This window comes from Psittacula echo (genome assembly GCF_963264785.1).
Source record: "Psittacula echo genome assembly, chromosome: 15".
Classification (NCBI taxonomy): domain Eukaryota; kingdom Metazoa; phylum Chordata; class Aves; order Psittaciformes; family Psittacidae; genus Psittacula; species Psittacula echo.
Genome location: NC_137751.1, coordinates 4,024,481 through 4,274,572, shown reverse-complemented (window position 1 = coordinate 4,274,572; position 250,092 = coordinate 4,024,481). Strand labels below are relative to the sequence as shown.

Sequence of the window (250,092 nt, the reverse complement as noted above, 5' to 3'; positions counted from 1 at the left end):
TTCCCAGCGCCCTCTTTCTGCCCTCACACCTCCATGGTGGGAGCAGTGGTTGGAGCTGTCAGCTGAATTCCCAAAGCAGCTTTCTGCTCTGGCTCGTGCTCTGGAGAAGCAGAAGCTGTGTGTTCGCACTTTCAGATCCTTGCTTCTACTGTTTGAGGCAGGAAAGCTGGGGTGCACTGACATGCTGAAGACACTGCGGCAGAGCTCCCTGGTGGCTGTTTAGGCAGAGCGGAAGGCTTCTGTTCTGGATTCTGTGCTTTATACGCTTTAGCTGGACGTTTGCAGCCTCTCAGCACTGCTTCCAGATCTGGCGTGGGAACGTAAATAGACAGTTTAGGAAGAAGGAATTAAGTTTAAAAGGTAGTGCTCATTGCCATGCTGATGACACTGGAGCACTGCTCACTCTGTGCAGGTCATTCCCAGCATCAGCTTTCTGCCCTCCCACCTCCACGGTGGGAGCAGTGGTTGGAGCTGTCAGCTGAATTCCCAAAGCAGCTTTCTGCTCTGCCTCCTGCTCTGGAGAATCAAAATGTGTGTGTTTCCACTTTAACATATGTGCTTCTACCATTTTAGGCAGGAAAACTGGGGTGCCCTGACATGCTGAAGACACTGCGACTGATCTCCCTGGTGGCTGTTTAAACCGATCAGAAGGCTTCTGATGTGGAAACTGGGCTCTACACGCTTTAACTGCACTTTGGCAGTCTCTGCGACCTGCGCCTGGATCTACCGAATGAACCAAAATAGGCAGTGTAGAAAGATGGACTTAACTTTAAAAGGTAGTGCACATTGCCATGCTGATGACACTGAAGCACTGCTCACTCTGTGCAGGTCATTCCCAGCATCAGCTTTCTGCCCTCGCACCTTTCAGAGGGAGCAGTGGTTGGAGCATTCAGCTGAACACCCAAAGCAGCTTTCTGCTCTGGCTCCTGCTCTGGAGAAGCAGAAGCTGTGTGTTCGCACTTTGAGATACTTGCTTCTACCGTTTGAGGCAGGAGAGCTGGGATGCGCTGACATGCTGAAGACACTGCGGCAGTGCTCCCTGGTGACTGTTTCAGCAGGGCAGAAGGCTTCTGTTCTGGATTCGGTGCTCTACACGCTTTAGCTGCACTTTTGCAGTCTCTGCGCCGTGCGCCTGGATGTGGCATTTGAACAGAAATAGGCAGTGTAGGAAGATGGACTTAACTTTAAAAGGTAGTGCACATTGCCATGCTGATGACACTGAAGCACTGCTCACTCTGTGCAGCTGATTCCCAGCATCAGCTTTCTGCTCTCGCAAGTCCACGGTGGGAGCAGCGGCTGGAGCAGTCAGCTGAACACCCAAAGCAGCTTTCTGCTCTGGCTCCTGCCCTGGAGAAGCAGAAAGTGTGTGTTCCTTCTTTCAGATATGTACTTCTACCCTTTAAGGCATTAAAGCTGGGATTCACTGACATGCTGAAAACACTGCTGCAGATCTTCCTGGTTACTGTTTAGGCAGTGTAGAAGGTTTCTGCTGTTGGTTTTCTGCTCTATTCTCCTCAGCTAGACGTTTGCGGTCTGTAAGCACTGCCTCTGTATCTGTCGAGGGAACCTACAAGAGGCACTGTAGGAAGATGGACTTAACATTACAAAGTAGAGAACATTGCCATGTTGCTGTCAGTGGAGCACTGCTCAGTCTGTGCAGGTGATTCCCATCGCCCTCTTTCTGCCCTCACACTTCCACTGTGGGAGCAGTGGTTGGAGCTGTCAGCTGAATACCCAAAGCAGCTTTCTGCTCTGGCTCCTGCCCTGGAGAAGCAGAACCTGTGTGTTCCTTCTTTCAGATATGTACTTCTACCCTTTAAGGCATTAAAGCTGGGATACACAGACATGCTCCAGACACTGCTGCGGATCTCCCTGGTTACTCTTTAGGCAGTGTAGAAGGTTTCTGCTGTTGGTTTTCTGCTCTATTCTCCTCAGCTAGACGTTTGTGGTCTGTAAGCACTGCCTCTGTATCTGTCGAGGGAACCTACAAGAGGCACTGTAGGAAGATGGACTTAACATTACGAAGTAGAGAACATTGCCATGTTGCTGTCAGTGGAGCACTGCTCACTCTGTGCAGTTGAATCCCTGCATCAGCTTTCTGCCCTCGCACCTCCACGGTGGGAGCAGTGGTTGGAGCTGTCAGCTGAATTCCCAAAGCAGCTTTCTGCTCTGGCTCCTGCACTGGAGAAGCAGAAGCTGTGTGTTCGCACTTTCAGATCCTTGCTTCTACCGTTTGAGGCAGGAAAGCTGGGGTGCACTTGTTAGCGTCAGAACAAACACATAACCACCGGAATGGTTATATGAGGCGCTTTATTAAGGTGCCGAGAACCAGGGGTACTCACCCAAATCTGGTTCTAACCCCGTCACGTGCGTTCGCAATTTATACACTACAAATCGGCTGATGCAATACGCCTATACAGATTTATGATCTATTCCCGCTTTGTATTATAATGATCTTCACACTTGCACCTGCACTCTGATGACTTAATCTTGGTCCAAACTGTGGAACTATTGTTAACTAGTTTCTTAAGTGCAGCTGGTCAGAACGATAGTTCCAGCCAGGTTTCGAGCAAAGTTTTCTGTTCTAACTTTATTCTTGGATATTTTCAGTCATCGTACAAATCGTTCCTTGATTAGGTTTCTAACATAATGCTTAGTTATAAAATAACTAAAGATAAATGTACAATTGTTTTCCTAATGATTTACGATTCCTAAACACAATAGCCTATTGAAACAGCTATAGAGTAACTGAAATACAAAACTACAAAGTTAGTTATAAAATGACTAAAACACAAAGTAGCAAAATTACACATTTTGATATAAGTAGGAAGGTATAAGGCTTTCTTTGCAAACTGCAAACTTTTCAAATATAATCACTTCTATCACTCTTATATGATTATGACAAACATAAAATTTCACCCTTCTCTAACATTTCCCCCCTTTGAAAATACTTCATTCTAGCAAGTATTTTCACCTTTTTAAGTTTAAGCAGTTGTTTCCTGATGGGTAGGTGGGGTTTTTTGAGTATTTTGGATACCCTCTTGTTACTGCTCCTATGATTCGATGAGTCCATGCACTGTTGCGGGTTATTTCCTTTCGGATACAGAGATACATCAGATATATTATCAAAAACACAATTAATATCATGATTACAGTTTGTATAAAAGAATGAACCCATCCAGTAAGATGAAAGCCCAAGCTGTTAAATAATGCTCCAATCCAATTTTGATCAATTTCTTTCCTTTCTTTTTCTGCTTCTTGCTCAATTTTGGTCAACTGGGAAATATCATGTTCTATGTCTGCAGTCACATTGGGAATGTGAACGCAACAATGGTCCACTCTGTCTTTCAAATATCCACAAACACCATGTTCTTTTAGTAACAACATGTCTAATGCCATTCTATTCTGCAAAGTCATTTTATTTTGGCCTCCTGACATATTTTACTGATTTGTCTTTTTATTGTTTGATTCATTTTCTCCACCTGTCCACTGGATTGGGGTCTCCAGGGAGTATGTAAGTTCCATGATATTCCTAACAGTTTACTAACTTCCTGTACTATAGCTGCAACAAAGTGTGGGCCCCTATCTGTCGATATCCCTAAAGGGACTCCAAATCGTGGAATGATTTCTCTAAGCAACCACTTTACTGTCTCCTTTGCCCGATTGGTGCGACAGGGAAGGGCCTCCGGCCATCCAGAAAAGGTGTCAACCCCTACCAATAGATACTTGTACCCTTGTACCTTTGGTAGTTCCACAAAATCAACCTGCCAATAGTCTCCTGGCTCTACCCCTATCCTGATTCTTCCTATTTCAACTTGTCTCCTTACTACTGGGTTGTTTTTCAAACAAATTTCACATTTTGATCCCACCGCTTTTGCCATGGTTAACATCTGTGTGGAAACTATTCCTCGTTTTAAATAGGTTACTAATGCTTCTGCACCCCAATGACACTTCTGATGTTCAGTCTGTAGAATTTTCCGCATTATTGCTGGCGGCACTATTACTTGTCCAGTCGTTGTTATGTACCACCCTTCAGAATTCTTTTGAGCTTTTAAGAGTCCTGCCAATGTATTTCCTTCAGATATCTTCGAAGTTCTTCCTTGGTGTGCTTTGCAATGCATAATGGCCACCTGTTTAGGCTTTTGCACAGCAATTATTAATTCCAAGATCTCTTTTTGATACTTTATATTAGTCTCTTGTGAGGATAACAGTCCTCGTTCCTTCCATAATGCTCCGTGTATATGTACTACACCAAACGCATACTTTGAATCTGTCCACACATTTACCTTTTTGTCGTCACTCAGTTCCAGCGCTCTTGTAAGAGCTATCAGTTCTGGCCGTTGAGCCAATGTCCCAGGAGATAACACTTTTGCTTCAATTACCTCTTGCTGTGTTGTTACAGCATATCCTGCATACCGTGTCCCATTTTCCACAAAGCTGCTTCCATCTGTGAAAAGTTCCCAATCAGGTTGTTCAAGAGGTACATCTTTCAAATCTGTTCTGGTTGCATATGTATGCTCGATGACCTCTACGCAGTTATGTTCTAGAGTTCCTTCCTCTGGGTTCGTTCCTAGAAAAGCTGCTGGATTCAACAGGTTAGTAGTTTTTAAACTCACATCATCTTGTTCTGTCAAAATTGCTTGATATTTCATCATTCTGCTAGGGGATAACCAATACCCCCCTTTCTGCTCCAAAACAGTTGTTACCATATGTGGCACAAAAACTTCAATGTGTTTTTCCAGAGTCAGTTTTCTGGCCTCCTGTATCAGAACAATAGTTGCTGCTACTGCTCTTAAACACGAAGGCCATCCCGCACTTACTGGATCCAGTTGTTTTGAAAAATATCCCACTGGTCTTTTCCAGCTTCCAAGCTTCTGAGTTAACACTCCCAGCGCTAATCTCTGTCTCTCATGGACAAATAACTTAAAGTCTTTTGTTAGATCTGGGAGTCCCAATGCTGGGGAGTTCATTAACGCCTCCTTCAGTTTCCTAAAGGCCTCTTTCTGTGGTTTATCCCAAATAAAAGCAGGTGATTTTTGGGCTTCATACAGGGGCTTAGCAATAAGTCCATAGTCCATTATCCACAGTCTGCACCACCCTGCCATACCCAAAAATGTTCTTAGCTCATGTAGGTTCCGCGGTTCTGAAATGGCACAAATTGCCTCTATGCGATTTATCCCCAGCTTCCGCTGCCCTTGCGAAATCTCACATCCTAAATACAACACAGTTGTGCATGCAATTTGTGCCTTTTCCTTCGAGACCTTGTAGCCATTCAGGCCTAGCTGGTTCAAGATTTCAATAGTTACTTTTATACACAATGACTCTTGTTCTGTTGCAATAAAGATGTCATCTACATATTGCAATAAGAGGTATTGTGATCTCGGTACCTGTACCTTTCCTTGGGTAGTCCATATTTCCAGTTCCTTCGCTATCTGGTTCCCAAAGAGAGTTGGGTTCTTCTTAAATCCTTGTGGAAGTCTGGTCCATCTTAGCTATGTCTTTCGTCCATTCTGTGGGTTTTCTCATTCAAATGCAAACAGTTTCCTGCTACTTTTGTCAAGAGGAATGCAGAAGAAGGCATCTTTTAAATCAATCACTGTAAACCATTTATACTTTTCCTTCACAGATGTTAACAATGTATAGGGGTTTGCTACCACCGGGTGGATATCTTTTGTTATTTCATTTATGGCCCTCAAATCCTGTACTAACCTATACTCACCATTTGGTTTCTTCACAGGGAAAATTGGTGTGTAATATTCTGATTCACATTCTTCCAAGATCTGATATTTTAAAAACTTCTCAATTGTTTTTATAATCCCATATCTCGCTTCTAATTTCAGGGGATATTGTTTAACTCTTACTGGCCTAGATCCATCTTTTAGTTCCACTATCACTGGCTGAGCCGTTTTTGATTTTCCCGGAATTTCTGTTTCCCAAACTGTCGGTATCACAGCCTGCTCTACCTCCACTGGGATCCGAGCAATGGGCTTATCTTTGAGGACCAAAACCTGTCCGGTTTTGGTTCAGGAATTTGCATTGTTGATTCACCATTTTCAAAGATAATCACTGCATCCAATTTAGTTAATAAATCTCGTCCTAAAAGGGGAATAGGGCATTCAGGTACATACAGAAATTCGTGTATCAATTCTTTCCCTCTAAATCGCACGTCTAGGGGCTGCAGGAACGGCCGTGTCTCCTCTTTCGCTGTGGCTCCTACAACTGTCGTAGTTTTCTTTCCTAGCCTCCCGTGTAAGTCATTTAAAACTGAATAGGTAGTCCCTGTATCTACCAGAAATTTCACTTCTTTTCCTCCCAGTTGTATTTTCACAAGGGGTTCCTCATTTTCATTACACCAGCTACTTTATCAGGGTTTTCTCTATACGTTCCTGCTGATTGTTTCCAGATAACTAAATCCCCAGGCGAGAAGGGTACTTTAACGTTTACCGGTCCTTCTGTTCCGACTCCCTGTCTTAAAGGCGCAAGCACTGCACCAGGCATCTGAGCCTGCACTTTTCTCCCTTGTCCTTCCCTTTGACGAGTTCGATGTGAGACCGGAGTAACGGGGAGATCTACCTTCTGATCTCCCTTGCATTCATTGTCACTCTCACTCTCAAGATCACTTTCACTATCACCCTCCTCCCCCCTTTCCTCTATTACCAGCGGGGCTGATGGGGCTACAGCCAAATCAAGATTTTCATCATCCTTCTGGTGCTGCAAACTGTTTTCTAAAGCAAGACACCCAATACACTTTTTCTCAGCAACACATCCTTTACATTATTCATTTGCATTTGTTTTAACAGCCATAATTCCACAGGATTTTTGCCATTCCTTCTTATCTCTTAAAGTAAAGAAAAGATCTACATACGGCACTTCATCCCATTTTCCTTCCCTTTTACAAAACAACATTAATTGCAATATAGTATTATACTGTAAAGTTACATTTTCAGGCCATTTTTCCTGACCTTCCAATTCATATTGTGTCCACCAAACGTTACAATAGCTTATTTTTCCGCATATTTTTCTTTTTTTTTTTTTTTTTTTTTTGGCCAAAACCCCTCTGCCCAAACCCCCCTTCCTTCCAATGGCTTAAAAGACAGCCCAGCGGGGATGATTTGGGAATCGACAGCATTTTGTGAGTACAAAGAAAGTCCTAAGGAAAACAAGTTTCCTTTACACCACTAAATTACGCCACTTATTCAAATTCAAACCCCTGCGGCGTAAACCATTACCACACCAAATTTGCTGAACCTACAGGGCTTTCGCCACTGTCTGACGGACGGCGCCTAGGCTTTTACCCCCTGGAGCTCCCTAGCCCAACCAAGCGCAGCTTTCGCCGCGTCTAACAGGCAGGCTTTACCATACCATACCACAATCGGTACCGTAATCAAATTAGAAAAGCACCTTTCTTACCGTATCAGAGGTCCGACGTGAGCAGCGGAGGTCGGTCGCGGTCGATGGCTCCCCGAGAATCTCTCGGTGCCGGCTGGAGCAGGATCGAGACGCGATCCGTCTCAGCAATGCCCGCGAGGTCCCACCTGGGTCGCCAAAATGTTAGCGTCAGGACAAACACATAACCATCGGAATGGTTATATGAGGTGCTTTATTAAGGCGCCGAGAACCAGGGGTACGCACCCAAATCTGATTCTAACCCTGTCACATTGCGTTCGCAATTTATACGTTAGAAGTTTCGCAATAGGTATCAGGGATTGCTTCATCAGTCCTTTACGACATCAGCCTCTTCAGCACTTGCGTAGCCCCCTCTGGTGGTCGTCTGGTGGTCGTCCTGATGAAGTAAGGAGTCTTCCTCACTCTGTCCTCTTTTTACCTTTCTGTTCTTTGGACAAATCCCAACCATTATGTGGATACAGCATTCTTTTATCTTCCCTTGGTATGTGGTTCAGGCTTACTTAATCTTTGGTTCTGCTAAGTCGGAGTTTCACAGTATATTCTTTTCTACATTCCCTTTACTTTACAAGGTTATTTTTGTTTCTATTCCTAAAGTCAACACTGTAGTGTTTAGTTATAAAGTAGCTAGGATACAAACCAGCACAGTTGCAGTATTCAGTGTATGAAGCTTCTCTATTGATTCATGATTTCTAAGGACAATCGTCTACTGGAATAGTGTCTAAAATACAGAGCAGCAAAGTTACAAAATTTTAACATATGTACAAAGGCTTTCTTTGCAAACTGCAAACTTTTCAAATATAATCACTGCTAGAATGGTTTCAGAAATTTTCACCCTCCTGTAACAGAGGCACATGTCAAGTTTTTTGTCCTGGCTCTTCGGCTGTGGGAGCAGAGGCCAAACATTCGTGCTCTACTCACTCAGATGCTGGACAGCCTAGAGCTGGTGTCACAGAGGTTCAACTCTAACAGATTTTTAGCTGGGAAATGGAGGAGCGACAGCAACGCAAATGGCACCGTTGCAAAGCTGACTTTCTGCAGAAGCGGCACAGCTCAAGTTTTTTGTCCTGGCTCTTCGGCTGTGGGAGCAGAGGCCAAACATTCGTTCGCTACTCACTCGGATGCTGGACAGCCAAGAGCGGAATCCACAGGGGTTCAACTCAAATGAACTTTTAGGAGGATAAGCGAGGCGCGACAGCCAGGCGGATGGCACCGTTGCAAAGCTGACTTTCTGCAGAAGAGGCACAGCTCAAGTTTTTTGTCCTGGCTCTTCGGCTGTGGGAGCAGAGGCCAAGCGTTCGTGCTCTACTCACTCGTTTGCTGCTCTGCCGAGAGCGGGCACGACAAAGGTTCAACTCTAATGGACTTTTAGTTGGGAAAGCATGGAGTGACAGCAAGGCGGATGGCACCGTAGCAAAGTTGACTGTCTGCAGAAGAGGCACAGCTCAAGTTTTTTCTCCTGGCTCTTCGGCTGTGGGAGCAGAGCCCAGACATTTGTACTCCAATCACTCGGATGCTGGTCAACCGCGAGTGGGAGTTGCAGATGTTTGGATTCAAATGGACTTTTAGTTGGGAAATCGAGGAGCAACAGCAATGCGGATGGCACCGTTGCAAAGCTGACTTTCTGCAGAAGAGGCATATCTCAAGTTTTTTGTCCTGGCTCTTTGACTGTGAGAGCAGAGGCCAAACATTTGTACTCTACTCACTCGGATGCTGGACGTCCTCATAACTAAACTGAGGAAGTGTGGTCAGGATGATCAGGTAGTGAGGTGGACTGCGAACTGGCTGAAGGTGAGAAGGCAGAGAGTTGTAGTCTATGGGTCAGAATATAGTTGGAGGCCTGTATCTAGTGGAGTGCCTCAAGGGTCAGTACTGGGACCAGTGCTGTTTAATATTTTCATCAACGACCTGGATGAGGGAACTGAATGTACCCTCAGCAAGTTCGCTGATGACACTAAGCTGGGAGGAGTGGCTGACACACCAGAAGGCTGTGCTGCCATCCAGCGAGACCTGGACACAGCGAGAACTGGAGAGTTGGGCAGGGAATAACTTGATGAAATACAACAAGGGGAATTGTAGAGTCCTGCATTTGGGCAGGAACAACCCCAGATTCCAGTATAGGTTGGGGAACGACCTGTTAGAGAGTAGTGTAGGGGAGAGGGACCTGGGGGTCCTAGTGGACGGCAGGATGACCATGAGCCAACACTGTGCCCTTGTGGCCAAGAAGGCCAATGGCATCCTGGGGTGTATTAGAAGGGAGGTGGTCAGTAGGTCCAGAGAGGTTCTCCTTCCCCTCTACTCTGCCCTGGTGAGACCACATCTGGAATATTGTGTCCAGTTCTGGGCCCCTCAGTTCAAGAAGGACAGGGACCTGCTGGAGAGAGTCCAGTGCAGGGCAACGAAGATGATTAAGGGAGTGGAGCATCTCCCTTATGAGGAAAGGCTGAGGGAGCTGGGTCTCTATAGTTTGGAGAAGAGGAGACTGAGGGGTGACTTTATTAGTGTATATAAATATATAAAGGGGGAGTGTCACGAGGATGGAGCCAGGCTCTTCTCAGTGGCAAACAATGATAGGACAAGGGGTAATGGGTATAAACTGGAACACAAGAGGTTCCACTTAAACTTGAGAAGAAACTTCTTCTCAGTGAGGGTGACAGAACACTGGAACAGGCTGCCCAGGGGGGTTGTGGAGTCTCCTTCTCTGGAGACATTCAAAACTCGCCTGGATGCCTTCCTGTGTAACCTCATCCAAGTGTTCCTGCTCCGGCGGGGGGATTGGACTAGATGATCTTTCATACCTAGTTTAAAGCCCTGTCAATGAGCCCTCCTAACTCCTGCCCCAAAAACCTTTTCCCCCTCTGGGAGTGGTGTATCCCAGCTGCCACCAGCAAACCAGGTGTCTCATATAGCAGCCCATGATTGAAAAACCCAAACCCCTGCCTTTGGCACCAGTCACGTAGCCATACATTAATCTGCAGACTCTTCCTATTTATCTCTTCACCCTTGCTTGTAACAGGTATGGAGGCTAACACCACTTGCGCTCCAGACCCTCTAACCAGCCATCCCAGGGCCCTCAAGTCTCTCTTCATTGACCTTGCCCTCCTTGTAATAATTTCATCACTGCCAACCTGAAAAACCAGCAGCAGATAGTAGTCAGAGGGCTGCACCAGATCAGAGAGTTTCCTTTCAACATCTCTAATCCGAGCCCCAGGTAGGCAGCAGACTTCCCTGTGAGATGGATCTGGTAGACAAATAGGCCCTTCTGTTCCCCTCAGAAGGGAGTCACCCACCACAATTACTCTTCTTTTCTTCTTAGTTGAGGAAGTTCTAAGGCATGGGGGTGAGTGACAAGCCCTAGGTGACTCACTAGATAGATCTACCCCTTCATCTCCATTTACCTGGCCCTGTAGTTCCAAGACCTCATACCTGTTATTCAAGGGCAACTGGGAGGGAGGAAGGGATTGCGATGGTTTTCGCTTACCTCTCCAAGGAGAGACCTCCCTCCATACCTCCTTGTCCCTTAAGTTCACTCCTTCTATCTGATGGTTGGAGAGAAGGGGCTCCATCACTTGTTCAACCACTTCCCTCTGCCCTTGCCTTAGGGTGTGGCTCCACCAATCTATTTCACTTTCGCATTCTCTGAGGGCTCTCAACCTTTCTATCTCCTCCCTCAGTTCAACCACCTGCCTGAGCAGATCATTTATTCGCTCACACCGCACACAAGCGGTGTCACTGGCTCCCTCCAATACAAGTGCCAGGCTCAGGCATTCGCTGCAGCCAGAGACCTGCACGGCCGCATGTCTGCAGGAAGGCTAAGTCTGGGTACCCACATTATTCCTCACTACAGCTTTTGATAGTGTTGTGACCATGATCTATCTATCTGGTCGATCGGTCCGTCTACGTCTCTCCGCACAAGCAAGCAGTCCTTCCTCCTCCTGCGCTCCAGGCGAGTCCTCTTGATCAGGCGGTCATCCCGCTCGCCTGCCCGCACAAAGTGCTGCGCAAACTGCCTCGACCCGCTCTGTTCGCCGCACTCCTGGTCACTCGCGCTCCCTGGGCAGGTTTTTAACCACTCACAGCTGGTGCCGTTCCTCCTCAGTCTGGCTCTTGTCGCTCTGAGGTGAGGCTCCTGGACGCTGATCTCCCCCAGCTCCGCTCCGGTGTTGCAGGCATCCTCTCTCAAGCTACTCACCCCAGCAATTCACTATTTCCTAACTATTTTGCCTATTTCTAACTCAGTTTGCCCATTTCTAATACGCTTAAAGCCATTTTTTCCATTTCTAACCCAATTTTGCCCACTTCTAGTCCATTTTAAGCCATTTTTGCCCATTTCTAGCCCAATTTAATCCATTTTTGCTCCATTTCTAACATGTTTTTCCCAATTATAACACATTTTAAGCCATCTTAGGACATTTCTAATCCAATTTTGCCTACTTCTAGCCCATTTTAACTCAATTTTGCCAACTTCTAACCCATTTTAACCCAATTTTGCCCATTTCTAACCCATTTTAAGCCATTTTGGCCCATTTCTAACCAATTTTTCCCAATTCTAACACATTTTCAGCCATCTTAGGACATTTCTAACCCAATTTTACACACTTCTGGCCCATGTTAAGCCATTTTGGCCTATTTCTAACACATTTTAAGCCATTTTTGCCCATTCCTAACCATTTTTGCCCATTTCTAACCCATTTTCCCATTTCTAATGCATTTTAAGCCATCTTAGGACATTTCCAGCCCAATTTTGCCTACTTCTAGCCCATTTTAACCCAATTTTGCCCACTTCTAATGCATTTTAAACCATTTTGGCCATTTCTAACCCATTGTTTACTATTTCTAACACATTTTAAGCCATCTTAGAACATTTCTAACCCAATTTTACACACTTCTAACCCATGTTAAGCATTTTTGGCCTATTTCTAACACATTTTAAGCCATTTTTGCCCATTGCTATCCATTTTTGCCCATTTCTAAACCATTTTTCCCATTTTTAATGCATTTTAAGCCATCTTAGGACATTTCCAACCCAATTTTGCCCACTTCCAACCCATTTTAAGCCATTTTGGATGTTTCTAACCCGTTTTTCACATTTCTAACACATTTTAAGCCATCTTAGGACATTTCTAACAATTTTGCGCACATCTAACCCATTTTAAGCCTTTTCTTGCTTATTTCTAACACATTTTATGCCTTCCTTTCCCATTTCTAACCCATCTTAAGCCATTTTTGTCCATTTCTAACCCTGTTTTGGCCATTTCTAACGTGCTTTAAGCTATTTTGGCCTTTCTAACCCCTTTTGTCCATTTCTAACAAGTTTTAAGCCACTTTTGTCCATTTCTAGCTTTGTTTTGGCCATTTCTAACTCACTTCTCCCATTTCTAACACATTTTAAGCCATCTTAGGACATTTCTAAACCTATTTTGCACTCTTCTAACCCATTTTAAGCCAATTTTGCCCATTTCTAAACTATTTTTGGCCATTTCTAACCCATTTTTCCCATTTCTATCACATTTTAAGCCATCTTAGGACATTTCTAACCCAATTTTGCCCACTTCTAACCCATTTTATGCCATTGTTCCCATTTCTAACACATTTTATGCCTTCCTTTCCCATTTCTAACACATTTTAAACCATTTTTGTCCATTTCTAACCCTGTGTTTGCCATTTCTAACCTGCTTTATGCCATTTTGGCCATTTCTAAACCCATTTTTCCCCATTTCTAACCCAGTTTCCCCATTTCTAACACATTTTAACCATCTTAGGCAATTTCTAAACCGATTTTGACTGCTTCTAACCCATTTTAAGCTATTTTGGCCCATTCTAACACGGTTCAAACCATTTTGGCCTATTCCTAACCATTTTTACTATTTCTAACCCATTTCTCCCATTTCTAACATGTTATAAGCCATCTTTGCCCATTTCTAACCATGTTTTGGCCATTTCTAACCTGTTTTAAGCCTTTTTTACTTATTTCTAATACTAATATTTCTAATAAAAAATTTTTATGCCTTCTTTTCCCATTTCTATCAGGTTTTAAGCCATTTTTGTTCATTTCTAACGCCATTTTGGCCATTTCTAACCCATTTTGGCCCATTCCTAACCATTTTTGCCCATTTCTAACCCGTTTTTCATATTTATAACATGTTTAAAGCCATTTTTGTCCATTTCTAACCCTGTTTTGGCCATTTCTAACCTGTTTCAAGCAATTTTTCCTTATTTCTAACACATTTTACGCTTCTTTTCCCATTTCTAACCCAGTTTAAGCCATTTTTGTCCATTTCTAACCCTGTTTTTGCCATTACTAACCTGGTTTAAGCCATTTTGGCCATTTCTAACCCATTTTTTCCCATTTCCAACACATTTTAATCCGTCTTAGGACATTTCTGACCCAGTTTTGCCCACTTCTGTCCCATTTTAAGCCATTTTTGCTTATTTCTAATGCATTTTGTGCCTTCTTTTCCCATTTCTAACTCATTTTAAGCCATTTTTGGCCATTCCTAACCCATTTTTTCCATTTCTAAATCATTTTTGCCAATTTCTAACCTTTCTAATCCATTTTTTTGCTGTTTCTAACCCTTTGTTACCCATTTCTAACCTGTTTTAAGGCATTTATGGCCATTTCTGTCGGATTTGAAGCTATTTTGTACTATCAGGCAAGATTCATCATTAGTCAGTAGTAAAGTCACTTCTGAGTGATTTACACAAAACTGCACAGCTGTATTTGACTGCAGAGACTGCCTAGAAGGGTTGAACGATTTTAACTGCATAAGACCTTTTCTAAATAAAGTTTTCTTGACAGATGTGCTAGAAGGACATGAGGTGTGAACTGTGACAGCAGCGACTGCACCGCCTCGCTCACCACACGGCTGCTGACTGGAGCAGAGGAGGACCTGGCCGATGGGTTTTTTCCTGCTGTTAAATAAAAAGTGTTGGTGTTTTTTTCCCCAGCAGACTGGAAGCTCTGCAGATTCACCGAGCAATACTGAAGGCAATTCCATACCATTTCTAACACACATCTTAGCAGATTTAAAGCCTTAGCAGATTGGCAGAATAGGGCTATCAGGTCTACCCTGGCTAGGCTTATCAGGTCTGTCTAGGTTACCCCCCCCATTGCCCACCGTTACTGCCTATTAACCCCCATTCCCCCACCATTGCTCCCCATTACCCTCTATTAACTCCCTATTAACCCCCCCATTGCCTGCCATTACCCCCCAGTCCCCCCAAGGCCACCCCATTGCCCTCAGTGCCCTCCCAGGGCAGAAGCCGCTGTGGGGCAGTGGCTCCGAGCCCTCCAAATGGAGCTAGCAGGGAAAGTAGTGGCAGTGACAGCAGCCACCGATGTGTGAGTGTCCCATAGAGCCCCATAGGGACTCATGGATACTCCATAGCGACCCATAGACACCCCATAGATGCCTCAGAAGGACCCATAGAGACCCATACGGACCCACAGGGACCCACACAGCCCCATAGGGACCCACAGAGCACCATGCGGAACCCATAAGGAACCATATAGAATCATAGAATCATAGAATCATAGAATAGTTAGGGTTGGGAAGGACCTTGAGATCCTCAAGTTCCAACCTCCCTGCCATGGGCAGGGACACCCCACACTAAACCATGTCACCCAAGGCCTTATCCAACCTGGCCTTGAACACCGCCAAGGATGGAGCATTCACAACCTCTCTGGGCAACCCATTCCAGTGCCTCACCACCCTAACAGTAAAGAATTTCTTCCTTATATCCAACCTAAACTTCCCGTGTTTAAGTTTTAACCTGTTACCCCTTGTCCTGTCACTACAGTCCCTGATGAAGAGTCCCTCCCCAGCATCCTTGTAGGCCCCCTTCAGATACTGGAAGGCTGCTATGAGGTCTCCACACAGCCTTCTCTTCTCCAGGCTGAACAGCCCCAACTTTCTCAGCCTACCTTCATAAGGGAGGTGCTCCACTCCCCCGATCATCCTCGTGGCCCTGCTCTGGACTTGTTCCAACAGTTCCATGTCCTTTTTATGTTGAGGAGACCAGAACTGCACACAATGCTCCAAGTGAGGTCTCACGAGAGCAGAGTAGAGGGGCAGGATCACCTCCTTTGACCTGCTGGTCACGCTCCTCTTGATGCAGCCCAGGATACGGTTGGTTTTGTGGGCTGTGAGCGCACACTGCAGCCGGCTCATGTTCATTTTCTCATCAACCAACACCCCCAAGTCCTTCTCTGCAGGGCTGCTCTGAATCTCTTCTCTTCCCAACGTGTAGCTGTGCCTGGGATTGCTCCGACCCAGATGTAGGACCTTGCGCTTGGCAGCATGGTTAAACTTCATCAGGTTGGCATCAGCCCACCTCACAAGTGTGTCGATGTCCCTCTGGATGGCATCCCTTCCCTCCAGCGTATCAACCGAACCACACAGCTTGGTGTCATCTGCAAACTTGCTGAGGGCGCACTCAATCCCACTGTCCATGTCACTGACAAAGATGTTGAACAAGACCGGTTCCAACACCGATCCCTGAGGGACACCACTCGTTACTGGTTTTGAGCTGGACATTGAGCCATTGACCACAACTCTTTGCGTGTGGCCATCCAGCCAGTTCTTTATCCACCGAGTGGTCCACCCATCAAATTAATGTCTATAAACCCATAGAGACCTATAGACACTTGTAGCGCCCCATAGGCCCACCACCGAGACACACAGAGCCCCCATTTCCAACCCTATAATACTCCTATCACCCCATATCCTCCATAGATGCCACATAGCCACCCATAACTTTCCCATTGACACCCCATATACCCCCATGACACTCCATAGCCTCCAATAGCCCCCCATAGAGCCCCATATCTTCCATTGACACCCCATAGACACACCAATTCCATGCCTATAACCCCATAGCCCACCCTAGATACCTCATAGAGCCCCCCATAGACCAGAGGGGAGGTGCAGTTGGCTGACCCTGTGGCACTATAGTGCCCCCTGCTGGACACACAGCAACCAGCTGCCTCTACCCCCAAGGGGTATGGCACATAAAGGCACATAGGGACCCACAGAGAGACGCTGGGGGTGCTTGGACCCATAGAGACCCCATAGAAAATCCATAGGGACGCACTGGGGTTGGAGTTATGCACATAAAGGCACATAGGGGTCCATAGAGAGATGCTGGGGGTGCCGGGGGTGCTAGGGGTGCTGGGGCCCATAGAGACCCCATAGAAACTCCATAGTGTGCAAGGGGGCACAAAATGAAATAAATAAACTTCTCGAATCAGTTTTAAATAATGTTAAGTTTGAAGCCTTTGTAAGAGTAGCAACGAGGTGCTACTCTTCTGAGTAGCAGAGGTTACACTGAGAGTTACACTGAGGTGCACGATTCACAGAGAAAAAGAATAGAGTACAGCTGGAGAACATCCTGAGAGTCCTTGTATAAGATAAACCGTTGTAACTGATGTAGTTTTGGGCCCTTATGACCTTAGTACAAACTGAGTGTAAGAAAAAGAGGCTAGAAAAACAGGACGTAAGGATAAGGAGTATCTGGGAATAGCAGGTGTCCAGGATGGGCTGCAGTTAAACTGACAGACAAGTAGAAGGACAGGATGATTGCTGTGTCTGTGGTGTTAACAAACCAATGAAGCTGGTATGAACATCTACTGCGCGTGCTTCAAAGGCTGCCAGAAGTGCTGAGATGGTTGGAAGAAGTAAAGGACCCTCGGAGAGCAGCACCACGTTTTTGTAGGCCTGTGGGGAAACTTCCTAGAAGAATGATGTAAGTAGCCTCCTGAATGTCCAGGAGCTGCTGGGGGAAGGTTTGTTCTGGCTTTGGTGGGCGGGAAGATGGCCGTGATGAGGGAGGAAAGTGGTTTAAATGAGAGAGATGATGGGGAAGGGGGGGAAATGGCTGCTGGGGGGAGAGATGGTGGGGGTGATGGGGGATAATGGAGGTTAAATGGGATAGATGATGAGAAAGGGGACAATAGTGGGATAGGGGATAGAAGAAGGGGTGGGGGGGAATGGTGGGGGGGGTAAGATAAAATGGCGGTGGTGGGGAAAAGCAGATGGCAGATGGGGGGGACAAGATGGCGGATGGGGTTTGCCAGCACATGGTGGGTGAGGACATGTTCTCCATTCCCACATTCAAAACTCCAGCCCTCTAATACGGAATGTCAGGTGGTGGACACCAGATGGTGATGTTGGACACTCTCTGTACCTGCAGGACCAAGCTGCTGTTGTGGGCTCCATCATGTGGCCTCAGCTCCTGCCTCAGCACCAGCGTCACTCAGTGCTGCTGCACCTCTGTGGGGATGGAGATGATGAGGAGGATGATGAGGAAGAGCCCATGGATCAGGGTGAGGATAGATTAACTCTCACCCTGCCGAAACCTCTGTGCATCGAGGGGGTGCACCAGCTCCCCATGCCACAGTGGCAGCCTCATGGTATGTGGTGCTCAGCACTGAGCCTCCAGCGTTCCTGTCGTCATTGCCATCATCCCGGATCCATCCTGGAGACGCAGGAAAATCTCTCATTGGGTGATGGGCAGTAGCACCCTGGGGTGCAGCCCAGCAGCAGCCACCCCACAGTGCCAGTGAGGTCCAGGGGCTGCAGCAGCACCTGGTTCTGATCCTAGCGGCATTCCTGGTGTTCCTGGCCCTCGATGCCCAGCAGCAGGTACTCCGTGGGGGACAGGCAGCCCACCCAACACAGCGAGCCTCATAGATATCCTGAAGTACCCCATGGGGCCCCCACACCCCATAAGTACCCCAACACCAGTTGACTCTTTGATGTGCTTTCATTTTTATTTACTTTAATTTGCATTTCATTAAGGTTTCTTCACTTTTATTCATTTTTTTGAATATTTTAATCACTTTATTGATATTTTATTGACTTTTTTCTTCAGTTTTCTTTCAGTTTTCATTCATTTTTTTTTTCCGATTTGGTTTAACCACTTTCAGTAACTTTTTTTCTTTTTTTTTTTTTTTTCCCCCGAGGTACCCCATAGCGACCCAGAGCAACCCCTGGACATCCCATAGACCCAGTAGATCCCCTATAGGGACCCCCAAGCCTCATAGACTCCATATAGACATCCCATAGGGTCCCAGAGCGACCCATAGACACCCCACAGCAACTTTCAGCGAACCGTGGACATGCCACAGTGACCTACAGAGACCCACAGACACCACATAGTGACCTATAGACACCCAGAGCAAAGCGTAGACAGCCCTTAGCCACCCGCACATGGCCCCATGACAACCCTTATGACTTATGGCGTCATGATGTCACCAGGACTGAGATGACATCATTGCCAACCCCCATGGTGCCCCACAGGGCCCCCACTACCCACTTGCCCCCCATATGTACCCCAGGTTTTTAATTTGCTTTCATTCATTTTTATGAAATTTCATTCACTTTTATTTGAGATTCATTCAGGCTTATTAATAGAATCATACAATAGTTAGAGTTGGAAAGTACCTTAAGATCATCTAGTTCCAACCCCCCTGCCATGGGCAGGGACATTTTTTATTCCTTTTTATTTTACTTTCATTTACTTTTTATAATCACTTTGTTCACTTTGCTTTGCTTTTTACTGACTTTGCGCAGTTTTAGTCAGCTTTATTTGCTTTGCATTCATTTTTGTTCTTCGGATTTATTTGCTTTGTCGTCCTTTTTGGTAACTTTTTTTGTTGTTGGTTTTGGTTTTTTTTTTTTTGGGTGCCCCATAGCGACCCAGAGAAACTCATTGACATTCCATAGAGCCCCATATACCGTATAGACATCCTATGGGGATGTACGGCAACCGATAGATACCCAACAGCAACCCATGGACCCTCCACAGAGACCCATGTAGAACTCGTAGTGACCCATAGATGACCGTAAGAACCCCCAGAGACACATAGAGACCCCAGAGTGACCCCCCCACACTGCCCCATGGTGACCCGTAGCACCCCATGGACATCCTCCACTGCCCCGTAATGTCCTGTAGACCCACAACTCACACCCCATGAATTTTTTTATTCTCTTTCATTCATTTTTATTCACTTTTTCATAATGTATAATCACTTATATTCACTTTTCATTGAATTTCTTCAGTTTAATTCACTTTTTAATTGGTTTTTAGTCACGTTTAGTCACTTAGTGTTCACTTTTATTCAAGTTGTATTCAGGTTGATTACCTTTTTGTTCTCTTTTTAATGACATTATGATTGGGCTGGGCTGGGTATGGGGCCAAGGCGAGGAGAATGATGTCCTGAGGGTGTTGTCTGTGCTGTGGAAGGGGCTGTGGGAGGTGCAGGGTTAATAAAATCCTGGGGGTGTTGTCTGTGCTGTGCTGGGGGCCATGGGAGGTACGGGGTTAATAAAGGCCTCCCCCAGAAAAAAACTAATTAAATTAAACAAATATTTAAAATAATCAAATAAGTAAACAAAATAATAAATTAAGTGGTCATGAACCTAAATAATTAATTAAGTGAAATAATTATGCTAATTATCTAAAAATTTTTTTACAACTTTTTAGATTTTTTATTTTTTAGGTTTTTGCCAGCCTACATGTAGGACAAGGAAAAAAAATTTTTTCCTGAAAAAACTAATTAGCTCAAAAAATTATGTTGTTTAATCAGTTAAGTAAACAAATTAAACTAATAAATCAATTAAGCTCATTAAGTCACCTAATTAAACCATTAAATAAGCTATGCATTATGCTAATTAGCTAAAACAATTGTTTTAGGCTTTTTAAATTTTTTGGGTTTTTTTCCTCACACACACACACCCCATCTCCCCCCCCAGCCCAAACCCCTCCCCCAAACACCTCTATCCTGCCCCGCCCACCCAGCCCACACCTCCCCCCAAAAAAACTAATTAGATTAAAAGAATATTTAAAGTAATCAACTAAGTAAAAAAAAAAAAATTAATTAGTGAATGAGCCTAATTAATCAATTAAGCAAAATAATTATGCTAATTATCTAAACCAATTTTTTTTACTTTTTTATATTTTTTTATTTTTTAGGTTTTTGCTGGCATACAGACAGGACCAGGAAACAAAATTTTTTTCCCTGAAAAAACTAATTAGCTAAAAAAATATGTTATTTAATCAGTTAAGTAACCAAATTAGTTTAATAAATTGATTACGCTCACTTTTCTTTTTTTTTAAATAAAAAAAATTGAAGCCACCATCAAAGTCAGGGTCAAAGGTCATAGCTCATGGCCCAGGTCAGGGTCATGATCAGCATGACATGATCTGGGGGAGCGGTTTGGGGTGGGCAGGGACGGTGTTGATGGCATATCCAGGGGTGTGGGTGGGGCTAGGGTAGGGTTAACTAAAGTGTGCAGGGAGGGGTGTGGTCTCAGCTAGGGGCAGGTTGGCCTGGGGTGGGGGGTGTGATGGGGAGGTGTGGCTTGGTTAGGGGCGTGGCCAGGGCTTTGGGCAGGGTTTGTGAAGGGCTGTGGGTGTGTCCAGGCTGAGGGCGGGGCCATGCGCAATTGCATCTCCTTTGCAATGAATGTAGGTGTGGCTAGTGTGGGGCTGGGGGCGTGGCCAGGGCGGGGTCACCCCCTGAGTGGGGCGTGGTCTGCGTTGGGCTCGGGGCTAATGGAGATTGTGGCCACAAGAGGGGGCGCGGGTCCAGGCGAGGTGTGGGTGGAGCGTCGCTGGAGCTGAGGCAGGCGTCACTACAGGGGGCATGGTCTCAGCTACTGGGGGATCTGAAACAGATTTGAGGTGGGACCATGGGGGGGGGCGGAGGCAGATGAGGCCTGAGTGGGTAATAAACGCTTTGGATGGAGGTGAGGTTACATACAGGGTGCAGCCATGCCACGGGTCAGTGGAGCTATGCGAGGTGCAGGTTAAGTAAGAGCCTGAAGGGGTGTGCACTGTGTTGTGGGTTGGGCTCCCTCCCAACACCGCCCCTTTTATATCCTCGCCCTCTCCCACCTCCCAGCCAATCACCGCGCCGCTCGCCTCACAGCAAGGGTGGGACATGGATATGGTGGGTTAACGTCGTCCAATCCCTGGCCTGGCCGCCTCTCCCTTGTACAGCGAGCAACTGACGGGACGCTTTCCCGCCTAGCGACCGGAGCCAATCAGCGGTGTCCCTCAGTGTGAGAGAGCGATGGCGGCAGCCGGGGAGGAAGGAGGAGAAGGTGGTGGTGGGGCGGGGATTCTGGAGGGGTGGGTCCTGTTCTGGGGTGAGGCCAATGAAGGATGGGGGCATGGTCTAGGCTGCAGCCGGGTGCTGGGGTGGTGGCAGAATTGGGGTGGGACCAGTGTGCAGGTGGGGCTGGGTGCTGGTAGGGGACTGAGGCTAGTGGGGGGGTGGGCGGGCACTGTGCTGGGGGCATGGTGTAGGCTGTGGACAGGGTTAGGGATGGATGCAGAGCCAAGTGGCTCTGCAGGTGGTGTGGCCAAAGGTTACTGAGCAGGTGTATTCCAGTCATACCAATCCACAAGACACATCCCTGAAGGATGTGAACTGTTTGTGGATGAGTGCTGACACCTTCCCATAGTTTTGGGTGACCCTTCTCCTTTCAAATGCAAAATTCAGAGGTCAGTTACTACAGTTGCAAGTTTTCATCCTCCCTCCCAGGGATTTGCTTTTGAGACACCTTATCAGGGTCACTCTCACAGCACAACAGAACCCCTTAAGGCTCACGGTTACTTCTTCATTTTGCTCACCCCTGCCTCAGTCTCAGAATTCCCAGCAGTGTTCCCCCTGGTCCTCCAGACTGGGTAAGCTGAGTGCTGTGGAAAATAATGACTAGTAGTAAGCCACGTTGTAAGATGCTGTGCATGATGAAGCAGATGCTAAGGAGATTAGATTAGGGGACTGGTTTTGGTGAAGGGACTATAGATTTTTTCCACTCCTTCTGTAATGGAGCGCCTTGAGACAGGTGCTGACAAAAAATGTCCCATTGCCGATGCTTCCCCTCGGTTGATAGTCCTATGCGATCTGGAGCTAGGCCATAGTATCAGGTTGCACTCCAACACGAAAAGCTAGAAGTCTGATCTGGAAAGAATTGGAACTGCCCATGGAATGCTGTTAGACACACGATCAAATAGTGGTTTGCTGAGGAGAGGATGACCAGGCCTCAGTGTTATCCGAGATCAGTATAGAGAAAACAAAATTTGCAGCCATGGCAGCGACTGCTGTCTCTTAAATGTTGCCCTTTACAGGGCTTGGCACCCTGAACTGTAATAGAGACTGTTAGTCTTTCTTGTGGCCAGTGAACAGGTATGAAGGAACTGAAAGACCGTGCAGAAACTGGGGAGCGGCTGCTTGTTTTGCTGCATGTGGATATATGTGATTGCACATACATCTGCACACATGTGCCTTGTGCATGTGCTCTGTTACTTTCTGACACAGTCATTTCAGTGTTGTGATAATTCCAGGTGCCAAGCAAGAGGGACACAAAAAAGTTGCCTAGCAGTTATGTTAAACAACTCAGGGCTCTTGGCTATTAGCCCACACAAAGTCATTATCTTCAGCTGTTTTCAAATAAGCTTTGCAGATTAGAACTAATGTCCAAGATAAGTCACTAAGAACATAACTAGATTTTAATATTTAGAATTTTTATGCTCCTTTAGTGGCTAAATTACTGTAATTTCATATGCCATTAGGCTATGAAACTTCATCTGAGCAGAGATTATTCACGTTCACTCATCCCATTTTAGAATTTGCATCTGTTGTTTTAACTATATAAAATCTTTCTGCACCTAAGGCACTTTTTAAAATCCTTGTTTCATAAGTTCTGGTGGCTTACTTTGCTTTCAGATTAGTCCCTTTATTAGATTGTGTTTTCTCAAGGTCTGAAATGAGTATGAGTTGAGATGAATCTAGAAAAATCTTATTTTCAGATGAGGATTTCTCAGCTCATGCTTCAGCTCACAAATGCGCATGGACACACGTATGCATGTTATATGGGCAGGCAGTACTGGTCACACAAAGACGCGTGCACCCTCCTGTCAGTCTGTAAGATCTAGCGAATGTTGACCAAATTTGCCATATCATTCTGTTTATTCCGTCACACTCATGTGATGTAATTTAGCTTTCTTTTCCTACCTGTCAAGCTCTCACACCTCCTCACTCCCCCAGATCCTCTAACTTGATGTTAAGACACTTTTGGAAGTAGTTGCATTGTTTTCTGCAATGCTTGTTATTTCAGATGCAAAACAGTGCTATCCAGGAAGACCAGTTCACAGAACCCAGTAACATATCCCAGCTACTGTGGAGTAGGAACCTACTTCTTTATATGATCCTGGCTTTTTAAAGAAACCTTACAGCAAACTAAAGCCACATCCACTTCCTGTCACCCCAGTTTTGACAGAAGAGTGTTAAGGGCCTTTAAGCCTCAGTAGTCCCAGAGATTCAATAGCTTGCCCAATGACTGCTGGAAAGCCTGTGGCAGAGGAAAGACTGGAGTCCAGTTGCTAGTCCCTGCTCTGACTGGTCTGCTAATGTGAATGAAAAGACACTTGAGGAACTACAATAGTTCATAAAATAAAGCAAACTTTACAATTATGTGTGAATGGGAACAAATATGAAGTAGGAAAATCTGACAGCGAAGCACCATCTGCAGCTGTAGTGCACAATTGATTTTAAGGGCTGTGGATTGCAGTGTGCTGTGTTGCTTGGCATGTGACACACTGGCACATCACATCGAGTGCACTATCAGTCTTTTTTGCACGTGTACTTGCCTTCTGGTAGTAATCATGTTTCACACAGTAAGTGAAAAAGACCAATAAATGGCTCTGGTCTTTTGCAAGTCTGTTGATATGGTTTGCTCTTGCTTTGGCACTTCACATCCACGTTTCTTGTGTCATGTTGAAGTACAGCAGAACACTCAGGAGTATATGTCTTTAAGAGAACAGAGCCTATCAGATGCAAATTTGGACGCAGGCATACGCATCTTTGAATCAGATTTCAAGTGAACTCACATGTATTTCAGTGATGTGGTCATTCCCACTCCTTTGACTTAATCCAGTGCTTTCACAAACAGTATTTGCGAGCTCTGCTTTGAGACTGCCACTCATTATAGTAAGTTTTAAACATGCATGCTGATTGATCCAAGTTGTCTTGTTGGCAGCAACCTAGAACCTTGAATCTTGTTCTCTAAGTTCATCTCTTCATTCATTAGAGGATTAATTCTGGACTGCAAATGACAGCAAGCAGGGGTGAGCTACAGAAGATGCCAGACACCACTTGCTGGCACAGGGAACTTACAGTGCACAGCATTGCCCTATCCCTGCTTGTTATGTGGCCCATACGCCGAATGTTTGTCTGATACAAATCTGCATAATTCCAAAACACTGTGTTAATTTATGTACTTCATTACAAGCATATTTATCCTTATGTTATTTTTACTTCAGCTTACCCATCCATCTGCAGCAAAGGTGCAGATGAAAGAAAGCTTCAGTCACCAAGGCAGCGGTAGCTACCCCTCTGTCTAGGACACAGTGAACAGCATGCTGATGTCAGGCAGAGTCATGGCTTGCTAGTGAGGAGTGAATAATGCTGTTATTTCCTGGGGAATGACAATACTACAGGGATGTGATGCAATACAGCCAACAACATTGGCAGTCTGGCTTCTGTCTCTTCTGGAAAACTTTACTGTCCTTAAGGTGCTGATGTATATAATAATGAAGAGGGCAGTTCTGCCCATGGTTCAACTGATTTATTTTATGTTTACAGGGTTTTCAATTCTGACAAAGCTAATAACCTCACTGTTTTAATAAGTAATCTCTCCTATACTGTAAAATAAGTTGTAAAATGCAGAGTGTCCCAGTACTGTAAGTACTTAGTTGTCTTGTCTGCAGTGATTTGACCCTTATCAATAAAATCAAAGGGCTAACTATAAAACCCTGGAAACTGGAATATCTGACTGTAACTGTATGCCTTGATAAAGCCCTAGCAATTGCTTGCTGTACTAATACCTGATTGAAGCCAGTTCTGTAATGGTAGCTTATGCTTTTGCTTACAAGGTCTTTCTAAGGCTACTTGAGGAAGGAAACTGAAGCTTAGAAATACTCTTTTTGGGCCCAGTAGTCTAGTTGCAAGTCTAGATTTGGAAAGATTTGCTTTGTCTTGACAGGGTTTTTTAAAGCTTTGTTGTGTATTTGAGGTTGGGGAAGGGTGTCTAGTTACCAATTTCAGACACATGGGTCTTCTATCCACATACCAGCTACAGAATGAAGAGCGTAGCCTTGAAATTGGCAGGCTTTGGCTTTCCTACCTTAAAAAGTTACACCACTTTTTGTGTAGTGGCATACGGCATGCTCTGAGGCTGCCATTTGAACTAAGAAAAAGGCAGCAGAAATATTGCTATACTTCAAAGCATAAAGCAGTTCTGAGAGGAGGAGCATACTGCAGGAGTGAAAAAATATAAAGACAGAAAAGTCTTATATAACACAGTGAGGGCATTCTTCCATTTCAAACTTTTTCTGATTAAGGAGCATTCAAGATGTAGCATTTTCATTCCATGCTTCACTGAAAATGCAAGGAATAAATTCTGTCCTGTGAGTAACAGACTGGCTGATTGTTTAGAGCATTGTTTTCCAAAAATAAAGATCTAATATGGAAAAGCAGTAGCATGTGCTCTTGTCCTTTTGGGTCTCACTGCAGGATCCAGTTGACACAGACTGGTAAAATGACTTTGGGGACTGTTCTTTCTAAGACAGCATTGGTACCTTGTGTGCCAGTGGGACTTTTGAAACATGCTGTGCCATTTGCAAACTAGACACTTTTCAGAAATCCAGGAAGTGCCATACAAGCAGATATTTATGTGCTCAGTGTGCAGGAATGCAGAGCTTTCTATCATTTGGTCAAGGAGGAAGTGGCTTTTTCAGTACTGGAAATAAGTTCTGAGCATGAGGATACTGTGACAGTTAGGATGCTATCTCCCATGAACTGAGCTGGCCTGGAAAGAATGTTTAATGTGCCTGACAAGAAGCTCTGCTCAGTTATCCTGAACTTCAGGGTGAGCTGAGCCTCCTAGCAACTGCTACTGTCATTTACTGGTAGGCCTTACCAAAGCCAGTGGAAAACAAAGCCACCCTGCCAAGTTGCTTGGAGGAGTGAAAGGCAGAGAAACATCTCCAGTGCAGGGGAGGTGCCTGGAGTACAATTCACATGACATATCTGTGACAGCAGTGGACACTTTTTACTGCCTCTATGCAGACCATGTGCATCTGGGTGAATGACTCTGCTCTTCATACTGTATACAATAGTGGTTTTGTGATAAAATTTGGCAGTGTTGAGGTCACAGGGCACTCCGTTTGTCTGTTGTCATATCATATAGAAAATAACCTATTGCTGACTGTTTGTTTAGCTAACACAATGGAGTTCTGGTCTGTGATAGAGTTTCTCTTGTGCTCTCATCATACAAATAAGTAAACAGTAATATTAAAAGAGGGGGGACAAATGTGTTGTATTGAGTAGAGAAGGTCGGATATTCCAGCATGTTTCAAGCTGCCTCAAGCACCTTGTGGGATCTGGCCTTGCATGTTTCGGTGTTAATTTTTTTTTACCTTGGGAGAGAAGATAAGAAGCTTTCACTGCTACACCAAAGCATCTATATCATGTATTTATATATTCTACAGGACTACAGATTTCAGGTGGCTGCCAAGCATTTTCTGATTCAGGGAAGTATAGCAGGGATTTCTGTAAATATTCCATTAAGAGATAAGTTTGCTGTAGGAACCTTGTAGAATTCTGCCTGCAGGACGCACTAACTTTAAGCATTCTGTGTATGTGGCAACCTACTCTAATTAAGGTATCACCTGTTCATGGCAACAGTGTTAGCAAAGGTAAATCCAGGCATGGCTTCTGTTGGGGTTCTGAGAGGAGTGAATTGACTGTCTTGGGTTTTAATGGAAAATGGAAGGGCCCCTAAATGGTGCTTCTGTCTTAGGAATTAAACCCTGTTTGGTAAAAGGAGTAAGCTTGACCCTTATGAGTAACATGAGTGGTGATATAACTACATTAATGCTAGCTGTTGTGTAAATATTTCAATTTAGGCAAATGATACTGCTAATTTAGCAAAATTCAGGGGTTTCTAAGAACTGAGAGATGGAATCCAGGTCACACTGTCCCTGGGTATCTTCCTGCTTTGCCACTAGTAATACATTTAATCTCTCAAGCATTACAGACCTTAAGATGAAGCTGTCCAGGTTAGAAGTAATTGCAATGACCCACAGGTTTTACAAAAACATGGAAGATAGTATGACAGCCCTCCACTTCTTTCTTTCCACTCAAAATATTTCAGAAAGGTAGAAGCTATATTTGGCTTGAATTTTACTGAGTAGCTTCCTTGTGTTACAGTTTATCGCATCTGAGTTTTTCTAAGACACTGACCGCTATCAGAAGTGTCTCTGTGTAAACCAATTGCAGAATAAGCCGTTATCTTTACTGTGCTACAGAATTAAGTTATGGAGCCCATGTCAAAGAGAATGAGAGACCTACAGAGTGGAGTAAATCATCACTCTGATATAATTCACAGCAAAATACACTCCAAAAAAATTAACTATTTGTATGCCACTGGTTAGAACGCTGGTGTAAATAGGTGTTTCCTGAAATGAGGTTGTAGTAAGGTGTCAGTCTCTTTTACCAAGTAATAAGCAATAGGGCAACAGGAAATGGCCTCAAGTTGTGCCACATAAAATTTAGATTGGATATCAGGAAATATTTCATCACTGAAGCATCACTCAAGCACTGGAACGGGCTGCCCAGGGAAGTGGTGGAGTCACCATCCCTGAAGTTATTTAAAAGACATGTAGTTGCGATGCTTAGAGACATGGTTTATGGTTCCCTTGGCAGTGCAAGGTTAATGGTTGGACTTGATGATCTTAGAGGTTCTTTCCAACCTACATGATTCTATGATTCCTCTTTTGTACCGTTAATTAAGGAATACTCACAAGTATTGGTAAATGCCAAAATGGTGTAAATAATCTAAGTTAACAGGAGAGGGAGATTAAACCTCAGGTAAAATTACTTCCTCAAAGCCATGCAAAGAACATGTGCCAGAGAGGACTAGTCCTGACTCCAAGTCATATTTTCAAGCCATAAACAGACCTCCTTTCTTCACATAGAATTGAAGTATAATGGTGGAATATCTCTTTTAGGTAGCAGAAATACTTCTTTCATGCTTGAGTTTGCCAGATTGTTGCATGTGATTGATGAAAAGCTAGAGGTGATATTCCCAACCACTGAAATAGCAGAATCCTTAAGGGGACATCTGGCCATCATCTTTTGATACCTACATGCTGATTTTCTTCTCATTCAGTTTATACAACCTTAATTCCTCTGAACACATAGAATTAGTCTAGATTTACACCAGAGATACACAGAATCTGGATCAGACCTTTAGAACTAGTCAAACTTCTCAGGGGGAGCTCCATGGAGGTTTGGCAGCATCTGTATGCATAGAGCCCTTTGAAGAAAGGGCAGACAGCTCAAGCATTTTTGGGTCCTACCTTACGAGAAGCCATGCATCAGGTTGTATAACAGGGGGCCACATATGTGTATACCATTGTCCTGCAGCAGGGAACAGGCAATAGCTGCATCCAGACACAGGATGCCTTTTAGTTGAGTTGTACTCCTTTGATTTAAAGACCTGCTTAAAATGCTTGCTCTCTCAATACTGGAAGGATGTCAGATTTTAAGAGCCTTAAAACTTTCAAAAACCTTGAAAGAGATAGCTGCACAGTCCTCTCACACCAACAGAAAACCCAAGTATGTTCCAGATGTTTACACCAAGTGAATGTCTAGATCAGATCCAAAGTGTTAAAAAATTCCCTCAGTGATTTATAGAGGTGCAGTGAGGCCCTCATCCAATGTAGCTCACCCTCCTTCCACTGAATTCAGTGGAATTTTACCACTTCCTGCATATTTAAGAAGTGACCCATTAAAACTCCAAGGAAAGTACCCCCAGTGTGTGTGGGCATTACATTCTTGTCACTATTTGCCACTGAATACGTATTTGAGCATGCTCCTTAAATGGATTCTGGCAAAATAATACTATAGCTATGCATGTATTTGTAAACCCACAGTGCTATTAAAATATCATTAAATGAGTTTACTATGCAGTGGAAGTAGTCTGTGAACACTCAAGACTAAAGAAATCTTTTTCTTTCGCAAATCTGAAGGTCAAATGTACATGTTAAAAGGAACCTTCGGATCATGCAGAACTAGCCAACCAATATGGATTTATATTTATTTTAGGTTCCTTTTATGGAAGTGATTAAGCACCTGTTTCATCATGTTCTATATATGCTAGCAGATAATCAACAATGATGTAAATCCAAATGCTTGGATATAAATTTGCTTATTTTGTTTAGAGGAGTAGGTTCAATTTGTTTGGATGAAGTTTAATTTGGAAGATATTGTGGCTTGCTTGATATGCCAAATTTTCACTCTCAAACCACAGGGAAAACAGTTTAGAGCTTAGCACTGCAAATGAAGCTATTTTAGTCTAGTATCGTTGTACTAGAGCACTGTGTTGGTCAGATTTGAGCCACTAGGGAAAAAAATCATGGCAATGAATCAGTGCAGATCTGCCAGAACAGCTATACAGGTTTTCATAAACACACAGTCATCTAAAACCATTGATTTATAGTGAAATAAAGCTTTAATGTGAAATAAAGCTTGGAACATTTAACAGATTATGCTGGAGAGGGACTCTTCGTCAGTGACTGTATTGATAGGACAGGAGGTGATGGGTTCAAACTTAAACAGTGGAAATTCAGCTTAGATATAAGGAAGTTCTTCCCCGTGAGGGTGGTGAGGCACTGGCACAGGGTGCCCAAAGAAGCTGTGGCTGCCCCATCCCTGGCAGTGTTCAAGGCCAGGTTGGATGGGGCTTGGAGCAAGCTGCTCTAGTGGAAGGTGTCCCTACCCGTGGCAGGGGTAGGAACTGGATGAGCTTTAAGGTCCCTCCCAACCCAAACCATTCCATGATTCTATGATTGTGTAACACAGGGTTATTTCCTGTCCCACACCCAAATTAAACTGACTCATTTTTTCCTTTTCCCTTCTCTCTTCTCATTTTTTCCTTTTCCTCTTTGCAGGAATCTTAATAGATTTGTAGAAGTGTTTCTGTTCTCTTCTTAGAAATGCAAAATTATTAACTTCCCTGGGCAACGCTGGGAAAATGATCATGCAACTATTGCATACCCTAGCTGTTCTACTAGGCACAGATCAGTTTTCAAGAGGATTATTCATACTTGCACAAGAGTCAGACACTCATATTGCTGTAGTCCATAGTTCCTGACCAGGACCACTGAAGGCAGTGGATTTACACACAAGACAAAATGAGCATCCTGTAGCCTCTTGTACGTTTTCACTCCAGGTGGGGCATCAGATGGAAGGAACTCAAACTTGTTTATCAAAGCCTGTGGTGAGCATGTTGGATTGGCATTTATTTAAAGACAAATACAAAGCTCCTCTTTATGTAAATTGAACATATTTGGTTCTGAACTTAAAACATGTTTGTTTTATCCTTAGTTTGGTGCGTAACCATACCACTTTTCAGTGACAGCTTTCCAAACAGAACCTTGCCTTAAGACAGCTAAACTGGCTATTTGAGATAGGCTGTGGAATGTAATATGTTCCATGGATGCTGGTTTGCTTACAGGGTAAGTTAGATACTCTAGAAATGCCATAAGGCCCATACAAAAAACATGACACTGCTACAAAAATTGTTCAAATTTTGTATTACTTTAAGGCATAGTATTTGGACCATTGCTTACAGAGTATTGACAGGGTTATCATAAGGCAAGTTTTCCTGGATGTTTCCTCTTCTTCTGCTGGGAGATTTTGCCAAATGAGTTTTTAAGGACTTTATAGTCCTTGCCAAATATCTTCAGTCAGGCTATCCTTCCTCTAGAAATCCTGGATGTAACTACAGCACTTAATACTACTTGTTCATCTTCCCCTTCATGTCTAGCCAAGCTGTGTTACCAGCTAATTTAACTGGAACTGTTATGTTCTTCAAGGTTCTAAGTTGTGCTGGAAAACATGATAACTGGGACCTTTTTCTTGCTGGCAGAAGAGAGTTTATTTCATCATAGTAGACAAATGTCAAGAAACCTCATAAAGGAAAACAAATAACAGTGTGCTTTAATAAAATGGCATGATGCTGCTGTTCTAGGGCAGTTTTTCTTTCTAGTACTCCAGATTGATTCTAAAAAGTGGTAAACAGAAGTGCTTAAGGAACTATTGAGACCTCATGAGCAGAAAAATACTCATTGATCTTGGTCTTTTGGCTGTTGTTCAGACCTGAAAAGGGGTCCATAATTAGAATCATAGAATCATAGAATAGTTAGGGTTGGGAAGGACCTTAAGATCATCAAGTTCCAACTCCCCTGCCATGGGCGCGAACACTTCACACTAAACCGTGTCATCCAAGGCTCTGTCCAACCTGGCCTTGAACACTGCCAGGGATGGAGCATTCACAATTTCCTTGCGCAACCCATCCCAGTGCCTCACCACCCTAACAGTAAAGAATTTCTTCCTTATATCCAACCTAAACTTCCCGTGTTTAAGTTTTAACCTGTTACCCCTTGTCCTGTCACTACAGTCCCTGATGAAGAGTCCATCCCCAGCATCCTTGTAGGCCCCCTTCAGATACTGGAAGGCTGCTCTGAGGTCTCCACGCAGCCTTCTCTTCTCCAGGCTGAACAGCCCCAACTTTCTCAGCCTGTCTTCATATGGAAGGTGCTCCACTCCCCTGATCATCCTCGTGGCCCTGCTCTGGACTTGTTCCAACAGTTCCATGTCCTTTTTATGTTGAGGAGACCAGAACTGCACACAATACTCCAAGTGAGGTCTCACGAGAGCAGAGTAGAGGGGCAGGATCACCTCCTTTGACCTGCTGGTCATGCTCCTTTTGATGCAGCCCAGGATACGGTTGGTTTTGTGGGCTGTGAGCGCACACTGGCAGCTCATGTTCCTTTTTTAATCGACCAACACCCCCAAGTCCTTCTCTGCAGGGCTGCTCTGAATCTCTTCTCTGCCCAACCTGTAGCTGTGCCTGGGATTGCTCCGACCCAGGTGTAGGACCTTGCTCTTGTCATGGTTAAACTTCATAAGGTTGGCATCAGCCCACCTCACAAGCATGTCAAGGTCCCTCTGGATGGCATCCCTTCCCTCCGGCGTATCAACCGAACCACACAGCTTGGTGTCATCTGCAAACTTGCTGAGGGCGCACTCAATCCCACTGTCCATGTCACTGACAAAGATGTTGAACAAGACCGGTCCCAACACCGATCCCTGAGGGACACCACTTGTTACTGGTCTCCAGCCGGACATCGAGCCATTGACCACAACTCTTTGCGTGTGGCCATCCAGCCAGTTCTTTATTCACCAAGTGGTCCATCTATCAAATTGATGTCTCTCTAATTTAGAGACAAGGATGTCGTGTGGGACAGTGTCGAATGCTTTGCACAAGTCTAGGTAGATGATATCAACTGCTTTACTAGACCCTGTTCATCAGTTCTGTAGCCCCATCATAGAAGGCATGCCTTCCAGGAGAATCTGCTCCAAGATTTTGCCAGGCACAGAGGTGAGACTGACTGGTCTGTAATTCCACAGGTCATTTTTGTACTTCAAGACAAAGGTTATTTCCTGATAAGATTTGATTGGAGAAAAAGAGCATGAGATACTGAGTCAGTTAAGGAGAGCTGAGCATCAAATTCCTATTGTGATCAGGGCATCAAAATCTCTTAGATAAATTTAAGGTCTGAGGATCTAAGTGTTTTGTTTCCATCTTTGAATCATATTATTTGGTTTGGGCTTCACTTACGGTGTTTACTTACAATACTATCTGGTTTGAGAAACTTTGAGACTAACATATTCCCATGCTGTGTCCAGCTTCAAGAGCTCAAAAGCAGGAGACTCCGAACAGGAACAGAAAGGTGAGTGTGGTTTTAGACTATTGAAGTATGAAGCCAATTCCTCATTTGTGGTATGGCAGAGACAGAGAATTAAAGTTGTAACTTGAATTTGCTGTGAATTGTTGGTATCCTGACCTGTACTGCAAATTCTTCTAAATGTGTGAATGAGAGGCACTTTTAAAATACTGGGGGTTTATGATTATTCTATGGTTGCTGAGTTTGGAAACAAAAGACCCCCAAAAAACCCAAACCAAACAAAAAAAAATTTTCTTGCCTCTTCTAGACCCTGCTGAGAATGGGTTGAAAATTTTCTTTCAAAACACCTTTTGTCAGAAAACTGAACTTTCAAATAGATTAATATTCTGTGGAAAAGTATAAACATCCTTTAGTAATTTTAAAAATATTGTTAAAATGGAAAGTTTTACCATGAAGGGAGGAATATTTTCCAAAGAATTACAGTATTAGTACCATTAGATAACAGTTGATAGGTGTGAGCTATTCACACACAGATGTATGTTAGATAAGGTTGTGTATGTTAAGAAATGATCTGTGAGCAAGTGGTAATTGACTCCTGTTATTATTACTCCAGGGTTTTACACATACTGACTTAAACCCTTCGAAGGCTGGAGGTGGGGTTAAAAGTTGATAAAGAATTTCTCCAGCTTTCACGGCACATTCTAGGTTTACAGGCTGAGCTATTTGCTACTGGCTGTTCAGAGAACAACTGTTGACAACTGTTAAATGAGTCCTTTCTGTAAGAAAGCAAACATGATCTTTTAAGACATTGTAATTTTTCTACAGCTGTGTTTCAATGCTGTAAAATAGGTCCCACAAAAGAGCTTGGGGTAAGAGAAGGAGAGGACAAGAAAAAGGAATGTATTCAGTGGTACTGGAAAAATGGAAGAGCTAAGTTGGTATTTAAAGTTAGCAGTAGCTTAGACAAATGGGTAAATATTACATACAGAAAGAGTCAATGATTCCATCATATGGTAAATCTTGCATGTTACCAAAAATGTTGGAGCTGAACGTGTACAGGCTAACTCTGATGGTGTAAATTTGCTTAAAGTGTCTTCCAGATTACCTTTTCCCGAGAGGCTTTCAGCATGAGGTACTGTCTTGTGCTGCAGTAGGCAATAACGAGTAAACCCCACTGTGGCTTGGGCTGGTTTGGCCAAAACATGTTACATGCACAAATCCTGGATCTGCAGGATGATTTAGCAGCTTAATATTAACACCCATCAAATCGCAGCCCATAGAGTGTGAGAGTGAGCGGGGGAGGGAGGGAGGTGTAAAGTTTGTGTGCGTGACAGGACATTTGAGCCTTCAGCATGTGTGTCTAAAGGTGCATTCCTCTCTGTGTTCCACCAGAGACAGCTCTCCTCTCCCTTTACCTCGCTGCTCCCCCCTCCCGGAAGAGATAAAATGTGTGTACTTGGTATCATCATCCAAACAACCTGGGAAAAAACAAGTAGTCACCCTTCCTCTCCTCGCTCTGTCTCTTAACTATTCCTCACCGAACCCCATCCTTCCTTCCCCACGGCGCCGGCGCCCCGCCCGCAGCCCACCTCGCTCGGCCCTCTCAGGCCTTCACAGCCCTGGGCAGCTGCGTACCAGCCAGTGCCCCCGCCCCTTCTCCCTCCCCCTTCCACCGTGCGGCCTGAAATTGCACCTCCCCGGCTGAACGAGCACACGCAGGGCAGCGCGGGCCGGCGGAGCTGGGCGGCAGCGGGGACCGGGCTTAGGGCAGCCCGCGCCCTCAGAAGGGAGGGGAAGAAAAGCGGGAAGGGAGGTGGCCGGGCGGCTGCGGCCAGCGGCCCCCGACCTCCCACGCGTCACTGGCGGCGCAGCCTGCGGTCAACAGACACCATGGCCGGCGAGCCGGAGGATCTGAGCAGCCGAGAAGCGCAGAACGTCTGCGAGGCCCTGGGGCGCTACGAGGACACCCTGCGGGGCGCCGTGCGCGAGATCCACGTGGACATCCAGGTGTTCAAGCAGGGCGTGGGGCGGCAGGTGGAGGAGGTGCTGCGCCTCGCCAGCCCCCTGGCGCACACCGTGTCCGAGCTGCAGCAGGAGAACCGGCGCCTGCGGGCGCAGCTGGAGCGCCTGTCCCGGCAGGTGGAGGCCCTTGGCCGGTCGGCGGGGCTGCCGCAGGAGTGGGCGGACGAGGCGGTGCGGAGGCCCCAGGCCGCGGGACCCGCCTTTCCGGGAGACGGTTCGGCCGGCGGCAGGTTTTCCAGCCGTGCCAAGTTGGCTGTTACCGGCCGGAGCCAAGTAAGTGCTGGCTGCGGCCGGGGACGGCGAGGACGAGAGGCTGCATGAGCAGATGCCTCGCGGGTGTTGCCGGGCTTTGCGCTGGTGCAAGGGAGCGTCAGGGGCATGGGGCTCTTTTGCAGTGCAGGGTCAAGGGGCTTTTGGGAGGTGCTCTGAGAAATGGTCTTGGCCTGGATACCACCTGGAGATGTTCTTGATTACAGCACTGCTTGGTCACGCTGGGATCCTGGTTAGAGTGGGAGCAACCTGTCAGCGTGGTTAGAAGTAAGAAGAAAAGCTGGGTCCGTCTCAGCTATCAATATGCATACGGACAGGGACATCTGTGCATCTTTCTGGACTTGATTAAGGGGGGGTCTGTGTGCCAGTAGTGCTGTTTGCCAGTTGGCAAGCTCACAAAGGAGAACAGCTTAGCATAGAGCAGGCAGTAACATGTTTTCCTAAGATACTGACATAGCATCCTGCAGTGAGGCAGTTTTGCTGGATGACCACTGTCCTACACTGCCGCAGATGGTCCATGAGAAGAGGCGTCAAGCAAGCTGTTATGGTCTCCACGACCTAAACTAGTACAGACACATTCCTCGCAGTGGTATAACTCTCTTTGCAGTGTAGTGGAGCCTTGTAACTTGGTACATGGAAGTCCTAGTTAGTGGGAAACTCATCTGGTGCTGAGATGTTTCGTGTAATACTTTTTCTATGTGTCAGGCTTTATGGAAAGAATTGAGAGCTCCTGTGCAGCCTTTGACACCAGGAGGTGGCAGCCAGACAGTATGTCAGGATTCAGTCACACAAAATGGTCAGATAATAGAGACCTGGCTTTCACAGATGACAGCCTATTTTGTGTAATCTTGACTAAGCCATGTCTTGAGGGGTCTTCAAGACTGTGAAAAGCAGGTCTATGGTCTCTCCAGGCTTTGGGAATGGAAAATAAAAGCTTGGAAATTAAATGAACTCAAATTGGTGGGAATGAGCAGGGAGTCTATTGTGTTCTAGCCTTTTTTGTGCCTACTGACTCAAGAAAGGGCACACAGGGCTTCCCGCAGCTGACGAAGTAGAAGGGTAAAGCTGTTGCTTGATGTGTTGTTTCAACATTGTTGTGGCAACTGCTGCCTTTTCCCCCGCGTGACAGAGGTAAATAGCTTACACACAACTTGTAGATCTGTTCCCTTTTGTTCCATGAAACCATCCACACTTGTTTGTATTGCAAGGAACAGAAGTAAGCTGAGTGACAGGGAAGGCACAAAGGGATGTGGTTCCTCACGCCATCTCACCAGCCTCATCACCTCTGCACGCATTGTAGTGTGTACTTCACACTGTGAGAAGTCTTGCATCAAGGTTATGGCAATATTCGGCTTTGGGTATTGGTCTGCATTAAAGCACAGAATGAGCTTTTGGAATTGAAACCTCCTCACTTTGCTTTGAGGGTTCAGGGAAGATCACTTAGGTACTGATAGTAATTCAGTGCCCTCACAGCAATTTTCCCTGGAAGTCTGGACAAGTTCCCAGGTTAGCATAGCTGACCGAGAAGGAATTTCAGTACTGAGAACCATGGGAGGTGTGGCTAGGGCTACACACACCAAACACATGCAGTGAAAACATGATTTTGTGGGTAAGGCTCTGATGTGGCTGTGCCCACATGCTTAAAGAGCAAGCCTTGGTTGCTGTGCTGGTCACCCAGATTCTCTGTAATGAAGAAAGTGTTTCCTCAGGTGCTTGCAATTTGTGGTTTATGTGGCCACATCACTTGAAGCAGAGTACCATAAATGACACTGTGTATGTTTTCAGATAAATGAGTACTCATGATAAAAACTGGTGATGATTCTAGCCTTAGTAAATACTTCTATGAGATACCAGGAACAAATAATGCTGACATGGACATAGTAGCAAATAAAGATGCTCCCTTCTGTTCCTGAAGAGATTTATTGGCCGAGTTCCTTTTTACTGTATGGTTGATGTCAGTGTTTATCCCAACATAAGGCTGTGTTCTGTTGCCCTCAACATTTCTAGCAAAATACTGGAATTGTATTGAATACTTGTAAATTCAGTTACTGAATTTTCTCATGCATAGTACCTTCTGACAAATATAAAAGTTTAAAAATAATTTTATTTTCACAGATTAAAAGATCTGAATACAGTAACAGATCCAGTCTAGCAGCAGCAAGTTAGACTGTGCATATGGAAGCATTCTCTGTGAGAATAGCAGATGATATAAAAATGGGAAGTATTTTTTATTATTAGAAGAGACAAATGTTATTTTAAAGAAGCTGTTCGTATGGTGATGTGTTGTGAAAAAGTTTGCAGACTGGCTTTGCAAAAGAACTTATCATTCCTTTTGGGACTATGCTGAGTAACTAAAGAATGAGCTTTGTTGGATGTGAGCTCTTCTCAAAACCTGACTGTAATGAAGCCTCAAAATGGAAGAGATGCTACAAAAAATCAGTGGAGCTTAGATAGCAGAATTGTGCTTTTGCTTGTGAGAAAGTTCTAGATGCTTTGAACATTTCAACTTCCCAGTCTAGTTTATTTTCCTTTCTTTTTAAATAAGAAAGAGGAAAATTAAAAGGAAGCAGAAGTTCTAGTATGAGTTGATATACTGAACTTCATTATAGATTTGATTGTAGAACTTGTAGTGTATCTTAAGGGAAGCTAACTTGGTTGTGAAATGGACATTCTAACTTCCAGCTATCTTAGGTGCATCTGAAGCCTTCTTTGGATGTCGGTGGAAATCTGTCAGTCTTGTTACTGGGGCTATAAGTACATTGTGTTAAACCATGGTGTTGTGTTATTGAGTATCTGAGTGGTGATGGTGGTTGTTTAAAAAAGGAAAAAAAAGAAGTCTTATGTTTGAGTGGTTTAGACTCAGGAATGTTTTGGCTCATCATTCAACCTCCACGCTTTATCTAGTGGAGCACGTAAGTGCATCTGGGAACATAGGGCCCAGCCTTTAAGTCAAGAGAAGGATTTTCCTTGACTTGTGTAAGCATTTAGCTCAAATCCTGCTATGTGCACCTGTGTTCCAGTGAAACCAGTTGGAGACTGACACTTGAATATCTAGGAGGATCAGAATCTAAGCCCACAACTGTATACTCTGACAAAAACTCTGTTTAGGCTGCCTTACTGTAATCTACTGCTAGTAAACAAATTCTTAGCAAGATCTCAGACCATAGTTACCAGGATTTGTCTGGGATTTGTACTTGAGGTAATGAAAGTTCTAGTATCTCAAGTAATGGATGTTAACAGTCTGTGCACTCTGCAGCATCTGACACAAATAAGTACTTTTAAATAATCACGAAGTTGTGTTAGCCTTGTGTGGTGTCCTTAGCTAGTTTTGAATAAGTGTAAACAGCAGACAAGGTCCATGAAACTTACTTTTCTTGATTTATATTGGAGTGATCATGATGGTGTCTGTATTTTACATGTGATATAGTTTTCCAGCCTATGAATAAATTAATATTTTGTGATGAAACTATGTAATAAGTAAAACTACTCTTTTGCTCTGTATTTCCTGTGTATGAAAAGCAGAGACAAATTAAGTTCTTACATGTAAACACCCCACTTCTTTCCTTTTCTGTTATGTTCTGTTGGTTTCATAATTACCTGTACTATAAAATCTTTTTCAGTAATCTATCTTAAGTCTTTTTGTCTGTCTTTAAAAACAAAACTTGTTTGGATTGAGTTTATAAGAATTTTTGATTATGTTTATAAAAGCACATTACATATTTATTTATTCATTAAATAAATAACTTGGCCAATCTGGTAGTTAGATATATGTCTAGAATAAATTGAAACTTTTGAATGCAATTTCTGTTGGGGAATTTCGCTCTACAGCTTGTGTGTGCTGCTTTTTGGAAACTATATATTTTTATTTGAAGTAACCGTCTATCTGTAAAGCACTTTCTTCTTTCTTTAGTTCCCATGAAACTGGATAAATCTCTTGATTTTTTGCACACACACATGAACCAATGAGGAAAGAAAAATTCTTGGCTGATTTTCTGGGGTTGTATTGGCAATCATAGGGAAAAATATGGTGGTTCTCTGAGAAAAGCTATCCGTACAGAAGTTGTGGATTATAATGCAGCTGTAAAGTTCTAGGATCACATTTAGTTTATGTAATGCTTTTATAGTACATTATCAGAATGGGATTCTTTTTCTGAAGCAAACAGAAAAAAACCTGTAGAGCATCAAGTGTTTTACGTAATCTCTGTCTCCTCTATTATGCAGTCTCTTCTATGTATCACCTTCACAGTGGATTCTGATATCTCTGACAAAAGTGGAAGGCTTCTCCTAAGTGCATGGGGTCTTTGAGGGCAACCATGTGAAAATTGATATGCCCTGCATTGCCAATGCATAGTTTGTAGGTTTGGCTCTTGGGGTTAGATAGTTGTGCCCTTCTTGTGTTGTGGTCAGTAGCCCAAGGAAGGCCTGTTCTTGGCGTGTGTTTCTGGATATTCTTCTAACTTTTGCTGCTGCTTGAAATTTAGCTGTCTCTTGTTTGAAATTTAGCTCATGTCTCTTGTCTGTTCTGACAGAGTGTAGATCTGGATGACCGCCACAATGCTGAGTTCAGAAGAGTTTTTAGTTCTTCCATCATTGAAAATGGTCATCAGTCTTCAGGTAGGAACAGGGCATGAAATGAAATAGCAATACTTGTAAAATAACTTGGTCCTGGCAGTCATAGAGCAGCCCTCAGATTCTGCAAGCATTAGAATCTGCTATGGTTTCAGCATGGGTATTGTACTGTAGCACTGATACAATTTAACTTTATTTCCTTATTAGGAGTTTAACTTTTAAACTTTATTGGTAAGCGTGCTCTATGGTGTTTCATGAATTAGAGATGACTACTGTGACATTATCTTGGGGCACTAATGATTTAAGGCCTGCTATTCTGGTTGCCATTGTAGCCTTGCATCCCAAAATATTTTGCAAATTACCTGTCTGCATCCATTACCCTTGGGTGGAGGAAGAACCTGCTGTCTCCATTTTAGAGAAAACAGGCACACAGCATTTCATAAAACCATGAAAACAGCAATAATGCTGACTCGTAACCCACAGCAGGAGATGGGGGGTGGGAGCTGCACAGAGGAAGATGAGGAGTTTAGCAAATGCAACTGCTAGTGGGTTAATGATCTGGAGAATGTGAGATTCATGTAGGACAGGTATGATTGCTGCAAGGATCACTTACGCTAGGGTTGTTTCTACAGCATGCTGTAAATGGTATTAACATCCCACAGGGAGAAGTAGGTGCAATAATTACAATAACTTGTAAAATAAAGTTGTTGCATGCAAATTGGTTTTTTTAACTTTGTTACAAATCTGCAAATAAATTTACTTCCTCTCTCCTTTTCTTCTTACCCAGTAGGTCAGGCAAAAGTCTCCCATGAACTGACCTCTTTTCACATGTCAGAGACATCCCCTGAAGCCCATGCCCCTGCAGTCACCTTACAGATGCCCCATCTTCCCGTTACTGCAGTAACCAGGATATCAGAGAAGTTTTCAGGAGAGACTGTTTGTTCAACAGGAACAAATAATGCGTCTGCTGGCCTGCTGGGACAGAGCAAGAGCAAAAATGCAATGGCAGCAAAAACTTCCAACCAGTCAGGTAACAGACAAAAATAATTTGTTTGATGAAGCTGTGACCTATTTCTTTACTTGAAGCAACTGGTGCTACAGGACTTCTCCTATGATTTAGTGGTGCTTATGAAACTTCACTTCTACGCTACATATCCCATGGTGGGACACCCTGACTTAGAAAATTGTGGGTCCTAGATTCAGCTTTAGGCTGTAATGTCATATATGCTGAAAATTTTTGCTGCCTGATATAGTTAAGTTCATAGCGCAGGCTATCTTCTAGCTCAGTTACTGAATAAGTATCTCTTCAATGCTATTTTAATGAAATTCACAGGAATTTTTAGTGCTTTGAGACCTGAGGCCCCCTGAGAAGTTAAGCAGGTATTTAGCTAATGGGCTCAATATTTGGAGGGAGGAATGACCAACAGCAGACAGACACATACACACAAGTCAGAGTGATTTCAGAATTGTACTTACATCTTAATTTAGTTAATTTTGTTGTGTTGTAAATAAAGCTCATTCATATTGAAGTCATTCATCTCTGAGTTGTATTTCATGTACAATTAGTGATGGTGACACTTACAGATCAGACTATATGTATTGGTCAAAAATTAGAGAGACATCAGATTGAATTGCCAGCAAGAGAGAGGGATTATTTGCAGATTATTCTTTCAGCTTTTATTTTATTAAAGCAAATCCTCTCTTTATCTTTTTTCTGCTGTTTCAGTGAAGGCCTGGAATTCAAATATGCTGACAACAGTGGGTTCATCTGCTACTGGAGGTAAGTGTTCTTATTAGCATGTCCATATGCAACACAAATTGAGGGGGATTCCATGTTCCACATCTGGGGAATTCAGATCTGAGCATATAGTTCCAATTAATAGGTACATGGTAATATTAAAATTGTTAACAAGACTGCATGCAGATTTGGTTTCCCAGGTATTATGGAAAGTTGTTCCACTGTATCAGATTCTCAATCTGTTCAACGGAAGGGGTACTTGTCCTTGTTTGCACAGAAGTGTACATGTGTACTGTTAGGTAATCTCTGCAATGGAAACAATAGGTGCCAGGGAAGTGTGGCAAACACAGTCTGAGCAGTGAAGATTTCGGCTGACCAAGTGAAAACTGTGCCTGAAATCAAGGTAATGGCAGTTGGAAAGTGGTGAGCCCACCCTATGGATGGTGAAGCAAATTCCTTGAGCAGAATAGCAGTAAGTAGTCTTCTTCATGTATCAATGTGCCAAAGGACAAAATGCCTTAAGAATTTTCAATTTCAGTTGAAATAGATGAGTTGAGCTCTATCCAAAAGTATTTTGAGTTGATATCACCAAGCTTTTACTGTCTATACCATATACTGGCATTTCACAGTGGTCTCAATGCCAGTTTAGCAAAGATGTAGCTCAGCTGGAATGGGGATCACCTGAGATTTGCATAAATTTCTGGCAACTGTTTGTGGTCCCAAATTTGTCACATCTGTATGTTGGAATTTACTAGGGCATTTTACATGAGAAATTTATTTGATCTGGATTCCTTCCATAAGCAGTGGAGAGAGTTTGCATTTTCAGAGAGTCTTGTTGACATTAATCAGGTTGGATTGCTTCTAAGATGCAGTCTTTCTTCATATATAGAAGGAGCCTTCAGTAAATGAGTTGCTGGCTTATGCAACAAGTTCTGGCTTTAGTGCGTTAAAAATGGGCAAGTCACTCTGTTGCTGCGCATTTACAGAGCATAGCTGGTGTCCAGAGCTGGCTTATGAGAGACAAAGCACAAAAAGTAGAATGTCTGGAGGATCTGATGGTCTGAAGCCATCTTTGTAACCTTTGCAGTCTGTTTGACTTAAAAACATTTCCTGGTGAAAATTAGGTAATTTAAATTATGCTCTCAGTCATGGCAGACTTCCTAGGGCTACTTATGTCTACCAGAATGACTACTGCAAGATGAGCTGTAGCACAATTTCTTCCATTTACTGGATTGTCATCTATGGCAGCATACCCTCCTCTTGAGGTCTGCACAAGGGCCTGAAATGATCAAACCTTCCCAGTGCAGTTTTATCAAAGGCATCTTCTCACAGCCCTTTCTGGCATGTTTATACCATCCTTGCTGCAGGGCAGTGATTTTGCAGGGGAATTAAACCCCTTGGGAAGATCCTTTCCCAGTTTATTAGATCAAACTAGAAGTTAGACAGGCCTGCAGCTATTCACTGTGGTGAGTGTGTGGCTATCTCTCAGGAAATGGTTTGGAAATGTATGAGGAAAGGAGATAAAACAAGTTTCTGCCCTAATGTATTTTTGTCTTTCCTGCTTTTATACAGAGAACACTACTTCTGTCACTAAATCCGACTCAACTGTGAGCTATGGGACAAGTAGTGGAACCAAAACTGATGAAAGGTACGCATTTTACTTCACATTTTGTTAGGCCATTGTGGTCAGTATAGTCTCAAGGGAGAGGTGTTTTACTGGTGTGGAGAACAGGTGAGTCCCAGATGCTGTATTTTAAGCGTTGAATGTATAATTGTATGTTAACCTACTTGCCCCATTACATTAACCTAGTTAATACGTTCTCTATGTGTACTGTGTCCATCAACATGTAAATGGGCGTATTCCTCTTAACAACATTTCTACTTTCAGGGAATAACCCATCAGTGACTACTGGAATAATCACACTACCTGTACTAAAACCATCCTAGTGATGTACTGTATAATAGTAGTTTTTGTTCAACATGGCAGTGCTTGAATCATAGCCTGAATTGTCTCAAGTTAAACAGTTCCTCATTTCTAGCCGTACCAGTAGCTGGCGTACCAGGTTATCTATTGATTGCACTTCTCATGTGAAATCAGCAATGTGCCTTATATAAGATCCTATATGTCTAGCTTCAGGACTCCCTAAAACCCTCGCATGACTGCTCTTTTGTGCCTCTGGTTCCTGTGTTAGTGTCATATCTCAGCTGATCCTCACAGCTTTCTTTGCATGACACATCTGGTAGGCTATGTATCAACATCTCACCCATGATTGCAGCATTGGATAGCCTTAGCACTTTTGGTTCCCTTGGTTTTGGGAGGCTTCTTCAGGCTGCCACTCCAGTGCACCAAAGAACAGGTGAGTTCCAGATGCTGTATTTAAGCCCATTAAAGTTTGTGAGCTTTCCTGAGGGCTAAATGGAGCGGAGATGGGAAGGGATAAAAGTCTTTTGTAGAGCAATTTGAAGCAGCCCTAATTGTGGATTTCAGTACTGTTACAGAGTTAGTCAGTAAAACTCTCAGTGTCAGCAGTGGATTTTTGTTAGGAGGAGTAACTTGTCAGGTCCTTTGAAAATATTTGTTAAAATACTCATCTGTGTTGAAATTTGTGCATTGGGCTTGTTTTTGGAAACCAACGTATAACTGCCATCAAATATCATTAGTTTGGCTAGCCTAGACTTTGTGTATAAATGCACTGCTGAAGACTGCTACACATCCTTGATTAACTTGGAGTCACAGTTGCTTAGTATAGGATTACATGGTATCATAATTACTGCTGGCATATCCAGGTATCCTCAGTGTGCAAAATATCCATCATGAAAAATGGGAGGGCAGCTAATTTAAATCTCTCAAATTGGGCTTGCATCTGCCTTGAAAATTATGCCAAATTTGTCATTACATTTCTTCTGAGTTAGTTCCAACATCCACACTTTCATATTTGAGTCATGATACACTGAGCACCCTAGAGAACTTGCTGTCAGATCTGACCTCCATCTGTACCAGAAATTAATGTGTGACACTGATTCATTGCTCTTTGCCTCAGTTTCCCCATCTCTATCATGTGGAACATTTCCAAATGTGACCTGTTGCTGGTGAAGTGGTTTACGGCTCAAATAAACACAAATTAGAATATAATCCTATATTTCTCGGTCAAATGACCAGCGTGTGGTCAGCAAAGCAACACTGACCTAAGCTCAGAATTCTGTGTACTCTAACTAAAAAGTTGAGAAGTACTTTCTGAATTACTTGTCAAGTTCTGTATTTAAAATGTAATTTACCCTCCCGGGAACTCCAAAGTTGGAAGTTAGTGCTGCTCTGGGGCTGCAGTGGGGCTGGTTTTTTCTTTTTGGTTTTGTGGGGTTTTGTTGTTTTGGTTTTTTTTGCTGTTGTGTTTGTTTTGTTTGGTTTTTTTTTTCCTGTCTCTCCTTTCTCAGAGATGTTTAATTGTTATTCTTGGCATTTGTGACTTGTCCAGCTATGTCTTATTTGTAAAAGTACCTTTGATTTTTACTTAAATTGCTTTTCACTCATTCAGGTCCTCTTGAAACAGCTCTTTTGGGAGGTTTAGAGTAGGCAACAGTTGGATCTTTATGCTGACTTCTAGCAGCACCAAACATTTTGTTTAACAATATACTTTCCATGTTATGTTTCTCCAGTGCCACTGACAGTTACTGTGATGTGAACCCCAGCTCTCACTCCTCTCCTCCCCCTGTACAGCGCCAAGTTGAAAGGAGGCGAGAACTGGTGCGGTCTCAGACACTCCCGCGGGTCATAGGAACACAGGCCAGGAAAGCGCTTTTCGACAAATCTGACTGTGGTGCTGGAAGGTATGTTGAAGCCTCATCTCCAGCATGGGTTTGTTAATGGAAAATAATTTGTCAATTACCAGCAGAGGACAGCTGGGTGAGAGGACTTGACTCTCAATGTAGGATTTTGAGCTAAGGGACAGTACGAGGTCATGTGTAGCTTCCCTGACTTCACAGACTGAATGCTGGAAATTCACATCTATACATTCTCCTGGCTTTGAAGGCATTCAGCTGAAGAAACAAGTGCCTTTTATCAGGAGAGAGTGCTGTGGAAGATGCCTTCTCTGTTATTAAAAGAGACTAGGAATATAGTGATTTTGTGTTGCCATTCGTTAAGGACAGAAAGCATGGACTGTTCTCTATGTACCATGTTGGGGGTATAATTTAAATAGAAGAGGCTTGGAATCAGTTCTGGCGTTAGGGAAATGGAAGTTAGTTTTTCTTGCAGGACCAACAAACTTAAGTTTCAGCAAGATGTTTCTCAAATATCACCTGGACAGAGGCTGACCTGGGCAAGGTTGCGTAGATAGTGCCTACAAGTAGGTTTAAATTTTTCTAGAATGTAATTTAATCTGGTCTCTGTTAATTTTCCAGAGGAAAAGGTGAATCCAGAGCTAAGCTGAAGAGGTCGCAGAGTTTTGCGGTTGCCAGCGCTAGCAGCATTAAGCAAATTCTGTTAGACTGGTGTCGCTCAAAAACCATAGGATACAAGGTGAAGACACACTGGCACTTTCAGCACTTTCTTTCTCAGAAGAGTTTGCCACTAAAGTGTACTGAAAAAGTGCATGTAAAACATACTAAACAATGAGTTAACTTACACAAAGCCATCAAGTTCTGTGTGGGTAACACAAACATTGTGGTTTGCATGGGCAGCACTTACAGACAGTTATTGCATGAGTGAGATTCTGTATGTCTGTCAAAGCAATGCATTAGTGTTTGTCTGAAAGCCTATATGTTTCTGCTTCTGGATAAAGACTGCAGTGTCCACTTAAACTTGAGAAGAAACTTCTTCTCAGTGAGGGTGACAGAACACTGGAACAGGCTGCCCAGGGAGGTTGTGGAGTCTCCTTCTCTGGAGACATTCAAAACCCGCCTGGACACATTCCTGTGTAACCTCATCCAAGTGTTCCTGCTCCAGCGGGGGGATTGGACTAGATGATCTTTTGAGGTCCCTTCCAATCTCTAACATACTGTGATACTGTGTACACTTGCATTTTTTTCTTAGTCACAGGCTTTTGCATTCTCATTGTATATGGCAAGATCTGAATGACATTTTGCCAGTATGTGGAGGCTATGGCCCTTTTGCTACACAGCAGACCAAAGTACTCTCTACTAGTATTGGACATGTGAATTTGTAGTAAATAGTTGAGGCTGAATCACATGGTGTTAGTGAGCTAATTTCTATGAGGTAACATCAGCATAGCTAAAAGAATTCAGCAGTTGAGATTTTAGGAATTTTAGCTGGCCTTAAACTGAAATTGCCAAAGTAATTTCTATGAGAAAGAAAATTATTTGTGTGTGTAATATGTTTTTCAGCGTTATTGTAAAATGTGCATTATTATTGCTGAACTCTAAGTTATAGTATACGTAAACAGAACTAGTGAAAATTACTGTCAGTTGCTTACCAGAAAAGCTGGGGCTTGAATTTTACATGATGGCAAAGTAGCATGAGACAGGAGCCCACTGTGGCAGTGGAAAGTAACAATAAACATTTGTTGTAAGAATCAGGTTTTGCAAGAGGTGTAATGCTTCCTGTATTTCTACCTATCTGTGTGTAAACAGGCATTGAATTGGGCCTTACTGAAAGCAAAACAAGCAAGCATAATCGTTATGTAGTGCTATTCACAGCCACAAAATGAACTGTTCTTCAATTATAAATGCTTTACAGGGATAAGCAGCGTCCTTAGTTTTCACAGATACTCAGCTAGTGCATTGGGCCTGCTCCAGAGCTCACGTTCTTCCCAGTATTTTCACTGGGGTTTGGATCAGGCACCTTGGCTGTGTGTCTGCTTTGCATCTAGGCATTGCAGGCAAAAGGCTTTCATTTGCTGAGCGTGCTGTTTTTTCTCAGAATACAAATAATGTAATGGATAATGGATATACTAAAAGGGAAAGACAAACCATGAAGCCTGTGCTCTGTTGCCTTGGTTAGTGGGAGAGGACAGAAAACTTCAGTAAGCAAAAGCAGTTGCACTTCCCTCTTCATCCATACTACATTAACATGCATGATTTTTTCATTATGACAGCACATTGATCTCCAGAATTTCTCCTCAAGCTGGAATGATGGGATGGCATTTTGTGCTCTTGTGCATTCTTTCTTTCCTGAGGCTTTTGATTATAATAAGCTGGACCCAGCTGATCGCAAGCAGAACTTTGAGCTGGCCTTCACCATGGCTGAGTGAGTATCGCACTAGATCTCTGTGAAGTGCTTCCAGTTCAAGTCTAATGCAGCTGGGCAGCAGTGAAGAGTTTAATCATTCTTATAGATACTATATCACTAGCTTACATGTGTCATGCCAAAAAAGATGATAAAGCCCTGCCTAGAGAATGCATAGGACATGAGCCTCAGCAGTCTGGAGTAAGAGGTGGTTTTACCAGGCGCAGGATTATTCACTGGAAACAATCCACAGCCACATGGGCCTTCATTGGCACATTTCATCTGTTCTCGTGTTTCCCTGTTCTTTTGGAACTTCATATATAATAACCAGAAAAACTCAAGATTTGCAAACTTACATGACCCTGCTTACTGAGAATTGGGCAGGTGAATGTGAAATTGGGCTACATACTACAGATATCAGGGATGTGAATGGCAGCCAATGAAAAAGAAAAGGCCCTACAGGGCTTTAGATCAGATCCCAGTACAGAAGAGGGAAAGAACCGGAATATTCCGTGAGCACAAAAATAACAATCTCTAACCTGAGTTTGACCATTTCATAGTAAAATGAAATGTTGCTGATAAACCTCAGGATTTCTTAAATTCTTCAGTGATGCTCAAATCAGAGCAGCAAATGAATCTTGGCACTGGTTACCGGCTTCAAGATTTAACTCTAGATTTACTGTATCTGTTTTATCATTACCACAGGAAAATGGCTCATTGCGATCGTCTGATAGAAGTGGATGACATGATGGTGATGGGTCACAAGCCAGATCCCATGTGTGTCTTCACGTATGTCCAGTCTCTATACAATCATCTACGACACTTTGAATAAACCCATCGACACCTCTCTGGTACTGAAGGGTTAAGTACACTGCTAATAGAAAGAGTGGCATTTTGCAAATGGAACACTGTTATTTCTTGCTTTTTACTGTCCTTTTGCTTACATTCAGCTGTGTGGCTGACTGAAGTGTTTCTGAGCAATGCCCCGAAGTGTTGCATCACATCAGTATTATATGTCAGTAATACAGAAATACATTTTAAAAAGGCAAAAAACATAGGGAAAAGTAACTTTGGTGCTAGCAGGGGGTTGGATTTTTAATATTCTTTAATTTAAAGGTCACAGGAAGCTAAATTGCTGTTCCTGTCTCTGTTAGGCTGGAGACACAGTCTTATGCAGTGTACAGTAACTCTGCTATGAAGGTGTTCCCTCTTAAAATTCAGGTAAAACTCCAGAAAATAGCATCTTCAATTCTACTTCTCTGTTAAGCATGGCACAAAATAAATAGCAGATGGACAAGGAAAATTCTGAGAGTACTCAACTGCTAGGGCATTATTGCCTCTCCTCCAACCCTAACCCCCACTATAGCATAAGTGCATGTACACATCAAACAGGCATTGTTCTGTTCTCTTAAATCTGAACAAGAACATAGCCTCTTACCTGCTGACTGGGATGACGGATAACTACCATGTTACAGAACAGCAGTTGTCTGTAATGGTCAAATCTAAAGTGATTTGCTTAGAGGCTTGCTAAAACCTCTGCTTGCAGTACTGGATTTATTTCCTGATTATGAAGAACAGCAACAGCTGGGCTCTTCTGTGTATAAGAGTGTGTTTGCATGGTTTAGAATTACACTCATAATAGAAGCAAGACTGTAATGTGCTTTGACCTAGACTCTGGGGGAAAGCAACTCTCCAGTGTGCACAGGAATTAAGTCTTGATGACTTGCTCAGTCCTCGGGCTGACTCAGAGGTGGACAGGCAACATGCCTAGAAAGTATGAAAGGTGGGAGTTTTGAAATGCCTTGGACTAGTTCCCCTTTTCAGTTAAATCAGTGTTAAAACCACAGTGCATTAGGATTATCCCAGATTTACTGAACAAAAAGGTCATGTGTCACCCTTTCTGTTTTTTTCTCTGATAAATCAACAGTTTTGTTTTCATAGTGAATGTTAAAAATAAAACCACTAAAAAAGCATACTTCAGAACAAAAAAGAAGCTTTTTACAAGTATTTCTACCCTAAGAACAGGCTCATAGAAAGTAAAAACTGAAAGCCATGAGCCCTCTGCTCATGCTAGAAAATGTTTATTAACCTGTATTTGTGCTTTTTGTAGATATTTATAAAGATTACTTTGGCTCTGTATTGATGACCATTTGTAATAAAATGTCAAATGCTCTCCAGCTTTACTGCTTCTCTTTAGAATGAAGGTTTTGTAATTTGTCTTTAGAATGACAGGTAACAAACTTGGTGAAAAGAAACTAGAGCTTTTCATCAGAAGTTTTTTATTCTAGTCATGATCTTGTGTGCTCTGAATTTCAGTTTTAAAAGTACATAAGTTTAATTCCATTTGGAACAGGATTTTAGTTCAGCCTCCCTTTCTAGTGAAGTTTACTTAAGAAACCCTAAGTGAAGTAACCACTTCTGTTAGCAGTTTCAGGAGAGAAAAGAAAACAAACCCCAAATACCAAAAATTTACAAAGGTAAAGTATAACTTAATGTGAAGGTCTGGATCATCAAGTTCTGTTTGAAGGGTAGCTAAGCTGTTGCTATGACACTATGGAAACAGTTTGAAAGACTTAGTAGCTGAAAGATACTGGGTCAAACTAACTGGACCCTTGGTATCGTTGATCTCACAGCTTTAGTCCAAGTGGACAGAGGTTGGGTGGGCTGTTCATATTTGTCATGTGACTTAAGGTTTTGGCTTTGTCTTGAATGACCATAATTCTCAGAAGGAAGTGTGCTCCTGTTGCTCCATGAAATGCACCTTAAGGATAAACACACTGTACTTGTGTTTTGGAGAGGTGATTAAAGTAAGCATGATCAAAAATCTATCCACAGCTGACACATGCGATACACATATTTGCATTCTTAACAGCAGAATACTTTCAATTGACTAGCAGAGCCAAGTTCCATCATAGCTAAAAGAGGAGAAATACTGGCTTTATACATCACATTCCTTCATAGTCCCAGGTCATGGGTGATTTTCCTGTCATGTCAATGTTAAAGATACATGTTGGCCAGTTCAGGCCTACTAGCATATTACAAACAGTGACATTATTGCCAAATCACTAGGGGGGCAGGGGTGTGTGTTACATCTTTTCTATGACTTAATTTGCTGCCACAGCTAACCAGAAGCTGTTTTACAGGTTGGGTTTTTTTTTAAGTCTTCCCACTTCAGAGAGGTGACGGTAAAGATACCTGATGCTTGCCGGTAAACTAATTGCAGGGTAGCAGAAGACTGTAAGTTGAGTTTAACTGCTGGTGGTTTGCATGTAAGAAGATGAGGGAGATGGTGCTATGATGTAATTTTAACCTTGACTATGAGATTGTATGATTATATTGAAATTATGTAACATATGCCCCTGCTGGATTTTTTTGCGTTTAAGGAGGAAAAAAAAGCGCTAAGAGAGTGTGTGTATATATGACAGCAAATGTGTTCCGCATGAGTGATAAAGTGAACATGTTAAGTCAGTATAGTGTATGTTTTACATAGATGGACTGTTTCCTGGCTTTTCTAATGTTTCTGCACTGTATCAAAATTCAGTACTAAGGTGATCTATTGCAACTTGATCCAACTTTTAAAAGGCAGATCAGTTCATTCTGTGCAAGATTTTCAAAATAATTTCAGCAGAGACGTAAAGGACACTTTTTAAAATGATGTTTGTGTGCAGCTTCCCACAGCAGGGAAGTCCTCCTTGGAACTATAATAATTGTATGGATGCCTTTCAACACTTTTCCCTTTGTGTGACATTTCCAATGAGGTGTATGCTTGAACTAGTGCAAAACTCTTGGATATGTGTAATTAGGTATAAAAATAGCCCACATGGTTCAACCTCTGTCATTAATTTAAACCTGGCGTGGTTTGCAGAGATAGTTTTAAAGTGTCCAAAATAAAAGTTGGCATTGCTTTATGTAAGGTGCATTTAAAAGTCACTTTTGGTTCTGCTAAAATAGCTCTGGGTCTAGATAAAGCCTCAGTGGAATTAACATAGAATCACAGAAAGTTTAGGTTTGAGGGGACCTCTAGTCCCTTCCAACTAGAGGAAAGGCCATCTAGTCCAGCCCCCTGCAATGAGCAGGGACATCTTGAACTAGATCAGGTTACTCACAAGTACATGCAGCCTGGCCTGGAATGCCTCCAGGGATGTGGCATTTACCTCCTCTCTGAGCAACTTGTGCCAAAGTTTCACCACCCTCGTTGTAAAAAAAAATTCTTCCTTGTATCTAGTCTAAATCTACCCTCTTTACTTAAAACTATTACCCCTTGTCCTGTCCCAACAGGTCCTGCTATAAAGTTTGTCTCTGTCTTTTACACCCCTTCTTTTTATTACTGTGAGCTGCCCTAAGATCTCCCCAGAGCCTTCTCTCCTCCAGGCTCAACAAACCTGGCTCTCTCAGTCTGTCTTCATAAAGGATTAATCCAGACCCCAGTGAGCACTGGAATTCAGACCCGTTGCACAGTCTGCTTTACAGTTTCAGAAACACTGAAAGTGAGCAGTTGGTGCTGCAGTATCAGCTTAAGCTAGTGAACTTTCCCACTTCAACCCACTGTCACAGCAGTTTGGATGACCGTTTAATCCTCTGGAGGATGAGGCTGTCTGCGATGATTTTAATGCATATAATAAGGACCATAGTGACTCATTTAGAGTCCAGTCTCATTCATGCTGGTTAATTAGACTCCTCCACAGGAAACATAAAGAGTTTTTCCAGACTGAGGACTTCAGCCGCCTCCTCACCAGTAACGCGCGCAGCGCAGTCTGCGCGGACGCCGCTCTCCACAGCGCGGCGCTGCCTCCCCCAGGCCCCGCTCACCCTGTGTGGTGGGCAGCAGCGCGCGGGCGGCCCTCGCCGCGGCCCCCGCGCACCGGCTGCGCGCGAGCCCGAGCGGCGCCGCCTGCGCCGAGAGCGCCAGGACGCGTCGCGCAGCTCTTCGCGCGCCGACGGGGACGCCGCTGCGACCGTTGAGGAGAGCGCCGGGCTGCTGCGGCGGCCGCTGATTGGCTGCGGGCGGCTGGGGCCGGGGCCGGTCGCCGCCGCCGGGCGGTGAGGGGCGGTTCCGGTGTCAGTTTCCTCTGGGTTGTGCCGGCTCTGGGCTGATTTTGCCTGTTACCTGGCGAGCAGCGCTGCTGTCAGCCTCAGGAAGTCTGCAATGATTTAGCCCCCGAAAACCATTTGAGGTAAGAATAAAATTTCCGTATATTGTATAATTCATATTGAAGGATCAGTTGTAAAATCCAGTTGTAAATTTGGTATTAACACTTTAAAAGGAAGGGGTATTTTTGTTTTTTTGTTTTTTATGGTCAGCTAACAATGAGGAATAGCGTTAGGGTTGGTAACTGCAAATGAATTACTTTATGATGGTATCGCTCACAGGTTGGGTCAGGACAGCACCAGATACTGGGTTTTCAGAGCAAAGCTGCACGCAGGTCTGTGGGTCTCACGGGAACGTCACTGGAGATTGCTCAGCTTTCAGAGTGACTGAGCACGTTTTCAGAAACAAAATGTTCATTGTTTTCAACCACCGCCAACCACTGCTCATCATTTTCAGTTTATTATGAATCATTCTGTCACCCGTCTTTAATTTGCTCATGTTGCTTTTAAAGCCTTGGAATGTTACTGAGAGTACATACAGGTATTAAAACTTTGTGGAAGACAAACTAATATGCAGCCTGATACATACTCTGTGTCTCATGGTGGCCAAAGTAAACCTTGGTTCAAACTAGCTCCAAGTTCAGATTACTTAAGTCATTAGAAATCTTTCAGTTATCATGGAAATGGCTGCAGTTGCTGCTCCAGCTGTTAGTGTGACAAAATTTACTGTTTTCAGCAACTTATTTTAGCATATTAATAATTTGTTAGAAAAATACTCACTGGGGAGAAAGAAAGGGGGAAGTGTTACCTGGACCAACGGCAGGCAGAATGTACAAATCAAGAGACAGTCCATGGAAGTATTGCTCTCTTGTACAAATAGTTGCGTACTACACATGTGTGGTATAACATATATATACTGATAAAACTGATATAAATACCATATATATAAAAATACCATATAATACATATATACCATATATATATATATACACACCGTATAAACAGATTTACAGGTCTGTCTCAGAAGTGGCCTATGTAATTGATTCTGATCAGTTGTTCAGCCGAGTCACAGTTTTGCTTCACCTTGTGAATCAGAAGCATGCTGAGCATCTGTGACCACAGCTTTCCATCCTCCTGTATCTGTCAGTGTATGTTCTTCATTTTCCTTGCTTGTTTTGGACCCCATTCTCTGCTGCTTCTTGAATATCTAGGTCCTTCTCATCCCAGAGTAATGTCAACCCTATGTTCTCAAGCCTGTATTTGGCTAACTCTGAAATGCCTTCATTTTTCTGTAAGACAGTGTTTCTTCAGTTAAAAAAAAACCTTTTTTTGCTCCTCTGGAGTATGTGCAGATTTCCGTTTCCAGGGCAGCTGGAACGAGAGGCACTGTAGTTACCAGTTTTAATGATCACTGAATTTAGCTCCTGTTAAATTGAAGTAGCTTTCTAGCTGTCACTCCACTGTATTTGCAGGCAGCAATTGCAGTTACTTCCCACTTTTCTTCTGGTCAATGCTACTTACTTCCTTCTCAGTTTGCAATCTCTTTGGACCTTGCTGGGAACTCTGAGAAACCCTGCTCTCGTCTGAACTACATCAGAGATAATTCAGAGGGGGCATAACTGTACCATCTGATGTAATGCTCTGTTGTCTCCTTCATTTCATTTGGCTGGCTCCCAATCTCTTTTGTCCAGGAAAGGATATAGTTGCCACAAAGATGGCGCATGCCGCTAAGGATATTTAATGACTGACATTTTAGATAGCTAGGTATTTACACATTTTCTTTCACAATCTTAATGCACTTCTGCACTAAATTGATCAAAAATTGTTGTCCGAAGCTGTGGGAACCATCTCAACTAATGTACAAAGAACACATTTTTATTTCCACACAGATCTGAACCAGGAATGGGTGAAAGGAAGCACCACTGGCTGCTGTGTGCTGGCACCTCTCCCACCAAAGGCAGTAACAGGAGGTTGCTGGAGGCAGCGCTGCTGCTCCCATGACAACCGGTTTGTTGCCTTCCCTGCTGCACTGGGCCACCTCCTGGGATATTTAGTCGCACATTCAAAAAGAAACCATATGCTGCTGCTGTGGAGATAGAGGATGGAAGACAGTTGGGAGGAAACCCCTTCCCATGAAACGGAGTTGAAGATGTGGCACTTAGCCAGGGTTTGACCCTGGGAGCGATGTCAGCCAAGAAGTTCATGAGGCAGAAAGGGGATTGTTTTAAGGGTGAATGTTAAGATGTTATCTGCTGAAGTGTGGGTAAAGCTGTGTGTTGCTGAGGAGCAGCTGTGAGCTGGGGTGAGAAATTATCTCAGGAGCACTGTATGAGCATAATGCAAGAATAGGAAAATTGATAATCAAACTGTTGTGACTTTGCATAGATCTGGGGCATTGTTTTCACTCTGCATTAAACCCATGTTCCCAATATGCTTTGTTCTGCTTCAGCCCTCCCTAGACTTTTCCATTTCCTCATTTACCTGCTGTATTTCCTCCTCCAGTTTTTTTTTTCCCCTAATGACCATTACATTTCTTTTTTACAACCTACACTTCATTCACCTCTCCAGCCATATTCTTGAAAGGTGTTTAATTCTCCAAACTGTGGGAGATTATCTTATATATTTGTTCACTTTTTATCAATTTTCTGTGATTGTCCATTTAGTAATTCCATCCTTCCTTAGGCCTCCTTTTCTTTCACTTCTCTTCTGCCTCCTATGGCAGACAGCCCATCTTTTCCTCTTAGTTCCACTTTCAACCCTCTCCTCCTAGCTTCCATTCCCAAAGTCTTCTGTTTCTTAATTCTCCCATTCCAAACTTTTCCTCCTGCACCTTAGCAAAATCTTGGGCAGCCCTGTGCAAGAAGTCTTGTCTTTTCATACCTGTGTCATTCTGCAGGTGAAAAAGGCAGGAATTTTTCTCACCCTTATGTACCTGCCTTTTTCCCTTCTTTTTTCTGCAACCAAATGTAATGCTATTCCTGTTTTCAGGTTCCACATTCCAAGAACTGACCTGTGTTATTTCCAGAAACTTTCTACAAAACAATGGCCAGACTGTTGCAAGCTCCACTCAAATTTCATCCCTCAGAATGGGACATTGCAGCCAGGATGCAGTGTGCCAGTACAGAGTCTCTGAAATCAAGATCAGAGCGCATGATAGCTGAGAGTCAGAGGCTGCTGGATGAAATAGAAAAGACAACTCAGAAAACCCAAAGTGATGTCAACAAGAAACTAGGTAATCCGATGTATTCTGCAAATGTCAAGATATGTTGAGCTGTATGTTTAAGGAAGACTTAGAAAATCAGTTGCTAGTGAATAGGAGTATATGTCTTTGATTTCATGGAAAAATCAAAAATATTTTATGAAATATTTTGAGGCAGACTCTTTATTTTGTAACACATAGATAAACCACACAGAAAGCTATTCCAACCAAACTTCCTGACACAGGGTTGCAAAACTGTCCACACATCAGCCTACAGCATTACATGCACTCCACTATGGAATAAGTCTATTTTTAGTCATATCTAAGATCTGACCCACAGTGGTCTCGCATGTAGAGATGGGCTTGTATTAAAACCTGTTCACAATTGTCATTCTGCAGAGCAGAGGCAGGAAGAAATAAAATTCTGGAAGCAAGAATTAAGTAACAAACTTGAAGAAGTTGTTCATGAGACAGAGTTACTATTAACATTCAAGACTCTCCTGGAGAAATCATTGGAGAGCTGCAAAGAGCCACTTGTCATTGCCCAGAAATGTCTCCTGAACAGGTGAGATGATAATCAGAAGAAAAGCATTCAGGGAGAGAAAAAAAAAAAATCTAGATAATCAAAGTTTAACAAATAATAGAAAAGGCTGTAAATTAAGGACAGTGGAGTAAAGTCTGATTTAGGTGTTATAACACTGGGGAACCCAGGTCATAAAGGAAAGACTTCTATGTGGCAAGAAAAAGTCTTCAGTTGGGAAAGCTGGGCTTCATCATCTTCTGTTAACTGCAGGCATTTCAACAATGGGGCTGATGGGTTTTCCTCTTTTTGTTCAGGCAGAGGAGAGTTGGGATTGACTTGGTGCATGATGAAGTGGAACAGGAACTGGTGAAGGAAGTTGAAGTCCTCCAGGGGGTTATTGCTTTGCTTGGACGTACATTGGAACAAACTGATGAGCAAATCAGGTGCAAAGTGTGTAACTGAACACTGATAAGCTGAAAAGTAGGACAGTCATATTCCTGAGAAGTTGTAGGGTCAGGCTGAGCACAGGTCCAAAGTTACCTTCAGTGCTAAACAGTTACAAGGAGGTCAGTCCTAATTCATATCATTCAATCAGTAATGTTGAGAAGTTCTGCTTGTTAGAACTCAAAGTACTTGCACAGAACACCTGGCCTTCTCATGACCCAGTCCTGTGCTTTTAATTCCGATTGGAATTGTACCATCAATATATACAGAGGCAGCCTCACGCTCTTGATTTTGGGACTTTGCAACTAACACTTTGTACATTAAGAATTCCATAACAGCATTTGTATTACTTAATGCATATATGCATGCATGTTATGGAAACCTGTAAGTGCCTACACTTTGGCTTACAGTCTGGTTGTTTCTCCTTCTAGACTAAACCGTTCAGCAAAATATAACCTGGAAATGGATCTGAAGGACAAGTTCACAGCTTTGATGATTGATGATTACTGTACTAGCTTGACAAACAACACTCCTGATACGAGATACACTAATAATGCAGCGAGAATAGAAGGAAAGTAAGTGGTTATTTGGTTCAATTAACAAAAGGTAACTATACAGCCAGTATGAGCTGTCTCCGTAAATAGCAAGATTATTTGTGTAAAACAGACTATATCTGTCCATCATCTGTCTGTTGTAGATTGGGGTTTTTTTCTACTTCTGTCCATCACTTCAGTATCTATCTGTGTAACATGTCTGAAATATGCCACAATAATCATGTTCCCAGTGAACTGCAGTTCACTAACAGTTTTTGAGGCTCACAGCTAAGGAAAAATTCACACATTACTTAAACCCAGAATGTATTTCCTAATCTAGCTTCCTCTCCTCTCCCAGGATGTCCTAATGGGGAGAACGCTGGACTGGGACACCCAGGATGTAGAGTCAGTTTCTGACTCAGTCACTAACCTGTCAAATGCACCCTTTCTCTGTGGGCTAGTTAGTGTGAATGCTTTAGATAGAGAAATAGCTACCACAGAAAAACTGGCTGAGAAGAGGAAACATACTGAGAAGGCAGTGTGTGAGAGACAGTCTCACAACGACACTACGGCCTCTACAAGAACTGACAAACTTGGAACACAAGGAGACTGACCGCTCTTGCTGCTAATGTGTTAGCGTACATCAATGACAGGTTGGATAACTCAGGCAGAATAGTCTTGGCTGTTATATGCAAATTACAATTACAGCTTTATATATCCACCCAATAAAACAAGGAACCCTCTGAAGAACTTTCCAGACACCTGCCTGCGAGCCACTGGTGAACAAGTATGACCCTCTAATCTTGGGATACAGTTGGGGGTTGGCTTCCCAACTATTGCTCCAACCAGGTATTATAAGTGACTGTCTTACAGGTAGTGAATGGTGTGAGAGAATAAGTGGATGTTCTGTGTCAATAGTTACCTTTGATTAATAGTAACATCTGAATAATATTATTAACAACAGCTTGTTTAATTACAGTTGTTCTAAGAAATATTGTTTGTAATCTATATTTCCCCCACAACAACATATTACTTTATCAGGGAAAGGTACAAAGTTGCAGTGTGACTTCAGCAAATTCATTTTCATCCTACGCTTGTCTACTTTGTTCTGAAATGCTTGCAACATTTATTTTGTATCTGTAGAATTCCCAGCACAACTAGAACTAACTGGGACATACAGTTAATAGAATTGCTTTGTTCTCAGTTTTGTGGAGTAACTATAGATTTATGAAGTCGCAAAGGGTTTGATGGTGCCATTCGATGACCTTTTATTTTTAATTTCTTTCAGTTTTGTTAGCACTGAAGACTGGATAGATTTCTCAAATATAAATGTTGAAAAGGCTGACAAGCAGCGAAACAATTCTTTGGCATTAAGGGTGCTTATTGATGGCATCCTCTCACAGACAGCGAATGACATACGCAAGCAACGTGAGATGGTGAATGCTGCGCTTAGAAATAGGGTGAAGGAAGTCAAGGATGCCAAGCACAAGCTAGAGACACTCCTTGCAATGGTGAGTGGTGGGGGACAGTTAGTGATAAAGTAGAGACCATGGGCTTGGATTATCTGCCAGTTTTCTCAATCCATTGGCTTGAGCTACTTTGCTTTAAGAATTTTACTTTTGCAATGCTGGTAGCCCCTGCTACTTCACACACCCCAAAAAAATGTTGTCTTACATTTTCTCAGCTCTGTGCACACCACTAGAGAGATGAATTTCTGAAATCACATGATGTAAGTGTTGCTATAGACATTAGTAAAGTCAGGATTTCTCTTGTGATTTTTAGTTACATGGGAATCCTACAGAATTTTCATGATTGTAATATAAGAGCATAATAACTTATAAAATCAGGGTCAGTGTGCTTGATATTTGATGCATGAAAACTGAGTGTTAATATTAAAAAATAATTGCTGAGCATAGATCTCCAGTTTCACTCAGAAAAGTGTCACCTGCTCTCAAATGAAGGAATCATAATCCTGTCTGACCTTTGTAAAATATCCTTTGACGAAATAACATTTTAACATAATGAGTGTTATAGTTTTATTACTATAACTGACTATTAAAGATGTTGACAACTTTAACCACTGTAAGAGCCAGTGTGCAGCACTTCCTTCTGTTGGATTTGTTAAGGTGATGGATGAGACTGCCTCACAGGAGAAGAACATTGCAGCCTTAAAGCAAGCAATTGCTGATAAAGAAGGACCTGTTAAATTGGCTCAAACCCGCTTGGAAGCAAGAAACCATCGCCCCAATGTGGAATTCTGTTACGACACAGTGCAATACAGGCTGATAAGTGAAGTTGAAGAAATTACAAGAAATATTCAAAGGCAAGTGGAAATGGGCAAAAGAGAAAATCTGTGGTATAGATTACTATGTTAACGACTCAAAGTAAATCGGATCCCAGCTACTCTCCCTGAAAGGCTGGGAAGGGCAGGACACTTTAAAGGAAGCTGCATGTCTCTTGGTGAAGCCTCTTCCGTCTTTTTTTTTTTTTTTTCAATTCCTCAGAATTCTTATACCATATGAAAAAAAAACTATCATTGTGTTTTCAAGTAATGTCTGTCTTGTTTTTCCTGTTAGGTTACAGGATGCACTAGCAGAGGCTGAGACAGAGCTGAAAGCTCTGAGCCGACAACAGCTTTCCTTGGAGGAGGAGATCCAGGTGAAGGAGAATACATTGTACATCGATGAAGTGCTCTGCATGCAAATGAGGGAGTCTGTTAACATTAACAACTTCTGAAGCCATCACACTGGGAGATTGTGTGCTCTCCAGAGAGTCATTTCCTGCTGAAATTTTATTGACAAACCTCCAGATTTATTGGTTTGGCTCAATGCTGTCCTGGTTCTAGTTGTGCAAGATAATTAAAACACATCTAGTACTTACAGCTCTCTGTTTTACAGCTATCTATCTATGCTCTAGAACACCTGATGAAATCTCCCACTTGGTAATAAAATCCCAGAATCAGAAGAAATGTCCCTTCTGCCATGTCATTTATCGTGTATGCAACCAGTGGTATCTTTTGCCAGTGAAAAGTGTAGAAACTGTGGAAGCTAGAACAGGAGACTCCTCAAAACTCACTTGTTGGAAGCTGGGTGAGTAGCCATGGAGTTTTGTAGCCATGAGTATGTTTTGTTCTTAGTATCTGCTGTTAAGGAGGCACAGGCTGTATATCAAACTTAAGTTGTAGGGACTGGTGATACACTGGATAGTGCATCTGACTACACCTGAGTCAAGATCAAGCCAAGGCTGAGTTTGGACTAATCACTTCCCCAACCGATTTCTCAGTTTCCCTCTTTGTAAAATGGAAACAATGAAATGGGCTGCATTGGTAAGGTGTTTGATGCTCTGCAATGAGAACTACTGAAAAAACGAGGATGGCCTTATATTCACTAGAGATGCCTGTAAGGGTGAAAAAGGGCTCACTGTTTCCTTTGGTTCTGGCAAGGAAAAACAAAGCAGGGGCAAGAATAAATGATGCTGGAGACACAGGAAGCCAGTTCCCAAGTCCAACATTTTAATGGATGGAGTGTAAAATTGTCCCTTGCCTCTCTCTTGCTGTAATGATATCTTCCTTTCAGAGGCACTGCTGCCAAGATGTAAATTCCTTACTAACACCCTCCAAAGGATCCATTCATTGCTTGCAGATGTCACTGGGTTCTTCTCTCTCCCTGTGGTTTACACCAGTGGGTAGGTGATGACAAAATAATTAAGCTCCGAATCAATCAGGTATTTGAACTTCCTGTAAATATCGCGCAACTGCTGATCCTCCTCACTGCTCTCTGGTCGGGCTGTGTAAATCCTGACCTGCATGCATGACAGTCATGTCTCAGATATATGGAGCAGGCTAAGCCCATTAAAGCTCATGACAAGAAGCCTTTGTGACTAATGAAGAATCTATAGAGATGCCAGATTCCTTGGGTTTGAAATCTTGAGGTTTTACTCTGTTTTCACTCCAAACTGACTGAAAACATCATCTGCCGAAGACATTTTGGGAAAAGCAAGGTTCCTTTTACCCTTGGAACTGATGCATCCCTGGGATCTGCACAGGTCTGTGAGGATCTACAGAGTTCAGAATCTAGCACATAAAGTAGCATGACAGCATGGTTTACACCAGCTACAGTTGTGGTCTGGCCCTAGCTCAACACAGCATCGCTGATGTGAGATGTGTTTAGATCTTTCTGCAGTTTAGTGGGATTCAACCCACCTTCCTCAATTTAAGAATAGGCATAAACACTGGACCGGGGTGATTGAGAATCCCTAGCTTGAACTAGCAGTGACAGAGGGAGCCTCAGTCTAGGAAGGCCTTGTGAAATTTTTGGGGCTTGTTAATTAAACTTCTATGGTATTTCATACACGGTAAAGTACGCTGGAAAGCCCCATTGCTGTGAGTGGTTTTCAGACTATAATGCTAAAACATAATACGGTAGAGGTAGTTATGTTAACATTTCTGTAAGTGACCTTTCTGTAAGCATGGAGACCTCACCTTTCTCTGGGTATTGGAGAGAGGAAGGGAATGGGAGTTCTGAAGCACAAAGTCTTACCTTTATGGTAGTCAAAATGCATTTCCTTTCTGCACGGTTTTGTAGGAGCCTCTCGATAAAGCTGACTCTTAGAAATGCCCAGACTTTCAGGAATAACAACCTCTTGGATGTTAAGATGAGCTGCAGCAGCTCATCATCCAGCAGCTCGTGGCCATTGTTTAATTCAAGTGTCAATTTCTTGAAAAAGAATAAACATGGTTAGCACTGCAGAACAGAGCTTGTGAGCACAGCCAGAGAGTTCCATAAATAAGTTTCCCAATTGTATGAACTCGTGTGGCTGTCATCAAATCAATTTTGTACCTTGACAGCAGAGAATCAGTTTTGTATTATAACAACAGTATATGCTACAGTAATCTCCACTCTCCTGTTAAGATGGGGGTTCCGGTGTGCATTACATACAGTCCTAGGGCATAGACAAATTCTATTACCATTAGAAAATGCTGCACCCACAGCTCACACCATGATCTGATTTGACATATTGGAAATTATCTCAGCTATGATAGCAGATTGAAAAACAATTCCTAGAAAGCTTTTCATACAGATCTCTGTGTTTATTGGAAACTCCACAATGCTGTCAGCAACAGTTGGGTATAAGACCATGTGCTTCCCTCAGGCATACAAAGACCTGATGCTCATTTAAATCGGTCCGGTGTTGTAAACCTTTGGTGACACATCTTGCCTGAAAGGTTCTTTTTGCTCACAGCTGATACTACAACCACCTGTACTTCTCGTGGTTTAGCTTTTTATGAGGGCAACCTGACATCAGCCTGACAGCAAAGACTAGCATAATGGAGGTTGTAAGTGGACAAGGATGACTACCTGAACTAGACTATAGCTGGAGCACCAGAATGATTCACTTATGAAAATTACCCTCTGAAAAAAAAACCCAGGAGGTCAGGAATTCCTATTGATGACTGCTGTCATGCAGAAAGCCTATATGATTACTTTGCTCAGCTTTGTGATTCTGCAGTAAGGTGTCATTATTGTTTCCCTTACCTGCAGAACACACCAATAGGCTGGAAGGAGGTTGGTGAGCGTAGGTCTCATTGTCCAGTCTGGGTTACTGAAATAGCAGCTCCGTAGACTGATGCTCCTTACTGGGATCTCCACTAGCAGGATCTTGGCTAGGTGATCATGCTTCATCACTCTTTCAAAGAAGAAGTTCACATTCAGTTTTGGGGCTCTCTTAGCCAAGTTTGCCCACGACATTCCCAAGACTACTTGCCCATGTGGGTCATGGATATGACATTTGATATTCAAGGTGCACAGGGAATGAGCACTGTGCTCTTGCAGAATGTCCAGCAGCTCATCAGAGACGCAGTTATAATTGAAAGTCAGGATGACCAGGCTGTGGAACTTGGACATAGTTTGGTGGAACAAGGTGCTGCTGTAGACAGGAAGGTGGAGACCGAAGTAATCCTCAATATTGACTTCAGATACAAAGCTTTTATTTGTCAAGCAGCTCAGAGAATTTAGAAGGTCACAGCCTTCTTCCAAAGTTACTCTTGCTCCTTTTAAGTTGAGATAATCAAGCTGTTTGCTCATTCTTTTCAGGAAGGTAGCTAAGTTCTTGATAAACTGAGCCCTGACCGTATTTTTCCAGATCAAGCGGTCTAATTCCAAGTACTTGATGCTCAGGGACACGAGGCGACTGTTACACTTACCCAGATGTGAAAGAAGACCTCTCATAGTCACTTGAAATTTCTGGGTAAAGGCAGTATTGGAAGGATTTGATAATTTGATCTCGAGGTGCTCCAAATACTTGCCAAATTTCTTGACATACCACAGCGCACTTTGAAACTCCAGTGTTCGTGCCCTTGACTGTCGGCCATAGAATGTGATGGTTCTTCTTTTCCAGAGGGATCCTGAGTGCATGGCCCAACTCCATTTCTTACACACCAAGGCAGCCCAAGATCTGTCTCTGTCATCTAACCAGTGGAAGATGTGCCTCAAACAGACATCAGGTAAATGAGCCCAGGAGCTTTGCTCAGGTTCACAATCATCTTCCATTGAAAAGAGAGTTTTTCACTTCTCTTCAGAGTGTTGAGCCAAACCTAGATGAAGAAAGCTGTGGGTAGATTTCTTGCCATTCCCAACAGAACAGGCTTCCAAGCAAATAGTTGAAAGTTTGCTTCTTCACATTCAAAACCAACAATCCTTTCTTTGCTTCTGTACTTAAGATACCAGGGTCAAACAAGCTCTTGGGTCTAAACTATAGTTAACCTAAATAAAAAAAAACCAACCAAACCAAACCAAACAAAAACCCCACAAACAACAAAACCAAACATAACCAAACACGGAAAAAAAAAAAAAAAAAGAACAAAACACCAAAAAACACCCAACAAAGAAAAGCCCCAAGCCAAACCAAACCCAACCAACCAAAGAAAAAAAACAACCCCCCAAAAAAACAACCAAAACCACCACAAAACAAAACCCAACCAATGAGTGAAGAACAAGCACAGTACAAGCACAGGACACATCTTTTAACTTTCTTGCCTTCAGTCTAGCTAAGCAGTGAAATGGTACCAACTGCAGAGTAGCCACAGCCTGCAGAAACCTTTGTTTAGCATCACCTGTAATTGATAATGTTTTGTGGCCTTATGCCTAGTGTCTTAAAAGTATCCAGTGCTTTGGGCTGTTCACATTTGAACAGTGCTGTTGGTGCAAAACCAGTGCAGATGACTTTTTTTATCCTTCTGGGCGTTCTGTTCCATGGCAATTGTCGGAGGCAGTGCCCTGCCTTCCATAGATTAAGGCACAGTTCCTGCTGAAAGTAATAAGCCACATAAAATGTTCCATCCATTGGTTCAAGCAGGACATTCAGTCATTGGGCTCCAACGGACAGGGCTAGCAGGTCAGAAGACAACTGGGTAGTGATAACGGACAGAAGCAAACCACCACAAAGCAGCAAGCTACCAGCTCCCCTCTCTGGCCGGGCTGTGCACGCATTCAGCTTCCCGCACCTTTCCCAGCGCTCTTCCCCCCTTCGCCCCTCAGGATCCCTATCCCGCCCCGAACCCCAGTAGCGCTGAGGAGTCCGGCCCACTGTGACGTCAACCCGCGCGCCTCCCGGCCGGGGGCACCACCACTTCCAAGGCGCAGGCGTGAGAGGCGTCACGGCTTCTGCGCGTGCGGGTCACAGCCAATGGGCGCCGAGCCGCGGTGGGTGGGGCGTCGTTCAAACGCGGCGGTGGCGGGTCTGTGGCGGTCGTGTCTGTGAGTATTACCCGAGCAGCTGCCCGTGATAGGCGCTGGTTGTTTAACCGGCCCTGGCGAGTAAAGAAGGGCCCCGGCGGGGCCGCCCTGTGCCGGCTGTCGTGGTGCGGAGCTGTCAGCAGCAAGCGCGGGGAATGGAGCCGCGGGCCGGAGCAGAGCGCGGGACACGGCCGGGAGGGCGCGGTCGGCGGTGTTCGCCTCTGGAGCCCCGCGCTGCGCCCTTCTGGGCGGTGCGGCCGGACTGCACCTTGCAGCAGTTTGCGGTTTATCCAGAGGAGTCTCACCCCGAGCCGGTGAGAACCGGCTGCTCACCCGGCCGGCAGCCGCTCCGCGTCGCCACATGCAGAAAAGCGTTAAAGGCCTGAGATCTCAAACGCCTTCAGGATGAAAAGATTTCAATGAGCCTCGTTGCTTTCTGACACAAATAAAGATACTTGTGAGAGACAACTTGGAAGATCAGAGGTAGCAAGGAATAGCAACGCGCTTTCCTAATATGTGGTATAATGAGAGTAGAGACCTGACAGCTTTTTTTATTAACAGTAATTTGCAAGTAAGCATTGGTGAAATTAATTCACTCTCAACTCAGATTGCTAAAATACATTTGCATTGGAATTGCTTTTTAGAAGTAATTTGCTAGTGTTATCCTAGCTTGATAGCTGTGAAAATGGAGAATTTAAACTATATATTTACATTAGCATTGGTGTAAACTTGTATGGCAATGGAAGGCTGTTTTGATTAATGAAGGCAAAATTAGGGCTATAAGACCTTAGCCTGAGACACCAACAAGAAACTTGCAGCTACAGAGCATTACACTTCACAAGCTTGGGTCTCAGGGCTTACCAGGTCTGCACTGATGTCCAGTGGTGGAAATGCAGTGTAAGGCTTTCTCATGGATGTGCATAGACCTGAATAGCTGCGGACATCAATGCTGTTCTCCTTCAAGTCTCCAAGTAAAAGTCTGCTCAGCTTTGAATTTGTTGTTTCAGGAAAATGTAACTGAATGTATTTTTCAACAATTTCCATTTCTCCTTTTTAACACTGCTCTTGGTGTCATTCTGATTATTTCAGAAAGAAGGTCGACCAAGAACTGGAACAAGATGGCATCTGTGCTCCAAAATGTAAAGGCAACGATGGCCTGGCGAAAACACCAGCTCCTAGCTGACTTTGATGAGAATGAGAGCCCTGTACCTGACAAATTCAAGAGAAGGGCTTCCTTCACTTCTCTCAATTCCATCTGCATGTCTTTACGGAAGCGAGTACCATTAAAGCAGGTACAGCTGAATTTTCCTAAGACCCCTACTTGGAAAAGTCTGAAAGCAAGACAGAAGTGCCAATCTCTTAAGAGTATTAAAAGAACAGCAATAAATACTTTTGGAACAGTGTCCCAAGGTACCCTGCCTTCGCAATGGGGTGTAGATAACAGTTTAGGTTTTGCTTCAACTTCAGTACTAAGATTTCTAGACTCTGTACAGAATGCTGTATTCCAGAGACTGTCCCACACACTTGCACACTGTAGCTACTCATAGCTACTAACTAGTAAAATCTTTAATACCCTTGCTAAAGTACAGACAGGCAAATTATGCATCTGGCAGAACAAGGGGAAAGGAAAAAAGAAAACATATGAGATGCATTTCATCAAAACATTTATTACTAATTAATGCTTTTCCCCTCCTGTGTGGCATCATGTACGGCAGAGCAGCCTTCACAAGGAGGAAGGTGGGTAGAGACTGCCATTGCTTGCAAAGAATTGTTTCTGAGAAATGTGTAGCACTTTGAATTTTTGTTTTCCTTTACTCCTTTTCCCACACCCATACTATTTATTAGTATGTTCTTCATTCTAGTCAATCTAAATTTGGACTGACAAAACCTGCTCGATCATAGCAGGGTAGTAAACCTGAGCTTGCACTTTTCTTTGGTGGAGACCTCTGTTGGGTTTTAAGTGCCTCAAGTATATGCTAGGGCACCTGCCTCTTTCCTGCATAAGAGCAGCTGGAGCTCTGTTCCAGTGCCATCTGAAGTCCTTGACTAGTTCCAAGGACTCTGGGAGCAAATAACTCTTCCAATGTGAATGAGTAGAGAGGGTTTAGACCATTTATGCTAGACTAAACCTGATTTGAGAATAAAAGCTAGGGATTCAGCTCAAATGTTCCTTGCTATTCTAGTTCTAAACCCCAGACTAACTGAGATTGTTTAGCATAACATGTCTAATGCTGCTTTCAGAAAATACAGAAATCTTGCCAAAGTCCAGTAGACTCAGTGGTGACCTTTCCAGCTGAATCCATCAGCAGAAGCTGTTCTACCAAGAAAAGAAGCACTACACCTCGAAGCCCTTGCCATAAGAAGAGTGTTATTTCAGCAGCCAAATCCAAAGGCAGCAAAAGATCCAACAAAAAAGCCTTGCTTGGGCCAGCATGGGTGTCAGAACATAGAGAACGGAGGGGTTTCTCATCCTGGTTTGGTAAAGATGCTGTCTCTCTCCGGAGATCAAGAAGAGCAGCAGCACTGAAGAGTCCTTATTCATCCCCTGCGTCTGCCAGCAGAAAGATGTGAGCCACATTCTTTTGTAAACCTCTTTTTTTTTTTTTTATTCCTGTGATTAGAGCATTGTGTAGGGCAGGAGATGAAGGTTGCTGTCCTGTTCCCCTGAAAGGCTGTGCTGTTTGAATAATTAGGAAAGTAGTTACAGATCCAGTATAGACAGGGACTGAGCACTGCATCAAGCTGAAATACGAAACTTTACTTTGTGCTGCAACAAGAATTCTTTAAAATCCCTTTCCCACTGGGTGGGTTTACATCATGTTTTTCAGCACCAGTCCCCATCAGGCACTAGAGACAGACCCACGTTCTTTGCTAATGACTTTCTGATAAAGAAAAATGCTCTCAATGCAACTCACTCCTACTTAGCTCTAACTTTTCCAAAGTTGCTATTTGTATTGCAAAGATACATGAAATAGCTGCACTTATGCTGAGCTCTTTATAGAGTGTAGAGAGATTCTTGCCTCAAAGATGTAACCCAATTTAGATAAAAGGCTGTGAGCTAGGGAAATACTTCATAATGTGCAACACAGGTTTTTGTTTTGGTCAAAGTCACATAAGAAATGTCAGAACTAGAAGCTGAGTCCAAGCCTTGTGAATCTGAACCCAGTATCTGAATTGGAAGATAGCTTTCTTGGGGATGAACGCAGATGTGAAGCGGTTGGTCAGTGGAATCAAAAGCAAGGTTTCTACAGCCCTAAACTTTTCTGCATTAAGTCTGCAGGCAATGAGAGTTGTTACTTTAGGGACAGAGGCTTAGGTAGTGTCAGCCTGTCCTGTCTCATCTTTAGTAATGACCATTCTGTTTGCAGAGAGTTTGACTGCGAGCTGGAGCTGATCTCCTCAGGGATTTGCCAATTGCAGCATATCTCCCAGGCATTTGATGATGCCATTGTGCAAGAGGAGAGGTAAATACTGGCCCTCAACTAGCAATAGGTTACCTCCCACTCAGACATCACCTGTTGTAGGCTATGTGGTCCTTGTAACACAGGATGAGAAACAGTTGCAGAACTTTCTCAGCTGTAATGTAGCAGAGCCCTTCTTTCTTCAAGAGGTGTGCAGATTAAATCTGCAGCTGGACTTGCAGCTTCTAAAACCTGTCAAAAGCTCCTCTTGTCTTCAGGCTTCTTTCTGTGGAAGTCAGATTTTTCTGAGCAAGAGCCTATCTTTGACCCTGTGTGAGAAGAGTAACTCCCTGCCTTTGTCTAAAAGAGGTGCCAGTCCAGGCTGAGGAGGGGGAGAGGGAATTCCGTTGCACTAACACTGTCATTGGTGCTTGCCTATTTATAAGAAAATCCTTTTACTGTGTAGCATTATATTAACAGATAGCCTATGTGCCCATAACTCAAAAATTTAGAGGCTGCAGAAGCTTCTTAAACAACACCTTGGTGATACACACAACTACCATGAGGTGGTAGGCTGCTCTGTTTGTAAAGGTTATATCATTCTGAATTGGACGTATTAACACAGTAAAATCTAAAGGTCAGAAGTCTTGTTACAGGGCAATTCCCTAAACTACTTCCTCCCTCTAGAATGCTTGATGTCAAGCATTCATTAGTTAAATGTCAAGCACCTAAAATCCCCTAGAGAGGGCTAGCAATAAGTCCTTTTATTTACAAAGAGGCAAGGGCTTAAAATCCTTCATAATTCAAAAAGTTCGATTTTTACCAATGGGACCATTTCTAGATAGGTTAAATCCTGTATTAAGTTAATGATCATATCCATTGAAAGTTCACTAAGTCTCACTCCTAATATCTCCCATTTGTTATTGATATGACAGTTTCTCTCATTCATAACTGAAGATAATATCAACCAGGTAAAGTAGTTATTCCTTTACCTTGTCTACACCTGCATGCATTGTGGGGAGAAAACCTGCTGTTTGGAGAGAGAAACCCTTATTAACTCATGCTTCTTCAAAGTATTATGCAGAACCATGGGGTTCTTCTCTTAGATTCACTGTAGCTGTCTCTGCCACAGCAGATCATTGTGCAGTTGTAAAATTTCACCTCTACATTGTGGATTAGTGAAACCTTGTGTGTTTGCATGGAAGTTGGGCTTCTGTTCAAACAGCAGCTTTTCTTACCCAGATCAGAAAACTACTGGTACTAATGTCTTTGTCACTCAACCTCAGTTCTCACTGATTACTAATGAAGATCACAAAGCATGACAGAACTATTACCCTCAGCTGTCTAATTTTACAGCCTTTCTTTTCCATCCCTAGCATTGTCTTAGCAGTTAAGACTAGCTATCATAGTAAGAGCAATTGATACCTGTACTGCTAGCATTTTTAAACAGAGTAATTGTACCTAAATGGATGGAAAGTTTCTAAACATCACTTTAAGTGTCAATTCAGTGAACCATTACCAGGTAAATGCCTATTATCTTCACTGAGATCTCTATTGTGACATGAATATCTTCACCCATTACATTGGAAGTATTCCTTTTGTTAAAGTTAAATCCTGAACACTATGTCCTATTTTAGCAAGAAAGATAGGTGTACGCTATTGACTGTTGTACGATGTTGATGGTTGTAACATTTCAGGAAAAATTATACCAATTTCAAATGCTTGACTGAAGCTTTAAGCAGTGATGTGTAGTGCTTCCACTAGGCAGTTTGGTCCAGTTCTACTGCACGTGTAGGTGCATGTAGTGTGCTCTGTCCCTGCTGGTTTGTAGATTGTCTAACTGGAATAATTTTTTTTGGACTTTTGACTTTCTGTTCTGGTATCAGTTGCTGTGGGTTTTGGTGTTACAGGTCCCTTTTCGTCTTTTCCATGAGGAAGCAAACTTTTAATTTCAAAATGTTTATAGTTGCCAGCTCCACATATTGTTCTAATATTTTTCATTTTAATGAATTGGATATCATAAGAAATGCTCCTGTTATTAAAGTATTGCAGTACTTCATTTGTGTACTGCCATTTATGCTCACTGTAGGTATAAAATATTTTCTTGCTAGTGTTTAGATCTTTTATACAGTGAATGCATACAGGTCCCAGACCTCTTCCTCACTTCCATCTGTTTTCCAGCACTTTGTGTGACAACCAGTTAATTAACTTTACTGACTTCAGGCTGCTAATGGCAGTCTTGTTATTCTTCTGCAGGCAACATGCAGTATCAACCTACTACTGTCTAATGGCACAAAGTCTGTGCATTGACCTCAAAGACTTCCTCAAGCTCTCAGAAGGCAAAGAAAGAAACACCACGCTGCACTTGGTACCTAGAGATGTAACTACTGTTAGTTTATGAGCACATTCAAAGGAGAGCTCTGTGTAGGCCTTGAAAGGGTGCATTCTATGCGTTGAACAAGCCATTACATTTTATAATCTTTCCTGACAAGGCAGGTCAGGACTTCCATTGCTTTCTCTTTTCAAGTGAACAGGAGAATCAGAATTGTACAACCGTGTATTTTTCCTGCTGAGATGAGGTACTATCTTGAATGTGACTTTCATAAGGCAGTAAGTACTTTGAAACTTATGTTGAACTGACCAGTAGGAATGGCCAGAGCAAGGGCCACAGACTAATGAAGGGTGATCATAGGTAATAGTAGTAGACTGGTACCCAACTGCCATGAGTTACAGTTTTGAGTGCTTTGCATACTGAAAGTACTGGTCCATTATTTTGAAAGCCTAACATTTTTTTTCTGTATATGAACAAACCAAAACCAAAACAAAACAATAGTGGCTTGAGCTGTGACCACAACTCCCATTCAAGGCAACAGGTTTCTCTGGAGTCACTCACTCACTCCTCAAGAGAGGAGCCACATTAGGACTCTTAATTCATGGCTTTAGGGATTGTTATTAGATAAGCCTAACTAATCCCATTTTATGTAGTTGGGTTCCAGACAAAGCAGAGCAACTTTGTCATTTCTTGCTGCTGTTGTAGATAGCATCTGGACAGTTAAGCATTGCTTTTGTACTATACCATCTGTCTTAGTTATATTCAGAAATCAATTACTATAATTAATGTAACCTCTTACAACAACTGTTATTGGCTAATATCAGAGTGCATGTGTTTTATGTGATGAAGTCTACTAAGCATTTGATACCTGTATGTCGCTTCTAATAGCTTCTTTTTTTTTTAAAGTAACATTCATTTGACAAGCCTTTTTTGGTAGGTGATTCAGTTTAATAAAGTTTAATCTTTCAAATGAAAGCAAAGATTTCTCAAGCTTCTAAAATTCATCCCCAGGGCTATTTCCCATGGTAGCAGCTTTAGTTTCTCAGATTACATTCACTCTTTAGATGAACCTTAAAACAAAAGACTGATTTTGGAAACTGCTGTATTTGATACTATTTGAGATGCACAGTTTTAACTGGAACTACTAAAAGTATATTAAGTATAAACATTGGAAGCAGTCCTTTTCAATTCTGATTTATGAGTAAGTATTGATTTTAAACTTGCTCCTGATTTTTCTTCTTTATTGTCAAACTAGTGTGTTTCAAAATATTGAAAGAATATTTCAATTAAAGAAACACAAAACCAACTCCAACTTCCAGGTTTTCAGATGACTGAAAGCTTTAGTTTCTGGTATTTCTTGAGGTAGTTTTCATGCATATGTTTTGTGTTGTGTTTTTTTTTTAAACCCCTTTCTATATGGAATAGTAGCATGAAGTTCTTTGCATATACTGAAAGTACTATATAGCCTTCACAAAGATGGTGTCTCATTACTGAATATTTTCTCATGTGACTTTTCATAAAGCTCCAACCCTTGTTCCTCTTGAAATGTCAAGCTCCAATCTAACTATTATTTCAGATAGCCAGATGTATTAAATGGCCTCTATTTATAATGTTTCCACTGGCTACTAGGACATGTAAAATGATGATCCAATACTTCCCACATCACTGGCAAGAAAAATCAGTGACACTGCTTAAAGGCAAGGAAGGTTTTATTTGACTAATCTGTTATAAGATTTTAAAAACCAGCTCACATCAAAATCTTTACCAGTTGTAGAAATCTTACTTCTTATTCCATGTTAAGAAATTCATTACTGCACATTTTTGAATCTTTACAAGGCAGCCATAAGAAATATAAACACTTGTCACCAGATAGAACCTTTTCACTGACAAACAGTATTTAAAAGTATGCACCTAATAAAACTACAGACTGAAAGAACACATACAATTTCAAGTTTCCGTGTATGAATTCAGCTGTAAATGGACTGCCCCTTTCCTCTGCCACAAATAGAAAAATAAGTTATGCAGGAAGCTTGGCTTTCTGTGAGAGGACTGCCATTATGGGCCCTACACTAGTCCTTCCAGAATTATCTTTTCTGTAAAGCTTGCAATCTGTAAATTACATTTCAACATTGTAATCTCTAGTGTACCATCTCCTAGCACACTCCAGTAAACCTGCCTCTCTCTCTCTCTTCCCCACTGTAAATTCTGCACATCCTTACAAATGAGAAATGAACTGTCAAATTTGTTTCATGTTTCCCCTGTCTCCCACAATTACATCTGGTTTTAAAGGTAGCTTATTGAGATAAATACAAATAGAGAGTAAACTGTAATCCCTTACCTTGGGCTTGAACTAAAATGAGGGAAAGAAGAAATACCAACACCTGACTTCAATTCCAGAGTCCATGGCACAGGATTCTAGCTGCTCCAGGCCATTTCTTATTTCTGAAAAAAAGAGCTCTTTTCATCCAGAAAAATATGTTATTACTTCCATATTTATGGGGGACTGAATTCAGGATCATCTGTAGGAACTTGTATTTACGCTTCAGTGATTAAACATCATGGAAGTCAAATTACCTTGTTAAACCCACAATTTCTGCTGAAGCTATGGACACGGATCATGAGGAATCATTGCTCTTAGAGAAGCTGAGGAGGTAAGTTGGAAAGCTATGTGTTTATGGTAATTCTATCCTGTACCAGCTCCAGATGAGGATGGAAAGAGCCACTTTCTCCCCTGCATGCCTGAAATGAACAATTCAATGCAAAAATCTTGAGTTCAGATCCCACATTTTATGCTCTAATCACAAAAAATTATGCAGTGTACAATCTCCTCTCCATTATTAGGCTTATTAAAAAGGTGCCCTTACTCCAGGCATCTAGTACTTTTTTAATGTACTCACCTTTTTGTGGCTTACATGCAAGAGGGGGAATTTGTTCAGTAACAACTGTTGCATTTACGAATTTAAAAACCTGGAAATATCTATTGGTTTCATGTATTGTTAAAAATGCTTATATTTTAGCAGATTTAAGACAAGAAACAACGTAAGAAGGAAATAATTTCCTTTTTTCCTTCTAAATTTATTCTGTGAAGTACATGAGGATGGTACAGTTCTAAGTATTTGAAATTTGCTTAAATGCACACATTAGCAGTGCCCTGGCCTAAAGACTTCAGTGAATAAATGGGACAACTGTGCACTAATAACGGCAAACAAAAGCTATTTTGCAGAATGGTGGAACTTCCAGGTCAAGTGTAATTGTTCTGCTTATTTCAATAGTATCATAGAATGGTTTAGGTTGAAAAAGACCTTGAATATCATCTGGTTCCAACACCCGTGCCACAGGCAGGGACACTATCCACTAGACAATCTAATGAATGAATTAATCTAGTAGGTTAGGGTGTGCCATTTTTTTCCTCTAGTTTACTGATAGTTCCACCTCTACATAACCAGTGAAAGTTTTAGCTGTTTAGAAGTGAATTCCCTAGGTACTAGAGGAGCAGGTGAAGTAACCTGTAAGAATTAAGACTATTTTCATAAAAACAAATCAGAATGGCAGCTCTCGTGAACCCCAATGAAAAAGAAGACTTATCAATGCCATGTCATTTTTAACACCTAAAAAAATTTTATGCTGAATAGATACATATAAGCCATGCCACAAAACTGAATAGGAGTACTTTGGTCAAGCAAGAATCTGTTCCAAGAGCACTAGTGTATGCAAACACTTAAAAAGAGAAGTTATTCAAAATAAGCATCACTATTCAGGTCTGTGGAATATTCTGCACTCTTCATACAATGACATCTTTTTTTCAAACTTACCTAACTAGACAACATTGAATAAACAGCCTTTTTTTATTGTTCTGGTTTTGAAGTATATTGGTTACAAATTTGCTGTGAAAGCAGAACCAAAACTCCACTTAAGATGTCTTCACACACACACACACGCACACACAAAACACCACAGTTGTGAAGGTGTGTTTTCATAATATCTCAGATAAATCTACCACTGTTATTAAACACAGCCATTTTTTTACAGTAATTTAAAACTGGATCCATATCAACAGGACAAAATAAATGCATCCAATTGTGGCCTACTTTATACAGACTTGTACTGCTGCCTTTGCACCCACTGGAATAACAGTTGTGTTTTACAGTTTCACTTACGCTTCTTCCATTCAGCAGGTTGAAAAAAATGTGCTTTTCTGTAGCAGCTGGAGGCACTAAAGGTGCTGAAACTATCAATGCATCTTGCTTGGGCACCCTCCACTCCTGCCTGACTTCTCTGTCCTTTTCCCTTCTCTGTACATGTTAACAATTCCATAGCCTAGAAGGTTTAAGTACTGACTGCACAGAGACTGCAGCAATGAAGACTTGCAATCAGACAGTAAGATGACTAGCACCAAGCTTATCCTCAGGAAATGGCCTGCTTAGGAGTACTGATTATCCTTCCATGAAAGCAGAAGCAAAACAAATCCAATTGCAAACTAAATGCCCATAAACTGCTGCATGGTTTCATGTGTACTGGGTGTATAACTAAAACTCTGACCAGAAGGAAATGTTTTAAGAGAAAACATGACTGAAAAATTATGTATAAAACTAGTTCTAGTTTTTCATCAGTGATTCAAGAGGCAAACCTCAGCGATCGCCCCAGGCACAGCTCGAAGGATAAAAAACCCAAAAAAGGTGGTTCAGCATGCAAAGGTCCAGCTACTGCCGCAGTGTCTGTTGAGCTGCCAGCCCAGTTGCGAGATGTTTACAACCACATCCATCTTGTTCACACTCAGCTCCACCAGAAGCAGTTTTACCATTTCAGTGTCAACTGGGTAGTGCTTTCAAAACAACTCCATCTGGCATCTGATGTTTCACAAGATCAGCTCCTAACTAACAAGAAGCCTTGACCTCCAAGCTAAAGCCTGTATCACTGTTTGCCAAAGTGCTCAGCTGAAGGCATGAGTTCAGGAGAGAAACCATTCTATCCCTGAGCAATAAGTAGTGTTGGAATTATGCAAAGGCCACATAAGCACTTACATATTGTAGGAAATGAGGTTAAGGAAAATATTTGCAGCTTGATTTTAATACCATGTGTATAACCTTTGAAATTGTTACTGCCATTCTAAATCATGCACACACATATACACACACTAGCATTTGTTTTACTACTATTAGCTCATAATATTCTTAAGAGAAGCCAGCACAGTGACTACTGTAAAGGTGACCCAGTTATAAATAGAAATACACAAAATCAGAGTTTTCATGACATGGTACCTGCCAAAATGACATTGTGTCTGCAAGAGTAAAAGACAAACCTTAACAACCTAGGAGATTTCTCCAACTGTGTGCTCAGATACTAGTTCTTTTAATACAGTCACAGAATTACTCACACCTTTCTTGAAAGGAAGGAGGCCTTTCTACTACAGCAACTTAAAATGAAAAATAGATTTTGACGTCTCTTGGATGATAGAGGTAGATGGCTAAAGCAACATTAACTTTGAACTTTGCAGCAGGAACAGTGATCAAGATCACAGTTGTCAAGAGTCACGCTACACAACGCTTAAAAAGAACTTTGTGACCAATGTTGCTTTCAGGCCTCCTCAGTACATTTAAAATTCTCTCTTGGAAGCCTTGGATTCCTATGGTTTTTTAAAATTAACATGTTAACAGTGAACTGACTGGCAGGAGATGGAGTCTACCTGTGCAATCTCCTCCTAGCTGCATAGCACAAGAGAAGAAATGGACTATGCGATTAGAATTACTACACACAGTGGGCCAAGACAGAACACACAATAATTCCAAGTTTATGGGTTAAAGAACTGTGATACTACTGGGAAAGCATTTGTAAACCTGAACACTATTTCAAATGCAGTTTGTGGATATCTTTCATTTAGGTTTTGTAGTTGGCTGACTTGGCAAGAGAGCATTAAAGCCCAGCACCCTGTAACATAATTAGCTACCTGCTCCCAATTAGCATGAGCTACCAAACTTCTGGTATCTTTCTTAAATCTTCAGCAAAGATTACCCCTTCACTTAAAGGAAGCATTATGAAAAGCAAATTACTGATGTGCCTTTCTGGAAATTCGAAATAGGTAACTGACAATCTTGTCAAATAATGTCTAAAAAAATAAATCGCAGATCTCAATTTACAAGCTACTTTGTTGCCTATTAAGGTAAAAGCCACATTGCTATGCCCTTCAAAAAGCACACTGAAGCTTCTGGGTGAATAGGGAGTGCAGACTTCAGTTTACTTCTGCACTTTCTGTCTTAATAGTTTTCCATCGCATTTCTTGTTTGCTTTACATGTAAACTTTCAAAACCGTTAACCAACAGACTATGAGACACTGTTTCTGGTTTAGCTATGGACTAGGAAAACGTGACAGTAAGGTGGGGAGGACACGAGAGGGAGGCACAACACTCTCTGCCCCAACTCCCTGACAAAAACAAGCAAACAAACCTGAAAAAAAGAAATCTCCTGCTGACTTCAAGCTTTCTCAGCGTCAACAGCCTGGTTTTAACTTCCAAAGAAAAGCTGGTTTATGTGCACTTGTAACTTCATTGCAAGTTTCAAAACATGTTTCAGTCATGAGTGCAGTGGAAGTATCTGCATGAAGAATCTGCAAACTGCTACTATGTTAAACTAACAACTGCACTTCAGAAATCTTACCATTTAGGGAAAATTTCACACGTTTTACTTCTAGTAACTTCATTGAGAGATGTGAGAGAAATTTAAATTAGTAGGAAAACATCTATTTGGCATCTGTAATTTGGCATATCCATTCTTTGAAGGTCAAATGCTGTAAATCTGAATGCTACGGATTGTTATAACACAACAGCTGCTATAAAGAGTGAGAAGGTAAACAATTCCCCATAGGAATTCCCTCACTTTTTCTCTCTTCCAGTGTAAAGATTCTACTTTAGAATAATGAAAAAAGTGATTGCTATGAAGTTTGCAGATCCCTTAGTAAAACGGCTCCCTTTAGCTTACCATCTTAGGATATGTCGCTTGGACTGAGATGGTCAGAACCATCTCCTTACTCAGAGTAGTCCACACATTTGCACAGTCACAAAGTTCCACAAAACAATCTGATCCTTGTACACTTGCACATTACTTTGTATACAGCAACACTAACCACTTCAAATTGTGGTGGACACATTTATTTCTAACATGAAGATTTTATGATTTGGTTCGTAAGTGCAGTCCTCCCATTTATGTTATGTCCAGCACCTCACGTGAACATGAGTGCCATATTGGGGTCTGTTGACCCACACTGTAAGTTGAAAGGAAATCTTGGGTTTAAGGCACCCAAAAACCATCTTGCCGTACAAATCCTGACCACCCATTACTGTAGCTCCCATTACTGCTTCCATTGAAAGTATATCACTTTATCAAAAGTGAAGTGGAAATGCACAACTATGTAATGTTGAAAGTGTAAACCTTCTCTGTAACCTATGTACCTACTGTTTATACTATTTTGGGTGCTGCTAGTTAGCTGATACCACAGTCCTTCTGAGTAAAATTAGCCTGTTACAGCTTTTTCTCTTATTGCACGTTTTATTATACCTGTTGTAAAAAAACCCCACAGATATTTCCTGTTCCTTTGATGTTATAAGCACTTGAGATTGTTTTAGATTGGTTTAAAATTTCCCAATAAACATGTCAAGAGGAACAGACTGGAAGTTCCCCAGTTAGTGTAAGAAGGCAGATTCCAGAGCAGGGAAGACTTCGAGGTACAGGTTCCCCTTTCCATCTTTAGTTTGAAGCTGCCTAAATAAATCTTTGAGGCATGTCTAAAGGTTTAATGGAGTGCACCCAAGCTTCCTAGGGGACAGATTCAAATTTATGAACTCCACCTCGAACCCAAGCAATGGAGGGCAAATGCCTGTCATGATCTTTGTCTGATTCGGGCTGGCTCTGGGCACGCTCTGGCTTGGGGGTTGAAGAAGGTGGGTCAGGTTGCTGTACAGACATAGTCCTGCGGAGATGGTTTCTCTTGCGCAAAAACTCGGGTTGAGAGTGGAGGCCAAAGCTGCCTTTTCTCAAGATCATCCGAGAGTTGTTCTTTTTGGGTCGTGAATGGAGACTGAACTCCAGCGAGGCCAAGTGGGCTGCATAACCTTCACTGAGGAACTGAAATAGGAAAGAAAGAAAGGAAGTGACAAATTATTGCTGCCTCAAACTATGAGCTCTATGAGGAATTAAGTTCCATCTTTGGCATCCCAGTTCGATGCCTCCAAAGTACTAATACTCCTCTCCCCTCGCTTCTTTTTTTTTCAGTGACCTGTTCTATTTTGTCATTCAGTAATATGCTATACATGTGCTTGCAGATACAACCTATGGACCACTCAATTCTCTTTACTGTCCACCCTGCCAGAAAATGCCTCATCTGAAACCAAAACTGCCCTTCTTTCTCTGAAACACTGTCTCTGCTCTTTATTGAGTGGGTGTGTTGGCACATGCATTCATACGCATACATTTCCTTGTTCCCCTTGGACTTTCTGATTGAGGAGCAAGAGTTACTTACTTGACACTGTGCCTGGTATTTCTTTGTTGATCGTCCAACTATGTAGATCTGGGATGGCGACAGAGCCAAGACATTGTACACAGAAATGTCCTTCATGGAACCATATGCAGCACAGATTTTGATGTGGCACTGAAACAAATATTACTTCCAAAGTGAACACTGTACTGAACACCATGCACTGCAAAAATGGCACTTGTTTTGCAATGAAGTAGCAGGTGAGTTCATAGTTAACAACCTCATTTTGTAAACCACAGAAAGCTAAATCTGACTCTGCCGGCACGCTATCAAGAGGTATAGATAAGCACATAGGAAAGAACAGGCGGTTCATTCGTCACGGCAGGAGGCCCCTTTGGATGTTTTATCAGTGTTCCTTGCTTTTTAAAAAGTGAGAAATGAGGAAAGGCAAAAAGACTTTCTTATGACCAGTGAGACTTACTGTTCAAAAGGAAGGGAGATCTCTAACTTTACTGAATATCTGAAATAAAAAAAGAGTTTTAAGGTTATAAACAGGTTTCTAGTACCTCTTGCATGAGATTCCGGAGAAAAATGGTCTTTTGTCGCAGTGGGTCATGAACAAGTCCATCTGAGAAGAAGATCATCCCTTGTGGGAAGTTGTGTTGAGACAACCATGAAACCACACGCTGTTTTTGCATATCAGGACGGCCAGTAATATAGATAATCAGATATCCCAGGTCTTGCCAATGCCTGTCAGAAACAGCAGGTAAATGACGTAGGTGCAGAAAGAGAAACAATACCCGTAAGTCAGGTCAGCATTTCTTTGATTAGCACAGACCCAGTTAGAAGTCAGACCTTACCCTTCAACAAGTGGAAAGCAGCATGTCTAAGTCTCTGCTCCTAACAACAAATTAATTAACAATGTCTACATCTTGAAGAAGAAGGAGGGGAGCAAGAGAGATTTTTATTCAGTACATAAATGTATAAAATATGATAGCTATTTTAAAATTCATGTAGAATAGGCCTTGCTTCACATCAAGGCTCGCTGCCTTTGAAACCTCTAACAAGATTCCTGCCATTTCAGCTGTAAAGAGTGAAAACCCTTGAAAACTGAAATGCCTCCATTCTCGTGCAAGTTCCAAAATGAGAGCTGTATTTCCCCATCCAGTGCAACACTAACAATCCTGCAGAAATTAATTAAAAGGCCTTTTTATTTTTCTTCCCAAAAATGCTCTTGCATTCATGGCATTTGCTATTTTTGAAGCAGAAGTATGTCCTTATTTGAAGATAGTGAAACACAAAGCACACTCTCATTTAATCACAGTAACTCACGCAATCATTATTAATTCACTGCACACACATTAAGGCCATATTCCCAAGAGACAACTTTCAATTTTACACAACTTAAACTACAAATTTCCAAGTAAACCATAGCATTCTAAAATTCCTCTGAAAATCAGGCACACCTGACGTCAAAGCAAATATACAAATATATCTGCAAAGAATACTGGCCTTTAAACCCTATTCTTCTCTCTTCTATTGTGTTCAAAGAGGAAAGTCAGAGATTAAAGTCATGAAGTGTGCAAACCTCACTTACCTGACAACATCAACAGCCCCAGCTCGGACTTTGGGGTCACTTCCCATTATTGAAACACTTGCTGCAAATGAACCGTCAATGCTGAACACAACACATTCCATTCCTCGGGGAAGCACAGTCAAGTAACTTGCAGCACTGCTCTGGTCCCCTCTGGAGAGTCAAAGCAATAAATACAATTAAAAAGCAGAATGTCAGGATGTATTTTCTGCATGTTCCAGACCTGAAATTGTACCTGTCTGGATATACAGCTTCAAAAATCACTCTCAAATAGGGCTTCTGATTTCAGTCCTCTGTGGGGCTATTAAAACTTACACTTTTAGGAATAGCTTTCCAAAGAGAAATTTGGAAGCTGACCTTAGTAAGAAATCAGATGTGCATAAATATGCTTTGTACTTTCCTAAAAGAACTAGGAAAACCACCCCCAAACAGCCTGAAGTACTCAAATCACTACTCAAATATGCTATCTATGTATGTACATATATTTCCATACATGTGCACATATAAGACATGAATGCTGTATATACGCACACATACACCCCCATACATATACAGCACACAGAAACTGGCTAATTTTTTTGCAGGCAGGCAGTCTGAAGTTACTAGTGAATTATTAGAAATTAAAGGGAAGAATTGATATGCACCTTTTGTGGGCATGTACTTACACAAATCAGCTTTTCTCCATTAGATAAACAGTTGGTAGTACTAGCATTACCCATCCCTCTATCCTTGCAAATTACAATGGGAATGCCAATCCAGAGAAATGCAATCAGAGATAGCTTTTCTCATGAAAACACATGTGAAATGCAATCTTCTCCTCATGATGTATTTTCCTCAAGAGGTTTGGACATTAAGACATTAATAAAGCACAAAGCATTCAAAAGCTCTTACCATCCCATGACCTCATGTTTCCTAAGAAACGTAACCTCAAGACAGTATCTTCTTTCCTTTAGAAATATGATTATTGTATGATCTAGAAATTTATACCTGGTGATGAATATTCTTACAGTATGTGTGCACAGCTTAGTGAGCAAAGAGCAATTTCTGCTTAAAACTTACTCCTGCAGTCTAAAAGCCCATGGGAGCTTGGCTTCTGAATACACCTTAATTAATTTTAAGTAAGTCTTTCTTCTTGAACTGATTGTCTGTTCTATTACACTGAGGTAAAACATCTATTTCTCCTCAATTAGCACTACATAAGATTTTCAATTGACTTTGGATTTGGTTAACTGGCTGGTAACAACACATTCTGTTTTGGCTAAATTCATCCTACTGATTTAGCCTCCAAAGTTCAAAGGAAACTGTAGAGCTACTCCCTAAGTGGCTAGGAAATTTTATTCAAAGTGCGATATTAAACTAAAAATCTGGATTAAATTAAACTGGACTTTTATTAAACATGAGGGTTTTTTAAAACCACACATACCCTAGTCCTGCACCTAGGGTAACAAATTTTATTTCACCTCTTCACTCTTCATACTTTACTTAGCCTAGAGACTTTAAGAAATGCTGGAGAGAGGAGAGCTGACATTGGAAGTCAATGAACTGTTTTCAGGTGCTGTTTTGATTTTTTTTTTTCTTTTTCCCAATTTAAATTAAGGTAACTCTTTTGATAGGCCTGACATCAACAGATAAACAGGTGACGGCTGAGAACAAGGCAGTATATCTTCTACTGTTTATTTCAGTAGAAAAAGCTTCTTTTCAGCCTGAAGAACACATAGCAATACCCTTTAGCAGTCTTTTCCCCAGTGAACAGGTTGCAAAATATGTCAAGTCATACATTCTTGCCATAAGAAGACGGATTACAGTCATCCAGTCCCATATTTTGCAAGACCAAGTACTCCTAAATTGAATTGCACTGAGGATTTGTGTTGCAATAGGAATAAACCCATTGGCCTGGATGCCTCCAAGCTGGCTAGTAAACAGATGATCACTGTTTCAAATCTAAGCTGACAACACAGCGACAAGTCCAAGAAAAGATAACCGACCAAAATCTCTCTCCACATCCCCTTTAATCTTACACAACTCAGTGTCTCCCTGATTACAACAACCCATCACAGCTGTAGTTCCAGCTTGGAGCCATTACCTGACCACCATTTTGATGGGATACACACCAACTCTTAGTCTCTTCTGTTTGGGTATGTTGTAGGATATCCGGCCACTGCTGTTGGATATCTCTGTGTCAAAGTACACCCACCTACCCGAAGATGGCTCCGTCATTATGAAGATATCAACCTGCAAAGCCAACAAACCAGTCATCTAGTGCGATAGAAGGGAACACATGCCCTCTATTTACAAGACCTGCCAAGCCTAGATTATGTTATTATCTCCAACTATGGCTTATACTAAAAGCTTACAAGGAAGTTTGAAGGAACTTCAAAACTCAGTAAAATCTTCACAGGAGGTTCTCTCGATTAGAAATGCTTCTTAACACACAAGAGTTTATTGCCTTCATCATTTAAAGCACTCAGCACTGCAGGTATCAAAGAAAGATACAGAACTCAGAAAGTTGGCAGGAACTCTAAACTAGAAAAAAGATCATTTCAGCTTGCATTTGTGTGTTACAGTTTTGCATGCAAAATCTACAAAATGGAAAATTTCATTTTGTTATTAGCAAAATTGAATCTTTCTCAAATCACAATCTTGCCTAAAAATGCAAACCCTAACCCCTTCAAATTATTGGAATTATTTTTTCCAAAAGGTTTCATCAATATGGTTTTCTTAACTGAAATATTTAATCAAAATTAACACAAATTGTATTAAATACTTTGTCAGACTTGGACTGGCACTTTTTTTCAATACGTACATCAGTAAATATGAGGGAGGTATTTGCCAAGCTCTCCTTCTGTACTAGTTTTGACAGAATTTAGGCATACAAGTTTAATGTGGACTTCAGTGCTCAACATGCTGCCAAATGCTCTACAAAATTCACCAGCAGCTTACAAGATCATACTTGAGATATCCTTCACAGAACTCTGCATATACGCTGTTCTTGGATGTTATGATGTTATATAACATTGGGATATAACTATGAATAACACTAAATTTATTCTGAACTTATGAAATTCAGAACTGAATTCTTCTAAGGCATAAGGGGAAAAAATGACAGGTACTGTTGAATCAGAGTTGTTATCAGGATTAAACAACAAGTCTATTAATTTCTTCTGCTTCCTGACTGCAAAGTGAATTCACAGTTTGCATACAGATGTGTACCAACTGCCACTTTTAAAGTCTTGGATGGTATAAGTAGGAGAAAGCTTTACTTTGTACCCTAACTGATTCTTAACTTCCATCTTCCAAATGCATCACCAGCGGTGAAAGGGCCAAGGAAAACATTTTCATGATTTGCTAGGGAAAAGTCCAACTTCCTTCCAACCCACAAAGGAATATAAGAACTCACCAGGAACAGAAATATTTTCTTTTGAGAATTATACTTCTAACTTTGTTTTATTCAGCCATTCTGGTCTGACCTTCTACTTTTCCTCTTTATTACATTTTCTTAAGTCAAGCCAATAAAGATGGGGGCAGGGGGTGTGTGTGTGTGTATGTGTGTTTCAGAAAAACAATTGTTAAATTTGCATAGGGCATTCTGAGAAATCTGCACAAGTGTGGTCCTTTCTGATCAACATTTTCTTTTATCAGTAGGAATGTGAGAGCAGAACAGCATTCTGACGACTGTGGCCATTGAACTGTTCTGGCTCACTTTTCCTTCTCCATGTTATGATTATGAAATACAGCCTTTTTATGTAAAGTTACTTGAGATCCTTGGAGAGACAACATAGAAGTGTTAAAAAAAATACAGACAATATTTCTATTAGTTTTGAAACCCCCCAAAATTAGAATGAAAACTATCAGTAATTCATTACTGAGTATGGAATTCTCCTCAGTGCAGTCATTAGTAATAATCTTAACATTTTTAATTAGCAATTTCTTTCAAGAGATTTTAATAACAGAATTCTATTCAATACCCAAGCACAACATGAATCTGTTTTCCCACTGTGGAAACACAGCTTATTGTTCACTTCTATCCTTCTGAAATCGGAATATGACTTCAAGTACACAATAATCTATTTACAAAGGAAAACATTTTTGCTGAAGTGGTGGGGGCTACTGACATACTGCCCCTCCTGTAAGGCTTCCTCTGGTACTACATTGCCTGTGCTACATTTAGCAACTGTTTTGCACAAAAGCTGGTTCAGAAAAACAAGGAAATTGATTACTGAGACTTTACCTTTTCTCCTGTTAAAGCCACCATATCCAGAGGGCCATACATAAAGCGCCCAACAAGTACCTGAGGACCATCTTCTGCTGCAATGACGTCGTTAGCTCGGTGATTAGCAGTCACATTCTGAAAGAGAGCAAAAGGTAGGAAGGGTGGTGTTCGCTTCTGTAGTGAGGCTATTATGTTATTATGAACAGTCACACAGAAACACAGTCCTGTATAGTGTGTCTGAGGTATATCACAGTGCATGGTAGAGCACCTAGGTAAACTACATTATTATTTCAGCTGGAGACAGATTTCCAGTAATGGTGGGTTCCTGAATAGACTTTCTAGTGACAGTGCTCAAGATAACCAAATAAGAGAGAACATTTAAGGGAATCCCAAGTATCTTCCATTTCAAGCGGGCCACATATTCACACGATTATGTGTAAGACACATGCATCTTAATTGACATTTCTAACTGAAGTAGCATCTGAAGAATGAAAGAAATATTTTTTTTTTTGAGTTATGGATTCATCTAAAATTTAAGAAAATAGAAGAAGCAACTTCTTTGCTTAACTGAAACTTAAGGTCCCACTGTTATTTAAAGAAAGAAATATACTTTCTCCCAACACGTAGTGATAAACCAAGAATAAATTGTTTCTATTTTCTGTTCATTTCTTCGCCTCTGGATTACAGCAGCAGTTTCCAGCTCTTTAGTAATTCAGTTACATAAACTCATGGTTTGGGAGATGAAACTCCATTTAAATTGCTGCTCAACTCAAGTTCTACAGCTGCCATATATATTCAGATTTACACTTACTCTCAATTTCACATGTGTCCTTTTGCGTAGCCATTTTTCTCGTGGATTGGACAGACTTAGTGTTGCTGGATCCAGGTTGTCATTTTCCTTGAAAATGACATTTTCATACCTCATCACCTGAAATTATATAAATATTTTAATAAAAAGTGTGTGGGCTGGGAAGTCATGGTACTTGGCAAAGAAAGGAAAAGTGCACTGCTTTCGCAGCCAATGACACTGCAGAGCCAAAAGCACAATGAAAGCAGAAAGAGGTACAGGTCATATGTTCACATTAATTGTACAGACAAACTGCTTTCACCCTGTCGGCCAACACTTACTCTCAAGTACTTATTGAACAGCTTTTCCACTCACAACAGAGTTCCAGAGAAAATGGTGAAAACACTAGATGGTATAAGTAACAGGCACATTGTCTGCTCGTGGTCTGCAAAGTCAGTAACGCAGCTTAAGATCATAGAAGTATTTTTTAATGTCCTTTATGGGGCAGAGCTCAGATTCCTGACTCCATCTGTATTGATTTTTCTACATATACCCAGACAAATTGCTTCCTATCACCTACTGGATATTACTTACCACTGCAGTAGGCGATAGGCTCAGGATTTGACTTGTGGCTATTAACACCTGAAGTTAAGAGGACTATAACTTGTGAACATGCAGAACTCTAGCATGTCATACAATCTACATATTCTTACAATCTAAATATCACACACTTACCAAGAACTTGCATGTCCAACTCAGATTTCAGGATACAACCTGAAACAACAGGTTTCAAAATCTGTGCTGTTTCAATTGAAACCACAAGCCCTGTCTTACTGAAATCTGAGGTTGCACTCTGGGATTGTGGACAGGATGAGGCTACTTCATTTTGAATGAAAAATAGCTTAGTCTGCCTCTTCCACAAGCTAGCAGAAAATTACTCAAGTTGAACAGTTGGTTTTCTGTGCTGACGTTTTCCACCCTGGCTGCCCTCTCTTGAAGAGTGGCCTACAATCATTTTGAAAGATGTCTCATATGAAGTCCCTTTAGTAAAACCGTGCTTCATTCAGCCTTAGCAACGCAGTTGGCTTGCAACAAATCACAGTAATGCGGAGAGGTTACTGTGATTTTTAACAAATTGGCATAAATTCTATTCACTAGAGGTCATGTGCAGGAAATGCATGTGCCCACAGGGCATTCAGAAGCCATTAACCTTAAACTTAATCCCCAGTAAGGGCAGAATGTCCAGACTATGCTGGAACTAATCAGTCTCTTATGTAGTTCTATAAGCCCACATATTGCTTTATAGGCACATTCCAAATGCTTGAAGGGCTTTATTAAATTCTAAAAGCTCCAATGCACATACAAGGCTAGGTAAGACAGAACAATGCAATTTGATACAAATGCACAGAAATAACAAGTATAATAAGGCAAGAATGATTGTTAACAGACAACTGGGTAAAAGAGGCATTTGAAAGACAACATGGGAAAATGTTCTGATAGATTCAAGGCAAAAAATGTCCTGAGAGAGAAGATGAGATGACAAGAGCTATAAGAGAGCTTCCAAGGAGAGCAGAAACATGTAGGTACAATTATCTAAGGCCCTTGAACAGAAAAAAACAGGGATTTGCATCCTTTCCCTTCCAGTAGAAACCTCTCCTCTACTGTCGAATGAGCATCAAATAAGATTCATGTTCTGGAGACTGTTCTCATTCATGGAAAAACTCTTCTGCAACTTTTGCTTGCCTTCATTACAGTGATTCTAGTTATAACCAGTTTTTAAAATTCGTTTTTAAAATTCTGTACTACTTAGTGACACGTTTTGACTGGAATCTGATTTACTAAAGGATGCTCTGAAAGGATAGCAAGAGGTGGAAGGATTCTTAGAATTTCTTAAATTAAAAACAGCAATGAAAAGCTTCTCAAGTGGTATGGTTACCGGCCAGGCTGTGGGCTGCACACTCCACCCAGGCTGCCATATAAAGATAGGGGCTCAGTACGCTGCACTTTATGACTCGGCAGCACTTCTGGACTGGAGGGCACTCAGCCACTGAGCTTCCATTCCCAGAAGCTACCAGGTGAGCCTCCAGGGAACTAACATCACTGACACCAGCTCTGGGAGCAGGAGGTAGACGGAGTTAACACTCAAGAGACCAGCTAAAGAGGCAGGCACACAGATATCTGCTGAACTGGTTTAATGATAAAACAGTGGCGTTTCCTGCATTATTCTCGTTACTGTTTACCTGGCAGCATTTCATCGTTCACTGGACGTAAAAAGCACACAGATTTCTTGGGTTAATCTAAATTAAACTTCTTGTCATTGCCCTTTGGATATGGGTCACTTTGCGTTCTTGGAGGGACACTTATCCTGCAGGTTTCACTAGAACATCAGTTTTTTGGTTTGGTTTGGTTTTCTTTTTACCCCACTTTCTCTGGAGGTCTGAGCACTGTATTATTCCTAAGTCACTGAAAGCTGCTGTCTAATTTCTGACACAGTAGGAATAAGAGAAAAAAAATAAGAAATAAATTCTGAGGAGACAGTGCACACAATGCCTTGAAATACTCCAGTATAGTTACACTAGAGACTTCTTACAGGAGCAGTACTTTCAAACTTCTGGTTTATTATCAAATGTATGCTAACAGTTTGAGATTTACTAGCAAAATACATAATTAAATAAGGCTGGAGATAGCCTATTCCTTCAAAAATGGGAGGAAATTAATACATAATACAGTGTTATACTGATCTGGAGCATGGGAGGGGTGAGTAACGTATGCATGACAGTGCTTTGTTCCCAGCCACGTAGTCAGTAGTACTAATGATGGGCTCGCTGTCCTCTTCACCTCTCCACTTTTGTCATTCCTATATCCCATTGTATGTGATCATTGCATATGATGCAGCCACAGTTAGCCATCTCACTGAAGATTAAAAGACTAGTCACCCTTGGAAGATGCAAGTAACAATCCCAAGGTTATTCATTCCATAGACAAAAGAGAAAAAGATCACTGACCTGTCTTAAAATGAAGGCCACAACATCTGTTGATTCCCAGTAGCTTGCATGGAAGAGATGAGGCAGGGCCACAGTTGGAAAGGCTGTCAGCACATCTGGACAATACAAGGCATAATCTATTCGTTTTGTTCCCCACCACTTTGCAGTAACTACAAAACAAACCAAACAGATTAGTGTCACATTTCTATATGATATCTTCTCAATAAATCCTTTGCTGTCATTATATTTAAGCTAGATAATTGAATGAAGTCTCCTGCTTTTTTAATCTTGACATTTAGAGTCTGTTAAAGGTACCTACAAAACACAAAAGCAAAACTATTTTCACTGAGTGCATCATCAGTTATCTGTCTGCAATTTAAATGGTTTTATTGGGTCAAAGTTTTTAGGAAGCAGAAATCACCCCTCAGCATGATTTCGATTGCTTCCATGGAAAATGTGCAGTGAAAGACCAGCACTTCTATGATCACATTACAGAGTAAGAATTGCAAATGCTTCCCAAATAGTGAAAGGAATATTGATATATGACTGGATAGTCATATATCCATTCCAGTCATATATCAATATTCCAATATTCCAACAGTCCATAACAATACAATATAATGATTTACAGCCATTTTATCTATGGGTAACAAATCTGATATATCTGTATTTCTTCATGCCTGGAACATGACTCTAAACCCCAGTCATATGAAACCCTTAATGACTATTTATGAGTGGCACCTTAATATAAAACTGACTTCACTTCTATTACTTTATCTACTTAATTCTAAACAGAAGAGGAAACTTATACATTATACAAAATGGTAGCAACTTCGGCTGTTCTCATTCTCCCCAGTTTCCAAGCACGTGATTTTCCTTTTTGTAATAATCTTTTCCACAGAAAGGATGTGGAGGGAAGGAAGGTTTGCTGCTGTATCAGACATCACATAGCACCAGGTGTCACTCACTGTTGGTGAGGCATGCTGATGGCAAGCTTTCTGTTGACCCTGAGTTTTCACTGTTTGTGCTGGCCAAGCTCAACTTTCTTGTTTTTCCCTGCAGTTGATCAGATGCATTTGGAGATCCAGGACTCTCCTGAGAGAAAGGTATGTTCAAAGAGCTGTTCTCAAGGAACAGAGCACTGTGATTGTGAACAGCATCACCTGCAGGTTACAGAAATGAAAATAACAATGGCAACAACATTAATAATAATAATAATAATAATAACAACAACAACAATACAATGGGATTAAGAACATGGCTTTGAAACTGGGAGTGGTGGTGGTGGTGTTAAAATACAGAGCTAATGAGCATTTTCCTGAATAATACCAGATTTAATGACCTTGGATGAAACTTCCTCAGAGGAGGACAGCATGACTAGGTGGAGAAAGCCCACCCTACTGCCATCAAAATGCAGTGGCAGCTGGGTGCTTTTGGCTGAGATTTTCTAAACTGGGTACTGATGTTGGGAGGCTATTTTACTTCACACTCAACCCTACCCGTTTTAAAAGCATTCTCTGAGAAGAGCTACACAGCCCCGGGAGTCTGTGATACTTCTCTTGTCCTCTTTCTGACATGAACAAAATGATTTTAGGAAAAGAACCTTCAGCAAGACTACCTACCAGTTTGCGTGTTCCCAAATGGAAAAGAATTATTTTCTATTCATGCCACTCTGACAAACTATGGGCCATGGCTAACGCCTCTACTGAATGAAACAAAACACAGCCTTCCTTCCAAGGTGCTCTGAAACAAGACCAGGTTGGACACAGTGGCTTTGAGCAACCTAGTCTCTAGTGGGAGGTGTCCCTGCCCATGGCAGAGGGTTGGAACTGGATGAGCTTTAAGGTCCCTTCCAACACAAACCATTTGACGTTTCTATGTAAGAACAGATGTGCATTTAAATAAAAGCACTACTGGTAAATTTGCTTGAAGCAGCCTGCACAACTTTCCTGTACCTAGGAAAAGCAGAACCTCAACTGAGAGATACAGGACATATAGAAAAGTGCATAGCAAAAGCCGCTGACCCCTCAATGTTGTTTTTTTTCCAGAGAACAAACCTCCTGAATTGATTAAAACAGTGAACAAAAGAAAAAGGAGACAGAGTTCAATGCACTTACTACAAAAGAAAGCAGACGGCCCTTGGTGACTTACTGCTCTTTTTCTGAGCATATTTCAACCCTATTCAGACAAATAACTGTAATCATGCTGTGCTTATCCCACACGGCCTTGGGTAGGGCACTATGTCATGTAATTCTTTACGTAGCAAAGGCCTGGAATAAGTTTCTTGTCAACTTTCCAAGTATTACCAACTCTTAATGCAATGAATACCTCAATGGTGCACACACAGGAGAACACAACAAATTGTTGTGTTCAAGGACACCCTTTCTTAAATAATACACTGGAAGGCTAAGTGCCTACAGATTATCAGAACTGGTAAAACATGTCACCACTAAAAGAAAAGAAATAGCAGCATTCTCCTCCCTTCCAAAAAGCAGATACAGCTAGGAAGATTCTGACTTGTTTCAAATAAGCCTGACTATCTCAACTGCATGGGATAACACAAGGAACTGCCCTGCAACTGAATCAGAGAAACACTTAAATTCTAACACTTCGTGGTGGGTATGTCGTTTGGACAGATGATGTTCAGTTGTAGTTTCCATGGGAACATATGTATTTTCATTAGGAAAACTGCAATATACTGTTCTTTCAAAGGACTCTTGTTGACACCATACAGGAAGGAAAGCTACGCGTGGCTACAGGAAAGCTTTATGGAGGTGAAAAGAATGAAAGGACAATTCATTAGTTCCCTTAGTTCCCTTGTCTCAGGCAAACTATATAGGCTCCAACACAGACAACTGAAAACACAACGCTGCTTTCCTATTACTTACCTCACAAAATGAGGAAGTATTATACACTCTTCGTAGTGAAACAAGCAGCACAAAGAAGTAAATGGTTTGAAATACTAAATATTGAACAGCAAGGCACCTGGTCCTTCTGACAACAAATCTCAAATCCTGTGGCCTAAAAACCACAGCAAATCAGTTCACTGAATAGAGTAGCAGAATCCATGGACATAAGCAGTAAGAAACGGGGAAGCTTCCAAATTGCACCCCATTAGGTGTCTATCTGAATCAGAAACCTGGTCCAAACATCAACCAATAGGAAATTCCACAGAAGAAGGTGCAATGAATCCTATAAATGAGAGCTGTATCTCATGTATATATCTAGTGCTCATGATTGGCAGTGTTCTGATGCATACTTTCTGCTTCCCCTACCAAAAGAGTCACTGAGTTGGGTTGTGCTTTTAAATTACATTTCCTGCTCCTGAATTGTAGCTGCTCTGCTGAAACCATCATAAATTTACCCCAATCTAATCCTTCCTCCCCCATTATAATATTGCAAGAGTTTTGGTTTTTCATTCCCACTAAAATGGAGATGGGGAGAGGAGTAAAAATAGGAATTTTTCATAGAATGGAAAGCATGTTGTCAGCCAACGTATCTGTTTGCATTTTCCATATTGACTAGCTTCAGACCAGCTTGGTAAGTCTGGTGCCATGAAACCTGTTGTTTACTTTTTAATATTGCTATTCTAAGATCAGTAACCCTTTTCCTATGAAGAGATCAAATCAATAAAATGGAAGAAACAATTGACAGTTTTTCTCTCCTGTTTCCTGAATTATCTTTATTTTCAAACAGGCAGGGCAGCCTGCCTTTAACTCTGTAGATCAGGCCTTTGTTAAATTGTAAAGAATACAGAGTACTGGTTAAGAGATAAATAAAATGCATATAATAATGTTTTTTTCTAAAAGCCCTGTGCTCAACTTTTGATTAGGACAGTCTACTTGCATAATTCTTCCATTTAAAAAACTGAAACAGATACTTTCCACTGAAAACAGCCTTTTGCATGGCTCTGAGGGGCTCTGAGGGTCGCTAAGGGTTCTTATAATTTATCCTACTAATCCAAATTTACTATCATGCTTGATAATAACTAAAATAAAGGCAGATCATTTTACACAGTCTCATCTTGGATAATTATGATAGTTATAGCCAAAACAAAGAGGCAAAGCAACTTCCTCAAGCACACGCAGTAACCATCTCAAGACAAAATTAACAGTATCTCATGCATTTACAATTGGAGAAGTACTATGCTTTTAGCCCTTGATTTCTCTCTCTCCACAGTGAAGCAAAGCAGCCAGGCCAGCTCCAGCCTGCAAGGCTGTTCCTGCACTTTCCTTAGGGAGAAATTGCTTTGCAAGAGAAAAATGTTGCAATTATTCCAATGATTCTGCAAAGTAGAACGTGGGGCAGAGGCACGAACAGTGCCGAGGATTCTGACCATCCATGGTCTGCTATGTCACATGGCTCAAAGGTAGGATGAGTTGAAACCAGGTGTTTTGAATTAATGCAGAACAACCCTATTTTTAACCCTGAAGTAGATATAATGCATCACATCATCAGTAGCACAGCAAAAAAAGGAATTAAATCCCACATGTTAGTGTCAAAAGACGTAGGTCAGAGACCTGTCACAAAGCTAAGGCTCACTTATAATAGCTACAAAAGTAATGTCAACTAGGCAGCAGCTGAGAAAGCTATTGTTTAACAGAAGGTCACGGCAACATGGCTTTCTCAGGGCTGTAACATTGCCTGAACTTTGTGCCTTGCCCTCAGAGTAAAAAAACCCAACCAAACCCACCAATTAATAAATTGCATTTTTGTCTGAACCATTATCTACTGCTATGTCTTCTGTCAGCAGTCATCACAGATGAAGGGTTTATGAAGATGTTTTCTTCACCTGCTCTGGGTGTCTGTCAGTGCCTTCAATGCACTTCCTTTTACTTTCACTTGTCTGTATATCAGATAAACCCCATGCACAGAGCAGCTGGCTCCAATAGCTTCATTTAATTGGCAAGAACTGAACAACAGCTATAGAAGTACTGCTCCATTCCCCAGTTCTTGTCATGTTCTCCAGCTTGTGCTATTGCTGAGCTGTTTCTATGACTCATATGATAAAATTCTTTTCTAGTAGTAAGGTTTTTTCATGCAGCTTCCAGATCAGAATGTTTTTTTTCCACAGAGGCACCAGCAGGAATGTCAGGCAAACAAGAAAATTAACCATCAATTCTTATGAGAAAATGAATGGGGCATGAGATTGTTTAATGACATATTATCAGAATAGGCCAGTTTGGGCAGTGCATAATAATTAAGAGTTTGGTGTAACTAGGTCTCATCATAACTGAGTAGTAAACTACTATCCCAGTTGACATTACAAAGGCTCTCACTTTAAGAATTACTTTGACAAGCCCAGGTGTCAGAGAAAGAAAAAAAAGTTACACAGTCACTAGAATAAATCCTCTGTGAACGAAGAACCTTAAATTACAAAAGGATCCCAAGGGACTTGTATTTTAATGGAAGGATTTCACATCCACTGAAATAGAATGCAGCTTAGGTGTAAAGCACAGCAGCTATTTAACTACACAGAGGTTGAGATACAAAACCTTACCATGGAACATTTGCTGGCCATTAGCACTAAGGAACTTTTATAATATGTCCAAAAGACAGGGTTTCCAGACTTACAGGTTCTGTAGGGTAATCTTCTAACCCAATGCCTTAGATGAACTCAAAAACATCTACCAGTTGTTCCCAATTCATGTATAAAGCTTCTGCTTCAAGAATCACTGTATCTGAAGGGTTTACTTCACATATCAAAGCTGGTAAAACATACCAAGGCAAGGTTTTCAATTTGGAAAGCAGCCTAACGGAACTATGCGACCTATGACAGTTATTTAAAGTTCAACTTTTCAAAGTAGCCTTAGACAGGTCTCAGTGACAAAATTTGTGCCTAACTAACCAGCAGGACTTTCAAGTGCACAGTTAGGCTTTATACTAACTCCAAGTTAGAATGCAGAGCAGGATATGTATTTTCATTGAAACAAAACTTCAGGTGAGAAGAGAGCACGAACTCCCTAGTTTGGACTGTCCCTCACCTTAGCTTGTACTTAAGTCAGTTCCCGAGCAACATCTCGATTTTCAAATGTTTCAGTGAAGCCAACACCTAGAAACCAACTCTCTGCAACTCAAGATCAACTGTTGTTTTTCAAGCACTGATTTAATCAGATTCAAACTGATTTGCATCCAAAGTACACCATATTTGAGCTCATAAAAGTAAGGGTCTGTGTGTATCCTACTGCAGAGAACAGGTTCCAAATGATACAATTCTCCTAGTTCCAAAGAATGGAAAACACTGCCATTTTACTATATTAGCCTCCAACTTTCAACTCTGAATCCTGAAAAGACTTTTGAAGTACCCTACTGAGGCTTGAGTTCATGTCTGTATGTGTAGCAAAATGAGTAAATCCAAAGTGCATGCACGTACAGATACACACTGATCAATTCCTTTTTTGCATAAGATGATAAGATAGTTCATGCCTATATCATTTTCTCAGAGAAACAATATCTGAAGATCTAGCCAAAGTTCAATTAATTGCAAAAATAAATTGTTTAAAATAATAGTCAAAGACATGGAATTTTGCAAGGGACACTTCAACTAAAGCAGTGATATCACCTTCCAACCCCTCTTTAACACAACTAGTATCACAAAGCTCATTTGTAAGAACCATTTTTCTTGGTAGACTTCTTTGGTCCCACACTTGCTAAATACGTCTGTGCTGTTCAGTCTCAGATGACTTGTTTTTAGCATGTTAGAACATTGATATTTCAAACCCTCTTGAGCTGTACGAGGAGAGAATACTTAACAGAACAAAAGGTAAAGACAGCTATGAAAATAGGCACTGTACCTAACTGGTGAGATCTTCCATCCCCTAGTGGGTATCTCTGGTACCGTGGGATACTGAATGGAGGCAGGAGATGGAATCTTTTCTCCAGCAATGGTTCAAGTCTGCAGGCAGAGGGGTCAGCAGAATGAAAGAAACTGTACACTTGGCTGCAGGCTGGGCGGACCTGGCATACTTGGATGAGAATGAGACAGAGAAAGGGAGTTCAATATTGCCCCTCTACAATTTTCAAGGAGTCTATACAGAAACGTGGTTAATATTGTCTTCTTCAAACTACAGACTAGCATACATCAGGCCACAGGAAATTTATCCAAATTGCTTGCTATTTCATATGTAAAGAACACTTCACTGCAAAGGAGTTTACAGGCACATCACGATCTGAGATGCAAGTATACAGCAGATGTGGAGACCAGCCAGAGACATAGACAGAAGTAAGGATGGAAAAACAAGTTTCAAAGTCTTGTAAATACGTTATTAAGCATTACAGTTATGATGCTCAGCACTTCAAATATTTACAAGCAAAATGGTTTGATGGGCCTGTTACATCCAGAGGACTTGAATCTAGGTGACAGCAGGTGGAGATAACAGAAAGCACTATAGTTTCTGAAGTCACCTTATGGAAGCTAATGTACGGAAATGAGGTTGGTCATACTATAATAGTAAAGCAATGTTTGTGATTCTTGCTGACGGTGTGCAGCTGCTGAGGTTTTTGAGCTGCAATTGTAACTACAAATCTGAACATTACTTACTTGGCTAGTAAGGAATTCTTTTGACTAAACACACAGCACTGAAGTATAACTTGTATCAGATGGGTGATCGCACGAGACTGACAAGGTCTGTAAAATGGTCAGTGTAGTCACTTGTCACCACATCACAGATCAAACACACTGAATCGTGCACTTTGAGCAAATGAATTCATTACAGGCTCATTAAACTTAGTACCATTTGTATAATACTGTATTAAATGTTACAACAGGCAGTTTATTAACCACAAGAATAAAGGACTGACTAAAGTATAAAATATGTTTGGGAATATCATGTCTGCTCCCCATGAACTCCATGCAAGCAAGACATGTTTTCAAACCTGCTGTACTATACAATAAATCTTAGATGTTCTTTTGATAGAATTACTATTTCATTGTGGTGGTAACAAAAACCTAGTAACATGTATAATGTTTTTCCGTAGAAGACATGTTTGGTACAGCATTGTTCCCATGCAGAAGCCAAACACATGCTTACCTAAAAAGCATGAAGAAAGATGTTAGAGTTTTAATACAAGGTGTCATGGAATATTAGATCTAATGGAGTCTATGTTAAGTGACATCTCTCACCAGAGCACCCACCATGGAATTTAAAAATGATAAAAAATCAAAACACACTACTTAGGTTCTTTCTCATTTCTAAGAGTCACAGTCAAGCTATTTGTACATATGCAAAACAACACTGAGTAAACTTGATGCTGTACATCTTCCTCTGCTGCAGTCACAGAGAGTCACTAAGAGCTACATCAGAAAACACTACATTCTTAGTTTTTTTCCAACTGCTTTCCATGTTGCTGGAAGGACTTTAAAAATTCATGTTATGGTGCTTGCTGCTATTAATGGCATATAGAGACAAATCTTGACTATGTCAGTGTTACCAAGTTCTGAGCTTAAAAGATTGGTATTTTTTTTTTGTAATAGCAGCATTGCCATACTGAGCAATAGTATGACCAATATTTTGTTTTGTTGCCTTCTATATGAATGTTCTATAAAAGCACATTATGTTTCCTCTCAAACTAGTAAGAAACGAACCTTTTATTGATCATAGCAAAAACCGTCTCAAGATGCTTGATGATGAATCACATCTATCAGGACCATTTCATCACATGCGTTCTGTGCTAAACTATCTGGGAGACTTCATGTCATGAAAATGTCAATACCCATAGCCTCTCAAGAAAGGCTCTGGGACAAATCTTCCAGTAAGGATATACCTATATACAATCCAGTTCTGACAAGCCATTAACTTTTTTCTTCTTTGGACACGCACTGTATACTGTGTTTTGCATTCACTGAGTCACTCTGAGGACAGTGCAATATCTCTCTAATTTTGGAGGATTTTTGCCACTCAGATTGAACCATGCAGGTGTTTTGGGGGACATTAATTGAAGCTTTGTGGGTTGTTGTTTCCCCCCCTCCCCCACCCTCCAGTTTTCTCTTTAAAACATTTTAAGATTGTTTTCAGTGGCAATTACCAAGTTTCCAGCTGCAGGATAACCAAGACCTACTTCTGATGTCACTTGTATGTTGTTCTTTCTAGAAAGGATGACTCTGTGCATCAATCAGCACACCTGGTAGCAGATGAAAAGAAAGTGGGAGATAAGACTACTTATTGAGGACACCATAGGATCTTCTTCCTTTCCCACTACCAAATAAATAGGAGCTTCATGCCACCTTTGTCCCTTTCCCACCTGACATTTCCCAGTCATATGCAAAAACTATGGCCTGTGAGATTTTTCCATGAAGCATCTTTCCACAGTTCTCTGGGAACCATTATCAAGTACCCTTTTTTCTTAACATATTCTCAAAGTAGGGTACAAAATGCACCCATCAATGTAATGTGCTATTAAAACTGAGTAAATTCTCCCATGTATTCCACTTAATTGCATCACAAGAGAAGCAGAAGGAAAACACCGGCAAGACTGCAAAGATCTGAGACTACTTTTGATGGCTTTCTTCAATCTGTATTTTGTTCTTAGTGTTTGCCAGAAAAAAATGGAAACAGATCACCTGTGTAAGAGCATTTAAGTGCAGCAGGAATTAAGGGCTTTTTAAGGAAAGTAAAATTTTCTTGCAGAGCCCAAGTAATGTGGAATACATTCTATGAGGTAAAACACTGCATTGTGTTAGAATTGAAATCATATTTTGGCAAGCCCGTAACCGTGATGTATGTATGTAGGGATCTAATGCTTACAAAGTAGAGTGGAAAACTGGTTATTATTCTACTGAACTACAGCTTCCTTCCCTAATGGGTAGTATATTGGTTTATTCTTTCTTTCTCATCATGCCTAATATTAACTGTCAGAGCCAAACATAAAGGAAGTGCTTAATGTAATTAAATCAGTTGCCTAATCGCACCTTCTAATACTTCTTGTACAGAAACTTTTTCTGTATATGTCTGCCTTCTGCATACGCACAAGAGGCAGACAAAGCCAAGGATGCAAACAAGCAGGGTTATGAAAGTTGTCAGCATAGGGCAAATTATGATATTTAGTGGCAACAAGAGAGCATGTCCCCAGAGTTACCGGTTGTTTTCATACCCCTCTTCAAATTGGCAAAGGAATATAGCACATCATGCTCCAAAGGAGATTACTCCCTACCACTGTAGCACTTAACAGTAGTAGTTCCTAGTAAGAGCAAGTGCAGAACACCTTACCATTACAACTATCCTAAGGCAGGACAATGCCACTTTTGGGTTGTAACTAAATGCTCATGATATATTTGGAATTCTAAAAATCACTGAAAGTTTCATAGGGTACCAAACCTCTCCAAGGATAATCAGTACACAGAGAGTGGAAGAATTTAGCAGAGACACACAAATGATCAGTACTCTAGAAAATAAGATCTGAGACTAGACAGTGGGAGGCCCACTGAAGAGAGTGCTACAGGGTAACCAAGAAGAACTGTCAAGGAAGCAGTAAGGGACCAACAGAATATTTGACAGAGGAGAATTAAAAGGCATTTGGCAAAGAAATAAAAAATATGAATGAAGATTTGGTTTTAGCCACATTCTTACTAGCATAACGACTCACCTCTGTGAATCCAATATTACTTCTAAAAGGCATGTTTACATGGCCAACAATTACTTTTAAATGTAATTGTCATACTTTTGAATACATAAATGCTTTCATACGTAGCACAGCATTCAAGGGGAGGAGTGCCTGGAGAATTACACACAAAACCTGTATCACTTCAGAGCAATCCCTCTTGCAAAAAGCCACAATTCCATTAACTTTTCACACATTTTCAATACATGTGTATAATCCCTGGAAGTGAAATGTGAATTTCATCTATGCCCACCAGGACTGGCTGATGGGAGGGCTTATCACACACAGGCAACTGCTGACAGCCACCACTGGCTACTCAAAAAGATGTGTCAGCGTCTGCCCCTGAAGTACTCTTGTACCAAACACTGTCAGTATTCTCTACTTACTTGCAGTACCTGGCATCTGTGAATCAGTATTTGTCCTTAAAGACTCTAAAAAGGTATCTAATGAAACAGATGCATGCTCTATTTCATGTGTGATTCCAGATTAAATGTGTCCACTCTGATTCATTAAAAGGAAACCACAACATCTTGCAAAAATACTAATTCTAGCTCAAGGAATTTGAATCCATGCACGCAAATTAATACTGACAGATTTTTCCACATGAAGTCCTAGAGAAAAACCGCTGAACTCCCTGCCCCAAGCCCCCAGCAAAACCCCCACCATCTTCAGAGGAAAGTGCTGCTAATCTTGGAAAGAAATCCCCAAGACAGAAAAACAAATTGCAGTGCAGTTGTCAATGCCAGCTATCATCTATGTAATTTTTGTTCACTTCCCTGCCAGCTCTTTCACAGACGCAAAAAGCCTTTGTTTGTGGGAAAATATATACGAATTTCCATTCTCTTTAGCTGAGCTTTGGTTTTCATTTATTTGAACAAAACTGAGTACTGCAAATACGATGAATGAAATGCAAACTGGGAGTTTAAGTATCCTCTCTTGTAAGGTCATGCAACTTGCTAAAAAAATCCTACCGGATTTCTAAAGGCTCTGAAAGACATGGGTTTGGTCATATTTTTAATTATGGCAAGTAAAATAATTCTCAGTTTATATGACATTCCACTTTATTCCCACAATCAAATGTGACTTTGAAAACTCAGTCAAATGACATTACTCAGAAGCCTATAAATGGAGAAGAAAAAAATTGGGAATCCTGAATTGTGGTCTCTTGTCAGTATTGCAAATGTTTTTTTCCCCCTCACCTGATAAGTGAACTTATAATTTCCTATAAAGACTGGGCTACCCAAACTTCATACAATGAAAAAATACACACTGAATTTTGAAAAGTAAAGTAAGCTCTTAGTTTAACAAAAAAAAAAAAAAGAAAAAATCCAGATGTATTTAGAAATAAAGCAAACAAATCCTGTATGTTTCTGATTACTAGGCTCTGTTACCAGAAAGAGAAATAATGTCTCACAACCAACACATCTGGGGGCCAAATTTACCCACAAAGCCAGACATGAACAAGATGCAATGCTGAACCAAGCACTGATATTATTTTGGTACCTTTTGCAAGGTCCAATCCTTGCTGAGGTATAAGCTTCATGTTACATGACACGGAATATATGATTAACAGCAGAGCAAAACACACACTATTGTAAATGGGTGAGCAGTGACACCCCCCGGAACAAGACTCATCACCTCAGTACCTACCTACACTAACATTCTGATATTTTAAAGGAAGAAACTTACCTCACTCCCCAGTCTTTAAGTAGGCTCCTTTATTTACCTCCTTTCACGTGAGTCTCTTTGTCACTAAGTCACTAAGGTGACTAAGCAGCCTGTATTCTAATCCCAGAAAGACCTTACCATCCAGGCCAGGCAGAACAGTACTCCTCATGGCCAGCACCAAACCAAGCGGCGATCCAAAGAGGAAGAAATCAGACACTTCGAATTCAAATCGTCCCAGGTTTACTTCTGACAGACTGGAATTCACAGGCGGAAAGTCTGGACCATCTTTCAACACACTTGAGTGGATGCTAGGCAAAGAAAATGCAGATTCAACAATAATGAAGAGGGCATCCAGAGAAAAATTCCATTCCCAAAACAGGCTGCTTGTAAAGATCTAGCACCTGTATCTAGATCCAAGCAATAAACCTCCAACTGTAGATAGATATTGCAGTATAGCAGCCACTTACCATCATTTCCAGTGCATGATTCAGTAAATTTACTACCTTCAACATGCTAGAGTTTTCTACATTTATTTTACAGAATACTTAATGGTAAGTTACTCAAGGACTCTGAAGATTGAAGTTTACCTCCCCTCCTTTTCAGCAGTACAGATATATGTAAACTTATTTTGAAACTTCTACACATTTTAACCTACTCAAGTTGTATAAGGACAATTAATATTAAAAGGTTACAGTCATTAAGTATATAATATGGGTATCTAAAAAGCATTGTTCTAATCCATTGCCTGAGCTATGAACTAGAATTTCACTACTTTTCAGCTATTTATTGCAAGTTAAAATTAATTATGTTTATAGACATCTTTAAATCTCTTAAGTGATTTAAACACTTTCATTTACTTTAGATGTCATACATGCATGAGGTTAATACAGATTACGTATTTCTCACTGACAGAGAAAAGACTTGTCCCTCATTTAGTTTTGCTGGAGATGAAATAACTACATTCAGAAGCAGAAAAATAGCATATACACCTGCTGTCCAGTTATGAGACAGAGCAGAACATGCCTCCAGCACATGCAAAGCTTGACTGAGAGATGCTGACCATGCTGACTTCAACCAATGCTCTAACAGAAGCCCTGATAAATTATCTGCACATTACGCTCTGCATCAGTGGCCAAGTATGAATCAGAATCCAGACATCCTGAAGACTGGTCTCAGGACACCAGGTTCAATCTAAGATCCTATCTGAGGTTCCTATCTGAGGCATTCCCATATAACCTGAAGTTACTAACTGAAACTCTGCGGACAAAACTTAGGGCCCCTTCAGGGTAGAAATGAAGAAAGCCAAGAATCAAATCCAACCCTGGCACAGCAGTTAAGAGTTACCTCTCTGTGCTAAAAGCACTTGGACAAAAAGCACAAGCTGACACACTGGAATGCAACCACAGTGTAGGACAAGGACATTTCTGTAACTTCATTACTCACAGTGACACAGCCTGAGTTTGTTCAACTATTCTTCAGTAACTTAGCAACAGCCTAAAGTTTGAGGAGTCCAGAATTTGAATGGAAGCTAACACTTCTGCCTGCTGAAGTACAGCTGCATGTAAAACTTTCAGTTTAAATTTATTGATGCATATGAAATGGAAAAAAAAAAACCAACAAAACCCAAACCACAAAACCCTGTTATCTTTGACTTTTAATTATCCTGTGATCCCCAAGTCTGAAGTGCTTTACACACACCTACAGAAACATAAAAATAGTACCCCTATACAAGAACCTAAAAGTGTCTGACCAAAAAAATCTTCAGGTGTTGAGTCATGTACAAGCAAAAACCAACCATTCTGCCTCAGACAGAAGACACTCTGCAACACACTGATATGCCGAAAACCCAATGGTTTGAAAAAAAAAGCAGAAGAGTCAACAAAAGCAAAGTACATTCAGTCAAAGCAAGAAAATAAAATTACCTTAACTGCCACTAACAGAACTGCCACACTTGACAGAAAGCACAGTACTAAGTCTGCACTATGCTTAACTGTAGCAGAACTGAAACTTCAACACAAAATAGGACTTCTCCCTTTGCATCACTCTCAATGAAATAAAGGAAATAAGATGATGCATAGAGGAAAAAAACCAAAGAACTCTGAGAAGTAAAAAATCAGATAGCTTAGTACAGGAAAACCCAATGAGACAAAGGGAATGCTTATGCCCCCATCAAAGCTGTGTTTTAAACATTACTTAGGACCCAGGAAAGCTAATTAAGTTAGATTTCCTCCCCCAACCTCCTCCTCATTTAAACTAAATATTTAGGCAAGTTTTTTGTTTGTTTTAAGGCTGATCCAAAATATCTCATAGACCATTGGGAACACCTAAAAGAAATATCTCACTCTTTACAGAATAATAGAAAGCCTATAAGTGAAGTCAGAGTGATCTTTGGAAAGAAAAACACAACAGAAAATTAGAATTATAATGCATTCATCCATCTTGATTTGTGTGGGTTGCACTGAAGAAATGGAAGTGCTTGCATTCATTTCTTTCATTCTTGCATTCATTCAACATTCAGTTGTGACAGTTTTGCATATTCAAAACTCTCACAAGTGAATAAAGATTAAATAAAAATCTCTCCATAGGTAAGTTCATGCCAGACCCACTATATCTATGATTTTCTTTGGGAGGTATACAGGGATTTTAAGGAAACCTCCAGAAACAGCACAAACAATAAAAATGATTCTGTTGCTCTGATGCTGCCAGGCTCCATTCAATGACAAGCCTGTTTCCTTTACTCAGTTATCAAACACAAGTTACCTAGACAGGAAGGCATGATGCTGGGTTATAGGATCACAGTCATAGGTGGATGAATCACTCTGTTTCCGAGGCAATGGCTGCCTTGGCTTCTCATCCTCCATGATTCCCGAGATGTCAATATTGCTTTTGCTCAGGCGTTTGCTGCCACCCAGACTGGAGTCCTCTGCTAAGAGGGGATTATCCTTCAGAGAACGAACAGAGCAAAAGGAAGATTTAGACAGTGACCAAAATATGACAGAGCTTATATAAAATGGCTCCATTTATATAGTTGGCCTCACTTTATCCGAGAAAGGGTTGAATGGGTTAGAGTCTCTGCAGCAGAATATAAGGAAAGAATTGAAGACTAAATTTCCTTGTTAAGAGTAGGATTCAAAGCTGGTTTTTCCCTTGTTGCATACAACTCTCCCCCCAACTCCTTTATATTTTCTCCAACACTGCTCACTACGCCTGTATTCTCAGATGCAGCATTATGCCAGGTATTACACTGCTGAAGTGTCGTTGGAACACTCTCCACAATTCGTAACAGCAAATGCCCAAGTGAATTCAGACTTCATCATGCTCAGTACTTTTAAGCAATTTGCAAAGACTGTAAAATCCAACTAGACAACACAGAGAATGTGAGAAAGAGTGCAAGGCTTAACAGATGAGGACTGAGGCACAATGGATCAAGTGACTTGGCCAAAGTCACACATACAGACTATGGAAAACATGCTAATTGAATCTATTTCTCTGAATCTATAGAAAGAACAAGTTCATAGGTCATGTATTTCCCATAACCTCACTCAGTACTGGAGCACATTAGCAGCCCTGTGCACATGGGGTGAAATTTCATGTCAAGAAGAGATGTTGAAGAACCTAATCTGTTCTCCACAATCATGCTGTGAGTTGCAGAAAAATGTAAGACAAAAGCAGCATATGATCTATGAAATGAACCTCCCCACACTGTTCCACTTGTATAGTCTTCCATAACCAAGAGGACCTCCTGGCTTCTGTGACAAGTGAATAATTAATCTTGTTCCCAAGAACAGGGAACCCAGGAACTATAGTTAGTGCCAGTTCTGGAGCTGTTCATATGATAGTCTCCTGAAGACTGATTTGGGAACAAATTCATTTTACACATTCACACATTACTGCCATTCAACAGGGAAACTGTAAGACCAAGAAAGTCAAAGGAACTATACTCCCTCAAGCCTGATCTACACTCTCAGTTTCACCAGTAGCCCTCGCGCAATCAACCCCACCATAGGACTGGGATTCAGGAAGACGATTTTTCCATTTACTTTGCTTGCAATGCACTGTTGTCAGTGCCACTGCTATCAAAGGCTGACTGCTGAGAACCCAGAGCCACTTTATTAACAGTGAGTCATTCTCCTTCCTTCCTGGAAACATTTAGAAGATGTCTCTTTGCTCAAGAGTACTCACACATTCTCAACATAGCTCTCGTACACACATAGCTCTCAAATGAACCAAGCCGGATTGTACCATTGAGCCCATTTTTGAGGAGAAATGAACAAAAGAATCAAGAGATGAAACAATTTGGCCAGGGTCACAAAACCAGCAAAGAACAGTGTGGGCACCTCATTCAGTGTCAACTCTAATACAGCACTCCCCTTTCCATATCCACTTGAGTCTAAGTACGTAAGATTAGCTAAACTTCAATATTCTTTCTTAAGTGTTGAACACAATACTGAAGCTTGCATGTTAGCATTACTTTTTAAAAAATGTACTTTCACTATTAAAAAGTCTTTCCTGGATCATAGTTAGAACTAATCCTCTCTTCCTTCCAAATGTAGCACTCCTATAGACACTGTTATGCTCAGTGGTCTATTCATAAATCCTCAGGGGACTTGCATTCCTTACCAGGAAGAAGGCTTTCACCAGTCATTAAAGTTTACTCTTGAACACATGTTAATGCTAGACTACTGCTAGGCAGTAGCATAAGGAATTCCAGACCTTCTGTGAACAAATTAAAACCAAATGTATAAAAAGAATGATAAAAGAACCTGGCAGAAACCAGGAACCTGCCAGAGATTACTGAGAGGATATGTTTGCATCTACAGCTAGGGATACAATAAGGGCCACTTGGTAACCCTACTTTAACGATTTACAGATAAAGCCTTCACTAATGATTTCTGTATATCATAAAACTGAAGCTGCAGACTTAGATTTCAGACAGCAATTTTCTGATATATGAGCAAAATCCCAAATCCTTAAATTTTCTCTGGTTTATATGGAGCTGATTTCCTCCAGGGAATGAAGCTATAAGGGTTCAGCTGGGTGTACTTTTTCTTCTCACCTGGATGCTGCTGATGCTTCCCCTCCTGCTACTGTTCCGACTCTCATCAGCTGTATTAGAATTGTAGCAGATGGCATCAAAGCCCAAAATTCCTCCAATACAGTCACCAATGAGGCACACCTGAAGAAATAAAAAAAAATTTTTGGGACACGTAGCAAGTATTTTAGAAGAATCAAAAAGCATCACAACACCGCAGAGGAGCTGCTGTCTTTACAGTCCTGTTCCTGGTTTTTTTACACCTGGGTTCCTATTGCAGCTGAAAACATGTAGCCACTTTCCCCCACTTCCTTTTATCTCCAGACATATGCTGTATGCCAAGAATATCTGTCCCAGGGACTATTTTGACCTGCTGGGAGTGGCTGCTTGCAGCCAGATCCCAGCTTGAAAAGTCCAGCTCACCGTACAACCGGTCTCACAAAGACTTCAAGCCACTTACATTTCCTTCAGAGTCATACAGGGAAGAGAATCTCAACAGATGAAAACCAGATTGGTACTCCCCTGTCAGGACAATGGAATGGAACTTTTAAATGAGGTATTAAGCAGAGAGATTCACTCTTGCTTCACAGTTAATATAAACATAGAAGCTGCCTTCAAAGTATGGACTGGAGAATTAAAATGCATGGAGCAGTAAAATTGGGAATTCAATAGAGTAATTTTATGGCACACTAGAATCTACCTCACAAGCCAATTCCACTGAACACCTCCCCATCCCAAACAAGATGATTCCTTCTCCCTGTTCCCATGCCAGTGTCTGAGGATAAGCAATAGCTGTATTACTTTTCTCCTTGATAACAACCCCCATGGTTCAAAGGTTCCAGCAACTCCCTCTCTCCAATTCTCAAACTGAAACAAATGCCTTGTCTACTGCTCTCAAGTCCAATTAATTTAACAGAAGACATCACCTCTTCTTACAAACCTTAACTTGCTTCTAGCCTTAACTCAGCTTGGCTACAACATTAAACTACAATTTTTGGATGACAGGATGCTGTGCATGATTTCTTCAAACTGATGCATGTTAGGAAAAGTGAGTGCTTCAAGATGCACTTAGGGAAAAACCTCTAAGTTCTCTTAGTGCATCTCCACATACTGTGCTTTTTTAATTGAGTACATTTCTTGGGATAAAACCATTAAAAAAAATAAAATATCAGAATACATTAAGGTAAGATTAAGGTAACATCTCTCCTAAAACAATTCTGGTTCTAAAGTTGTATACAAGTCAATAGCATGCTGATTTACTCTCAGATTTTCAGATTTGTACACCCCATGACAACAGAATCACAGAACATTAGGAATTGGAAGGGACCTCAAAAGATCATCTAGTCCAATCCCCCCGCCGGAGCAGGAACACTTGGATGAGGTTACACAGGAAGGCATCCAGGCGAGTTTTGAATGTCTCCACAGAAGGAGACTCCACAACCTCCCTGGGCAGCCTGTTCCAGTGTTCCATCACCCTCATTGAGAAGAAGTTTCTTCTCAAGTTTAAGTGGAACCTCTTGTGTTCCAGTCTGAGCCCATTACCCCTTGTCTTACCATTGGTTGTCACCGAGAAGAGCCTGGCTCCATCCTCGTGACACTCACCCTTTATATATTTATAAACATTAATGAGGTCACCCCGCAGTCTCCTCTTCTCCAAACTATAGAGACCCAGCTCCCTCAGCCTTTCCTCATAAGGGAGATGCTCCACTCCCTTAATCATCTTAGTTGCCCTGCGCTGGACTCTCTCCAGCAGGTCCCTGTCCTTCTTGAACTGAGGGGTCCAGAACTGGACACAATATTCCAGATGTGGTCTCACCAGGGCAGAGTAGAGAGGAAGGAGAACCTCTCTTGACCTACTGACCACCCCCCTTCTAATACACCCCAGGATGCCATTGGCCTTCCTGGCCACGAGGGCACAGTGCTGGCTCATGGTCATCCTCCTATCAAACAGGACCTCCAGGTCCCTTTCCCCTTCACTGCTTTCTAATAGGTTATTCCCCAACCTGTACTGGAACCTGGGGTTGTTCCTACCCAGATGTAACACTCTACAATTCCCCTTGTTATATTTCATCACATTTTTCACAGCCCAACTCTCCAGCCTGTCCAGGTCTCGCTGGATGGCAGCACAGCCTTCTGGCGTGTCAGCCACTCCTCCCAGCTTAGTGTCATCAGCAAACTTGCTGATAGTACACTCAATTCCCTCATCCAGGTCATTGATGAATATATTAAATAATACTGGCCCCAGCACTGACCCCTGAGGCACTCCACTAGATACCGGCCTCCAACTGGACTCCGCCCCATTGACCACAACTCTCTGGCTTCTGTCCTTCAGCCAGTTTGCAGTCCACCTCACCACCCAACCATCCAGGCCACACTTCCTCAGTTTAGCTGTGAGGATGCTGTGGGAGACTGTGTCAAACGCTTTACTGAAGTCAAGGTAGACCACATCCACTGCTCTGCCATAATCCAACCACCTTGTTATGTCTTCATAAAAGGCTATGAGGTTGGTCAAGCACGACTTCCCCTTGGTGAAGCCATGTTGACTGCCCCTAATGACCCTCTTATCCTTGATATGCCTTGAGATGGCACCAAGGATAAGGTGTTCCATCAGTTTTCCATGGATGGAGGTGAGGCTGACATCCACAAACAAAGGAAAATTATATGATACAAGTAATCTTAATCAAATTAACAGCATATTTTGTGCAGGATTCCATTTCTAATCCTCGTTACTATTGGCATTAAGGTAATGGAGTTAACTTGTTCCAGATACAGTATAAAACCAGAAAGGCAATCTCTTATCTAATGAACTTGCAATATAAATGGTCAGAAGAGACCAAAATATGAAAGGAAAGATTTACGCATGGTGGGGGTCAGGTTACATGGCATGTATTTTGAAAGTACAGGACTTACTTAGAGGTAGAGTTGAGATTTGCAATGACCAAAGCAAAGCACTGTAGACAGCACAGAGAATTCACTTCCATTTTAACAATGCTGGTAGTTGTTGATAGTGAAAATTATGTGGAGCATACATGGGTCATGCAGACTTTTCCATTTAAAGTATTTACATGGTTTGTAAAGCACACCAAGTAGACTTTTTTGTAACTTCTTTACTGTCAATTGTTTTATTACTACTGTGGTAGAGGCAAAAAAAAAAATAGTAATAGTTAAATATTGGATTCCTTGTGCTCTTAGTCAGAGATGTCCCAACTTTTCTATCAGCTATAGAAGATGTATGAGAAACTCTGTAACAGATTATCATTTGTCTTGGGCTGACATGCTTGTTCACTGCTTAGCATATCACACTTAACTGCACAACTAAGGCTCTCACACATTTGCCAGAATTCATAGCAATACTTCGTAAGACCTTTGGGGGTCAAACTAATTGTGGGAGAAGGTATAGCATTTTCTACCAACTGAGTAAGTCCAGGTTATATACCGCACAGGATTCCAGAAGTCTCTTTCTCATGCTGGACACTGAGAAGGCATTTGGCATAGATCATCCTATGCTAACATTCATTCATCATGTTTTGCAGTACTGTCCCACACTCATAACTCAAAGACTTCAACACAATGGCTTTAAAAACCCCAGCCTTGTTCTGAAGGAATTTTCTTTGATGTGAGAGAAAACAGTCCTACCTGTCCATTAAAACCAGCCCCATCTGTAGATTTGAGAAATTCATTGTAAACTTGATTCGCTCTACTGATCACCATGGCAACGGCATCCTGGTATTGAGGGGATGAAACAGCCAGCAATGGCAAGGCAGCCAGTGGGATGTGGTCTTCACTGCTGCTGAGAGAGCTCTCATCATAGCTGTAGGGATTTAGGCTAGAGAAGGACATGCTCTCATCAGGAAAAATGCAAGAGGCAGCACACAGCATTAGAGAATGAACATGTTGCTTATCAACAGAAATGGGTTGGGCTATTGCAGTTCACAATGAGTGAATACAGGAAGAATCATTTTCTCACAGAATTCAACTGCTTAAAAAAAAAAATCAAGGAGTTACTGCTTTATGTGAATGAGATCATGCTAGAAGGCATTTCTGTAGTTAAGAGTACTTGGTGCACTTTTTCTCACATACAAGTAGACATAATTTAGAAGAGCAAAGAGATTATTCCATTTCGGCTTTTTTATTTCCCCCATATAACAACTTACAACATCAAAGATCAGGATCCAATCATCACAATGGAATATTGCTTCCTAGAACACAAGTGTAATAGATTTATTTTTCAAAAGCATATAAAAACATTTTTCTCAGTGTCTTATCTTTTCAAAAAGTTGGAACAAAGCTGCACACAAATCATATGTATGTTTGCATATCATATGTATATCATATGCATACGTTTGCATAGTAACACTGCAAAAGGGGTGGCTTGACTGAAAATGCAGGCTTAAATTTGATAGGTTGTAAGCTTTATTTCAGTGTACCCTGCAAGTTTCCAGGTAAATCTGCCAGTTGTGTTTTGACTGATTTTTATTGATGAATGGGGAAAACAATTCACAGAGAGCCAAAGATGCAAGGCACTTTAGTGTGTGCCAGAATCTCTTACAGTAAGTTGACTGTCCTTTAGAGATTAAAGGAAAATCAGCTTATCAAAAAAGCATTCAGCTTATCAAAGGTTTATCCAAAGCTGCAGGCAGGCAACTTCAATGCTATTTTGTATTTACTTGCTTTGGGAACTTGGTGAGCTATCACAATATTTAAGAGCAAGCTGCCTGAAATAGAATTAGTCTATGTGTTTTCTAAAACCTGCATCCTTGAGACTACTACCAGGGTAATGGAAGAACAGAAGACTTGCAATGCTCATGTATGGAAGCTGGTCTGTGTTCACATTCTGAACCTCACTGACCATTACCACATTTGCCTCTTGCTGAAGCACTTCAGTGATGTGAAATTTTTCATCCAAAGTAGCATAACTGCTTCTATGTCCTGGAGCTCAGGTGCTCTGCCAAGCTATGTCAATGTACCAATAAACACAGCTTCATTTTGCCAGCTGATCAGATCACCCAAGTGCACAGCAGATGTAGTTACGAATACTCTCAAAAATGAAAAATGAACCTTAAAAAACTACATAAAAAGGCCTCATTTACTAAAACAACTGGCAGATAACACCTCAGAAAGGGAAAAACACAAAAGGAAAAAAAAAATTAAGTGAATGCATATGTTTTCACAATAAAAGTAAAATGCAAACAATATTTACAACAACACAAAACAGAGTCAGTGGGGAAAAAACCCAAGCTAGCAGCTATTTATTTTTTGTGGGTAAAGGAATATAGATCAAAATGAGCAATTATTGTCTAAACAATTCATCACAGTTAACTGGCTTAGAAATGACGGTCTGGATTTTTCAATTCCAATATATTTAATATATTTTATTTTAAAGGTTGCAACCACACAGACATCTGTTGTTACTGTAGACACAACACAAAAGGAAGAAAGCTCCAGACCACTGAAAGAGACTGTATGGAAGAGATGAAGTTGTTTACATTAAGGGACATACTAAGGATTAGTACTGAAGCTAACAGGTAAAATACCAGTGCTGGAGCTGAGAAGCCTGTCTCATCTTGATGTATTGGCAGGACACTGAGGGAGGCCCTTTCCAAAGCACAAGCTTGGAAACACCCACACTTGAAAGGCTGGAGATGGAAAGGGAAATCAGAAGGAAGGAGCTGAAATCACTGAGTGTAAGAGTCTGACAGATAAAGTCACTAGTTTTAGAACCTAACACCTCCCTGAGAAAAGGCAGCAAATGACCAAGCTGCAAGACAGAACTGGTCATCCATGCTCGGTAAGAGTAAACCTGGCTCCCAGGGAAGAAGTGATTGATGGGACAGTGGCATCTGCCAGCAGGGATAACTGAGACTGCACCATGGAGATGGAGGTGAAGGGGTTATTCAACCCAGGGGGGAGGAGGCAGGAAAAGAGGAACAAGGGAATAAAAACATATTCTGAATGCAGAAAGCATCTGGCTAGATGCAGATCAAGACAAAACACTGATCTCTCCTCAAAACTTGCTCAGGCCAGAAGTCCCTGACCATGGCAGAGGTGAGAAGAAAAAGCAGAGGGGAGATCAACCCCTATGGTAGTTCTTATTTGGATAACTGTCATACAACTGTTTTTGACGTTACGGTTTAGCTACCTGCACTCCATGCTGACAGTCCCAGAGACCTGCTATTGCTGTTTCTGAATGCCGGAATATGCATTTTCCACTTCCACTTTCAGAATAAAAGGTAAACAAGGAATAGAAAATACACAGATCATAACGACTGAACGTCTCCATACACTTTCTAATGAAATTATAAAAGTATTTTAAAAATTGATTAGGAAAATGCAACCCCAAGAGCTTCCATTGCAGGACCCACCACTGCATAAGGAGCAGGCAAGGGGCTGAGCATTCCAAAACTCATCCAACAACACTTTCATCTCATTTGGTTATTCATATGCTTACTTTCCTATTTCAGTGCTTGCTTCCTAAATGTAACTTTTGTTTTGGCCTTTCTTTCCTTCTCTCTCTTGTTCTTTCCTCACCCCATTTTGCAATTACTGTTTTCCTGTTTGGCTAATACTGTAATTTAGGAGCTCTCTTCTGAGGTGTGAATCAATGTATGCTCATCAAATCAGATTAAGACTATATGAAAGCTATAAAAAGCCTAACAGTTGATCCACTCTGGTATATTTTCTCCTTGAAATGGAAGGAGATGGCTCTCAAGTCATCTAGCTGGAAGAAGAATGCGCCTCAGTTTTAACCCTTTTCTGTCCTTAGCCGCAAAGACAAGTGTGAAAGGAAATCAGTCAAGCATTATAAATTTAGACAGGTTGCATAAACAGTGTCTTTCTGATTGATATGAGAGATACAAGAAACTGAAAGTGATGGGAGTAGACGGGAGCAGACTGGATTAAACAATATGAAATATTTATGAGATGGAGTGATTTTGCACTGAAAGATCCCATTCCTTTAAGCAACTATTTGCAATACAGGGAGGACAACAGCATAGGTGGATTCGGATGAGAAGTCCTGGTGGAGTCCCCCAAAGCAACGAACTCAGCACGTGAACACAGCAGAATTCAAACAGAATTGTGTGTACCTTGGCACACACTATGCCTGCCCATTCAGAAGACGAAGGATACATTCAGACCAAGCAAAAAATCTTGTACTGCTGCTTAGTCAGTCATCTGGCTCACCCTCAATGAAACATTACGGGAATTAAAAAACCCACTTCCTCCCCACAGTTTGCTAAATGGAATGTTTAACACAAGTCTGTGCTCCACAACTGCATTCTGGAGTTCTAGATATGAAAGCTGCTGTCATGAAGCTGCCAAAATGTGAGAGCAGGGAATCAGCTCTCATTCTGTCGGCCCCAAATGGGTAATTACATGCAGCTCCACCCAAGAACATACCAAGGCAATACCAATCTTCTTTCAGTACTGGAAATGACTCTATGGGACATTCAAACATTCAGCTTGGCTGTTTTTCAGTCTGGCTGAATATTGTGTGCTGCAAAAAGAGGGAATAAAAAACCAGAGAAGGAATGCGGGAGCTCTGTTCTTTTGGGCTGCCAGCACATGCTCTTCCTCCCGCTCTTCTTCCCAATAGTTGAGGCCTGCAAGTACTGCATTACCGGATACTTATTATTACCGGATAGCCTCTTAGAGAGGCCCTACTGAGTCCTGTGTTAATCGATGTCCCAAATGGGCAAGAATGACCTCCCAAGCACTCTTTGATGCTTCATTTCCTCTTCTACAATCAGTCCTCTTGCTTTACAGAGCAGTGACTTCGACAGACTCACACCTCCTTTCCTGGTTGTTTCAGTGTATTCTCCATTGTTGGGAACAATCAGGCACACCTTCCACAGCCTGGTCTGCACCCTCCCACCTTTTCTTCCTATATGCCTGTCACAGCTTTGAATCCACCTAGTATTTCAGAACTTTAATATATTCCCCATCTCTCTTCCCTGTCATCTGGACAGCAAGCATCACCATTCCTACATCTCATGGTCCAAAACGTGGTTGTAGATCTCCTCAACCCTTCTGCAGGTACTCAGCTGCCAGAGTAAAGCCTCAGAATAGCTGTTTCCACTCCAGCTTTCCAGGAACATGCCTTAACCACAGTACATTCTTACTCCTACTTCCCTTGAGCTTTTTTTTATATAAGCTAGGCTAGAGGCACAATCCAGTCAGCAGAAATCTTCCTGTTTCTTCCTCAGACTTTACGTAAGGCCTTTGGTTAATGACAGAAAAAATCCTCTTTATATCACTTTAGCCTTGATTCTGTTCAACAAGTTGCTGAACAGAAGTGAGGCACTGCCAGACTGGTTTCTCATTACGGTCAAACAGGAAATTTGTTACAGATCCAGGAATAGTATCCATATCTCCTGATCCCCAAGTAAATAAATAAAATCACATTTCCCCAAATAAATAAAAAACCCCCATATTTCCTGTCCTGAATGAGTTGCTACATGTAATTTTTCACATCTCACAGCATTGCCAAAAAGAGTGCTGTAACTGCCATACATCTTCTGTAATTGTTAAAATTAATAGTAATAATGCTTCCACAAGGTGACAACAGCTTTCACATCAACATGCACAGGAGAACTTCAGAACCTATCACTGCTGCTGCACAGTTAACCAGGCAGAGTTATGTTCAAGATTTGAGAGCAAAGTGGCAGATCCACCACCCCTGGAGGGATTTAAAGACAAGTAGATGTAGTACCTGGGGACATGGTTCAGTGGTGGACTTGACAGTGCTGGGTTAACAGTTGGACTCAATGAACTTAAAGGTCTTTTCCAACTGAAATGACTCTATGATTCTATGAAATACTAGACTAAGCAGGTCTTGGAGATGCAGTTGCTAACTACTTTAGCTCTGAAAGTTGCATTTAGTATTTCATAGTACTTATTTTTGTATCAAAATATTACCAAAACTTTTTACAAAACAATAATTTTCAAATGCAGAAGTGACTACCAAGAACCTCAGAAAGCCACTACACTTACTGCCAATGTGATCTGATGAACTATCTCTTTAAGGCAGACACTAAGAAGCATGTACTACACCATTTTTGTGAGAATTTTCTTAACTACTGCTCCAGAAAACAACTTCCCCTCAAAGTCTCCCCAAATTCCAAATCCACACAACTATTTTTTTGAAGTTAATAAGCAACTTCCTAAACTGAAATCATTATCTCTGCTTCGTATACCAAATAGTGTTTCCTAGCATAACCTGATCTCAGACAGAAACAGAACCTGCCAGCTAGAAATGTAAATGTGAATGTCATGTAGCATAACCATATTACAGCTCAGTGTCATTTAAGTTTGCAGAGTTATGCTAGTTGAGAAATGTACTCATTTTATCAATGACAAGGTGTTTGACGTATTCTTGCCTAGTGCTCTTCATTAATAAAGAGCTGATCCAGTATCTACTGTAATGCACAGTGTTCCCTCCCAGTTGCTCCCTAGAAGCTCTGAGATGTGATCTATCTACTTTTATGCAAGTGAAATACCAAATCGCTTAAAACAAATCACTCATCTCTTGTGTTAGAAAGGACAATCTTGTGAGTGCCATCTCCATTAACATCAGTTATCAAATGGATCTGCTCGGACAGGAAATTCCATCAAAGTGAACGGACCCTCTCCCTATACACGTGACCAAACCCTAGTTGTACTGTGAACTGAAGCTTTCATTAGCCAAAAGCTTTGTTTCCTAGAGATGCACCATTTGTAGTGCATGTAAGACACTTCTGTATACGGCATTCTTATAGATGAATGATGCTCTTTCACCAAGAACACATCTTAAATCAGTCTTGGTTTAGATATTTATTTCTGTTCTCGATTTCCAGTGCAAAGCAGAATTTATTGAAACTGGTCCAAGTTCCTCAGCAGTGCTTCACAACCTCCACTTTATTCCTAAACCAGTGTTAGCAATATGCCATTTTTATTTCTAAACCAGAAAGCATGAAAACTATCAGGAGGGTTTCCTATAACATCCTGTCCCTATAATGGCCAACTAATGAACAGATGAAATAAGATAGACAAATGTCAGCTGGCACATCCACAGGCAGATCTAGCTATGTTTCAATTTTAAAATAAGATAGAAATTAACTACTGATTTTTTGGGGTCACGCTGCGGGTGGAATGGGAGGGTGTGGAAAGTTAACAGTTATCACAGTTCCTTCTGTGCAGACTTCTTCTGGATATTTTTGTTCTGTTGGACACACTTGGACACCAGTCTGCAGTGCACCAAGGGGTTTGGTGGGGCTTTGTAGTTGGGTTTTTTTAATGGTGGTGGCTTTGGTTTGGGTTTTTTTTTTTCAGTTTTTCTATTTTTTTAAACAAATACATTCACTTAGAACAGGATGAAAGATCATTCCAAGTCTTGCAGTAAGCAAAGGATTAAGAAGGATTTGCAACATTTCATTATGAAAACGACAGGTCACAGAAAGCCATTAGAAACCATACTGCAAAGCCAAACATTAGGAGATGCAAATCAACTTACTTGGAAACAAGAGAGAAAGCTGCTGAACAGATTGCTGGGCAGGGAACAAGCCTGATTAAAATGTGGCCCAAAGCAGCAGGGAAATGGGCTCGGGTCACTTTCTCAAACACAGAACTGAAGGTGTTAATGTCTGCCAGCTTGCTGCTGTGGTCTCCACCTCCAGTGTCTAAGATGTTACCCCCATGTAGGATCAAAATTAGCACATGGGTTTTGCAGTTCTGGTGCTGGACTCCTTCCTGTGAAAAAAACAGGGAATAAGATGGGAGGAAGCATTTTTATGGATAGTGTTGCTATACTTGGTGTCAACATTAGCAGTGATTTTTTTCCCCCATACACTGTGATCTTTGCCATCACTAGGGAGGTGTGGGGGGGGGGGGGGCGTGCCCTGTGCTCCATTTAATTCAAGCATGTCTTAACCAGGTAGGGCATACTATGCTTTGCCAGAAAAACCTTGCAACACAGACATAGGTTTCAACAAAGATTATAGGTCTGCTCTGTGTACATCAAAAGCTGTTTTAAATACACTGAGACTGGAGAAGAATTCCAACATCCACAGACAAAGCCAACATTTGTCTAGGTATATCCTGAATGAGGCTGCTGCATTTACTGGAAAGCTTCTAACTCAAATCATCACAGATTCTAAAAAGACAAATTTCTTTGCCAATGAAAACATCCAGCAAAAGCAGATAATACAGTTATCTCAGCCTTTTGAGATTAGCAACTTCTGATTAAAATGAAAAATGGGGCTAACTTACACATTTACTGAAAGAGTAAAAGATGATATCCATAAACCTCACAAATACATTTATGAATATGAGAATATATGCATAACACAGAAAATAATCAGTGTGCTCCATAGAATAAACAAGATGTTACCTACTTGAGACTGGAAAAACATTTTGAATGTCTCACAACTCCACTTTTTTTTTTATGTGCACTCACAGAAGAACTCAGTAATACGTTAAAAGATCAGGAGATTCTTTTGGTTTTAAATCTTGACTGCCAGTTTCTTCTTTGCTTTGGATCATTTTATTTCCTCACCAAATGTGAACACAGACATAAAAATAACAGTAACATTTCTTGTAATTGCCTGAGGATTGTGAATTGCTGGATAGGGTGATTTTCTGAGAATCAGGCAACGTCCCAGACTCTTTATTCTTAACTTCTGGAACGAAAGCCACAGTCTTGAACAGTAAATATAAAAGGAGAAGAATTGCTCTAAACTTAAGAGGAATAACATTAATCAGAAAGGCTGGTAAGGAAACAAACTCATTCACACATTTCAGGCTGGAGTTTAGTGAGGGGTAGGGGCGGAAATGTTTTTGGCATGAATAAGAAAGAAATTGGAAACTTTAACACCTGTATAATGGTGACAGAGAAATGGTTGAAAATGAGAAAATTGTAAGTTGCTCCATAAAGCCACTATCTCTGTTCAGCCCATGACTTTTAGCATCCAGTAGAAGTATTCATTGTGAAGGCATTTCACTGACCTGCCTTGTACCTGCTTAAGATTAATTCTTATGAGAATTTTTAAGGTTCCACTTTTCTTTGCTCCAATTTACAGTTCCCTTCTCCACAAGGTCTCATTCCAGTTATTCAGAAGAGAAACTTAATTCCCTTTAAAAGCTAACAGTAGCTCCTTCCACAGCCAATGCCAGCTTGTAAATAAGTGGCATTGTTGGTGGGTTGGTGGAACTGAAAGCTTCAGAACAGAGGGAAGAATTCATGCGAGTCAACATTGCTGAAGTCAAGTCACTGTCATAAAACATCTTTTGGACAGATTTAACTGGTATCCTTCACAGGAGGACTCGGAGGGAATGAAATTCTTGTCTCTCAGCAGTAGTTCATCCATGACTGAGACAAGGGCTCAAGGGCTAATCAAAAGGACATCTGAAGTCAATCAAAACTGGCATCATTTTCAAGGGGGCTCTAGGATTGGAATTGTTAAAAAATGGAAAAGCAGACATTTCTATTGCCTGTCCTATGTGTGGACACAGGACCTTACTCAGTCAACTGGAAGAAATACAACTTGTTTAGATTCTCTGCTGATACTATAAGAGCAGGAATTCTGTTACTATCAATTCATGACTGCTGCTGAATCTGCTTCACAAAACCTTCAGAGAACTGGGTCATATTTCCACCTAAATTAATTATGCAGTGTCTAAAAAGCTTGCGATGATTTTTAGTGATTGCATGTGCACCTACAGAAAAAGGGACAGACACACTAAGCCACCAAATGGGTTGATAATTCTGTAATACAATATGAGAATATTTCTGCATATCTTCTTGGAAATCAGCACAGCTTGTTTTGGGGAAACAACCTCACCTCATTGTCCTCGTGTATTTCAATACTGCCTTGTGCTGGGAACCTTTGTTTTCTTAAAGAGGCTCTATATAAATCACCTGAAAGGAAAAGAGACATGATTGATTACATAAATATTTGGCTGCCTCACTTTTTGCAAACACCATAGAGGAAAGGCAGCTTTCTAGTTTCAAGACAAAGATCTGTTTTCACGGGAAATCCTGAGGACAAACAGGACAATACACAAGGTTTCTTGCAGCCCTGCATACTAGAGGCTCTTCTGTTCTTAACAGCAACATTTAGAACAAGATTCAGGTCCCTTTACAGAGGTGTGTAGTAGCAGTACAGTTGCCATTGGTCACCTGTACCTTTCTGGAGAGCAGCAGAAGGGGTCACCTCAGTTTCTGCATCACCTCTGCTCATCCCATTCAGATATCTTAAATAGTCTGGTATGTCTTAAATGGCACTAAGCACCTATACACAGGCAAGTGAATTAAGCCTTTAAAGTTCTCCAAAGTCCTTCAGGATCCAGCTCTTCCATAACTTCTGTGACTACCTGCAAAACTCCCAGAAGTAACTGCAGTGCTCCATTATCAGGATGCTAAATAGGAGTAACAGAGCACAGAGCAAAAGACAGTTTCTTCTCAGAAAACCTTGTGACCTGAAAAACAGAAAGTGACATTACCGAGAAACACAGTACTTTGCTAATACAACATATTGCAACACCCCACTGAAGGGGAGTTACTTCATCTGAAGTCATGGAGGCAGTTCTTTGGGGAGGGCAAAAGTGCTCTTCCCTTGTACAGACAGTGATGAAATTCCAGATAAGATGAAAATCCTTCTATCTCTATAACACCTCCTCCTCCTCCCTCTCAAGGCTTTGAAACCCTTCTGAATCTCAGCACCAGAAATCTGTAATTTAAAACTTCAGCTGACTACAGTGTTGCAGCCTTAAAATTCTACTCATCTCTCAGGGGTCAGCTGTTTGGGAGCCCTTCCACCCTCTATCACAGATGCAAGTTTTAGGAGTTAATGAGAGAAGACTGTACTAAACAGTAATCCCAAAGTAGTTCACTGACAGCTTTCTGGATTTAAACACATTTCCCTCTGTTTCTTCCAGCATGTCAGAAGAATATAAATGCACCACATAATGCTACAGATGAGTCAGCTTACTTTGGGGGAGGAGAGAGGGGGGCATTCTGAGTTCACACTGTGCTTGTGGTTCCACTGCATTTGACATATGTTCATAGGCAGCTTGCCAGGCTCTAACAGCAGACTGTGATTTTCATCTCACCAAGAACACTGATTAAGCAGGGTCTGGCCAAGTTATTCTAAAAGCACTGAATTTAGTCCAAAACACATTTCAGACACTCTCTACTCCCCTGCATTAGGATTGAGAGCTAATTCTAGCACAGATTCTACCACTATAATTTCTTGTAGCCACTAGAAATTTATTTAACTTCTGTGGCTACATTTCTCTGTATTTAAAAGAAAGGTAATTATTCTTGCCTTTCTGGCAGGTAAGGATTTAAAGGATTAGTCATGCAATACTTGTATAAAGCAAAACAACACAATACAACAAAACCCAAAACACTAGAAGCCAAACCCAACATCAACAACACACACCCATAAACCCTGAACTTCCACCAAATGCAATTGTTTTCTGGAAGTCTCTGCAATTTAAAACTGCTTCTGATTAACACACTTCTAGTGTGGTTTCCAAAGGTCTGCTGGAAAGACTCACTTTCTTCTGAAAGTCATCATGTGAAAGTTTTTTAACATCTAAGCTCACAAGGGAACCAGTACCACAGAAACATTAGTTTTGTGCCATGAAAAAGTATTATTCAGGGCCATGAGACCCCACCTGGTAGTGAAGCACAATACTTATCTTCAACAGAATACTGAAACAAGAAACCCAGGACTCCTCATCAATGTTCCCAAACTTCTGGTTATCATCAGATTACTTGTGTACTGTTCCCTTTAAATCTTGTTCTAAAGATACACTTTTAGAAAGTGGAGAGGGTGGTTTGCTTTTTCCCTAATGCATCAAATGCCAGGTTGCAGGATAGTTCCTTGCTTCACACACACACACAAATGCTGTAGATAACGGGACATTAGGATTCCAGGCATTGTTTTAATCACAATCTCTATTCTATTATTAAGGTAGCCCTCTACCATAAAACCAGGCTTCTTTCAAAACTGCTTTTCACTTTGGCTGAGAAAAAGAAAGAAAAACGTGACTCAACTTGCAGTATTAGAGATGAGAGAAACATGGCCGGGCAGCTCAGGCGCCGGCAGCATACAAGATCTGCTTTTCTTTCAGCCATAAAAACGTGCGCAGTTCATCTCTCTTCAGAGCACTGCTACGCTGCCAGAAGTCCAGGCTGCACTAATGTTAGAGCGTACACCGCTCTGCTTTGAAAGTGTGCACCCAGAAGCACAGAGGTACCAGAAAGACAGTGAGCCAAAGGAGAGCCAGGGCCAGCTGGCTCTCTGCTGATGTGCAGAGATCTTCAGCATTGTGCTGCCCAAAGAACAAACCTGCCTAAAGTCAAGGTAGTCCCACACCGGGGATGCAGGGGTTGTCTGGCATGTGCAGCATTTCAAGAGATTTGCTGACTGTATACTGTGGAAGATAATCGGATTTTGGGTCTGCATAGGTTCAGCTTTATTGTTTACATTAAATACCAGAGAGTTAAATAAGTGGGGGTCTTCTCTGTCATGATAAGCTAAAGCTCTGTAGGATACAGAAATGGACAGCATGACCTTCTAGAGAAAATGACAGAAATTCAATTAGGCACTGAAATGAAACTGATTACAGAGAAATTATGTGGTTGCCTATTTATGGAAAGGTTTTAATGAGGTAAATAATAGCATGGTTTTGGTGGACCCAACCTCTCCCTGAGGACATTATCAACATTTTACAGACTTTTCCAGCTGTCCTGATTCATACCATCACTATACCAAGTTTTCCTAATTGTATCATTATGAAAATTACAGTAACAAAAAAGGTACTCAAATCCCACTCAGTCGGAAACCAGCGCCTTGTAGTAATTTACATTGTAACAGCTAGTGATGCAGTCAGGGAAGGTCAGGGTGGGATAAGATGAAAAACTTTCTGTTTATTTGTTTTATCTTGTTTTTCAGTTAACCTGCAGAGGCACTGGCTACAGAGGCCACCAGGCTTCTCAAATCTGGCAGAAGGAGAGGAGACGTAGGAATAGAAGAACATGCTGAAATCTCAGTCCTCGAGGTCAGCTCCTCTGCAGGCACCCCAAGTAACTGATCAGTAATGGGAAGGTGGTAGTAGCGGCCAGTTCCACCTGCTGTCCTCATATCCAAGTTCACGAAAGCAACCAGGTTTCCAAACACACTGAGAGCTTTCACAAAACCGGCTTTTGTTTTAATGCTTTTCTGGAAGCAAACCACTGAAAACCTCAATCTAGACACAGCTGCTGAGACAGCTCTGGCTCGTATTACAGAGCTGAGCAAATTCTTCATGCTATTTAGTGAACTTGGCCCAGTAGCATTGCATTGGTTTCCTTCAGGCTACAACTTGGAAAGTAAATTCCTAGTATCTTTTTTTCCCAGGTGCTTTCTCAGCCCAGCAGCATGGGAGAATGCAACAGTCACAATCAGTTGTTCTGCTTCTAAGATGCAATGATCTCCCACTAAAAGGGTAAATAATTCATCTCTGCAAACAGGAACATCTTTTCCAGAGCTACCACAAGACATGTGGAACTAACTCACCTATCACAAAACATTACACCTCGCACTCCCCCCCCTTCTGCCTGCCAGAGAAGTGTTGAATGTACAATAGCATGGCAATAGAAAAAATAGAAGTAAAACCCCCAAAAAACCAAAAAGAACAATAAAAAAAAATTGCTAAATCACAAAACTATCTTGCAACAAAATTCCACTGAGGACAGACAGAAAATAAATGTTTGGCATATGATGGATTTAAGCCACAGCACTTTACCATGCTCATAAAGGCAGTCTGATGCAAAGAAAAAAAATGGTCTAACCTACCATGGGACAGACTAGTGGAAAAGAACAAATTGCTGACTAGGATGTAAGGTTTGGATCAGATTTTTGCTTCAGTGTATGCTTCTTCATGATACCTGAGTGTGGTGGGTTGACCCACCCGGACACCTGGTCCCCAGCAAAGTTGCTCTATCACTCCTCTCCTCAGCTGGATGGGGGAGAGAAAATATAACAAAAGGCTCACGGGTCAAGATAAGGAAAAGGAGATCACTCACCAATGACCACCATGGGCAAATCAGACTTGACTTACGGAAATTAGTTTAATTGATTACGAATCAAATCAGACTAGGGTAGAGAGAAATAAAACCAAATCTTAAAACAACATTTCTGAGAACATGAGGTACAGTTCAAACCTGTACTAAGAATCAAGCCAGGTCCTCTTCTTTTCTTTTTTTTCCAGACCGTTTCAAACATCCCTAATATTTTGCCATGTTAATTAGGGAGGAATTTAGAGTAAAAAACCAAGAGAACTTGCTTTAGGTACAAAGCATAAGGTGGTGACAGTCCCCAAAGAAAATTGTTATTTCCATTATCACACTCCCATGAGAAACTATGCCGGGTTTTGCCATCTGCTGTGCTATTACTAGCCGTTTATAATGACAAATCCATCATGAGAAATATGTTCACACGCAGGCTGTAACATATGGTTTCTATTAACAAATGATAAAGAATATTGTAATACACTGCAGATGCAGTTTCACAAACTTTCTGTCTGAACAGAACAAAATTTGGAGAAAACAAACAGTAAATAGGAAATGCTGAACAGAGCACTCCATTTCAACCCAGCTGCCTTTTCCATTCTGCCACAAGCAGTCAGTCTTGGCTGGAGTATTCCACTGCACCAAGAGCGAACAACAATAGTACAGCCTGCAGTGAAAGGAACATTACTGTGGTCATGAAAAGGATGCACACCCTTGTTGATCAGCTCAACTACTTGTGCTATCATATGCAAACACCTTAGCCATTGTGAAATTTTTCTGCCCTAGTACTGAGGTCAACTATAGATGGAATTCTGTTCAATGTAACTAAAGGTGGTTCGTGTTCATGGACGTGTGATGCTGGTCAGCTAGCAAAGCCAAGATACATCAGCTCTGAACTGCATTGCCCACTCTTTGACAGCTGCATTTTTCTTTCACTCTTCAGAAAAATAAGAGGGATGGGGGGGGGAGTGGTGAGAAAATGAGGGGTGAAAAGCAATAAAGCCTGCTGTGTGTATATGGAGACTGAATCACAGCTAATCTCCGACTGCAATGGCAAGCATTTATTTCCCTGTGGTTGTTCACCCATTTCAGATGTTTCTGGATTCCCTCATACTTAATTTGCATGTGCGAGAGAAAAGTAACTGATTTAGTAGTCACATTTTCTTGTTAACTTTAAACTGATGTGTAAGGTAAGCTAAACATTACCTTGATTTTCTTCCAGCTTCCCAATTGTTTCTATCTGCTCAACAAGGTCATTTGAGTTCCACTGGCTCATGCCTATAAGAATGGCACTTTTTCCTTCCACCATCTCTTCTGTAGGAAGAAAAAGAACACATTAAATTGCAGTAATGAACAAGACAAAAAAGGCAGTATGAGAAGTAGTAACTGAGAGAGAAATAAACACTCGTCATGCCTGCTAAAGGGAATACATAACAGGTTAGCATATGCAAGACTCTCCAGGGAAGTTTCCTGCTTACAGGTATGCCCTACAGCATACCTACATGTTTCATATAGTGTGTATAGGAAAATCACGAAAAAGAGAAGACTATCTGAATTTCTGCTCTTACCTCGAGCAGTCACTTAAAAATAAAGTTGATAATAAATCACTCGGAGTGTTTAATATCAAGTAACTGAATCAGTCAGAATTCTCCCCCCTCCCCTCCATAAATTTTTTTTTAGTTTCTTTTTTTTTACTTTTACTTCAGAACATTCAAAAGCAGAGGAGAGACACGAATGGGCACACAGATCAGTTTAAGGCTTTTGAAGCATGTTTTTTCCCCTTTTGTCAAAGCCACCTGTGCTACACAAACCGTTCAGTTTTCATCCAGGGACACAGAGACATAATGGAATGGCACCAAGTGCACAGCACAGAGAATGGATCCCATCCAGGGAGGGTGCTAGCACATCTAAATGCAGCTGACTCTTACAGCTGGACTTTCCCTGTGGCTGTCACCGAACCTGGGATCCTGCCTGAACCTGGAAAAGCCATTCAGTTTCTCCTTTCCTCCAGTGCCTTGTCAGCAACAAAGGGATGGCTCTGCATCTTTCCTTCCATCCCTTGCCTGATCAAACTCAGAAAAGCTTCTTACCTTGTTCTTACACACATAGGGAAGTTTACATTGGTAGGACATTTGATACAATATTTTCAGTGATCCATCATTTACATGAGGAAAATCTGCTAACACCAAGGCAAAAAAAAAATCTAGTCTGTTTGAAGTTTCCATCATGGAAGCGTAACTCAGCCCTGCTATGAACTGAGCACTTTCCGCCTAACTTACTGCATGCCCCATGGAAAGTAAGAAACAAAGGAAAGTTGGGCAAAAGATAACAGTGAAACATTACTTTTCCCTTTCTCTATGGATTTCACTAAATTAAGTAGCTAGCCTGGGCAGATGAATCAAAAGTCAGAACATGTACAGCAGCTTCATCTCAAACACAGGTGCTTGATTCTCTGTTTACAAGGCTGTCAGCCAGAAATCTCTGTGTTTGTGGAACTGGGGTTTGATCCCAGCTGTTTTTCAGAACGCAAAAGAAGCTCATTAATGTTATGTTTTAGTTGTGCCCATTGCTGTGCCCTCTGCCTCCCACTTCAGGCTGTCTCTGAAGTACAAATCATACATGTGTAGATGTAGAGTTTGGGATAGCTTCCAAATTCTGCAATAAGGAAAAACACTACTCAACTCCAGCTGCACTGTGTAGGAAGTCCTCTCAGCTGCAAGAATATCAAGCAACAATGAAGATGAGAAGGTCAGAAATACAGGTGAGAAACATTACAGGAAATGTAATGCTGGTTACAGAATAAGGATATCAAGCAACTTCCTTTCTAGGAGGTGAAAATTAGTCTCTCTCTCGTACAGGTTATCCTCACTCCAGCACAAACTCCTGCAGTTTCTCTGGTGCTATGTTTAATCCCGTGATCATGCCAATTACTTTAGCCCACACATATGCTTTCCTCTACCAAAGACAGACGCTCCCTCATCACTCAGCGAGCTTCTGTTAGTTTCTTTTGTAATTCATTACGTATTTAAACTTCAGAGCAAGGCCACTTACAATGCCTGCTCCCAGCATAATGAACAGAAAAACTGAAATCTCAACAATCTCAAACAGGAAAGAGGCTATTTTTCTTTTCTATTTCCAACTTTTCCACTCAACAAAGCTTAAGATTTCAACACATCTTAAGCAACTTAGGCATTCTGTTCTAACTGAATGAAACAGAATGAACAGAGCTCCATCTCTCATTCTCTTCATGCCTAGATGTCTCAAATACACATTTAATTGTGATCCACATAAGCAGTTTATCACATTAAATTATTATCTCTCACTAAAAGTCTCTTATTAGAAGACTAACAACTCAGTAACAGATGCCATTCATAATCTATGCATAGCAGCCACTTTTTATTTCAAGCAACACTTATAGAAAGGATAGCTACTGCCATCATAAGCATTTCAGACCACAAAGACTGCTCCTGACATTGAGAAATCAAGATTAATTAGCAGAGAGCTACCATAGCTTCTTTCATGAGTAAGAATCTTGAGAAGGCACACACAGAGCCTGGCTTGAAATACATACCACATATCTATTGGCTTCAGCTTCGTAGGAACATATTGCTACTGAGGCCAGAGGGATTGCTCTGAACTTAACCCATTTTGCTACAAAAGCCAAAGGACATTTGACAAGTTCATTCCATCACCCTTCACTGCTTACTTCCAGGTAACACAAGGACAAATGGACAGCTCAGTCTGACCTCAGCAGCCTATACTATGAAAAATCCTACAGTTGCATTTCAGTGGCAGAATTAATCCTCCCTTGCTGGTTATTCTCTTCAGAAAAGCAAATGAAACATGTCAGAAAAGCACTAGGTTTGGCTCCTGCAACCAAAATCAAACAGAGCCCCCATTTCCCACTGCAGGGAGAGGTTGTGTATGCACACAACCTACAAAAACTTTACTTCAACTTCAGAACAAAACCTGGCATGTTAAAGAGTACTGTAAACAAGTGCACTCCAACTGTAACATTATGTACTACCTGACCTGCAAACAAACTGAGCCCAAGGGATCCCTTGAAGCTGGTTTTGATGCCAGACCCAACTTACGGCAGCTCACTCACCCACCCCAGTACTTCATCTCCTGTAAATTTAGGCTCATCCACAAATCTTTGAGAGATCTAATGGGGGCTTTTTCAGATCTCAGTCTGATGAGGACAATGGTGTCAGTTCATCCCAAAATGAGCTTAGTTACTTGCTGCAAAATTGGGGAAATAATGGGGAGGAGAGGACAAAAATGTATACTGACCTCGTGCATCGAAGAATTCATCATCGGAGCTTTCCACTGAGTCTTTGAGAACATTCTGCATGTGCCACTGGGCACCACTGAAGCGGCACGGGCCAGCTGAAAATACAGAGAGTCCCATTAATTCTAGGGAAAGCGCACCTCTGCTCCAGGCTTAGAGAAAAAAACCAAACCAAACCAAAACCCAAACCCAACATTAATAAACAATTTGTGTAGATGCTCAGGAGGATCACTGTTGTCGGTGCGTGTACTTTAGTCTCAACAGACAGTCAGCCAGAGCTCTCAGGATGGAACAAAAAGTCTGCTTCCACCTAACAAAACTGATTAAAATCAGTTTTTGTTAAAGAAAAACCAGCAGCACTTCCAGCCAATGCGGTGACTTGAAAAGATAAATTCTTCCCTGTTGAATTCACCTGGCTGTTCACTTCCAACATTCAGCTGGGTAGGTTGTTTCTAAGACATGAAGCAGCATTTCCCCAGGACATGTCACTAGCTCCCATTTAAATTCAATTTCACTTCTAAAAGAAGTGCCATCCTATTTGGCTCACAGATTTACAGCCAAACTACTGCATTCTCATTGGACTGTTTTCATCGGACAGCTTTGTTTTGCTGGAGCCTGGGGCTTTTATTTGAAGCTTGCCATTTGAAGACAGGAATGTAAAACCTTGTTATAATAGGTACAGTAATAGAGTCATGACAGCTTAGATGGTTGTGATGGATTATCATACTCAAACTACTTTGTAATTAGTAAACCAGGCCTGCTTAACTGTATCAGTTCTTACATCTACAGCAATCCAACACTAGAAAGTAGTAGTGAAATACATTCCTTATATCAACAGTAAAGTCTCTCCAAAATTTCTAGGGAACCAGGGATCAAATGCACCATATCCATAACAATACTACAGCTGTTGTAGAAAGGATGCTCATTCTCAACCAGAATAGTGTCTTTGGTTTTATTTATTTCCCCAAATGATGGTATCAGATCTGAAACCCAGTATCCTGAGGCCCTGTCCACAAAAGCATTCTCCTCTCAGTCGTAAAAGAGCAACTCAAGCAGGGGACACATCCTTCTACACTGTTCTGGGGAAAACAAGCCAGTAGGTACAGCCTTCTGCTTTACTTTTACTCCACCTGTAGCTGAACTAATCAGAAAAATAACTGAAAGATGATAGGAGGAAGCAAATTTTAGCTGGCCAAGATGAGAGTAAAAATAATAACCAGTTAATAGCATTTTAATTGCTTAAAAAAACCTCAACAACCAAATCCACAAAAAACCAACAACAATCAAAACAATTCAATTGGTTATTAAGGAGTCAGTGTTCATTACAAGAACACAGTGTGTATTGGGAATGTGTCCAGTGACATTTGGCAGCTACCAGAGAATGCATACAGATCATTACTGTCACTCTTACAGACTTCTGGAACATTTTACTAATGACAAAGAACAGCCAAGTGAATTATTCCTTACCAAACATCACCTTGCTCTCCTACCATTCAAATATCTAGTATTCCAAATACTAGATAGAATTCCAAAATTTAAAAGAACGAGAATGTAACGTACCACAAAAAAAGCCAGCAACAGATGGGAAAGGGAGGATTTACAAAATTCAGTCTTTGGATAGGAGCCCATACACCAGAAAAGAGTGGAAGGAGGGAATAATCTGCCTCACCTTTTGAGATCTTAAAAACAAAGTATAATATTATTAGTAGAAAAAATCTTGAGTAAATTACTCTTTTTCAGCCATATGTAGAGTATCAGGTTCCCTGATCACAGGCCTTAAGATCTATAAGCAGCCAGAAGGAAGGCAGTAAACTAGGAAATTTATGAAGGACCTATAAATGAGAGACAGGTCCACAGAACACGAGAACAAGAGTGAGACAGGGAACGGTGAGAAGGCAAAGGACTGCCCCCAACATCTTAAGAGTGTTCAGAATTTTCCTCTGCAAGGAAACAGCTTCTCACTCAGCTACTCTGGTCAAACAAGCAGCTATAACTGATGCTGAATTTCTGTGCTGTGGATGTTTGTGAAACCAGTGGAATATCCAAACTAAGGTATACAGACTTCATTGGTAATACACACTTAATGTCTTTCTGGGGTCCTGCAGATGCGTACACTCCCATACTGAACCCAAATTTCACACTGAGGAAATTCTGCTCAGACTTTCCAGCCAGATACCTGTCCTAACGATAGTTCTGCCAAGCCTAAAAACTGAGGAGTCTGATTTTCTTGTATTTTGAGCATTCAGTGCACAAGAAGCCAGGAGCTACATTTGCAGAAACAAAAATACCACAACAAAAAATACCCTCTTAGGCAGCAGATAATTTGTTTTGGAGAGACATTTAGGGGCTTCTCTTCACTTTTTAAAGCTGTATAAATGCATGTCTCTAGTCAGCCAGCACAAATGCAGGTATCCAAAGCCAGCAACACTGGGAGACAAAAACAAACAAAAGCAAGCCAGAAGAAAGAAGTATTTTGCCTTTTTTTATAGTTATTTGCAGGACTTGTCTTATCATGATTTGAGAGATTCTCCAAATATTGTTATGTCAGTCAGCTATATTTCCCATGGATTGAAGTCCCATTCTATGTGGTCTTGGGCTTTCATAATTCTCCAGCAAAAGCTTAAGATTTAAGACCAGAAGGACCCACTCATTCTTCTTCTTCTTCTTTGCTTTTCCAGATATCTAGTTCCCTTGCAAAATCCACCTTCAAGTAACAAACACTAAAAGTTACAGCATTAATCCTACACCTGTAACACATGGGCCGGTTCCTTCCATTTCATGGTATATGCCTCCTCACCTCAATTTTGATTTAGTGCCTCTGATGAAAACAGCCAGCTCTTCTTAGAAGAACCTGTCTACTACTGTTCTTACCTAACAGATTTTGACACATTTCTATGATAAAGACAGTAAATAACATCAAAACCACTATAAAAATCACTGAAGAGTTAGGTAGTTTTAGCATCTGGACGATTCACTGATTTGTATCCAATAATAACAAAGGCATTTTCAGCATGGTTTTCTTAATCAAATAAAAATTTATTCAGATAAAGACATATATTCTGCATACCAGAACTGAACTAGAATTTAGAATTAAAGGATTCAGAATGCAAGCTGTTTATCAAGGAATTCTCCTGGCACACAGAAAAAGGTGTGAGTTCATCCGGACCCATCTAGAGCAAATTGCCCAGGACCATGTGCAGGCAGCTTTTGAGTATCTCCAAGGAGGGAGACTCCACAACCTCTCTGGGAAACCCGTGCAGTGGGCAGTCACCCTTACAGTAGACAAATAAAGATGTTTCCTGATGTTCAGAGGGAACCTCCTGTGTTTCAGTTTGTGCTCACTGCTTCTTGTCCTGTACACCACTGTACACCACTGAAAAGAAGCTGGCTCCATCTTCCTTACAACCTCCCTTCAGTTATTTGTTTAGCTGTACTAACAAATGATGAGCAGTACTCATCAATGTTTCTTCTCTTGTATTTGAGGTGTTTGGTTGGTGGTCTCGTATTGCTGTCACCTCAACCCTCCATTTCTAAGACTATCTTCCCAGTACACTACACTCAAAAGCAATACACTTCCAAATTCTACAGACTAACATTAAGTAAAGGTATCATGGCTGATATCTATTACTACCTTTCCTAGCAGCTGCAAAGTGTGTTCAATGAAGAAAGCAGAGAACATTCTTCTTTTGCAATGATGAATATCTTTCTAAGGCCAGTCCATTGCGTTTAAATCCCCACAGGGTACAGAAACCTGTTTGCTACTGAGGCCACGTTTGACAATCTCATTAAAGAGAGAATCCTAAACAAAATCTTTTCAAGGATGTTCCTTCTAACTGAAACCAGTGGTACTAACACCTGCTCATTTCAGGCTTTTGCCTCTGTAGTTATTTCTGTTAAAGAAAACCTCTGTAACACACAATGTTTTCAAAGGCTGCAATTTTTTAAACCATCATACCATTACGGAAGAGCTATTTCAAACTGTTACTTGCCACAATAACGCTCATATTTAAATTGTTTGTTAACTGGGGGGGGTATCTTGATTCTGTGGTCAATGAGTTCGGGGTCCCCATCTCCCCCTGCCAGAATTACCTTTCCCCCAGTTACTGCTTAATTTGGCTGGGCTCATTTCTTGCAGTAAACACCCAGTCATCTCACATATCTTGTGGCAGTACCTCCTTTTTGGAGTTCCTGCTCTCAACAAAGGATTTGCTGGTGCTTAACAGAGCATACAAAAATGCTTATTACCTGAATTAACGATTAACAAATCACTGTTCTTAAAGATAAGCTACTAGCAATGCATTTCACTTTATTAAGCATTTGGTATGAGGGAAGTAGAACATCTAAGTGCATGTAAATGAAATTGTGCTGTAGACATTACAACTTGAGAGATAAAAATACTCCCTATGATGACACACCACGCACTCCGATCAGAAGGAACGTGTAGACGAGAATGCCAATAAGCTCCTATTGCCACAACTGTGCAGACTGCATTTTGGAGCAGGCCAAGTTTCTGCGCGTTGTCAATACCTCATTTACAGGCAGTTCTGCAACACCCCGCTCTGCCACAGAAAGGTGTAGGTTCAGTCATTTTAGTAAAAGTCAGTGAAGGCTGAATCCTACTGTGCACAAAGTAACCTGAGCAAGAACCTGCAAGGTAAAAGCATGACCTTCTTCTCTGGAGAGAAGCATTAAACTTCCATAACCCTGTTACAGACTTAAGGAAGCACGTACGTCAAAGGGATCACTGGACTCCTGCCTGAAGGGTGTGATACCCAGCAACAACAACAAAAGGAATAGTTGCAAGAGTAACAATCTACAGTAAAAACTTTATTCAGATGTAAAGAACAGTCTCACCTACGACCCCAGAAAATCTGTAGCTGGGGATAGTGGTGGACGGCAGGGAAGAAAAGCAGACACCCTTCCTGAAGCAAGTTAAAGGAATTACAGAAAGACAGCACAAGAATCCATACAGGAGCAAATCTAAACCAGCGGTATGACAATGAATTGAAAAAAGTATGGCGGCTCAAAGCTGAAGTTACTTAAAGCATTAACATTTCATTGCATCTATTTCCATTTTTCATTTTTACTTCCTCTTTGAATATGTTACCAAAAAATACACTGGGACCCTGTTCATTTCCTATGGTATCTGGTGGGGTTTAGACAGCTGACATGCAAAGAGGATGCCAATAGCTCTCTGCAGGCTGCTAACTGCTAGTGCATTGTCTGGGAAGTCACAGGCATGAAGAGGCACTATGACTGGAGACACTTAAGGAAAATGAAGAAAACGCTCCTTCAGAAAGAGCACAACACCACTGCACAGAACATTACTACAGAAGCAGTAGATGCAATGCTGTTAACCCACATGCTGTCGGTCACAGGTTATCAAGCTCCCGAGTCTTAAGGGAACTATCATCTGCACAGCAAAGGCCTGGAGGTCTTGACACCTGCCTATAGAGGCTTTCACGAAAGCACACAGTAGAGACTTAAGAAAATAAAAGTGGTAGAAATTTAAAAGCACTAAAACATGGGAAGAAACAAATGTAGCAGTACTGAAATTCAGCGCCAGCAATGTAGTGCCGCAAGATGCATCACCCACAGCTAAAACAGCTGTAAGGTGTGTCAGGTCATCTGCTGGAAGTGTCAAGATATTCAAATCTTCTCTTCAAATATATTCACTTTTAAGTTTCACTGGTAATTTATGCTTACAAGTAGTAGTAGAACATGATAAGCTGTTCCTTTCCCTGGTTTGTACTTCTTTAGTGTTGCATGGAGTGGCTTCCAGGAATGTTTCATATGTGAAAGTAAGGCCCTGTCCAAAAGTGGAAACTGCCATTTCCCTCACCCACAGAGCAAATACTGGGACAACAGCTTTATGGTCTTCACCTCAAGCATGGCATGCTGCCCATGGAAAATAGAAGTAAATACAAATTCACTTCCCACCAAGGAAAAGAATTCCAGTGGTTGCACTAACGCTTTCAACTTGAATACAAAGGACCCCTCCCTAACCAACACCATTCTAGTATTACTTAGTCTGGATTAAATATCTCCTGATGAATAACATAGAGTTGTACGAATTTCTGACTGAAGGAGAGCCTAAAAGGCCTTGCAGAGATGGTTGGTTTTTTCCCAGAATAGAAAGCTTTCTGTTTCTGCCACTAGCGGCAGGCAGGCAGGGAAGGAGGGAGGCAGGCAGGAGGGCGGGCAGCAGGCAGGCAGCAGGCAGCGAGGGAGTGGGAACGCCGTATACATAGAAAATTCTAAAGACTTCACAAGTACTCTGAAGAAAACAGCAGCTCCCTGGAGAACAGCTGTCACTGGCTGGGCTGGAAATCAGTAAACGGCCTGGCCCCACAAGGAAAGCTCATGCTTCCAGTGACCTTGGGGTTCGATGCAGAATGTGAATAGAGAGCAGGGAAAAGTGTCACAAATTTTCAGGCATAAATTCTGGCTACGAGAAAAGCCCTGGGAGCATCTGGTTTTTTATATTGCACTAGGAATGTTTCTAGATTTAGAAGCAGCTTAAACATAGCCACAGTCAGCAGCACAAGTGTGCATAAGATCACTGCAGCGGTTCTTCACATCTACATTTATTTGCTGGCTGTGCTGCATTGCATCACCCTAATATATCCATCTTACTGAGTCTGCTTCCTTCTGTGCCAACAGATTAGCATTAGCCACCTTAACAGGACTCTATTAATACTTCCTGATTGCATTAGACACCGGCATTGCCTGGACTCACTGATTTGATTTACAGTGTCAACTGATGCATATTTTATTGTATTATTTTGTTTCATAGAACAAAAAAGACCAGCCCTGCTTCAAAATACAGGCTACTAACACTCGATGCTTCTATGTCCCCAAACTTTCTCTTTGCCAGATTTGTTGACTGATTCTTACAGCCAGATTTCAGCGATTTGTTTGTAAGCAAGACAGCAACTTACATCTGATTTCAGTTGTTCCAAATCACAGTTTCTAAAAAAATGGAAAACCATATAGAAGTGCAACGCCTTTAACAAAAACTCTAACTACATCATTAATTTGCCACTCCGTAGTTGAACCAGAAGCACATGTAGTAGTTCCCACAGGCTGCTGAAGCAGACAGAATGACAGTAGGATACAAGGGTAACATTTCCAAGTGGCAAAGCAGGTTGCTACACTCACCTGTTACAGAAAGAGCTGAGTAGGGGCTTGCCCTGAGTGCACAGCCACAATAACTGCAGGCGGAGAAGACTAAAGCAAAGCCATCTTGTTGCTCCATGCACAGAAGCTGAATTCTCTAGCTAGGCTAGCACTAATTGTAATTTACTGTAATTAAGATTAACTATAATTGATTACAATCAGTGATTTTCTTCTGTAAAAAGAAGTCTTGCTTTTTTCTTCAACAAAACCAGCTGGAATTCCATTGGTACTTCACTGAATCTGTGATCTGGTGACATGAGATAAGGTGATGTGATGTGTGAGTAAAATGAAACATTGAAAAGCACTCTCTTGATTTTCCATGCACTAGATCATTTCACATTTTAATTTTCCTTTGGCTGACATGATTACATATCTGCACGAAGACAACTCTTGCAGGACCTACAGAAAACAATTTCCCACATCATGGATGTAGTAGATGTTTGTTGTGATTCACCAAATCTCACAATATATCCCAACCTCACAGCAGCTGTCATTATATAAATTGCTAACTAAAAGCAAAGTAACTTCTGGATATTGTCGAAAAAAGAATCAGTTAAAGTGAGATCTTTGGATGTATAGTATGCTTATTAGCCAGTTCACCCATGTTAGATATTTATTTCCTTTAGCACCAAGACGTATAAATAAGGGTCACAACTGAAATCTATATCCTGTACAGCAGTAGCTTCCATAAGGGTGAAAGCAAGAGATACAATCTGTTGCATAATTTTGTGATAGGCTGTAAAATAGCTGACTGACCCCACACTTGAATGAGCACCTAAACTCATCTCTGAAGAATGTTCAGCTGCTCTGAGCCTCATTTACCAGGGAAAAAAGAGAAAAAAAGGAAGAGAGAGAAGAAAATTTCTTCCCAGGATATCCAGGATCTTACTTGAGTAAGAAGTGCTACAGAAATAGTTCTACGTGACATTCATACTTCTGTTTGAGGGCAAGTCAGACTGCACTTCTGTAGACGTTATCCAAATTTAGATGCATGGCAAATTTCATCCTTGGTGTTTTGTGATTGTCTGCAGTTCCAGAAAACTGCAGAAGAAATAGTTCCCACTCATGTATCAATCAGCAGCTTGTAATGCCATCCATCCAAAGAAATAAAACCCCACTATAATCATGCAATCTCTGATATGTTCCGCAAACAGACCTAAGGAGCAGAGCAGCCACGGAAAATGCCAATCCCACTTTCACACACACACAACAGCAGAGCTCATTTTCTCATACTTGCATAAGCAAATCATCTTGCTGAAATCAACAGTAGTTGAAAAGTGTATAAAAGAGAAGAATCAGATCTAGTTTGTCCTGGTTGGGAGGCAGAAACCCAAAACTGGCAATGATATAACAATTAAGCAATGGATGGTCACACTTCATTCCACGTTATCTTAGGGTGTTTCTAAAAAGGGAGGGAGGGGGAAAACAAGCAAACAAAAACCAAGAGGAACTAAAGTGACCTTACAGGTCTGTAGCTAACATTGTCAGAACTAAGGAAATGGAAGCAGAAAACCAGACAAGAAGTGAAAGTAAGGCCTAACGGATTCTGAAAAGCACTTCCACTGAAAATCGAATAGCTAATGATGCTATTCCTGACTTTAATTTAACCACTTTCCTATAGAATTTTGAAAGGTCTAGTGTCTAAAACTCATTCATCCACAAGCATCCTAAGACAGAATGGTTCGCCACTGTCACTCAATAATTCCACACACTCTGCTACCAGCACCAAAAATGCTGTTTCAGTATTACTTATTATGCAAAGATCTTATTTAAAATGCCTATCAAGTCAGGAGAAAGAAAACGCATATACTTGTTGCATTCCAGTTACTAACATTACCTCTGACTTGGAATAAAATGATACTGTACACGGTAGGCCCAGATCTTTGGGTGTAATAGATGTGGAGATGGAATGTGTGCAGAGCACAGTAATACCTTCTGTAAAACAGGAGGTTTGCCTGCAGAAATGATGTCCTCTAGTGGACAGCACTCTTTGCCAAGGCACAGGCCTCTGCCATTGGTCTAATGAGTTGAAAACTCATTTTACAAGTGCACCTGGAAGTAAACCTAGCCCTGCTGTGAAACCACAGCCATGCTGCCTTTCTTCACTGGTTCTGCCTTCTCCTCAGCTTGAATCAGCTTTTACATACTGCTGCTGGAAAAGTAAACCATTACTTGATTCATCACTGCTTATGGCAGAACTTCACCAGCAGGACCAGCACAAACACTTCAGGAATGAAAGAGCAATGATTTTATACCTGAAGTGTATTAGTGAGAGAGCAGAGTAGAACAGTAGGCACAGTCCAGAAGCTTCAGTTTCAGAATCACTCCAGCATCTCCTAAAGGCCACCTTCTCCTTGACAATGCACAAATCAATGGTTAGGTTGTTAAGCAGAGGACAAATCGAAAGAAATCAGGCTGATCCAAATGCCCCTACCAGCCCGTCATGTGCACTGGCAGTATCACCAATGTAGCAGACTAATCCAACAGACCATCCAGGCTCAGGTGTGCTTGTACCAGACCTTCCAAGAAGATGCATTCAAGCAGCCTGGGGTAAGAACAGAAGCTTTCATTGGATTCACTTACAGCCATGAGCTTTCCTCTAAAACTAATTCAATACAATTCATGTTCCTGTCACAATACTACAGATTTCAAGCTTTGCAGCATCCCCAGCAATTTGCTACATCTTTTGCCTGGTAATAATTACAATTTGCCAATCAAGCCTAGACATAAGCAGATGCCACAGACAGGCAACCAACCATAAAAAAAGCACTCCTGAATACTACTACCACACCAACATAGTTAGCTGAGACAAAATAGCACACAGTGTTCTCATAACTACTGAAAACACAGTCTTTTATATAACAAAGTATTGAAGACTGAATCTCCATAAAAAACTAAGCAAAACCAGACTGTTACACAATTAAAACATTTCTACTTGTTAAAACTGTGGCGATTTTGAATTCAGGGACAGTTTTCCATACAAAAGTAAAAAGCACAAGTCATTTTTCCACTTGAAAGAGACACTGGGCAGAAGGAATGACCTTTGCTACTGCCACTCACTGGTGTTGCATAATACTTCTGGTTCTGCAGGTTCCTGATGCTTCCTGCCTACCCATTAAGTGATTTAACTGAGCTATCCACAGAGTGTTACCTAGTGACTATGCAGCTAAGACTTACTGTAGGCTAAAATTACCCACTGTTATTTTCTATTTATGTTTTATTTCTTCTTTAGCAATCGTAAACCAGAAAATGTACTTTAAAAAGATGTGAATTTAACTACTGGAGGCACTCCTCAGGCTCAGGAGCTCAGGCAAAACAGAGGGAGATGCTGACCCTCCCTCCGATTATTCCAAAGTGAAAACTAGGCCCCCAGGGCAGGGGTGGCTGGCAGAGAGGCAGAGGGGTACAGGAGGCCAAGGGGGAGAGTGCACAACGCCAGAGGAAGATGGGGAGCCACAGAAGGGAAGGAGAGGGGGAGATGAAGTTAAGAGTGGCAGGTTGAGGGGGACGAGAACAGGAAACCAGAGAGGGGAGGCAAATCAAGGAGTGGGAGGCCAGCGGAAGGGGGGAGGCATCTAACCAGCCTAGCTGGTAGCTGCTTATAAGGGATGTGATCCTATTTCATTCTTCCCACCAGGGAGGGCAGTCACCTGCAGCTGAGCCTGTAAAGACTGTAAAAGCAACAAAAATCAAACTTTCTACAAATTTCAGATAACAAAGAGTTTTCCATCTGTTTGGCTCCCAGAACAAAACTGCAAAAAATCTGGGGCAGCTCGGGAGCTGGCATGGGAAAGAGGTGGAAACGCGCAAAATTTTTCTTATTGTTAGCAGCAAGCCATCAGATCATCAAACCATACCTTCCATTCATGAACCTGCAGTACTCCAAGTACAGGGTGAGTCCTGCCCTGCTGAAATCTCTGTATGCTTGCAGTCTTGTGAATCACAGACTTGGAAGCACTGCTAGCACTTCAGAAAGAGAAGAGGAAGAATTAAAAGGTACAGAAACGCACAAAAGGGACTTTGAGGACAATCACCAGGACAAAGTTCTTGGTACTTATCCTTAAGTAGCAAGTACTTAAGAACAAGATGAAATGCAAAAAGTCAGGAGGTCTCATCTTAAAGGTCTTTTCCAATCTAAACAATTTTATGATTCTAAATGAGAGAAAAGGAGAAGAAAGGTAATCCTGAAAGTGCAATAAAGCAAGAAGGGTCCTGAAATGAACAAAGTCACCAGGTTTATTACAGAAGCTGCAACCCAGGGAAGAGATGTTACAATACTCCCTGAGAGCAGTCCTGGACTGACAGAGGCAGCATATGAAGACCGGATTTCTAAGAGGTAGGAAAAAGGTTGACAGGTACAAAGGAAAAACTGAAAGGTGAAGGGAAGCATTTAGGGAAGAATAAAGTGGTCAGTTTTGGAAAGAAAGCAGCTTGGGCCAGGAAGGGATGAGGAGAAGCAGCTTGAAGGCAGTCAGCAAGATTGAGCGGATACCAGGAAAGGGTCAGGAGCTTCCTTTATTCTTATTGTAGTTGCATCAGTCCCTAAATAAAATTCAAAAGGAGAGCAAAGAGCACAGCTGACAAAGCCAGAGACATAGTTAAAGGCAGAACAAAGTACACACAAAATGCAGACTCTTGTCAAGACAGTCAAGTGAAAGAGCTACCTGAAGGAACAGTCCAGATACCACTGTAGTCAGAAGTACCCAATATAACCAACTCCTTTCTCCCATTCCTCACACAGTGTCTTTCCTCTCACAGCAATTCAGCAGTGACAAGCCCCTGATTACCTACTCTGTATATCCTTCAACTGGCAGTTCTGCAGCAGATGGTAAGGACAGGCATATATTTGCTAGTGAATATAGGTAACAAATCAAGTAACAAAGTCATGCAGGCCTTTAAGCCCCTATTTTAAGGTACCAGCAACATTTGCAATTTTGCCCTTTATGGGATTACTGGCAAGATGGATGGAGAGAACAGCAAGGCTGTCCAGGCTCTAAATCCTAGATCAAGCTTTCCTGTAAATGTGGTACATCTCTTAGAGCTGTTTTTTGAAGCTTCAAATGCCAGCTTCCCCAAGGCAGAAATTAACTTCACCCCCTTCTCAGCAGTTTCATCACCTCCTCCAAACTAACTCCCCAAACCAGATATGAATATTCTCTAACCTTTTCCTGCAATGCCTGTAGGTGGACTGCCTGCATCACATCTGAAAGACTACTTTCACAGTGCAGAGATTTTGGCTTTCTGAGGAGGATCTGGCATTTTTGAGTCACTGCTGTCTGTTAAAAAATGAAGTGGGAGATAAAGATCAGGTACCACACCACCCCCACAGACATGTCAGGTAGTGATTTGCAGTTGCTGCTATGTGGTTTTGCAGTATACAATCCTGCAAATGTCCAAGTATTTCTGTGCAGGGACCATTCCAAGCCTTAAGATCTGGAGGTCACTAGGTGGGATCTGGTTACTGAAACAAGTCGACTGCCTCTGAAAATGACACATGTACCTTTACAAGCACATGTCATTGTCCAGTGATTAGGCAGCATGTTTCATGGCTCCTAGAATTATCATGTTTCTTTGCATTTGTGATAAGGTTACAGCCCTGGCAAGGGCTACAAGGCAGGGTATATACAAGCAAAACAGCCACATTTCTTTATTTGCGCATATTCCAGCTCACATTGATAAACTCACCTGCCTCAATTTATAAAAGCAGACACTTCTCCTGCTCCTAACCCTGACACGCTCTGCTGGAGCAACTTTTTGAATGGTCAAGTTATGCTTTTATTTACAGTAAGTAGTAGGGACATCATAAAGATGGCATCAAAAGTTGTATTTTGTCTACTGAAGTGAATGGAATCACATTCAAGAGAAGTACCATCCTTTAAAATTCCTGTGCAAGTTGGGTTTGAACAAGCAAACAATGTACGCAGATTACATTACTCACATACTACTGACAATGAAAGCAATACTGCCTTATTTTCCTATCAAAGTTAAAAGGACTGCAAGCTAAGGCCAAATAAAAAACAATGAGACTTTTTCTCCATTTATTTCTTCACCTTCCAAAAGATGAAGAACAACTGTTTAGTTCAATACTGTGTTTGCATCTTCTGAAATGATAGATACTCTCATGTTCCCGAGCGCTACATCTCTGGGCTGCCACCAATCCATGCCTATTTTGGGGGAAAAAAATAAAAGAATAAACACTGCTAAGCAGACTTTGGGTTTAGCCCCAATGTTACCATGCTGCTGTAAATCTGTGCCAAGAAGTGACACCAAACTCCAGGCAAGTTTCACATACAGACCCACAGGCACTCAGTCACTGCACAGTTAGGCCTTCGCCTTCAAAGGTAAAGGGCTCTGCGTGCAACCTAGAAGAAAACCATTTCTGCAACAGCAAGAGGTTCCCGGACAGTTCTGCTCGCTGCGCTCAGCGTTCGTGCACACAGAGCGCTGCCCCCGGGGCCGGCCGCTGCCCAGATACAGCCCCAAGCCCTCTGGCCTCCGAACTGCCCCGGCTCTGCAGGAAGCACGAGCTGAAACACGTGAACCCGCACGGCGCAGGAGGGGCTTCACCCTCAGGACGCGTTGCCCAACAAACACACCTTTGCTATCTTACGAGCAGCGCTTGGCTCCGCCGCCCCAGGCCGTTTCTCCTGAGGAGGCGGCAGCGAGCATCGGCTCCACAAGGCGGCAGCCGCAGAGCTCCTTCAGAGCCGGGAGACCCTTCCCTTCCCGGCACCGCGGAGAGCGGGCAGGAGGCCGGAGAGCAGCGACAGGCGCGGACGCGCGCGGTGCCCCCGCAGCGCCGCACGGCCCCGGCCAACGCGGGCGCCCGCGGCAGAGCGGCCCCGCTGGTTGACAGCGGGGCGGGAGCCGCGCCCGCAAGAGCCCGCGTTCGCCGTTCCCTCAGGACGGCGGCGGGGCCCGCGCGCGAGGCCGCCTGCGCGGCGGGAGCCTCACCTCTGCGCGCGGGGCGACGCGCGCTCCCCCCGGGGCTGCCGCGCGTTCGGCGCTCACCTGGGCGCGGCGCTTTCGCCATTGTCGGGGCTGTCCGCTCGCAGCCGCGCCGCCGGCAGCCGCGTCAGGTGCTCGCCCGCGGAGCCCTCCCGGCGCGGCGGTGCCCCGCGCTCCGCCGCCCCATCTGCTCCCGGCGGAGGCCCCGCGCCGCCCACTCGCCTGCGGCGCTGGAAGACGCGACCGGGAGACGACGCCGCCGCGCCGCTCGGTCCCGCCGCGCAGCCCTCCCGCCGCGGCGCAGCCGCCGTCGTTAAAGGCGCAGCGAGCGGCTCCGCGGAGAGCGGGGGCCGACCCGACCCGGTGCGGGCAGGTGGCTGCTCGTAAACCGGCCTGGAGCGAGCGGCCCCGGTTCGGGTCGTCCCGCAGGGTTTACCTCGCTCCCCTCAGCGGCCGGCATCCGCGCCGGCACATTTACACCGTGCAGCAATGGCGCACCTCAAGAGATCTCCCAAGCTACTGTATTTATATAATGTGGCTTGAACTTCGGTCAGGAGACACTACTACTGTATGTATCAGTTTTGAGAGGCACTGCTTTTTGCTGCCCATTCAGCTATCTGTTCCCTGCTCTCCTTTGCTCAGAGAAAGCAGACCCTGAATAACATGCAAGAGCAACCTTTGCCTTTAATCAAAGTTATATTAGTGTCTCTCTGAAAACACGCTTTAAAATCAGATTCTGGTTTCAAGAACCCTTGAAAGAAGGTTGGATTAGCATTTGATACCAGTTTAATAGGATTGGTTTGTAATTTGAAAATGAACTGGTGCCCCATCTATTGTTCAACAGGTTTTTAAGGATATCATATCAACAAACTGTACTGGAATAATACACTTTACAAAGCAGCTTTTTCATTTTCACTGCTCCAGACCCTATCATCTAGGAGTCAGTGCAGATGTGCTGCCTCCCACTCCCAGCTTTGTCCTCCCCTAAGGAGGCAGTAAAAACTTAGACCTTTGCACAAGAGCTCTGGCTGTAAAAAAGCACAAGCTCTGTTGCTGTCCATACACACCACCACGATTATTCCAAAATGTATTCATCCTTAATGATTCTTTTGCACTGGGCTAGATGCAGTGACTGTCTCTTGGCAGGGCTGCCCGAGCAGGCAGTTAATGGCAGCCTCTGAAGGCAGCATGAACCACCTCCCTCCCAGGGAAGAGATTCATTTACATTGACTTGAATACTGAAAGCAGAGAACTACCAGCCCTTGACAACATAAACCTCCACGAGTTTCTTTCTCCTAAAGACTTGAGAAAGATTCAGTAATTGCACCTAAATTCTTTTGTTACATAAAGGCACATAGGTTTTGGGTTCCATTTTTCTTCTCATGCATTACACAGGAGTTGTAGAACTGCTACAAGGGTAACATCCAAATGACAATGTAAGAAAAATACAGTATGCCAGGCAATGGCCTGAGCTCAAATGCCTTTCAATATATTTATACATCCAAGTACCTGTTGGGAAAAGAATCTAATTCCAAACACATTTACTCTTAATTCTGTACACCTGGTTTCCTGGTGACCCAAGTTGTCCCCCTTATAATAGAGCAGAGAAACTCCTCTCAAGACAAAGCCTCTGTCAAAGGATGCTCCCCATCATTACAAGGTTTTCTGGTGAAGATGTCTAATTATAGAAATGACACTTCATACAAAATGTGTTTTGCATGCTAATTCTTGCAGAAAAAACATCAATGCAGTAGACAGTGCCATGTGTTGGAGGCAATGCAGAGACCCCTGAGGATGGGCACTCAGAGAAGAATGCTACCAACTGACACTACTGCCCCCCGAAAACATTTGCCTACCTAATGATCCACCCCTGCTCAAACCGGGCAGGGAAAGCTGCTCCAGCTGTACACTTCAGATCCTAGGTGGTAAAGCTGAAAGTTGGTTGTTTGCTATTTCCAGGACCGAATTCAAGCCTGGCTTCTATAGAGGTGTGCCTGCTGACACTAGGTTCAATCTGGTTTAAGCAGCCTTGGGAAACAAACCAGGAAACTGCTGAGGAAATGGGAAATCTGTCTTATAGAGCCAACGTTGTTTGTCCATAGTCAGAAGATAATTGCTTATTTCAAGAAAGGGTGATGCTCAATGCAGTTCCATTAGCAAGTATGGGACTTCAGTGATACAACAATGAGGGACTTGGGGAAAGCAGCTGATGAGGAGGGTGCAGTGAAGGTCAGGAGAACCCTTTAAGCTCAGTTCCTATATCCTCCTTGAAGTCATCACAGAATGCGAGAAGCAGCCCTAAGGAGCAGACACCACATTGAATCAGAGAAAACAGCAGGCAGTAGAGCAGCTCACAGCCAAGTGTTCCACGTCAGCCACCCACAAGAAATGGGTTGCACTGTGCTGTTTTACTTGGAAGGACTGAGAAATTCTCCAGCATCAGATACACCTGCTTTGTGGCTGCTCATGCCAGTGAAAGAGCCAAGGAAGCTGTCCAGGATCCAAGAACAAGCCTTGAGATGGCAACTCTTGGAACGTCATCTCAAATAGTTTAAGAGGCCTCTCCACACTGTTTACATGTTACCCACAGCCAAAATAAAAAAGAAGCAGGGTATGTTAGAGCTCAGCACTTTAGAGGAGAGCAGCATTCTGCCAAAAACCAAAGGGAACAAAATCATAATCGGAGGCATAACAGAAGATAGCAATGGATGGGCAACAGGTCCAACAGAGACTTTATGGTATTCCCAGGTACAGCAAATTTTCTAACCATGTACATGGCTTGGTGAGGAGGCTGTGATGTTGCCAGGTTGCTCCTAGCTCTGGTTAATCCCAGATATCAGAAAGGCCTCATACAGCCTTTATTACTACAGTTGCACTCACTGACACCAGAAATACTCAGCTTCACAGCTGAAGCTGGATGCGTGGCTGTAAAAGTCCACAATAGACACAAGGCAGGCAGCCAAATGCCTGAGCCTGGAATGAAAACTTTCCTCACTGTATTGCAGGTTTTGCTCTGCAGAGCAGCAGGGTCTACATGGCCAAGATAGCTGTGGATAGCTGCAGAAGCAAGAGTTGAGGGAGGTGCCATCCTGAACCAGACAGTCCCCTCATCTGTCACTTCACTGGCTCTGAACTGAAAGATACTCTTTCCTCCTGCCTTGAGTCTTCTCAATAGCCAGAGCCTATCCAGTTAAAGGTCTATTAGAGCAGGAGCAGACTTGTACTGATCAGTAATGTCAGAGCTGAGGTCTTAAATGCCGACAAAGAAAAATGGTACTTGCTGGTTTAATTCCAGTGCTCCTCGGTATTGGTAGCTACACAAGGAGGAAGGCACAAGGTATAAAAACAGAAGGAAAAAAAGTTTATAAGAATGAAAATCACAGGATGTAAGCAGGATTAAGAAGTAATTGATATCTAGTATCTGGTACCACACTGCAGAATCACTAAGCAAGATTGCCTGTTTTGTCTGTGTTTTAATAAAAGGGAGAGAGTTGGGAGCACCAAGGCAAACAGCTTCCATCCAGTTACAGATGGGAGACAGAAATACAGCTCACAAAAACCTCCTTGGGTACAAATGAGAGCACATGGAAGATGTGGGAGCTTTCCTGTAGGGTTTGGAGCACATTCAAATAGTCATCTAAGTAACTAAGAGTTTCTGAAATGAAGCAATCCTCCTTGTCCACACTACATAGCACACCATGGGCAGTGACCTGAGCAGTTTTCTCAAGACCAGTTCCAGACATTAAACCCCCCAAGCATTCAGAAAAGCAAAAATTAAAGGAATAGCATGAAATTGAAGCAGCTGTAGACTAAGTCAATGTCTTAATTTAAAAAATGTTAGAATACAGGTTGCATTCGTCAAGATTTCCACTCTCAAAAATTAGGACAGGACAGTGACAAAACACCACAGAGAAAGAAACAAGGAAGCAGCAAGCAAACCTAAAGGTACAGTTGTTACCTAGATTGTTGCAGACACACAGAGAAGCCTAAGTTAATCAGCACCTTCAACTGAAAACAAATGCTAAAACCTGTCATGCCTGTGGACCAGTTTGCTCATGCTATAATATGTCCGATTAGATATTTCATTCTTTCAGTGTGGAATAGCGCAGATTTTCTCCTCTTGGCTCCCCAGTCTAACCCACTATTAAAGAATAACCCAGACTTTCCAAGTTCAATATTATTGATATTCATGGTGCTTTATTGAGCCCTTTCTGATTTCTCCATTAAAAAAAGAAGATGGTGATAAAATTGCAGGGTCTCTCCATTTCAGTGGATAAGAACGCAGCATCTGTTCTTTCAATGTGGAAAGGTCTATCAGTTTCCCAATGTTTCTTTTCATAAAGAGAGTGTGTTTTCCTTAAAACATGGTTACAGTGGCTTGATGCATTGCTAGGAAGCCTCTTCCCAGAGCCTGATTGCTGGTCCATAGCAGAGCAAAATGTTAGGAAAGACCAGCAGGAGGAAGGGCTATGGATAAATGCAATAAAATTCATTGATGATCAGCTTGATCCTAAATCCATCTTTTTTTTTTTTTTTAACTAAATGAAGGACTGCGTTTTAATAAAAACACCCCCCCCAAAAAAAAAAACAAACCAAAACCAACAACACCCCAGGAAAACAACAAACAACTGGATACATTCAGGAGAACAAAAATTAAATGTTAAAGGAGTAATGCGGCAGCACAGCTCTGCGTGCTTTAGACAGTAGGCTATTTTTAGTCATCTGCTTCCTAACTGAAATGCTGAGGAGAGAGGGAGAAACTGTGATACCAAGCTTTTTAAAAGCATTTGTGGAGCATTCCTGTTCTGCAGCACAGCAGCTGTGTGCACAGACATACCCAGCCTCAATTCCACTGGCTTTCTCAGGCACAGGCCAGTCTCAGCGAGAGCAAACTGTTCACCCTGCTGCTGGGAGCGACACTGCAAGTGGTTGAACTCTGCCACAGGTCCACAGCTCCCAGCACCCAGCCAGGCTTGTGGAGAGCTCGCTGTGTGACAGACAAACCAGGATGAACCGTGCTCGCGCTCCAGCCCCACTGTGAGCGAGGTAAGGGAATGCAGCCCAAGGAGTTGGGCAAAGAAGGGTAGATGAAGTTATATCTGCCCTACACAGCAGGATGGAGACATTCACATACAGCCTGCTGTGCATATGCTGGGCAACTCCATGCACATCATTTCCTTCAGTGACACCCACAGCCCTCTTTTTTATCAGTACCATTTAAGAGAAGGCTACGGAACCATCTGTGTAATGCATGGGAGAAACAACATCAAGCATGCAGAAACTATGCTTCCAAGGCTGATATTTTGAAGCTCCTTCATGAGCCTCAAGCTCAGCTAGTCCAGGTCACAGTCAGCCTTTCCTCTTCTGTGACAAAAGGGAGTTTTGACAAATTTTTGACACCGTTCATCCTGGTGAGTTTTCAAAAAACATTACTGGACTGCAGGTATTTTTTCCCCCTGCCTCCTTGCCACAACCCAATTTACATCCCCTTTTGGCACCAGCCAGGTGCATTAAGCAGACATTCATGGTATTCAGATGTTTGAGTAAGATTCAACCCAGCAGCAAGGTTGTTGTGGAGAGACACTTGCCTCTTCCACTTGTTCTGCTTCTGCGTAATTCACTGCCTAAAGAGTCAGTGTTGTACTGCCCACAGGACTAAACATACACAAGGCAAAATAAATCCATTGCGTCTTTCCTCACAGCACTGACACTCACTGATCCAGAGCCTTGCCCTTGCTGGGGCTAGGCAGCAAGCCTCTGCTGGTCTTAGACTTCTTAGCAAAACCCACAAGGTACAAGAGGTCACTAACTTTCACCCCAGCCCTGGGGAATGCTGGCTGTGCCTGCAGGAAAAGTCCAAGCCTGCAACTATTTCCAGGCTGTTTGTCATGTTTTAGAAATGGACTGAAATCTGGATTAGAAGACAAGTTTATTTGGGCTTAGATTTGGAGACAAAACGCACCATCAACAGCTTTGTCACAAAGCAGAAAAGCAAAGTCCCTGGACCTCAAGAGCGTATATTTTAGAGCCTGAACACCACCACTCCACAACCTACCCCTAAAACCCAAGGCTAGCAAGGGCTGTTGGAGAAGCAAAAAATGATGTTTCAGAAAGGGAACAAACGTGCTAGTTGCTGGCTTTTATTTGATTTCTTTGTATTATTCTCTGGGCAGCCTTCATCTTATACAGTTGGTTCTATTTCAGGCAGATTTCAGGACACTTTAAGAGCCAGCTCTAGGAGCTGCCTGTATGGAATTGCCCAGCTTGATCTCCCTGGAGCATCTCAGTTTGGGTCCACTGGAACAGCACTCTTTATGTTTCACTAACACTGTGGACTTCCTGGTCTGTGCCAGCTCAAAAAGTGACAAATTGCTACAGTGAGTTAAAAAAAATAAGAGGAAAAAGAAAGAGAGCCAGCATGTGCATTTTAAGAGGTTTATTAATAACTGACACGGATGGTGCCACCTCCTGCTGATATAATCATTGTTAAGCATGTGCTCCTGAGGTGGTTAGAAACGTACACTGGAAGTCTTGACAACAGAAACAGCTTTTCTTTGCCTTTTAAAGAAGCTTACTTGCTCTATGTCTCCTTCCTGCTCACTCTGTTCTGGCTGGCTGGGTCTTTCCTCAGCCTAAATACTCAGACTGGTTGCAGAGGCAGGAGAGGGAAGCCAGAGGGATGCGGATTGAGGGAGAAAGCAGCAGCAGCCTTACCCTTACCTTAATCCATGCTACTTAGTTTCATATTCAGAACAAGCTTCTTTTCCCAATTAAAAGACAACAGCCAATTGTGTAGGGCATAACCTTTCATTTGAATTTCAGCCACATTTACAAACCTCAGAGACAAACGCAGTTTCCAGTGAAAACACCTTGATGGTGAACTAGCTTTTTACAATATGAAGGCTAGGTTCTTTGCAGTTGCCCCAAACAGAAGGCCAAATCCTGACAATTGCTGAGCACTAAGTGCAAACTGAAATTCCAGGAGCTTGTCCGTACCAAGAATTCATTGGAACAACTGAAGACCACCTCCCCAGAAATGAACCCTCCTAACACTGCTACTCTGATGTGTGATTCACAGAAGGAAAGGAATAGCCAAACACGAAAGATTAAACCAGTTCAATAAATAAATAAATGAGACTCAGATTTCCGTCAGAGGTCAAAGCCTGCAGAAATCTGGGATTGCTGCATTTCTATCAGGCAGATGCAAGTGAGACCTCTTAAGCTTTTGTTCTGCTCATTACAAGGCTGAGCAAAACTTCCCGGAGGACACAGAGGGTGGCAGCAGAAAAAAATTGCAATTTATTATTTTTTTTAAATCAGCATTTTCTGCCCCTGAGTTCAGCAGCACTGGCGGTTCTTTTGCTTTGCATTTGGTTTGATCAAGATAATTTCACTCTCTACCACTTGCTCAGGGACAAATGCATTACAGAATAAGAATTTAGACAGCTGTAACCAAGTGATAACCAATTAGCACTGCTTCCATTTCGAAGAGAGTAAACTCCAAAGGCATCTTGCATAGCCTGAGGTACATCTTTTCTATCAAAATAAATTAAGATCTAATGAACAACAATACAAAAATGAAATGGGCCTAACAGAGTTAAGGCACGTTACCAGAAACAGCCAGTTTCCCTTTCAGCTGTTAGCAGAGAGGACAGACTAAGGAGACACTGGTTTTCCTTGTCAAGCCCACTACGATTTCCAACCCCCTCCTTTTTCATCATCTGTTTTTACATTATCTGCCTACAGAGACAGGCTTTGTGGTACGTCAGGTATGAACAGCCCAGATGTGCCCCGAGAACGAGCTGAGCAGAACACAACAGTCCATTCAGGTACCCTCATGGGGTTCACTGTACAAAGAGCAGCTGGTGCCGGACCAGCACTGCCAAGTTGCTGATGGCCTCAGAGCAGTCTTCAGCTGGGCCAGACCAGCTTTATGCTGTCAGCCCACAGACCTGCTAAGCCCAAAACTACCACTGCTGCAGCACAGAGTGCAGGGCACGGGGCTGACACGGTTCCTTCTGGCCTCAGCACCTTGAAACACCAGCCAAAAAATAGCAGTGCTCCACAGATGTAGTTTGATTTCCAGTACACACAGCCTGCAGAGAGGCTCTGTGCAGCTACGAATCCCACATTGACCCCTGCTGAAGAACTTTTACAACTACAGGGATAATGTAGGGTAGAATGGGGAATGGACAGACATTTTACTCACAAAATTATCTAAGTTACAGACTTTCCTGGCCTCCAAGCCTATTAAACCTTACTGTTTCCTCAACTCTGACACATGTACAAACAGGAAGCCAAAACCTTTCCAAAAAGAGGAAACAATAAAGGAATTCTAATCAGCTAACACAGAAAAATCTTTATAGGACACCCTCTCTCCTTCCCCCTCTCCCCACTTTTAAGTCTTCCACAATTAATAAGCCCACCTTACATCACACAGTGACCAGGCTGAGATTAAACAAGGGGCTTAGCAGGCTAGAGCATCCCTCAAGCTTTCAGTCCTGCAGGTTTATTCCTTCACAACAGGGTGCTGTTATACACTGATCCAGCCCTTTCAGATCAGGGCTGCATTCACTCCCAGCCAAGCAGGCTGGCACAAGGTCAGGTTTATGTAATGGGGTTACAAGAAACAGCATTGAAACAGATCCTTAAGGGAACTAGATCAAGACATCAATGACATCCAGTCCCTATTGATTTTAGTGCAAGCCCAAAGTGCTACCAAGCAGCTTCAAAAATCACCACAGTGAGCCAGGCTCTGGCTCCACAGAGCTTTAGGGTATTAGAGGGTGGAAGATGAATGCTTAATGCATAAGAAAACGTTACAGTTCTCACTGTATACAAAGTACCATTAAAAAAAATTAATCTATGTTATCTAGGTCCTGAGAAAACATTCCTAACAGCTAATTGAGCATGACTTGAGCAATACTCAGACATAATTCATGCTTTCTCTTTACTCCATTCCTCCCACAGTTCTCACACTGTTCTAACAGTCTGGGCCACTGGGTATTCCCCAGAGGAAGTCTACCTACACCAACCTCTAGAGCACTGGCCTGCTCCAGAAATCTGAGCTCAGAGCGAGGACCAGTCTCACTCCTCCAGCTGGTTCCCGGGCAGTTTTCTCAGTCCCAGAAGGAAACACACAAAGTATTCCAGCAATGCCTTCTGCAGAGAGAGGTGGAAACAGCAAGTACATAGCCCCACACAGTCCCAAGCTGCAGTGGTTTCACCCTGGTTACCTGCTCATACAGGCTAGAACCAGTAACAGCAGTCACTGCAGCTGTGGTGAGTCCAACCCAGCTGCCTCCTTTACTCCCACACAGGACTACAAGCTCTTACCTTCTCATGGCTACCATAAGATTGCTTTGTCTTGGCCCCTTGAACCACTAGCCACAGCAGCAGCACCATCACCTGTGGCATGTACCCCACTTTGTAGCGTGACCCTTGTCTCCTGTGAGTGCGCCTTTGGCACAGACTGAAAATACAAATCTCCACTGAGGGAAAATTGGGCAAAAGGAAAGCACTAACTGCAACCTTGGTGCGGTGGGACCATATTCTGTGTTGGTTTTAAAGCTGGAATCTATAGCTAGATTTACAAGCTATATGTGGTATAGTAGGAATTTGATTGAAGGAAAACTCATGTAGCTCATGAATTAGCTCAGTTCAGCAATTTTTACACACATCTGGGCAAATCAGGGAGCTGCTTAAAAGAGCATTTAAAATGAAAGTAAATATATCAAAAATCAGTCCTTAAAAAATACTGCTCAGTCCTTTTACCAACATGTTGCAACCTCTGTTACGCAAAGGACAATGGACAGACACTGACACACAAGCAAAGCACAAGGAAACAGATGATAACTGACCAGTTGGGACCACTGTCCTTCACCCTGCTTCTTTTTAATCAGACCAGACTACCATCTTAAAACATAAAGTGCAATCTAGTACTTCAAACATGCTGTAAGAGAGAATGTGATGTCATCTGAGGAAAAAAACCACCCCAAACTTAATTATTGTGTTCTTCCAGGACATACTTAGAGAAGACATACTGAAGCAGATCTTGTATTTGGCAGATAACTGATGGACACATACATGATGAACAGAGCCCCTTTACTGATGGACACATACATGATGAACAGAGCCCCTTTACTGATGGACACATACATGATGAACAGAGCCCCTTTACTGATGGACACATACATGATGAACAGAGCCCCTTTACTGATGGACACATACATGATGAACAGAGCCCCTTTACTGATGGACACATACATGATGAACAGAGCCCCTTTACTGATGGACACATACATGATGAACAGAGCCCCTTTACTGATGGACACATACATGATGAACAGAGCCCCTTTTCCTGTTGCTGCTGAATCTGTTCTCAAAGAAAAAAACAAAAAATTACAACCGAACCACCAAAACAAAAAAATCCCCATTTATTTTTCCTACAAGGAAAGTAGTCCACAGAGAAGCAGGATGTGCAGAAAGTTTACCTCCAGGAGTAACCCACGGACATAGCAAGCCAAAGAACAGAGTTCAGTTATGCTCTTACATTGACATTAATGGAAGTTGAATTAGGTCCAGCATTAGTAGAAAACAACAGCTCTCCAAAGCACTGGTAGAGCAGCCGCTGTTGCCATAACTACCTCACTCCCAGAAGCACGCGATTTAATTCCTATGGTTAAATATTTACAGGGCAGATTGTATGATTTCAGGAGCTCCAGGAGCAGCTCACAGAATGCAAATCTGTCTTCAAGGTCCTCACAGAGGATTTCTGGAGTCACCCCTCAGCTTCCTGCTTTGTTGCTCCCTGCACACCTGGTTATCCACCAGGAAGGAGGAGCACAGCTGCCTCAGGAGGGAGGAAAAGCCGGGAGCCAAGGGTGCCCATAGCACAGCCTGGGAAAGTGACTGCACCAGCAAGACACAGTCCCATAGCACCTGAGCAAGGCAGGAGGGCGACAGTCACAGGTTGCCCTGACAGTCCACACATCACCAGACCACAAAGCCAGCCAGCTGGAGTTAAGGTCAAGTGAGTCTGGATAAGCAGGGACCAGGGAAGACATGGCTGTACCTGCAGCACAACTTCAGCAAGGACCAGGGATTTGCCTGACTACAAGGGGGACTCTTGGCCACAGGCAGAGGTCCCAGGCAGGCTAGGCAGGGCAGTTAATGCCCGTTGGTGCACCCAGTATATGGCACTGCCCTTGCACCAAACTGATATTCAGCTATCAGCCATCACCTAAGTCACCCTGACCCACTCTGTAAATTTAAATTCTACTATATATGACTGCAGCAATTGGTATTTGCTGGAGTCATCCACATGTCTATAGAACTACTGAATTCTTTCATGCTGTTTTTCCATCATCCTTCTCATAGCTCTGACATTGAAGAAACTTGCATATAAAGAACCAAGACAAAAAAAAAAAAACAAACCAAAAACCAGGCCTGCAAAGATCTTACAATGAAATCTCCAAGAAAATGAGTGCTTCACTACATATACCATTAAAACACTCTCTACATCTGAAACTGCTTCTGGTACTCCGCCATGACTTAGCTTTAAAGTACAGACTGAGGCACACGACACTGCTTTAAGTAAGTGCATGACCAGTTACACAGCTGCGTAGCATGTAGATGCATATTAGTTATGCATTTAACAATTGCAGTGGTATTACGGTTGCACATTTCAGGCCCATATATAGTCTCTGTCAACATACTGTGACAAGAATTGTGCATGTGCATAACGTTTTCCAGCTCAATGCCAGTTTGTCCCTTAGGAAAAATGACATGCAGGCTCACCTTCAGATGAACCCCTACAATTATGAAATTTCTCAGAGTAGAAACTTTGCAATTGTTTAGCTTGCCTGTGCAAATAATGCATTACAAAATCCTTTAGTTAAACTCCTTAGGAAGGACTGAAGAGTGTGAAAGGGATCCTACCTAAAGCCTTCGCTCTCCACACATCTCTGCTCCAAGGCAGCACACAAATGCCACAAAATTCTCATCCAGAATAAAAGTTCACTTTGGCATCAGCAGTCAGAGGATATCATGGTACCATGGGATTTAAGAGGAAGTATGTTTACCTTGACAGATGACCACATTACTTCAAGGCATATGGTTGGTTGTCTGACTCTTTTAATGCTGCCACATACTCCCTTGCATGTTGGGTGCTGACTATTCCAAACAGGTTCAGATGGAAGTTCTCTTAAATTAAAACTATGTTCAAGCCTAAGAAACAAGTGCAGTTTATTAGAAAATGAAATATCTTGAAAACACTTTGACAAGCATGTGTGTGTCTATATGTATATATACACACATATACATAGAGACAATATGGCTTTAAGTCTTTTGGACTTAAAACCACGCTTATCTCTATAACCTCAGAAATAAAAAAGGTAGTGTTTAAATTACAGAAATCAAAGTCACACATCAGCAGTAACATTTACATCATTACATTTGGTGCAAATTTCAAGACAAACAAAACAGTAAACCAGGCTTCAATAAAAACAATCATTTTTAAAATGTGTGTTCTAATTAGAGGAAATAAAAATAATCTTAGAAGGTTAAAAATTATTCTGTTATAGATTGAACAGTACTGGAGAAAATAAATTTGTCAAAGGCAACACAGTCATGTTGGGGTTTGGGTTACCTCAAGGGCTGAATACTACCATAAATAACTATCACTCACTGCTCCCTCCCAAACTAGCACTTTAATTACTTGAAATAAACAATTCAACATGCAGAAATGCCAACTGTTCATTTATTTTGTTGTTCTCTTTATCTGTGGGATTCTTAAGAGTAAGGAATGAGGCTGGATCACTAAATACTGATAAAATAATAGTATTTTAGAGTAACTTGAGGGAAAAAAAAAAAGGAAGAAAATCTCCATGATATGCTTCTATTGAAAGGTCTCGCTCACCTGTGCATAATGTACTGGTGATATTCAGAAATCAGCAGAAGAGGTACTACATTCAGAAGCTGACTGCAAGAGTCCAATCAGGCTGGTGGCCTGTGAGCATGACGAGTGACAAGTGTTTACATCAACTTAATGCTGTGCCATGAAAATCCTTCCTTTGGATAGCCACATCCCCAAAAGAACCAACCCTAGTATATATGCTAAGTGTGGTGGTCAGACAACATGTTTCTTACATGATTCTGAAAGCCCTAAACAGCAAAATAAACAGCTTTTACTCTGGACTGTTCCATCTTGGCTTTAGAAATACCAATAATGCTTCATTCTTCCAATACAACTATCAGATATATTCAATTAATTTCACTAAGAACACTAAACTAAACCCAATAGCTCCCTTCTGAGGTAGATAAGGCAGATTCTCTCCACTTTAAAGCAGAAAATTGAGGCACAGTACAGCTAAGTTGATGACACTGCTTGAACCCAGTCGTTCTCCCAGTATTTTATTCTATTAAGAAAATCATACATAAAAATGAATGAAGTAATACAGGCATACAAACAGATCAGTATTCTTATCAAAATACATAAACTTTACCTGTCACAGTTTAACTTCATTCTGTTGAAACACTGGCTAAAAACACAAAGGTCCTGATAAATGCAGTATAACAAAGTCTGAAAAGGAAAATATTATGATAATGGTTTTATAAAAACCTGAGGTGAATCCTTTATGGATTCAATTCCTCTGGTGAACAGAATCTCACAAGTTTCTAAAAACCACAAAAAATTACATAACTGATATAACCATTACAACCGAGGCTGACGTTACATTTGATAATGGGGCAGATCTGAAAGCCTTTACTGCGCTGGCTGCAAAAACTCGGACGTGAACACAGCTTCTGCATAATCCTCACAAACATCCTGCAGCTCTGCTGCCACATCACACAGGGCTTCTTCTGTTAACTGCTCTGCAAGACTGAGGGAGAGGAAAAAGAAAAGGAAAAGGTTCAGAAAGTAAAATTCCAAATTCCAGTCATTCATTCCACTGCTACAAATGCTCTGATTTCAAAAGGCAAATATCCATGTTTTTTCATGCTTTCTACTGTTCAGCCCAAGAAAATAGGTGATACATGTTCTGATGCGTGTTGCGTAAGATACCAGAAATTCTATCCTCAGTCTGGGTCATAGCAAAGGACACACTTTGAGCTGAAGTGTTAAGAGATCTCAGTTGCTTTGTTTTTTCAAGCTCTTAGATACTCATCCTTCTGTAGGAATAAGAGTTGACATGCTGTAGTGCTCATTCAAAGGCCATTGAAGCAAATAGGAAGCTTCTTACTGATTTCAGCTGCCATCGAATCAGGCCTTACTGAAAGCAATAAAGTTTAAGAAAAAATGAGAGGAGAAATTTCACTTTTCGGTGATCTCTGGAGCACTGTAACAGATGTTACAGAAGGGAAAACTATTTTGTGTAAGAACCCAATTGCTTACTGGCCTCTTGAAAACTGCCCTTCAGTTTTGCATATATTCTAAAATATCATAAGTTAGTCTGTTAGTGCTCCTAAGACCTTCTGACCGCGGCACAGGAGCGTTTCCTTTAAACATGCTGGGATACGATTTTATGGAAAAAGATTTGTAATGCCCTCTGCTGGTAGGGATAAGTCAATGAAGCATGCTGTCCAGCGGTTTAGTTTAATTCCAAGTAACAGCATGTATCACGTGGCAACAGTGGAATTCAGCTGTCAGGAGAGATTACTACCATTTCATTCATCTGCCAATCCCAAGAAGGTGCCAGTCCTTGAACTACCCATCATCACACCAACTGTAAACAAGAGTACAGTTTAGAAGGCAGAATGACAGTACTGAGAACTGACAAGGCATATTTCAGGTAGATTCAAATAGAGTGGCCTAACCACAGTTACTAAAACTTCTGCCTAATTGGGCAAACCATCATCACACATGATTAACTTCACACATGCAAATAATCTCAAATATTGCAGGACCTGTTCCTGGAAACACTAATGTAGATGCCAAATGCCACTCAAATGAGCTGTATCACTGATTTCAATACTACTACATAATCCCTCACCACAAAGATTAAAACTTGCATGGTATTTTACAGTGCTTTATTACTTTTTCGCTCACAAAAAGTTAGGTTTGTTTTCCTTCAACTTAACTGTTGACGATAGTCTTCTGAAAATAACTTATGTCATCCTACATTTCACACAGTTGTTTCTGTGGTAACACCATAGAAAGATGTGAAAAATCATTACTCCTCCACGTCATTCTGCTCCCATATCCTTTCCTCCCATGAACACCAAGTACAGAAACAGTCCAACAGGCTTCTGGCTTTCAATATGGAACTTAAATGGACCCCTCCCAATGCCTTTCCCTGAAGGACAGAAAAACCTGTCCAGCAGCTGATACATTCACATCAAACATAAAGATACTTCACATACCTCTCAGCAATCTGCCATGGATTGAAACTGCCTACTGCCTCATGGGAAATAAGCTTTAAGTGATGCTTGTATCTGCTGTTATAATCCAAGATGCTCTGGAGCATATGTTTTGGCACAGAAAGAGACACACAGCCCTCTTTCTGTAGAGAATTCTGAGTCAAGGGTGGCAGAATGTCATTTCCAGACTGCAATTTCTCCTCTGCTTCTTTGTTTTCATCAGTGCCACTGGAAAAATGAAATAGTCATTAAGCCAGAACTAGATTTTGAGTATCTTTTCAAAGGACCAGAAAATCTCTTCAAACAGTAACCACAACTTTCTGTAATGAAGACACAGAGCTGATATGCACCACAGCCTAGTGTAGGGCCAAATATTCTACTTACTTGCCATCAAAAGGTTTTTCAAATAAAATGTCCGTTTCTGGCTCTGTGCATCTGATTACCGTGGTTATTTGAATTGGAGGAGGAGATGCAGGTCTGTCAGCAATTGATGCAATTTGCTGTTCTAGAAGGAAGAAAATAACATTTAAAATTGTTTCTTTGGAAGAGAAAGTACATTTACTGCAGGTAAGTCCTCATAAAGACTTTTGCTTCTTTTAAGGGTAAGTCTTTCAGTACTGAACCTCCTAATATGTATGTTCAATGTAGAATTTCCAAGAGCTCAGTGTATTAAAGCTGAGCATTTTAGAAATCCTACCTTCAGTATAGTTTGTTGTGTCAGTGGGCACTTCTACTGAAGAGACAGAAAATACCACTCTAAAACTAGTATAATGTATTGAGCTTGGCAGTAAAACCAGGACATGGGAAAAAAATCCAACAAGATTTGGGCTAAGCCTTCACCAGTCTTATTCTGAGATTTTCCAACTGGTATAAAACAACACCGTTCCATTAAAGTCAGTGTGTGATCAGGTACTCAGCTTGAAAAAAATCAGTGTAGCTTCACTATTGTACTCAATCTAATAGTAAGATAAAGAACAGAGCAGAAGGATGGGAAAAATAACAAGCATAAGTCATTTTTATTAGCATGTCACTGTGGCAAACAATATTAAAGTATGTACACTTATGTATGGAATTATCAAGCTATTGTTTGGAATGCTACCTTTCACTAGTGAACAATTTCCAACTAATATTACTTTGGTCCTTCCCAATTAAAAATTGATGTGAAAAGTTCGTTATTTTTCATCTCAAGGACTTTACATTGGTTCATTTATTTTCTATCCAATGAAAACTAGCAAGAAAAATGTGATCAATGTGAACTGGGAGCATCAAAATCGTGGTTTTCTTTCAAGGATTAAATACTTTTTGCTGAAGCATGTTGGAGAGTGAATTCTCTAGAGAAAAAATCCAGATGTTCTGAGGCTGTAAAAATTAAACTTGCATGTACACTACAGGATCTAAAACCAGTATCACCATCACTTGAAAGTAATAAGGAAAGAGAAAAATCTTCTAAGTTTAAGTAATTTAGTATTATCATCTACATATTGCCAGAAAAACATTAAACTGTCATGGGTTCACTCCTATCTTAATATTTACCTAACATTTACTCTTGAACTCTAAACCATTTAAACCGATAGTTTATTAAAATAAAGGGGGGAAGGGGAAGAAATGGGAGAAGCAAACTAGAAGGTAAGTATCTGCTTGCTTCTGCCTAAGCAAATTCACAGCAGGACAGAGACCTCACACCTTACCTCAGCCTGTGAACTCTAAATAGCTTGGAAATCATTAGCATGAAAATGATTACTACTAAGTAATCAATGGGGTTTCAAAGAAATTAAGTCAAATGAGAACACACTAAATACTCTTCTCAAGATTAAGATTTACAGATTTGCCAGTATCTCAAAACTGAAGACACGCAAATCATGCACAGCTTAACAAGAAAGCAAGTAAAGTGGCTTTAGGATTAGACCTTAGTGGCTTTAGGATTAGTAAGTTAGCTGTCCTCTGCAGTAAATTCAAGTAGTGAATTGGAGGGTACGTACTTATGGAATGTCACCTTCGCTGCATGAAAATCATTACATTTTGGTAGAAAACATTTAAGCTAAGGAATGCAAATGCCTAGAAAAGGGACAACATTCAAAGTTACTTGATGATTGGAAGAATGTGTTAAAGATTCCTATCCTTCAGGTAAATTGCACTAGCAGTGTTTTCCACCCAAATGCAGCCCCAACAAAGACAATTAGAAAATGGCAGCCAGTTCTCAGAAGAAATTCTTTCCCTTTACAACACTGATTTTAGAACTAGATTTTAGAAACAGTCCTCTGAAAGGAGCACCTATAGTAAAAAATGCGTCTGGATGGTGTTATTTGATCACACATAAACAAATTACTTTTACTTCACAACATATGAATTTAAAGATACAGATTACAGAAAAAACAAGTTGTATTAAAAAGGCACTTACCCATTTTGTCTTCCTGGGCCCAGAGCTCCAAATCACTGTAGACAATGCGGTTGAATCTCCTGCGTACAGCCTCCTGGTATCTCTGGTTTTGAACATACAATTTTCACCAATTAACACACAGCAGTTCAGCTGTACTGATTGTTTTGACCTAATCAGAAAGCAGGTCATGATCCTCTGTGGTCAAAGTAGGCTTATTTTGCCTAGTTAACACAGAAAAGCAGTAGGGGTGCGAAATCACAGATACTCCTCTCATTCAAAATGCCATACTTGGAAGATGTAACTAGTCAGTAGCATGACAACTGCTCCCATTTCAGCTCAACAGCAGCTAGCCAAACAACTGAAGGGCCCTCAGCCATTCCTGCCTTACTACCAACAGAAAAATCAAATGTGTGCTTAAGTGCCTCATATGATAAAGACACTACACAATGTAAACTTCATGCTTCCAAGTTACAAATAGATCTCTAGAAGCAAATGGCACTAAGCTCTGTAGATCTGCGTTACAATATATTTCACTGAACAGGAAGGTTGAAATGGGACTTGAACCACAAACTGTGGGAAAGCTGATAAAAAGATTAAAAAAATTAAGAAAGCGATAAATGAGAAAGTTCAAGTCAAGGAAATCATAACCTCATTATATTTACATAGAAAGATGGATAAATAAGGGCACAGATAACCATGTATTTGTCTGACTTTCCCCATGCTGCCCTGTGAAATATTCTAAATTGTCAGAGCATATTTTCTTGAGATGCTCATGCTCCTGGGATCTCAGAGCACACACAAAAAAATCATATTCAAATACTTTCCAATCTGGGAGACAATCAACGTAATTGCCATACTGATTGTCCCATTCACATATTACCCAAGCCATAAAGTCTTGAGTTGGGAAGCAAACTCAGGTCTAAGGGCTCTAAAACTAGCAATAAAACCATTAGGGCAAACCTTCTTCCATTCTCACAGTGTTTTGCTGGAAGCCCAAACCCCTTCTAAGTCTTTCATTTCAGGCACTGACCCAGCCAGAACTTGCTTCATTTAAGAATGTAGATACTTGCAGATATTACAACTAGCAGTAAACTAGGTAGTAAACTAGAAATTAGCACTAATGAGATCATCCAAGAGAGAAAAATCTTACTTCAATTTCTTCCATTCTTTCCAACATTGACTCCAGACTGTGAGTGTCAGCCATAGGCAGAGCCTTGCTTTGGAGTCGCTCATGCTGCTCCATACTCCACAGTTCCTGAGCAGTATCTTCCAAAACATCATCCAATAGCTCTTCACTCAGAATATCTGCATGTGCTGCAACCTGCTATTAAAACAAAACAAAACAAAAAACCAAACCAAACCAACCAATAATACCAAAACAATCCCCCCCTGCCCCCGGCAATGCAAGACAGAAAGATAAAAAAAACCAAACAAACAAAAAAAGCCCCAAACAACTGAGGGGAAAGAACATTTCTTCCAGCAGCTCATGGAAATAATCCAATTGCCATTCAACTTGTCCCTTCAATGAAGATCCAAATAAATTTTTGACCCACACAATAAGCCAAATCAATAAAACCAATGAATATGGAAAACACTTGCTACACCACTTTGTTCCCGAATAGAAGACAAAACTGTCACAGGTTCAGAGATCACCCAGGAATTCAATAAACTGAAGTAAAGGCCCTCATCTCACAAACCACTACACACATTTAACTTCTCATACAGGAACAGCCTCAGAGCAGCTCCAGGTGGTCAAAAGTAAATATATAGGATCCAGGCCACAGCTGTAGCTTTCAGTTATGTCCGATTTTGCCAGTTAGCAATTTCATTATTCATTTACCTATATTACTTTAAAAGAAAACTTCTTTCCCCTTAAGCAGCTGCATTCATTCAAGGCCACATCACGCAAAAAAAAAAAATAATAAAAATTTAGAAAGAGCTTTTTCATTGTTTCATATTGCACGTGGTTACCAAACAATACTTTCGACAGCATGTTTTTAAAGATATGGCTTATATAAGTTGAAATTGCTAAGTTTGGGAAATCAGTACTACACTTCCAGATGCTTTCTGTGATATGGCAAAGATTAAATGTCATCTTAAATGTCAAACAGCTTTACTCTATGACATACAGATAGAATACACCTTCTCATATGTATGAGTTAAAAAGTGGTTTATAAATGAAGAATCCTTCAAACGACAGTTTGTTTCCAAGGAGAGACTGATCTTCTAAATAAAGCGTAAAATCTCTCCCAATAATAAAGCTTCCTATAGTACTAATCATTAATATTACTAGTCCAAATTCATTCAGTCATTAAGTATGGTATTATAAGAATTACTGAGCCAATCTTATCAAGTTCAGTCATGTTCAGTATGGGACTGTTACAACCACTCGAAGCAAATTTAAAAATACATCTACTTGATATGAAGCTAACAAAAAAAAAAAAAAAAAGCAAAATTTAATGCAGCTTTGCCAAAGTCCATTAGTCCATTCAAGGCCCACACACTGAAATAGAAATACACCCTCCAAATGTCCAAAACTCTGTTGGCTACATAAATATGATTTGAAAAGTTGAAAAGATACTGTGTTGCCCCTATATAAATCTTTTCCAGCTCTAAAGGCATTCTTCAAACAGTGGCATGAGCTTGACTGTACTACCTGTGTCCTATCTAACCGAGGTTCTAAGGGCTCCCGCACTGCCTTCTCAGCTCTGTTTGCATACTGGGCTGGAGAAGCACTCCGTGACCTATGCAAAAAAGAACAAACGACAATGCCATCCTGAAACTTAGTATGACAACGGGAACTTAAAAAACCCACATAAATGTCCTTTTTTGGGGACTGCTGGGAGTGGTGAGGAGACGACATCACATCTGACATCATTTATTAGCTCTTCAAATCAAATAACTACTTTTGCATTTTTTTTCATTTCTCCTCTGCTAAGGTCAGTGAGAACCTTCACTCTTCTGAAGTTTCTGCTTCAGGTCATGCTAGTCTTAAAAAATAAAACAGCAGCGTAGAGGGTTACAAAATGGATATTTTAACAACTGAAGAATGAAATAATGTGATTCTGAATATTACTTTAGAAAACTTGCAAAACACTTTAGAGACAAAATTAATGCTGACTTTAACACCATATACACCAGGAAATTCTGTTGAGAAACAGGGATCTTTAGATACATTTCTGCTGTTGGCAAACAGGTAACTTCATGACTATTTGCAAACACTGCCCGGAAAGACAGGCTTCTTGTCTCACCGTGCACACTGCCTAGTACAGATCCAGCAGCTGGATCAGCATGTGGATCTCCTGCTCCAATTGCCACAGACAGTAGTTCCAAAGCTAATCTGCGGAGCCCTGGTCTAGTATGCCAAACATAGCTTAAAATAAACAAGCCTGCACTCTATGACTGGCTAGGACAAAGATATATATTCTGTCTTTTTGGAACAGGGAAATATTTCCCTTCTTAGCATGGTTCTGTGAATATCCATTCTGCATACTGTGTGTTTCAGTCAATGCCCTGCCTAGCACAGTTTGGATGGTGACTTCCAGACAATACTTGCACCTGATCCAGAATAAAATCATAAAGCAATGGCTCTTCCCAGGCTGTATGCACAAGACCACTTTGTGCTGACTGGGAGAAGCATACAACTAGCAGGTAGCAACCTGTGCTGTGCCACCTGCCTTCATGGCCTGACAGCCAGGCCAAATCCATCCCACTTACTAGTACAGATACAGCAGCATTTCCACAGGAAAGCAGGGTACAGACAGGTTCTACTCCTCTCTGAACATACCGCTTAGGTGCAACAGGCGGGTGTGCAGGGTTTGGAGGCATGCAGGGTATTCTGCTCTCCTTAGCAAGTTGTTTGTTCTCTTTTAGCTGGAAAGCTACAGTTGTGTCTTGAAATCGGGCATGCTTTCCTTGAGGCTGTATCTGTCTTGATTTTAGAGATTTTGGTGTTCCCTTAAAATAAACACAAGCACATTAAAAACACATATTCCAGTTGTTGAATTTTTAAAGTATTTTACATTCTGCTTCAGAATTTGTCTTGAAGTCCTGCCTACTTGCCTTGTTACACGTTTGATGCAACTCAAAGGGAAGTACAACTGTGCCTGAACAGAACTTATGCTTAATCCTACAATTCTTATCTTTGCAAACAGTTCCAAGATTTCCAATGTTGCCCTTCATGGGAAAAAGCTTATTTTCAGACTTTCACGCTTAAACTTGACATTAACTCAGAATAGTTCCAAACAGAAGGTTTCCACAGTAACATTTTATTCAGCCATGAAACTAAAATATCACCATATTTGTATTTACTACAAGGATTCTTAGACTCCTCCCCTCAGTACGAATTACTGCAATGCTTAACCTTCGTGCTAACCAGCTGCATGGATAGATATGGGAAGCAGTAAAAGATACATAGGTATACATATATATTACTGTAGCAATCTGATTTTCAAGTTGAAGGTGATACTCTAAGGGAAAAAAAAGGGGGGTGGGTATTTAATAATAATAATAATTAAAAAAAAAAAAAAAATCAAGAAAAACCCCAAAACGAAAAACCCAAACCAAAAAATCCCCAAACAAAAAAAGAAAAAGCCTCACAAACTATTTTCAAAAGTTCATTTTTTTTTTTTTTTTTTTTAAGACCCTGAAATATTCTGTAAAGAACTCACTTGTTTCTATTACAGAAGCCTCTGGCTGCTTGCAAGGACTTAACCAGAAACCAGAATTTGTATTGAAGTTTTATAATTTCTGTAACCATTAAGTAAAATGTCCCACACGACATCCTTGTCTCTGAACTAAATTGGAGAGACATCAATTTGATGGGTGGACCACTCGGTGGATAAAGAACTGGCTGGATGGCCACACGCAAAGAGTTTTGGTCAATGGCTCCATGTCCGGCTGGAGACCAGTAACGAGTGGTGTCCCTCAGGGATCGGTGTTGGGACCGGTCTTGTTCAACATCTTTGTCGGTGACATGGACAGTGGGATTGAGTGCGCCCTCAGCAAGTTTGCCGATGACACCGAGCTGTGTGGTTCGGTTGATACGCCGGAGGGAAGGGATGCCATCCAGAGGGACCTCGACACGCTTGTGAGGTGGGCTGATGCCAACCTGATGAAGTTTAACCATGACAAGAGCAAGGTCCTACACCTGGGTTGGAGCAACCCCAGGCACAGCTACAGGTTGGGCAGAGAAGAGATTCAGAGCAGCCCTGCAGAGAACGACTTGGGGGTGTTGGTTGATGAGAAAATGAACATGAGCCAGCTTTAGTGTGTGCTCACAGCCCAGAAAATCAACTGTATCCTGGGCTGCATCAAGAGGAGAGTGACCAGCAGGTCGAAGGAGGTGATCCTGCCCCTCTACCCTGCTCTCGTGAGACCTCACTTGGAGCATTGTGTGCAGTTCTGGTGTCCTCAACATAAAAAGGACATGGAACTGTTGGGACAAGTCCAGAGGAGGGCCACAAGGATGATCAGGGGACTGGAGCACCTCCCTTATGAAGATAGGCTGAGAAAGTTGGGGCTGTTCAGCCTGGAGAAGAGAAGGTTGCGTGGAGACCTCATAGCAGCCTTCCAGTATCTGAAGGGGGCCTATAAGGATGCTGGGGAGGGATTCTTCATTAGGGACTGTAGTGACAGGACAAGGGGTAACGGGTTCAAACTTAAACAGGGGAAGTTTAGATTGGATCTAAGGAAGAAATTCTTTACTGAGAGGGTAGTGAGGCACTGGGATGGGTTGCCCAGGGAGGTTGTGAATGCTCCATCCTTGGCAGTGTTCAAGGCCAGGTTGGATGAGGCCTTGGGTGGCATGGTTTAGTGTGGGGTGTCCCTGCCCATGGCAGGTGGGTTGGAACTTGATGATCTTAAGGTCCTTTCTGACCCTAACTATTGTATGATTCTACGATTCTAAATTTGCCCAACTTATCTCCTCCTACCAACATTAATATTAACACAACATTACCACTGATTGCATTTTTCATGACAGAGAATGACCAATAAGAGGAAAATATTCCAGCTTTTAATTTTAAGTTGAAAAATAACCACTCTAATTTCAAACATGAAACTAGTTTTGGTAAAAGTTTTCCTTGCTAACGCTGTTACTCATTGGCCTCGTTGTACGGCACCTTTCCAAGCAACAGTAACACTACTGTCATAAAACACCTGATAAAATAGTCATGACCACTAGAAATACTGTAGGCAGATGACACAGTTTATCCCTCTCTGCCTCCTAGATCAGCATAAAAAGGTTGTGAGGAACTGCAAAGCTGGACAGTGTCTTCCATTATACAATAAATCCCAGAAGAGAAGTAGAAAAAGCATAAATTGTTTTATGACTTCAGTACCTGTGATTTTGCTGGTAATAACACACCTTTCTTCTTCAATGGGACACCTTCAAGCATGGGATCTTTTTTCACAGCTCTAGCTCTCAGCAATGCATCTGTGCTTCCTTGTGAAGTGGCATTTTTCTCTGGAGCAGGTGGTTTACTGTCTTCTTGGAATTTATTGTGCAATATCCGAGCACAACTGTTTGTCTTCTGAACTGCTGAAATATTTGCAACATGTATCAAAAATAAGCCTTCAACTAAGCATACTTCTTGCCCTTTCCTAGGGGTAGAAAGAAATACTATTCTAGTAAAAACCAGTGCGAGGTATGAGAACGACAATCTTAAAGAAGAAAACCAATTAATACAGGTTATGTAATAATGTGATAAGCTATAATGGCTTACATGAGGTGTCAAAATACTACAAGTGGTAAATTTATCTCTAACACCACAAGAAAGAATAAAGCCCATTTCCTTTCACATATGAAGGTAAAGAAACAAAGTAATTTATTTTTCAATAAATAAATCATTGAAATGGTTGCATGGCAAACTAATAGTGGAAAAAACCCAAAGTCTTCAGCTTAACAATCAGTTAATGTGTCTCTAGGTACTGAAACTGTGATTACTGGGCAGAAGACATTAACATTTATGAACTGACAAGAATAAAACAGAGCCACCCCCCTCAAAAGTAAAAAAACTGCACAAATCAAGGAAACTCTGAGCCAAGACTTGAGTTAATCTTTTCACTGTAAACAGTTAAGCAACAATAGTTTTGTTGGAGATTTGCTAACAGTCAGCAACTTTGCACTCCAGAATAATGTATCGACACAGTACTATCTAGGTAGGTATTTGGAAATATTCTATATGCATCATTAATGTCAGCTTGTAAACTGCAATTTAGGTATACCTGTGAAAACCCAATCCAAGTTCAACCCACAGTAAAAGAAACGGACAAAACCAGGCAGAACATGATAATAATAACAAAATATTTATAAGGAGGTTTATAAACCTGTAGCCTGACGTTCTCAGAGAACAGCTGAAAAAATGCCTAACAAGGCTGTGTGAGTCTGAGGACTACGTATGAGCTGTCATGCACTTCTAACTGGCAATACCTAACATACTACAAAACTGCGCAGAGGTGGCAAGTTAATTGATAAAAATGTATTTTAGAATTCAAAATACAAACCAGTCAAGAGACTCCTGGCAGCTGGAGGTTTCCTAGGTTCTTGGCCGTGTTGTTGCTTTAAAATGAGACATTTGTTTTCCCCTTTTGGAGATATAAGCTGCTTTCTGGATGGAAATGTATCAGTGTTCCTTGGAGATTTGCCCTGAGATGATGAAATACACTTCTTCATTTTTTTGGGTGCTTGTTTCTTTTCCAGCAGTGAATCCAGATCCTGCACAATATATTTAGAAGGTTAATTACTCTCTCAGTAAAACTGATGTAATAGTGAGACAGAAAATTCAGAGATTCTAAGTAGTTGGAACTTTTTTGGTGTGATTCTGTTTTTTGTGATAGTGATTATTCCTGACAGCTTGCTCCTGCAGAAGCTTCTTTGTAGTATTAACTTAAACCTTACAGAAAAGACTTGTGGTTTTGTATTTACAATTGACTCCCAGCAAATTATCTGCTTACAGTATGTCCAAAAAGAAACGGACACAAAGGCTACAGATAAAAACAAAGAAAAATGACAAAAGCCCACACAACTCAGGGAAGACAGACACATCTTCCAATGCCAAGTCCAAACAAACAGTTCTACCTCCTTTGCAATTCCCAGGCAGTCAGCACTGTTACTGTTCTCATAAGCAGTGCAGAACAGTAAAAATAAAAACACAGCTCTTACAGTTAGAACAGTATTTTAAGGAAAATATCTTATGACTATGGTATCAGTTGCTTTCATTCAAATTAACTAAAATACTGGTTTTACAATAGTTCAGGTTCCATAGGCTCTTACTGTAAAAAAAACCAGTCTTGTAGGTAGGAATTACAGCAGGAAATGTGAATCATAACTTTTCTATTATACCAACAACATGTTTTAAGACATCAGATATCACTAACAAAAGGCATTTGAAGGGCATCAACAAGAAGGGCGTCAGGTAGCTTCTGTGTTTAGGATACAAGTCTGTTTTACACCACCATTACTTAGGAACACATTTATAGTGTGAAAATACATCCTTAAAAAAACCCCCGAACAACTAACAGCAAAACCCCCAAAACCCCAGTTCAATATTCTGCCATTCATGAACATACAACATAGTTTACAGTTTTGTATTTCACTATGTCTTTTCTGCCTTAGCAAAACCAGAGTGTTTTTTCTTACTTCAACTTGCAGCAAAATATCTAGGATAACATCAGAAATGGAAGAATCCAATTCTAGTTTGGCAGAACAGAGAGACAGTTGTCGAATGAGATTGCCCAGCTCCTTGTAGTGGGTAGGAATCTGCTGCTCTGTTTGATCTGTAAACTGATTGGCAAATGTCTGCAAGGCTCGTACAGCTCCTCTGTGTGCTGCCGCCAACCTGGATACCGCTCGAGACTGGAAAATGAAAAATAAATTCTTTAATAGCTACAGTTTCTATGAATATTGATATTATTTGAGGAACTGTTACCAATATTTCATGGAGAAACACTCAGGCTTGGGATAATTCTCATGGATATGAGGGCATTTGTGAGACAAAACAAAACAGGCATTTAAGTAACCTACTTAAGTACTACACACCAGTACTCATATCAAGTATCATGTTAGCTTCAGATAAAATAGCCCGGTTATAATGTATTCAGAGGTTTCCACTACCTATGCCAACAGAGTACTATAGTCGTGAGCTTGATCCTGATGAACAGTTGCACAAACATAGAACATTCTCCTTCCTCCACTTTTTATTACAGAATAAAATACATGCATTGGAAAAGCACAAGAGAACAACAGGACAGTACTGGCCAAAGAACAGGCATAATCTCAGTACTATCTTTCTGAAAGATGCTGATCAGAGAAGAAAAGCACAAAGGAGCTGACAAGACTGAGTGACATCAATGGAAAGTTAAAAAAAGTAGGCAAGGGTAGAGCCCAGTGTTATTCAGAAAAGGAAGTGGAATGAAGAAAGAATTAGGAGTCACATAAAAGCAGAACAACAGCCTTTCTCTTTGGTTTACTGTAGATGGGCAAGAACTGAGGAGAAGAGGGAAGCAGCAAAGGCAGTATCAGACCAAGAGAGACATAGTTCTCTGAGAATGAGATGAAAGGTGCAAGATACAAAGAGAATCTCACTTCTAGAGAGGGCTCAGGTGTACCCTGGACAAACTCAATTAGCTAGAAAGCTTCCTCTCAGTTACTCACAGCCTGAAGGATAATTACATCTTACCTTTTTCGTATGTTTGACGTTATGAGGACTCAGTTTCTCTAAATCATCCTGAATTTCTTTAACCTGTTTATCAAGAAATAGGGGAACAGGGGAAAGTCAGTCAGAATCAGTTCCGTGTCTATAAATGAACAATTAATCTTCAGTATAATGTCTGAGTCAAAGTTTAAATTTTCCAGCGATGACACTCATCTCTGTCCAGTCATGAAATTAGTGACACCATTCAGATCTAAACTAGAATGTTATGGAAGTTCAGAGATAAGCAGATCAAATTTCTCTTGTTTCAGTTCATTTCTGTCAAATTCGTCACAATAAGCTAACTACTATGCATCCCAATTCAAAATGCTGATTCTTACCTGTTGCTGGAGTACATAAAGCATCCGAGCTGAACGTGCACCTTGTTCCTGTCTCCTAGCGCGAACTCGCTGCTCTTTATCAGGATCTAAAATTTCTCTCTCTCCACCTAAAAAGCATGAAATGAAAAAGTTTTATGTCTTAATTTAACCTGCAAAAATCCCGATTGAGACATGAGAACAAACAAAGTTTAGCAATAAGCCTCTTTCATGCAGAACCAATACACAAGGTATCATATTTGCAGGGCTCCCTTGAGCGGTAACGCAAGCTAATTATTTTAACTCTACATCATGTTTCTATCTAGAATTTGACAAAACATTCTTATATAATATAGCCTATTAGTTATAGCTACCAAAAAAACACAACCTCTTAGTTTCATGACAGCAATGCAGGTAAAGCACTCAAAGTTAGGAATAGTTAAACTTCCAAGTAGTTATTACAAAAGAACCACTGCGTGCACTGGGGCTGGCTGCCATGGAGTTGGTCTTCTTCATGGTCACCAGTATGTTGCTGGTTTGGATTTATGACTAAAAGTGTTGATAGCACCCTAGTGTTTTGGCTATCGTTGAGCAGTACTTGCACAGCACTAACTATGCCCTATCAGTGCACAGCCTGGGTGTGTGCAAGAAACTGGGACAGGACATGACCAGAACAGCTGACCCCAACTGACCAAAGGGATGCTCCATACCATGCTCAGCAATAACAAAAATGGACTTTTTGGGGAAGGAAGGTAGCCATTGCTCACAGGTTAGTTGGGCATTGCATCTACCTGTGGGAGGTAGTAAGTGATTGCCTTTTCATCACATGATTGTTGTTGAGTCTTACCTTTTTTAGTCAATTCTTCGATTTTCTGGACATAGTTCCTCAGCTCCTTGTGCAGCCGTCGGACTTCCTGCATCCTTCTATCTTCTTTTTTGTTGATGCTTGGCTTGGGGTCTGGCCCTGTGCCATGACTGGGTGGAGAGCCCAGACCAGCCGGTATTAGCATTCCCTTATTTGGTGTATAGAGATAAACTTTAGTGCCAGAGGTGGCAGTCTCCACTTTGGATGCCTGACCAAGCTTCTGCTGATATTTCAAGCAAGTTTGAGACTTGAGTGCATTTTTATTTTCTGAGATTTCAAATACTTCAGCCTTCTGCTGCTGTGACTTCTGGGCCAATAGAGGTTTACTGGCAGCATCTCCAAATACTTGCTGTTTCACTTGCTCTTCAAGTTGTCTTCGTTTTATGTCCCTTTTGGCTAGCTGAATAGCCAATTTTAGTCTCTCTTCAGATACCACTGAAAATATGCCAGAGCTTCTCATGCTGGGGTCCTCACTTCCACTGAGATTTCTCTGATTATTGGACGTCTTCACTTTTTGTATTATAATTGGACGGGGGTTAGAGAATCGGAGAGCCAGGTTCTCTGGAGCTGCAGGAACATTTCTGTTGAACTGGAGCTGTTCCAAAGTGTAAAAAAAAAAAAAAAAAATAATCTAATGTTACACAGGTCACTTTCCACAGGGGATGTGCCTATAGTGTCAAAAAGTAAGGAAAACAGACCTTCTTTCATACCAGAATGCATTCTGTCGTGACAGTACTTCTTCAATGCACGCAAAGTATTCCATTCACTCAGACAAATACCATTATTCAAAATTATTTTGAATTAAGCATTTAGATCATCTTATAAATTGCATTTACAGATGTGGTTTCTGGTCTATACCCTTACAAAAAGGCAGCGTGAAGATTATGTATGACAGCGTCATGAAAGCAAGTATGAAGATTGATGCTCACTAGCAGGCTATCTTAGTTGGCCATTGTCATCTTTTTGTAACAATCACAAATGAAAGCCAATTCAGCATTGCTGCAGAAGTCAAATAATACCTGTGTTTGTAAAGCCTTTGCTTCGTTCCTGTAGAGCTGGGTAGCGAATGCAAATGTATCATCAGACACAGTAGCCTTGCTTGGTCCCATCACATAGGCTTGATGCTGAAATTCCAATTATTTGTCTTTTCCTTACAATGACAACTATAAACATAAGAAGAATCAAACGTTATTTCTGCCTCTCAAAAGCAATCCCAGGTCATGCATTCCCAATGCATGGAAAGTGCATTGTGCACTCACACGGATGGTATCAAATCCTGTCATTTCAAGCAAATTTTACAATTTATATCGCTCTTTTACACACAGCCACAGAGAGCTGAGGAGCGCCACTACAGACAACCAGGCTCACACCGTGAACCACAAGACTGCTGCAGTACTTTTATAGCTATTATGTACCTAAAAGAGAAATAGCATACTGCAAAGACAAGAAAACAGATTAGCACGACAGCTTAAGGGATTGCTCAAGGTACACGGTCTGTACAAAAACCATCGGTGTCAAAGGAAAGCAGATCAAGGGCATGCTCGTGCCTAAGGTTTTGCAGAGAAGGTTTAAACTAAACTAGTTTAAACTAAAGGCGATGCGTGGAGGCAGGCAGGTGCGCGTCTCCCTCATCTGCTCTGGGAATTAAAAAATGAGCAGGACCCAACACGTAATGCTGTTAAAACTCCTTATCGCGACTGAGGCTTTGCCTCTGCTCCTCGCCTCGCTGCAGCTGTCCTCGGGCCTCGCACGACGCGCTCCTTGCGAGGGGGCTCCAGCCGCACAGCCCATACTCGGCCCGCCCCACGTGCCACCTCCCCTCACGACATCCGGACGGCCGAGACTGGCACCGGGGACCGCCCCGCGCTGCCACTGAGGGAAGGAGAACTGACGATGGAGCGGCCCAAACCCGCGGTGACACCTACCGAGACGCTATTCAAACCCGCCCCTGCCGACCGCCACCGCAGAGAACGCCGGGAAGGGCGCGGAAGTACGGCGGCCGGCGAGGGGCGAGACAGAGCCCGGGCTCCGCCCCGCTACTGCCCGGGGCGAGGCGGAGCCCGGGTCCCGCACCGCCGCGTCCCTCGGGCACCATGGCCTGGGAGGAGAAGCAGGTCCGCGGGTACCCCGAGTTCGTGCAGACGGCGCAGCGCTACCATGGCCGGCCCATCTTCGCACTGTTCTGCGGCGACAAGGATGCCGAGGGCAAGAGCTGGTGCCCGGACTGCGTGACGGGTGAGGCCTGTGGGACGTCCCCCTCCCCGCTGTGTGTGTGGGGGGCTGGGTGGGGAAGCGCCCTTTGCTCTCGTGAGGCCCCGGCAGCAGCGGAGGCAGCGCCGTGGCGGCCTCGCGCTCAGCGCCGCGGGGACCGTGCCTTTTATGCCCTAGCCCCGCGCAGCGCCCGGCGCGAAGCGGCCTCACACCACCCGGCCTCCGTTACCGGGGATCGGAGCGGACTGGGCCGAGTTCCGGTTGAAGCCCTCGCTGCAGTTGCCGAGGCCGGGAGTCCCACCGAGGTGTGGGTCGCGACCGGGGCTAGCTAAAGGTAATGGGCTGCAGCCTGCCCTGCCCTTGCTGGCCACGTTGCACTGAATGGCAAGTGATGTAACATGCTCTAAAGACAAGTCCCTTCAAGGTTGAACTGAATTCTGCACAGCTCATGGATAACCAGAGGAAACAAAACACAGATCTCTGTGTGAAGCAGGCAATGTTTGTTAGCAACCTGGCTGGTCAGAGCAGATCTGTGTCATTCTGTAGCATGATGAAAGTATCAATAGAGTTCTTAAAATTTTATTTTCCAGCTGAACCGGTTGTGAGGAAGGAACTTCATAACATGCCTGATGAGTCTGTATTCATCTACTGCCTAGTAGGAGACAGAGCCTAGTAAGTAACTGTTTTAAAACCAACAACCAGTACAGTTTTGCTGTTTCTGGGCTAGAGGTTAATTAACCTGTTGGAACAAGTCACTAAACTGTGCTTTTCTGCAAGGAATGAGGCATTGGTTTTGAGTTCACATCCCTAATGTGAAGTAGCTGCATATTTGCTCTGAGAAGCGGGGCGGGGTAGTTATGAATCATCCTTTTGCAGGAATTTTAACTGCACCTCTACAAGCTGTTAACCGTTTCTTCCTGAACAGCTGGAAAGATCCCAACAATGAATTCAGGAAGAATCTGAAATTAACAGGAGTGCCTACACTACTTAAATATGGAACAGTAAGTGATACATTGTATGTTCTGGATCTACAGGCATTCAAATGGGAATCTGGCAGGAACTTATGACTGTAAATGAATTAGTCACATACGTTGTCTGATACCCTCTCTTGTTGAAAAAGAGCAGACAATTAGGAACAATTTTGCTCCCACCCATGCACATTTTCTGGCTCACACAGTTCCTCAAAAGAAAGCCACTGCGCTTTCAGCATAACGTTGTCTATAATAAACAAAAATGCAATAGGTAAATTTAACATGCAGTGGTTGAGAGGCAGAGAAAATTCTTAGCAATATACTGTTAGTTTCCTGACTTGCAGCTCCTGAAATTTAAAACAAATCCAAACGCTGAATTATAGGAGTGAGGCTATGTGCAGTATACTCTTGATTCAAATGGAGTGCAGCTCAAGTTTTAACTTGTGCATCTATTTAAATTAGCAATTACTTTCTCAGAAATGCCTCTTCCAAGGCCACAAAATCCTCAGGCATTTTCCAGTTATTCTTACCTTGCTTGTTCCACCTCACCCTCCCCAGAAAAAAAATTTCTGGAGTATGGCTAATGTTAGTAAGTACAAAAATGTAGTCTAGAACAGGGTTTTGAATTCCCCCTAAAGCATCTTAACTTTTATTTCAGCCTCAGAAACTGGTTGAAGAAGAATGTTTTAAAGCAGAGCTTGTGCGTATGTTGTTTACTGAAGACTAAGTCCTCCAGTAGTCAATCATTTCTGAAGACATTAATCTCAAGTTGTTTGTGGTGTCCTTTCAAGGAATCCTTAACCTTTCTTAAAACTTTCATGGTTAACTGGACTAGTCAAGATAAATATCATTAAATTTTAGGTTCCAACCTTCCACTGAAATCTTGCAAGAAAACCCCTGTATCTTTCTTTTCATGTTAAAATAAACTTGAGTTTGAAAACAGTCTCTTTTCAAAGGAGCTGTGCTCATGTTATAAATGGAGAGTGCAGCCTACAGTTACTGAAGAGAAAGGCTTAACTGCTGTTACAGCTTTAACAGTAAGGGGTAGGGGGTTGGAAAAACAGAAAAACTCCTTATTCTTCCTAAATCTGAATTCACATAGCTACTGAAGCTACTGAATGTCAATATGTTTACTGGTTTATTTGTTCAGTCTTAAGTATGATAAGCTGAAGGCCAACAAGTCTTTGGGTCACTGATCACATATTAGCAGTTGCAGTGCCTGCTCCTACAAGGCTATCAAATGTAACATGCATGCAGCACGAATACAACCTAAAATATGAAATATAACCCCCTGGAAACTGCTAATATCTGTGTTCTTACAATACAAACTATACAGGAATAAATGACAAATGCTTCTCCAATCCTGCTAGAGCATGTACACCTTTTTTATAACACAAATTCTTTTCACTACACATCCTGTAGAGAAGCCCAGGGGCAGTCACTACTGCACTGGCAGAAAGCCAAGATTAAAGTAAGCTGACTGTAATGGAATAGATACAACTACAGCCTATTTCCTTCTGAGTATCTGCAAAGTTTATTATTACTTATCTCTGCCCCACTCCTGCAGTCCTCTTGTCACACTTTGTTTTCTATATGACCCCCAGCAACAAGGATTACCAGGTAAACTGAAATAACAAGTAATAGCTCAGGTTGGTTTCAAGGCAAAAATCCACAATTTAGATTTTGTAGGACACTATTATTTCAACTTTGCTCATCCTGCAGTTACAAGAAGTAGTACATGGGGGAGTTCTTAGTCACACTTAAAATACATCATTATTCTCCAGGGAAAATGCCTAAGAACAGACTTCTGAGCTACACTTTTTGTTATTTAAATGTCAGTAGTGTCAGATTTCTTTTTCAAAATCAAAAGGAATCAGTAATTGCAGTAATGCTCTTACAAAATTGTCCATGCTACAAAATAAACTGCAGAGGGTTTATCAGTCTTGGATTTTTAAACAAGATGAAATTTAAAAAAAGTCAATAAATAAAACAATGAAACGTACACCCCCGAGAGCCAAACCAACACAAGGGTTCCTACCTCTCCTAAGCACTCACATAAAGTAACCTCATCAACACGCTCCCACATGGTCTCATTTTACAGAGGTGTTGTTTTGTTGCTGCTGCTCTGCAAGTGCTTGCTGGAGGCGCATTCTTTTCCTGGAATAGTGCTGCCAGTGAAGAATCTGCTGCTCGTCAATGAACTTGGCACACTGAGCATTCACCAGTTCTTTGCGGAAATGTTCATACTGGAGCAGCTCTAACATATGCAAGCACTGCGGATACCTGCATTAAAAATAGAGGCACTTTAATACAGGTTTTTGCGAGATGCATTAAAACTGGAGTCTCCAGAAATTCTGCAGTTCTTTTAGTTCTATCATGTATGTGTTTTACTCAAATATCAAATCACCAAAGACTGTACATATTCCACTGTTACACGCTGTAACTCAGTAGCTTCAGTATTAGGCTAGGAAACAACAAGTCCACTAACAGCTTCTATAATACATACTTGCTTAGAGTAGCTTTTCTAATGGCTAGATTTCACTAAAGCAAATACACAAGTACAATATCCATTTCCAGAACTCAAAGAACACAACCAAGAGGGAGTCTGCATACTCACAAAAATGCAAAGACATCGTTTGTTTCATGTAAGCATCAACAATGCAGAATTACTCTCCAAATGTATTTACTGGGCCTAACTGAAGTAGTTCTGTACCATAATGGTCAACAGTTTTACGTTCAACAAATGCTAAAGTGCAGATGAAGGCTGCAAAGGGAAGATTCCATGCACAACCCGTGAAAGACAAGTTTTCTATTCTTGTCTATTGATACATCTGCACTGTTGGAAAACAGGAAAATTTATGATGCATATAAACACAGCGGAGAGAACAAAGGTAAGGTTACAGGTGGAAATCAATTACTGACATGCTGCTGTACAGTACATAACAGAAGGTAAACAGAATCATTAAAATGCAGAAACCAAAGTGATTTTAACACTTACTTCAGGTATTTTGCATATTCAGGTTCTTTCCAATAAAGTAAATATTTAAGATAATTTACAAAAGCTTTGTCTTTGAAATAGCCTCTCTGTGCAAGAACTGAAATAAAATAACAAAGAATTGTCAGTTACAGCTGCATTAAAAAATATGTCGACCTTGAAGAATAAGTATTCACAAAACTATACAGAGGCACTTTAGTCAAAACTTCATGATTACAAGCAAATTTTGATAATTAAAAATTAAGAAAGAAAAAGGAAAAATGTATTTTTATGTCAATCCTGACAGTATGTATCTTTTATAAAACACCAAGGAAGAAAACAGCTTTTTGAAACAGGAAATTTTGACAGCATAAAAATTGGAAGGGCATTATGTATAGTGCCTGAAATTCTGTTTTCGGATAAGGAACACTGTTAACTTGACATTACTTTTTACCTACAGACCTCAACTTTTTTTTTTTTTTTTTTTTGATCCCCCAGATAGATGCATTATTTTATATTTTGACTAATGAAACATTTGACATTTTTTAAAACTCACCTGTTAGAAATACAGACAAATTAAATTATTGACAGACCACCTTTACGCTGTGAAAGACCCACTCCTTTTTCTTTGTTTAGCTCTCTCCCTCCTGTTTAAACATTCCCAGGAATAATAAACAACATTAAAACTATACTCATTCCTCAGGATCCCAACAGTTACTGTTCAGTACTCACAGTTGAGGTAATTCGGATTCGCCAGACACTGAACAAACTCTAACTCCAGCTGGAACCGAAGTCGATTTCCTGTGTCATCTGACAGCGAGAAAAGGGGTAAGAATTTGACCCACACCATATATTTTAAAGAAATTTTCTCGGTTTGAGCCACACAAATACAGAAAACGTGTTTAAACAGGAGAAAAAGTAACTCCCCATAATAATACGGATTAATTTAGCAAAGCCTTCAGTACATCAATCGGCATTTGGCCTGCATTATAGACATGCTGAGGTTGGTTTGTTTTTTACAGCCAAGTGCGTGCAAAGAATGAAGGAATGCCCAGTGACATTTGGCTTAGAGTGAAGGAAAAGGGAACAGCAAGAAGCCTGGAGGCCTCGTGCTCTCAGATTTGCAGCTGAATCCTGACACGAACACCTATTAATAACGGGGCCGAGGTACCCAAGGAAGCGGTGCCCGAGCTCCGGGAAGGCTTCAAGCTCAAAGCTACGACTGCGCCCTCTGTCCCCCGTCACGGACGGCGGCAGTGGAGCCAGCGGGGCCGCGCCCGGCCGAAACAGAGCAGAACAGGAGAGGGTGCGAGGCACGCCCCAAGCTCCCTTCTCCGAGGAAGCGGGCTCCCAACCCGCCCAGCGCCTGCCAGCCCCGGCTCCCGTGCGGTCCCGCCGGACCCAGCTCTCCGAGCACTCCTCACCTGTGTCCATGGCAGCCTGCAGGCCTGCGCCACCCGCCAGGAACAAGATGGCGGCGGACGGAAGCCTGGCGGAGAGCAGCACTGAGGTACGCTGGGAAGGAGGCGGTGGTAGCCCGGCAACGGCCTGGGCGGCTGCTCGTGGTGGTGGTAGCAGAAGTCACCCATCAAAGTACGAGCGCAGTGTTTTTAACGAGCAGAGGTCAGTTTTACAGCGATCTCTGCACTCTGAAAACCTTGCAAGAAAACCAGAGGGATCTCTGACCGCTTCACCGAGCACCTTTATGTAGTAGCATCCAAAAACCTGAAGCTTTCACTGCCTGGAGAGAAAAAAGGTCACATATGCAATGCTAGTGTGAATGGGATCCAGTCCAGGCATAACATCCTATGGCTACACTTTATAGGCTTGTTTCCTAACAAGAGACTATTCCTTCTAAAATAATGTGGCTGGAAAGGTGAGTGTTTTGTTGGTGTTCGCTGGGTGTCCCACACCAGCGGTGTGACTGATCCTCTGGGAAGATGAGCAAGGAGATGTTTCAAGAGCACATTTCTTGGACTTCTGCACTGCCCCAGAACAATAGCAACAGAACTCTGGGGGAGACTGCATGTTAAATGTAACTGATCCTCCAGAAACGACGGACTTGCCATAAAATGGGCGCACAAGGCCTTTCCAAACGTGGAATCAGTTTGGACTGAGGCACTGCAGTCGGTTGGAGGAAAAGCCTTAAGAACTACTGAAATGTAAGCACTTTGGTGCTTCTGTTATAAAAAAGAAGTGCCCTGTACTTAAAAATCAACCAGAAGTTATTATTTGATATTTCATTATTTTGATCTCTTTATGATCTATGTTAAGAGGTTATTGCTTTTCTAACTGTACAAAATATTTTAAGTTAGAATTCAATATAAGTCTTTCTAAAAATCACTGTTAAGAGTTAGGATGTGCCAACAGAAATGAAGATAATCCAAGTAAATCCATGAACACCAGGATTTAACAAAATCTGGTTTTGTGCAGCTTCTTTCTGTGGAGGTTTTATGATGTCTGAAACTGAAGCTGAGCTCATGTCAGAGTCCCTTCTCAGTGGAGCTGTTGGAGTGTTTGTCTCTAGGCAGTTGTTACCTATAGAGCAATCTGCTTAAACACACAACCAATATCTCAAGGCTAGAATTCTTCATTCTACTTACCTGGCACTGTTGTTGCTCTTCTAGGAGGCAGTGACATGGCTTGGAGTGCTCATTTTTGCCATGGATCTTTGTGTTATCATTGCTGCCATTCGAGAGTCATTAATCGTCCAGGTTTCTGAGGAAGACCTCATGTTCCAGATCTGAACTGTTCATGTTCAAACATCACAGATTTAATAATGTAAAACACGAATAAACAACCTTTGGAAGAAAATGTTGGAGAAGTGATTTTTTTCTGTCATGTAAGGGAGCTTTTACCATACCGTTCCAATTCCATTAAAAGAGAGCTTTGGAGTCAATATTCTAGTAATGGGGGTTTCATTTGTTTTTCCAGGATAAATAAATTCTTGAGCTGGGAAGAAAAGCAGATGATGTTGTGTTTGTATTTGCCACATGTTCATTTTAACTTTGTACTGGGCAAACCACTGTTGATCCCTTCCAGAGCAGAAAGAAAGGGAAAAGAAGGGGCTCAGCCCCGAAACACTAAACTCTCTTTGATTTTGTTTTCTTTCTGCATATTGAGCAGAGGTTTGAGCTTGGACTTTCTCTTGAGTTTCACGGTGACTTCACAGTGAGTGAAGGCGATTCCCTTCAGCCTCTCACTTAATTCATCATTCATTACAACAAGAGCGAGCTTTGCCAGATTGAGACCAGTGTATAAGGCACAAACACTCCGAGCATGGGGCAGAGCTGCTCAGTGGCACCAGCACCCTGGAGAGGAGCCTGGCTCCTGAGGCGCTGCGTTTGTTCCAGAAGTTGCTGCTGTGCCTGGTGTCACACACTGAATTGTCAGAGCACGGCTGAAGCAAAGGCCCCAGCAGGCCAAGCTAGCTTAGCTTCACTGCTATGGGCTCTTGTGCAGCAGCACACTGGATACAGGCTTACTGGAAACATGACTTCTTGTTTAATTATTTGCTATTTTCACTTGCTGAACCATTTTCAGCATCTGAGTTGGCAGTTTTCTAGAACACCGTCTTTTCCTATGCAGTGTGATTTTTTTTTTTCCTTTCCCTTCCCTCTGGGAATTGGGTTACAAAAACCATCTAAAAAGGATTTATGCATAGTTTTTCTTAATAAAATATGGTTGCTTTTTTAAGACAAGGTTTTAGTGGTTGTGGAATACTACAATTACTATATCAAAACATACCAAGTCACTCCCCAGTAAACATAGTCTTTGGGCTAAAAGCAGAGATCAAACAGATCCCATGTGTCTGCATTGCTATTCTGAAATGTGATTTCTCTCCCAAGACTGACTTCAGAAGAGAGAACCCTAAAAAAGGATTGGTCACAGGAATAAATTACTGTGTATGTTTGCCAGAGTTAAGTCAAACATCTCAATTCTTGGCCATCAAAACCAGGAACAAAAGTGAAAGTCAGAATCATAGTATAATAACTGAGAACATTCTCTAGGAAAAGTTGGGAAAGTTGGTATTATTTTCTGCTTTTAAATATCAGTTGAATCAAACTTTCACGCCACTTCTGGGGTATGAAAGCACCAAGACTCCATTAGATAGAGGAGAAAATAAAGTCTTGTCTGATATGCTATTGGATCTTGAAAGTGAATACTGAGGAAGTGAGATGGTACAGAGGGTTTATCTACAGCACCACAGTGTAGTGCATTTGCATTAGAAGGAAAAGAAGATCCAACAAGGCTTCATGATTGAAACTGATCAAGTTTTTTATACCTAGTAAGTATTTTATACTTAATCCTTGGAACTCCTTTTATTCATGCATTTACCCGTCTGCTTTAGAATAGAGTGCAAACTAGTATTGACATGGATAGTGATATCTTAAAGGATTTTACCCATAGAATGGAAGACAGAATTCTGCAGACTGGAGAGTATCCTGCTTCAAATATGGTTAAATAACAGAGAACAGAGTACACATTATGTTATATTTATAACAAGCCAGTACAAAGTCTGCAATTTTTTTACTCCAATGTTGTAATTGTAATTCAATAGAAACAAGATCATAGTTATCAGTGACTGAAACAATTGTCAGAACATATTTAATGAAAGGCTTAAGCATTCACAGAGTTCTGTTTTTGAGGTCAAGAAACTGGCAGGTAATGTGCATTTCAAAGCCAGCCTATGACAGTCATGGTAGAGCAATCTCCATCTGAAGACTGTTAAACACCATTCAGCAGAGCTGTAAATTTGATGAAATGGTGTAAAAAGACTTAACAGACTGTAGCTTACTGGAATGCGTATGTATGTGACTAAGGTACTCCTTTAGCTTTAAACAAGCGTTAGAAAGCAAAGATAAATTCAGGATTAAATGTCAAGTGTCAGAAAGCAATTTATGATTTTCTTTAATAAGTTCTTTAAAAATGTATCAGTCTTCCATTCTTAGGACATCCAGAAGGCAGATGAATTTGAAGCCAGACATTTACTAGGAGCAATATACACTGAATTTGAGAATGGCAGTCCACAAGGAACATCCTCACAAAGGTATTGCGTGCTATTTAAGGCCCCTTTTTAAGGTACTCTAATCAAAGAATTCTGCAGTGAGCCAGGATATATGGGGCCTCATCTGAAGGAGCTCTATCCTTGGATGCCAAACAGGCCAGAAACAAATGCATTTCCCAGCAATGAAGGAATGTAAAACTTCTGAAGTCCAAGATCCATAGACAAGCTTGCAGAACAATAAACTAATTATTTTAAAATAGATAACATTCAAATAGATGAATAATTTCAGTTATTTTCCATTATATTTTGGATTACCATTGCAGTTATTCAATTTTCCAAATAATACTCCAATAATGATGTAGTTTGATGCATTTTCTATGCCATTTCATTTTTAGGCTCTTCTACTGTGGCACCGAGTGGAAGGATGCAGGGAAAACACCAGGAAAAATGGTGTATAAAACTAAGGAAATCATTGGCATTAATATAGAACTAATGGAAAACGTATCCACTTTATAATATGCTTTGACATAGCAAATGCATAGCTTTGACATAGTGTTCAGCAAGTAAGAAATAACTAATTTGGTGCTGAAACCAATAGGTATGCTTACACAGACCTCAGGTGAGGGCATTTTTCTTAAGAATCACAAGAACTGACCAGCAGCTCTGCCAACTGGCATGGCAACATATTCCTTACGGGAATGGGGAGGGTTTTTATTTACAGAAAACCAGGGAAGTTTCCTGGCACTACAACTGAGAACAGAAGCTTGGGAATGTGATAGTTTTGTCCAGTATAGCCTAAAAGCTCAAGAGCCAGGTGAGTCACACACAGAGGTACTATGAGTGAATGTAAATCTTGGATATTTAGGTTTGGTCTGTTTGGATTTGCCTGCACCAGACTAGCAGCTTGTAACTGGCACAAATGTTAATCCTGCACATGAACAACAGAAATACAGAACTGAGTGGTGGGCTATTGCACAGAGCTGCTTTGACACCTCAGACACCGAGTTCTTCTGTAGGGAATAAGGTGAAAGCCTCAGGCTTTTCCAGAAGGTTCAAAAGGTGGGGCTGGCACTGTGGTCTAGAGAAAGCAAGCTGATGGCAGACAAGCAAGAGCATTCAATTTGCTCATCCCTAAAATGCTGACTGAGCCAAACTGCTGCAACTTGAGCCACAAGCTCAGATCCAAAGGAGCTTTAGACTTACCTGGGGCCCTGGCAGATCAGAGCTCTCAAAACCAAGTAATACTGATCATGTGGAGTGCCAGACTGTCCTGGGTTCAGCAGTAGCAGTCATTTTTCTCCTTCCTAGTAGCTGGTGCAGTGCTGTGTTTTCAACTTCAGCCTGAGAACAATGCTGATAACACTGATGTTTTTAGTTGTAATGTTTACTCTGGTCAAGGACTTTTCAGTCTCATGCTCTGCCAGTGAGGAGGGACATAGGAAGCCAGGAGGAAGCAGAGACAGGACACCTGATCCAAACTAGCCAAAGAGGTATTCCATATCACAGCACGTCATGCCCAGGATAGAAACTAGGGGGAGTCACCCAGAAGGCCCAGATCGCTGCTCGGGTCGGGCTGGGTATCGGTCGGCAGGTGGTGAGCAGTTGTATTCTCTTCCCTTGTTATTTCCCTTATCATTATTATTATTGGTGGTAGCAGCAGTAGTTTTGTGTTACACTTTAGTTACTGGACTGCTCTTATCTCAACCTATGGGAGTTACATTCTTTCCATTCTTTTCCCCATCCCTTCAGGAGCCGGGGGAGAAAGAAGGTGGGGAGTGAGGGAGCAGCTGCATGGTTCTGAGTTACTGACTGGGCTTAAACTATGTTTGGTTCATAGGTGCTACTTTAATGCTAGTGATAACAGAGCATGACAATACATACTGATGTACAATACTGATTCAGACCCAAGACGCTTTCCCCAGGTATAAGTGGGATGAGCAGCTGAAGTATGTATAAACCTGCCAGTTCTTGTCAGCTAAGGATCACAGCTATGAAATGCCAGGAATTAAAGTTCTGATAATAAATAAGTAATGTTAATTAAATCATTGGGCAAAGTAGAAACCCACACAATTTATTTTCCATCTCAACTGCCTGACTTAAAAGAATCAGGGAAAAAAATTAAAAATCACATTCTCCTATTCTTGCACAGGAACATCTTAACTATCCTGGAAATGGCATTGCAGTTACTGTCATAAATAGAGAGCTGGAAATGCATGGTCTCCAATAATGAAAATATGATTAGTGAGATTCCTTCCTGCTGGCAAGCACTCACCCACAACCTCACCCATCCATGATGAAAATAACTTTAATTCTTGGTCATTGCAAAGGGGGTGCACAAATAGTTAGTTTCATGGATGGCTACATCAATATTTGGCAAGAATATAAACCCTCTCTTTAGCTGCATGCTAGCCAACCTGTCAGTGTTTATAGTCAAGATTATACAGTCTTCAGGCAAACAAAAGTGCTGAATTCCTCAGGGAGCAAATTTAAATATGCCCTGGAGTATATTTAGATGGGAGGCAAGGCTCATAACCTTTGAAAGCCAGGCCTACAGTAGAGTACATTTGAATTATGTCTAGCAAGTAACTTAAGTAGCAGTAATTAACCTAGAGCTTATGAAGAGCCACACAAAGGTAGGAAGCACATCTTGTCATGGTACTTGCATTACTTTTTTTTTTTTTCTGTATTGCAGTTACAATTTTAATTAAAATACTTGGAGATTAATTTCCATGAACCCAAGGTTTCTCTGGGACAGGTTCTTCAAGCTCTCTTGGATCCTTGCTCATATTTTACAATTGATATTATCTGTTTTGTTAGCTGTTTTCCTAGCTCAGTGAAAACCACCTGTTGGGTTTTCAGTCTATTCCTTTTCCTAAAGCACCCAATAACCACCCCCAAAGCAAAATAACCAGAAAAATGCAAGGATTTTTTTAATGTACAGTTGTATATAGAACACAACTGAGAAAAATGTGAAACTAGAACCCTCACTATAATTATAATTGCTGAGGTGCCTGATCTTGCATTCCTTCAGTTTAACCAGTGCAAAAAGGAGAAAAATAATCTCAGGATCTGATCCTCATGAGCATATTAAGAGCAACATAATATTTTGCATTTCCTTAGCTGGGCTTTGGGTCAATCCTCACCCCAACGATAAGATTTGCGTTAGAAATTCAAGAGGGAAAAGCTGAAAATTTTACTGCAAGCTGAGCATCCTGGGGTGATCACCTCATACAGTTTTTCTTCACCGGGGGCTTTCCAAACAGAAAGATATGCATATGCTAGCTAAAAAGTATCTCTACTGGTTTCAGTGCTGTTTCAGACATGAAGATCTGTGGTGCTGGAAAGAAAATCCAGTCCAATAAGTCCCAACAGACAGAATTTTATTCAATCGGTTTCATCGTTTTTCACCAGAACGTAATTTCAAGTAAGAAAGGGAAAAGGGGTACAAGTTGAATAAATACCCAGCTGGGGTTCAGAGTCACCTTTGATCCATGTAGCAGATTCATCGTTCAGCTGAATCCATTCAGTGATGCTCTTTTAAATCTCTAAGCAGGTGAAAAATTACCATGTTCTTACTGGAAGATGCTATGAGCATTAAACAGTACAGAATAAGACCACATTGCTAGGAACAGCATTCAGGGATACCATTTTCTTTTGCCATCAGCTTTGTTCCTCACACAGAAAGACTCATTTTAGTACTTTGGAAAAGAGAGAGACTGCTACTGAGATGACTGAAAAGAGATGACTGCTACTGCTGAACCCAGGACAAAGATGAAGAAATTGCTGCCAAGCTTTGTCTTAAATCACAGCATACTCACGGCAGCTGCTTTGCCACTTTCTTGCATGGCATCTTAGCTGTTCAGAAACAATTTCACCTGTTTTCTTTGGTCTACAGTTATCTCAAGTGCCACCAAACAGTCTGACTGAATCTTTAATAGCTCCTGTGCAGGACAGTATAGTAAAGGGAAGATGTTATTCACAGATAGTTCTTTTCAGAGAACAGGCATCTCCTGTATCAGGAACATTAAGAAGTGACAGGAAAGGAGAAGAACATGGGTCCTGCCTACACTTTGAACAGCACTATTCCTGGAATCCAGTATTCTCAATTCTGGAAGAAGAGTCAAAACAGTCTTTATTTCTAAAATTGCTTGCCACCACCTTCTAAGTGCAAGAATTGCAGTAGTATTAGCACAGCTGTACAGACATCATGTACATCTTTGGTTAATCTCTTAGTTAAGACATTTCCAGCAACTATTATTACAGGCTTTTTCTAATAGAACTTTACTGCAACAGCTCCAGCACTCTCACTTGCAGAGGTTTTAATAGTGGACTGTCTTTATAGAGTGACCCTGCTACACAGGGTTTATAAATGCTTTACAAAGTGTATGAACAGTGGAGTTCTCATCTGCATAACATTGGTAATTATAGGCATTCATGCATTCCTGTATTTATTAGGGTCTTTCTCTGATCTTTTGACTCCTGCTGCTATGGGGCATCAAGCCACAGCAGAAAAAAACCCCAACAAACAAACCACTTACCCTTTGTATTTCCCTTCCTTAAATGTTCCTCAGGAGGCAGAAATATAACATAGCATAACGTAACATGGCATAGCATAGCATAACAACATAACATGGCATAACATAACATAACATAACATAACATAACATAACATAACATAACATAACATAACATAACATAACATTAGTATACCCCTTCTTTTACTAGACAAGAAACAACAGGGATTTCTTTGTACAGCTGCTGACTTGTGGATGCAAGTAACAGGTAATGAATTTTCAGCCCCTGCTTGAGTGCAGTGGTCAATGCTAACGATTTACAAGTCCATACTGGTGATAGGATAGTTCAAACCATTTGATAGAACAGCTGGTTCATCCTGAACTGATGTGCGCCTCCCAGAAGGAAACAAACACCTGACACTGGATCTGAAGTGGTGATGAGACTCTGTATAGGCCTTTGGGCAATAGGGAGGAGTATTAAGGGTCCTTTCCTTCTTGAGCACATGAATTCTTCACTGTTCATGGGATAGCTGTGGTGTTTGCCCATGCTGGGAATGTGTCCAGCCCAAACATAGGTCTTCCCCATGTGTTGATGGCCAGTGAGACACAGAAGACTCCAATAATGTTCATCACTATTCCAGCTTTAACCTGTGACGACACAAGTCCAAACCAACAACAATAAACAAACACCAGCACATCAAATTGCAGCAAAGCCCATTTATGCATACACAAGAAAGACACATAGTCAAATAAATCACAGAAATAGCCATTGTACCCACTGTCCCGTGTTCTTGCTTAGGTGGAACACACTGTGCAAAGTCTTTGAACGCTTTGCTTTGTAACTGATCTAAGAGCTTTAAGGCATGTACAAATTACTCTTATTAGTTAAAGAACAGTTCTGCCTCCTTCAAGTCTCCACTTTGAAACCTGATAATGTTTGGGTACCGGGCACAGAACCTGCACTGTGTGGTCTGGCAGGCAATCAGAGGACCAGAGCCTAGGGCAGCTGATTGTTACCTTCTGCTTTCAGCTCCAGTGGAAACAAGGCTTCAGCTACACTTGCCAAAGCTCCACGAGACTGGAAAGCACTGGCTGCGTTTTAACCCTTCAGTGTTTATGAGACTTACGACTTGTCAGTTTTTAATTGCAATGAGTCTGGGCTGTATGTCTGCCAAAGCCTATGAGAAAGATACTGTTACTTCAGAGATGCAAATCCATATTGCAATATTAAGACTGCGTAAGAGAGAGGTATACAGCGATAGTTACAGCCCACAAGATCTTCCTGGTACTTTGTAAATACTTGGCTAAGTAAATTAAACTCTCACCATATTTCAGGACAAAAGCAGTAGGGAGCTTCAGATAAGAGAACAGGCAATTATCATCTTACCATATCCAAAACATGGATGTGGCCATAGGAGAACACTATTGCATTTGGCGGTGTTGCAACAGGTAGCATGAAGGCAAGGGAAGTACTGAGAGTACCAGGCAGCATAAGATACAAAGGATTGATTTTGAGAGATGCAGCCTGCAATGAAATGGAGAGAATGTCACACTGAAAGTGTTCCAAAAGAAAAGCCTAAAGAACATTTTCCAGCCCATTGAGGCACATGGGCTCGTTTCGTTTCCTGCTATTATATCACCAATTTGCAAGCATTTTATTCTGAAATCCACACATGCTTAAAGATAACTTTGCTCTCGTTTCCTGTCCCACAATACCTAAAAACAAAGCTTGATTCTTTCTTGTTGTTTGTTTTGCTCTATGGTATAATTTGGAGTTCTGGTCAAATTTATCTAACGGTCTTTTCTTTGACCTCAGACCACACTTGTGCCAGGGTAACACAGGGGTGGGATTATAATTACTAGGCGTGTGGAGTACCACTCTCAGATGTTACATAAACTCTGTGGGACTCAGAACTTAAGTGCCAATTTAAGTCACTAATTGCTCAGCACCTTGATTGGGATCAATTTACTTTGATGAAATGGTCTAAGAATAAAGCGGTTGTATTTTCCAAATTAAAACCCAAAGTAACCTATTTTTTCCTTTATGTTACAGTTTCAATTCTGCTCAGAAAAGGCAGCAAAAGTTACCAGGTTTTCCTCTGTAAGTTTTAAAATTGCTCTAGCTTCCTATGGAAAATTACACATTTCTAATAATTGGGCCTACCACTTTCTGTTGTCTAGCAGAAAGCCATGAAGATGAAGGAACCATGCAAAGGGATAAATAAGAAATGCTGGATTTTGGTTTCGTTTAATGTTTTTGGTTGTTTTTCCAGTTCTGAGTTGATGGTTTAAATACAAAATGACTAGAAGTTACTGAGCTTTGTTACTCTGTATTAAAAAAGGGACTCTTGCTTCACTTTCTCCAGGCTCGAGGGGCACACCTTACAGAAGGCTTGAAATGGCTTCCTTTTCAGAGAGAGTGCCATCAGACAGGCATCATGAAATAGCTGCTTCTCCCAGGTTGTTGGTTCTCAGGTTCCAGGCAGATAGGTAGGGCAGATTGGAGAAAGTTTGCATTCTCACTTCTTATCTACATGCGATGCTATAAACATAGCAGTGAACATCAGCTAAAATCACTATCCATTATGGTATAGTGGTATACGGTATTACTGGCTTTCAGATTAACATTGGAGCAACATTCAAGACAATACATACGATACTGCTTTGCCACTAGAGATTGCCAGTTTAACTCTGATCTCTCAGTCAGTAGGATAACAGGATGGAAGTAATCTTACCATGGATGCAAAGACGGGTAGGAAGAGGGTGGCTGTGGCAACATTGCTGGTGCATTCTGTGAAGACAGCTACTGTAAGCGAAAGCACCGTTGCAGTGGCCCATGGTGGGATGTATCCTAATGGAGTCATTTGATGACCCAGCCAAACTGAGAGCCCAGATTTCTGACAAGAAAGAAGAGTGTTTTTCAGTGAGGCTTAGAACACCTGGCTCGTGAACAGGAACTCACTTTGTGTGTGACATTCCTGCCAAATGATGCCAAATGACTCCCGAATTATATAAACACCATTCAGAAAAGTGTGTCAGCCTCCAAGAGGTAAGATAAATTGAAGAACTTGGTCAGAGCACACAAATTCCTGAAAAATAGCCACAAATATTCACCTCTCCTCCCAGTTTTTGCTACTTTGGATCTGTCTCCAGATCTGAACATCTCTACTGGGTGTGGCTTTGGGTGCATGCCCAGTAATACAGGACTAGATAACGAACCAGGGAAGTTTGCCTTTGCGTCAGAGAAAAACAGATGTCAGGACATACTGCACTTGCATCAGCCAAAGCAAAACCTCCTCCCAGCAGCAGCACAACGCTCCAGGGCATCTTCCTTTGAACCACATTCCACTCTAGCAGCGGGGCTGTTAAAAATGGTTTTTTTGTATCTGAAGTGAGAAATGAAAAGCAGAACAGGTTTTAAGAGAGTGAAGACATTTTGTCTGCTGTTCTATAAGCTACCAGGAAAAGACCCAACAGGCAAATGCGTGTTACTGAGAAACCTGCATAGGGTAAGGGTAGTACACATGAGCAGGGATTGTGCCCCAGCCCTGCCCAAGAAGTGAGAGAGGTGAGCTACCCTGAAGAGCTGCATGCAAATCCAGTATATGTGTCTGTCATGTTAGCTGGAGCTGGCTGTTTCACAATGTTACACTTTTTCTTTTAAATACCTTCTTTAGTCTGTTCAGAGTCAGACGTGCTTGCATTCCAGCTTGTGAATTTGGGTTTGTTAGCAGGAAGGATAAAGAGTAGCAAGGCAATAAACATAGCAGGAGCAGAATCAGTGATATACCTAAAGAACAAAAGAGAATATAGCTTAGAAAATAGGTATCTTTCCTCCTAGAAGATGGCTGCCTTCTCGCATCTTAGTCACTCTCTTTGGTGTCCTGCTTGGGGCTTATACATTAGCAATATGGGTCATTAGGTCACGACTGAGGTCTCTCAGACCTGCCACAACAGAGACAGTAGTAAAAGAAATGAGCTACAATACACATCGATAACCAGAGTCACAGATGAAAACTACTGCTGGTAGCAGAATTCCTTCTCTGTGGTGAAGCCAGCATTCAACAGTTGTATCTCAAAGAACAATGTGTAAAGAAATGGCCTGAATAATAATCCCATTGTGCATTAAGGGCATTTTATGCCCCTTAATATGCCACAGACAGTCTGCAAAGAAGCCATGCAAAGCACCAAATCAGTTCCCCAGTGAGTTCTAAGCTATTGTTCAGAGGTGATATTACCAAATGCATATGATTCCGCAACTTATTGGAGCTCATAAAAACAAAACAGTAACACGTATACCAGTGTGACTAAGACCAGCATTGCAGAAGTTGCTCTTTTTTAGGAGTTTCAGCTTCCTCCATGTCCCAGCCTCCAGCCTTCATTGCAGTACAAACTGTCAAACAATAGATCAACTGGTGATCTCACACACAAGTGATAGGATCAAGCCCAGGAAGCATGTGAATTCCAATAAGGTTGGAATTAATGACTCCACACTCAAAATGGAATGTAAGAGCAAGGGAATCTGATTCACAGTCAAGAGGGTGCAGGACAAAAATCCCCTAAAACTTACTTTTCTCCTCCTGGGAAGAGCCCAGCAGCCCAGCCTTTCATAAAGCCTGGGTGTCTGGAAAACCACAAGAGAACCAGAGAAATAAACATTAGGAGGACATTGAATTCAGCATAAGAGATAGGGCCTAACTTCTTCATTTCTGTCTTCAGCACATTGTATGCAGCTTTTTCTTTATCACTTTTCTCTGCTCCACAGCCCCAGCTTTCCTTAAAGCTTGAAGAAAAAAGGAGAAGAAAATACTGTAAGTATTAACATACTAGAAGGATTTAACATGCTTGCCATTCTGAAGCTGTCACTCCTGAGCACACACACAGACTATAGCAGAGGCCAGGAACAAAGAAATGACAAGAGCGTCAAAGTGTTTCATGGGGACATGCCAATTCTCACAGAAGAATGGGGTCTATGAATGGATCTAAGTATCTGTCCAATTTTGAGCAGCCTGGAACAAAAACCACAGTTTTGAATCAAGGGTAGCAAACCAGATATGCTAGCTCTCCTAGGGCTGACATTCACAGATGTGAAATTGAAATATAAAAAGGCAATTCTGTCTGAATATTAAGAATATATAAAGCTTTTGCCTTAGTGCAACTCCCATGAACACAAAAGGTTTCCAGACCTCAGAAGTTCCTGTGAAATGGAACTGCTTTCTGCTACAAAATTAGTAACTTGTGAGTGGATTTGTCTGTCCCGTATTTCTCAATAAGCTGATCTGCATTAGCTGAGGGATTTCCACAATATCATGTAATTAAATACTCACTTGAGTCCTATGAAGGAGCACTGTAACCAAAGCCAAGCTAGTACCAACATAAGAATCATGTTTGGGAATGAAAACCCAAACCAGGAAGCAAAATTCACAATATCGTTATTGTTGGGGTATAACCTGAAAAGATAAATGTTTTCTGTATGAATGTCAAAACATTTAGTAATCTGCTCTCCCTTTAATATATGCAAATGACAATAGTACATGTAAATCTGGGACAACCATTTATGTAATTATAGGTAACATTCATAGCCTAACTGAAGTCAAGAGGAAGGCAGCCTTGATTTCAGGGAAAAGCTATATAATCCTTGATTTTCCCTGCATTTTATTTTAATGCATATAGAAGCTCATGTTGATCTTTTAGATCTCAGTAAGACAAGCACTGCTGAAAGATCCCACACACATCCTAGGTAGCTTTCACTTCCAACATGCCTGCTCGTTTATCCCACAACAGGACATTCTTTTTTCCTCCTCATTCATGCTAATAAGAGAGCAGGAATTGTCTTTCCTGAAATTAATAGCTGTACTTCTGATCGCTTCAACAGAAGACAAAGTTGCTGGGTTGGCTTCAAAAAATGAAGTCAGTATTTTAAGCACTGCAATTTTTATTCAACAGCAAATTTCCAGCTGGGTGTTAAAACCAATGGGTAATGTGGCAGCTGAGGCTGAAGTACTCCCAACAGAATCACGGAATCATAGAATAAACTCGACTGGAAAAGACCTTTAGGATCATCAAGTCCAACCATTACCCCAGGACTGCCAAGACCACCACTAAACCATGTCACTGAGGGCCTCATCTACACTTACAGGACTTGGAAAGACTGTGGAGGCACTGTTGTGGAATCTGCAAAATTTCCACTGTAGATTAGGTTGCACTTAGATCAATTCCCACACTCAGCTTAGCGAAGCGAGTATTTTGTGGATAACTCCTTTTCTTTACAACGGTGTTTGTACAGTTTCCACAGCCACAGCATGGAGGAATAATATTATAGGAGAGGCTAAATTATTTTCAGCTCTCTTCAGTGTACTCATGAGAAGAGTTAATCATGCATCCTTCTGATGCTCTTCACTGCAGTTCCTCTGGTGATGTGTTACATTTCAGTTGAGAAAGTGGAGGCAGAAGAACCAGTACCTCTACTCAACAAGCTCTCTGCTGATTGCCAGCAAGTATTGCCAAGTTTCTCAGGAGACCTATGACATCAACACATAGCTGCCTAAAAAAGGCTGAAGCAAAACTATGAGTCCCATCACTTTATACACATTCCTCACTCTTAGTTCATCAGCTGGTTATTGCTTATGGCTTGCAACTGAAACTGTCATCTAAGACGAGTCAGCTGGTCATAGAAACAGTAAAATACTGTAAGTAAGAGAAATAGCAGAAATTACTTACTGATTCATCTGGCCTTTCAATACCATGTTTGGTGCCGTCCCAGTGAGTGTTGCAGTTCCTCCAATGCTGGCAGCATAGCATACACAAAGTGTCATTCCCTTACATATCTGCTTCCTCTTCTTCTTTTCCTCAGATCTGGCATCATCAGGGTCTTGTCCACTGCCTATGGCTGAACACAAAGAACATGACTAAGGGAAAGTTAGGGTTGCAAAAGTTCAGGACAGGGTCTGTATGTTCAGTACACTTTGTGTATGCCGATTATTTTTATTCAAAAAACCACAGATACGTCTCCAAATACTTTGGACTCATGTTCATGAGGAGCTAAAGAGAGAGGCTGAATATCTGGGTCTACATGATCCAAAGATGCTGTTGTCCATATAGGTGCCATAGTTTCTCAGCAGTAATTTCCTATTTCACAGAGAGGCTTACCACCAGCCACATACTGAAGTCATTGGAATCATTCCAATACCACAGAAAGAACCCAACTAGCTTTAATAGCTGTGAATATAGGCAGAAAACACCCCACCCAAACCCGAAGTATTGCCTGGCATAACTGTTAAGATCAATATGTTTTGTCAGTTTACATCAACCATGAAATTTTGCTGCTTTGTCCATTGTTCTCTGAGGTTAAGTGCCTAATTTTGAAGTCTGATTAGACTAATGGAGCAGGACAATGAATTTATGGCAATTACAGCCAACTCAACAATACCAAAAGGTATTTTTGCACACATTTATTACCTTCACTACATGCTACCATAAATTAGCCAGCAAAGCCATGCAGATCCTTCTAACCAACATTAAAAAGAGCATTTGCAAATATGAAAATCTATCTTTAATACAGCTGTTTGGAAGCTAGAAATGAGCATCCTTACAGAGCACTCTGTGTGACCAAGTGATATACTTGTGGGTTTCCACATCTTACATAAATGTGGTGTCTGAGCTTTGTACAATCATAATGCATTCTCACTTCACAAGTGAGATAAGAAATAAAGCAACCAAAAAGCAGAGATCACGGTTCTATCTAAACTATGTCTCCAAGGTCTAAACAAATACAGCAGTTATGAGTCAATCTCATAAGAAAACAATGTCTGGCATACATAAACACCCTTTTTATTACATTGTGTCTCCCATGGACATGTCAGCCAGAAAATGGGCCAGATGTGTCCTGGGCAGAAAGCTTGAAATGTGGGACGCAGAATGCACTACCAACGTTTGCACTCATTCTTGCACACAGTCACAGAGGGAATTGTGGCAGATCAACTTGCTAATTTGGTAAAATCACATCTCCATTAAGATCCCCAGAACAGCCCTTCCTCTTCTAAAAGAGAAAGGCACCACAAATCTGATCTTTAATTGTATTTAGTAATGTAGCTTTCTTTACCTGCACTGCAGAGAAGCGAAACCAGAGTTTGTGCACATGGTTCAAATCAAGTGAAACCTACTGCAGAACCACAGCATTGACAGAAGGACCTTGTGGAGTCAAGCACCAGGTTAAGATCACACTTGAAAGCGTTCCAAACAGCAGTTTGTCTACTGTGAGTCAAATGACACCAGCTCCTCCTGTCCATGTAGCTTTTAAAGTATTTCTCTTTCTTCTCCCCAACTCCACATACAATTAAGTCAATAAAGAGATATTTATTACTCCAGAACCAAAATAGGCTGTGTTTGCACAAAGTTTGTCAAGCATTCTTACGTGGCTTAGAAGCTGAATCCTCACTGATAATCACAAGACTGGGATTCTCAGGATTGGATTATACTTCCCACAGGATATACTTTTCACTTCCATGAGAAGGCAGTTAAGTCTAGGGAAACTATGGGAGAATGACCACAGCTTGAAGGAAAGAACATAACAATCTGCATGGGATCTAGCACTAAGCGGAACAAAACAGCAACCAGGAAAATTGGAAGCCATTTTGTAAAACCTAGGTGTCATGCATTTAGGTGTTTTCAGTCAGGTCACCATTCTCTTTCTTTGGAAAAGGCACAGAGAACTCTTTCTAGGTCAGGGAGCTCTGAGCATAGCAAGTTCAGTAGAATCAACTCACTGCAGAGGCCCCTACCATGTGCTGAAGTGGGATCCGATGCATTCTTTTCCTCCAGCTCGATCACTTTATTTGTTTGCCCGGTTGCTTGTTCCATCATGGTCATATCATACTCTGAGCTGTCCATTTGATCCAGGACAGCGTGGACAATGGGAACCATCATAGCAGTGGTGGCTGTGTTACTTATCCACATGGACAGGAAAGCAGTGACAACCATAAATCCCAGCATGAGGCTGAAAAGAGAGAAACAGAGGAGAAAGCAGGAGAAGAAAACAGACTTTTCTAGGCATTGTAGTCACAGGGATGTGTGTAGTGTCCAGTAATACACAGGGATGTGTGTAGTGTCCAGATTTCCTTCCAGGACAGCTCTTCCACCTTCACTGAAGGAATCCCAGAAAGCCAGCTAGCTGCTTAGTCTACACATGATGAAGTCTGTCATCATTTTGCCTCCAATGGCAAGCACTTAAATTTAGTCAGGTGCTGGTTTTGGCTAAAGGACAAATACACTGCTCCTGCTGTCAAACTTCACCTCTGTAAAGTTTGTACAAGTGCAGAGAGCTAAAGAGGTTCTTGAAGGTTCCCTTCTTTGCTGATTGTTAAAAACCATCCCTAGGCCTCTGCAAAATTGACAGAGGCAAGGAAGAAGTAATGCAATACTCTTACAGTGCAGGTTTCGCCCCAAGAATCAGCAGCACCCTCAGCGCAATCCTTTTGTGAAGATTCCAATGTTCAACAGAAATTGCAACAATCAACCCTCCAACGAAGAGCATGCTTGTGTCATTTAGGTACTGAAAGCACACCTGAAAGACAGAGAAGGTAGGTCAGGTGCCAAAATGCTGCCCCCTGCTAGCTTCACTAGTATGTTTTGCCTTCTGTCCTCTCAAAGCCATTTTCTGCACCAGACCCCATCCCAACACTGGCAGAAGGGGAAGATCCAGCCTTAGAGCTACTTTCAGTTTCCTGAACCCTTGATCTCCTGTTTAAGTGCTGAAATGTTCAGTGCAGGGGCTTTTTTTGCATCATGCACCTTCTTTTTGGATCATCAGGAGTTAATAAAGTACAAAATGACAGCAGTTGCCTAAAACATTGTTAGGAGCTCAAAGTATTGTGTAGGTACCAGAAATGCTGAGCTCCAAAATGGCTTTCTTAGCACCTTTAGCAATCATACCTACCCTTACTAGCTTGTTGGCCAGAAATAAACCTAAGCTACAGTACATAGTACAGCCTTGGACTACAGCACTAGCGCAAACAGCCAGAATGAGCTTTGGAGGGGACATAGTGTACTTGCTGGCATCATGATCTCTTCCCTGTCTGAAGAAGTCTGTTCCATGCATTTTGAAATCTCACAGAGAATATGTTACACTGCTCTCTCATGGGATGGGTTATGAACACACAAACTGCTGGCACTAGTAGGTGCAGCAGGATCCACGCCTAGAAACAGACCTTTCCCTCTACCACCTTAAGCCCCACACCCACAACATTTTGAGAAAATATATATTTAGTTCAGCATCTTCCCATACAGGAGCCCTGAACACTGCTCAACAGAGTCAGAAACAGCACCACAGAACTGGAGCGCTTTCCTGTCTGACTTGTTTGCTAAATATTTTGGGGGAAGCACAGCAATTGATTTCCCTGTATCAGATCTGGATTGAGCAAGCTTCTTACTGATTTAGAGCTCAGAACTCCAAGCAGAGGGAAAAATACCACAGGCATGAGGGAGGTAACAGCCAGTGGGATCACTTCAGTGCACCAGTACACAGCCATGATGATGATCATATATGCACATTTGGCCTCCTGCAATATGATGGAAGACATGTTTAAGCACAGGAAATTATTCTTAAAGTTAAGAAACATGTTGGTAGCTCTTACAAAAAGCCTAAATACTCCATTGTTTGTAGCTTAACCAGTTATGCTGAAACAGGTAGCAGAAAACCTGAGGATTTAAACTTGTACTTTTAAACCTTGTTCTGAAGTCACTTGCATAAAAAGATCTTTTTGACCACAGTATTTGTTTTAATGCATGCTCCCAAAATGTACAGTGTGAGAAAAACAAATCTTTCACAACTAGGTACATACAATTTGCAGTGTGCAATTACCTTTTGGCAGCTGAGGTGAGCAGATTTCACATCTAGGAGCCAAGAATTGTTAACAGTGTTTGTAGATTTGGGCATTTCTATTTTGAGTTAATTATTTTGAAATGGATGGCCAGATTTCCCAGTGCATGTGATTAGCTTGTCTGAAATCACAAGTCTTCAAGGTATGTCCAGTGGCACACCTGAATCCAGAAACTATTATCACTGAATCATTTAAAAGTTCTTAACTTTTTAAAGTAACTCTCAAAGTAAAATCCTTTTGCCTTTTTTTTTCTTTTTTTTTTTTTTTTATGACTAAGCACATTAGAGGTATTTCATTACTTTCCCAATTCAGACTGTGCTTACCAAGACAGGGAAAGGAGATTCCCTAGATTAGAAATGTTGCAACCTTTTCACACTGTTGATCAGACATTCCTGTACCACAGCCTTTCTTGGTTTTTTGTACTTTCAAAGTTGTTCAGAGAAGCGTGCATTCATTAGCCAAAGGTAAACAGGGTTTTAAAGCTTAAGCCAGCATTCTGTAGTTCAGAATTTGCTCATGTTTAGAGTATGTGTTTATAGGATTTTATTTTAAAACAACAAATGAGACTCTATTGCAAAAATAAATGGTGTTACAGCGACATTTAAAAAGTGCTGTAAGGTGATATTTATAAATAGGGGTGTGTTTTCCTTCATTTTTTTGAGAAGCTGAGGAACCAGAAAACAGCCTTTGTCAGTAATTAGATTTTTTTTTCCTCTCCAGGTTTCCAGGAATTAATTCTAGCACAAGTTTTTAAAAAGAATATTTCTTCAGACACTAAAAGATACCAGACAGATCCTATAGGTCTCTTCCCTTATGAGGTGAGCTCATGCCAGAATTTATGCTATGCCACAGTAGCAAAGTGCTAGAACTGATTGTAGTTAATCTGTTGCCAGTATGAAACACAGATAAACAACCCGAAGTGACTAAAAATCACAATACGGAAGAAATTCTGGTTTCATAGAGTGGAGAGTAAATAATTTATATGAAGTTCAAAAATACAACCATGCTTATAAATTAACTCAAACAACCATAACCAATTCAAACAACCAAGGATCTAGAACGAAATATATGTCTGTATCTATACCTACATCAATCTGTGATTTATGGGAACGGTCACAGAATGTTTCTTTGGTGTCTAGTCAGTTGCAACAGAGACAGTGAGCTGCCTTCTCACTGAGGGCTGAAAAAGCAATCACTAGTGGAAATATTCCTCTTCCACTGTGAAATACTGTAATTTCCCAGGTTAGACTAATGACTCAATATTCCTACAAATACCAAAAAACTTAAGCCATATTTATTTTTTTAGGGAACTTATCTTAGTGTTTGTCAAAACAGTGTCTAACAGTCAGGAATTCCTCTTTCTGTAAAACACCAGCATTCAACTGAAAGGCAGTGCTGATATTACTTAGACAGGTGAACCAGAATGGCTGGCAATCCTGCACTTTTTAATACATTGAGCAATACAGATCACTCAGAAGAAAGGCTGCTTTTAGCATTAGAATAGCCTCTATAGCTCTAGTAGGCTAAAATATCATAAACGGAGCTTTCACACTTTGCCAAGAATGCTACTAGACATTAGAGACCAAGCTCTTCACTGGGTTATTCCAATTTTATGCTGGTATAACTCCAGTGAAAGCAAAGGAGTTGCGCCATCACCACCACTAGAGTAAGATGGATGTGAATTGGAGAATATTGCATTTGAAACCTGTTACAATCACTGCGTAACGCACAATGCACAGCTCCCAACTGCACCACTGATGAAGAATGCCACTCAGCAACTCTCCCTGAAGTGTATCAGAGCCTCAGCAGCCTAGTGGGCTGGAGAACCCAGAACTCCTATCTTTCAGTTCACTGCCACCACTACTAGAGAGTGCAAGATACAATTCTAAAGGTGCCGGCCAGTTATGTATATATTTATCTTTGTCTCAGAAAGAATCGCATCCAATTTGCAAGACAGGTTGGGTCCATGGGAGCCCCGGGTCCTGGCAGTGGCACAGCCCTCAGGGCGAACAGATATTGGCACAGAGCTCCTTCTTCGAGTTGGGCTGCTGAGCACCAGTGCCTGAAGATTTGGAAGTGAAACCTGCAACACACGCTTCTGAGATCTGGGACCGAGTGGCAGAAATGCTTCAGAGATGAGGTGCAGGAAGCAGCTGCTCCAGTCCCCTGCAGGGAAGCGAAGTTACCTTAGCAGGGATCAGGTACTTTGCTCCGGTGCAAGGGAGATGCTGTGGCGAGGGTGGCCGGTGCCGCACAGCATGCCCAGGGCATGGCCTGCACGAGGTGGGCAAGCAGGCGGTAGCACAGCAAGCCAGGACAGGGCCCGGGGTGTCCGGCTGGGGCAGGGGCTCCTGGGCAGCAGGGCCCAGACCCGGGGCTCCTGGGGTAGCGGGGGCCGGAGCTGGGGTCTCTGTTCTCCGAAGGGGCCCCGCAAGCACTTACCCGCGTCGGCACAGCGATCGGCAGCGGCAGAAGCAGCAGCGGTGTGAGGAAGAGGATGGCGAAGGACCGGCACCTCAGCAGGGTCTGCAAGCAGGTCGGGGCCATCTTCTGTGGGCACAAACGGTCAGGGCGCGCGCAGCAGCAGCGCCCGCCGCCTTAAGTACGGAGGGACATGACTGGGGCGACGCGACCCGCCCGCGTCCGGACGGGGGCCGGCCTCTCCCTCCCTGACGGGACACCGGGCTCGTTCCCGCCCTCACGGGACACCGGGCTGGCTCCCGGGCACAGCTGCAGACGCGGGTCCGGAGCGATGGCGCCTCAGCGGAGCCGCCGTCCTGGCGCGAGCCCGGTGCCCTCGCCGGCTCCGGGAGGTTTCCTCAGCCTGACGCAGACCGAGTCTGATGGGGCCGGGCCGCTCCCTCACACGGGCACCGGGACACGGCGGGGGGCATAAAGCTACCACACCGGCTTAGAGCAGGTCTTAGCAAAAATCGCCCTGCTCATGGTGCCTGGAGAAAGTTAAGAGTAAGCACATACCCTCATAATGCATATTATATGTAGGGACCAAAGTGTGACACACGGCTTCTCGCAGGTGCTGGGCTTTCAGGAGATGCTGATGATGCCAAGGGGGGATCATCTCTCACTCATTTACACAGTGGTGAGGAAGGACTTAGCTCCGTTAGGGAAATGAGAGTTAAAACCACAGTGGTGATCTCCCCAAAACAAAGGTCTGTGCAGGCATGCATGGCTGTGCTTCACTGCCTACTATTTTGTGAGGGATTGTGTGCTTGTGACCCGGGTTAAAAATAACCCAGAAAGGTTAACTTGAAAGGTTATTTTTGATGTCATTCATTTCAGTGATTTGGTCCAAGTGTAGCCACAGAATGGGAATCATAAGTGATGGTGCCATTAAAAGGGTTGCAAGCACTATCAATATGCCGGAAAGAAACAACTGGAGCTACTGGAAATCAAACTGAAGACAGATACTGATATTTTATGTTCTGCTTTTGGGATGTCAACAGCCACCTGAAATTGAAGGCCAGTGTAAATCGTATCTTAACAGTTTGATCCTTCAGTCTCTTAGTACAGTCTTACCAAGCAGTTACTCACAGGAATAAAGCTTTTTAGGTTCCACAGCAAGTAATGAGTGAGCTTTGACTACAGCTTGAGCTATTTGTCCTCTGCTGACCAGAGGAACTTGAGTGACAGAAGTTCAAAACAAGACACTTCAATGTTACTGTTTTGTTTGTAAAAGCTGTGAATGTCCACTAAGGAAAACAGTAGCCAACCGGATCTGTACTGACTCCAAATCTTCAAACCTTTAGCAGCAGTCCCTCTGGGTAACTTACCAACACAGAGGAAACTTCACACCAGTGCAAAGCCTGGAAGAAGGCGGGGAAATGGCCAAAACTTGCATTTCCGTGGCCAGTCTCCAATCAAAAATGGTCTATAGTCAACAAAGAAAAGAGGCTACAAGCACTTCAATAAGAAAATGCAGAGTTAACTCTAAAAGAACTGTACTAGGCACACTTTGATAGACCAGTGCGAATATGATTGTCTGTCTTACGAGATGCAGTACAGTAAAGAAAAAATGAAAAGAAAAACCACAAACACGTATTGACATCTTTAGATTGACTAGTCCTGTGAAAGGAGTCTTCTTGTAGCTAAGAATGGGATCAGGGACTCCTGCAAGCAAATCAATTAGCTAGTCCATGCCCCAGTGTCTGATACAGAGAAGGGAATCCATATTTACTTGTACAGAATTTTTGCAAGCTTGCCTTCAGTGTGTCATGTGTAGTACATTCTATGATACGCAACAAAACAGATAAAGGATTTACAGAAAAGAACAAGCATTTGAATAATAGGAAATCAGATTGGAAGACAGTGGAGTACCGTTTTTTGCTGTTCAGATAGCAATTGTCAATCAGAATGGTGTACCTTTGGGGGCAGAAGTGAAGGGGTGTGAGAAACACGATGTTCCCTAAGGTTCTTAGGAACAGCTGACTTGGGACAGGGATAAGAATATGGTGCAGGCCTCCCAAGAGATTATAAAGCAGAAAGGAGGAAAACAGGGAGTTGCCAATCAAGATCAGCAAGGACCTGACCCTTAGAGATAAATACCCACTTCTTCCCATGGAGCTGCCTGGACAATACCAGTTGAATGATAGAGGGAGATACAGGAACAACATGGAGTCCAGATTTGAAAGAAAGTGTGTCTGTATCACCTTTATCTGAACATGGTTGTATCTGAGACCTGGGTCCCAAACTTAGCAATTGAAATTTTTTTATGAATCAAGGCCAAGACTGATAAACTGAGGTTCAAAACCTAAACGTGGAGGCATTCCCAGTGCTCTAACTAAAGCAAAAGCTAGGAAAAATCTTAAGCGTGACCAGAGAAATAAGTAACTTTCATTTCTTTGCTTGTTTTGAAAAAGTAGGCTCCTTTTCTAGAGGCTTGCTTCAGGAGGAGAGTAGGTTGGTTTGTTGGAGTGCATGTGAAATATGTGTTCATGAAAAATATCTGTGATGACTCTGCTGAGGAGAAATCAAATTAGTGCCAGCTTCAGTTCCTGTGGAGTCTACTAGGAATTCAGCTAAACCTAAGCAAAGCCACCGGCTGTTGCAGAACAGCAGGGACAAAGTCCTACACTGAACTGAACCTGCAATCTTGAAGGTAAATTCTGACCTTGTTACCCCCTTGCTCAAGCCATCCTCCCACCCACACTTCATATTTAAGGTAGCACAATCACTATTTTATAAACCATTGGAGGTTTTCTTGTATCAATTTATGTTCTACTGTAAAAACCAGGAGGCTGAGAAGTTGCCTGAATCCAGACATTAGAACCACATATTCACATATCATCATAAACAGCAGAATGTGGGTGGGAATAAGAATACTGAGTGAGGACAAAAGATGCCTACATTCAGACAAGGAGATGGTAAGGCTGTGCAATGCATAGTAAAGATGAAGGAAGGTGAGAGCAGGACCAGATGAAACAGGGGAAGAGAGCAGTTTACAATGAAGACCAAGGCTAGGCACTGCTCTCTAAGAGGTCTGTATGCACCAATGGAGAGAAGCACAGAGGAGCATGTTCGGTTTGGAAGTCTTCCAGCTGTTCCCTGCCTTCCTCAGTCTACGCTTACAACCCAGATACACTTGGCACTGGCTGGATGAGAGTGCTACAGGAATGGCAGCTCTTTCACATAATTTGCACACGAGCTTCCTCTTCACTGTGCCAAGGAGGAGGCAGACAAAGCCTTGGCTGCTTACTTTACAGAACTAGTCTGAAAGCCAGGCAAAAGAAAGCTGCAGAGAGCTCATCGTGCTTGCAAAACCTCCAGCAGCAGGAGTTTTAGATGGTTCAGAGAGCATTCAAACTAAAACCTTTCACAGCCTGAAATTTAGCTCATGCTAATTGAGCACTAACTGCAGGCCTTCAAGAAAAAGGAATCTTTTCCTCCAGCGAGTACAGCTCTGAACATAGCAGAGACCAGAGCAGTATTTACAAATATGTATGCAAGATGTGTGCTTTCATGGTTTTTTACTACTTCTTTAAAGACATCAGGTAAAATTATGGTAAATGGTAGGTAAAATGGTGTAACTTTTGGTTGCAGACGCCATTTAGAAGCGAAATATTGTAGCAGCCTTCGGCCTGAATTTTGATACTCATTGAATAATAAATTTGCTGCTCTTTTTGTTCTTGGTAGGAAGTTTAAAATCAGTGTACAAAGGAACTCAGACCTTTGTGTTACAAAGAGACTTAGGTAGGGGGTTGTAAACATGAAATACAACCAGGAGCTGAATCAGGTCTCTTGTACTTCAGCCTCTTTTCTTGGTTACTAGATACCACTTCCCGTTTGCTGCTGTGCTGCCTTAATAAACACAGGCATTTTAAAGCATATGAAGGACCAAGGGTATGGTGCAATAACAGACCCAAGCCCATCTCATGGGTCACTGTGACTGATCTGTCTCGGCTATCTATCCGTTTCTCCGCTGGTGGCTCTGGGGCTCACTGGAGTTTAACCTGACGAAGAAAGCAGAACATTTTTTTGCTGAGTTAGTGAGCTGAATAGGTTCAATGAGGTGTTCAGTGGGCACCAAAGCCAGCTCAAGAGACTGGGCCAGTTATGGCTGGGAACTGGAACAGCTGGGACAGGAACAGCCGCAACTTTCAAGACAGCAGATTCATAGATGAGGTTGGCAGTCTGGTTATCAAACCACACACAGAGTCTTGTGATCTTCTCATTTGAACTTAAGATATCAGATTCAATGTTGTAAGCCACTGAAAAGAGTTCCACTCAGAAGAGGGACACTGCTGAAGACAAGTTAATGAAGGCTGACCTGCATTGTTTTGGCTAGTAGATAGGTATTAGAAATCAAGTCCCCTTGGAAGCTAGGCATTCCAGGGTCATCAGTCCAGGTGGAAAAATTGGAAAAGAAAGGTTTTAGTGTAGTTTAGGCCTTTCCCAAGAAGCTGCTTTTCTGTTATATCTTATTCACTACAAGCCAGTCATCCCAGTTACTCCTGTTAATGCTGGATAGGAATAGTCTGTGGCAAGGAGGCTTTCCAGGTACCAGTTGATTCATTTAATTAGAGATACACATTTTTTCCACCACTAATTCAAATGCTGCCCAAGCACAGAAGTACAGTTTGCCTGTTTTAAAGCAGTCCATTTGACCTGGATAACTGCTATTCCCTCTCAAGAAAAAAACTCTCCACACAGTCATGTTGCAGGCTCCATGCAACATCCAGAGGTACAAAAGCGTTAACAAAATTATATTAAACAAGGACTTTCAGATGTATCATACTTGACACTGAGAAACAAAACTGAAAAAGAACAACCCTGACCCTGAGACATCCCAGGACTCAGCAGCAGCAGAATTGTCTTCTGCCCAGGTTTTTGAAAATCACATTAAAAAAATAACCAGCTCAGAACTTACCTCTGTGTGATGCTTGACTTAGAAAGGTGCCTGGAGGAGCTCTTGTACAATAATGTTATGCTCTGGAAGGTTTACATGGAATTTAAATGGAAAGAGTTATTGCTAGCATTCAGAGAGAATCCCTGTTTCATTACTTTCCATTTTCCCTCCAATCAGTACTTTCCAGCCACTGCAAGTCCACTGTGTTGTTTTAGGAGTATCTTTCAACTAAGTTCCCAGTGGAGCATATGATACTTTTCCAAGAAAAGCTTTTGAGGCTCTGAACGAGCAGTCCTTTCAGTACAATCCCTGTGCCCAACAACTTCCTACATAAAAGCCCTCATTATGAATTTTGAGTCAGTGGGGTTTTCTCAGTCAGTGTGTGTGCTGCTGATCAGGCTTTCTTGACCTAGAATTGGTAATGTCTGAATAGTTTTCATGCAGCCCTAAAGCACATTTGAATGCTTGCAGGGTAATGACTACAAAAGAAAGAAAGAAAGAAAGAAAGAAAAAGAAAAGAAGATCATATTAAAAAATGTGATTTGGAATTGGCAACTCTGTAACCTTCCCTTAGCTGCCACCTCATTAACATATTTGTTCAAAAGCCTTTTCTCTGCCTCATTACATAATTTGTGTTACAAAATCCAGATAAACACTCATTATTCCCAAGTCTAAATAATGGCTTATTGGGCTTCCTTTTTCTTCTTCTTTCATATTTCCCAGAGAAAAATAGGGACAGAAAGGGCTTGTTTGCATGGGAAATGAACCACACTGGTTTCTGAGTAACATCTGGGGCATCTGTTGTGAATGGCATTACAATACATTATGCAAATGTTAGTGAATGACTCTTCCCAATACCTCTGCAAAGTAGAAGACTTAATAATCTTGTTCCCATTTTGCAGACTAAGAAGGTCAGTTCTTATTTTTTGCATCTCCTGTATCTCATTCTTCCACACTGGGCAGGACCTATGACCTCAGAGAAGTTTGTGTCATGCTGCTGCAAGGGATCAGTTGCAGTAGCTTGTACAAGAGATGTTAGGCCTTCATCAGAAAATCACCTGCACTGAAGTGAAAATGTGAAGTTCTGGTTCTTTTCCCTCTAACTTAAATTTCTTCTGAAGTTCCCTATGCAAAAATGTGGAGCTATATGGGTGCCAGCTCAGGTCCTGCTGTGAATTGAACTTATTTGGAAAGGAAGCAAGATGACACCCCATAGGACTAAGCAAACTAATCTACTTGTGAAACTCCCACTAAAAACTAACACTTGTTTGGCAATGCTGCTGCTCCTCCTTTAAAGGATGGGTAAGCAGCTATTTAAGGAGGAGTTATGGCACCAGAGGTTTTTTCTAATTTTTTTTTCTCTGCTTTTAGAGGAAAAGCTATCCAGAAGAATAAAAAGAAAAATAATGATGGAAGAGAGCAGGTTCTGCAAACACTGGGGAGAGATCTTTCTCCCTCTCCATCCCTACAAAGTGTGGAGATTTGAAGAGTTTTCTAGGATTTTCCTTGACATTATCTAGTTTTCCTGTAACGAAGAAAAGAGGAAGAACCACATGGCAGGAGAGTATAGGCTAGCCATTGCAAAATTCCTCATTGTCATGGACTGGGTCAACTCTGTTAAATCTCACTGAAATTTCTCTTGCCTTCTCTACAGTTCTCAGTAATTCATCTAGAAGGGATTGTTGTTTAACCAACTGCAGTGAAAGGGCCAAGTGCTGCTTTTTATTATGCTGGTTATTGTAAAGCCAAAGTGGCTCCACTGACTGGTAGGTCTTTGGCCATGTTCTTTTATGCCTCTCACATCCTGGAAGTGAAATTCTGCCTGTCAGAAATAAATGGAATTTCTTCCTCTTTCTGTTTGCCTCACAGGAAAAAAATGATTTAGAATTTCCTCCTACTTCATATATAAAGCCAGTGATGCATACCTTGGTTTCCTGAAGTTGAGAGGAGCTTTATTAGGCCTAAGGTATTGGGCACTGTGTCAAACCAAAAAATTCATTAATCCTGTCAATGATTCCAGAAAAGAACAGTCATCAGAAGGTGCAGGGGTTGGCAGAATAAACTATAGACAGCAAAACTCCATAGCAACAGAATTCTCTAGGCCAGGGTATGAGTGAAGCATTTTGAACCAAAAAACATGGAGCTGCAGTGGAATTTCAAATATCCTGAAGTCTGAGAGAAGGGATGGCAGATTGGTTCTGAGTGGTGCCAAGAGCAAAATGTAGTCACAGCTCTAATTCCCTTTGGCCAGTGGAATCACCATTCTGTGTTTCTCTAGAACCAGTGACCATAAGTGGATCTGAGCAGCCTGTCTAGATGACTAGTGACATTACTATGCTTCTCTCAATTTCTTTTTTCCTTCTGAAGGTACTAGTGGCAATCTCTGTTGGAAGTGCAATAAGTCATTCCCAGATGACCAGTACTGCCAACATCTGGTAAGCACATTTGAAACTGTGTTAAGAGAATTGTCTGTGTTTAATTTCCAGACAGGTTATTTCTCTGAAAAGCTACATAAGAGGTAAGAAAGAGCAGTGTGTCTTGGCTCTTCAGACTATAGTTTCACAACACGTGTCCAGCTGAAGCATCACTGTGAGGGGGTGTCCACTGACCCTGCCCATGACTCACATCTGTTGCAAATCACAGTGTACCACACAGTTGGGTGTAATGCCAATCTTCACCTCATCATGCATACCCTCTTTTACCAGAATAAATGCATAAGCTGACAAAAGTTCTTGCTGGCCAGTCAGCTTAAAAATTCAGCAGTGATCCACCACAATCTTCCTATCTGGCTCTCTCTTCCTGCTCTGAGAATGCAATGATACGGAAAGATGTCCATCCCAAAAGGAAAGAAAGGAACCAGCCACTGACCTCCAAAACTTTGCTTAAACCCTCAAAGAACAAAAAGATTGACTTTCCCTCTCTCACAAGATGCAGACTTTCCACATTACCTCAACCTCTTAAAGACACACAGTCTTTAGATATACTGGTGACCTGTGTTCATAGCGATGTTCTTCTGCCACTTCCAACCCTTCGGAAGCATGAGATGAGTAGTGAAACATTGGACTTGGCCTCCTACATGCTGAGAGCTGTACTCACAGAGTCACTACCTACCTCCACACTGCCTGGGGTGCCAGTGCCCATTTCTAGATTCCATAGCTTCTTGAAATGCTGACCAGAGGCACACTCTCACAGTAAAGTGTGGGATTTGTTAATTCCATTGACTTTTTATGCTCACATCTACACAACCAAGACCTATTGCCTATAGTCTGCGTGAGTTTTGAGAAAACAATAACCAGGACTCAAGCCTTTGATTTTATGCTAAAATCCTGTAAAGTCTTCAGCAACACTCCTTATTTGCTTAAGGCTGATATTGTTCCTGCTGAGCGAATAGTATGATTATATCTCAGCTTCATCAGAGATGAAACTCTAGGTAATTTTCCATCCCAACAAAGGGACCCATTTTTCTCCTTCTTGAATATGCTTGCATGTTAAATATAGTGTTAAATTCTCCGCTCATATGACTTTTACATATTTTTCTAGATCAAATATCAATTTTTTACATCATTGAAAAGTGCCAGGGTGAAACAAAAATCAAGGCATGGAGAAAAAGGTACTGCAGAATTTCAGAAATTTAGAACAAAATTAATCATTCAGAATTATTCTACATTGTGTTGAGAGGAACAATGGGGTATTTTGCAGAGGAAGTGCATCTAGAAATGCTAATACTCAGAATATCACAAAGCTCTTTAGATTCCAGCACACAGTAGGTTCCCGTGAGGTTGCATTAAGCAAGCATTACTTCAGAGCCAGTGTTTTCACTCTCTTGACTCAGACTAATACATATTGTGCCTCTCAAATTATGCTACTATGAACAGTGCAGTATCTTCCCTACCATAAGCAGAGATCAGCACTAAAGATTTCACAGAACAGATGTTCTGCCCCTGTCTGCCTGCTCTGACACCAAATGGAGACTTGAAGAATGGTATCAGAAAAAGCGAAATTGCATATTCAGTAGAAGTACTGATATAATTATGCCACACAATACCTCCAGCTATATTTGCACTGATCCATAGGTGGTTTGTAAGTCTCTTCCCTCACCCTGTTCCAGACAGGCTATAAATCCAAACACATCTCTCTTTACTAACATCCCCTCTGCTTTTCAGCTCCAAAGCAGTATTGTTTCCTCTCAGTCCAATTAATTAAGTGAAACTGAAACCACTTGTTCTGAATCTGCCCTTTTTCTACTTGGTTCAGTAAATGAGGTCTTGCTTCCCCCGTAAAACTTTCCTCTCCTGTAAATTAAAGAGAGAAAGCACCAAAGTGAGAAACAGGGGGTTTGGCTAGTTTTGAATTACAGGACACCAGTCTTGAAGTAAAAGTAAGTACATTTTAATTACACACATTATTTGAATTGCATTGTGGGGTTTTTATATTGTTCAACTGAGTAATGACATAAAAAGGCTGTAAAACTGGAACTTTAAAACCACTCATAACTGGTCTTTGTTTTACAGAAGACTCTTTCTACAGCAGTTGTGATTAAATCTGGAAATAGAGGCACATCTTCAGATTGAAGCTTCAGCTCATTTGGGCCAAGGCACTCAAAGTGTGACAGCTTTATCGATGAATAAAAGTAACTTGCTACTGTGGATCAAGAGCAAAGAATGAGTCAGAGTTCTATTCCTCACCAAAAGAGGCCTTTTAAAGTTTCACCAGAAAACTGTGGAAGTGATGGGGCTCAACACCTGCTGTCATGTTGTATTTCTGTATAAGTTCCCTTAGGAATGTACTTTTGCCACCTGCTTCAGCAGGGAGTGCAGCTTCTTTAAAAAGTTTGGTCTGGAGGAAATAAGGAAATAAGGAATTCAGAATTCCTTGTCGTGCTGAGCTCCACCAATTCCCCTTGCCCTCACTGAGAGCTGAAACCTTGGAGTTTTTCAGGGCACTGCCCAGTGAAATTAAAACCCATTAAATTCTGCTCTCCTTCACTTAAGTGAACCACTGCAAAACGAACAGCTTAGTCCTGGGAGATTGCAGACACATCCAAAGTGTTCGTTGTTATTCAAATGGCAACTGAAGGAGCCCAGTGGTGGAAAAGTTAAACAAAGAGTGAGTGGATGCTTTATGGTAATGTCTGTGAATGTCTATGAAGCAGCCTTTGCTGCTTGGCACCTTACAACAATAAACACTAAAATGGGTTAACAGAACAGTTTTACTACAAGATGCCATTTTTCTGTTATTTGCCTTTAACTGTGTTCAGACTTACAAGCTGATGGCTGGAACTAATGTACATGTGCTGACCTATAATTTATACAGAGAAAGACAGGAAAATATTTTCAGTCGTTTTGAAAAGGAGCTTTGAAAGCTTTGCTGTCCAAATGCAAAGGAAGTTGCTGTGCACCTAGAAACAGCCTGGTTTACCAGACAGGACAAGAAATGGGCAGGAACAGGCAGGTGAGGGGATGGTGCTCGCACCAGCCCTGTTACCACAATGCAGCTGCAGACTGAGGTCGCACTCCATCCTGGGTTAGCACAGGACAGCCATGGGGTAACATCTTGTCCTGCGAGACAGGAGCCAAAATGGGGAAAAAAAAAAGGCTGAAAAGTGTCACAAACCTTACATCAGAGCACAAGGCCGGCTTCATCTTTACAACCCTTTGTGGAGGGGGGAGCGAGGAGGCCAAGGTCATGACAGAAGTGGCATTTCCTCTCCTCTCCTAAGCACAGCGTGCTTATCTGACAAGCTTACGCGGCAGTGTCATCGTGTGGCTGTTGGTGGTCCTGGCATGAGCTGAGGCCAGGCCATGGCTGGATACCCGGGCTTCGGAGGGAGGAGAACCAGGCACACCATGTCTGAGGTGACACAGCCTTTGGCACTGCTGCCATTCAGTAATCAATAATGCCAGGCTCCCAGCTAGGTTATAGCCAAAGCACCTGCATACGGAGACTAGCAAGCCAGGTGGACTGCAGCATTCCTCAACTCTTCCTGTTGCCCTGGCATGCTTTGGTGCCCAGCGTGCAGATGTGAAAGCAAGCTGCTAGGAGCTTGTCTCGGTAAGAAAAGAGCCACTTGTGAGCCCCCAGAAAATATGAGCCAAATGAAATACCTCTCTGAAGGACCTAGAATACCCCTGGGAACAACCTGACTCCTTTCTTCTCCCAGTGTGAGGAAATGCCTGTTGCGGCTACATGAAACGTCACCCTGGTGCTGGGGTGCTCTGCTCCCCTTACCCAGTGAGACACCCCTGTTATCCAGCTCTGTGAGCTCCCTGGGGACAAACCGAGGCTATGCATTTCTGCGGTGTGACCTCTTTTTATACATTGCTGAGCTCCAGAGGGAGGGTAAAAGACCTCTTCACGTCAGAGACAAAGGACTCTCTGGAAGCAGCAGTGGCCTACACTTACTGCAGACCTGAGGCCTGAGGGATATGGACAGGGTAGCACAAAGTTAAGGGTGAAAAGCAAGCTTCCTTTCTCTTTTGTGCTTGTTGGTTTCAGAATTTCTCAGAGTTGTAATCCTGTTTGGTGTAACAGTGGAAATAGTTTTGATCACTAGATGGCAATAAAGAATTGGTGTGCTCGTCCCTGTTCAACAGGGAAAGTTTGCAAGAGCTTGGCCTAGATTTGTCCTTGGAGAAAGAACTGGAAGATAGTAGAGAACCCATGACAGTAAGGGTGCAGCCACCCTGCCTGGGGATGGGGATTTGGTTTCTATTGGCTGTTTCTTGCAGAATAGGCAGCGAGGCTCCAACATGTTCTGGTGAGAGGTTCAGCTGCTCCAGGTGAGGAGCGTTCAGCTGGCCTGTGGGCGACATCAGGTCTGTGCTTAGCTGGAGTCCTTGGAAGAGGTTTTCATACGCTGCTCTATGTGCTCGTTTATGTATCAGAGTTGTCCAAGCTGGTTCACTAAGATGGCAACAACAAAACATTGAGAGGATTGTTTGATCTCAGGTTTCTCAGACTGGGTAGCTGTAAATCAAAGAGCAAAAATCACTCTCTTTGAGCAGAAGTATTTCCCCAAACTTCACTGAGGAAAGTTGTACAGAATACTTTCCCAAAATCTGTTGCAGAGAAGACACTTTATTTTAAATACCAATTAGACTTCCTTAAATTACTTTATCAATCACTTATGCATGGTGAAAATATATTATATCTCTATATAAACATATCAAAACCTGTAGGCATGTATTTCCAGTCTAGAGAGGGCAATGAGATGTGACAAAGTAGGATTTTAGGCTGAGTTACCTACACATTTTTTTCTTGCGATAGCAAGGAGATAAATGTAAACACCCATTGTAACACGTAAAAATGAATCCCGTATCGAACATTTTGTTGGAGAAGCAATAAACTGCACTAAAAATTGATGAATGACAACTGTATTTTTATTTAAGCATTTATATTTATGGCATTAACAAATAGAAAAATATATGGAAGTATGCAAATAATTTCACAGGGACATTAAAATAAAATGAACAATATCAAGCTGCTCATCCTTCATGAAGATTTTGTACTTCGGTATTGTGGGCATTATTAAAGCACATATACCAGGGCTGGTGGAAACACTGAAAATAGATTCAGTTCTTCAAAAGCCAGCTCCTTCACTGTATTTCCCTACTGATAGCTTGAACATTTTAAATTTTGGCATCAATCTGCCTTATGTTGCTTTTATGACATACCCTTATGCATGCATATTTTGTGTAATTGGATCATCTTTATACATTTTTCTTTGAAGTTTTACTTAAAGATTCAAAGAAATAATGTAAACTGTGATAAGTAGAACCTTGTATTAAACTTCACCAAAGGGTGATTGTCTACAGCAGGAGTTTAAACTCTTTATTGTGGGCTACTTCTAGCTAAAGAAATAGGACTCTTGTCCAGTTGCTGCCTGAAGTTTTAGAAGCTGCTGTGGTGTCTCTGGGGCCGGGGAGCAATGACCCCCATAGACCTCGCTCAGGCAGTGCCACCGTGGCTGGGGCCAGGTCTGCAATGGATGGGGAGGATGCAGGCAGCCACCCAAACAGGGAGGAACAGCGAAGGTGTGGATGAGCATTTCCTTCCTTTTGTCTGATGAGTTCTTCATGCTATGCTGCGGCCACTTTTTAGAGCACCAATTTATCATGTTTCAGCATCAAGCTTCCGCAGCTGGAAGCGAAATGGAGGGGGTGGCTTGCTGGTTTATAAGCTTTTAATATTCCACTTGCAGTTAGTTCCAGTGAGTTTGTTTACATTCGTAGTTTACATGGTGATTCAGAAGTCTCTTCCTCTGCTTTGTGAAGGAGCCAATGCAGGACTAAGGCAGAGGGAAGAGGCCATCTTTTCTGCTTTTTTTCCATTAATTATCATTTAAACTGTAAGGATAATTAGTTTGTCCTCTCCTGCTCTTGGTGGGGATTATTTCACAGCTCTCCCCACTTCCAGCTGTAACAGAGGTACAAAATGCTAGCTTTTCCCAGTCAGTTCGTTTCTGGAAAGAAGCTTCGCACCCATTTCTATTTTGCCTTAGGTGGATCTTGCCACTTTCTATTTGTCAAATAAGCTATTTGATTTAATATTAGCCTTGCAGGAGTCCTTACAGAGGCATCTTACCTTCCTGTAAGTTTGCTTTTTCATTGCTGATGACAGTTTCTGGCCTTTACCTTCCACTTGATGGTCAAGCTGTATTTCTTGTTATACCACCATAATAAATTTATAAGCCCAGAGGTGACAAATAATGTTTGTTATGGAGATGACTTCCTCAAACAAGCGCCCTGAAATAAAATCCAAGCAACGGTAAGGAACCCTATGTTTGGTAATTAATTATGCAAACCTACTTTTAACATATCTGGAGGTAATCAGACCAAAAGAAGACAATTGTCCTTGTTAATTATAATGAAAATTTACTTATGAATATTGCAGTTATGCACATTACTGTCTGCTGTCGCTCATGGCTGGGGTACCTTCGGGCAGTATTGCTTTCCTCCCGTTGTCATTACTACAAAGGGCTAATGAAAAGGGCTAAAGTTAGAGGTGCTGGATTTTAATTTCAGGAACCACAATTTGCTCACTCGGATCAGAGTGGGCAGCTCAGCGCGATGTGTCCTGCCCCACCAGCTCCACACATGGCGTGCAGGGGCCCAGCAGGATAAAGCCCTGCTGCCCACCAGTGCCAAGCTCTTGCAGAGGAGCACTGTGCTCTGGGTTAGTGCTGAGCAGAGGTAGAAGTGTGTCGCACTGGCCATGGGGCTGCTGTCGCTGCCTTGGCACTTTCTGTCCCCTGGATTAAAGAGACACCATTTGGTGTGCAGGTAAAACAGAAATTTTCATGACCACTTGAAATTGTTTTTGAAGTATTTGAGAGCACTTCTATTTATCTTTGAGGTAAAGCTGTATCTACCCATATCAGCTAAGAATTTACCTACTAAGTTTGCATAAGGTGTGTTCAAAGGTCAGGTTTTCTTTAAGGTGCTGAAGCGACAAATCTGAAGGTCTTCTGGAAAGTTCTTCAGTGTGAAAATTAATTACGGACTCCAATGCAGCTTTCTTTGGTCAAGTGCCTTGTCCTTCTGCAAAAGCAGACGATCCACCAGAATGGGCTAGCTCTTGAGTTAGTTTGATTGAGCGGTTCAGTGAAATAATCTCCACACACTGTGCCTCCCTCCTTTTACTTCTTACCAGTGTTATGCCTGACCTCTGTGTACATAAATGGTGTAACTGGCTCCTGGAAGCCATGACTCTGTTCTCCTGGAAGCCTGATGGAAGATGGTGAATGTTTGTTTCTTTTTGTTATTTGTGTGATTGTTGTGTCTTCCTCCAGCTGTGCTGATGGCCCCATCTGTTCAGCAGTGTGTAAACACAGAGGAAACTGATGCCCTGGAGATCTTGCCTGCATACACAACTCAGGGAAAAGGGATTGGTTTTTTTCCTTACCTCTTGCAGAGACGTGGGGCTGAGAGACACCAAACTCATGTATGTTTTCTGGGGTCAGCTGGAGAACCAGCAGATCCAGGCTTTCTGCTTGACTCTTTTATGCCAAAGCCAGAAAACAGGATACACTATAACTAAAATATGTGCTTACTCAGTGTTTCATAGGAACTTGTTCTCGTGCTTTTTGATGAGCAGTGAGTTTTACCTGTGTGTTTGCACCTTATGCTGCAAGGTTAGGCCATGACAGCATGGGTTTTCCAGTTTTTGGGGGGGTGGTGGTGGGGGATCTGTTCTCTGCCAGAACGGAACTGGTGAATAATAGCAGTGGTTGAGTTCCAAATGGAAGATGGAGAATGGCCTAAGTCTCCACACGATTGCTTTGACGTCTTGTTTCTAAGTTGACCTTCATGTCCCAGATATTTAAAACTGTAGAGACAGAGACGCACAGAGAAAGCTGGTAGAACACAAGAGCTGGTGCAGGTCCTTGATTTCAGGACCTGACCTAAATGACTTTGACCTCTGCAAGCAAACCTGCTTCACAAGTATCTGCAAGGACTGCTGCTGTCCTGTACACATCATTTTACTCTCATGCATCTGGAAGTTTCAACTATGATGCTATTCCAGCTTTGTAGTTTGCCCTTTTAATTTTGTCTGTTGCTATGGTAGCAACAAATGATTGCAATCACTGCTGTTTATATTGCAATCCAAGACACATCAATAGAGATCTTGGAAACTGAACAATAAAATCTGACTTAACTGTATGCTGCATTTGTTGTTGTATGTGAGAAATTGATCACAATAATCAGGATTCATCAAAATGTTTTGTTCCCGAAGGATTTGGAAAATTCCTTTAACTAAAGGATTGTGATATGGTAATTTATTTCAATACACACTTACACAGTGCTCTTCACACAGCTGGGCAATATTTTTTTTGCGCTTTTTCCTAAGTATATCCTTGAAAACAATTATTTTAATAGCCTTCCTAGTTTTGAAGAACGGCTACGTATTGTTTGTTTGGGTTTTTTTAACCTTTTACTAATCATAGGTCTAAAATAACGCATCTTTCAAAAAAGACAGTTCATTACTTTCTCCCTTGCTTTTTTTGTCTAGTTAGGTTATACAGGCCTTTTGAGGAAGGATTGTCTTTTGTGCAAAGGCTTGTGTAAAGGAAATTCAATGAGCTACAGCCTTAATGCACTGTAATATCAATTTCTGATTTGAGCATCACCTGCTGAGCTTTGAATAAGTTGAGAACAACAGAGGAGAGGTAAAATGGGCACGTGGGCCTGTGCTAGGGGGATCAGTGGTGGTCAGCCAGAGCTGGTTATGCTGTCTGCCTGTGCTCACCTGTCAGCATCACCGCCTCAGAGCTCGTTTTGGGGACCTGCTCTTTGAAAGGGAGTTTAGCTTCTACTGTAGCAAAGCAGTGTGAAATCCTGCATTCCTGGGGTTGAGGCTCCCTTTGCTGTTGCTTTCAGCTGGGACAGGATTGCTCATCCTGTGCCTGCCCACCCTGGGTGGTGCTGCCTGGATGCAGCAGTCACTGTGGGTAGCCACGGAAAGCCAAGGCTCATCTGTCCTGTGCATCTTTTCTTACAGCAAGTTGAATCTAGATGGTCTAAATAGGAGGCCAGCGAAGGCAATTTGCTGTTTAAATGACCCAATGCACATTGGGCATATTGAAGAAAAAAGCCATTTCCTGGTGACTAAATCTCATTAAAAAAGCAATTTACTGATCAATTACAATGCAATTTAGCTGCTAACTGTTTAATTATCAGAAAAGAAGCTATTTTGTTCTCTGTTCCTATATTTATGAACCATGCTTTAAAATCTCATCTTCAGAGTAGCTGTTTGGAGGAATGTGACTGCTCTATTGATGCAATTACATTAAAGTTAAACTATTCAGTTCAATGTATTGTATCAGTTCAAGGAAATATTGTTTGCACGAAGCTTTTGAAATAGGAGATTCATTGATTTCTACAAAATCTTGTCTCTTTATTGTTATTTTCATGCACTACAAAAACTGTATTATCTCACGTTGGTTTTACTGGAGGAGCATTATTTGTTGCAGGTTGGTTTTTTCCACAGTCCTGTGCAAGAATTTCAGTCTGGAAGCATGTGCTGGACACAGAGCAGGGATCCTCCCAAAAGGAAGGTTTCTGTCTCTGGAGAGACTGAAGCAGGTAAAATGCAGAGGTGATATCCGAGAGCCTGGTTGTGACTCCCCGTCTCAGGGTCAGCACCTGGTGCAGGATGCGTGCAGGGCTCAGTTCTGGGAATAGGAAGACATTAAAGCAGCAGTGCTGCCACGACTGGTAGATTTTATTAAACATCTCACAGTGTTTCTGCTTAAAGGTCCAGCTCCCAAAGTCATCTCAGCCTCTCCGCAGTCCTTTTCCTAATGCTGTTTCAACCCTTTGTAGTTTAAAGGAAATCTCAATCCCACAAAATTTTCAGCATTCATCAATGGATGAAGAATAATGCAAACTTATTGCTCTGCTTTTTAAACTACTTTGGGGGTAGATCCTGTGGGGGTGTAACTCGTGGCACCATTTGACACTCCCCTGAGGCCTCTGAAGGGTCTGATGTGCAATGTGTACCTCATGCTCAGACCATCAGCATTTGTCCCAACTGGATCCATTCTGGGTATGGTGGTTACTGTGCTAATGCGTGTGTGACCCTGGGCATGTCTGGTCAGTGTTTGAAATCATGGTGCAGGAACAATCCCAGATGAGGCAATTATGAATTGCTGGTGATGTAATAAAATTCGCAAATCCCTACAGTGGTTCTGGGAATAAATTATCAGTTTACAGGTCAGGAACTGCGAATCTCACTAGGAAGCACTTAGGCAACAAAGCAGTTTCTCTCAGGATCACCTGTTTTCCCTCTTTCTTGCACATGGATGTGTGGTTATTGTTTGTTTCCAGTGTGGCTAGGTCTGCAAGGTTCTGTTTATGAGCACAGTGGTATGGCACATATAATTCTTTATTGATTTAGCTGAAATGATTAATGATTCAGCTTTAGTAGGTCTGGTTTATTGCTGTACATGAACAGTATTGAGGTAATTAAAATGGTTTGATTGCTTTGTGAAGTGAGACTTGCCATACACACACACACACACACACGTGTTGCAGTGTTGTCCTGGAGCAAGCCCTGGCCTCTGCAGTGCTCTAAGCATGTGGTGCGGGACTAGCACTGGCCTCTGGAAGGGGAGCTCTGGTATCACCTTTCCTAATGGAACTCATTTGCTGAAGTTTAAGTATTGACGAGGAAGACAGAGTGCCTTTGGTCACAACCCTATCAAGGCTCATCCTCAGTTTCAGACTTCAGTGTGAGTAGGATGAGTCCTGTGCTTAGTGCAGAGGATCAGGCATCTGCAAGATCAAAGATGCTGCCACCAAAATCTCTGCCGTCCAAAGCTGAAAAGCACAAGTGTGTGTGTGAGTCGGTTCGGTAGCACAGCACATGCTCTATGTGAGAACAGAACTGTGCTCTGCAAGCTTGGGCTCCAGTGAGGAGGGTGAGCTCGAGTGAGCACCTCCTCCTCAAGGGTCTGATGTGCACATGTCAGGGCCGAGTTCAGCCCTGATCCAGAGGGGCAGAAGCCGCTGCCCTCCCTGCAGCGCTGCTGGATGCCCAGGGCTGCTCCTGCCAGTGCTGCCTCGCAGGGTGCAGTGTGCTGGGGACGGTGCCTCGCACCCCAGAAGCACCAAGCATCAAAGTGCTCTCTGATTCTACCCCTGCCCTTCCTGAGGAGTGGCAGCACATTTAGAATGTGAAATGGGTCCAGCAAATGAATTCTAACTGTGAAATGAGACTTTTATTTCAGCTAAACCTATGTATTTAGATTATAGAGCTGTGGATTGAGATGGTTTGTTCCAGCTTCCCTGCTACCAAATGCCTGTTAAATAAAAGGAGTTTGCTGAATAATTCAAATAAATATTATTCAATAATTTAGAAACCTTGTAATAAGAATTGAAGCCTGACCCAGTAAAACCTCAAGTGACTTTATGCTCTTCATTAACTGATTTTGCTGGAGAAAGGACTGTTTCTATGTAGGGATTTTTGGGTTTTGGTTTTGTATTTTTTCCTTTCATCTGGCGTAGCAGTAAGCAGGGATTGAGATTGTGCATCCATTACAGAGTATTTGTCATGGGTGCTCTGACCTCCCTCGTTCTGGCTAGCACACTTGTGATCTTTCACCAGCTTGTGAATGTTAAGACAGGCTGTCACTGTGTGCAGAAGACAGGAGGTCTTGGAAATGGCACATCAAGTGAGCTGCAGCTGTCTTAAAAGAAATGAGTAGTGAGTCACTCAATGCTAATGAGTAACCTGCAAATTGACCAACTATTTCACCTGTTTGAAGCTGTGAGTACAGTGCTCCCTATGGCAGAGCCTGCTCTGGTGGCAGCTGAGCAGTGCTGAGAGCCAGCCCTGCTGCCTGTGGGGTGGCCATGCCAGGGAGTCACCTCAGAGCAGGAGGGGCACATCTTCAAGAAGCTGGCCTTGATTTACAGAGGAGCCTTTCTGCTGCTGTGCCCGGGGCTCTTTCGTTTACCTGGAAGGAGAAGAGCAGTTGAAATCCCTGAGCTCCAAGTTGCTAAAAATTGCTGTTGAGGAGCAATTCTCAGTGGGCTCCTACACATGGTTTGAGTTGATTTGATAGGACCAAGATTTCCTGGGCAGGATGCCAAAGCTTTGAATTTTCCAGTCTCCATCTACCATGCAGTAGGAATGATGGGTCACTTCCACATATTGAATGGGAAGGGGAGGAAATTTGCATATGGTCGTTAAGTGCTTGCAAGTCTACTTTCATTTTCGTTGAAGTGCAAAATACCCATCGGGCTAAGAGGGATTCTCTGACCTTCAAAACACTGGCTAATAAAATAATAATAATAAAAAGAGTTTTTAGTGACGCGTTAGTGATGCACAAAGACTCGAATTCATTGTTTGTTATCTTCAAAGGGTTGTCACTTAGGGCTGTTCATGAGTCTAGCCCCTTGCAAAAAGCAGGCTCTCTGGGGAGAAGGGATATGGAGCTCTGGAAGAGGCTGACTGATAAATATTTGGTGATTGTGGCTTCAGAGCAATGTTTTAAACACAGAAGCATATCATGAAGCTGATAGCTGTGAGAATGAACAGAGCTTGGTCTGTGTCAGTAACTACATTATGCACCATAGCAGATTGACATTAATAACTACAGATCAGATGTATATCTAGGGAAATAATCTGTTATGCTATTAGATGCCAATAATGACATGTCATGCTTCCTCATTGCAATATACAATCTATTCTGCTTCTCACAATTAAGAGAACCTTTCTCTTCTAAAACTGCCTATAACTCACCAGTGTATGTTATCATTGCATTGAAAGCATGCTCTACGAGAATGCATAAGCAATTTATTTGATGATAAACCTGTTTTCAAATCTGAAGTCATCACTACAAAGGGAAATGGGGCTGAAGAGCTCAGAGGAATGCAAAAGGCAGGGAGGACAAGGAAGTATGGGCTGCTGGCTTGTATACAAGGCTTTATCTCAGAGAAGAGAATGGCTGTTTCTGGCTGGACTTCTCCACCTGATGCATTTTTTCATGTAAGTCTTGGAAGTTCTGTTTCCTTTCTCACCAAGGCCTGTACTGGTTGGTAGCTCTTTGAGCTGATAACTGTGTCTTATGGTTTGTACAATGTGATCCAGTTTGGGTTGGTTTTTCATCATTATCTTACAATAATGCTTGAGTTGCTCCTTTATAGTTTGTCAATTTGTTTGCAACAGAGATTAATATGTGCTATCTTAAATGTGCTATCAGTCTTAAGAGTTTGTTGGCAGTGAAGAGTCCCATGTTTGAAACGCAGCATGCAATGAAGCCTCAGCATATCATTGCCAGAGAACGCAGGAATATGTTCTGTCTTCTCATCTTCTGAAGGTGGGTGATTCATGTGAGGGATGAAGAAATGTAGCTGGGTGCTTATCAGAAGCTTACAGTCTTTGCACTTGTGTAAAGGTTCCTCTGTGTAACAAGAACTTCAACACACGGCTGCTATTGTAGCGTCTCACTGATTGCAGAGAGTTGGATTAGGAGGGGGATAATAATGATGATAGGAGAACAGTGTACCAAAGTACTTGAGAGTGTTTACTAGAGCCCTGGAATAGAAGATCTTTTAATACATATTCCCTTGCTAACACGCCCTCCCAAGACTTGCTCAAAGAATGTGCACAAGTGCAAGGCTTTCCTCAAGGGGAATGGTGAATAAAAAAGGGATTTTCATCTGATGTTGAAATCAGCTGATATACACATTAAAAAAGAAGTTATCTTAGTAAGATAAGAACCATAGTTTATTACTGAATTAGCAAAACAAAAGCAAAACCAGAGTTACAACTTTGGTTTTGGTTTGGAAGTTTCAACACATATTGTTTCTCTGGGACAGAATAGAGAGCCATAGAGGTTAGATTTCCAGGCTTGGTGATGATGCTCTGTGGTAGGTGCGTACGTGAAGGGGCAGGTAGTGAAGAAGTGTGTGCACAAATAAAACACATAAACTTGCATATACCCTTCTGAATCGAAATTATGTTTTTCCAAACCAATCAGTTACTAGCCCCAAATTCACTGAAACGCCATTCTGCTGCGGTGGGTAATGCAGGAAATACTGGTTGTGATAGTTACATCCCTGAGCTGGACCAAAGCACCATTACTTTATACACAGTCTGGGATTGACTTTGATAAACTTGCTTGTTCTGTGCCATCAATTTAGAGAAGATGGGAACCATTTGTTTATGAAAATTACCATGAATAAACAATGAGAGGAGACCCAGATTTACAGCTTAATATTATCCTTGGATTTTGCTGAGGAAAAAGCAGTCTTTTGAAAGAGTGAACTTATAATTATTTGTGTACACTAGAAAGGTGCAGTCTATTGTAGACAGCTCACAAATTGCCTGCCAGCCTATTTATGTGGGAATTGCATTCAGTGCCAAACTTCCTGGGGAGATACAAAACTTAACAAAATCTATTGCAAATGATACAACAAGATAAAAACATTGTAAAAGGCTCCTCTATGTAGCCCATGTAGGCGCTCACTGAGCCAAGGCGTCAGGAGTCAGAGCTCCTGCTTTCCCAGCATGGCAGCGTGCAGCAGGTTGCAGTCCGGGTGATGAAGAAGGGTTTTGTTCTTGTTTTAAACACAAGTGCCCGGGCAAAGGGCACTCTGTCCTGTGGGGCCCCAGCTTCAATGCTTGTGCTTATCTGGGGGAGCAGATGTTCAGCCATGGCAAGGCCTTACTGTGGCTGGTGGAACTGCTGGTTTCCAATCAGTTGGGAGGACAGCAGAAGAGGCATAAAGTTGGGGTAACTGGGTGGGAGTTGGTTTTATATGGAAAAGGTACTAATCTTCTCAGTTATGGCTGAATAGATTCCACTTTTTATCCATTAAACTGTCTTGAGTATCTAGAAGGAAGGTCTCTTGAACTGGCAGAGACATATTTAATTAAAGGTTTAAATCATTGCATATGCATCTTATAATGAAAACATTTTATCAGGCTGTCTTTTTGAATCTAGTGCATTATTTTTCCACTAAAGCAAAATGCACATTATTTGGAACATTAATATTTAGGCAGATTTTTAATCCACTGTCAGAGCAGAAAAATAAAATTCCCAAACAAAGATTAATATATATTTTTAAATCATTCATCAATGATTAATGATCTAATGAATCTAGTACATCTATCACTCTACTGGAGCATGCATTCAAAAGGCTGTATTAGAGAAGCAGATGGTACTGTTTGAATACAGTTAGGGGAAAATGAAAACAACTTTTAAGAGGACCAACTTTTAAGAGGACCTTCTTTGAAATTACCTTGAAGCAAAAGCTTTGTAGTTAAACTCTTCATAGTTTGGATCACGAGCTAATTCAAATGGGTGTTCAGAGGAAGACAATGAGGTTCTGTTGTCTTACATGGGACAATTATTTGGCTCGGTACGTGTATTCTTAGGGGGATTACATTAGCAGAATGGGTACCAGTTGGCCCATGAGGCGTGCTGCTGTGGGGGCACTGTTTCCTAAATTCAGCAATATGTATAATTCATTTTCCTGAACTGAAAATTTGGTTGTATTTTGTAACATACCAGGATGAGTTTGGCTCCACTACATGCTACCCTGTCACATCCCTTTAAATCCTCCTTCATGGATTTCTGTGCAATTACAGACTACCGAGGAGCTAAGAAAGGAAGAATCTGACAAATAGGCTGTAATCTGTGACTTAGATGAATGAAGTAGAGCCTTTCTCCTTTAAATTTATCCTGTATGAATTTTAATAAGAGCATAATTTGCTTTAAAAAGTGTGCTTGGTAATAAAAATCCTATCCTGGCTTTCATGGAAGGGTTTTGTATCCAAACAGGTAATCTGTAAGTGGCAGTAATGACAAGTTGTGCTGCATCTCAACTCTAGGGTGGAATCAGCAGGGATGGGTGGTGTGGGGAGCCCTGGAGCCTGTGCAACCACAGGCTGCTGCTGGGGTTTCAAGGGTGCCAAGGTCCTGAAATCAATGCTGACATCAGGCGAATTTGAGACACTTGTAATGTTGCAGACCAGTCGTATGTTATCACATGAATGATGCTTTGTACACAGGTGCCTACATGTGGTATTTTCTGCTGTGTTTAGAGCTTGATTCCATGCTGTTCCTCAAAGCCCCACAGAAAGAGAGAGGCCCCTTAGAAAAGGATCTTCCCGAGGACAAATTGTCTGAATGGCCTTGCAGGTTGTTGGTGCTGTTTTGGGAGGACTTTGTGAATGTGAGAAATGGAGCCTCCACATCCCTGTGGGGCAGAACAAGCTGCTCTGGGGTGTTGATTGAGCATGGCATGAGGCGCCTGGGTTCCTCTCTGGAGCCTGTGGATCTGCTGGATGGGCGCAGGGCTGGGCTTCCTCTGCCAGCAAGAGCTTTTCTTGCAGCCAGTCTCACAGGATTTTCACTGCAGCAGAGTCATGGCCCAAAAGCGACTTTCTTGACTGCAAGGACCCAAGTGATGGGCTGGGATACAGTGGGGTCTGGTCTACCCCATAGGCACCTGGACGAGCCTGAGGAGCTGCATACTCCCTGCAGGAAGGGGACCCATGGCAGCAGCACTGGGTGCTGCACAGAGGATCAGCAGGGAGCGAAGAATCAGCCAAAAGGACTTTGGAAATGTCCTTTAAAACTGGGTGGGGGGAATCTGCTCGGAACAAATCCCTGCAAAACTTTATAACCTTCCTTGGCAGCTGAACAAAAGCTATTACAGTCTGGTGGTTACTGTATATTACAAAGGTTATTTCCAAACACTTGGCTAGCACCCGGGGAGAAAATATATACCTTGTGGTTGACTAGCATCTGAGTGCTTCCTTTCAGAGAATGTATGCCTCTGGTGTAATGAACACAGCAATCATCAGGTGCTGTGAGAAAAGGACAAATATTATTATGATTAAACTGTGAAGGTTAAATGAATCATTTGCTAGGGCTGAGGAGTACTGGTATTAGACCGACTGGGGAACACAGGGGGAAAAAAATGCCTTTCTGAATTCTCTCCCTCTGCTTTATTGATGGTGTGTTCGAAGCTTAAATTATATGCCAACATAGGAACGTCCCTGATCACAGGAGAAATTGTGTTTGGGATCTGTTGTGATTTCCATCCAAGCTGTTGGGAAGTTCTCATTTCCTGAAATGAATCTTTTCCTTGTTCTGGGAAGTGCAGAAGGTGCCCTACATTCACAGGCTCATTATCAGTTCTGTGATGAAAGGATTCCTTTGCGTGTGGAGGTTTTTTGTTTTGAAGTTCTAGGTGCAAAGAAGCTAACAAGGGAATAGAGGGGAAAGGAGATCTGTGCCTCCAAACACAGTGTGAGAGGTGGTAAACTGTGAGAGCGAATGCGCCTGCAGCACCTCGAGCCACCTCTACCCTCCCTCAGCATTTACACAGGCTCCACAACCCGCACACCTTTGGCACCTGCGAGGACACCCTGTGATCCAGGAGACTGCGGCAGCAGGATTCCTGCCGCTCTGAGGAGGCTTTTGGATTTCAATATGTTCTCCCATATGCTTTAACACTTTCGCATTTCTTCCATCTGTTTCTGGGAAACGTGAAGGAATTTAACGATCTTTCCTAGGGTTATTAAACCAACAGCTGTTGTCATTAATAGAGGACATTCTTTACGGCAGCCTGCAGATTTCAGTGATAAATCCAGCCCTGCCACGCTGTATTTCTTTTTAATGAATACAGCATTTGTACTGAAACTGAGGTTATGAATGCAACGAGTTCTTAAACTATTACTTTATGGTGTAGCTTTGGCATAAAAATAGGGCACTCTTTTCTCCCTCCTCATGTTCCTGGTTGGTTTTTCAATGAAATACATTTTATGCTGGGTGAAACAGATTATTTTTTCATTCCCATTTTCCTCCCTTCTCCTCTTTTTCTTCGCATGCCAAAAAGCAAACTGAAAATTGGTGAGAAGGTTGCTCAAAAACATGGAATACATCCCATTGGAATAGCCACTTGTTGGTGAAGTTTATTTGCAGAAAGAAATGATGTTTTCCTCTTCATTTTGAGGTTCCTCTGGCATGCAAAATTGATGGTGACTTTTATTGTATTTGGAGCATATTTTTGACAGTGACTTCTTGTCCTGCATCTTAATGAAGACTGTAAATATCTGCTTGGATGCACTTGATGTCTACACACTGTCCTGATTTTCAGTACTTGCCCGTGATACTGTTAAGGAAAGAGATTTTTGCTGCATCACTTTGATTTCCTACCTTTTTTTTTTTTTAATAGTACCGCAACCAACGTAATAATTACACTTTTGAGCTCAGTGAAGTAGCGATGGTTTAGGTACTTGCATTGTGGCCCCATATCTAACAATCTGAATAACCAGTGTTAAAGTTGTATATAAACAGCCAGGACACTTCTGATGAATTTCACTTTGGGGTAATTGCTGCGTTTGTGTCATTAATAAATGAAAACAAGAAGTAAATGCTTTCCTGTTGTCTTCTGTGGCTTATTCATCTTGCACCTTAAAAAACAAAGCACACAATGAAGTAGTTTTTCATCTTGATTAAAATGCATTTTAAAATTAATTGTTTTAGTGGCTTGAAAGCTTCACAAATTGGATTAGAATCCCATCTATAAACCAGCCACGAGTACTGGGCCCGGCCTCTCTGTTATCTTTCTGATGATTTTCTCACCTCACATTTTCATTAAGGTAATCCCTGCACTGACATCGTAAGCAGAGATGGGCAGGACCTGAAATATTCTCTGCCATGGGAGAAGGTTTGGGCTGAGATCACCCATTTAAGGGGGATTTATCAAACTGCACAAAATGCATATATTGGAACCTGCATTAATTTGCATGTAAATGACTGAGCATGGTTAAATGCAAATGTCATGTTAGGCGTTCAGCATTGCTACCATGAGAGGAAAGGATAAGAAATGAATGGGATAAAACATGCAAGAACATGACGAGAAAAACCAGATGTTTCTAACTCTGCATTAGCCCTTTCATAAACTTGCAGGCCAAGCCAAGGAATCATGCTAATGTCCCATAATAAACAGTTTCATTGTAGGGTCTGGATGTCCAAGGGCTTCTTGCTGCATTAGAGGTAATTAATAAATGATTATGCATCTACCTAGGGGTGCTGTGCTGTCCCCGAGTGCTGCAGCGTGTGCCTCCCTTGAAACTGGGAAACAACAACTGAAATTCAGATGTCTTCACAGACTCCTGTTTTTCCCTTTGTTGAGCCAAACCTCTGTGCTAAAAGCAGCAATCCTTTTCCCAAAGAGCAGGGTCTCAGGTACTATGATTACAAACATTCTGCAACCTCACCGCTGTATGGATGGTGGGACAGATGTGCAGTGGCAGACGGATGTATTAAACACCTGACATTCACCTTTGCAGAGAAAGATCCTGTTTTGAAGTATAAAAAGGAACTGAAATAGAAGTAGAGCCTGTGTGAGATTTCAACCCTGGTGTGCATGGTTACTTTGAATAGAAATATTTGCTACTCTTGTGACAGGCTGGACTCGCAGTCTCCTTTTCAGAGGAGAGAGAAAGCGAAGGGAGAAAAGCAGCTTGTCTTTAAAGAGCAGCAGGAGCTCTGGATCATTTGTTTCTTTCAGCATTTCCCCTTAAACAGAACTTTTCTGTGGGTGCTTCAAGCTGGGTTTAAGACTGGTTCTGGGCTTTACTTTTTGCTTCCCAGGCAGCTCATCTGGGGGCAGGTTTTCTGGCACAAGGGGACCCTCGGGAATGGGAGAGAGTTAGAAAGACCCTTGTTCCCCAGGGAGCAGGGACCCTTCTTCCCTGCCACCAGAGCCTGTGCCTTCCACCCTTGTCTCACAGGGGAAGCTGCGCTGCCAGGGGAAATGAGCACCTCCAGGCACCGACCATGTCCCAGGAGCTCACCTCTTCACTGAGGCAACACGCTGGCGTCTCTGTGCTTCTGTCCTCTCCTGCTTAGTTTGCCATAAGGTGCCTGTAACACTCATCATGTGCTCACCTGGTGCTAAGAACCCATCTCTTCAAGGGATCCCATTGTTTCTGGGACACAGACACCAAAAGTAGTGCTGACATTTGAGTGCTGATTCTTCCCAGCTGAGCAGTGGTTAGAAAAGCAATCTCTTGTGCTCAGCTGCTGTGGGACTGTGTCCTGCTGGTGCAGGCACTTCCCAGCCTTGTCCTATCTCCTGAGGCAGCCATGCTACTGCTCTTCCCCACATACTCACAGTCCTCCCCTGTTTAAAGGTAGGTTTAATCTGCAGTACTGTCACCACTATGTGGAAAAGTTGCATAAGATCCATTGCATTTCGGAAATGAAGAATTCATCCTGAAAGTGGAGGTTGCATTTGAAAAATACCTGGGCTTGGTAATGTTCTAAGTGTAATGCCTCCAGCATTTTTCACTTTCAAGGTGACAGAAATTGAAAGATGGATTCCTGCAATTTTGGCATTTATGATTCAACTGAGAAAAGGTCAGCTTCTTCATGGAATCTTGTTTAAACAGGTAAAACAGCATGGAAATGTCACATTGTCTTTCTGATAGTGTCACTGGCACTTTGATTAACAACAGGTTCAATCTATAATGCAGAATAAACCCAAATGCCACAAATAGCTTGATAAGAGCCTAGTCCAAAGTGCCTGAGAGATCAATAGAAAGATTTCCCATCATTCCACTAGCATGGGATCTGGTCTAACTAAAACACTGGGAAAAAGAGAAGTTGGTGCCGTCATTCAAAAATGTATTATTTAAGCCTGCAGCAGCCAGGACCCCTTCCCTGCAGCTGAAGATCCCAGGAATGGAAGAGAAAACCCCTATGGACGCTGGCCCTGGGGCTGGTAATGGCCACCTGGCCCTAATGAGCCCAATGGGTCTCACCTGAGCCCTGTAGCACTATTTAAGCTCAGTCTGAGGCCATATCTTTTTTCTTTCCTGCACTGTGGGAGCAGTGGCCCCAGCTTTGCCTTGGCCATGGACAGCACAGGGGCAGCTCGGCTGGAAGCTTGCCTCCGGAGCCTGGTGAGCCTTTTGGGTCTCTTGCTGCTGGCTTGTGCTGTACTGGGTGATGCTGCCCCATGGGAGTGGCACTGAGGGGTTAAATCTCAAATAACTTGTGAAGTCCTGCACTGGAGGCTGAACAGCACAGATCTGGAAAGCTGATGCCCCTTACGTGGCCAACCAGCTGCAAGGGCTGGGCTTCTTCCCCTGTTGATGTTTTCAGTGTTACCTTTAGTTCCATAGTTACCTCCCCCTTGCTCCCTTTTCCTGTGAAGCTTCAGCTTGTGTCTCTATGAAGAAGACTCATGGGTATGTGCTTGCTGCCTGGCACCTGCAGCAAAACAGGGTTTTGCCCCTGGAGAGGCTTCTTCAGGTGTCTTTGTAGGCCTCTCCTTCTTGCAGCTCTTGCTCTCTTTGCATCTCCTGCTGTTGCAGCAGCACTCTGCTCCTGCCTTGTGCTGCCTGCAAGTTGAATGTGTGCTTGGTAACTCTTCCAGCATGTAATGGTATTTGAATGTGTCTGTGTATTACTGGCTGAGGAGTGTGGCGACAAAAACTATATTGCTGTCCTTGGGATCACAAATCTGGGTAAAAATCAATTGCTTGAGTTCACGTTGCTTCACCTCGGCAGCAGGGAGCAGCACTGCTGTGTGAGGTGGGCAGTGGACATCACAGCTAAAGGTCTAACTTTCCAGCTTGTGGATGATGTGATGCAGTTGAATACAAGGATGAATTTGGAGGATGATGTGAGTGGCAAGCTGGCTATGAGCAGCAGCAGTACCATGCCCTTCCTGGTGGTGATGGCTTTTGTACACGGGGAGGGAGAGGAGATGCCCTGTGCTGCCTGGGGAGGCATGGGCCCCACACTGCTTCCAGTGCTGTGAGAAATCTGGGATTGTGGGGTCACAAAACCTTCACTGCAGGTGGAAGTAAAATTAGTGTAATATGAGGCTTGTTTTCCATGAAGTTCAGGCAAAGCTGAGTAGCTTGCAAGGTATCTGGCAAAGCAAACATCAGCATTGCAAAGGATCAGACTATGCAGTCATTGCTGGCTATGCAGACAAAACACTGTGACACATTATGACATCTTATAGTAGGAAACTGTATAACATGCACATGGACCCTCCTTGCTGGAGTAATTTTATCTGACAAAAGTCAACCTTCAAGCATTTTTAGGAAAGAAAGTCAAGGGCTGCCAGACAGGGGAAGCTTCTTGAAATAATCAGTTCATATAATATCAATCTGACTTCTGAAAGACAGTTTCTTGTTGCAATAGCTTATCTTCAACTTCCAATTTTCGGAATGTTTGTGAACCATGTATCGTGTCAGGAAACGTTTTCCACTGACACTACTTAGTGCTGCATGCTTCTGTTTAGAGGTTTACTGTGGTTTTGTACCCTACTTTGCTATCAAATCCTTTCAATAATTCAGGAAAATATAAACCATAAAAGTTGCTGGGCAATATATCGTGGACCATCAATATGGAGGGTTCAAGAGTTTTATAAGGGAGATTCCCTAATAGTAGAGTAGAAAAAGTTAAGGTGACACTTCAACAAGCTAGGAATTGATATCAGTAAAGATCCAGCCTGGTGTGAAGGCAGGCATGTAGGTGCAGTACACAGCGTGGAGGAGAAATCCTTGTATGCAGTCTGCATCTGCCTTATCTCTCACTCAGCTTGTTCTGTGGACTTTGTGAGCGTGGAGCTCAAGCACTGCTCTTATATTCACCATTTGTGCAACTTGGTTTCCATGTCTTTTGCCATCTGTGACTCAACAACTTATGGTCTTAAGTGGGTTCAAAAACTGCATTGATGTTCATAGAAGAGAGTCACTGTGGGCTGAGAAACGCAAAAATGTCTGACTCAAAAAGCCCAAGGAGCAGACTGGAGATCCCAAGAGCATATTGGGAAGCCAGTACTATATAATTACTACAGCTGTGCACCCTTTACAGGTGTCCTGTGTTGCCAAATTCATTGTCATGAGATTTTTACTTGCTTGAATACCTCAGGAATTGGCAGAATGAAGGGATAAGTACAGGTTTGCAGGTCATCACCAGCAGAAAAGGGCTTTGGGCTCCCCCTCCTTTTGAACTGAAAGGTCTGAGATTTCTCGCTCCTCTATACTGAAAGCAGGTCTATTAACATTTGGCTTTTATACCTCAAACATTATCAGAATGACAAATATCTTGACAGCTGCTTGCTCAAATTGTCAACCAGCATGTTCCAGTAAATTGTTGAGAGGTGCTTGATGTTGAATGTATAATGAGACTCCCTCTTGCTGCAGGTGGGCATGATTGTTCCCTTTTTTTCTTCCCATTTATATAAAATGTGGCAGTCGTGCTATTCATTTACCTACACATGGCTTGGAGTTAAGATCCTGAAGTGTAATTTGAATTGCCCTGGTTTAAGTCTGTTTACACAGAAGGGTTTCGTGTGCTTGATGGTGGTCTGAATGTGCCACCATCCCTAGAGCTGTGCTTAAAGAATGAGTTGAGAACACCTTCCATGCTCTCATTGCATGGATTTCCAATGAGGCTGGAAAAGACCTTTAGGATCACCAAGTCCAACTGTTTCCCAGCACTGCCATGGCCACCACTAACCCATGTCACTGAGGGCCTCCTTCTATATGGTTTTGAACTGCCCTGGGCAGCCTGCTCCCATGCCTTTAAAGAGAAGTAATCCTCTAAATGAGATGCTGATAGCAAGAACATTTAAAGAAGTGTCTCAGTGGCAGGGGGTCAATCTCTCCTGCTCTGATGGTGTCCCCTTCTTAAATGGGGAGAGCATAAATACGCATCATCCCATGCTTCATTTAAAGACATTGCAGTGAGCTTGAGCTATTATCTTAATTTCTGGTATGTCTGTGGTCTGGACTGAAGGGATGCCAGCCTGTGACTGTGAAGTGCTACCCTAGTAAACACCATTAACCATTTGTGATTGGTTTTTGTCTAAGTGCTAAGCTTTGTCACTACTATTGCTCTTTCTATTCCTTGCTGCTGTTTCTAAATATCTGAGCAAATGCAGGGTGAAATAACCTGACCGATTTCTTTTTAATAGTAGCTTCATGCTAAAATGCAATGACTTGAATGTAGGTGAAATAGAACTTCCGGGGAAAAGTGTCTTCCTCCTTGGGCTGGACTAGTTAAAAAAACCAGCCCAAACCCAAACTGAAAAGATTTAGGGTCTAAAACAGATGTGGCAAACTTTCCAAGAGAAGGCTGGGAATGTTTGTCCTGTGCTGACATTTGAGTACCATGTGCTCTGTCCTGAGGTGCTATTTAACCTCATCACCTCTCCTCTGGCTGGAAGCTCTGCTCCTCTCTTTTCTCCATAACACCCCTCTCCCAGATTATCCAATTAACACAGTGAATTTAAGCACAGTAAATAGTGCTTGAGTTTTGTGGGTCCCATTTGGAACCAGAAGAGTGGCTCAAGCAGCTGAAAGTCTGTTTCACTAAGTGCACCATTCACAAAAAGTCATTTTCTTTCCCAATGTGCCTTTCCTGTGCCCTGAGGAGCAATGTCTGGGGCAGACGGAGCTAGTTCATATGCTGCTGGTGACCAGTGTTGCCCTTTCAACTCCTACCCTATGTGAATCAGTGATGGCAAAGTTTTGGAAGGCAATTTCTTTATGTGCAAACATGAAGAGATTGAAGTGGAGGCTTGAATTAAAAACCCACTAAAGTAGGACAGACTTGTTTGCAGAATGATTATAATGATATATAGTAAATAACAATTTCAACATATCTAAAATAAATACATGGGCATAGCTCCATTTTAATCTTCATCTCATGAATTAGAGCCTTGCTGCAACTCTGTGTGGGGTAAATGCCATATTTCTGCTACATTAGTAGGAGTGTGATCCAGTGTGGAGTGCTCCACACGATTACCAGGGGAGCGAACATCTTTGCTTTTCCAAGATAACATTTAAGTGAGGGAAATATGCTCTGTAACTGATAGCAAAGAGTGGGGTTTTTTTGAGATGCTCTACTGATTTGTATGGTAAGTAAGCTTAAATTGTACGCCCATTAAAAAAATACAATTTGCAGAGCATATTAATAGCCCTCAGTGGGGGATGTAAATTCACATTTGTTTGGGACTTCCAGGCTTTTGAGATTTTTCTATTCATCTGACATAGGAAACTTGGTAGAGAAAGAAATCTCTTGACATGTTCAGATTTGATTTGGTTTTAAGTGTTACTTTATTTGTTATGTAGCAAAATGAAGAAGTTTTTAGCATTTAGCTCTGCAAACATTGAAACGCACTACTTTTGGAGCGGTTTCACTTTTCTCCCTAAACTAGGTTTCAGTCAGAGCATGACACATTTGCAGTGCATTAGAGGTTTTGATAGAACTGGACCTTTTAGCAGGCTTCTGACTTTCAGACCTGCTCAAAGAATGAGGTGTATAATATCCCACCCTACTTATGGCTAAGGGTGTTATTTTTCTTCCTTCAAATAGTGCATCAAAGAAGCACAATTGGTTTGGAGTTGTGGAAAAAAGTCTTTCCTGGATTAGAAGTGGAAAAAAAATGAAGTGGAATTAGGTAAGGGGGGGATGATAGCTAATGCTGAGAGCTACCTGAGATTTTAAAGTTATCCCCTTTCCTAGAACTCGAGGTAATTTCCTACTTTTATCCAAACTGTGGTGAGTCCGTTTCCATAGAGGCTAATGACTGTCGTCACTGACAGTACAAGAGCTCCTGAATGTTTTCCAGGAAAATGTTGTGATTATTAGCCAAAAATAACTGCACAGAATGTGAAGTCATTGTTTGGTGTCTTGGACAAATGAAACACTGGCCCTGAAGTGACTTGATGGGTAGCCATCAGGGAACAAGCATTTCATACAGACCATTTGACATTAAGTAGTACCTTTGTAGATATCAAACATGTTGAACAGAACACTAACCAGCCTGGAACCCTTGACATTTACTGAAATGGATCACCTACTCAGAAGGTGGCATTCCTGAAGTAGCAAAGAGCACTCCAGGAGACATCAGGATTGGGATGTCTTCAGTAGTGCAGAAATCCCAGACCTGAGCCAGGTGTATTGATCCACTGATTTTCTTAATATCTACAAAGACAAATGAACTATCTGCCCTGCAGCTCATTGCATCTAGAGGTAGTCCTTTAAATCAGTCAAATGGCTGGTGTTCTAGTGTGCCTGTTCCAAAACATGCCACTGAGTAGAAAGCAAGTTGAGCTCATCAGCTTGGATGTAGGTTTGCAGCTGGTGTTCGAAGTCACATTTGAAGCCCCCCACTCCAAAAGGGACTTGGTGCAAAGCATTTTGGCCACTGGAAGATTCCCCAGGTGGTCCTCAGTGTTTGCTCCAGCTCTTGGTTCTGCTCAGAGCTTTCGGGAGATTTGTGACAACTGGAAGAGCAGATAAAAAGGCGCAGTCTCTGGGATAGTTATTTGTGATATTCTCCTGGGAGCTTGAGGCTGTGAATCATTGTCAATGGTTTGCGCATGCAGAAAATTCTTAGCATGTGCTGAAGTGTTATCATAAATATGTGCCATTAAAATGATGGGCAGTTGGTACAGAAGATCTGTAGAGATGGGTAAGATTGAACAATTGCAGGTCTTAAAATAATGCTGAAATGTAAACCTGTTTTCCTACAATCCTCTTAATTACCACATATAACCTCTATTTTCAAAGAGTGTATGAATGTCTATGTGCTATGCAGGCATCCTCACATATTTCTGGATGTTTTCTTAACTGCTCAACAAAGTAGCAGTGCATTGAGATTAGATACAGGAAGTTTGACCCTTGAAGGTTAATATTTTTTAACTGAATTGGGCAATCCACTGGGGAATCTCCCTGGGAAGGTAATTACATTTCCGTTGCACTAAGTCGAATACTTCACCAGTTCAGCAGAGTTTTTTTTCCTAGGGAAATATATGGTATAATGGAATGTTCTTTAACTCTTTCAAAGAGCAGAAACTTGCTCCTTCTATTGAGAAGATGTTTCACATTTTCTAGGAGAACCCATTTTCTTGTACGAGCATTTAGACATAATTTAAGACATATGTTTATTTTCAGTAGTAGACTGACTGTCTAGGGGCATACTCTTGACATGGCTTGATATTCAGCATATCTGAATGCTTTCCAAGAGAGCCCTTTAATGTTAATGTTAGCTGCTTTTTCCCTTCCTTAGATCTGTGCCCGACCTCCTATTGTCTTACCCTCTTCAGACTAACTTGTTTTCATCTCTGTTTCAAAACCAGTTGTTTGAGACCTCAGACCTTCTGCCTTCTCTGCAGTCGATGTTTTGCAGGAACATCATGTTGCTGACTCATGTGCCGTGTATGATCCACAGTACCTGCCAGATGCCTTCCTGTGTGACTGTTGCGAGAGTGCTTGTTACTCATCCTGTATTTGTGCAGCTGGTTATTCCTGCCTTTTTCCTACTGACTGCCTGGGGGAGCAGCCTGAAAAGCAGAAAAGGCCTTGGTGCTCTGCAAGCCCTGTTCAGCAGTAGCTGAAGTAGCCCTGTATTATCAGTGCTGTTTTGGTCACAAATCCAGCACACAGCACCTTTGGGGTTTATAGTGTCAATTAGCTTAAAAAGATCCAGAGGGAGTAAGTCAGTGTTAATCATTGCTAACACACTGAATCTGGGGCTACAGTTCTGCAATGTAGGACCAGGATGTATGGCCTGTATATAGCATCATGCATGTCAACGGAGCAGCTTAGAAAAAACAAGTAAATGAGTAGTGCATAATGCACTGCTGACGTCTGGGTTATTGCTGCTTTGCTGGGTTTGATGGCAGGAAGCAATCTGACCATGCTGCTGTTTGTGTGTTTATTCTGTGAAGTTGGAGGCCATGAAACACCACTTCCTATCCCAGCATCCTTGTGACAGCCTTTATGAAGGCAGAAACAGATTTGTGATTTGCCTGCTAGGCAGCAGCTTCCCTTTCCTGGCTGCAGAGGAGTGGGCTGCAGCTTGGAATCTTGCTGTGGGAACAGTCTTGCTAGCTGCTCCCCTTAATGAAGTGCTATGAGGTGTTTCTATGTGTATTAGGGTTGTTGCAGCACAGCTTTTGCAGGGAAGTGATTGTGAGAAGCAAACCTTCTTCAAAGCTAATCAACTGTGTTGCTGTTTGCCTGGTAGGCTAATTGTGACAAGCACAGGACCACTGAAGCTGTCACAGCTACTTGTGCAAAGTGCTTTTGGTGACATTAAGATGCAGTGGTAGGACAGATGCATGGGACTTGGGATGTAGGTCCCCTGCCTCTGACCGGCACTTTCACATGTGCAAGATGTGTGGCAATACTGTTAGCTGGGGGGCTGGCATTCCTCTGTGCACCGAGTATCTGTAAAATATTAAGTTACTCCATGGACTATGGCACAGTTGAGAATAAGGTCCTGATTTTGGTGAGGATAGAGGAAAAAAATAAACAGTGTGGAAGAGATCATACAGGTCAACAAAGGCCTGGGCAATTACTTGGAGTTTAAACAAGGATTTGTGTTGTTTGTGCTCTGAATGCTGCCGGGGGAATGGTGTGCCAACAAACTGCTCCTGTCTGAATTGCTTGTCTGGAACTGCAGCAGTGTGTTGACATTAGATTCCATAGTTCAGTGAGCAGCAGGGCGCATGACACAGAAGAGGAGCACAGCATCTTCTAGAAAGGTTGATTTATGCATTGAGGCCAGGGTAATATATGGCCACTGGAGTTAAATCTGTTAAACCTACCTAGTTCCCATTTCCCTGAAGGTGAGAAATCTGAGGCACTTTCGGTCCTGGCAGACCCGAGCCTGCCTTGTGAGCAGTCCAGCTTTATTTAAGTCACATCTTGAAGCAGAGGGTCATTAAAATAATGTTGGCATTCTTCTCACTGTCATTTTAATACTTAGTGCTTGAAACCGCTGTCTCTGGCCTGAGAACTTCAACTTTGATGTAGGTAGAAAGGGAGATGATGACCTGTCCCTTCCTTCCTTGTTCTGTGTGTGGGACAGGCAGGTGCTTAGCAGTGCTGGACATGCCTTTGCCCAGGCATCTGTACCCTTCCTCCCTGCCTGGGCTGCAGGACAAAGCTTGGAAGCAAATTCACAGCCTTTGACACAGCTGCAGCTGTGAAGGCTGACCCCTTCACACTGCACTTTGTAGTAAAAATGTATTTGCATGGTTTTCCAAGGGCAGTAAGAAGTGCTGTAGAAAGTCTGGGGAAGTGAAGCCCAGTGTTGCCCATGCTGCGTGAGCCCATGCCCCTACAGCTGGTCAATGAAGCAGGAGTCAGGACCTCTGTAGGACTTCCTTTCCACCGTGCTCCTCCACAAAGGCAGCACATCAGTGTGGGAAGTGCCCCTGCCCGGCAGAGGTGGCTCTCTGTGCCTCACAGGCAGTGCACATGAAAAGGTGGGTAAGCACTTGGCTGTGCACCAGGGACACAGTGCTGGTGAGGTCAGAATTGCGTTTTCCACTGCATGCAAAACATATCCAGTACTTTTGTCGTCCCTGCTACTGCTTTGCACTGTGCTGGCAGTCTTCCCCTTTATAGCACTGTAAGGAAATTCACCATTAACAGCTGTTGACGATGGGTTTTCTTGGCCAGCAAAGTCAGCTGCAGCCAGTATTTGCTCTGCAGTAGTCAAACTGTTTCCTTTGATAAATTATAAGGCCTCTGGCAATGCATTAATTTTGACTGCATAAAGTTTGAATGTCTGACTGAAAAGAAATAAGAAAAAGTGATTGAGTTCAGATGTCCCAAAAGGTGCAGATCTTGGGTTCCTCATCAGAAAGAAGGTACTTCATTTTAATCTCCAGCTTAGGCTTCAGTCGATAATCACAAAGTGAATTGGACATCAAACATTGCTGGTTTTGCCTCTTTTATTACGCACAGATGTCTAGTTCTGTTTCATACCCTATTATGAGCCAGGTGCTAAATTGCCTTTGGCTGCCTTCATAAGCCTAAGGAGTTCTTGTGGCTATCCCTAATGTAATTAAACATTTACACTCAATTAAATGAAAATTGTGTAGCCACATCATGCTGAGAGCTGCTGCTACTTCCACCCAAATCCTGTATTGTTTAGGCAAGTTTTAAAATGATAATCCACAATCTTCAGGCATTTGGGTAGCAAGCGAAGCTTTTATTCTCTCCCTCAGTTTATAAATATTGTAAGTAAGCCATCACTGTCAGCTGCTATCATTTTCAGTGTGGCAGAGCTGAGAAGAAATCTTGAGCCAAGAAGGCAGTGGCAAAACTTCCCTTCTCAAGTAGCCAGCTGAGCACCATGGAACTTCCTTCAGCCTCTGAACTCCACAACAAAGTTGATGAGTTCTTGTAGTGATGCAAAAAAGTCTTCTCTCAGTGGCGGTATCAGGGCTCCTGCAGCAGCAGTGGTGTGCTGGGACCCACTGGTGTCTGTGCTGCTGGTGGCAGTGAAAGCAGTCCTCATCCAGACCTGATCTGTGGCAGCTCCTCTGCCTATGGGGAGAAATGCCTTCAGCTGAACTGACTCTTTCCCTCCTCTCAAGACCAAAGCATCCAGCCAGGTAGTAAGAGTCTAAGAGGAGCTCAGGCGTTAAAACAAATAGCGTGAGGAAACTGTGATGGGGATGTTAAATCAGGAAAAATATCGGGTTTCTGGCACTTGGTCTTTTAAAGCGGCTTGAAGTAAACCTTGTGGGTTTTTCCTGTGTCCTGAAATATTTCATGTTGCCCTTGCTGCTGAGCTCTGGAGAATGCTGTCACTTACTTCCCCAGAGGCAGAAAGACAAAGCATAGGCAATTAAACTCATTCTCTACAGGAGGCTTTACAAGGATTTGCATGGAAAAAGAGCTAGAAATGAAAAGCAAATGAGAGGAGACAATTGTATCTGGAAAACAAGCTGGTGAGTCATGTGGAAGGCTAAGAGGACATTAGAAGAGCAGATGTCTTGGATGTGGATCTTTGCGCTGGACTGTGGCCTCTGTTTAACAACTTGCCTGTTCCTGGAGCTGCCTGCACCCTTGCTTGCCACAGGCACGGACACTGCTGAGGCAGGGCTTCAGGAGCAGGGGTGAGAGCATGGATGGAGACTGCCGCTGTCCTTGGCACTTGCCCTGAGGTGACCCTGTTCACATGCAGCTGGTGGGGGACAATGGGCACCCCAAGTCTGCTCCAAAGGTGGAAGGGATTTGGAACCGATGTTCTCCTGGTGCATGGATGGCATTCACTTGGATAAGAAGACCCTTTGTGGAGATTTTTTTGTTTGTTTAGTTTGGTTTGACTTAATCTTGCTTGATCCATCTTGGAGTCCTTTAGTGTTATGATAGAAACAGTGACAGCAAACCCACATCCAAAGAGAAGGATTAGGAATATTTTTTTCAGAAGATGTGATCAAGTAATTCAGAATTACTTAAATGGAGCTGATGGGCCAAGAAATCGGCTTCTACCCTGGAACTGGACATCTTTCTAAGCCACCTGAGATTTCCTTCTAGGTACTTTCTGAATGTATTTAGGGAGGATAACTGCAGGGTCCCTGCAGTTGGGATGCAAGACTGCAGAACTGGGCTTGTGTCTCTCTGAAGGCTTTTTAAACTTGACTCCTTTCAGCTGTCAACTCTTGTGTAGCTCTGCTTCAGACTGTACCATATGAAAGCGTGGGATCATACAGGCAACAAAGACTCCAGTTGTTTCTAGTATCTAAGCTATGAAGTCTATAGCCCAGGCATCTGTGCACCTAGATAATACCTTCATCTCTCTAATTCAGAGCTCCTGGCTGACAGCACAAAACGTCCAGGCATGTCTGTCTTGCACTGGACAGTCCTTAAATCAACAGGTTGTACATGTGTTGTCTCATATCCTGCAGCCTTGCCAATAGCCACTGGTATTTTCATGGTTTCTGCTGAACGCTGGCTTAACTACAGCTTACATAAGCACTCTCAGTGTGAGCTATTGCACGCAGCAGGACACTACCAAGTCCAAGCCTCGAAGAGGCTGGTGCTGAGCAAAGAGTATTGCTGCTGCAGGCTGACAGTGCCAGCTGCCTCCACAAAAGGAAGGAGGAGTAAATTCTTAGCTGTCCCATGGCTTCTGCAATCAGAGATGCTCAGCAGTGAAAAGGCAGCCACTTATTATCTTGTCTTCTGTGGGTAAAGGCTATTGTATAACATTAAATTGTGTTTCACAGCAGATCTCATGCAGTTGCTTGTGTTAATGAATTGGCAGGTAAGCAGCACAATCAATAAAAACTATTGAGGTAGTGATAGCTGACCACTGAAACCCTGTTTCTGCCATAGCAATAACTCCTTAAAGGGAGTCCCTGAGCCCAGGGTCTAGTGGAGGCAGCCAGCAACTATTGGTCACACAGGAGGAAGGGGGAGAAGACAATGCAAAGCTGAGCACAACAGCCTGAAGTAATGGTCTGAAACGTCCTTATCCACAGGTTCTAGGGCAGGAGATATCAGCCCTGTCCTCAACAGTAGGATGAGCAGGGTCTGCGCACCACTGAGGTGCCTTGGCAGGAAAGAACTTCTAAGTAGGTGAAATGCAATGAGATGGATAAGAAATGGGAAGGGTAGTGCAAAGGGATGAGCTGCCTGAGGTCAGTGAGCATGTGAGCACCAGTGTCAAATACAAGCTGGATCTCCTGCAGATCACCCAGTAGAATGCTTTCTCTGGATGGGATCTGAACTGCACATACAAAGGCTTTGCTGTTAGTTCAAGTGACAGAGGCTTGGGATTTTTAATCTGTGTTAGCTTCACTGCTGCTGTCAAGGTTTTAGCAGTGGTGATATCTACCAGACTGGCATGTCCTACAGTGGACTTTAGACAATATTAAGTAGTTTTTTTACTGATGTATTGGTGTATATTGTCTAATTTCTCTGGACCTCACAGATCTGAGACGTTTTTCTATGCCTATCTACATAGTTTTGAGTACTAAGCTACATTTATCTTGAGTATAATTCAGTTGCTCTTTAAATTCATATGCACATTGCTCAAATGATAACTGTTAAGTAATAGCTGCAAGTAAGTATGCAAACTCTAATTAAAATGTCTAACATACCACACTATGGTTTATTTGCCCATTAAGTGTGAGAGGTTTAGCAGTCTTTTCCTTAAATACACCTCAAAGAATTAAACAAGTCTGTACATCAGCTGATGGGATCTAAACAAACCAAGTGGTGCACAGAGATAATTGAATCATTTTTATTTTGACCAAGGCACATTTTGGGATCCTCTGAACAGCACTTCTGAGCACTGCATTTGTTTCAAACTGATTTCATGTTGAGCTTTCTAGCCAGGAGGGATTGGTCTGGGCTTGTTAGACCCTTGGCTGTCCTGTGTGGCTCTGCTGTGCCGGGATACTTGTCTGATGTTATCAGGAAATCTTTCTCTGTGGGGAAAAAAAAAAGTAGACTTGGTGATTTTGTTAAAATGAAGCACCAGTAAGGGTTTTTTCTGCGTTACGATCACCTACAGTGATATTGCTGTTGCCCTGGCAAATGAAATGCCATCCTGTGCCCTTGTGTTTTGTTGCCTACAGCTGTGTTTCAAACCTGCAATCCTGTAACAGATGTATTGCATGTAACAAGTATGTATAGGCAGATTTAGCTATGCCATCTGTATTTGCAAGCACATGGCACTGAGCCCCAGGCATCCTGTGTCCTCCTGTATCTCAGGAGATTTGGAGATGGGTTGATGGTAGCCACAGCAATAGTGGAAGGAGGCTGGGGGGCATGGAGAGTACCTGCTGAAACAGGACTGCTCTGCCTTGAAACAGCTTTTTGTGTGACACAGCACCACGTGGAGAAAGGGGAGAGTCTGACATCTTGGACTCTGTGCGGTACCAGGAATCCAAAAGAACCTCTCAAGCAGCTGTAGCTTATATGTCTCCTGTCTACCAGTGTTGTTAAATATGAAGCTGTCCCCTTCCCAGTGCTCAATCAGAATGCAGTTTAGTACATCTGTAACGTGGCTCAAGATGCCAAAATTAAACTCATCCAAACTGCTACTTTAAAGTGCTGTTCCAGCTATGTTATAGTGCACAGAGGAAAGGCTATGCAGAAATATTGCCTGTTGCTGACATAAAAATGCTGTTTGCAGATCAAGGAAATGTAACACTACAACTTCCTTGCTTTTAATAATGTAGTGTGGCAGGTGCTTTGTTCTCTTCCCAGTGGAGCAAGGAGCTCTACCTGACAAATCCTGGCAACCAAACGGCACCGCTATTTTATAATGTCGTCGCTGGTTGGGTGATGATACTCTTGGAGCTACCCCAGCTTGACTTTTTTCAGGTTCTTTGGGAGCTGGGCCCACACAAGATTAGTAAGTTTAAGGATGCTGAATAAGCACATGAAGCTGCAGCTACTTAGTGCCTTACGGGTCCCTGGGGCATTGACAAAGGAGGGTTCTAAAAACTGTTGAATTGTACTTTTACTAGAAGCTTATTTCTTGATGCTCTTGGCTCTAACACTCTTACTATAATGTTTTCTTTTCTGGGCAGAGGTGTCAGCTGAGGGTATTGCTGCTTTCTTTTCCCCACCAAGGACTCTGCTCTGCTGTGGAGATAATGTTCTAGACATGGGCCATTGTACTTTAAGTGGCAGACGGCAGTGTGTGAATGTCATATCTCAATGTCTGCAACAGCAATTAAGCCAGTGTTCTTCCAGTTCTCCAAGCGTGGATGTGAAAAGGCGATGTTTCCTGGTTTCCTCTTCTGGTTGTGGCTTTGTTCCGGGAAGGCCGAGTGGGCATGAGGAAGGCTTTTCATTTTTCCATGCCTCTGTTACTGCCTATGAAAAGCTGAGAACAGGAGCAAGCCGCAAAGTGCCTTGCAGGCGAGCATGCAGCAGTATTTTGGTAGGCTGTGGGTTCCCATTTCTCTCTGCACTACATAGAGGGAAGTAAGGAACTCTGACAGCAACTGGGGTTTTACTGGCTTTTAGCATAGATGGATACAGGCCAGAGATGCCTGTTTGCACAACTGGCACTCTATCTATCATGAAGTCAGTGCAATAAATCCATAGTTCAGGTTTAAGACAGCTCCTAATGTCAGCTCAGTATTGATTCAGCTGCTAACTTTGTTGTCGAGGGAGTGACATTATAAAGAGCCTTTGGGCTGGAATTTTCTAAGACTTAAAGGATGTGGGGCCAGATCTCCAAAGCTGTATGCATGGTTCCATGTGCAGATGGGAAAGGAGGGGGAATTCCCAGGCCTCCTAAGGAGTCAGGTGCCAGTTTCTGAGAGCAATCAGTCAGGAGTGAGGCAGGTGAGCCTTTCCTGGTGAATTCTGTAAAACCTTTTGGGCACGGAGAACTGCAGTTGAAAACGGATTTATGGAGCCTGCTCCCACTGGCTTTTAAAGGAGCTTGGCCTCTGTACTGCACTTTCTCATTGTGTGCCTTCTGGTTTAACCTTTACTTCTTTTACAAGTTGGGAACTGTGGAAAAGTGATGAGCTGTTATCGGTGCATGCTGTGCCCTGGTTCTGTGCCATTATGAGTAACTATTTTGCATTGAAGGACATTTTAAAAACTATACTCGAACTACATATATTAAACTCATTTCAGTAACATACTGCTTGGTTGGCAGGATGGGCCGGAGTGTGGTCTTAAACACACCAATTTCCTTGCTTTTTTGGACACTGTTTTGCTATTGAGCAGTCTTCTGTGCTCCTGATTTCCAGCATTACTTCATTCCAGGTAACATTATCTCATCTCAAACACTTTATCTTCTGATAAAGTATCAAGTCTGTGACTTAAAAACCAACAAAAATCCTGTTTTAAGACCATCCATTCTTGGCTGTCTCTTAAAGCCCACTTATCACAGATTTAACAGATGAGCTGGCTCCATGGCCTGGAGGTGCTAAGTGAAGATAATCCAGCTGTCAATTCCGAATGCTCATTGTGCATGGTTTAGAGGTTGTGCCCTGCTGGAGCTCTCCGTTCCCCAGGATAAAATGGTTGCTGGTTTAAACTTCTGTTTGCTTTCCTTGTTTTCTTGATGCTCATCCTCTGCCAGTCGTCTGAGGATGAGGTTCAGCAGCCCCAGCTTACAAATGTAATTGATCATTAGGATGTCCCTGAGGAGATGTCAGTTGCTGTAGTTTAACAAAATGTCAGCTGTGGAATAGGCAGTCATTAGGAAGGATGTAGAGAGTCATTCATCTTGGTCAGCAGTGCTGCCTGAGAAGGTGGAGGCAGGGGGAGAGATGCTCAATTTGGTTGTGGCTTATTCCATTTCAGAAAGCTAAAGTCCTGTTCTCTTTCCATGAATGGAAAGGAGTCAGTGTGTGTGCATATGCGTTTATCTGTTGGAGCCGTGTGATCATCTGTGCTTAGGATTTCGAACTATCGCCTATGACTTCAAATGGTTCCTCAGCAGAAATGCTCTGTAATCTTTCCATGCTTCCACTGTTATAATAAGTTAAGGAATCAGTCCTGCTCATGGACTCTCAGGTTCATGACTCACAGTGGCAGTAATGAGAATCCTGTCCCCAGAATGACACCTCCTGCTCTGGGAGATGTGCCCCCTTCTGCCAATTGACAGCAAATGACAAAATAGCACATCTGAGCTATTTTGTCCAGCACCCATCGTTTATCTGTCTCATTTTTAGGACAAAGAGGATTTGGGTTGAATACACAGAAAATGAAACTTTTGCTTGGCGTATGTTAATGAAGGCACATCAGAAGTTCAGACTGTTTCAGTGAGCCCAGTTTTCACTGAGGTGTTTAAGGGGCACTTTTTGGAAGTGCTCAGTGCCCTCTGCTGTGTTAATTGACTTGAAAATGTGATGGGTTGACTTTGTGCTTAGCTGGGCACCAAGTGGTTCTGAAATCCCCATTTTCCTTTTACCCTTTGAAGCCCTGGGGAACAAAATCACAAAAAGCTCTGTGAATCTTAACGTCTCCTTCCTGGTTTAACAGGCCTTGAACTGTTGTACGCAGCTGAAGCAAAGATAACTCCCACCAGTACTGACACCGCTTGTTTTCTGGTGCTGTCACTAAGACACAGCATCTCACTGTGATGGATGTCATGTTGTCAAGAAACAGCAAAGATAATTTTCAGCTTGTATGTCTGTGTAAGCAGGAGATGCTGGTATTTGCATTTGTGTTTAGACCATACAAACCACATCAACAACAGCAGCAGCAGGCCGCAGTGCGCTTAATGAGTTGAGCCCTCTGTGGGAAGGTGGTGGGGGATGCTGAGATGGCTCCATCCTTCCTTTTCAGACCATTAGCTGGTGACTTGAAGTTGCTGTCGGCATAAGCAGAAATGATCTGAATTGGTTTCAGATACTAATGTTTGCAGGAGACTGTAGAATTTATGAAACTGGCTGGGTTTCCTTGTCTTGGCTCCCTTGGTTCTAGTTGCCTGTTCCTCATCCTGCCCAAGGCAGGCAGGGCAGAATCTCTGAGATGGGGCTGCACATACAGCTTCTGAATTATGGGATTCTGTATGTAGTGAGCTGCATGGAATTGGACATCTCAGCAAAGGCCAGTGAGCTCCTTTCATTGACTTCACTGGGCTTTGATTCAGACTTAGAAGCAATCTTTAGTTCTTAGATTTTATCTTCTGTCTCCCATGTGGCTACTGGGCTGTTACTTAGATCTGATCCTCACTTGTATGAACTAATCTTTACCACAGCAGAGCTTATGGGTGGTTTGAGGTCTGTATTAGCATTTGGACAATTATGTCAAAGCATGGCATTTTCTTCTGAGAGAATTTGCAGGAATATTTTGTTAGGTTTCTTTTGTCACACGATGTTACTGAAACTTGCCGAAGGGAATTAGGAGCTCTTTCCGCTGATAGCCACCTAGGCTTTGCATCCTTGCATTCATTAAAATTATTCATTCCTTTTCTTTTGCTGGCATTTGAATCATCTATAAAACACTGCATATTGTTACATGAATCTGAATGGTTCCTGCAACTTCATCTTGTTTTCCAGAAAGTTCATTCAAAGGCAGAAGATATTAGTGCATATTTGAAGCAATAAATGCCTCCTTTAGCCATAGTGGGAATTAGAAACATGAAGCAGAGCCATAAATCCTGCACTCTGAGAAGCCAGTTAGTGGGGGTATACCCATACCCATTTTGTTTCACAAATTGAAAATCCTAACTACCTGGGAGAATAATAAGGCTTATACCTACTAATTTGAACATTATGTCCTTTTTATTATTGGAAGAAGGCTCTACGATGTGGGTATTATCATCACATAATGCCTAGTATGTGCCATTAGGAGATGTAGATGGCCACTGTGGGATAATAACTCACACCTTGCTGGGACTTGATGCTGAAGTCAGATATGCACGTTTCTTGCGTGAGATTTAGAAACTGATGCTGTGTCAAGGCCTGCGCTTGCTGAACGTGGTGTGAAAGGCAGGGGGCTTGGAGAGGCCACACTCCAGAGCAGTGCCAGACCTCGAGGAGATGCCTCATTCCTGTAGTCCTTGTGATTGCTGAACGCAGGGTAAGAGGCAGGGTGGTCTCTTTTCCTCTGTGCTGTGTTGCCCTCCAGGGCAAACGCTAGCTCTTACATAGGACCTGGCTTAAAGTCTCTTTGTATTGGCTGGCTTGAGAGGGTGATATTGGCAAAATATAGCATATTGCAAGTTATGCCTTCTGAGCAGTGTCACTTAGTGCAAAAGTTTGTATTTTGGCAAGACATTTACAGGGTGGGGGGAAGCTGACTGCAGCAGAAATGAGTCTTTCCTTGCATGTTGCATTTTCAAACTGGAGCTCTGAACTTCCTCAGAGCATATTCCTGAATGCAGCCAGCCCTCCCTGCTACCAAGCAGTGAGTTGTAGGCTCTGCAGTCAACAGTAATACATTTGATTGCCTTTGCACTAGCAACAGGCGCATTGCTATGAAGGAGCTGGAAGGGATTTGGTCTTGTTCGGTTAGACATCTGTGGTGCCCCAGACTGCGACAAACAGCAAGTTCAAACCTGGGAGTCAGAAAAATTGCTGGAGTGAAAGCGCTTGGTCTGAAATGAAGGGTTATGAAACAAAAATTGCTCTTAATATTCTCCCACTGCTATAATTAACCAGAGTGCAATGCTAACATCTGACCCCAAAGGTTACTTAAGCAAAGGGTTTGCAGTGTGACACTTGGTGCTTTGAGCACCAGAGCACACTTCCAGTGCACCTTCACTGGCTCCTCAGTGTCTCAGGTAGCATGTTCAGCTGGTGTGAGGCTACTTGTGGCAGACAGGGAGATGTAACATTTGGATGAGAAGTGATTTTGACTTAATTTCTCCTGCTCTCACCTGCAAACCATTCCTGAGAGGTATCAGCTCTAACAATATTGTGACTTTGGCCAGCAAACAAAGACACAGGGAGTCCATAGTCTGTTTCCTGCAAACTGACATTTTTCAAGATGTGAGGTTAGGAGAGAGTTTGTAAGTACCTTATTCATCTTATATTGACTGAGCAATCAAAACTGGAATGACTTGTTTTCTCAATGTCAGCTAAAGATTAGGTTTTTGCTATGTGTTTCCTCAGAAGTGGCAGGTAAACTCAGACACTGTCAGCCCAAAGATGTCTGCTCAGAATCCTGTTGCAGCACTGAGATAGCATGTATTGGATCATTATCAGGTAAATCTTGAATTTGCTTTTAGTAAACATGACTGACACTTAATCTCTACCTTAATAACAAAGGATTTTGCTTGCAGAAGTAACTCTAATTGTCCTTTTGCAATTTCCTATTCCAGAGACACCCAGTGACATTGATTGTAATGTTAGATTCAGTTATTTCAGGAGATTCATTAGCATGTTAATTCTTAGCTGTTACATAGAATTCAACTTCCTCTTTCATCAAAGCATGGGCTTGAGTTTTAGTAGTTGCTAGTGGCTGGGGAAGCTAAAGGACAAATCACAGAAGTACCTGCTTTTCAGATGGGCAGCAAGGAGGGACCTGTTTGCCTTGAATTCATGGCAAAGGCTGGAAGAGAACAAAGCAAAAAGCTTTTTCAGCAGGACCGTTGTCACTGGAAAAGGAATTGCACCCGCTGGTTGTGCAAAGCCATTGGCTCAACTGCAGTGCTGTAAAACCAGAGCAATGTGGGAAGTGAGGACCAAACATAACCCTTGTGACTGGATTCTAACACCTTTATTCAGGCGGAATCTAATCTTGCTTGGTAGTAGACCACAATGATGCTGTGATATGCCTGGGAAAGCAAAGTGCACTTTATTGCAAGGCACATTTAAGCTCCTTGGCCATGATGGTTACCACATGGAGGGACCTCTAAAACTTTTTTTGATGTTTCCATCTTGATTTTCTGATGGAGCTTGATATCACTTTTTAGATGAGTGCGCACATGGGCATCTGTGTATAGAAAGTCCCATGGAGCTTCCTGGAGAAAGTGAGCAAAGTTTCTCTTCCCATGCTCAATATCGTTCTTGCTGAACTCTGTGCTTGGACTCTGGCACCAGTGTGATGAGCTGTCGGTGCTCTGTCCTTCTGTTTGATACAGTCTGTTTTTGAAGATTCAAAGAAGCCACTGCCTTTGAGTATTCTCTCCACCACAGCAGGTAGAGGATAGGGCAGCCAAGCATCAAGGACCGCTCCCCAGTTCTTGTGAGGATCGTTTGGGGTTAATTTTCAGGGTAGAGTTTTGTGTCACTTCAGGAGATATTGGAGAGCTTTATAATAATGCTCCGTGCTGGTATCAAAAATGGCTCCCAACAAAACATGGGTAAGCTCAAGCAGAGATGGGGCATCAGCAGCTACTTCCAGGGGTGTTTTGACTTCTATCACTTTCTGACATAAATGAAGAGCATGAAGGAACACAGTTAAAATAGAAGGTGATTTCTACCAGTTCTGTGAATTTAACAGGAGCAATTTTTCTGTAGACATTTATTCCAGTTTCAGCTTTCCCAGATGGTTTGGTTGGTTTTTTTTTGCATGGAGAAGTGGGGGATTTGGCTTCCCCACTGGTTCTGGTCACTGTGAGAAGTGCTGGGTTTTTTCTGGAGGAACTTCCCACACTTGCCCACTGCCTGGTCTTGACTGGTTTGCAGGTCCTCTGTTTCTCTCAGGAGCAGGTTGTTATGTGGTTTTGGATGGCATGTCTCCAGAAGGTAATGCAAACATAGTCCATGTTTTTGTAAGGCAGTACCTGGAGCTTTCTTTGAAGCAATTTTCCATTATGCTCTAGTTGAATGAGTTCTTGACATGAAAACTGGGAACAGTGTGTCTTGGAACGTTACCGGAACAATGGTTGAAACACCATCCTGCTTGGCAGCCATTTACAATTGCAGCTTCTCGGTAAATCTTTCTGGCTAGAAAGATTAAATGTGTTAACCACTGCAGCTATTAGAAATAGTGCCTGGCTGAATTCCTGCTGAGCCATGGATATACAATACAGAGCTGCAAATCAGGAGTCAGGCAACTTGCTATCTGCATTTTATATATGGTCAAATATCTCTTACATTAGTATTGTGACCATGAATCAAAGGAAACAATTATGTAGCATCCATGTAGCTGAAGCGCTTCTAGCAGAGGAGCATGTAATTCCACTGAAGGGTAAACTCCAACCTGAAAGGAAGAGAGGACACAAGATGCAGTGTACTTAAACGCTGGGCAGGAGGTGGCCATCTACAAAGATAAAAGACATCACTTGCAAGCAGGCACTTTATGAGTCAGCGTAATATCTACAGGGCTATAGCTATATTTAGTGCCACTTTGGAGCTCTTTTCCTTTCCATGAATCACTGTTTATGCCTTGAAATGGTGAAGAAGAGTGTGCTTGAACTCAGGGTATGTTGAGGCTTTTTTTAACTTTGCCAGCAACGCCTCGTATTGTGAGTTTAAAAAACATCCTAAAATCTGTTTTTAATCATGCAGTTGGTAGATGTTGGATCAATACAAGAGTATGTATCTATAAATGAATTTGAATCAGACTGTGTTTCATTCATATCTAAAGCAGGCTTCTTGCAGATTATGGTGAACAAGGAAGTATGTTGCTCTGTTGGCAGCATGGGCTGTTGGGAGGTGAGATGCAAACACTATTCACCGTCTTCCCAGCGCCACTGAGATGTCTGGACCCCAAGGAACAATGTCCTGGCCCTGCTGATACTGACACCAGAGCCCTTGCTGACTTGTGAGATGAAGTGTACACAGTGTTGCACCATCCTGATGATGGTACTGCGGCTGAGGCTTAGAGCAGTTTCCCTGCATTTATTCCATCTCCTGCTGTTCTTGCATTCCTTCCTCTGCCACATAAATAGCTTCAGAAGAGGACATGAACACCAGCTTTAACCAGATCAGACAGCGGTTGTTCAAGTGAAAAGCAAGCATCTGAGCTTTTGGGTTTTGCCCCATGCTGCACTGTCATGGATGGCATCTGTTATCTGAACCAAATTAATTGCAGAAATAGGCTGTTAGTCATCATTATGGAGACAACTTATCTGTTATGAAGGAAGTGAAGTATGGTGAAGGGAGAAGATTAACTTCTTAGTTGGAATGAATAGGAAACTGTGTTGTGGTATGAGTCTGTCAGGATGCTGTGGCCAGGGTGGGGTGTAGAAAGTGATGATAACCAAGCTCAGCCACAGAGTGTAGAGAAACAGGTTTCTGGATTATAGAATGGCTGAAAGAAGACAGAAACAACGCATCTTGTGGGTGCCCTAGGGGGAAAGCACGTTTTGTCTGGTTGACACGGGGGGTTAAAACGCTCCGTCAGCTGAGCTCGGGACTGCCAGCCTTTGGGGGAGCGGGTGGCGGGGCAGGGGGACAGGGCAGTGCCCGCTGCTCACCATGGGGTGGCGCACCCTGACAAGGGGAGGTGCAGAGGGGTTCGGGCTTCTGGAGGTCCCATGGGAAGAGATCCGGGCTGGACAGCAGGGTCCATTGACCATTGGTCACATTCTGCATCGCTGCTGGTTGCATCTTGGAGAATGGGCTCGTCACTCCTTGCTCAGTGCTCTGCTTCTCTCCCAAAAGCAAACCTCTGCTTGCTTATCTTGCAATAGGTAATTATTCTAAAATGTTCACATGGGAATATTCAGATGGGTTTATTTTCCACCAAAATAATAGCAATAGCTACTAGTGGCCACTAAAACTTAGGACAGTTCTTGCATTCCCTTATATATCAGAAACAAAGTTTCTTGAGCTGTCTCCCTGAATCCTTGATAAATGCATTTCAGTATTGACAGGCAACAGC

The 250,092-nt window shown here is 42.1% G+C and overlaps 9 protein-coding genes across 18 annotated transcripts; 5 read left to right on the top strand and 4 right to left on the bottom strand.

Moving 5' to 3' along the window:
• Window positions 1–35,121: 35,121 nt before the first annotated feature.
• On the top strand, window positions 35,122–50,183 carry SMTNL2 (smoothelin like 2; the record flags this gene model as incomplete). The annotated part of the gene is made up of 9 exons (XM_080630352.1): window positions 35,122–35,526; window positions 40,053–40,137; window positions 40,880–41,122; window positions 41,819–41,872; window positions 43,403–43,478; window positions 45,485–45,655; window positions 46,229–46,346; window positions 47,881–48,032; window positions 48,717–50,183. The coding sequence occupies 9 exons, from the start codon at window positions 35,122–35,124 to the stop codon at window positions 48,841–48,843; spliced, it is 1,431 nt and encodes a 476-aa protein (XP_080486478.1). The 3' UTR covers window positions 48,844–50,183.
• On the top strand, window positions 48,741–60,628 carry TEKT1 (tektin 1). Its single transcript, XM_080630353.1, has 8 exons — window positions 48,741–48,862; window positions 56,088–56,331; window positions 56,698–56,863; window positions 57,136–57,264; window positions 57,697–57,840; window positions 59,087–59,309; window positions 59,925–60,121; window positions 60,375–60,628. The coding sequence occupies exons 2-8, from the start codon at window positions 56,142–56,144 to the stop codon at window positions 60,532–60,534; spliced, it is 1,209 nt and encodes a 402-aa protein (XP_080486479.1). The 5' UTR covers window positions 48,741–48,862; window positions 56,088–56,141; the 3' UTR covers window positions 60,535–60,628.
• Window positions 60,629–61,470: 842 nt separating this feature from the next.
• On the bottom strand, window positions 61,471–65,304 carry FBXO39 (F-box protein 39; the record flags this gene model as incomplete). The annotated part of the gene is made up of 3 exons (XM_080629954.1): window positions 63,333–65,304; window positions 62,337–62,513; window positions 61,471–61,599 (listed from the first exon to the last, which is right to left on the bottom strand). Exons 1-3 carry the CDS (start codon window positions 64,344–64,346, stop codon window positions 61,471–61,473), a joined length of 1,320 nt encoding a protein of 439 aa, XP_080486080.1. The 5' UTR covers window positions 64,347–65,304.
• Window positions 65,305–66,649: 1,345 nt separating this feature from the next.
• Window positions 66,650–71,333, top strand: PIMREG (PICALM interacting mitotic regulator; the record flags this gene model as incomplete). Its single annotated transcript, XM_080630260.1, has 4 exons — window positions 66,650–66,940; window positions 67,773–68,098; window positions 68,900–68,995; window positions 71,189–71,333. 4 exons carry the CDS (start codon window positions 66,650–66,652, stop codon window positions 71,331–71,333), a joined length of 858 nt encoding a protein of 285 aa, XP_080486386.1.
• A 7,514-nt stretch (window positions 71,334–78,847) lies between these two features.
• On the bottom strand, window positions 78,848–155,063 carry PITPNM3 (PITPNM family member 3). Its single transcript, XM_080629971.1, has 20 exons — window positions 154,972–155,063; window positions 154,136–154,280; window positions 127,928–128,023; window positions 124,841–124,948; window positions 119,415–119,491; window positions 117,089–117,324; window positions 110,236–110,425; window positions 106,624–106,743; window positions 104,328–104,509; window positions 101,706–101,875; window positions 96,098–96,268; window positions 90,272–90,466; window positions 89,325–89,473; window positions 86,344–86,460; window positions 85,551–85,667; window positions 83,406–83,554; window positions 81,326–81,475; window positions 80,295–80,478; window positions 79,774–79,902; window positions 78,848–79,379 (listed from the first exon to the last, which is right to left on the bottom strand). Exons 3-20 carry the CDS (start codon window positions 127,986–127,988, stop codon window positions 79,071–79,073), a joined length of 2,814 nt encoding a protein of 937 aa, XP_080486097.1. The 5' UTR covers window positions 127,989–128,023; window positions 154,136–154,280; window positions 154,972–155,063; the 3' UTR covers window positions 78,848–79,070.
• On the bottom strand, window positions 154,309–178,296 carry LOC308227411 (mediator of RNA polymerase II transcription subunit 31; the record flags this gene model as incomplete). Of its 9 annotated transcripts, none has more annotated exons than XM_080629972.1 (17): window positions 154,309–155,935; window positions 157,416–157,640; window positions 157,797–157,917; window positions 159,811–159,892; window positions 160,940–161,113; window positions 162,446–162,533; window positions 163,577–163,746; window positions 166,131–166,330; window positions 167,296–167,506; window positions 168,431–168,646; window positions 169,470–169,532; window positions 169,823–169,929; window positions 170,646–171,258; window positions 171,683–171,826; window positions 175,884–176,128; window positions 177,552–177,629; window positions 177,991–178,053. In XM_080629972.1, 14 exons carry the CDS (start codon window positions 171,770–171,772, stop codon window positions 155,818–155,820), a joined length of 2,478 nt encoding a protein of 825 aa, XP_080486098.1. In that variant the 3' UTR covers window positions 154,309–155,817. The 9 variants fall into 9 exon arrangements, 5 of the variants coding, with proteins under 5 accessions (XP_080486098.1, XP_080486099.1, XP_080486100.1 ...); XM_080629973.1 differs by lacking the exon at window positions 154,309–155,935 and adding an exon at window positions 156,060–156,778; XR_013958059.1 differs by lacking the exon at window positions 154,309–155,935 and having other exon boundaries at window positions 157,504–157,640; window positions 157,797–157,912.
• Window positions 172,681–177,981, top strand: TXNDC17 (thioredoxin domain containing 17). 2 transcript variants are annotated; one of them, XR_013958063.1, is made up of 5 exons: window positions 172,681–172,898; window positions 173,465–173,546; window positions 173,800–173,875; window positions 177,523–177,647; window positions 177,842–177,981. XR_013958063.1 is itself a non-coding variant. In XM_080629977.1 (4 exons), exons 1-4 carry the CDS (start codon window positions 172,757–172,759, stop codon window positions 174,570–174,572), a joined length of 369 nt encoding a protein of 122 aa, XP_080486103.1. In that variant the 5' UTR covers window positions 172,681–172,756; the 3' UTR covers window positions 174,573–174,827. The 2 variants fall into 2 exon arrangements, 1 of the variants encoding a protein (XP_080486103.1); XM_080629977.1 differs by lacking the exons at window positions 177,523–177,647; window positions 177,842–177,981 and adding an exon at window positions 174,504–174,827.
• An 8,564-nt stretch (window positions 178,297–186,860) lies between the features above and the next one.
• On the bottom strand, window positions 186,861–201,089 carry SLC13A5 (solute carrier family 13 member 5; the record flags this gene model as incomplete). The annotated part of the gene is given in 14 exon segments (XM_080630259.1): window positions 186,861–186,989; window positions 187,729–187,866; window positions 189,077–189,238; window positions 189,609–189,727; window positions 190,010–190,131; window positions 190,912–191,124; window positions 191,669–191,791; window positions 193,062–193,230; window positions 195,122–195,336; window positions 195,767–195,903; window positions 196,769–196,897; window positions 199,661–199,768; window positions 201,010–201,023; window positions 201,026–201,089. Coding segments are annotated over 14 exon segments (1,830 nt in total). The 5' UTR covers window positions 201,078–201,089.
• Window positions 201,090–202,625: 1,536 nt separating this feature from the next.
• Window positions 202,626–208,348, top strand: LOC308227572 (XIAP-associated factor 1-like; the record flags this gene model as incomplete). The annotated part of the gene is given in 8 exon segments (XM_080630258.1): window positions 202,626–202,635; window positions 203,369–203,425; window positions 206,949–207,016; window positions 207,287–207,293; window positions 207,296–207,330; window positions 207,334–207,669; window positions 208,122–208,191; window positions 208,281–208,348. Coding segments are annotated over 8 exon segments (651 nt in total).
• Between the last annotated feature and the right edge of the window lie 41,744 nt (window positions 208,349–250,092).

What these genes read in the sequence shown, in the direction of transcription:
- TEKT1 (XM_080630353.1), top strand. Translation starts at nt 56,142, where the DNA reads ATGGCCAGACTGTTGCAAGCTCCACTCAAATTTCATCCCTCAGAATGG. An exon ending in CAGAAATGTCTCCTGAACAG is followed by an intron (nt 56,864 to 57,135) that starts GTGAGATGATAA and finishes CTTTTTGTTCAG; the next exon opens with GCAGAGGAGAGTTGGGATTG. An exon ending in TAGAGACACTCCTTGCAATG is followed by an intron (nt 59,310 to 59,924) that starts GTGAGTGGTGGG and finishes GGATTTGTTAAG; the next exon opens with GTGATGGATGAGACTGCCTC.
- PITPNM3 (XM_080629971.1), bottom strand. Translation starts at nt 127,988, where the DNA reads ATGCAGAATGTTCTCAAAGACTCAGTGGAAAGCTCCGATGATGAATTC. An exon ending in GGGGCTGTTGATGTTGTCAG is followed by an intron (nt 80,479 to 81,325) that starts GTAAGTGAGGTT and finishes TGTTTCTGACAG; the next exon opens with GCATTGGCAAGACCTGGGAT. An exon ending in AATACCAGGCACAGTGTCAA is followed by an intron (nt 79,380 to 79,773) that starts GTAAGTAACTCT and finishes TTCCTATTTCAG; the next exon opens with TTCCTCAGTGAAGGTTATGC.
- TXNDC17 (XM_080629977.1), top strand. Translation starts at nt 172,757, where the DNA reads ATGGCCTGGGAGGAGAAGCAGGTCCGCGGGTACCCCGAGTTCGTGCAG. An exon ending in CTAGTAGGAGACAGAGCCTA is followed by an intron (nt 173,547 to 173,799) that starts GTAAGTAACTGT and finishes CTTCCTGAACAG; the next exon opens with CTGGAAAGATCCCAACAATG. An exon ending in CACTACTTAAATATGGAACA is followed by an intron (nt 173,876 to 174,503) that starts GTAAGTGATACA and finishes CTTTTATTTCAG; the next exon opens with CCTCAGAAACTGGTTGAAGA.